This window comes from Solea solea, chromosome 17 (assembly GCF_958295425.1).
Source record: "Solea solea chromosome 17, fSolSol10.1, whole genome shotgun sequence".
In the NCBI taxonomy this organism is placed as follows: Eukaryota; Metazoa; Chordata; class Actinopteri; order Pleuronectiformes; family Soleidae; genus Solea; species Solea solea.
In genome coordinates, this window is record NC_081150.1 from 15,490,137 (window position 1) to 15,731,971 (window position 241,835).

General features: G+C 41.4%; 11 protein-coding genes across 19 annotated transcripts in view; 6 read left to right on the forward strand and 5 right to left on the reverse strand.

Annotated features, from left to right (window-relative positions):
• The window catches only part of slc24a4b (solute carrier family 24 member 4b), a 41,786-nt gene extending 18,008 nt beyond the window's left edge, over positions 1–23,778 (reverse strand). For both annotated transcript variants that reach the window (XM_058613578.1, XM_058613577.1), the window contains exons 1-3: positions 22,988–23,778; positions 13,117–13,224; positions 541–617 (exon numbers count right to left, since the gene is read on the reverse strand). In XM_058613578.1, coding sequence (XP_058469561.1) covers positions 541–617; positions 13,117–13,224; positions 22,988–23,150 — 348 coding nt within the window. In that variant the 5' untranslated portion in view covers positions 23,151–23,778. The remainder of the gene's footprint in view (positions 1–540; positions 618–13,116; positions 13,225–22,987) is intronic.
• A 17,259-nt stretch (positions 23,779–41,037) lies between these two features.
• cpsf2 (cleavage and polyadenylation specific factor 2) lies at positions 41,038–48,416 on the reverse strand. The gene is made up of 15 exons (XM_058613486.1): positions 48,258–48,416; positions 47,755–47,921; positions 47,075–47,234; positions 46,860–46,965; positions 46,637–46,766; positions 46,440–46,555; positions 46,111–46,298; positions 45,537–45,827; positions 45,263–45,363; positions 44,746–44,949; positions 44,490–44,642; positions 43,799–44,021; positions 43,222–43,536; positions 42,641–42,775; positions 41,038–41,532 (listed from the first exon to the last, which is right to left on the reverse strand). Exons 2-15 carry the CDS (start codon positions 47,901–47,903, stop codon positions 41,440–41,442), a joined length of 2,364 nt encoding a protein of 787 aa, XP_058469469.1. The 5' UTR covers positions 47,904–47,921; positions 48,258–48,416; the 3' UTR covers positions 41,038–41,439.
• A 157-nt stretch (positions 48,417–48,573) lies between these two features.
• LOC131443667 (NADH dehydrogenase [ubiquinone] 1 beta subcomplex subunit 1-like) lies at positions 48,574–49,947 on the forward strand. Its single transcript, XM_058613494.1, has 3 exons — positions 48,574–48,685; positions 49,260–49,404; positions 49,735–49,947. The coding sequence occupies exons 2-3, from the start codon at positions 49,265–49,267 to the stop codon at positions 49,769–49,771; spliced, it is 177 nt and encodes a 58-aa protein (XP_058469477.1). The 5' UTR covers positions 48,574–48,685; positions 49,260–49,264; the 3' UTR covers positions 49,772–49,947.
• Positions 49,945–54,676, reverse strand: riox1 (ribosomal oxygenase 1). Its single transcript, XM_058613492.1, has 15 exons — positions 54,534–54,676; positions 54,201–54,353; positions 53,772–53,917; positions 53,497–53,596; positions 53,210–53,323; positions 52,297–52,403; positions 52,100–52,207; positions 51,873–51,907; positions 51,607–51,785; positions 51,248–51,352; positions 51,011–51,152; positions 50,797–50,917; positions 50,550–50,649; positions 50,384–50,470; positions 49,945–50,236 (listed from the first exon to the last, which is right to left on the reverse strand). Exons 1-15 carry the CDS (start codon positions 54,618–54,620, stop codon positions 50,177–50,179), a joined length of 1,644 nt encoding a protein of 547 aa, XP_058469475.1. The 5' UTR covers positions 54,621–54,676; the 3' UTR covers positions 49,945–50,176.
• A 444-nt stretch (positions 54,677–55,120) lies between these two features.
• extl3 (exostosin-like glycosyltransferase 3) lies at positions 55,121–83,837 on the forward strand. Its single transcript, XM_058613484.1, has 6 exons — positions 55,121–55,315; positions 74,481–77,102; positions 77,686–77,813; positions 78,802–78,946; positions 80,133–80,261; positions 82,462–83,837. The coding sequence occupies exons 2-6, from the start codon at positions 74,964–74,966 to the stop codon at positions 82,669–82,671; spliced, it is 2,751 nt and encodes a 916-aa protein (XP_058469467.1). The 5' UTR covers positions 55,121–55,315; positions 74,481–74,963; the 3' UTR covers positions 82,672–83,837.
• Positions 83,838–84,601: 764 nt separating this feature from the next.
• Positions 84,602–99,638, reverse strand: syt14b (synaptotagmin XIVb). 5 transcript variants are annotated; one of them, XM_058613488.1, is made up of 10 exons: positions 99,607–99,638; positions 97,739–97,786; positions 94,139–94,206; positions 92,321–93,271; positions 91,970–92,101; positions 90,052–90,323; positions 89,530–89,967; positions 89,191–89,371; positions 88,765–88,821; positions 84,602–88,005 (listed from the first exon to the last, which is right to left on the reverse strand). In XM_058613488.1, the coding sequence occupies exons 4-10, from the start codon at positions 93,210–93,212 to the stop codon at positions 87,689–87,691; spliced, it is 2,289 nt and encodes a 762-aa protein (XP_058469471.1). In that variant the 5' UTR covers positions 93,213–93,271; positions 94,139–94,206; positions 97,739–97,786; positions 99,607–99,638; the 3' UTR covers positions 84,602–87,688. The 5 variants fall into 5 exon arrangements, with proteins under 5 accessions (XP_058469471.1, XP_058469472.1, XP_058469474.1 ...); XM_058613489.1 differs by having other exon boundaries at positions 92,321–93,312; XM_058613491.1 differs by lacking the exon at positions 92,321–93,271 and having other exon boundaries at positions 94,139–94,285; positions 99,607–99,635.
• Positions 99,639–100,868: 1,230 nt separating this feature from the next.
• LOC131443665 (cytosolic 5'-nucleotidase 1A-like) lies at positions 100,869–108,337 on the forward strand. Its single transcript, XM_058613493.1, has 6 exons — positions 100,869–101,149; positions 101,278–101,445; positions 103,806–103,935; positions 104,041–104,163; positions 106,074–106,258; positions 107,082–108,337. The coding sequence occupies exons 1-6, from the start codon at positions 101,033–101,035 to the stop codon at positions 107,445–107,447; spliced, it is 1,089 nt and encodes a 362-aa protein (XP_058469476.1). The 5' UTR covers positions 100,869–101,032; the 3' UTR covers positions 107,448–108,337.
• A 7,648-nt stretch (positions 108,338–115,985) lies between these two features.
• On the forward strand, positions 115,986–147,081 carry si:dkey-174m14.3 (uncharacterized protein LOC563117 homolog). Of its 4 annotated transcripts, none has more exons than XM_058613200.1 (7): positions 115,986–116,601; positions 121,287–121,324; positions 138,139–138,300; positions 139,419–139,485; positions 142,139–142,246; positions 142,625–142,705; positions 144,827–147,081. In XM_058613200.1, the coding sequence occupies exons 1-7, from the start codon at positions 116,317–116,319 to the stop codon at positions 146,228–146,230; spliced, it is 2,145 nt and encodes a 714-aa protein (XP_058469183.1). In that variant the 5' UTR covers positions 115,986–116,316; the 3' UTR covers positions 146,231–147,081. The 4 variants fall into 4 exon arrangements, with proteins under 4 accessions (XP_058469183.1, XP_058469184.1, XP_058469186.1 ...); XM_058613201.1 differs by lacking the exon at positions 115,986–116,601 and adding an exon at positions 134,051–134,263 and having other exon boundaries at positions 120,948–121,324; XM_058613202.1 differs by lacking the exons at positions 115,986–116,601; positions 121,287–121,324 and adding exons at positions 121,340–121,751; positions 134,051–134,263.
• On the reverse strand, positions 147,073–149,737 carry rdh14b (retinol dehydrogenase 14b). Its single transcript, XM_058613205.1, has 2 exons — positions 149,131–149,737; positions 147,073–148,677 (listed from the first exon to the last, which is right to left on the reverse strand). Exons 1-2 carry the CDS (start codon positions 149,482–149,484, stop codon positions 148,060–148,062), a joined length of 972 nt encoding a protein of 323 aa, XP_058469188.1. The 5' UTR covers positions 149,485–149,737; the 3' UTR covers positions 147,073–148,059.
• Positions 149,738–150,403: 666 nt separating this feature from the next.
• Positions 150,404–160,126, forward strand: LOC131443533 (interleukin-31 receptor subunit alpha-like). Its single transcript, XM_058613199.1, has 16 exons — positions 150,404–150,716; positions 152,747–153,016; positions 153,107–153,233; positions 153,789–153,961; positions 154,058–154,170; positions 154,264–154,287; positions 154,925–155,081; positions 155,365–155,447; positions 155,886–156,108; positions 156,212–156,379; positions 157,342–157,443; positions 157,525–157,668; positions 157,751–157,891; positions 158,110–158,194; positions 158,311–158,392; positions 159,488–160,126. The coding sequence occupies exons 1-16, from the start codon at positions 150,662–150,664 to the stop codon at positions 159,905–159,907; spliced, it is 2,367 nt and encodes a 788-aa protein (XP_058469182.1). The 5' UTR covers positions 150,404–150,661; the 3' UTR covers positions 159,908–160,126.
• A 1,369-nt stretch (positions 160,127–161,495) lies between these two features.
• rngtt (RNA guanylyltransferase and 5'-phosphatase) lies at positions 161,496–241,508 on the forward strand. The gene is made up of 16 exons (XM_058613827.1): positions 161,496–162,004; positions 163,741–163,850; positions 163,933–164,036; positions 164,127–164,215; positions 167,617–167,692; positions 168,582–168,834; positions 170,817–170,926; positions 172,162–172,263; positions 183,121–183,256; positions 186,925–186,996; positions 195,041–195,205; positions 212,490–212,558; positions 221,631–221,731; positions 227,647–227,713; positions 236,925–237,048; positions 240,864–241,508. The coding sequence occupies exons 1-16, from the start codon at positions 161,941–161,943 to the stop codon at positions 241,028–241,030; spliced, it is 1,809 nt and encodes a 602-aa protein (XP_058469810.1). The 5' UTR covers positions 161,496–161,940; the 3' UTR covers positions 241,031–241,508.
• Positions 241,509–241,835: the final 327 nt, after the last annotated feature.

The following is a 241,835-nucleotide window of genomic DNA, read 5'->3' on the forward strand; positions in this document are numbered from 1 at the left end:
ACAACAGTGACTAAAAATACTCCCACCATAGAGAAGCACCACCTTATTTATGAAGCTTTCAGCATTCACTTAGAGTCGGAGCTCTCCTCGAAGAAACCATCATCATTTTAAAACAACGCCACATTCAAAATCCCATCAGGCTGATCTATCATAATATGCAGTTCCACAAATGACACTTCATCCTGGTTTCTATCACATGTGAGGAGGCTTAGTCACTCCGCCTTTTTGATGTCGTAAATTATTTATTCCCTTGTCAATCTTTTCCTCTTGTAACATCTCACTAAGTGAGACCAGTGAAATGGGAGCTGGTTGTTGTTTTGAATGAGATTAGAAATATGAAAAAGTGGTGTTGTGCTGTGATGGACTGGTGTCCTGTCCAGGCTGTACCCCGCCTTTCGCCCCATGTCAGCTGGGATTGGCACCAGCGACCCTCATGTGGAGGATAAAGCGGGAGATACATTGCCATGACATCGCCATCTTTCGGGCTCGACGACCCAGAAAAGACCCAAGTGACTTTCATCCAACTTCAAGTCCTCTTACCGCCACAATGTGCAGCATAACGGCCCCGGTCTTCCGTTCCTTGTTGGTGAAAAGATCTCCAGGGAACTCATGTATTGCTGAAGAAAAAAAAAAAACACAACAGAAACAGAAATGTCATGGTCAGCACACATCAGGTACATGACAGTGAGGTACATGTTCCCGTCCTACCCCAAGAGGACTGTGCGACTTCATTATGAATGACGAGTTAGGATGTCCTGTTTACTCAACTCATGCACTGGTGGCAGCTGTGGCAGTTATTCATTCTCTGATATCTCTTTCCCTTTAGATTATTTAATACAGCAATACTTTCTTGTTACCCTAGAAATAGGACATGAGAGCCAAACAGCAGACTGTGATCGTCATCTGAAGTGAGGCATCATCAGGAGCTTTGGTTTTTCCACAAAGAAAATGGTTCAAAGTATTTACTCGGAATCCATATGCGGACCTGCAGTATGTCACACTACCCAACAACCGATGACTTCACAACTATTCATGGAAGAAAGAGGGGGAAAAAAATGCAACATCATGTCTCAAAAACTGAGACGCGGTGGCTATATTAAGAGCCTGGAGTCGTACAGAATTAAAAGCAAGCACGCAGAAACCGTCCCATGCTGAGGACTCTTCATCCATCACCCAGCGCTGTAGCTGGAACACAGTGTGACTGTGGTACCAACATATGGCTGCGATCTCTGGGAGCACAGTTATTTTATTGCACCTGGCTGGAGACTGAAGCCTGGTTTCTGTAGGAATCATAGACTGTATATAAAAACGGATGTCGAGTTCCAGTTTGAAAAAGTGACATCGCAGTTAGCCACCAGGGGGGCAAAAGAATGAGTTTGAAGAAAAGTTTATAGGAAAATAAGCCATGTAACATCAGTAAACATCTTAATGTGCAATTAGTGGTCTCAATAATGAGTTTCCGGTCTTTTTTCCAAAAGTAAACACTGTTCCCATTTTGCTAAAAGTAGATGCTAAAAGTGTGACCGACGGCTAATATTGTCTTGGTTACAGTCGTCATGTGTGAAATTCCTCTTTTGAAAACCTGTGTTAAAGCCTCAAATGTCATCTTCCTTTGTCACAAGCATGTTATTTATGTAAGCGTCAACTACATTTAAGTTACAGTTAGCCTTATAAAGCAGCCAGGGTAAGCTATTTGAGACTTTAAGCAGAGCATTGAGCTTAGTTTAGCATATTAGCACGCTAACATTTTCCAATTAGCATCCAACAGCAGAGGCTGATGCAGTTTGACGGCTAATATTGTCCTGGTTACAGTCGTCATGTGTGAACTTCCTCTTTTGAAAACCTGTGTTAAAGCCTCAAATGTCATCTTCCTTTGTCACAAGCATGTTATTTATGTTAGGGTCAACTACATTTAAGTTACAGTTAGCCTTATAAAGCAGCCAGGGTAAGCTATTTTTGACTTTAAGCAGAGCATTGAGCTTAGTTTAGCATATTAGCACGTTAACATTTTCCAATTAACATCAAACAGCAGAGGCTGATGCAGTTTGGCAGCTATTTGGTCCGGAACCAAAATAGCTGACAACAAAAATTTGACCTGAAGAGTGAAATGAAAAACATTGATTTCAATAACACAGAACCATCAAGACATTTCATTTTGAACAAGAGTGAGAAATGAAGACTGACATTTCATGTAGCAGCACTAGCCGTTCTGAGAATTATCAAGGTCGCTGGGATTTTTCCTCGGAAGACCATGACAATACATGTTCATGGTTTCTAGGAGAGAGCAGAAAGGACAGGAGTGACTGGTGGACTGACTGAACGCTTTTGTTCCACATTGTAGGGAAAACCCAAAGCATTGTTGTTTTCTGAAAGGACTTCATTAACAATGAGATAAACAAAACAATAAATGACTGACCCCGTGGTGAGGTGAGTTAGTCATGCATTGTATGCGTCAACCATGTCTTTTAAATCTCAGTGAAGTCAGTTGACTTCACACACTGATAACCCATTCTGAAATGGTAATTTTGCACCTTCTAGAATGCAAAAAAGCTTGTCTTAATTCAACAGGACGACTCTTCTGTCGCACTTTTTAATGCTCTTTTGGGGTCTCGTCACATATGGGCTCGTGAAGTGGAACAGTACTCACCTGAGACTTCTCCGCTGCATCTGTCTGAACCCTCGGCAGCGTCTGTTTTTGTGGCATTCAGTGGCATGTGCACACATGACTGAGTCAGCAGCGCTCGGAAGACTGCACAGGCAAATCAAATATTCCACAGGATGTAGTCCAAGTCCACTTTATCAAACGCGGGCCTCCTGGATTGCACTCGCTTGCGTCACAAACAGCAACGTGGTAAACTTTGAACGAAGGAAACGCCAATGCCGTCTTGGGATTTCAGAGAAATTTCGGCAACACACCCGAGTTAATGAGTGGACCTAACACAAACTTTAGTGTACAAACAATAATGTCATACAACATACCCAGAGACTGAAGAGCACCTGGATGACATTGAGAGCATCGACGGTGTCAAGCGGCTTTAGCTCATTTCGATTCTGACAGGTTTACGTGCTGAATTTAATGTGTCAGAAACCCGACGGCCTCAAGCGAAGGGGCAATCAATTACAGGATTTGTCAGCTGTGCCCTCAGAGGTGAGTGAAAACAAACTGATGCCAATGGGAGGAGGCCAAACTCCTACCAATATAAACAACGCACCCATATTTTATTCCAGCAGCACAAGGTTGCCTGTTAAACACCGGGAAAGGAAAACCCGACAAGCTATTGAGTTTGAATTTCCTCCTTAAACTGTTTACCTTCTGCCACGGTGTTCCCTCTCCAGCCTTGTGAGGCTTTCATTAATTATTAATTTAATGCCGCAGCCACCCATGTTCTTTAGTTACTTGTTTAGCCCCCATGTGCTACAATATACATCGGCTCTGGCTGAGTGCGTGTTAAAAATAGGCGCCCGCGAAAGGTGTTTAAAGGGCACCGGCACACGCAGGGACAGCAGAGGGATGACGGGCGGGCAGACTGGGGGTCACCTCCCGGTTTCTCTGTAAACACTCAGCCAGACACCGTCCATGTCTCCCTCGCTGTGGAGGTCAAACCGGACATGATCGCGCCTCCACAGCCATTTCCCACACAAGGACAGGACAGCATGTACACACACACACACACACACACACGTGAATCGCGGGGCAACGGCCAGATTGCTTAAGTGATGCATCTCAAATGAGGCCCATGAATAGAATCATAAATAATACGTAGCCAAGTTGAATCAAATGTCAATTTTTGTACAGAGACCGAATAAATAAAGAAAGACGCAGCGTGATGAATAAGAAGTTATTCCAATATTTATGTTTCAAACTAGTTTATAATTTATCAAGCAAGTAATTACGAAACATCTGCACAGTACATCTTTGAGTAGGAGATACATACAGGATACAGGGACAGCTAAGGGTTTTTATTTTTTGCTGACGAAATGATCATCAAAACACACATTTCAGTCGTTTCAGAGGGGTTAACTTAAACCTTTATGTCCTGCGTAATTATGTCTTAAATATTTAAAATGTTTGCCTCACACATTAGCACCGACTGGGGACAAGTTGTACATAATTGATAGTTTGAAAACAGCTGCAGCTGTAATTTAACAAACAATAAAGACTCTGCCAGTTTGGCTTAATAAGGCCAGAGATTCGACTGAGCCAAGCAAACTGCTCTGAGAAGAAAAGAGAGATATATATATATATATATATACATATATATATATATATATACACATATATATACACACACACACACACACACACACACACACACACACACTGAGGTCTGCTGAACAAAGGTTATGTAAATGCACATATCCTAGAAAGATTCAACTAAACTTGCTGCTCCTGCGTTTGAATACGACTGCGGTCTCTTTGGAGGCAGCGAGAGTGTGAACAAAAGGACGTCTGGACTGGCAGAGAGAAAGAAATTAGAAGTCCTTTTCAGAAGCTAAGCGACTAATCTATAAATACACCTCACATTCGCTGTTTGGACACCTGATTGTGCCGCCTGTGACAGAAATTACTGGCGACAATTCCCTCTCCACGAACACGACACCTCCTCGTCCAGACAACCCCAGAAATAATTACAAGTCCACGCCGAGTCCTCACGAGAAGTTTTGTGAAGAACGGTGCCGTTTTTTAACTTCGCGTTAACCGTTTAAACTCTGTTCACGGGCGACTGATTGTCAGCAACAGCGCGATGCAGTGCAAAGTTATAGACGGTAGGGATTGTGTTAACCTCAGCATTGCAGATTATTCTCAGTTCACTTTTTCACCTCATTTAAAACATTAGGCATGTGGTTGTAGAAACGCTTTCTAAGCAGCTCTTTAGAAAACACGAGAATAAAGTTTGGATTTGTCAATGCCACGGTTCTCAAACTGTGAATCAGAAATACAGTTCTACTGTATTTACCAGGGTATGTGATCAGAGTGGACCAGAGTGCGGAGGAAATAAAACAAATAATGATCATTTAAATAATAAGAGTCACCTTATCGCTTGGTCCATCTCAATCTAATTTCACTCTACCAGTGTGTGAAGTATATGTGAGGAAGAGGAGGATGATGAGAGAGCAAATTATCCTTTTTTTTAAATCCTGTGAAAAGTCTGTAGCCCACTTTGCTCAAACTATTTGCACCACTGCATTTTAACGTCGGTGATAATGGAGTTACTTCGAGATCTCAATATTTTCCTCGAGTGGTACTCGGCAAAAAAAGAGAAACCACTGTGTTAAAAAAAAAAATAGGAAGCATCACATAACCCCTCAACATAACCTTAAGTTATTATGCTGCATGAGGCATTTACGCAGGCCATTCTTTACATTTGTGCAATTAGGATTCCATAATCTGATAATATCTGATGATATTGTGCTGTGACGTTACATAATGGAGCTCAGTGTCTGCCTTCCGTTGTCCCCCCGGTCAGACGACAGTGACGGCACAAATCTGTGGACCAGTCTTTGCCCCGGCACTCGCACAGTGGACGTCTGTCACGGGTGAAGTCATGCAAACACACTGACGTCATTTATTAAACAAATAAATGACGATATGATGATGGTGATGATGACGATGTGAGCGGCATGTTTTGGCAGAGCGCCTGGTGCTACCTCCTGTCACAACAACGACACACAAACCAGTTGACACGTCAGTACGGTAATCTGGAGACTCTTGAGGGATGAATGAGTGGTTCTTCCTGGCTCTTTAGTCGCCTATTAGATAATTCACTATAAGCGTGGAGACTCAACTGTGACCGACACTGGGCCGACATCACAAGTTGCTTTCCCCAGAAAATCTTTAGGCCACACAGAAATGAATTAGGAGCACATGCAGGGTTTAAGTTATGGCTCAACAGTTTCACATGTTCACACGTCACATGCACAACAGTGCACATGAGCACTGTGGAACATGTGATATCACCTGCGCACCAATTCTCCATATAATTTTAGCATAAGCTCACACGTGACTGTGTGTGTGTGTGTGTGTGTGTGTGTGTGTGTGTGTGTGTGTGTGTGTGTGTGTGTGTGTGTGTGTATAGTCAGCCCATTTTGTGGAGCTGGTTCAACACCGTAACTGGGACACCACTGTGAAGCATATGCATTCACTTGTGTACAGGAGAAATAGGTGAGCGTCTCCCTCAGGGAGGAGAGTATCTGCAGCATCAAAGCGAAGCGAGCTGTGCTGCGACAATACGCTAAACCGTGACAATGTGCTTTCTCACCCCAGCTCTAATATCTATCTATCTATCTATCTATCTATACACACACACACACACTTCAATAGGCAACCAAAAGCAAGTTACGAGGAGGGAAACAAGGCTGTTAATCTAAACTGGACAGAATGAATGTGAGCGTGTACAGTACAGAATAAAGAGGTCAGGCATGTTTGAACCGCACAGCTCGGGAGAGAGTGCTCTGTGCAGGTCCTCGTGCTCGCTCTCTCTACGCTGCATTGTTTCCACTGTTGGCATGCAAGCGAGAAGCAAAGTGAGGTCAGTTTCCATTATGCACCAGAGCATAATCCCCCCCGCTTGTGTAATTCCCTTTTAAAAAGCCTCCTTCTGGTGTTTCCCTGGAGTTGACCAACCTGCAGCCCCCGCTGCACGCTGGCAGCATGATGAGTCAAGCTGCCAGCGTGCACCAAGGCAGATTCTCTTGCCTTGGTTCCCCCCCAGATAGTAACTCCGGCATCGGCCAAAAACCCCCCCACACTTTGCCTAAATCTCGCCTCACATGTCCAGATCAATAGCACAGTTATCTAAAGATCCACAGCAGTCACGTATGATCAATGCACCGCACAAAAGAAAACCCTTCTGTGGCTCATGTGCACTTTTTCACTCATCTGCCACTTCTGTCAAGTCAATTACGCCTCACATGTGGGAGTTCTCAACATATGGTATTAGCAGCATCTTTATTGAAGGCAAATGATGCCTCCTACAGACCATTAGCCACTATGCCATGTGCCCCTTTGCCAATTTCCTGTGCTGCACAGCTGGCGTCAGTGGGTTCCATATGAGAATAGAACACATACGCGCCGAGAGAATATAATCTAATATGCCGTGTCCCTGAGTAAACCTTTTCTCAGCAAACGCGCCGCTGATCGTCTTCCTCACGCTGGCCTGGAATAGCTAATAATAAAATCTACACAGCCATCACATTTTGCTCCAGAGTCACTGCGCACGTACAAACGCTGGGGTGAAGAAGTAAAAGTGCTTTTTCCATTTGTCATTGGATTGCTGCAGGGGAAACATATCTTAAGGGGTGGCATGACTCAAGAAGCTTTGTATGTGATGGTTAATAATAGTCTCCAGTCGTTGAAGCAGAGCGGCACAGTGAATGAAATAAAATGTATCAAATACAAAGTTAAAATGCACATGTATAGAAATACTAGGGCTGTCAATTTGACCTCATCTTTACTGTGATTATTCACAGGAGTTCAATAGTTAGTTGGGATTAAAACACTTTTATCATGGGTTTTAACCTTTAAACAAAGTCCATAATTACGTAATGTGTACGGTAAAGCAACTTCTATCAATAAATAAATTCATTTAAAGAAAAGGTGCTTTATGAACGTGTGCAGGAGCTTCACTTTAGTTGCCTTCTCTGTTTCAGACAGACTGTTTGTGCATTATTATTATTATTATTATTATTATTATTATTTCTCCCCGCAGCTGCAGCTTCTTTATTTCACGTCCTTACTAAAGTGACTGATCTGCAGTCTTTTTCCTCAAAGCCGCATGCTATTCCGGGTTGTTTTGTTGTCGCTGTTGTTGTCGTTACACAGGCCACACAGTGTTAACATCAGCTCAGACCAGAGCAACTGGTCTGAGCATCTCATAACTGCCGCCGGGTGTTTGGAGCTGTAGCAGATCGCATAAATAAGTTGAGGCCAGCCCATTTAAAAACCTTAAAAAAAATCAATCCTGAACCGAAGAGGAAGCCGGTGTAATGTGGTCACACTTTACGTCACGGTCAGAAGACGAGCGAGCTGCCGCAGACAAAGAGACGACTGTTTTGTCAACTACTGTAAAGGCTAACCATTACATCAACGTAGGTTGGTTTCAAATCAGCTCTACACGACTCACACTAGCAGCATTTAGAGCCACATCATCGCCAACGTTCAACAACATAAGCGCATCACGCTTTCTTAATATCGTACGTAGTAGTATCGTAATATCGGCTATGTTGAGCCCTGTCAAAGAAAGATTTGTCACCCCTTGGTGTCAGACAAATAAAGTTCTATTCTATTAAACCCGGAACAAAAATATAAATAAAAAGGTACCAGCCAATAAAAGAGGGCAGTGAAGACAGGCACAAGTCTCACGACGAGCAAAAGAACATTAACACCCTATGAAACCAGAGAAGACATAATGATGAGGGACGACAGCCTAATTAAACCAGAGCTTCAGACGCTGCACACACTCAGCATTAAAACAAACAAATAAAACACTCTATATTATATTCTATTATATAACTTTTCAGCAAGTTTTCGACTGGCTTCACACTATGTCGCAACTTCCATGGATCTCATCTTAACCCTGTAACACCTAACCCTCAAAAATGTTCCGTAACTAAGTGCTTTTTGCCCATTTCTCCAGAATAACTTCCAATATCTGGCAGTTATTTACAATTTATTCAGAAAAACACTGCAGTTGTACACAATTTTGTTTTGAGTCTCTCAATGCTTCTTTGTCTCTCGACCCGTGAAAAAAAAAAAAAAAACACATGACAAAGTTGTGGTTCTCCGGCTTCCTGAAACAACACGAGTGGAATTACCGTAACAACCACATGTTATAACCACAGGCTTTGACGTGCAACTTCTTGACATTTTCCCCGATAGCACAAAACGACTGCATAACTACAATCATGCAGGGTGAACTAGGGGAGAAGTTAGACAGAAAACCGTTTTTCGTTGAAGTCTAACTATTTACAAGCCCTCCAAAAGAGGTGATCGCACCTTTTTCCATTTCCAGGAGCAGATTTGGTTGGAATTGAGATTGTGGTCTGCGATGTGAACGGGGAGATGTTAGCACGTTTCCCGTGTCTGTGTATAGAGCCCTAATATCATCAGGGACGGGTTTACTGTGCGTTTCCCAAACAGTTATTATTCTGCTCCTTCAGTCACCTGTGGAACAAACTTCCTGAAAACCTGAGGTCTGTTAATAAAAAAGAAAAAAAAAGAAAAAATCAGGCCTGAAATCATCGTTTACTGCAGCTTTTTCTTAAATTCTCAAATAATCCTCGTAGTTATCAATTCATTCCTGTCTTTTAAATGCACTTTTACTAGCAAGTCACACTTTAATCTCTTAGGATTTCAATGTGCATTTTCATTTGAATGTCTTGCTTTTATTCTGGGAGTTTCTTAATGTATTTCCACGCCTATATTTCTAGGGTTATACAAATCAACTTAGTTAAGTCAACCGAACCGTCTGGGAACTCTGCTTTCAGTTTCTATGCTTCACTCACCTGGAAGTCTGTACAAAGCAGCCTAAAAAAATGTATTATTTTGGTTGATTTTAATCCAAGATTACAAACCCTTTTACTTTCCATCTTTTGTGCAGTCATTTCAAACAGTTACTCAACATTAGTATTATTATTTTGTGCCTCACGGCCTGTCGCTAAATTGTAAACAAACCAGCGCTTTCACAAGGAACGTGTAGATGAATAAAAGAAGCTCATCGCCCTAGAAACACCCTAGTTTTCTTTTTAACATTTTTAGTGACCACTAAAAAGGGAGCTTGGAAAGTGCCTTAACCTCAAAAAAGAAAGTTAAGAGGGGGGGTAAAGAAAATCCTAGATCAGCCCCATTTAATCACATCTAATGGATTCTTCCCGCGGTCATCACGTCCGACCCGCTGCAAAAAATTTCACAGAAATCCGTTCCGTGGTTTTCTAGAGAAGACTTTTGGCAGACAAACAAACGGGAGTGTATAATTGATTCTGACTGCGAGCACTTTGCTTTCATTCATTTTAAACATTCATGCTGGAAAGTTGATCAATAAGAGTACTGTTCGCGGGCGGCGATGCGGCGTTGGCTGCGACTAACGGGCTGGAGGCGGGTCACATCTCACAACAAACTTGTCAAGAGTGTTGTTTTTAAAATTCTACGTTACTCCTAAAGTCGGCAGCTCGTGCCGGATTATTCACAAGACCGAGCCCCAGAAGAGAACAGAGAGTCACATGAGCCGAGCCAGAATAAATAAAGAAACGTTTGGAATGTGAAGTACAGTGTGCACGGTGCCTCCACTGCTGTAGACTTTTGAAAGAGAGGGAGTGAGGGAGGGGGGAAAAAAAGAAAAAAGAAAAAAAGTAATCCTGGAGGATTAGGAGGAAAAACTTCCAACACATAATCTTGCCATTTGGCATTCAGTTCAGTCGAAACCCACTGGGACTCGGTTGGGGGGGAAAGTTCACATTCAAACGGTCACAATGCAGAATTTTTTTCCCCCTTCAATGTCAGTGAGACGGTGTTTGTGGCTCGTTTATTTATAAAAACTGCAGATTCACTAATCCGCGGGATTCTGCCGCCGCTCGCTGTGAACAGTAATGAAGTGAAAATCAGCAGTTCTCGCTGCCTCGTCGGCTCGCGGTGATACAAAAAGAAAACTTTTTTTTTCCAAAGTGTCTCTCAAATGCCAGATGAGCAATTACGAACCTGCTCTCACACAAAACCATATTGATTCCGGGGTGTGAAGTGAGAAAGAGAGAAAGCAGGTGACGGTTCAGATCTGGACAAATGAGACTAAACATTCAGACACGATCACAGAGACTGAACCATGAAAAACACTTCTCAGTTTGGTCGAAACCTAAATAGGAGGCTTCAACACCTCAGTCCAAAACCAAGGACCATACAATGGGATGATGAAAAGAGCTCGTCCATGTCCAAAATTGTTGATTTGCAGTGTGAAAGCACTTTTTTGGAGGTCAAGTGAAGGCAGCCTCTGAATTTGAAAAATAATCTAAATGCGGTACCGGATGAAGGAGATTACATTGATTTGTAAATGTTAAATTCGACAAAAAGCAAACTCCATAAAAATAGTATTAGTAGTAGAAATATAGTAGGCACTCGCTTTGTGTTTCATGTGCAAGTTTCCTTCAATCTGATCAAAATCATTCGGATTAGAAATGACAACTCCCCCGTTTACTATGGTGTGAAAAAATAAGTGAGAGTAAACCATCTTGACATGCAGCGCATTGTCCAGAAATGGTAATCATTTGCTCCCTCATCATCCTCCTCTTCCTCACATATACTTCAGACACTGATAGAGCAAAATTGGAGAGTTATTTTTTTAATGTATTCTTATTGTTTTGTTATGTTTAATTTTCTACGTCCGCAGGTAGGTCAAAATTCCCTCAGCTCCACTCCAACAGTATTTCTGATTTTCCTCCAAATACCACCAGAGGAAGCTCGCGTACCAATGATGGTCCACGTACCACAGTTTGAGAAAACTTTTCATTTAATCATCATATGTTGAGATATAGATATATATATATATATATATATATATATATATATATAAATAAATATGTCACAGCCGCGTGAACCTTGGTCTGGACGTTCTGGTGTGAAAAACACCCGACAACCAGACTTAGACTGAGGCACTTCAAGTGACAGACATGAAGGATCGAGACAGGTCGTCACCGCTGCCACCAGAACATATACTGTAGAGTTTTGATATGTGTTGTTTTTTCATAATCCACATCAAGCCATCCAGATGTCAGCAGTGTCAGCGGAGCCGTCAGACGGTCTGGTATCTGTTGGCCTTTAATTGTTCTAAAGTGAAAACGATCAATAATTGGCTCCTTTCTAAATAGCCGTTTCAGAGCTTATTACATCACCAGTGATTTAAACCGAGTCGGAAAAAAATCCAGCGGTTATTAATCAATGCGCATGAGTAAACACACTGAGCTTCTGCAATGTGTTCCTACTCCCCTGGAACTCAGGGGACACACTCGGAATGACCAAACACTGCGTCTCTTGCAGAGATCACTGCCAAAACTTGGTTTAGGACTTGGAACCATGTCTTTGGTCTACGTGTTTTTTTAAAGTCACGTTTTTAATAGATCATGAGGACGAAATGCCACAAATCATTGTAGCTTTAGGTAATAATTCTGTTGTTTCACCACGATGTAATACATCTTTCTCCCTGCCCTCCAAAATGTCTCTCAAATGCCAGTTGAGCAATTACTTACCTGCTCTCACAAAACGATCGATTCCAGGGATAAAACAAATTCTCCTGCTCATCAATATTTGCACCGTAGGTGTGAAGGTTTTTGTAAAAGAGAGAAAACAGGCGATGGTGCAGATCTTTACAAGCAGTTAATATTACAACATCATAAGTCAGAATATTGATGATTAAATGGTCAAATGAGACTAAACCTTCAGTCCAACAGGATCAAAGACACTGATGTCTTCACAAAAAAACACTTGAAACCCAAAAAAGTCCAAAACAAAGGACTATACATTAGGAATGATGAAAAGAGGTGGTCCATGTCAAAAACTGTTGATTTACAGTGTGAAAGCAGTTAACAGGAAGTTAAGGAAGCTTCTGAATTTGAAGAAAATAATCTGAATATGGTAACGGATGAAGGACATGAAACATTTCTGTAAATTTGTCCAACGACAAAAATCTAAATCCGTAAAAATAGTCTTTTTCTTAGTAATAGCAATGTAGTGGCACTCGTTTTTGTTTTTGTGTGCAGGTTTTCTTCAATCTGATTCAACTCATTCAGATTAGAAATTACAGGGATAACTAGGGATGGGAATCTGTGTCGGTCCAATACAGGTGAAAATCGTACAGATGTAGAATCCGATACCATCCAAATATTCTATATTCCATGCTTCACTATGCACATACTGTAAACATTTATGTTAAACTATTTTAGCTGAGTCATGTTTGGGCTGTTTTTTATTAACAATATTTGTGAGACTGGATAATTATGTCTTTGAAATGAGACTTGTTAACAGTTTCATACGTTCATAAATGGTCTAAAACGAGTTTGTGATATCGGTATAGGTCACAAAAATAAGGAAAGTGGTATTTTCCCCATCCCTAATTTCGGGACAGCGTCACGTACCTGGCTCTGAACAGTTCTTCGGCTCTGTGTCGTTATCGGACACCGAGGCCATCAGCCGTCTCCCCCAGTGTTCCAGGTTGGGCTGTCCCTCCACCACCATCCCATGACCTGCAACAGAAACAAGCTTTTAATCATCACATAAACCTCGAGCACACAGTTGGAATTAATGCTTCAAATTTACATACAAGCATTCACACGGACGCTGTTACTCGGAATGTTTTCATGACACCCCCCCAAAAAAACAAAAAAAAAAAACGCAACAAGGGTAATTTATCCGGACGAGCCCGCGTTCCCCCGTAATCCCTCAAAGTTGCCATTTATGAACTGACGTGTGTGACATTCTCACGTGGCTACAGCGACAACATAAAAACACAGATGCCGGGGCCATTAGGTTTTGGAAAGCATGGGAGTGGGAGGAGGTTTCATTTCTCATGTAACCGCTCTTAAGCCTTGATAATGCGAAAACTAAAAAAAAACATTAGTCAGTCCAAAAATAAATTATGTAAAAAAAAAAAAAAAAAAAAAAAAAAGTTGTGTTTTTTTGTCGTTTGCTTCTTTATTTGAAATCTTCACATTAGCGTTAACTTCCTACAGGATGATGAAACAGTGCTGTTGTGTGTGTATGTGTATACAGTTATGAGCAGCTCATAAGGGAATACAGCGCAGAGTGATGGCTTGTGTTTCCCTCTAATACACTCGAGTTATTTATCAAAGCCCCTGCGCTCCTTGTCTGACTGTAATTGCAGGTTTCAGAGTGGCTGTAAAAGACTTTCTAAAGCTCACATGATTTCGGTTTTTGTAAACATCTCATCGCTGACCATGTGAACGTCTCCTAAATCACACACACACACACACAGTCTCTGCACACCAATTACTTCCGTGGCTTTGCAGTAAATTTGCCTTAGAAAACACATTTACATGTCCTGACATCCAGGAACATTTGCTGATCAACACTAGCATTACAATAGGATATATACACTATGTAGAAAAACAAAGCTTTCACTGAATAAACGCTCATAAAACAGAGATGAACCAATCAATAAACATAGAATGAAGTATTGTTACACCTCACTGCAGCTACTTTGACCGCGTCTTCACTCAGGCTTTGTTTGAACTGCTGATAAATCGGATTTATAAGGTAATCCAGTTTGTATCTAGTTTGATTTGTTGGCAGTCTAGGTACTTGGACTACTAAATCCCCTACTGGAAGAAAAAAAAAACAAACAAAAAAAAAAACAAACATCCACATAAACCACATATGGGGGTGGTTTAAACTCAGATTACGATCAGATGTTTACAGATCCGTTTCAATATGAACGTCTCGTTCGCTCATATAGATTTCAAAGTATTGACGTAGATCCAAAGAGAAGGAAGTTAAGTTGAGATCGACACAGTGAATCCATATTATATTAATAAATCCATATTCTTTATTATCTTTAGACTACTTGTATAAATCCGGACTAGACAATATCAATATGGACACACGCAATTCAGATCTGATCAGGAAGGTCAGGAAGATCAGATTCTGATCAGATATGCTTACAAACATGATTTGAGCTGCTGTTCAAACAAAGGCCCGAGTCTCACCTAAAAGAAAAGGTCAGGAAACCAGCAAATGTGTTTTGAATATAAACTGTATGTGTGTGATTACAAGACAAATTCTGTTGTTATCTAATAGGCAAAATGTGTCATGGCAGGAAAAATGGTAATGGCCAATATCGCATAAGTCAATATATCGCTGTGTGCGTGTGCGTGTGCGTGTGTGTGTGTGTGCGTGCGTATATATATATATATATATTCTTCATGTACACACATTCACATTCCCTGTGCCTACTAATTTTCTTTATTCTTATATAAAATCAATAATTTAAGCACACAAGTCAACAAGGTAGCAGCCTATTAAGCCTACTGTTGTAGTCATGAGTCATATCGGCAGATCTTGACGTGTCTGCCGACATCCGATAAAACATTTTATAGCCAATATCTGCCGATAATATTGTTCATCCGTGTAACAAAAATGAAAAAATAGCTTGTTACATGAATTGATAAACAAATGTTGTTTTTTTTTTAAATGGTTGCAGCAAAACACTGCCAAAACAACATTGTAAAAATGTCAATTTAATAAAGTCCAGGATTGTGTCAGATAATGACATTTTCTTGTCCAAACAGCCAAAGATATTCAGTCTGATCACAGAAGATAAAAGACAACAAAAAAACAAACAATCCCATGTGGGGAGATTAAACTAGTGAATTAGTCAAATCTGTCTCAAATGACTCGCATGATTAATAGATCTAAATAAGTGATTATTTATTAATCAACTGGCCAATTATTCAAATAGTTTCAGGCTTCATTTGAAGTGAATTAGACCCCTATTAAAAAAAGGCCACACACACACACACACACACACACACACACACACACACACACACACACACACACACACACACACACACACACACACACACACACACACACACACACACACACACACACACACACACACACACACACACACACACACACACACACACCTTTTAGCATCAAACCAGGTTAATACGCGACCGTTCGGCCACTAAAAGCTTCACCGTCTTCACCGGCTCATTATTAAACTGTGTCAGTTTGTCATTGGGTGATAAACAGGTCAGTGTACAGTTTGCCTGTCTGAGTGTGTTCACTCATAAAACAGCTGTAGGTTAGAAAACCAAAACAAAAGAGGGTTTAAGAGGGTGACGTTCTGAGGGAAACACGGCAGAGATACAGAAACGTTGTCCTTAAAATGGCAACAGACAAACTTCTGTGCCCCTCGCTGTTCCTGTCACACAGATGCAACAGCAACACTGATACGATTTCTTACAGTCAGTTGCATCATAATATTGCATGAGAAACACAAGAGATATTTGGAGGGTTGCTATTCTTTTATTCACTTCAGATGCGAAAATAATATTTCCCCCCCCAGAGTTGAAAGCGTGGAGGAGGATCCAGGTCGTTTTTAGTTCAAGTTCTCCATTTAAAAAAAAGAAATCAAAGCTTTACTTTTCACCTTAATGCAAGGACTAAAAAAATTAACCACTTTCAAATTGAAATCAACGCAATTAAACCCATTTTTGAATGGTCCATGTGCTACGCCAATTTAAAATGCAATGCATAAATGTTTAAAAACATTCATCTTTGCGTTATAGTATCGTGTTTGATATTTTCATATCTCCTGTGGTAAAGCTCCATCTGGTTTTTCTATAAACACACAAGTTTGACTTTCATTTTTCGATGTTGACCTGACGATGTTTCAGCGAGACACTGAAAGTGTCCTCGGTAAAAACCAGCTTTCAGTCTTACATGCTTTAAACAGCCTGAAGATCAGCAGGCACTGGACGGGCAGATTGTGCGCAGGGCGACTGCAGCTGCTTCCCCACAGTTCTCCAATCCAAGAGACTGAACCCCCTCCAGTCATTGTGCCAACCTGTTCCTCTCCTCGCTAACTGGCTTCGTTTCACTCGTCTGTGGCCTCTGGTCAGCCCCTCCCCCCTCTGCCAAGATTACAGTCTCGCACCTTCTCAAATCTTGAGAGAAATCTGAGTTTTTAGTCAGAGACTAGACTTTGAAAATACAGCCCAGTTTGTGGTGCATCTATTACTTCAAGGCAGCAGTGGCAGAAGTGATTAGATTTACCAGGGACCTTGAATGCATCTTGAGAGCTGCTCCTCTTAGCCCAACATGCCGGAGTTGGTTGTCAAATTGATTTTCTTGGGATTTTCTCCCTAGTAATTTTCTATATTTTCTCCCTATATGTATGTATGTATGTATGTATGTATGTATGTATGTATGTATATATATATATATATATATATATATATATATATATACACGTAATCTGTCTAATCAGGTCTGTCACTTTTTACCAGAAAAGAAAATCATGATTATTAAATGACATATGACATGATTCCTTCACACAATCTGAAGCATGTGAAGGCTGCGTCTTTAAAACTAAACCTTCAGAAAAAGAAGAAATTTGGAGACGTTATTTCAGTCAATTGTTTCTCCCCTTTAGTAACACCAAATGGTGTTTTATTATATATCCTATGGAAAGCCTGATTAGTCACGTTTACAACGGGGTACAACTTGTAAATGATTGTGCTTCTGTGGAATGAGGGACACAGCTAAACGTGTTTCAACTCACAACAAGAGTGGATACCAACAGGAGAATATTGCAGGGGGCTTTTGGCACATTTTCGAGGGGGCATTTAGCTGTGTCGCTAATTCCATGAATGCACAATTTTTACAAGCTGTACAGGTGACTAATCGGCCATGCCAACATTATAACACCAATTGACAAAAATAAAGTAGAGCTTGTATAATAGGTTTGGCTGAAGCAGCAACTGTTATTTGCGCACAACAAATACAATTCTAACAGGATTTTAGCCCATCCCTGGTGTGTGTGCACAATTTCACACTGTAGCTTAGAATTCATATATTGCATATTGATTATGTGAAGTCATTATTTGCATTAGTCAAAGCTAACAAGACTCTGATTACCGCCAAACAATTGTGATTTTGTGTCCGGCTTTGCGAAAAATTGTCTGCAACTATTTAATCTTCTGAAACTCATTTGGGATACGGACACGGGAAAGTGGCTGGTATCATATTTTTTCTTGTCGAAGGGAATAACAGAGTCATGTGTCACATTGTGTAATCTTTCTAAGTGTTATTTACTGCCAGCCCGTTAAAACTGAGCATTTAAAAAGGTGAAGATGTCTGAGGAGAACACGGTCACAGCGAGCCAAGACTAAGAGGCACGAAAATCCACTTGAAAAGCAAAAACACGCAACATTGATAAAGACAAACTTTGGTGACACCCGGCTTGGTGTCATAAGTGGATTAGATTAGTGTGCTGCCTTTGATAACTGTTCTCAACAGTGTCTAAATGTAATTACATGAGGCGGTCATGTGTAGAATCACTTAACCGCAGCAATGAAATCCTGCGTTTATACAACCACAACAGTCTATTAGCTTTTATCTGTCCGTGTCGAGACAAAGCAGGAAAAACTCTGCATACGTACGTGTGTGTGTGTGTGTGTTCAGGCAGCATTGGGTTTATTCTGCTCTTGCTGCCAAGCATCTGAAAAAGGGAAAAAAAAACAAAAGGGGACATGGTTCTGTCGGTGCTTCTGGCTGGACATGAAATGAGGGCCGCAGTCTGTTGTGAGCAAGGCATTGTTGGCTCGCGCTTCAGCCACTTTCTTCTGCCAGTTGACTCACTTTAATTAATCGTCTTATTACTTATTATGTTCAGTGACCAGTGTTGTGGTGCGCACAGAGAACTCGACTGTTGTGTAAACCTGATTAAATCTTGTTTGACGGCAGGAAATCTCAAAGATTTACAGGGAAGCCTGAATCTACTGGGATATTCATGCGGTGAATTAGTATGAAAAGTGAGTGGCTGTTCTCTGGGTGGAATAATGCCTCATTGTTGTCAGAGAAGAACGGCCCGACTAGTTTGAGATGATAGAAAGGCAACAGTGACACTCCTCTGCAGCAGAAGACGACACTGGCCTATTTATTAGGTAAACATTAGACCTGAAATTAATATTTATTGCTTGTGTGAGGACAAGTTTAGACGCGTTTCTCAACCGTCTCATCTTTCCAGGGTCTTGGAAAAGCTTGTTTTTTTTTTTTTAATGCAGCTACAGTACATGCATTTTTAGAGGAAAACACTAATCTGGGTTCAGATCACGACATAGCACTGAATCTGCACTCTTAAGGTGCACAAGTTCCTTTGTGCAGATGCTGGGAAACCCTGCTGTACTGGTTCTGTTGGACCTTATCGCTGAATTAAAATATCACATCCACGGCACTGCATTTCTATTTGGCCAACAGAAGTTTCTCAGTTATGATGGGCGACCTCTCATCATCTCATGCTCTCCTGTCTCCTTAGGGGTGCCACAGGGTTCTATTCTTGGCCCAATCCTCTTCTCATTATACTGTACATTATGCTGCCTTTAGGGGCTAAAATAAACAAACACAATGTGTCTTTCCATTGCTATGAAGATGTAGGGAAGTGGAAGTGATGACCTAATGAACTTATCCAAAACTAAGGTTAAACATATACTTTTTTCCATCTCAGACATGGTCCCTCAATCTACTGCTACTCGGCTATTGTAATGCACATTATGTTGGTCTTAACCCGTCTTCTCCGTCATGCCCCCAGCTTGTTCAAAACGCGGCTGCTTGCTTTTTAACAAACACCCCTAAGCGTGAACACGTCACCACTTCAGTTCTTCATGCTCTTCACTGGCTGGAGGTTAATTTTAGAACTGATTTTAAAATGTTACTGTTTCTATTGACCTTTCTCCACCTTACTTGACAGAGATTTTAACATTTAGAGAAAATAAGAGGGCGATAACCTGGTGTAACCCTCAAGTCAGCGTCTACTAGACGTCCCAAGGTCAAGATACTTTATTTCTTTCATTGAGTCAAATAATGTCAAATAATCGAATAGCATTTCTGCTCGACACAGAGTGGACAGCACAGCACAGGTGTTAATGTCCTCGCTGCAGCTCTGCTCAATCAGCACAGGAAGGAGACGGACCAAGGACAGCCATCCATCAATCTTCCTGGCCTACGAAGACACTCTCGTAAGAGTATTCACCCCCCCCCCGTCGTCAAAAATCATCTCGAGCGCCATCTCCCACCGTCACCACATCTACCCCCACTCCCCACCCAGCCATCACCGTCCGCCTGCTGCAGCTACCTGTCAGAGCTCGGCCCTCTTTCCCGCTTCACAGAGACACCTGTTCTGTCGTCTCCCATGTGAAGCTCCGTCACACTCTCTCACACACACACACACACACACACACACACACACGCACACACGCACACACGCGCAGCACGCGCAGCACGATCAGCATGCATGACAACATGTGCTGTGCCCCACCCCGCTTTATGGAGATGTAACCCTGGAGAAGTACATAAAGTCCCATCCATCTGGACCATACAACACACACACACACACACGACCCATCGGTCAAATAACGCATGGCAGGTTTGTTACTGTGACGTGACAAATACTCGCTCCTGTTGTGACGGCTGGAAGACGAACAAGGAGAAGAAGGACGCCGCTATTTACTGAGACAAAACTGCTCATGGTTTCTTCTAATGCATGTCACAGCTTGAATCTTCACAAGAAATAATTTGTCAAATTCACCCGCACGTGACTATCACTGTGTGGGTCAGGTGAACTTGATTTAAAAAGAAAGAAAAAAAAAAAAAAGTAAAAGAAAAGCAAACCATTAGTGACTAAGGGGAGGAGGCTTACTTTGGAATCCACAGCCTGCCTTTGAAGATAAGAGATTTGCACTGGCCTGTATGATATCATGCCATAATAATCTTTTAAGCCTCTTGTTGGTTTTTTTTTTTAATGTTATTAATAAAACTCCCAATACGTCCGTTAGAGATCTACAGTGAGGCAGTAGCTGAATTTGCAGCCGCTTCCAGCCCTGAGGGCCTAAGTGGTGCGTGGATGGATGGATGGAAGGATGGATGGATGAGGGTCTGCTGCATTGGCTGAGGCTTAGAGGCAAAGACCGAGCTTTTCACAGTTTCACATAGAAATCCTTGCATTCATTCTGAGCACTGAGGCACAATGAGTAAATATGATCACAATTCATGGTTGCACTGACTGAATGGTCTTAGGTTTCCCCACCTCAAGTTTTGCAGTTTATATATTCACTCCCTTTAATTGTATAATAATCATGTGGCCCATGACATACATTCTCAATTAAAATTTCATTACAATGCCTCCTCCCAAAGAATGCCATGCAAGTTGATTTAGACAGTAATTGTGTATCATCTAATGGTGAAGCTGCTGTAAGAACATGGGGGCACAAGATGGTGGCCACCGTAAAGCAAGGCCCTTTCTTAAAGTTTGTAAAAGGTTAAAACTAAAATGCTACTAAAACGAAAAATTGGCAATTTTCTTGCCATTGTGGTCACTTACTGCTAATAAACCCTCCTGAATGTTACACACTGGACTTTACAACATCTCATGAGTGTCTGGTTATTGAAAAAATAAATGTAAGTACAAGATTTGGCCTGTTTTTAAACACATATTTTCAATTTGAGTTGGTGTGCCTATTAAAAGCAAATGAGTGCAGTGTAATTAGTTTTATTGAATAATAGATACCAACTTCAGAAACCATGTGACTGAAATGCCCCTCCCACTCCTGCATTTGGCTGCACTGGAAAAAAGACTCCATATTACATAATGGGTCATCTTTGTAATCCTTCTGGAGGTGACGTACTCTTTAACACCATCTACTGCTCCTTTTGGTGAACTAACTCCCGATATTCGCTTCGTAAATACACATTTTGCTCTCACGTATTCTTTGAAAATGCGACTAATTATAATGTAAACCTAAAGTGAACTTAACATTATATAAAATGAATAATTATAAGTGGATGTCCATTTATTACTTGAGCCCCGCTCCATATATATATATATATATATATATATATATATATATATATAGATATAGTGGTGTGTCATGTATCATTCTTCACCAGCAAAATGTCAAGGTTGGTCGTTGGATTACCTAAGAGTGTGGGACGCTCTGCGTGTCAGTGGGAGGTTTTATTTTATCCGTGCGTGCGTGGAAGGACATGGCCCATGTCGTAGTATTATGGAGACCAAAACCTGGTCTCCAAACCTAATGAGGCAGCAACCTCGTTTCTGGAGGAAGTGGTCAAGTTTGGGGCCAAGGTTACAACTGTGGTTAAGGATTATCAGGTTATTGTTGGGGTTAAGGATGTAAATGCAGTGTCCTGAATAGATGTGCAAACCTGTGTGCTGTGTGTGTGCGCGCGCGCACGGGATCATCGCACGCATTATTTCTAATCGTTTACCCCACACACACACCTCGGTCATGAATATTACGACATAAGACGAAAAGCATCCCCGCTGTTTACGCATCCTCTTAGAAATGCGTAAAAATTCGGCATCCCCCGATCACCATGAGGAAGCAGCAGCAGCAGCAGCAGCGTGACAGTACTCGAGTGTGAAAACCCAGTGTGTGCTGTGGCGTGTGTATGTGTGTGTGCGTGTGTGTGATGCCCCGGGCCAGAAGACAACGATGAGAAGATAGCGATCCTCCGCGCGCCTGTGCGTGTGTGTGTGTGACACCGATGCTGCGCCTGGCGCCAGAATAAAAACAAAAAAAAAAAACATTTTGGAGGAAGCGCAAACGCGTAAACATGTCAGAAGCTGCCTGACTGACTGGGTTCGTTCTGGGGTCGTTTTACTCGATCGGTGTGCGCATGTGGGAACATGAGGAGGTGTGTGCTCGCGCGCGTGCATGCGCCGTGATTATTATATGAGCCTGCCTCCCTAATTAAAAAACGTGCTGCCGCCGCCGCTGCCGCCACGACGCGCACACTGCGGCATATACAGACAAACAGACGCAACTGAGATTGAAGAGAGAAAGAGAGAGAGAGAAAATCGCGGGTCTGGACATGAACATGTGCAGATGAGTGTGATGAGGATGATGGCTGCGCCGTTACATTTAATTTAAATGCACTTATCCTATAGGCTGTAGCTAAAGGGAGGGGGAAAGCCAACAGGAGGCATCACATGCGTATCATGGACACGAAAATGGAACTCGTCCTGTGTGCAGGCGCAAACACTGTTTTGATCACATTATAGCCGTGACATTAAAGCCTGATGGGATGGATTGGTGAACATGTGCGTGATTATTACACTGCAGATTTCTCCACAGTCCTCCTCAGCTCTCCCATCTCTCCATCTCCTCTCTCGCTCTCTGCCCCCCCGTGCATCCCAGCAGTTTCTCCCCCCCACCCCCCCTTTCGCATGCATGCACTCACCTGTCTTGGTCAACAGCACCGACATGCCCCACGCCACGGAGAGGACACAGCAGATGAAACACACCTGAACGAAAAGCATCTCCCTCCTCTTACGAACTTTAAATATCTTGGAAATTATTGTCTTTTTAGACGGGCCCATCGTGTCCGTGTCGTCCCGCTCCATGCTTCTCTGCTCGGCCGGTGGCCACTTTTTTCTCCCCCACTCTCTCCTCTCTTTTTCTTCCCCCCCTCACTCTTTTTTATCTTCTATGCGTCCTTGAAACTGCCTCCCCTTTACGCGGAGCAGAGCCGGGACGCGGTCCTCATTCCACTGCGTGCAGCGCGCAGACGGAGAGAGTAGTGAAGCGGACACTTTCTCTCTTCTTCCCGTCTCCGGAGCCGAGGAGATGCCTCTCTGCTGCTGCTGGGACTGTGAACCGGCCAATGACACTGCGGTCAAATTCAGATGTAGGGCATCAAAATCAGTTTAGCGACGCTCCTGGGGACGGATTCTGCAAGAAGACGAGCAGCGGACAACAGGCTCCCGGTGCTCTCTGCATCCTGTCCCGTGAAGAAAACAAATACTGTAATAATATCGGCTACAAAGCTCCTCTGCATCCGTGGAGTTTCTGTGTTTGGCACGAAATGCGTCAACGTCCGCTCATTAACGTGGAGCTGCTCAGCTGCGCCGTACCGCGGACCTCGCGCACCTGCGCCTGTTGAGTGAAACCAATCCGTGCTCATCAAGGTTAATTGTTAAATTCGGGCCAACAGTCGTGCCGCGCTTGCTCTTCTCTCACTCACAGGGCGCCTCCTCCACATGCGTTCCTCCCCAGTGCAGAAAAGAGAGAGAGGGAGAGAGCGCGAGAGAGTGAGAGACAGTGAGAGAGAGAGAGAGACCTCGGTTCCCTCCAATGAGACCGGGCTCCTTTAACTTTCCCGAGGACTGCATGTGCAGCCTTTAAAGAAACAACACTTCCCTCTCACACCTCTCTATGTCCATGGGAGCCAGTTTCCGTGTCAGTGAGAGGACAAAAAGATGAAAAGTGTGTCTTGGTAATAAAAAAACCCACACACATTACTACTAATATTAACAGCCATAATTATAAGAAAACAAAGTATGACATGAAAGAATGAAATATGAAGTTGAACTGATGAGATGAAGTCATAAATTAAAGGGATGACATAAAAGGTCAACATTATGAGATAAAAACTTGCAGTTGTGAGATTTAAAAAGACATCTGAGATCCTGAAAGTCACAATACTGACGTAAACATCAGCTGTGAGAGGAAAGGTCATAATGAAATAAAAGGTCAATATTATTAGTAAGTTACAATTGTGAGATATAAAGTCATAATAATGACAAGAGAAGTCATAGAAAGTCATTAGTAGAGATAAAAAGTCATAGTCATAATTAAAAACATAACATAAAAGGTCAAAATGATGAGATCAAATGTTGCAAATGTGAGAATTATGAGATAAAAAGTCAGTTTTGAGAAAAGTTCAACTGTGAGCAAAAAGTTTCAATACTGACGTAAATGTCAAGTGTGAGAGGAAAAGTTATACATACTGTGTATATATAAGTCAATTATTTGTAAGCCACAATTATGAGACATAAAAAGTCACAATACTGACGTGAAAAGTCAATTATGAAAGGCATGTTGTTAGATAAAAAAATGTATATATAAGTTAAAAAAATTCAGTTAAATTCACATTAAAAAGTCAAACTTAAGAGATAGGCGAGTAAAGCATGTGTCATATTTAGATATTTTTTTGTATCCCAAATTTATGAATTTTCTTTCCTCATACAGTGCTATACCACCTCTCAAATGTTTGACTTTGAACAAAATGGTCTTCCATATGTGTCTTCTCTGTCCTCTATGATCTCAAAAACAGTTGTCCATCAATGCACATTCTGGACGTTGGACTATACGTTAACTGTGCGTTGCACATATAGGACAGATTTGCGCAAAGAGCCAAACCATAACCCAACACAAAACACTCTTAGCCCAGCCCTTACTGCTGTGTTATGAAACCAAATCTAATATATGTCTGGGTCCCGAGACCTGACCCACAAGTAACCCGTTTTCCTCATTTTTGATTTCATGCTGAATAATTGAGGTTAGAGATCTTCCAGCTCACGGGCATCAACGCCTGTGTCCCCCTAAAAAAAAAAATCTACAACCATGAAATAATTTCTCATTGCCTAAAGGTTTGTGGTGCCGTGATTATGACGGCTTATGCCTTTGCTCTTCAGAAAATTGCTTCACACAAACAGCTGTTAGAGCTGTACATACGAGGAGAGAATAATGTAATGGGCACCTTTGTGTTAGTGTGGCAGTTAAAAAACGTGGCCTGCAGTCACTGATCATTCACAATTCAAACAATTACCATCATGAATCAAAATCAGTTGTATATTCAGGAGTATGACAGTGTGCTAAATTGGACAGAAAATGATCACAAATGTCCTATTAATGGGATCTACAATTCTGGGTTTTCACAAATGCCTGCCTCGGCTTCCATCATTTTGACTTGCACGGTGCATTTAAGTGCTGATGGAAAACCAAATGGTCAATTTATTTTATTTACTAGTGTTTATCTATTTCAATTGGTACATTGTATATATACATTATTTACACTGTTTCAAATTCAGAGAGAATTTCGTGTCACTTCCAGTTTAGACATAGAAAGAACACATTCTTTAAAAACAGCCTTTAAAATAAGATTATAGGGTGGTTATGTTTTTGGTTTCTTTAAGTTGTATAGTGCTTATGAGGTATGGTGGTATGGTGGCAAAAATATGCTACCATTTCTCCATTTAAGATAAGTTTCCCCAACATTACAAATGATGTTAGCTTTGGCCACAGCCAGTATATCCTTTTGTTTCTTAAATTGTGCTATGCTAAAAGCAAATAATACCAGCTAATGGTACCTGCTAATGCAACAAGCTAAATGTAGTCCATGGCAACAGGTAAAGCTAGCAAATAGTACCAGCTAAGTGAATGCTACCAGCTAAAGTGAGTGAAAGGTACCAGCTAAAGGTAGCAAAGTGTACCTATTAAAGGTAACTAACTCTACCAGCTAAAGTTAGTCCTGGAGACCCACTGCCCTGCATGTTTTAGATGTTTACCTGCTCCAACACACCTGATTCAAATGGTCAGCTCATCAGCCCAGCACTGCAGAACCATGATAATGACACAGAAACCCTGAGTTAGTGAATGGTACCATCTAAAGGTAGATAATGCTATCAGCTAAAGCTAGTGAATGGTACCAGCTAAAGGTAGCTAATGAAACAAGCTAAAATTACCTAACGCTACCAGCTGTAATTTTAAACTTACATCTTGCAAAACGTGGAGCACAGTAACTGTCATCTCATCTAAATCTATAAGAAGGCAACGAATCATACTGTATTTCCCCAAATGTCTAACATTATTATATTAACAACACACACACGTATTACCTACTATAGTGTGGAGTACTACTCAATTTCATCTAAAGACACGTAGATATTTAATCCGTGCTACTCCATTTTGAGGATTTTAGTATAAACAGGCAGAAACAAAGAAGAAAAATTAGACAAGGATGTATTTTCCCTCTTTCCCTTGTTCAAAATATCTGTCTACATTCATTTACAGGAACAGGTTGACAAGGCTGAAACAGCACGCCATCTTACCACTGCCACCACTTCTGCCCACATAAGCAAAAAAAAAAATAAATCTGAGCAGCATGTGAGGGTCAAAGGCCAACACAGTTTCCTTCAGAGACCAAAGTTATGTAAGATCAGGGCAGTCCATGTGCATGTAGTATGAGGCAGACCTAAGAAAATCTAACCATCCAACAAGAAGTGTCGGAGAGGCTGTGTGAAGGCTGCTGGTGGAGTATGGAAAGTGTCGCAGGTTATTAGTCAGTGCTTTTTGAATCTGTTGCCAGGTCTTGTGTTTATCCTGCAGCTCCTTCTGCATGTGGACACAGACGAACATAAACATGTAAGACCCATGTCCACGCCAGGGGATTAGTACCCTCCAGGCCCATGCCCACACAGCAGGCAGGCAGTAGGGGAAGCAGTGCCAGTGACTGCTTACGGAGATTTAGCTATTGCTTTACACTCAGCTGGCTCAGTCAAACATACACATACACATGTTCTTCTTCTGCCTTCAGTCAGAAATGGCGCTTTCCCATTATGCAGTTGTCTTGCACGGCTCGGTTCGACTGTGTGATCGCGTCGCGTATAAAACAAAGTCACGGCAGTTTCACGCAGCCGTGCTATTGCAACACCGCCCATGTTGAGCAGGTACTATGAAGTAATGGACATGACGAGCCAGATCCCAAACCGAGTACAGTAGACCAGAGCCATGCTAAATAATCAGCAAGAAATCAAAAAGAAAAGTGTGACTACCTCTGCTATGCTAGGTAGCCATGTCCCCTTTTAGCTGCTAGCTCTACATCAAGTGTTTCCAGCTAGCAGCTAGTCATTAGCATGTATGCAGCAATTTCGTGTTTCTTTTTTTTACCAACAACCCCCAACTTAAAAATATTTAATTATTTAAGTTAACAGAGCATTAATTCAGTCTTTTTGTCAGTCCATAAACACATTCCTCTGGATTTTGTCGTGTTTTTATTCACTGTTTTTCTTCTACTAGCTAGTTCATTAGCAGATGATAACTATGGAGAACGCACGGTGCATCCAGCTTGATTTTCACTGAATGAATGAAGTATAATTCAACTCTGGGTGTGTCAGTCTGAGAAATTTGATTTAGTACAATTTCAGCTGTATAAAAACATGTTTATACATATTTTAAAAGTCCAGTTTTAGTCAGATTATCACAATCATTTTCTCCCTAACGTGTAAACATACTGCTAATCTGCAGCAGAGATAACACACAGATAATGTGTGTGAAGTAGTGGTTTTTTGCTGGAGGGGAGACAGCGAGTGGTTGGCTTTGTAGGAGTGCTTTAATGTGGGCAGATCTCAAAAGGAGCAACCTGTGTCATGTAAATGTGTTGTTTGATATAAATGCCAAGTGTGTGTCACGTACTTGCGCCGCAGATCACTAATTAGTGAATATAAGTGTTACACAACAATTGCCATTTGACACAGCACTGCTCATTTCGGCTTCCAACTCCTTTATTGCTGCGGTGATTCATGCGCGGTGTTCAGTGCTTCAGTGCAGTGATTAAGATCTGGCTTATGGCTTACATAATGTTTCTGTAATTGTGTTCCTATTTTCTCTGTGTGAAATTTATGATGTAGACTTTTGAACTGGACACGGACGGTATGTGTCAAACAGTGTAAAAACTACATCCGATTACTTTTAGATCTATTTCTTTTTCCGCACGCTTTTGTAGGAACCATAAAAATGTGGAGAATAAATTCAAATTCATCCATTTAAAGGCTCTCTGTCACTTAAGAATATCAGTCTTATAACACGAGGTGACGCATGATGTGGAAAAGTAATGCAGCAGAGCTTCAATGTACTTTTCAGTGTAGTAGGTAGAACGTAGGAAATGTACTGTGCTATGAAGCACAGTGACAAACCTAATGAAGCACATAGGCAGAAATGAGATTGGTGACAGAAGTGTCATTTTCAAACTTAGCCTCAAGTGACATTATTTGAAGTAGTGTGTCAGATTACAGTCAGCTTTCTCTGGAACTAAAAATGGCTGCGTAGATTCCTTTTTTCCCCCACATCAATATAGTTGAGTGTTCTAAAACCTGTACACAGACTCAAATTGGTGCAGAATTTAAATAGTTTTCCCCTCATTTTGGAACTAATTTGTGTTGTCACGACGTGTGCCGAGCAGTATAAGCTTCAGTCTTGTTTAAAGGACTCAAAAACAGAAAGTGGAGCATACCAGAGGGTGAACTTGAGGGTGACTGCATTAGCAAGTCGTGTCATTCAGAACAAAAACAACGTTATAAATCAGTTTAAAGCTGCACTGCACAACTTTTAAATACAAACAAACGCCGATCAGCTCCACCTGACTCTTGCTCTCTCTGTGTTTCTCAGTAAAGCAAGGTTTTGGATCTCGTGTTGCCTGGCGTCATTCCAAAGCCACAAACAGGACGTGATTCATTTCATGTCAAGACAAGACAGACGGAGGCAACAGCAACACTGCCCTCGTAAAGAGAGACAACTGTAAACAGTATGACTGTTGGAGTATGACTGAAAACATAAACTGAAGAGCCCAAGAAAATAGCTTCAGACATGAATTCCATCTCATTCTGCAATTTGTTGGGATTAATGAGTCATGTCCCCATCCCTGCCTGTGCTGCTGGTGTATACACACAAACTCCCCTAGTCAGGTCTGATAGTATTGCCTCACCTCAAAGGGACACTTGAGTAAAAGTATGCTTCTTATCTTACCAGAAAATGACTTTTTATAATGTTATAGAGTCACTTTTTGTAATATTACTTAAGTAAAAGTCTTAAAGTATATGACATTTAATGTTAAGCATCAGAATGATTTTCTGATATAAAATGTATTTAAGTTTTAGAAGTAAAAGTATTTAAAAAAGAGTTGTCTTTGAACTTGTGGTTCAATTCCCGGCTCTGCTAGTATATATGTGTCCTTGACACTTAACCCCATGTTGCAGTGTGTGTGTGGGTAAGAAAGATGTCAAAACTGTAGTGTAAAGCAGCTCATCAAGACTAGAAAACTCTATTATTTAATTATTTTTATTATTTTAAAGTAATGTTACATCATTTCTGTTCATGAAGACCAAACACAGGCCGAATAACCTAAGAAAAATTAATAATTTTCCTTTAACCTCCCACTAACAGTATGTATATTTTATTGCACAATGTATATACTATATATGGGAAAGATTCTGCTGAAAAAGTGTGTGGTGTGGAGAGATGAGCAGGTGAGCCAAAGAAAGAGACACCTTCCATTAATGCACCTCTGGCATTGTTTGAATATTCTACTAATTATCAGAGGAAAGTAAACAGATGGAGAGATTCCATTCCTCAATCTCCAAACCTTATTTTTCCCCCCCCGAACCTGCCAGTTATTGTCGGATCCGCTTTATTAGATGATTGGCTGTCACTTAAAGCGCCGCACAAGCTCGGTATGTGCGAGTGATTTCATGCCTTGCAAGAGCTCCTCCTCGGTATGTTTGTTACAGGCAAAATAAAATATTCATCCTAAGTGTTGAGCATTCTGTGGCAGCTCTGCAGGTTGATTTGTATGTCTACTCAGGTGTTCAGAGCAAACAGGGCATAGCGGAGCAACAGAGAGTCTAATCTGTGTGTTCTGCACGCAGCTATCATCATCCCCCTGCATTCCTGCACTCTTCATCTCCCCTGACACGAAAACTCACCCATACAGCTGCCGACGACATCAGGAAACTCAGTCATCCTCAGAGTCAACATCAGGGCAAACTGCAAAAACCTTATGAATCAAACCCTACAGATTTGCATGCTACAGGAAACAGCTAATTGATCAATTATGCTGGGCTTCCTGTTTGTTTATCTACTGGGGGGAAAAAAACAACGTTATGTAACACAGAAGTTTTTGTTATCAGACCAACTGCCGTAACAATTTTCATTACTAACTAATCTGCAAGTCCATTCATTATTTATGGACAATATCAGAACATAGTAAATAGAAAGCAATAATCTTTCAGCTGTAGCCAACATCCAAACATTTATTTGTTTGCTAAAGAAGAGACAAAGAACATTGTAATTCTTGGAAATAGCAATAGCAAATCCAATTTTGCTAGAGTTATAACTAATTATGAATTGAGCATATCATCTTGTCCTCTGCCTTGCGTCCTCCTCCTCTGTTACACCAACTGTCCTCATGTCGTCCTTCACAACATCTGTCTCCATCGTCAACATCCCTTTTTGTTCAATACAATCTCTGTCCCTCCTCTGCACGTGACCAAACCATCTCAACCTCGCCTCTCAATGCATTACCTCCAAACCGTTCAACCTGAGCTACAGTATCCCTGGAATATGCTAATTTATAATCCCGTGCATCCTTGTCACACCCAATGAAAATCTCAGCATCTTCAGATCCGGCGCCTCCAGTTCCGCCGCCCGTCTTTTGCGTCAGTGCCACTGTCTGCAGGCCATACATCATAGGCAGGTCTCACTACCGTCTTGTAGCCCTTGCCTTTCGCTTTTGCTGCTATCCTTCTGTCACTCATCTCCACACCACTTGTACACTTTCCATTGCCTTGGATGCATCCTTTTCCCCTTCCTCTACTCCTTGCATCATCTCCATATCAACTGTCTCCATGTCATTCACACACAGGTTGTCCGTCGTCCTCCTTCTAACCTTCACTCCTCTTCTCTCCAGGGCAGACCTCCACCTCTCCAGGCCCTCTTCCACCTGTCCCCTACTCTCACTACAGATTACAATATCATCTGCAAACAGCGTAGTCAACGGAGACTCCTGCCTGTCCTCATCTGGCAACCTGTCCATCACCACTGCAAACAGGGAAGGGGCTCAGAGCTGATGTAATCCCCAAAAAGTGCACTGCTTTCACTGTCTAGACATCTCCATACCTGCACAGGTGTGTCATCTGGACCAACTGCCTTCACACTCTTCATAGCTGCCCTCACTTCCTGAGGCACCGTCTCCTCTCCTTTTCCTCACTCCTCAAAATACTCCATCTTCCATCTTCTCAACACACGCTCTGTTCACAGTCCTTAATCGTTCTAACCTGCCGCACATCATCTCCAGCTCTGTCTCTCCATCTGCACAAGGTAAAAATATGATTTCTAAGAATCAGAAAAGTGTGAACTGTCTTGTTTCGTTTGTGGTTCATGGATACAAAGCCGTTTTCTTCAGTAGTTAGCTGTAGGCAAGTGGATCTGCTTGAGCTCAGTAAGTCCAGTCCAGTTGCAAAAACTGTTTGATTAGAAAGTAATCTATAAACAACATAAAAATTAACTGAACTTTGTGTGTAATATAGCCCTTCATTCTTCATTATAGGTTTAATGTATGAATCGGGCTGAAAACCCCAGTTTGAGAACCACTGTACAACAGGATGTTCATGTTTTTGTGCCAAACCCTTAATCACATGACCACGTCTACTTCAGGCGCAGTCACAATAGCTGCTCCAAAAGAAATACTTGTGTTATTTATTCCCCAGGCAGTTGCCCCAATTTCATTATCCCACCTCCCTCATAGGAACTGCAGTTTATATATCAGAGTATCACCCTCCTCCCTTAGGATCACCAGACATAAATCCAACTTTTTGGAAAGGTTTTTATTCATCCGTGCATGAGCATCGGGACTGCGTGAAATTGGATGAAGGTGTTTCACAGTTCGCGGATGCTCTCCTGCCAAACAACAGACAGTGGCAAAAGAGAGGGGGGGGGGGGTTTACAGGGAACCCAGCAGGCTTTATCTGACAGAGAGCCTTAGCCCTTTAGTAATGAGCTGCACATAAATAACTTCATTATTCCTTTGAAAAGAAAAGAAAGAGCAACCTTTTCCCTCTTTGCATTGAACAGGGGAGAGTCCCATTCAGACTGACCACAGAGGTTATGCCAGCAGAAATATGAAGCCAATTCATTCTGGGAAGATAGCATCAGAGTTGCAGAGACAGCCAGCAGTGTGCTCGCTCTGAAACAGAGGACGAGTGAGGGCGAATTCTTCATTCACATGGAGGTGGAGGTGTGTGTGTGTGTGTGTTGCGTTGCAAGAGAGTCAATGATTTCCCTGCTGAGTGATTTCATCACCCTGCACTCCTCCTTACTGGACACAAAAGTTATGGGTGCTGCTGTGTAGTGGGAGGATGAGTAGGAGTTGTTAATGTCTTCGACTTATTATTCATAACCAAGCATTTCAAACTGCAGCATGACTTCCTTTTCTTTTTCTTTTTTTTTTTTCATCTTAGAATTTTGCTTTTAAGAGGAGTTCACTGAAGGAGTCAAGAGGGAAGCTTATTAAGGCCCTGTACGACACGGAATTTGTAATTTGCAAAAGAAAAAGTATAAATAATCGAGGGAAAAACAAAAAAAAGAGAGAGAGAGCCATTGTGCACAATCAGAAGCAAAATCTGTGTAAAATACCAAAAGCAGAATATAGAAAATAGAGAAAACCACGCAAAAAAAATAACCGTATCAGAGAATTGTAAATCAGAGGACTGGCCCTGGCCTGATTGAGGAGGCCGGCTCAGCACAGCTGAGGGGAAGAAACTGTTCTCGTGGCGAGAGGTTTGAGAGTCGTGATGAATCTCAGGCTCCTGCCAAAGGGGGAGTGGATCAAACGCTCCGTGTCCAGGGGTGGGGAGGGGTTGGCCGCAACCTTAACTGCCCTCTTCAGAGTCCTGGAAGTGTACAGTTCCTGGAGGGACAGCAGATTGCAGCCAATCACGTTGTAAGATTCTTGGCAAGACACTCAACATGAACCAAAACCTTTGCCCCTCACAGTGAGCGTAGAGCACAGCGACTCAAACGTGGAGTTTGTTAATTAAATGCTGGTGTGTGGGATCCGTCGCTTCTTCCTTTTCCTCTGCACACACACACACACACACACACACACACACACACAGACGGATCGCCAGACCATGGTTGATTTTCTTCTACACGTGCTAATGATGTTGCCAACTTGTGTCGCAGCCGATGACTTGACGGGTCGCCGTCTTTGATCCGGAAGGCGTCAGCGGCGAACGTCTCTTTGTTCATCAGATCCCCCGTCTGTGCGCGGTGTGATTTATCACGATTGCCGAATGCTCACAGGCCGTATGACGCCTTGAAGTCTGAGAGCAACTAACCCAGAAAATGTCAATCATACTATTTCGTGTGGGGATGAACAGACAGACTGAGTTACAGCATGAAATGAGGGATTGAGTCGGGATAGGTTTGAGCAACTGAAGTTGTTGGATTGTAGGACAGTTGAAATATTATGCCACGGAGCGGAGCATTCTTATCTCTATGTCTGTTACATGAGATCATTTAATGAAAGCGAAATGCTATATCACCCTCCTCCCTGGACGACTTGAGTCAGTTGAGAAATCACCGAGGCGCACAAGGTCACAAGTCTCTGTAGGCTATATGCCTTTTTCGAATTCTCCGAACAATTAGAAAGGTACAGCATACCAATCATGTTCCTTCCTTCCTTCCAGTGCTGCTGTTTTGCCACATGTGACACGGTAATCACAAGTGAAAGGTCAAAGCTTTCATCACATGAACACCTCATGGTCCTAATTAGTGAATGGAGATGGGTGGAGATGGGTGAGGCAGGTAGCCGGATTACAAACCAGGCCAAGTGTTCAATTGTCCCCCCAGGGTTTCAAAATCCCAGGGGGATCTGGAAAATCCAGGATGTGCTGGTTTCGGTCACGTAATGAACTGCAAAATGTGTTTGGTGGTATGTGTGCAACAGCTTCACGGTGCTCCACACAAACTGTAATAATGACAGCTTGAGAGTTACATAATCCTGTGGCTCCGCTTTGTCGTAACTTTGATAAAGTTACTGTAAAAGAATGACAAACTAATAAATCTGCAATGCATGGGCTGACACAATGAGATGACACTTGGGGCCCGCAGCTCATTTTTTTTGCCCGCGCTTCTGGCAGATAGAGACCAGAGAAAATGACGTGTGTATAAATACAAGTATAAAATGATTTATGACTGCATTACGATGCCTTATAATTACAATACAAGGGTGATTTTACTGGACCAGACTATCCCTGTGGTATTAGTACTCAAATCCTAGTAAAAGGATGTAAAAATGCACCATGACAAATAAAATTCCTGCATTCAAAGTAAATAAAATGTAGAGATTAATGACAGGGAAATACACTGCAAGTATCAAAATAAAAGTGCTTTGTGTGATGTCAGGCTTGAAGCTCAACTGTGCAGCTAGACTATAAAACAAACATTACGTTGTGCTGCAAATGAAGTCAAACAGAATAATTTGGCCGTTACGTTTGACCAAGGTCTGCAGGCCACTATGTTCCCGTTCAGGGCTGGCATCTAAACGGAGCCACGCAAAGATAAATGGTTGTAGTGCTGAGTCACCGAGTCCTCGGTCTGGCCTCTACTCATTTCCACGTCAACATCATTCACTGGCCGGTGACTCAGCCTCGTCACACGACCTGAGATCCTGAGTTTAGGAGATACATCTGAGGGGCTAAACACAGGGTAGCTAAGGATCACAGGGTCTCCTCACTCACAGCTCACAAGGTGGTGTCAGCCGTGTCTCATCAGATAAGGCCCGCTTCCCTCTGATGTGCTGAGCGGAAAGAGCAGGCCAGCCAGGTTGCATTCTGCTGACTGGCTGGAAGCACATGTCAGCCTGAGTGCAGTCCGCTGGAGGCTCGGGGCTAATGCTGCCCTTCTCCGCGTTTCCCCGATCGTGTTGCCTGCACCGCTTCAAGTTACGGACAAACCAACCGGTCAGGTTTGTTTTGGTCCGGGGCGGGAAAGAATGCACCGTTTGTACTCCGGCCAAAGCAAAAACAATCTCATGTGATCCGTCCCCAAATAAGCAGTCACATACGCATGATCGACTAAGTCATCCGCATACTTCATGCCAGGGAGCCGACGGGCGGGGATCAGTGCCAGCCACGAATGCAGGCAACAAAAACCCATTGTTTGGTCACAAAAAGGCAACATGGCGGCCACGGCATTGTGGACTGCGGATAATCTGGCAGCAAGTGCTCTCGTGTATTCATGCTCGCGAGCATTCCCGCTTTGTGGACGCGGTGTGAAGAGAAGGATCACTGAATGAAAATGGTGTACTTCAGTGTTCCCACTCAACAGGGCTCCCTAAAGAGTGGGTGGGCCTAAGTGGTTCCTTTACTGGAGGACCAACTCCACAGGAAGATGCTAGCACACTAGGATTATCCATACAGGGAGGAATTAGCGTGACAGGGCCTCAGAGGAGAATTAATAAGTGTAGGGTGAAAAATAACCGACTACTTTTCTATTGTTGACAACCATTTGACATTTGGAGAAATTTTCAGTTGCTGGCCGAGAGCTGGTTCCTCCCAGAGTCCAAAAACATGCAGATTTGGGGATGAGGCAAATTGGACACATGGTTGTTTGTCTCTATGTGGTCCCGTGATGGACTGGTGACCTGTTCAGGTTGTACTCCGCCTTTCCTCGTATGTCAGCTGGGATTGGCACCAGTGCTCCCCGTGACCCTCATGTGGAGGATAAAGCGGTAGAAGATGAATGAATGAACCCTGGATGACACAAACTTCTACACTAGCCCTGTGTACGCAATGCAAACACTATTATTGCGACTGTAATCACATCATAAGTAGTCCAGATTGATCGCCGTTGTGGGTTTTTCAGCAACTTAACAACTGAAACCGAATGCAAACACGGTTTCCTTAAAAATCAGCTTAATTAAAATGTATCAGCGTCTGATTTATTTAGCCGTAGCAGCCTTCTCCACTAATGGCTTGTTGTGAAGTTTTCTACATCCGTTGGAGAAATGTGACAGCTGGCTACAGTAGCCAGCTGTCATAAATAAATATGTGAGATCTTAGACTTGCAAATAAGAGCCAGGAACATGATGGCGAAAATGAATTCCAAAAACATCAAACTAGTCCTTTATGCTTTTTTAATTCGTTTTCTGAATCACAATTCTTGTCATTTCTTTGTGGACATGTTGCAAAATCAGAATTATTTTACATTTTCATCGAAGATAAGATCATTTTAAAGGTAAAAATATGGAGGCATGACGACAGTATATCTCGCAGTTGTTATTATGCCACAGGATCATTACACTTGTAAAACAAGTGTCATAAACCAAGACATTTCAGCGTGATGTCCATTTGGGCACAGTGACAAAATCAAGTCCCATTTTTAGATCTGAATATAATGGGATTGTTTTGTGCCTTGTGCCGTTTGAATGCTGCGAGGTTTCATAGAAATCTCGTCCGCTTTTCACATTATTACACTGATGTCATTGACATTAAGTGGTCTGCTTAGTGAGGGGACCGGGAATTCAAAAGGGATTAACTTCATTCATCCTCCAATCCCCACAAATGAATATATGAATGAATGAACGAACGAACGAACGAACAAGTGTACGCGACCAAGGCAGGAAAGTGCCGATCACAGTGAAACCCGATCACAGTGAAACCAGATTATGGATTCGTGAGTTGATGTGGTCTGACAGAGGGCACTTGTTGAGCGCAGAGCAGATCTCTCTTTGGCCTCCAGGGGGCAGAGTGGCCTTTGTGCCCCAGGGCGACTCTGCCCCGCACTCTCAGCTTATCTCCTTGTTACATTAAAACAGGGGCTTCTGTGACAGAGTCAGCATTATAAAAGCTAAGAGGATTAGCTGATGGACATTTGTGGCGTTGCCGGTCAATTTTTAAAATGAAAAGCGGTGACTGACTGGGCAAGGCTGCCATGCTCTCGGTGGCACCTCCTCTCCCCCTCTCTCTCTCTCTCTCTCGCACTTCATCTCCACTCAAGTTCTCTGTCACTCACTCAGCTTCAGTCTGTCAACACTGGTGTGTTTCTGAACATTAAGGCTGTGTCTCTCTCTGTGTGTGTATGTGTGTTTGTGTGTGTGAGAGAGAGAGCCATGGATTAAAAGAAAGGAGCATTTAAATTTTAATGTTTCTAAAGTGCAAGACTGTATGTTATGCAACTGTATAAAAACAGGGCCAGCCACACACACACACACGTATTGCTGTCTTAAGCCGCGCTTAACGGTACGGTACATATTTTTTTGTGTCTCCATTAGGAATAGTACTAAAATAACCGGCCCCAACGGTTCCATTTTTGGCGCGCTACGTTATTGGTATGCGTAAAATGGTACGTGCCGCCTGGCTCCAACCACGACAGTTAGCTGAATGGGCGGCAAAAAAGTCACTCCATTGCGGCCGGTGTTTCTTCAAAGCCCGCAGTATATTCTCACACAAAGTTTGACGTCTTGCTGAGACAAACAGCCACAATCCGAGCAAGAGAAAAAGAGCTGCCAGATGTCCTCCATTGCGTTTTCACCTGCTACACCGCGTTCGATGTTGTCGTTCACAGCCCAAACGCCGCCTAGCAAGTAACGGTTCTGTTCTCAGTGGAAACGCAAGCCTGACCCAGGACTTCACTGTACCATAGGGCTGGGCGATATATCAGCAGTAAGAGTTATTCCAGTATATTTTTGAAAGAGATATGTAGTTGAGACAATATCGCCATATTATATATTATTTATATGTTGCCTTGCGAACGCTATTCAATAAAGCTTCTCTCTGAGCCTACAAGCCCAGTTCAGCTGCTCAATCACGCCCCTTACATGTACGTACTACGTAGTGTTCGCCCACCCACGCTACGCATCACAACAGACATTTGAACGAAAATATGGCGGACACGGTGCAGGTGGAGTGTGAGCAGTTTGTGAATAAGAAAAAGAATAATGGCGCTGTTATTTTCCTAAATAAAATTTGCACTTTTACTCTGATACATTTTTCTTAGCCATCTTCGTTACTCGTTAATATAAAATAAAGGTTGCCCGTTTGTTGTCGCTAGTTTTTAGCGCACCAGCTATAACCCGCTCAGCTTTAGCATTAGCCGCAGATTTCGGCTCAAAGTGGACTTAAAACACATCAGCGGCTCGTTGTTTACCGTGTCAGACACCGAGGCTCTGGTCTCCGGGTTTCTGGTCTCCTGTCTCCGGGTTTCTGTTGTGCACTCCGGACGCCGGGTTTCAGCTCTCAGCTGTCAGCTGAGCGGCCAACCGGTGAGCTAGCGAGCTAACCCGATTTGTTCAAAATATCGTTATAATATCGCATATCCATTCGAACAAAAATATATCGCGATATGAGTTTTGGTCCATATCGCCCAGCCCTACTGTACCAGGATGGAAACACGTGGCACAAGTAAAGACACTCACATAATCTGATCCTAACCTTAAAGCTGCAGTGTGGAAGCTTTATTGCCCCCCCTGTGGACTTCTAAGGAATTACCAAAACAGTGAAGTCTCTTTAACCTACTGTTCCATCTCTGGCCCCCACCCACTCGCACCAAAACTGATACTGAGAAAGAGAGAGAGAATGGTGTCCTCTAATATTGTACATCTACAAGTTACGCGTCTTATATCCGTCTTTAAACGTACCGTTACTTGTCCAGACTGCATCCAGGAAACTGTTGAAACTGGGGAGTGTTTGATTGCTTTTGGCAGAACTCACATTTTCAAGAGGTGATCGTGATTAAAATACCACTGTTAAGTCCGACTGAATGTCCACATTGATCTTTTTGCAGTCCAATCCACCTCTTTGCTTAAATTCAAAAGTTACACACGTCATCTTCAAATATCACAGCTGCCTTATCCCAACCCGGACGTAAACCGAACTCTAAGCCCATTAAAGTTGTGAGGACCAGTGAAAATCTCCTCATAAAGATAGGTTTGAATCAAAAATGGTCCTCACAGGCGACTACAGACATGAACACACATACACACGCAAGCAAGTAGGACAGTGAAAATGAGCACTGTTCAAGAGATTGCATGTGTGTGTGTGTGTGTGTGTGTGTGTGGGGCAGACTCCATCACCGAGCGTGTCGTTGCCTGCGGGCGTCACACCGTGGCCACGTGAGGTTGGAGGACTGAGTGTGGGGGGGGGCGAAGGCGGTTTGTTTTGGTTCATTCCACAGCTGCCCGTGTTAAGGATCTACCACGGGGATTCACACAACACTGGAAACGTAATCAACCGCGTCAGTGTTCCCGCCGACCCTGCTGCGGTCACATCACTCGCACGGTGACACTCCCCGTCTCCCCCTTCCATCCTCAACACCTGCAACACTGACCCTTTACCCCCCCCCCCCCAGTGAGGAGTGAGGAGACGTGAGTCTGTATCCATGTGTGCGTGAAAAAGATAATAAACTGCTGAACCGTTTATATTTTCTTTTTTTTTTTACTATGCCATAAAATGCCAGGGAGGTTTTTACACTTTTATTCTGTGAGAAACAGTTACCTAAAAAACATAAAGAAGTACGGTGGTAATCCCAGCTCAACTACAGCAGCCTGAACTACACTCAATCCCAGTGATGACTCCAGGGACGGAGTCATCTTGCTCCTGTATTACAGATGGTGCTGCTGCATGAGCAGATTTGATATGGTTTATTCTTCTGCTGCTGCTGCTGCTGCTTAGATGGAGCTGAGAAATGTCTCCATCTGCTGTTGGCTCAGTTATTAGTTGACCTGGTTAGTGTGTTTAATAAAGAAAACATGTAAAACATAACAGACTAAGACTTACGTTCTTTCAATATCAAGGTTAAAGTTGTTGGAATGCATTTAAATTAGACTCCCCCCCCCCCCACCCAATTTTTACACATAATAAACTGGAGTCATGACTGCTCTCTTGACAGTAAGAAGCTTTTTTGTGTAGTGGAATGATTTAATTTCCCTTTCTTTTTAGTTTTCCAATATGTTTTATGTCAATCCCATTTTGTGTTGTTTGTTATTGAGTTTGCTAAGGGATCCCCTTGAAACCCAGAGGACAAATCTGAAGGTTGTATTTTTTGTTTTTTTGTCCAGACATAATTCATTTTAATGTATGTGAGGAGATGTCCCCTGAGGCTCCGGACAAGCTTTGTCAATTTAAAAGAAAATGACTAATCATGTCGGACAGGAATCCTGCATTAAGCTTGACCTACACTCAGCGCCACCCCGCCCCTCTACCTCTGCTGCAAATAATTCATCCAGGAGTAAAGGGCATCGAATGTTGTCTTTCCTGGGAAACGCAAAGAAACTCCGCCTGAATAAAAATGTAACCACAGATTACGATAAAATCAGGAAAATATAGGATCAAAGAATATGCAAACAGAACAAAACAAAACTTTATGGCGTTCGATAGTTTCTTGGCTGTACACACAGGTCCCAGCGTACAACCTAATGGAATTCAATACAGCAGCTCTGCCATAAATTACACTATATTTGGGATAACTTTGTTCTAAAATGCCTTAAATTTTGTGCACATGTTGTACAGCAAAAAAAAATGTTGACCTACCTTTCTACTCATTAGTACATAAGGAGCTCGACTTTGAATACGCAGACCGCGACGGCATCAACGCACGCAATGTTTTCAGGAGGACGACGGGATGAGTTTCACTTCAACACCGCAGCATGAAACAAAACTTCCACAGTGACACATATTTGGAAAAAGAAGAAAAAAACATTACTGTTTTAATGACATTACAAGGAAGGAATCTTTTCTTCCATCCAGTGCGTTAGGATGTTATTGTACAGACTTAAGTGAGTGAGATTCAGTCTGTTCACGTAGCTCATCACCCCTCTCTGTCTGTATCAGGTAAATTAACCACAGAAAACAACACCGTTGTCTAGAAAAACGAAAATATATATATAAAAAAACCCAAAAAATAGGAAAATGTACAAAAATGTTTGCAGTAAAACAGCTGGGGCTGCCCATGTGAGCAGAAGCTGCCCGAGTGTAGCACACTCTTGTCCTCTGGGTAAAGTTCTCATTAAGGATTGTCTCTGTTTTGCCATGTAATGCTCTGCTGCTGCTGCTGCTGCTGCTGCTGCTGCTGCTGCTGCTATACCACGGCGTACTGCTGATACAGCAGCTCCCTGATCTTATAGTAGTCGTCACACAGGCAGCCTTCCAGACCGATGCGTCCGGCCTCCGTCTGGACAAAGAGCACAAAGACACGTGGGTCATGTTAAGTCCTTGCAGAACATTCTTTCACACTTTGTAAACCGTGGTTTAAAAGCCCTTTTATGGCACATTATGTTCTATTCCTTCTAATAGACTTGGATTAGAGCTGCTAACTTAATCCAAATCCATCAAGATATCGTGTTTAAAACAGCACACACACACAAATTAACACACGCACTCTGCTTTAATGAACTCTATTCTCATTGCTGTGACTTACATCTATTTTTAGTTCTTGTCAATTATGCATTTTGTTGTTAGTATCCTGGCTCAGTCCTACTTTTCCATTTACCTTAGTCATTAGATTAGTCACACAACTGCTGATCCAGTTGTGTGTGTGCGTTTGTGGGATGGCACTTCCCCGTGTCACTCTGTGTTTAATGTTCCATTTCGTCTTAAGTGCCCATATTCTACTTAATTGCATTTAAGTCAAAATGGAAACTAATTATAGTTAAACACATATGTGGTTTTTGATGTTTTGTGAGGTTTTTTTTTTGTCTTTAACAAAAGTGAGGTTTACTCATAAAACATCTTAAAAACACACAAGACAAAGACATATTTCCATATATTATACACAGCCTGCAGCTTCTGCTTGTGTTTTTCTCAAGTCTAACTGAGCTGCTCCACTTCCTTTGCCGTGTAAATCAACAATGCTGCTCTAAAACGCTCCGGACGCATAACCATCATCAGTGAATGTCTTGTACTGCTGAATATTAATATTACATTAACAGTATTGGAATTTCTTATGGGGACAGTCTTCAGCAGTGCAGTACCACCATCTGATGTCTCACAGTCAAATCAAATACAATAAATTACGGCTGCAACAGGTTTTTTTTATTTAAAAATGTTCCGGTTTCTTTGCTATTTTAAGAAATAATTAAAACTGAACATACATCTAACATACGTCTACATCTAAATACAAATGAAAAGCTGCGCGTTTTAATTGAACAGTTTTAGCACAGTTGCTCCCGTGCCAAGCATTTCCTGTGCTCTCCGCTCTCCCTGTTGAGGGTCAGCGGTGACTAACGCTGTGGGCAGCTGATAGGTAGCGCATTAAGTGGGCCAAGGGGAAGGACACTCACCCTGCGGACGGCCACCATGTTGTTGCAGACCAGCACTCCTCCCACAAACTCAGCCTGGATACCCTCTCGCAGCAGGACCTGCTTGAAGTCAGACAGGCGAGGCTCGTTGATGAACACCGACTGATGTCCCGCCATCTAGAGGGAAAGCAGACGAGTGAGCCAGAGTCAGACTCTTGAACTACAAATACACATTTGATCGAATGTTACACAATTTTGTGTCGAGGAGTTGTGATTTTGTAATCGTCAACTATTTTGATAATCGATTCATTGGTTTGAAGCTTTTTTTCATGATTAAAACAAGATTTCAGATTGTTTTAGCTTCTTAAATGTAAATATTTTCTTCATTTCTTTGCTCCATAAAACAAAGAAATCATTAAAAGTGAATCATTTTGGTTTGTGGACAAAACAAGGCATTCGAGAACATCATCATTTCCAGGTTTGACGAACACTGATCAGCATTTTTTTTAAAGGTTTCTGACATTTTATGGACCAAACGATTACGCGGTTAATCGTGAAGATAATCAACAGGCTAACCAATGATGAAAATGATCGCTAGTTGCAGCTCTATTGTGTTCACTCACCTCATGTGAAGGAAGTGGCTCTAGTGTGGGAATAACGTCGCTCTCCTCCGACACCTCCTTCTCGTCCTCACCAAACAGGCTCTTCATGGCACGCTGCGCCGCCACCACTGTGGCGTTCTGATCGATGGCGGGATCTGGCGTGACGTCCATGGCCAGCTCGCCCTCCTCCGCCTCGTCTTTGACGCCCTCCTCCAGCATGACGCCCGTGTCCACCTTCACCACGCGCATGTCCAACACGCCGTCGATCCAAGCCAGCTCCGTGTCTTTGGCTTTGCAGAACTGCAGCGAGCTCACCAAGGAGTCTTTCAAGCGCACCTTTAATCGAAAAAGAAAGAGGAGGGAATGAAGACACCGGCCTGTCACAGATGGTTGCTTTTATCCTCTGCCTCAGTAATAAGCTAGATAAATCAACCTTGCAGTCGTTTTAGCTCGACTGCCAAGGAAAATGTACAAGATGAGCCAACAAAAAGCTCCATCACACATTACCGCTTCACAGCAAAAAAGATTTCTGCATGCAAACCATATTAAAAGGGTAACCTGACAGCAGGAGGTGTGGCGGGGCTTCACTGAGGCTTACCTGGTAGATGTGTGTCTCACTGGTGGCATCTATAGTCTCCTGAAGCTTGGGTGTGTAGACTTTGATGTCCTTGCTGAAGGCCTTGCACGACTCGGCCAAGTCCAGACTGGCTTCTGGCGGTCCGTGCACGATCACGAGCTGTCGGGGCTTCATCTGGTTAATAATCTTCTTAATGGAGTCGCCATCAGAGCGACCTTCGTAGTCTATATACGTTATCCTGGCCCTGTGAAGTTATGAAGACAAAAGATTTTCATACAGATGATTTGTCTAAAGAAAAGCACAGGGGGGATTTCTTAATGAACAAGTAGGACACGTTTATGAGGGCGAACAAATTATACATCATCTGAAGTCTACACAGTCGTAGTCATAAAACCATTCTTTCATTCATCTTCTAACAATTTATCCTCCACATGAGAGTCGCGGGGTGCTGGTGCCAATCTCAGCTGACATAGGGTGAAAGACAGGGTACACCATGGACACGTCGCCAGTCCAACACAGGGACAAATAGAGAAAAACAACCATCCACTCACACTCACACAAACAGTCAATTTAGAGTGTCCAATTTGCCTAATCCCTAAATCTGCATGTTTTTGGACTGTGAGAGGAAGCCGAGGAACCCAGAGAACACCTACACCCTCACAGGGAAAACATGCAAACTCCATGCAGAGAGGCACTTTAAATGATCACCGACCTAATTTCAAGGTTTTCTATACTGGAGATGCATTTGGTGGGAACAACAGAGAGATCCTGGTCCATGGGTTTATCTCCGTTCGTCAACCCGGACTCCAGTTTGCTTTTCTCCTCTTCTGTGGCTTGCAGGTCGGGAACTAGAAACTCGTCTAGCCTTTAAAAAAAAAAAAGAATCACAACAGTCATGACATTTTAACAGCAGGAGAACTGGTTGGGTTTGGAGTCTCTAAGGTGTAAGTGTATCAGTGGCGCAGTACCTGATGATTTCTCCATACTCGTCCCATTTGATTCTTTCCTCGTGTGTGGGGAACATAGGATACGACTTTTTCGCTTGTTTGAAGAAACTGCCTTTGCGGCTGCCTTCGCTCTTCATCATCAAGTCGTGATGTTTGTTTTTTACCACAGCTGGCTGCTCCAGATCATCGTCCATGTCACTCTCATCACTGGAGTCCACATCCACTCTGAAATAGCATCAAATTTAACATCGACGGAGTACATAACACGTTTTTTTTCAAATGCAGATGACAGGGTTTTGCTCAGTTGAGTGTAAATATTGTCTTAACCATGTCATGACTCATTTCCCATTTTGCAGATTTAAACAGCCTGTTTCTGGATATAGATGTAGACCCTCATTAGCATTGCTAATAGCTTTTTTATATAATTCACAGTTAGAGTCATCATCAGACTGTCAAATTGCAGAAATTAAATGTTTTGCAACACCAACAAGCAGAAAGAAAAACCTAGAACTCTTAAAAAGGAAGAAGTATCTCTTACTCTTTTGCTTGTTCTAGTTTTTTAGCAGCTTCTTTCTTGATTTTGTCCTTCTCGAGGTACTCCTCCAGCTCCTTGCCTTCAAGCTTCACTCGTTTCCTCACCTGTCAAAACGAGACAATTGGCAAATGGCTGTGGTGCAAATTATAGTGACACATTTTGCTGTTTATTTAGCTGAGTCTGAATGTGACAGTCAGCAGCCTCCTGTGGGGCAAATGCTGAATGATGGGATACATCTCGGATTGTCTGTGTGAGTAAATTAGACAGCTGCTCTCACCTCCAGATCCAGCATCTTCTCTCCGGGGTTGTCGATGAGGTAACGGGCCAGGGTGCCCGGAGTTGTACGGTAGGTGAGGATGATGGAGTTTTTGGCGTCTTGGCACCACTGGAGGAAGAGTTCCCGAGAGAAGCCAGACTCCAGGTCTGGCTGGCTGCAGAGCACCACCTTAGGGCTGGGCACCCGGGCCAGGTCTGCCAGACTGTGACACAGGGTCAAGTGTCTGAACTGGAAGGGGTTGTTTCTTTTGTCCTCAAAACACCTCATGAGCTTGTCGCTCATCCACTCCACCTACACACAAATGGTAGAAAATACATTGGTTGGCTGCTAAAAATTAATGATTAGCTGGTTGATAATCAATAAACATATCTGAGAAGGTGTTTTAAATCAGTAAAACAAACTTATTAAATGTGAATATTTTCCATTTTATTTGCAACATATGATAAAGAAATCATTAAATCTGTACAATTTGGGTATGTGGACAAAATAAGTAATTTGGGAACATCAAAATTGGTCAAGATTTTCTGACATTTTAAGGACCAATCAATCGAATGAGATTGGGTGAAAAAAATACCTGGGACTTGGAGAACTCCACCACGTTGTAGCTGACATTGTTCAGTAGAGCTAGAGGGTAAGCGCCCAGCCCCGCATCCTTTGTCCTCCAAATCTGATCCAGAAGCTGCGCCAGCTCCAAAACACGCCCAGCTGTGTCAACAGCAAGGAGGACATTTCCATCTCCACGAAGGGTCTCCATCACATTTGCTTTGAGAAAGACACAATGTTTTCAAGTTACAACCAAAAAGAAAAATATCAGTTTCAATAATCAATTCTGAATTGTATCCTGTTATTAAAGGCATAGTAATGGAAACTACATTACCACTATTACGATTATGTGTTACTTACTAAGGAGCAGCTCGTCTCTTTGCTTACGCCGTGGCTGCACATATGTGGCATTGAAGGAGTCAGTGATAAGTAAAGAAGGGCGGCTGATGCTCTCCAGTGAACACCCATTCAGGTGGCTACAAAAGTAAAAAACTGACATTAACAAAACAGCCTGAAACAGAAAATGGGTACATTTTTCAAGTTTTATTTATGCTTACATTTCTCTTTTGTGGTTAAAGTCCACAGCGTAAACAATCTCCTCCTCTCCGTCCTTCACAATTTTCCAAATGGTGCCTCCGATCATGTGACCAGCTGGAAGGGGTGTGATGGAAAGACCGTGTCCTTTGCCTTTGAGTAAAAGTAAAGACATAAAACACTGTGGTAGATGCGTCACATAACACCGGATGACTTCAGGCCTATAAGGATGTGCACGTAACTCACCTTTCAGGTTGACTATCTGAGAGTATTTAAGCTGCTGGATTTTATCAAAAGCACTGTCCACATCATCGAGAGTGAATAGAGTGAAATCCTCACTGTTGTTTCGAGACTGAATGGAAAGAATAAAATGATGAAGGAAGCAGTTGCGACCATGCAATACTATGTTCTTTAAAAATTACTTTTCATGTCTGGCATTTTCCACTCCTTTTTTTTTTTACCTGATATAGGTCATACATGAACATCTGACCCATCTTATACACAGGAATTGTGGCGTAGATTGTACAGTTTAGGCCCAATTTGCCCACAGCATATGGCAGGGCTCCCAGGTGTAAGGGATCAGGGTGAGAGAGGAGCACTGCATCGACCTGATGAACATATCTGAGGAGGAAAAGTTGCATTTATTAATTAGAATTTACTTCACTCAGTTCCTCAATATGTTTACACCCTATGGCCATTTTAAGGTACAAAGTACACCAGTTTAACACAAAAATCTAAACCTCTGGGTATATATAGGAAAATACAAAGGAAAATATCTAGTGAATGTCAGTTTTTGGTGTGAAAATGTCTTCATGATGCCAAAGATGACAAGAGAATAGCCAGACTTGTTCCAGGCGGCAACAGTAAATCACAACAGCAATTAAAAAAACAAAATCACTTAAAGTCACAACCAACCAAGCAGAAGAGTATATATGAACACACAAAGCAGATGGACTACAGCAGAAGACCACACTGGGTGTTACTCCTGATACTCTGTACCTAATAAAGTGGCTGATGTGTGAATAAATGTGATACCAACAAACTGGTGGATCGAGGAGAGGTTGTTTTGAGTGTATAGTGTGTGAGTGCAAATAAGGACCAAGAAACAAGATTTGAAAGACAGATATGGTTCTATAGTCACCGTTTCATGGCGTCAATAATGTCCATAGAGAAGTTCTCATCCCAGCCACAATCCAAGAGGAAGCGGAATTCATCCACCTGCAAGAGGTAACAGAGAGCCGACTCCTCCTGGACCCCTGACACGGCTGTCAGCTTGATAATGGACGTCATTTTTTTTCAGTTGTGGCGCTGAAAGTACAGTTGAAATAATGTTAAAACTGTAACGTAAATCACCCTAACTGGGTCTTAGTGAATGGGCATAAAATCTCTCCCGCTCCATTCATTTAGATCTACCGAGAAAAACATGTTCAACAAGCATGTTCCTGAAGTTAGGTAAAACTGAACGATCGAATAGGTAAATGTAAACTCTTCGTGGAAGATTGGATTAGAGTAGACTAGCAAGTAAACTAATAATTTGACTGGAAGTTGCACCTAACGCGCACAATAAACAACGGTACCTATTTAGCATGCTAGCTACATTGCAGCGTGTGGCTATAAGTAACATGAATAAAACAATCAACTCACTGTCAAATGTGAGACAGGATCAATTCCCACTTGTTGAAATAGAAATATAGTAAACTAATGTCTAAGTAATCTAAACTTTATGACATTTTGGCTACCGTTTCAGAAAACACACTTGACTAGCAGACATGTTTGCCGCTGAGTCAAAGGGCAAAGGGGCGTACCAAATGTAGAGGTGCAACTAAAAATCGTTTTTGTCACAGCACATTCACATTTTTCTTTTTATCAAAATTATAGTTCAGTACTTCTGTACTGTTGTTGTGAATACACACCTTTCTGACACAATAAAGAAAAAGAACCACTGTATAATAACATTTATTGTTGTCATCTCACTTTAAGAGAACCAGGATGCCACTGCACAGTTGGTATAGTCCAATGTCCTCTGTCTGTTGAGGGAAGAGCTAAAGGCCGCTGGTTGGTGTTTTTGAAAGGTAAATATTTTAAATACGACAACGTTGTATCTTTCTTTTATTTGAGAATGTATAATTCAACATGTTGAAAATACCAACAGTAAATTGACTACTGTAAATGAAAAACCTTATAACAATTAAACCTGGTATTTGTCGCTGACACTTAGCGATTAGCTGTGTTGCTATTAGCATGTGTTTTAGTATAGCCCGATATATTTGCAATATTCTGTCAGTAAATCTTGTAGGGTTTGATGCTAAAGTCTTCTTAGATCTTTAGATTGCTTATTCAAAGTATTCGATGCAAATTTACAGTGACTTTTGCAGCGGCAGTGTGGTGTGATGTAGATATTGATATCAATTAAAGACGTTGCTAAAAGGTTAGACAGTGATAAAAAAACAAAAACAAATAAAAACAAAATAAACATATTATAATGTGTTTGATGTTATATCCTCGCCTAAGACTGTCATGCATCCATAACAAGGAACAGCTTTAATTTCTTTGCACAAGTACTAATGTGAGCAAGAGTGAATTTGGCCAGAGTAAAGTCCACTAAATTAATTGCTATTGCGTTTTGTCTTTTGATCATTTCTGTAGGAACCATGGTCAACTTTATTGCAATTGCACGTGAGCACTGGGTGAACATATTTGTGCCCATGGGCTTTGTGATTGGGTGGTACCTGGACAAACATCAGGACCAGAAGTTGACAGCTTTCAGAAACAGAAGTGCTTTGTACGGCAGGTAAGAAAAAGTAATTGTTTACGTACACGCAAAAGGAAACAAGGACAGTATATTAAGGATTAATCCCAATAATCAATTTTTATGGTAATGTATACCAATTTATCCCAGTTTGTACTTGCAACAGTGACCCCAGTTTTGCAGTTACATGATTCTAGAAAGCCCAAATATTTTACATTGTCATGAAATTAATGAAGCCATTTCACAAATTCACTGTGTGTAGCCCATAGTGGTTATTGATTTAAATAGCTGTCCTCGTTTGTTTGAATTAAAAAAATGCCAGCAGAGATCTATGCACATTGTTATTAATTTTCCCATTTCTCTTCTCCACAGGGAGCTGAAGCCTGGTGAGGAAGTGACCTGGAAGTAGACCACTCCTGCCTGGAATGTGTCCTGTAATCTGTGGTGTGAATGACTGATGGATGGACCTCAAATCAGATTATTTAATGAGAATCCTGTACCTCTGCTTTTGAGTTGTATCAACCAGTTGTCTGCAATCTTTTGAGTTGTATCAACCAGTAATAAACATGCCCTTTCTCAAACTCATTTGGTACATCCATTTAATTACACACATCTGTTTTGTTTTCAATTTTAAGAAAAGGTTTAGTAGATACAGAACACAAGACAAATTCATGAATGGCTTGTTTAGCATGACTCCCCCTCTACTACAGGTGAAGAAGATATTTGAGACAGGAAGTACTTTTAATCGAATGTATTGTACAAAGGCAGTTTGTATCTGCTCACGCAGTCAGCAAGACTGAAGAATCTGGGGCCATTACAGAGGTTCTTCCATGTGAATAATCCCTCTCTCAAATAGCAGCTCAGCCAATTCAACCTAGACAAAAAGAAAAACAGTCATTTAAAATTAATAGCAAAAAAAGCAGTTTAACAAGACCTAAGCGAAATGTGAAGAACATGCCATTTCCCATAATGTTAAAATGTAAACCTAAAAAGCTCAATCAGAAAAGAGTTAAAAACAAACCTTTTCCTCTTTAGCCTCACATGGGAAGCTTTCTACCGTCACAAAATTGGGATAAGAATGGATCAGAAACTCGACGGCATCTGTGTGCTGAAAGAAAAGGGAAAAAAACAGTTATTAGAACACTACATATAAGGTATAAGATTTGCACCCATCTTCCAACCTCTACCTCTGATTTAATTTCAAAACTCTTGGGCTCCTCTTTGTGGTAAACTCTGGAGTTGTCTGTGGTGTAGTGAAGGTGAACAGCCTCTCCATCACTGCATAACCTGGCAAAAGAGAATGATTATAAGCAAATGCATACACATTTCTGCTTTAATAATAAACCATTGAAGCAGGTGTTTTTTGATATGTTTAGTCCATTCCAAAATTTCTGCAATGTATGTGTGTTTATATTGGTTGAGAAGTTCTATTACCTGGCACATCCAGCACGTAGGACTCTGACTCGGGTCTGGCTATTGATTTGTGCACCCGCATCCATAACCTGCCCACATTCCCACTTGATAGGTGCCCCTTGGACACTGCTAGCCAGTTCCTCTGTTGGAGATGCAGTTGAATAAGCTAGATTGTAGTCATTTTATTTACAAGTTGAAATATCTTGGTGAGCTTCTGATCTAAACACAGACATACCTGGCGTCAGCGCAGGGGGCAGGCAGTCGTGGAGGAAGTCTTTGGCTTTCTGATCCACAGCTGCATCAACCGGAGCATAATTGCTGAGCTTCTTCATCAAGTTCCCAATTCGGGAAAAGAATTTCACCCTGCGTGGGTCATCCTACACAAGGAGAACTCGAGTTGGTAAATGACAAAATGGAGGAAATTGTGACTGGATGGAATCAGCAAATTGTGTGTATACAACTGATTCACTACCTTGTCAGAATTCTGTACTCCCATGTATGTCAGGTAATCCAGAGGTAAACCTTGTCTGAACTCCACATCCTCCTCCATTGCTACCTCCAGTGCGACTGGAACCACCTACAAGCAGCAGTTAAATTGATTAAGACGTTTGGTAAATTCTCAATAGTACGCTTCATTTGTTTTAACGATGGTCTGTACTTCCTTGTGGCAGGCTTTATGGTTAAGGCCATTCCACTATCCTAACATATATACTGTAATAAATGATGCAAGAATCAATACATATTCCATGTATGAAATGATGAACATCTGCTGTATCCATGCACCACTGCGGACCTTATGTTAATCATATCAGATCAATCACAGCGAATTACCTTCTGCAGCAGATCTCCCCAGCTGTTCTTCTGGAAAGAGGAGATGGTGATGTGCAGAGAGTGAGCGTCTGGCAGACAGTCGCCCTGGTGGATGAATCCTCTGGGAAAGTAGAGAAGATCTCCAGCTTCTAACACCACTTCCATGATCGGGTCCCCGATGTCAGCCTCGTCAAAGTTTGCTGGATAGAAAATGTAAAGATAGCCATTGATTGCAGAAACATTCTCTACATAGATTTAATAATCATGGATACATAGTTTTTACTCACGACTTGAAACTACAGGCAACACCTCGTCGTCTGTTCTAAAAGGAAAGATAGAATAACTCACAATGGGTTTCAAAAATCTGTTCATCATATTTTAAATTCATAGTGAAATGTTTGTTCATTGGATATGGAGAGTAAAATGCTTTAAATATAGATATTTTTTCATAAAAACTACAGTAAATATATTGCATAAATTAAAAATGTGTTAAAAGTGTGCAACTGAGTCTTACCTGGGGTTGTACACTCTCCAGTGTTTCTTCCCTTCCAGCTGAACCACAAACGCCTCAATGTCGTCATAATGTGGAGCAAATCCTTGCGTTCCCGGCGGCGTCAGATATCTGGTGAAGGTAAACACATATTTAATACCAAAAAACAAAAACTCACAACATACCCGATAGTCCTTTTTTTTTTTATCTCACATACTTACACGTTGGCTCCCGCCATGCTGCCAAACTGCTCCTGAAGGATGGACAGAACATTCCACACGGTGGAAGAGAAAGCCTGTGGGTTCAGCATTCGAATAGAGCAGCCACTCTGGAAGACGAAGAGACGGTACATATTAGAGCTGCCGCTAACAATTATTTCCATCGTTGAGTAATCTGTGAATTATTTTATCCAGTAATCAGTTATTTATTTGATCCATGACATGTCAGAAAATGTTGATCTGTGATTCCCCAAACCTCAGAAAGATGATGTTTTTCAGTTTTTTATCATTTCTTTGTTAGACGGAGCGAACAAACCAGAAAACATTCGCATTTGAAAAATCTGAGAACTCAATAGTTAAAACCAAATGATTGATCATTAAAATAGTTGGCATTGGCAATTTATAAAATAATGAATTAATCATTGCAGCCCTATTATATAGGAGGATTACTAATCTGCAGTGAGAGAACTGTGCAGATGGTAAACAAGTATGGTTATTGCACAGGACACAGGCGGACAAAACAACTTCCTATTTTTAAGTTAATCTTCCTTGAAGGAGAAGTGCATCCATGTATTGTTGTAAAGTTTCATCCCTCACTTTCCCGTTGCCTACCAGGTGTGTAGAACATACGAGTCTCCAGTTATTATCAGAACTCAAACTTTGTTTAATTTGTCCATTGTAGGCTATTGTAAAACATGTTGGTCCGAAATGGTGGCCTCTGTAGAACTGACCAAGCAGTTAATAATCTTATCTTCATGAATATGAGTTGCATGAATGAAATTGCAGCTAGACATTTTAAAAATGAGAATACACTTTGCAAGGGCTCTCGTTTTTAGTAATAAAATCTGGACTATAATTGCAATAACAACATTCATATAGTACAATATTGTCTGCATCATTTTTGTTTCCTCTTTACCTCATAGAAGTCCCACACAGTGAATGGCAGAGCTCGCCCTGGAGGATTGTGTGTCTCCCTCTTGCCATCGATGTAGCTTGTGATGTCCAGGTTCACTCCATACTGAACATCCTCCTTCAATTTCACAGCACACGCATGGAGTTTAGTATGAGGGAATTTTGTCAGTTATTGAAATAAGAGAATTCATAATACAGCATAAGGGGAAAAGAAATAAAATTAGGCCAACAAATAAACACCGTAAGATGATTTTGTCATGGTTGAATGCTATATTTATTTCAGATTCTTACCTCTCTTAAAATGCGATCAAACTCTGCAGTGGAGAACAAGCCTTTGTAGTAGCTTGGATTCTGCCGTTGAACAAGAATGGGCTTCTTTTCCCACGTTTCCCTTGTGGAGGAAAAATATATATAATTCAGTGAGTGTTCTGGCAAAAATGAGACGGCGCAGAGCATGCTGTTGTTATTAGAAAGTGAAAAGTATATCCACAGAAAAATGCATTACAATGTGATTAGTCATGTAACGTTTACAAGTCTGTTCATGATCCATTGTAGGATTCCAGTACCTGAAAAAGGCTTTGGCAGGAATGGGGTTAATGAGCCACTGGAAGAGTCGGCTCGCTCTCTCCCTGCTGTTGTTGACTCTCGTCAGGCTGGTCAGCAAAGCCTCCAGACCCTCATCCTCTCCATTTACACACTCCTCCTCGACCTCCTGCCAATGAAACACAAATCGCTTGGAACCTCACCAGAGCAGCTACTTAAAAAAGCACCGAGCTGAGTCGTGCTAGAACTGTATAGTGGAAAAGTGCCATAACTGTCATTGTTTGTACTGAAAAGTTACACACTACAGCTGTGATCTGCACACTACAAGTGTGTTCAGGCTCAGAAGAAACAAACCAGTGACATTGAAACTTTAAAAATAGTAAACAATTCATAACTTTTAACAGCAGTTGATATTATCTACCTCTGCGTCCTTGCAGCAGATGCACTCTTACCTCTGTGCTGTGCTTCAGGCTCTCCTCTCTTTTTACAGACTTCAGGAGCTTCTTCTGCTTTTTCCTCTTCTCAGTTTGCACCTGAGCTTTAACTGCGCTGACCTTCTTAATCGTGACTCCATTTTCCTTTTTCTTTTTTTTCTTGACAGCCACCTAGAAACCATATATATATACATATATATATATATATAGAGAGAGAGAGAGAGAGAGAGATCCACACACACTTGGTAATCACAGTTCAGTTCCCTCTGCTCCTGAAACACACACACACACACCACAACACAACCAGAAGGTAAAACGGGTTATCAACCGTGTTATTGTCATGACATTTACCGATGGTGAAGACTTCTTAGCAGGAGGAGACACATCAACTGACATCGTTTGATACAAGGCAAAGGCAGACATGTGTGTTCTCTCCATTTTCCTTCATGTACGTCATCACACTGCGACTGCGGCTTCTTCTTCTTCTCTCCTCCCTTTTTTAGTTTTCGTGTTGGTCTAAAGCCACAACGATATTGCACATTACTGCCACCATCTGGTTTGGAGTGTGGACTGAGTCTTCTTCCTCTAGCAGTCTGTGTGCGCCCAAGTTGACTCACTACCGCCATCTACGTTTACTGCCACTTACATCTTAGTCTGGAGTGGAAGGTTGGTTTAATCAATCAATCAATCTGTCTGTCTGTCTTTCTGTCTGTCTGTCTATCTATCTATCTATCTATCTATCTATCTTCAATTTCCAGTTACAGAAAAACACGTTTACATTTCCAAAGTAAGTGGAAAAAATATCCAACTGTCCACTGTCTACTACTGACATTGGCCAGTAGGTGGAGAACTTTCTCCTTTTTTTAGAAAGCCATACTCCAAATAAAAACGCAATTCCCCACAATGCACCGCGGTGGGCTGTCGGTGCTGTTTGTCCGACCGTCGCTCCAACACAATGCAGCTTTTAATGGAGCTGTGAGCGGTGCGGCTCGTAAACGCAGCTCCACCACAGGCTTGTCCGGAGACCGTAGCCGTGCGAATTCCAACTGGACGAGGCTGTAGTGCTTAGACAAAACCCGCCCAGCGGCTCTGACTCAGGTTTTTCGCGCACCTCTTCGGACTCAGCTGCCGGGGTGAGTAGCTAATGAAGCTAACGCGGTTCTGTCAGTGTAGTGAGTGTAAAAATGTATGTTGTTGTGACCATGGCTGGCTAGCAGGCTAGCTAATTGGCCAGATGAGACATGCGACCTCCTCCTCCCCCTCTCGCATAGTCTGTAATCCAGGAGCCCGCGTGTCCTTTGCATATAATTACGTGTGAAATAAGGTGGATGTGAACGCTCAGTAGTTGTAACACACACTGACTTTGGGTCGGGTTTTTTTTTCCAGCCGTTGTAAAGTCGTGAGTCTGATTCGCTTTGATCTCGGCTGAGGCACACGTCAACGCAGCCGGTGAACCCGGGATTCTTTGCCGGGATGTGAATTTGTGGTGTTGTTTCGAGACTTTTTTTTTTTGTATTACTTATGTGATTGTCAAACCCACTACCCCCAGAAAACATCATGTCTCGACAAATCCCAGTTTTAAAAGTGCCAATTTAGTGTCGACCTGTCCACACTGACTTGTGTGGAATTTTACATTGATCTGCTTTAGCATCAGCAGTTAAGTGAGCATGCTGACTATCATGTGTCTATTTAAACACAAACACGTGCATAACTGCATTGATTGCTTCTGATGTATTTGTAAAACTACTTGAATGTGTATTATGGCTTGGCTAGGGTTCTGTCAGAATTAAAATCTTGCCATGTCATTCATGTTCTGTGTCTTTACCTGCAGGCACATTTTTTTTGCTTTGAATGGTTTGCGTTGCAACGAGAAAATCCTCACTTATTGCTGCTATTGTTTAACTCATTTGGTGTCTTTGTTTTGCTTCAACTTAACTCACCATTATGGGTTGACTAATAATTATGTAATACCTTATTTGTGTAAGTTTGCAGCATTTGTTCTCATGTTGGTTGTTTTTTTGGATGGCCTGTTAAATGTGTTTAGTATTTAATTTATACTTTATTGATATTTAAAAGTGTGGTTCATAAATGTTCATTCAAGTTCAGCACTTTTGTTTATCATTTAACTGTTTATCAGATCTAGGAAAAAGAATAGCAGCATAGTTTTAAGTTTATCGGCCAATGCTTCCCCTGATTTCCATCAACCATCAGCTGGTCAAACCTCCACTTGCCATTAATACTGCATCATCTCTTCTATATTTATTTCTATGAGGATAGATTGCATTCTAGCTACATTTGAGTACAACATGCCACAGGTCAACAACACGACAAACAAGTTCCCAAAATGAAACTTCAGTCAGTGTCTACCTAAAACAGTTAATCCAAAAATATAACTTTAATTGCAGGATGATTGTATGGTTCTTCCCTTGAGACTGTGTGATTTAATCAGTGTCGTGAGACCATTCAAAATCACACTGCATGTCATCATGTATCACAAACTCTTACAATATATACCAGGATTTAGACCGCACAGGTTAGAAGCAAGGTGTACCTAATAATAAATTGACGGGTCAGTGATAGTGGAGGACAAGTCTCTGCTGTAAGTTGAGTGTTATATGTCAGACTCCTTCAGTTTGTGCAGTATACCTGAGTAACGGGGGCGAGGCTCAGCATGTTTGTGAGAAGGGGGGAGGTATTGCCAGGAGCACTGCTTTTCACACATGATTCAATAACCAGTAAATCATTTTTCACTCCGTTTCACGTCTTGGAGGTGATTACTTAAAATAAGCCTATCCAGAGTTTGGACGGTTTATTTATGACTGCTGGCATCATCAAATTATCTCATTGTCAATTTTAACACATTGGGGAGGATGGCGTTGTCAACTCAGTCGAGGCAATCATCGTTAATGAGTTGAAAATATGAATCAGTTGTGACTTTGATTACATGTTACAAAGTGTGTATTTCAAACTCCTGAAACTTTGTGGAGAAAAAAAAAAAAAAAAATTGCTGAGCACGTATACATGCGGTGTCTGGAATGTGATGATGCAGAGAAAACTGAAGAAGAGATTTGCAGGATGTGTGAAATGCAAGAAAATATTTGCCTAATCTACAAAGGCAAGATTTCACACTGTTATGTGGATTGAATGTCCTTTCTGAACTATAAACGATTTCTTATATATGTTCTCTTTACTTGTATCATTAGGTATCGGCAGCGTCAGTGCAGATGGTAGTGCTGGTTACAGACAGTATTTTGATTCTGTGTATTTTTTTTTAAATCACAATTATATGCAGTATTTTTTGAGCTGAAATATATGTGGCAGCACAGTCTTTGTTTCAGTGCGAACTAAATAAAATGAGGTTGTTGAAATAAATGTCAGTATGTGGCTGCGTGAGACATGTACATCCACATCTACGTGACTTTATTTTTGATTAAAAATGCCTACATTCTCCTCCAAATATACCTGCTGTCCATATTACCCTGACATTTCAACATTAACCTTTTTCATATTTGAAATTGTGTTATTGTCTGAATTTATGTACAGTAATATTTGATGTTGCTAGATTTTTAAACAAAAGTTTTCATTTTAGTTGTCTTGCCCACCCGCCAAGGGACAACAGATGCAAATTAGCAGCAAGCTAACTCTGGTGCAATTATATTTAATCATGCACTGTCTCTGTAAAAATATAATGTTGTTTTTTTTTTTTTGCTTTAATACTCCAGTGCTGCTGCATTTTTAGTTTGGACAGGCACACATGGAGACCTTTTGGAAAAGATGATGCACTTACTCACGTTCACCTCCTGAATGGTTCTTAGCTGTTCATACTTTTCATCATTGTTGTTTCTATAAAGATGCCTTTCCCCCACCACTCTTAAATACAATGACAAAAGAAATTATTCAAAACAAGTTTTGCTTTTATTTAGTGTTTATTTTCCATTGTGGGATTTGAATGAAATTTCAAGAACAACAAAACACAAGCCTCTAAAACGCATATAAACAAGATTAACAGGCGCTGCCATTGTAAACAACCACAAAAATATAACTTTTCACCAAGCATTCTACTGGCTTCAAACAATGTCCCAACCTCCAGGGATGTTATCTTAACTACTGGAGCCCAAGGAGAGTGTTGGCAGTGGTAGTGAAAGAGAAAACCGATTTTCATTAAAAGCAAATCCTACTAAACTGCAAATGAATTGATAAAAATCAATTTACCGTCCAGCCCTAGCAGTATGGATTTTGCCTTGGGTGGTTACAAGGATATCATGTCGTGATGACGTATTTCATCAAATAAATAAAATTACAAACAGCCGGTTTTCTGATTTGACCATCCCCCTGTCATGAGTCAACCACATCATGCATTGATACTATACAGGGGTTTTGTATGTCTTCCTCCAAGCACAAGGATATTGATCCCTTTTCTCACTGGGGTGGGATTGAATTAATGTTTTTCTTGTGGCAACACAATAATATACAAGTGCCAAAATACAGAATGTTTTTGTAATCAGCTTTCATTATATTGTTTTTCCTTGTGTAAATGTCATTTTAATGGTGTTATTTGTATTGTCTTACCAGTTTTGGAATTGTTTGTCTTTGAAGGATGACTTGCTTAATATGTCAGATATTGGTATTGGTCCAATTCTAGACAAAACTACTGAATTGGATATTAGTAAAAAGACAAAAGTAAAATCTGTTAAAAAGTGAAGCAAATGCTTGAATGAGTGTGAGTGAGGGCTACACGTCCTTAAAGAAGAATAAGTAGAGCTGCATTTGTGTATAAATGTGTTTGTGAACATTTTTAACTAAAAGGAAGCAGCAGGATTTCAACCCAGTCATGTTGGTCGTATCAGTGTTGTGATATTTGTATTTGTGTTGGCCACAGAAAAGTCACAGCCATCCGAAAGGTCTTTGTTACAGCAGCACTGAGTATATATTTGTGTAGAAGTGAGGTGAGGACATTAATTGACAGGTTGTTGTCTGGATGAATCATGAAATGCTGCCTCTTCCTCTTGACCCCCCCTCTGTCAAACTGTCCACTGAGAAAGCACAGAGGCTTAGTTCTTACTGAGTATCTGAGTGTTCTTACTGTAGAGGAGCAAACTCTTCTTCTTCTAATCAACGTCTGCTGTGAGAGGCAAGAAAAGTTAGGTCACGCTAACCATTGAAGGACGGCTTGTTCTGTGTGTTTATTAAATAACGGCAGAAAGGATGATGTTTTTTTTTTTTCCCACCGGGCAAGGGAGAAATAAATGGGGAAAAAAATCCTGACATGAACAGATGTATCAGCTCGTAGCTGTGTGAGAGGAGGAAGGAAGGCTGTAGAATGAGAGATAGAGATGGCATGACTGGTTGTACTTTTGGCAGAGGGAGGAAACGGCAGCTCTCGGTGCCATCATACCTGCTCGTCAAGCAGTAGGATATCTCGGCTAATTTACTTCCCATTCCCAAGCAGCAATATTTCTTTAAATAGAAGCACTATTTCTCCTCCTCCACTGGACCTTAGTTACTGTATGTCACTGTCGAGCTCAAGGTAAACTGCATGTCAGTGAAGCGGATAAAAATAAATGCTTTATTGCTTCGGCCCTGCATTGATTTTGATACAGTACTGATATCAATATCTGGAGTGTGACACTGATTCCTGGATGATAATTTTTTTGATACCAATGTAATGAAACCCCCTTTTTATCCAAAAAACATGACATTGCATAGTTTGAGCTGACCCAGTCATATTCTCAGAGCAAATTTCTATATTCAGATTCCATGCTCTTTTAATGTTCTCAATTCATTCGTAACACACACATGTTAAGCCCCGTTTTCCTCTTGTCCTCTGGTCGTAACTTCCAAGATAGTCGATCAGGAGCATTGTTCGATCATTGTCAGACAGCATGCTGCAAGCCTATTGGCTCACTGACAATGATGAGATTAAGTACAATTTGTTATTGAATTACAACACATTTTTGATCTTAGTGGGTGATGGACTGAATATTCAAATAACAAGTCAATTCCACAAAGTACTGAAGTTTGATAACCAGCCCAGCTCTATTTATTCCTAGCTAAGAGTGACTAAATACTGTACACAGTTACCACAATGACATTGGTTGTCCCATTTTTCTCTTTGAATAATGAGTTTGATCAGCGATGCCCTTCACAGTTTTGCCACTTGTTGTTATTTACATACAGAGTTTAAGACATCTGCGTTTGTTAGGTTCAACCGGCGCCAGCAGCGGGACTTAATGCTTTACGAATGCCTCACACTGACAATCAGGTGCAATTTCTTTTGGGGTGGTACACTGCAATAATTCTCCCATGTCAGTGGCTAATCACCCTGGCTCTCCTCCCACAATCCATCAGTGTCTAGAGGACGAGGCTTATGGTGTTCTGGCAGCTGTTGTTGGCTTGAGTCAATCTGTTATGGTCTGCACCCGCCTGTGCGGGAGAGGGAGAGAAAATACTCTCAGGAGGACACAGTAAGCGAGGCTTCTGCTGCCGCTGCCGCTGCTATGGTGAGATAACACCGGGAATTATGTGTCAGGAGGGTGGGATTTCAGGACTAGTGTGTTCATTTTGCTGTGTAAACCACTGGCTGCTTCTTCTGTGGGATATTTGCTCGGAAGACCCAGGTTTAACCACGCATGAGTAAAGGTGGAAGGATTGTATTTATTAGTACAGTGTTGCACCTAAAGGAAATTTAGAGGGACTGAAATTATCAGTTGGTCGAAGTAAAAGGTATAAAACAACGTTTTTGTGGAGAATATAAAAAAAAAAAAAAAAAAAACATGATCAAACACTGCTGTGGTTGCAGCCTTTTCAGTGTTGCTTTTTATAATTTGTAATCCAGCAAGTTATGACCTTCAAACACATCAACAGTGACTCTGGAAACTTGTTATGAACATTTTTCATTCCTGTTGTTCTGACATTTTGTGAACAAAACAACCACTGAGTCAGCCATGAAAGTAATCCACACATCATCCTCAAAATATCCATTAGTTGCAACCGTAAATGATCTAACGGTCAACATGAATGTACATTAACTCCTCCTGACTGTCGGGTCCATGACGTGTAACTGTGTTTAAAACAGGAGTTTCAAATACATGCTTTATAAAGAGAATTCAAAGCTGCTCATTTATTGAGAACAAACTACTTCATGTCAACACAGGAAATGCCATAGAGTTTTGTACTGACAGCATCAAAGTGATTTATGTTGAATTTAGTCTTGTTAAGAGAAGAAGGGCAGCATCCAGTGGACTTAAATCACTTTTGGGTTTCCACAAGACATTTTTTCTATCATTGTAGTGGCTTACTAACAAGTCGTGTTTATGGATTTAGGCCCAAGTGTTGATATTGCAGGGTTGGCACAGCCTGATCTAACTGCTCGGTATTGGCACAATCGGACTCTGTCATCAAAGCTAATATTTGGAGTCATACTTTTAATTTGCACTTTTCAGAGTGCACGTCTGTTCACACATTTCGGAGGGCAGATGGAGGGGAAAGCCTCGATAATGAATTTTCTTCCTCTGGCATTTGTGGATGTTATGCCATACTGAGACAATTAGAGACGAGGCATTGTGAGTTATCGTATCAGGAAGAGTGCAAGTCAAACTATGGCTCATGTTCATTTAGGTGTTAGTGAACCGGTCTGCATGCAAAATACATTGCATTGCATTAACATTACATCACCTTCACCATTTCATATAATGAGGACTCATTATTGAAGAGCAGACGCATAGCTCATGTTTCATTCCCACACAAACCCCATATTAAGTCTGGGAAGTAGTATTTAATGAATCTGATAAAGTATGAGACTGTTGAGATTCTATAAATGACATGAAGAGCAATATTCCAAGTCTAACCAGTTTAAAGATATAATGTGAAATGGTTCTGCATCAAAAATATCTTTAGAAATCTGACTCTTCAGTGTGAAGCTGCACATGTGGTGGTCCGGCAAATATTTCACAACAAAAGTCTTGTTTGTTTTTTAATGAAAGGAACATACTACAGTGCTTTTACTTTGAAATGAGTACAGTGTGCTATAAATAACTTACAAAAGAAAAGCTGTCATAGGAAGTGACTGGGAAAGGGACATAAATGATTAGTCACTTAATCAGAAAGTGAGCGGAAGCTCACTTGCACACTTCCTTCCCAAAGAGTTTTGAGCAGTGGATATAATGCAGCTGACAATCAAACAATGCTCTATAACATGAATATGAATTAAATATTTTATCGGAAACTTGTATAAATGTAATCTCAGTAATGTCTTCTTCAAACCAAGGACAATAGAGAGATTATTCATGTACATGTACGTATGAAAAATCAATTGTGCCCGTTTTTTTTAAATTTGATGGCTTAAATGTGGGGAATTACTTTGTTTCAGATGTTGTTAAATTGATATAGTTGCACTAGTGGTGTTGATAATTCCCGGTTGTACATGCATAAAAAAAAATCCTTTTATGTAGTGACAGTAATTCCCTCTTAATCTCCAATCACCAGAGTTATTGCCAGTATAAAACTTTAACTCTACTCTAATGCCTATTGGATTTCTTTCAGTAAATAAACAATCCACTTGTTAAATGCACATGTTTCTGAAGGTGCATGTATAGGAAGTTGATATTTGTTGGACAATGTGCCACAGAACCAGTCACTCAACCCTATAGAAGTTGCCATATTGAAAGGAACTCAGAGCTTCCCTTTGATACACAAGATGCTCTGCTACAGTGAAGTCGACATGTAATCAATCACTGAAGCAGCATTCACTTTGGAATACGAAAATACCTTTTTTTTTTTTTTTGCCTACTGCATTCTCTTTTCTGTTTTGGGACGAGCACTTTTAACACAGAACTGTCAAAGTTTTTGTAATTGAGACGACTGATGCTTGACTATTGTAGCCTAGAGGACTAATTAAAGTTTGCCCTACTCTTCAAAACCACATAATTTTTTGGAATTAATCTATCTCTATAAAGCATAATCTGTTCATTCGTTCCTTCATTATCTGTACCACTTGTCCTGTGAGGGTCACAAGGGGGCTGGAACCTATTTGAGCAGACGTGGGGTGAAACTATAACTTTTCTTGGGTATTTGGTCTGAGATCAAATAAAAAATATGAAACACTGAATGCTAAATATACTAAAATCAATGCCTAGTATTGCCTAATAAGTATTTCTCTAAAGTATTTGTGTGTTATTTCAAATATAAACAAATGTCTGTGACATTCAAACCATTGCCAAAAATGAATTCACACAATGCTGATTAAGCCTGTCAACTCCACATGACTCTCTTTGTGTGAATCCCTCTCTCAGTAATAGTTTTTGTGTCTGTGGTAAATTGTCTGCGAGTGATGAATTTTACACCACAACTGAGCAGGTGAGGTGAAAGAACAGTACTAGAAATGCATTAAGACTTCACAGTGCTATATTGAGAATGTGTGGTCCTCCTGAACAGCTACCTAACTATGTGTCAATCACAGCTGCTGCTGTTTCCTTCACCACACATCTCCCAATTTTCCTGAATGCAGTCAGGACAAATAGACATATACTGTATACAACCCATTACTTTGCAAAGTACTGTTGAAATGGCTAAGTTTATGTATGCATGAACACATGTGAGAAAACTAGGTCATAGACACTGCACTGTTTTAGTAATTACTTAAACGTCCACAGGGGGCGATGGAGGTTCCCCACTGGTGCTTCAAGCGGTAAGATAAAGTAGCATTGGAACATATACAAATATCTGTTAAAGTATGAAATGTTTGCAAAAACATACAACTGTGTGGTGTGAGCCACAGTGTAGCCATAAATAATGTTGGTATTACAGCATAAAGAGGAGTTTGGTCATGGTTTTAATTGATTGTGCCTGGGTGGATATAATGTTTGACAGACCTGCTTGCAGCCTGGGACATTTCTGTGCCTTTTCATCTCTGCCTAAAGTAATTACACAAATGTTTAAATGAGTACCATGTGGTAGTCTGTAATTAGATTTCTGGTAATGAATGGGTCAAATACCAGTTTCAGGCGTTCAGGAACAGAAATTCCCTCTGAAGACTAGGCTTTAGGAAATCAATGCGGCGAGATGTGAGACGGGGACCTGCCATTTAAATCACATCACATTTTTACTGGTTATATGGTCCTAAACTCGTGATACACATTTATATGAGTGAGGATCTGATTTTACATCACTAGCTTGCGCAATATGTAAATTAAACTTAATTCTTAGCTACCATGTATGTCTTTTTCTAGGTTCTAGCTTTTATAAGTTGGCAGATCTAGATATATCTAGGTTTTGAACAGTTAAAAAGTAGGCTTTCTGATATTTGTACCATAGCCTGACCACTTTGCAGCAGTGAGATAATCTGAGAGAACATAGCTGTTTTTCTTCTCTGATCAGTCAACAGTATCGGCTCCAGCAGCACTGATTAATTCAGGAAGCTCATCAGCAGCAACTGTGCAGACTAATCAGGAAAGTTAGCCAGTTAATATATTTGCAGACTGTGACACACGTACACAAAATCAGCATAGCCTCGCAGAAAATTACAGAAGCTTACCATTTACGACCAGTCAGATTGTTGGAAACAAAAGATGCTTTATCTTCCACTGCTGCAGATGTTCTCCCTCCTTTTACTGCCGCATGCTGTCAAGACTGCTCGAGAGACCAGAGTAAGAAGTCACTACCGTGATATATTTAGGTCTTCTCTCCAGTCAGTTCAACTCAACTGCCAAGACAGTTGTCCTCGGAGAGGCAAGAAATGTGATGGAAAGTTTGGAAATGTACTTTTCACTTAGCATATAAGTCCTCAAGTATTCGCTGTGTGAATCAAAATGACAAAAGTATAAGTGAATAAGTGCATGACCAGGCCAATGTAGGAAGAACTGAAACTAGAGCAAAATTGGTAGAATTCTTGTTTTCGCACCACAGCTAAATTAGTTACACGCTCTGCTCATAGTGTGTTTACGAAGCACCCAATTTCATGCTTCTGCATTTCAGCGACATCGCTCTCTTTGTGCACTGACAAACACTTAATTGAATGTATTTGTTTATAAATTAAAATAGATGTGTTTTGACTTCACAGTGGATTCCAAAGAAGTCACATCAATGTCTTGGCTACTGGACTTCAAATCGATACCAGTGGAACCTTAATTAAAGGAAAGGCTGAAAACCCAGCTGCTCTTTTGTGATAATGCTAATTAATCATTTTTAGCAGGGTGGGAACCAAAGGATACATGATTAAATGTCTGCCTTCTATGTGACTTTCCAAATACAAAAAAGAATTATTTTTTATAGGCTTCGGGGAGCTCATTAGAAAACATGTGAGCTGCTGTGTGTGGGGGAAAAACAAGGGGAGTCCTCGACGTTTGTTCATCAGCTTTAACACTAATTGGTTGTCACATTCCCAATTCTCGGCAACGCAGCGAGAGTCGCTCCTCACCTTACCCTCGCGGGCCACAGTTCTCGTGCCACAGCAGTTTTACAGGCTTCAGTGACAGATTAGCACTTGCTGTGAAGCCAGTGTGAGGCATTTTGTTTATCACTCATCCAGACCTTACAAACAAAAAACCTCAGAGCCTCTGAGTCACTGAGCAAGTTCACAGTGGAGTTGCATTTTTTATGATACTCTTGAGAGATCCTTGCATTTATTTATACATCGTTATACATATAAATATTTGTTTTTCCTTTAGATTGTCTCTAAGGACAAGCATGTGCAATTGTACAAGGACGTGGGAACCTTTTTTGGAAATGCAGGAGCTTTGGAGGTTGGAAGACATCCAGGTCCATCTTTCATGATGCACTCATTCCTTCTCTTCTCCTCTTCCCCCTGTTCTCTTTCTCTTTTTCTCTATGTCTGTGTGTCTCTCAGGTTTTCAGCAAAGTTATAAATACACATCATCAGACAACCAGGGTGCTTTGTTTGTTTCCACACAGCAGGATATTGAAGACCTCTGTTTGTCTCTCCCTGTTTTTAATGCACACACTGAGAGTTAAAGCTCAACACGCTTGTGTGTTTCACTGAGGGGGAGGTGGTCCACGCGGAGGGCAATCTTAATTGCACCTGCGCCAGGTTAACAACTCACGGTTGGTCGTTATGATCAAAACAGCCTCACTGTCATCTCTTCTGTCTGTGTTATACTTATTTTTATTTATCCTTTATTTAGCCAGGAAGGTCCCATTAAGACACAAGATCTCTTGTGATCAAGACAGCAGCACAAATGGTACAAATAGTAACGGAGAGGAAGCAATTTCAGATATAAAACTCACAACAGAATATAAAAGCTAAAAGGAAGTAAATAAAGAAGAGTTAAAAATGAGAGGCACAATAAAGGAAAGAGCAGAAGTGTACAGGCTTAATATACTTAATAGGTTAAGAGTATATTAACTATATTAAGTCAGATGTGTGTAAAGTATGAAGTGTTATTTCGCCTGTCACAATTAATATTGGGAAGTGGGTCACAATGGTTTGTCTTTTAAAAAGTGGGTCCCTCCCACTTTATTAAAAGTTTAAGAAGCATTGATTTATTAGCACAGAAGCTAATGGACCATTGTGGACACATTTCCAAATTAAGCAATTAAAACTGAATACGGTGGTTGTGTGACCAAATTGGATTTTTATACCATTGTGATTGAAGTATCTTCTCGTAAGTTGACATATTTTATTTTTTCAATTAATCACTGAGCTTGTTCACATGCACGCTAACACCTTGGTTTTGATGGCGTTCCACTTCTCTGCATCCAGGCCGGCGTCTTTGACAACATGATAACACACGGTATGAGATGAACCCTTGTTTTTTTCCTCTTGTCTTCAACTCTGTTGGCTTTAACGCTCCACTGCCTTTGTTGTCTCCATCAGTAATGTAAGGTGAAAGCCACAATTCACTTAATTTTCTGTATTATACTCGTGTCTGATTTATCTCCCCATCATTACTTGTTTATTTTCAAAACGAAACGGTGCAATTGAGTCGGAACATGTTTCAATGACGCACCTCAACGCACTGTAGTCAGTAGAAACTTGGTTAAGATTATAACAAGGGCTCCACGGGTTTATAACAACCGTTAGTGTGCACATTTGGGCTGCAAAATAGTCATTTTTTAATTCACCCAAAATGATGGGCAGTACAAAAATTAAACCATCACGTGTTTGGCCTAATAAACAAGAGGCAATTTGATTTCTCTTATTTAAAAGCTTACATTTTTGTGTATCATTCCTCAGCCCTTCTGTCACCTCCTGTAATTTACTAGTGTAAAAGATCCTTGAGATGGTTCAGTCAGCTGTCCACAGATGTGCTGTGATCCATGGCTGCAACAGCTGCTCCCCTCACCCAGCTCTTTCCCCCTGCAGCTGCTCCTGTCTCGGTCCGTCCCTACCTCAGGGGAATGTCGTACCTCGACCTCCTCCGTGAAATCCTAATTAATGAAATGAAAGCTATTCTCTGAGCACATTCTCCCCAAAGTTCCTTAAGGGGAGAAGTACATCAGGGTGTCCTAGAGGTCCCTGCAGACATGTGATTGTCTGAAGAGCAACAGTATACTCTGCAAAAGCCTGTGCTGCAGTTAGATAGATTATGTGCATTTGGATTTGTATCACTCCAAGCTTCAGTATACACTAGTATTCTTTTTCTTGCCCTGCTTTCCATCGACAGCTGCAATGAAGGCATGGTGTTTTTTGGGCTGTCCTTCCCACTCTCATAAATTTGATATCTCAGCAACACCACAAGGGACTTTCTTTCAAATTTGGCTCAAACATTTTCATGGCCTAAAGAGACAATTAAATATATTTTGGTGGTCAAAGGTTTGTCCTTGGGTTATTTTTCTTTAAAACGTTGGATATTCAGTCACTGGCCACTTTTTTTTTTGTTCTTGTAAACATGGTTAATATGAGCTGCTGAATTTTAGTCAAGAGCATCAGAACAGGGGAAAGAAAGGTGATTCAAGTGACTTGAACGTGGCATTGTTTGTGCACGAGAGTTTTTCAGAAACTGTCACACACGACCATCTCTGGGGCTTACAAAGAAAGGTCAGTGAGCAGCGGTGCTCTGGGTGAAAATTCCTTGTCGCATGCTGATATTGACATTTAGGTCACAGCATCGCTGTCCTTTTTTTAAAGACGGGTCTTTCATCAACTTGTCAGGCTCTGCCTTACACCCGGCACCAAATCAGACTAACACAGTAGAAATTTGTTGAAAAATGTAATTCATTTGTGCATGTTGGTCTTAAAATAAGGTGTTTTGGGGCACAGTGTTGGCACATCAAACCGAGGCAGGATGATTTATTGGCTGAAATTGAATATACTAAATTAGTGTGTTTGTATAAGTGTATAAGCACTTTTAAATAATAGCCTTAGAACAAGATTGTTTTATTTACTAGAGTGTGTGTGTGTGTTTGTGTTTTGAAGCAGAAGCCAACAAAGCATCGCAAAGGCCATTATAGTTGTCATGACCTGCAGGAAAGCCAGGTTGCTCTAGGACTGTTTTTACGATTACTTAAAAGTTAAATACAACACTTTTCGACCATGCATTTTTTTTCTCCGCAGCACTTAAACTTAGCAGAAGGTAATTAAGAAATGCCCTTAATGCACTTGCTCTAGACTTTGCTCCATGTGCCCACAATGTTAAGAATGGAGCCCTTAATCCTGCTGCCATTTAACGATTCAGTGTTTGCTCTTTGGACCAGAACCCCAGCTTAACTGTTAATAAAGGCATCTGTCTGAGAAATTACATGTAGCTTTAGAGTAGTTTGTGTTTATTATTTAAGTCCAGATTAAAATAGCCTCATGTCTGACATGCATCCTAAGTTAACTTTCTTTGTCCTTGTAGTACTATACTATACTATATGTTTTTGCTTGGCCTTTATTCTAAAATGTCAGCTGTGTGATCTTTCTCCCAGCCTGAAATCCTTTAGTTTGTTTTGCCCTCTTGTCAAAAGCTCAGTCACACACTTCTTCGACAGGAAAAATAAAAAATCCATATACAGTCGTACTGATGGATGTGCTTCTCCTCTTCGGCTTTCACCCATTCATATAAAGCGGCTTGTACCGTCTTTCCCCTCACGTGATGGTTACTCTGGAGTTGTGTTAGGCAAGCAAAAGCTTGTTAGAGCTGGATGTTGATTCTGTCTGTGTGTTCTGTTTCTTCATAGAGGAATTTTCAGGGCTGTTTCTGAGAGCGCTGCCAGTGTGCGGAGAGACTGTTCAAACATTTATACAAGCGCTCGCCCTCAAATATCCAGGAACTTGGAAGCAGCATCCCTCACTTCTTCACTGTAGGGATCTAAACTCGGCACCTGCTGGAGTTCTTCTTTAGACTTTCAGGTGCAGGTACTTTCTGCAGAGCTGCTTGATATTTAACCACAGCGTGGTGGCTCTCTTGAGCGTCTGCAACCATTACAGTGAATTCTGTCACACTCATTAACTTGTATTAAGCTTACTCTGGGTTTGATTGACGTTATAGTCCACGGCCATTGCAGCTCCTCTGGGTTTTTATACGTCTAAATCGAATTAAGACACTCTTAGACACAGTCTCTTAGATGCAGTCCGTGTTATTCATAGGCCTGGCAGGTAGTTTGCTGACTGTGTTAGTTGCTTGCTCAGTGCTCACCATGTGGTGCAAGGTTTTTTTTTTTTATCTGGGTCATAAGAGCAGTGGCTGTGCTTCAGCCTCTCCTTTCGCCCTCAGAATACCGCACTTCACTTGAAAGTGCAGCAGGATTTTACCTCCCGTAAAGAGGCCGCATTGTAAATCAAGGCTGTATTGATTTTTGGGTATGAATAATTGAGTTTTTATGCACGGATTAGTCATCTGCCAGCATCTGTCTAATATATCAAACAATATCGTAAGAAAATAATTAGAATTTGATACATGGTCTCTGCATCTAGACTGTGACTGCGTTGTCACTGCAGGCAGTGTCATTGTGTGTTGTTTTTTTATTTATTTTTTTAAGTTTTCTCCTATATCGGCGCTGCCTCATGTGTCAAGAGAAAATGGCTACATTGCCCCGCAGCTCAGTGATAGCATGGGTAATGAATGCATTATTATCGATCTTCACAAACTAAGTCCGGAGTGATCAATGCTTCTCGTTCTCGCAGATAAAGCCGACTGTAGTAGAGGCGAGACATTCTGTGGATAAGAAAGCTACAACTGGAGATATTTCAGTGCAGTCCCTATCTGTGTGTCAGGGCTGCACTATTTCCCAGAAGCAGCACATGAGCAGAGATTTAAACCATCGTGTTTTTGGCCCCGGATAAGGCCCAGCAGCAACGTTTGCCAACATCTGCCTGCCATTATCCCTTTGACACTGGAAGTCATGCAGCAATTAATCACAATGTTGTGATAGTTGTCTCTGGGTCATTCTGCACCTCGGGCACATCTCTGAGCAGCAGGATTGAGTTCAGTGTTCAAAGGGTCACAATTCCTGGGAGTTTTTATTGTACCTTTTTTTTAGGGATGCACCGATATGACTTTTTCCACCGATACCGATATCCGATATTAATATTGCTGCTATGGCCGATAACCGATATTTACCGATATCGATATATGTTTTTAAAAAAAGTTTCTGAGATGATAAAAGTTTGTACAGAATGAAAATCATGCAAGCTGAATTTTTGAATGTCTTTCTTTATTTTCAAAACATGTTTTACCTCCAAATAACAAGGTCACATAAGACACAAGTAACCAACTACAAGTAAAGGTTTTTAGAAACCTTTACCACTTGTAGCAAGTGTGTAACTAAATTAAAGTACAGTTTAACTCCCTCAACTCACTAAACTCCTGTGAGAAAGTTTGGATCATAAATTACAAACATGAACATAAATAAAAATAATACCCTGCCAAAGTTACTGTAACCGAGATAAGGGCGTCTATACTGGGTACGTAAATAAAGTCAACAACCCTTCCTCCCGGCAACAACAACCGCGCCACTTCCCTTCACAATAAAACTACACAACAGATATGAGAAACAATACCTGACAAGCTCTACTAAGAGCTGCCATAATTAAAAAAAACATGTTAAAATACTTTATCAAACTTGCCAGTATTCATGGCAACCAGATATTTATTCAATTGCAAAACATCGGAAAAGTAGCGCCGACTTGGCAGGTTGTTGCGGGGTTCAATATGCGCTATCAACCGTCGGAACCCTCGGCTGGTCGTCAAGAGCAATCATTTCCATTACCTTGATCGTTATTGCCCTGGCCACTGTCTTCCTTTGGTCGAGTCCCAGCTGCGCTGCTTTCTTTTTGTCTGCTGCCTAATGTTACTAGCGTTAGCTTCCTGCCGTTGTTTGTGTACTTCTGGGTGGCGGTTTTTCAAATGACATGATCAAATTTGTGGTATTGAATGACTTGACGCGGAACCCTCCTCGCATTACCTCGACTTTGCAAGTGTTGCATAATGCTTTTCGCGTATCTTCTATTGACACCCTGAAAAATCGCCCACACCGCTGACATTCTCTCTCCTCCACACACACACACACACACACACACACACCCACACACCTTGTGCTGCGCTTGCATCACTGACGCTGTCCCCTTCCCGACACACATATACAAACAGCAATTAGACGGGTATAAACATCGGTTGTTAAAATCGGCGCAGTTTTACTCATTGCACCGATGCCGATATGTTAAAAAATGACGAACATCGGCCGATACCAATATTAATGCCGATATATCGTGCATCCCTACTTTTTTTTTCCCCCCCTAAACACAGCAGAATTCACTGGCCTGTACTTACTTTCCAGGACCAAAGCATCTTGTCTAATTAACCTGCAGTGCTTTGTTCCCTCGTTTGTCTGGTGCTTCAACTTGTTTCTCTTGAGCATACTGATGCTCCCGTCTGTAATGTATACTAAAGCTGGCATTAGAAAATACACTAAAGTAGTACGGCACGGTACTTTACGGCTGAAAAAATACACTATTGTTGATTATATTGACAGATGTCATGATTGCAATATGACATCTTAACTGCTATTTTCTATTCTATTCTATTCTATTCTATTCTATTGTCTTTTATCAGATACTTGCACTGTCTTTTGATGTGGCTATTGCATTTTGTCGTACTGGGATGTTGATTGTTTTGTGATGAGTTGTGCAGCGAGAGTGATCAATAGCTTGGCATTGTTGTGTTGTTAGCTCCGATATTACATTATCCAGGTGGCCTCATTTTAAGTGCTGCAGTATGTTGCACCGGCTCGAGACAAAAACCTTCTTGCGGTACTGAATCTGTGTGACCTTCAAATCAAATGTTTGGTTTTTATATTGCACACTGTCTCTGAATTAAGGACGCAAACCAATTGATCAGTCAATTGTCAGTCGGCCTTTTAATTATCAGTCAGTTATCAAAGTGAAAAATCACTTTGAAAGAAATGAATGTCAAGTCTCTTCATCAGAATGTTCCCATTTTATAAATGAGATCAGTACCAGTACCTTTCCTCCTTCCTTTTTTAAACTAAGCGCACACACACACACACAAACACCAGCTGTGTATGCTGTATTTTGGGAGAGTTGGGGGAAAATTAGAAATGCCAGTCACATGAAGGCAGAAGGGAGAAATGATTACTTGGTGCAGATGGAATGAAAGATGCCTTTTTCTTGTTGCTTTGAGATTTAGATGGTATCCTGTCACTGCTGTGATTTAACGAGGCTGTAATGGAAACACTACAAACACGGAGGTTTGAATTCACAAGTCGCCTTAGACCTTATCAAAACGAGCTGTTATGTTGGAAAATGGTAAACAGCACCTGCATGTCTTTTTCCACCTTTGGTTTCTTTGGCCTGCACTGCTGTATAAAGGCCCCCTCTCACTTGTTTGTTCAGTAATGCATTTGATTAGGGTTTTTTGTTTTTTTTGGCACCTGGCCTATCGCTCGACTATCCTCTGGGCTTGCGTTGTGGTGTGATATTACATGAGATGAGAAAGCTGGGTCTGCTGTCTGCTCGTGGAAAGAAAGAAACAAACTGTACTGAAATATTACGCTTACAACGTAGGAATCTTTCAGAGCTGTCAATGCTGTTCCCACAGCCTCCATTGTTGCTTTGTGTTTTGGCCCAAATCTAGTGTAACTTTCCAAAACAGCGACAAAAGCAGCTCCTGTCATCTTTAATTTAATTTGTATTCTATTCTATTCTTAGGCTTCTAATTTTTGGATGAACTCCCATTTGAAGCCTTGAGCTTTGCGATTGTTGCAAACAGGCAGCTATGTAATGCTACTAGCTGTCAATCACCCTGTGTCCTCTCATATTTGCTGTGTTTATTGTTTTATCTATTATATTATCAAAATGGGTACCTGATATACAAAACTGACATCATGTACTATTGAAAAAGAACTGAAGTTGGTGTCTGACACCATCAACTCCTCAGATGAGTGATTAGTGATGTTATGACTCAAGTGAAACGGGCTAATTTTCTCCAAATCTGAAGGCTGTATCTATTTAATATTCAGTTTATGACACTAAGCGGCTAACTTTCACCTTATGTTAGAACTGAGCTGAAAGTCTGTGATGGATTTGACGTTATTCCAGCAATGATCTAAGGATGTGCCTCAAAATACAAGCTCTCCTTCAGTAGCCTCAGGGACATCCTGCAAACTTCATATTGACTCTGCCAAGAGTCTGAATTCCGAAAGCGCAGCTGATTTCCTTTGTGTTTCCTTTGAGTCGTTTTCTTGTCAGGACTAGTGACGATAATTCTACATCACTCTGGAGCTTTATCACGGATGCTCCGTAATTTGAGTCAGTGATGAGGTAGGGGATGCAGGAGGAGGCCTTTAATGAGATTTGCTGATGGTTCTGTTGTGTCGGGCTCGCCTGCTGTGTGTAGTTTACTGAGCCGTGGCTCTCCCTCTCCTGTTCGTGCTCTTTATGCATTACAATTGAAATTAAAAGGAAAAACATATTTTTTGGTATTCAGTAGCATATAGACTTTTTTTATGGGCTAGGCAGTCATGCACAAAAGCCAGTGAAAATAGGATTAGGTTAAGAGTCTTGCCACTTTCAGTGGCATATTGCAGAAGGCTAGACTGTGAATATTAAAAATGTACTTAAATGTGTTCTTGACTTTGAGGAAAAACACATTTTTCGAGGATAACGGACACAGCCACCATTACATCTACAAAATGAACAAGTGACCAACATCTAGGATGTGAAGAATGTTGTCTTTAATAAAAGTTTTTTTTTTTTTTTTTTTTTTTTAGAATTTCATAAAACACATTTTTACTTGGCCATATGTTTTGAGAGGTGTATAAAATGGGTTCCACTTTAAATTGTCAATTGTTGATGGATGATCCTTGTCACTAATTGACTCTTTTATCTTTTCTTCCCTCTTTTAGGTCCCTTTTTCAAGGAGGAGAATATTTCTGAATCTCCACCTTTCCAGGATTTTCTGTAAGGGAGTCAGAAAATGAGCACGTCCCACATAGAAACAACTTTCCACCCCGGCTCTCTCACCCACCTGTGAGCAGTCATGCTCTCCTCGCATCACCCTTCGAGGGGCACCCCTCTCCAGACGCTGGACTGCTTTCTGACATAGATTTAGAAGAATGCCAATACCTCATGACAGAAATGGCAACGTGTTGTGTGAGCTTTAACACATTAGAGTACATATTAGAGTATAGGTGAGGCTAATACCCACAGGATCCTCAAGAGGAGGAAAACGGCCTCAGATGACCTTTGCACAAGGACACAGCTTCATCCCAGCTTTGATGATTTAGTATCCATCCTGCTGCCTTGCTGACAAGGTTAAAGATGGCTGCTGCTGATCCCCATAGCAACGGTTCCTTGATGGGGCAAGGAGCAGACTGAGGGAGTTGACAATGCAGCGTAACGGTGGTGGGGTAGGCGCTGGAGGCCAGCCATGGGTGCTGCGGCGTGTGCGTCTCACGTGGCTCAGTTTCATGCTCTTCTTTATCCTGGTCTTTTTCCCACTGATTGCCCACTACTACCTCACAACCATTGATGAAGCTGGAGGTCTCGATAAGCGCATCTTCGGGCCTCGGCCTGGCGGGGAACTGTGTGAAGCCAAGCACGTGCAAGACCTTTGCCGCATTCGTGAGTCGGTCAGCGAGGAGCTGCTGCAGCTGGAGGCCAAGCGACAGGAGCTCAATGGGGAAATTGCGCGACTCAACTTGCGCATCGAGGCCTGTAAGCGCAGCATTGACAGCGCCAAGCAGGACCTGCTGCAGCTAAAGAATGTTATTAGCCAGACGGAGCATTCTTATAAAGAACTAATGGCCCAGAACCAGCCTAAGCTGTCGCTGCCTGTGAAGTTGCTGCCAGACAAGGAAGACCCAGGATTGCCACCACCAAAGTCTGCACGCTTCTGCCGCCTGCGTTCCTGCTTCAACTATGGACGCTGCCCTCTTACATCGGGGTTTCCTGTGTATGTCTATGACACAGGGTCTTATCCATGGGGCGTCTTTCTCGACCCATTGGTGAGGCAGGCTTTTGCAGCGTCAGTTAAAAGCAACATTTATGTGACTGATAATCCCGATGTTGCCTGCTTGTATTTGGTGCTGGTAGGGGAGCTCGAAGAGTCCTCCTCCCGTCCGCTGCCATTACCTTCAGAGCTGGAGAAACAACTAAAAAATCTACCTTACTGGAGAATTGATGGACACAACCATGTACTTTTGCATCTCTCAAGAAAGTCCATGACGCAGAACTTCCTGTATAATGTGAGTGCAGGACGGGCAGCGGTCGCTCAGTCCACCTTTTTTCAGCAGCAGTACCGTGAGGGCTTTGACTTGGTTGTGTCCCCCCTGGTTCATGCTCTTTCAGAACCTAACTTTTTGGAAGTGCCCCCTCAAGTTCCAGTAAAGAGGAAATACCTGTTCACCTTCCAGGGAGAGAGGGTGGAGTCACTAAGGAGCAGCTTACAAGAGTCGCCCCCTCAGTCTTTCGAGGAGGAGCTGGAAGGAGACCCACCAGCTGACTACGACGATCGCATCATTGGCACCCTAAAGGCAGTGCAGGACAGCCACCTGGATCAGGTGCTGGTGGAGTTCACATGTAAGGACCCTCAGCCAAGTCTGCCAACTGAGTGGGCTCTTTGTGGACAGAGGGATGACAGGCTGGAGGTACTCAAGGCTTCTACTTTTGCCCTTGTGATTGCTCCAGGAGATGGACAGCTGGTGGCCTCGGCAGGCTGTGGAATGAGGCTCTTCGAGGCCTTAGAAGTGGGAGCAATTCCAGTTGTGTTGGGCGACCACTCCAGACTACCTTACCACCAGTTTATTCGCTGGAGTGAAGCGGTGATTATAGTCCCCAAACCTCGTGTCACAGAGCTACACTTCTTGCTGCGCAGCCTGTCGGACAATGATATGCTAGCTTTGAGGCGGCAAGGTCGCTTCCTGTGGGAGACCTACTTCTCCACCTCAGAGAATGTTCTCAGTACCATCCTGGCGAGCATCAGAACCAGCATCCAGGTTCCAGCTGCACCCATCAAAGAAGAACCTGCCCACGAGATTCCTCACAAAGCTGGGAAGCTGGCAGGAACTGACGCCAACCTGGCTGACAATGGTGATCTGGATTTGGGTCCCGTCGAGACGGAGCCCCCCTACGCCTCGCCACGCTTTCTTCGCAACTTCACATACACTGCTGTAGACACCTACAGAGCATGGAACCGGGCCCCGGGGCCTTTTCATCTGTTTCCGCACACTCCTTTGGACCCTGTGCTGCCCTCTGAAGCCAAATTCCTGGGCTCTGGTACTGGTTTTAGGCCCATAGGTGGAGGTACGGGGGGCTCGGGAAAGGAGTTTCAGGCAGCTCTAGGAGGCAACGTGCCTCGAGAACAGTTCACGGTGGTTATGCTCACATATGAGAGGGAGGAGGTGTTGATGAATTCTCTGGAGAGGTTGAATGGGTTGCCTTACCTGAACAAGGTCGTGGTGGTGTGGAATTCACCCAAACCTCCTTCAGATGACCTCCTGTGGCCCGACATTGGCCTGCCAATTGTGGTGAGTGTTGTGGAATAATCAAATTTAATCAATCAAATCTGTCAGAGGCGGTGCAAACATCTTAAAAATCACCTGTGCCTCTTTGAAAGTCCATTACAAATTACCAGCAGCTTTATTAGAAGGGTGTGAAGAAACCTGGCATGCATGCATAACAAAACTTGTGCTTTTGAATGAAGACTTAATGTATAAAATATTAACATTAAAATCCATTTCATTTTCTCGCTGTACATTTGTGAAAGAGCCTGTGAGTAAGTGATAAACTGTGAGAGAACTAAAGAACTAGGCTTTGTATTTGTCATAATCAAATTTGAGGATATGTTGTGCTAATCTTGTGTGAACCAGAAAGAATTTTACTGAACTGCAAGAAGCACACAATGATATACAATCCTGAATTTTAATAATTTGCAGTGATTTACTACTAAAGTCATTTTAAAGAGCCAATTTAATTATAAAATAGATCAGATGTAAAGTGCAAATTGCTCTGCATTATTCAAAAAAAGTCCTCAAATTACCCGACCTTTAAGAAGGCACCTTTCATAAACGCTCTAACTTCCCTCGTCGTCTCTCGTGTTGTCGTCTGCAGGTTGTCCGCACAGAGAAAAACAGCCTCAATAACCGCTTCCTGCCCTGGGACGCCGTGGAAACCGAGGCCATTCTGTCGATTGACGATGACGCTCACCTTCGCCATGATGAAATCATGTTTGGGTTCAGGTCAGTGGTGTTGAAAGGATAAATGCAGGGAGCTCTTTTTTTTTTTTTTTTTTTATCAAGATCTTCAATTACAACTAAATGAAATGACTAAACACATTTTCTTAAGTATTCATTATTTTACAGGCACTGTGTTCATTTTACAACTGAACGAGATGTGATTTGCTGTGAAAAGAAATTCCAGGAAAGGCCCCAAAAAGTTGTGAAAATGCAGAAGTTTCACATTGCTCACGTCCAATAATGATTCACGCAGATAAACTCAAACGGAACTGGAGGAAATAAAGAGGGGAAATGTTTTTTTTATCAACCTCTCGCATTTATTGGTTCATTTGTAGTAATAGTGTACTTTAAAAGGCTGTGTTTAAACCCCTTAAAAGATCAGAAGTATGCTGTTGAGTTAATACTCTTGCACGCACCCCTCCCCACGTTCAGACTAGGGGCTGTCGTAGCTTGTCCAGGCAGGCAAAATTGCGTGTGCGTGTGCGTGTGCGTGTGCGTGTGCGTGTGCGTTCATTTCCTCACACCCCTCAACAGAATTACTGAGGAATATTTCCTCACCTCCACTCTCCCCAAAGAAGAAAATAAACATCACATCACTTCTCTTAAGTGTTTTCATATGAGCTTCTTTTCTGCCTGTGTTCGAAATTTCAGCTGATTAACTGAAACATGTTGTTTTTGTGGTATCTTGCTGTGACTCAACTACAGTGTGTGTAGATTTAAGCCAACAGTGAAATCTTGGTGTTTTAAATGCTGTTGGATAACACTGTCGTACACGAGTAGAAGACGACAAAAATGGAGACTTAATTGGTCCCAAGAGGACTCATGTTGCCACATGGCTCACATAGATGGCAAGCCGAAACAGATGGGTGCAAAACAATGCCTTATGCACAGGCGGATACAAATGAATGACCACAACACATTACAAATATCCACTTTAAGACACGAGTTCAGTGTTTGAAAATAAAAACTTCTGCTCATGTGTGTTTCTCAGAGTGTGGCGTGAGGCCAGAGATCGAATTGTGGGTTTCCCTGGGAGGTATCATGCGTGGGATGTCAACCATCAGTCATGGCTCTACAACTCCAACTACTCATGTGAGCTCTCCATGGTCCTGACAGGAGCTGCTTTCTTCCATAAGGTCAGAACCTGCACTTCACACTTGTGTCTTTTATCCATATCAGAGCTGTATCACAAACTAATTTCTGGAGCTTTTTACGATACGTCGATGGCGTTAAAAAAAAAAAAATCCCTTCAATGCAGGATTTTAGTGCTGGCTCATTGTTTTTTTTTTAAACAAATAAAACCCCATCAATGTTTATTTGATACTGCAGTGCACAACAGGAAGTACTAATTTTAATTATCTGCCAGGACTGCACTCACTAATGAAGAAGAAAAGAGAGAAAGGACGTTGGAAAATGAACTGCAAAAAACCTTCAAATGTGTGGTAGCGTTTTTAAATGTTTACCTTCTGTTACCTCTCCTGCCTCTGTCTCTGAAACGTAGTAAGAGGTGCTTTTTTTGCTCTAAGACTTCCATTAGGAATAGTACCAAAATGATCAGCCCCAAACATTACATTTTTCGGTACCCTTCGCTTGGGGCACCAGAGCAATTGTACGGTACGGTAAAGGTGGAGCTAGACCCACAATTGGGCGACAGAAAAGTGTCACTTCCTTGCGACCAATGTTTCTTTCAACAGAAAACAAAACAAGCTGCTCTTTCGTTGTTGTCTGTTGTGTTGCGTCTGATGTTGCTGCAACGTTGTAACAGACCAAATTGACCCCTGCCTAGAATAAACCCGGGTGTAGTTTGGCCCAGGCCAGAGTAAAACCCGGGGAATAAACTGTCCTAGGCCAAACTATACCTGGGGGTATATTCTGGCCTGGGCCACGACCTAGAGTTTACCCCTCTTGTGTAAAGAGGTTTTGATTGTATTCACTCACTAATATTAATAAACAGGAACATGTATTATATACCCTGGCTTTGCAGTTCCGTACCGCACCGTACTGTACCAAACCGAGCTGCACCATGAGGGAAACGCACCACAACTGTGTTGCACGTTGAGTGACACACATTATTCCCACTACATTCCGGCATATTTAATTTCCCAGAATTCCTCTCCTAACTACCATGTCGCGATACAGTTGTATATCGATACACTTTTACGATGATACAATGAAAAAAAATACAACTTTCTGCTTTGTTCTATTGTGTCAGTCTTTGACTCACAAATAATCATCAGTTACAGCCTTTGTTCTTTTAATCAAATCATTAATCGCTAAATAATTGTTGCACATTTTGTCCCTGTGTCTCTTCGGTTCCCGCAGTACTACGCCTACCTTTACTCCTACGTGATGCCACAGGCCATCAGGGACATGGTGGACGAGTACATAAACTGCGAGGACATCGCCATGAACTTCCTGGTGTCTCACATCACTCGCAAACCTCCCATAAAGGTCAGTGACGGAGCGGACGCAGTCTGGCTGCGCTCGGCGTTGGCAGAACTCCCCCCCCCCCTGGGCCCGGTGTATTTATATTTTTGCCCACTTAGCCGTGCCATTACTCAAAGTGACACGTCCAATATTCCACTCAAACTGTAAATTAAAACACAAGATCAAATTTGTCCGTTATGCCTGATTTTCCTCCTCGATTTCTTTTTTTTATCGGAAGGTCGTTTGTCACCTGAGAGTGTGTGTGTGTGTGTGTGTGTGTGTGTGTGTGTGTGTGTGTGTGTGTGTATATTATACATATAAACTCTAAATGGCTTGACAAATGCTTGTCCCAATCAGAGCAGGGAAGGTGTTGAAACAGAAACGTCTCCACAGCCCTCGATTTAAGTTCTTTTTGATTTAGAGGGGTGTTAATATTCAGGGTTGTTTCAGGAGGAATTAAGGGCGGCTTTGATGGAGTGTGTCGCATGACAGCGTTTGGCTGCGAGAAGTAAGCCGTGTGAATAATGGACCTGAGGTTTGACTGTTTAAAAAAAAAAGTTAAAAATAAATAGTGAGCAACGTCATTTCTCCTCTTGTCCGACGCGAACAAATAAAGCAGAAAATAAACAGCGTTTTTTTTTTCTGCATCACCGCTGCTGATCTGAGAACAGTCGGAGTGAGTTTAAGCATTTCTTTTTCTACACTTCAACATTTTTCAGTTGAAGTTCTTTTCTTAAAGGCTGCTTTTACTCGGTCTCTTACCCCGTGGCAATTTAGCCTCTTGAATCTGGAATATTTGTTGAAATAACCCTCCTTTTTAAATTGTACCTTACCTCTTACCTGGATTTGAAGCAGTTAACCTCCGTTTACGAGCCCCATTCCTTTCCTCTTGTTCATGGTCTGCCCACGAATCAGGAGCTCCTCTTAATGTCAATCAAAATGGTGAAGGGAGCTTCCTGTTTCTGCAGCTCGCTTTACTGAAAATCCATAAATATGCAGAAGAGTCGTGTTTTGATGACTGAGTACTAGGAAAAAAAAATTCAAGGCTTTTATTTCATTCCAACCTTGAAAGTCACAGAAGGAAAAATGCTCTCAGGATCAGGACGAAGCCATTTTGCTAAAATCCCATTCAATACAGTTCACCGTCACAACTACGAGTGTCTTCCATCTGGTTTGGATGTGAATGCTGCCATTGTGTGAAATGGAACACATGCCCCCACACTCTCCATTGTTTGATTTTGCTGCACTGCTGCAGCAACACTCGCAGCATGTGAATAGACAAAAAGCTGCATGGATTCTGACGTGACCATGTTCTCCCGGTGCCACACGGATCAGTTCTAGAGATCTGATCTGGGATCACATACTGAAGTGACATAAAGCCAGAATGGATGATCAGATTTTTGTGTTCACAAAACCCTGGAAAAAAGAAAAAAAAGGAAAAGAGAGATCTGAGTCACATCTTTGGAATAACTGGCTATGAGTCACTTTAGCCTGACAATGTGAATGGAGTTGAATGGATCATGTTGTACAGTTCTAGCGCTAGTTCTAGTCGCTCCTCAGAGTGAGCATGGTCGTCATAGCACTGCTATAAAAGTCTTTTTATGCACAACACGAACGCACAAATTAGTGACGAGCAAAGCGGTTGTTCCTTTTAAAAAGATACTTCCTGTATGACCGGAGCACTGAGCTAAAATGCGGCTGAACGGGTTGCGATTCGGCTCACGATCGCCGGCTTTCAAGCAGCGCTGTCGCTAAATACACCAGACTCCTCTGTTAAATATTGAGATTTTAGAAATGTCTGTGCTAGAAGTTTCCAGGATTGTTGAAGTCTTTTTAACTGGCATTTGATTATTGTGTCGGACACTCTCTGACCAATCAGCGACCGGTAGACGTCACATTTTAGTATCGGCTCAGCACCAGAGCAGGTACCAAAAAAGCACCAGGTTCCAGGTACTATCCCTAATGGAAAAGCAAAATAAACCAAGTAGAGCCGAGCTGAGTGGTGTCGCATATATATCACCAGAAATGTGACTTATGTTACCGGAAAACTACATTTAGCTACTGATTTTTCCCCTCATTGATTCAGCTGCAGTGCCTCCCTGCTGCTAGATTACTGAGCACTGCTGATAAAAATGTCCCACAATCATTCATAATAGCGCTATTGGGGGAAACCGAAAACATTTTCAAATGATCGTAACCAAACTGTGTCTCAAATCTGTTGTAGGTCACGTCTCGCTGGACGTTCCGCTGTCCCGGCTGCCCTCAGGCCCTCTCGCATGACGACTCACACTTCCACGAGCGCCACAAGTGCATCAACTTCTTCGTCAAGGTCTACGGCTACATGCCGCTGCTGTACACGCAGTTCCGCGTGGACTCGGTGCTTTTTAAGACTCGTCTGCCCCACGACAAGACCAAGTGCTTCAAGTTCATCTAGCATCGGGGGGGGGGGGCGAGTGGCGCAAGCAAAGAGCCCAGGAGCGCAGTGGAATTGACGGAGTGGGAAGTATTTAACGAGAGCAGGAGTTGATTGACAGATGCGCTGGAGGGAAATTTTGCCTCGAGAGGTTACCTGTGTGGGAAGAGACGATTTTAAAACTCCACATCTCTACTGAAAATTTGAAGAGTGGAAGCTCCACTGCCAACAAAACAAAGCTTCTTTTTTTTTTCTCCCAGCGGACGTCAACTCCTCCCGATTCATGTTCTTCAGTCACGCTCCATCATTAACCACTACAGATGTCATCGGCACCTCTGAACCTGGCCTGCAGAGGGAGCAACGGCGGTTGTACACAGTGTACAGAAAACTCTTTCAGGACAAACTCTGATAAAAGAGCCTGATTACAGAGTGACCACTGACCGCGCTCGGCTCAGCAGCAGCAGCAGCAGCAGCAGCAGCAGCAGCAGCAGTCTGTTGTCGACGGGTTTCAGCACGGAGAACAAACAGTGACGGTGGCTCACAGCCGCCGCTGCGCTCTTTTCCTGTTTTATTACAGTTACAAACTGTACTCCTTGTACATGTACACGAGAGAAGCACTGATTGTCAGAAGTATTTTATTGGAAACAAACTCTTTTTCTTTTCTTTGTTTTGTTTTTTTAAATAATGCTGTTTAAATGTGTAAATCTCTTTATGTTTTTCCAGGTCCTCTGCCCGTGGTGGGGTGAGACACAGATTTAGTGTGAAACAGGGGAATCACGTCGGCCCGATCCATGTCCAGTCGTGTGTCCGCTGTCACCATAATGCCTCAAACGTGTCATGAAAACCAGCCGCCACTTTAGTCATTTTTGTTCCGCCTCCGCCCTTCGCTGTATGCTTGCTGTACGGTGTTAACTTATGTCTGAAAAAAAATGGAATTCTTACAGTTTCCCTCGCAACATAGTCAGGAGTCACAGTTGCCAAAAAAATAGCTTTTTCTGATTCTGATTGACAGTAGGAACATGTTTAAAAAAAGAAAGTGAAAGAAAATGTTTATTTGCATTCTGGCAGTCTTAAATTTAGTTTCAACCTCATATTTAACCATTTTTTTGTTTGTTTTTGAAATACAAACAGGAAAGAATGTATAAAAATGATTATTGAATCAATAAATGTTAAGTATTTGAGCTTTACTGGCAGGTGTAGGTGGATTTGTGTTGCTGCTGGTGAATCTATGTTCAGTAAAGCTGAGCTAGGGAGGGCAGCCCACGGCCAAGTGGAAAAGGAACTTGTCTTGTAACCGGAGGGTTGCCAGTTTGAGTCCCCAAGACTGATAAAGGACTCATTTTATTCACCAACTAAAAGCCTCTTGTTTAAACTCTCCACCAGAAAACAAATAAGTCTTTCTTTTTGTAATAACATGACTGGATACACGTTCCCCCCCTGCTTTTGTCTGTTCCGTCTGTATAGAGCTCGCTTTTCCCAGCTCGGGCAGAAATGTCACTTTAGCATCGACCATGTTGGTTTCACTTTGTTTGTTTTTTTTGATGAATGTTAACTTTGCCAAATCGGTACGATACATCTGCTGTCGTCCAGCGAACTCCGCAGAGTGCACAAAGTAACACAGTCTGGAAGCCCCTCACATACACTCTCTGCATGGTACTCGACTCTTTTTATTCGACCACGTCAAACTTTAAATGAAAAAAATCAAGAAAAAAAAAAATCCTGTAGCAGATCCAATTTAAAGATATATTAGATTAGTATCTTCTTTCCCAAATGTTTTGTTTTTTTTCCGAAAACTTCCATAGGTTCATGTTTCCTGTATATTTATTAAATATATTATGATTTTTTTTTTTTTTTTTTAAAGTGACTGACTCATGCAATAAAAGGACAAAACATCAGCTTAACTGATTTTGTTTTTTTTTTTTTTTTTTAAAGGAGAACTAGCTCATGCCACTGACGTGAGAGCAAACTTTATGTTAAACTGTGGTCACTGAGTCTATAAGTAGAAATGTCATAAAGTGAGCTGCTGAAAGCCAGTGGACACTAGTTAATGTGTCTTTTTTTTTTTTTTTTTTTACCTGTTCCTGCTGCTGCTGCGACACACTGACCCTCCTGGTGAAATGCAAACACATTCAAATGGAAATATTCTCTGTAAAGAGATTAAACACGGAGCCAGTTTCCTAATGACCGCGGTTCAAGTTGGCAACGCGGCTAAAACAAATCCAAATTTACATTTTATGTCGTGGAAAAAACAACTTGCCCCCCCCCCCCCACTGCTACCATTCAGCAGGTTTTTTATTGCCTCATAATAACCTGGCCGACGCTAAACCTGTCCCCGGGGAGCAATTTGGGTCAGCTGGTGTTTTGGAAGTTAAAAAACTCCCTCTCGTCCCCTCTCCGATCTGTGGCACAGCTGGTTTGGTGTGGCCTAAAGCAGGGAGCGTTTCTCTGGAAGGCCTCGGTCAAGTCAGTCTGTGATGATGTGTAAAGAATGGAGCGGTGGAACTATGGTGATCCTGGGTCTGCGGACAGCGCTGCAGATAACTTGACAACAGCGTCAAACTAATAATAATTAAAAAAAAAAAAAAAAACTCACAACATGGTTAAAAACATTATCCTTATGTTTCCTTTCCCTGATTTGGTATCGTATTAAAATTACAAAAATTAAGTACGAGTGTTGACGTTCGCAATAATACGTTACTCCAGTGTGTAGGAAATGGTGACACCTACTGGTGGGACTGCACATAGCAGCAAACCCCGAACTACAAACGTGAAACACAAGCTCTTGCTGGTTTATCTGCAGAAATGAGACTAAGGCATTGTCTGAAGTACATAATAAAGGGCTCAATTTAACACTACAAAAAATTATACATAATGTTAGCTACAGACTTTTTCCACAGGAAGCAGATTTATTCTTTAATTTACTCTCTCATCGTCCTCCTCCCTTATACTTCTCACACTGGTATAGTGAAATTAGATTAAGATGGAGTGATCGATAATTGTTATTCGTTTCATTTTCTACACACTCTGGGCATAATTCCTCACCTGCAGTATTTCTGATTTTCTTCCAAGTACCACAGTTTGAGAACCATGGCATTAGGAGATGTTTAAATGTGCTTGGAAGTGCTGCTTATTGCGTTTAACGTGCATAATCTACGACATGAATACGCTTTGGCTCAGTCAGTGCTGACCCACATACAGTACAGTAGAGAAATGAGCATCTACATCGCTGCTGTAGAGATAAATGACCCAACTCCGTGCCTTTTTTATTTAGTCGGCAATAATTCACCGTTGGATGCGCACAGTATTTTCTTTAAAAGATAAGAAAGCCACCGCTCTACTCATATCTTACCGTTAAATATGAAGCTCAGCCTGAGCCAAGACGGCCCGGTTCTGTCCGGAGTGAATAAAACCTGCCTCCCAGCACCCTTTTAAATCTCATCACGTCTCATTTATCTAACGGGAGAAAAGAAAAAAAGACGTAAACATTCCCTCTTGTATGTTGACGAGGAGATCATGAGCAGAACTACGTCTTTGTTGTGTGTTTATGTGACTGTTCAGTAATGCAGGAAACGAAGGAAAAGCACTTCGGTGGCTGTTTCTCCCTCCCGTGTTTTATCTGCAAACATTTATTTATGTGGCAGGAATGCGACACATCTGGTTTCATGAAACCCAGTCAAACAATCATATAATGATTAAAGCTGCAGAGAGAGAGAAAAAGAAGAAGAGCTGAAGACTGTTACAGAACCTGGAAGCAGAGGTGAAGAGTTTAAATCTGACATCACAGGGTCGAGGAGGAGGAGAACAGAGGAGAGAGGGTTTCACTGAGGTGTGGTGGTGCAGTCTTCAGCATTCTTGTTTTTTTGGGGGCCTTTTCTGACGCATGGCTTTTTTTCTTTTTTTTTTTTTACGATCACACCTCAACACTGGCTTTGTTCCAGATGAAGGTCAGATTTCTCACAATTACATTGTCCATTCACTCCATTGTTTTTTTCTATAATTGAATTTGTTGCCACCCCTTACTCACTCCACAGCGACCGCGCTCGTCTGTCGGGTTTATTGGACTGCACGGGCGTTTGCATATTCCCCCTCAGCAGGAAGCACCGTGTTTCTACATGAATGAACATGGCTGAGTTGTCAGGAGGCTGAGCAGGGAAACGGGGCTCAGTCTGTACCGAGCTGCTCTTTGATACCAATGGCATGCGGCGCTGTGTCCAATTCTGTTGGACTCAGCAACAACAGCAGTCAGTACGAGACTCAGAGGACACACAGAGAGAGAGAGAGTGATTCAGTCGTGTGGTTTAAAGTGGCGTCAGATGCATAGAGTTACACAAGACCACGATACAAGAGAGGGAGGGAGAAGAAAAGAAGAAAAGAAAATCTGCCTTTGTGCAAAACACAAAGAGGAGAAACTGGTAATCCAAAAAAAAAAAAAAAAAAGATAAAACGAATGGATTCATGTGCGTGTAAACAAACCGTACAAAGCACGGCTCGGGAGCATAGTTGCAGCATGTAGTAGGCTTTTTTCTTTTTTTTTTTTGGAGTTAACAGTCTTCTTGTTGCATTCTCTTCTGTCAATGGCTGTGACTGATAAAGACATGTCTGGTATGCTGGTGGCAGCTGAAGTCCAGGGAAGCCCAGGAGATAATGGAGGAGGAGCCGGTTGGTCCCTGTGTAGGAAGCTCTTTGGTCCAGGTTTTCAGAGAGAGAGAGAGAGAGAGAGAATGTTTTGGAAGTCGTCTCCCGACATTGTCCTGTAAACGGTTAAAAGTGTTACCATGCAGATTCCACAGACGTTCCTGTTCCTTCTGTTCTTGATTCAGTTGGGTTAGGACAGTGTCTCGCTTTGTCTCGCTGTGTCTCTGTCCGTACAGAGGCTGGAGTTTTTTCCCCCACAAGCAAATAAAGTGCGTCTCGGGGAGAGAAGTGTGGTCGTGCCGTTCTTTCACACCTCACACAAGAAAATTCTCCCCGCTTCTGCCTAAAACTGTGCGACTCGCTCGGTGGTGTGGTGGGGCGGGGGGACTCGCCGCCTTTCGCCCTATGTGTCGCTGAGTGTGTGCCAGTGACAGACCTGCTGACCGTCCGCGTCTTTCATCTCTGTCCAGTGGGCCTGCTGCTCCTCGCCGGTGCTGTTGAGGCCCAGTGACACCCAGCCCAGCCTCTCCCTGGGCCTCATGCTGCTCCGGCGGCAGAACACGGACACCACCAGCGACACCTCGGACAGCTGGAAGAGCGCCACCTGGAACACGAACGTCTCCTTGTACGTGGGGTTGGGCTGCCCGCGGCACACGCCCGTCTTGCACTTGGACATCTCCTTCCCCTTGGAGTCCAGCATGGTCAGCTTCACGTAGGTGTCTGAAAAGGAGAGCGTGGGGAGGGAGAGTGGTGAGAGAGTGCCATCAAGTGGTGGGACTTGGGTACTGTGAGGAATGGGAGCAGAGTCGTCGTCATGTTATTCCTTGCGCTCGAATTAAAGACTGATTTTAAACTCGAGGCCGAATTTCCTCACTCCTCACAGATTTCACGACTTCTAAAGCCGATCAAGTCTGTGGATGTTCTCTGCCTCTCGCTCAATGTCAGCTGAGATTGGCTCTACATTCCACTGCTGTCACTCACAGCGTGTGAAGGTAATGCTGCAGGTGTGCGACTCGAGGTCAGAACAGTAATTAAGCTTACAGTAACCGCACAACTATCTGGGATTCTATTAAGTTAAGGATGCACGATATTGGACTTTGACTTTGACATGAATACAGGAAAATGTGTGAGGTTTAAAGTAAAATACACTGTAAAGATAACTAGGGCTGCAACTTATGGGGATTTTCATAATCGATGAATCTGTTGAGTCATTTTTGGGGTTTTTGGTCCATAAAATGTCAGAAAATGTTCCATTTGTTTTTACCTAACCTCTAAATGATGATGTCTGCAAATATCTTGTCTAGATTTGCAAAGAAAGCAGCAAATATACACATTAATGTTTGTTTTAATAAGTAAAAAAACACTCAAACTGATTACTCGATTATGAAAATAGTTGGTAATTAATTTACTCATCCATTAGTTGTTGCCGATAAAGATGTCTCCAATATTTTAACATATAAGTTCTAATTGTAGACTCACCTCTCATGATATAAAGCTGTCCCCCGACAAAGTGTTTAACACAACAAAACAGACCATCTGTGACACACACACACACACACAGACACACACACCACAACACACAAGGTTGGAAAGAAGAGAGATAATAGTCAGCATGAATGGAATAGAGATCAGATTCACACCAGAAGGTTAACTTTCATAGAAAGATGCTGATCGGCAGCAATTGCCTCATCATGGCGGTGATTTCCTGTTGCCGGGCAAACATTTAAATGTATCTTTGCATCGTTGGATGCTGCCGAGAGAGTCTCTCATCCATCTGCTCCGCCAAAGCAATTGCCTCGGTGCCTCATTCAGCCATGAAAGTTAGGCAGATAATGGAGGGGAAAATTACCCAGCAGGAAATTTACCTTTTTTCCATTTAAAAGCCAAAGGGCTTTTGACACTTACTGACGGGTTTGTCGGACGCCGTGGTTTTGAAGTGGCTGCCCTGGATGACCTCGGCGGAGAGCCGTCCCGTGGTGGAGTTGTAGATGAGGCCCAGGAGGATCTCGGGGAGGGTGGAGTCCTCTGTGAAGCGGTAGGACAGAGCCCCCGCGCTGCGAGACACGCTCACCACAGAGCCACAACCCTGCCAGACCACAGTCAAAACAGAAGAAGATTAACAATTTGTTTTTGCTAGGGGGTTTAGACGTTCTATAACATTTTTAGAGGCCTAAAATATTATTTTTTCAGCTTTACGGAACCAAAAATGGTGAGATCTCGTGTCACACGTCAACCTCTACTCACAGTGAGTTCAGAGCTGGGCTCCAGGGTGACGGGGAGAGCCATCTTCCCCTGCAGGTTGAGCTTCGTCAGGTAGAAAACCTTCTCGCCGAGCACCTTCTCCTTCTTCATCCGCCTGACGCTGTACAGGCGGAAACGGACGGCGTAGTCGCCCAGAGCCTCCTGCTCCACCCTGGAGAACTTGAACGTCTCCGTGAAGACGGGACACGGCCCCTTCTGGACACCAGTCTTGGCCCGCTGTTTCTTGGTCGGCAGCAGGACCAGGTGCACCTGCCACGAGATGTTCCCCGTCTGTTTGAGGGCGGGGATGTCTGTCGCCGCGGTGACCGTGACGGCCAAATACTGCTCGCCCGAGTCGTACTCGAAGGCGACGTCCAGCGTTCCGTATTTGGCCAGAGGCTCTGGCTCGTAGGCAGTGGGCAGCTGATGGCCCGATCCATCCTGGAAGAAAGAGAGGAAGAGAAGGAGTTAAAAAAAAAAGAGAAATATCTTAGACACGCGTAAAAAAAGTGACTGTGACGTCACCTCTGGTCCCAGAACGGCAGTGCTGTCGCTGGGTATGTCCTCCTCGCAGCCTTTGTTGAGGTAGCTCTCCGAGTCCTGCTCCACGCTGGCCTCACTGGAGCAGTGCGAGCTGTCGCGGCGCTGCGGGGGCGAACCCCTCTGAACGCCTCGCTCCGAGCGCGACCGAGAGGACGCGGTGGTGGCGGCGGCAGCGGCCGTGCACTTGTCCTGGTACGGCGGAGGCTGGAGCTCATTGAGAGAGGGATCTTTCTTGATCCTCTGGATGCTGTTTACTGCTTTCGTGACACAGAGGGAGTAACGTGATATGGGAGGAGTGACACTCGAGACACATGCAGTCTGCCACAGACTCAGGTTGACCTCTTAAACTGTGAAGAAACCACACAGGTAGATCATCTTTACTAACTAACTAGGTTTCCCACGTTTTGTACATCGCTCCATGTATCAGGGCGTCTCAGCAGGTTGTGAAAGTCTGAGAATTTTCAAATGCAGACTTTTTCAAAGTCTGGAACTTTGTGTATAAAAGTCTTGAGAAACCCTGGAGTTTGCACACATGCACAAAAGCATTTTCAAATACATAATGTATGAAGAAAAGCCAGCTAGTGGCCATTTATGGAATGGAAAATTCAAACAAAGCTCATGTTACGTGAGCTTTGAGGAGGTAAATCACATCATTGTTGAACAGGCGTCTGAAGCTACGAGGTTCAAAGGTTTTTGTGGCTTTTAATGATAAGATAAAGAGAAGTTGTGTTCAGGATGAGAAGAGATTTTCTCTTGGTGCTATGTATGCACTTGGGTGAAGCTGATTTTCCAAATGTTTTTGTCAGTAAAACATAATTAACTGTGAATTCTGCATTCACTCATGCTTTTATTTGTAAGCATTATTCTATTAATTGATCATTAATTGATTACTAAATGAATCGGAAACTATTGATTTTGATAGACTATTCAAAAAATATTATATATATGCATATATATGTACATGTATATATATGTATGTATGTACATATATATGTACATACATACATATATGTATGTATATATATATTTATGTATACATATATGTACATATATGTATGTACATACATGTATGTATATATATATTTATGTATACATATATGTACATATATGTATGTATGTACATATACATACATATGTATGTATGTATATTTATGTATACATATATGTACATATATGTATGTATATATGTATACATAAATATATGTACATATATGTATGTATGTACATATACATACATACATACATACATATATGTGTATGTATGTATATTTATGTATACATATATGTACATATATATGTATGTATATATGTACATATATGTATGTATATATGTATACATATATGTACATATATATGTATGTACATATACATACATATATATGTATGTATGTATATTTATGTATACATATATGTACATATATGTATGTATATATGTATACATAAATATATGTACATATATGTATGTATGTATGTATGTACATATACATACATACATACATACATACATATATGTGTATGTATGTATATTTATGTATACATATATGTACATATATATGTATGTATATATGTACATATATGTATGTATATATGTATACATATATAAATACATATATTTTCTGGTTTCTTTGCTCCACATAACAAAGACATCATTGAAACTGGACATTTGAGAACATCATAATTTCCAGATTTAGTAAACTCTGATCAAAGTTTTCTTTAAAGATTTTCTGACATTTTACAGAAGTCTAAAATAATTGACAGATGAATCGATAATGGAAACAATTTGCACTGAATTTCCCTTTCTACTCTGTACTGTACGTCAGTTTCCTCTGTCAAAATTCCACCACTCATAGTAAAGGTTTTTTTTTGAACGTATGAATAGAGTAGAGGTTGATGTCCTCACCCCGCTCACTGGAGGCCTCGCTGCTGTATCCTCCGTGCTCGGTGGACTGTTTGCGCTCGCTGCTCCACACAGAGCTCTTCTGTGCCGCCGCATCATGGCCTCGGTCCTCTTCGCTGTCTGATAAAACCCCGTCTGCACAGAACACATGGGACACTCTGGTTGACACAGTATTTTTTATCTGATAAAAACATAATGTGTGAGAAAAAGCAAGGAGCTCAAGAGACGAAGATGCAGATCATGACACTTTCACACTTTAACGCTCTGGAAAGGCGAGTTTTAGGGAAAAGATTTCACTTATAAAACAAGAGAAGAAGAAGAAGTGTTGAAAAGGGGAGCAGCACACCCTCTAACCTTGGCTGCCTTTCTTCTTCTTCTTCTTGCTCTTCTTGCTTTTCTCCTTCTTTTTCTCCACATCTTTCCCTGACTTTTTTGTACTCTCTTTTGCGTCCTTTGCCTTCTTCTTGCTTGACTTTTTCTTTTTTGCCGTCGATGAAGGTACGGGAAGCTCCACCTCCTCCGCCTCCTCCTCATCGTCCCCCTCTCTTGCACCACTGTTCTCCAGCTCTTCCTCCTCTCCTCCCTCGTCTTTAGTTTTATTCTGTTTTGACGAGCTGCTTTCATGCTCAGGACCCGGTGAAGGAGGAGGAGGTTTATCACAGTCATCACTTCTTTGCTGAACAGTCGTTTGGTCTTCGCTCTGGTCCGGTTTCTCCTCAGCGTCTTCCTCTCCCTCTTGAGCTTCCTCTCTCATTCTCTGAGACATGGCCTCTTTCTCCAGCTGCTTCTTCCTCCGTTCTTGTCTCCTCTGCTCTCTCTTCTCCTGTAGCTCCCTCTCCTCCTCCTTCTTCTTCTCCTCTTCTTCTAACTCAGCCTCAGTCTTTTTAACTCGCCAGCACCCGTTCCTCCACTCCCACTCCAGCTGGCCGGCTCCGGCAGACTCGGCCTCTGCTGAATCACTGGCTTGGTTGTTGGTGTTGCCTGTTTCAGAGTCTCTGGACATTTGCCACAGGCCTTTGTTGCCGCTCTTTCCCTCCGGTGATGTCTGAGCAGCCCCCTGCCCGCTGCCGCTGCCGTTCTCCCCGTCGTCCACCTTGTTGATGATGGTGGTGACCTGGTCGCTGACGGCGTAAGTGGCGTCGCTGACGGCGTTGGCCAAGTCGTCCACGCGACTGGTGACCGAGTCCAAGATAGAGGAAATGTCAACAGATGGGAGGTTCTGCTGGAAGCTCTTGAAGAAGGCCATCTCTCAGCCGGGGAGCTCGTCACCACGCTGCTGACCACTAGATTAGCTCATTCGAGGCCCTGACACGGACATGTGGTTGTTAGCAGCAACACAAACACGGCTGTGGTGAAGATTAGAAAGACATGTTTCATGCAAATGTGTATTTTAAAGCTGATCGTCCTCTTGTCATGTGACAACTCATGTTCCTATTTGATTTCAGATATCAACAGTTACACTGTTATGTTTACAGATAATAATGATGACACTCAAGATTGCAGCTTATCTGTTTAATTTTAGTGTTAAACAATAAAGTAACAGGGTTTATAAAAGCGTTGTATGCTTATGAGACAGAGAGGAAATAGCATAGTTAGTATAGCTAGTATTAGTACTGTATCCTTGGTTTATTATAGTTTTTGTTAATATGGGTATGTAGGTATGTCATTTCCTGTACTTTAAGTACAAGTAGTAAATGATTCTCATTTATTCTGTCGTAACTTATTTTATGTCACTCTAATTTAAAGCACTTTGAAACATCTCTGTGTTTGTTTCTGGTCAGGATTCATACATATATATACACATATATATGTATATATGTATATGTATATATATATACATACATATGATATATATATATATATATATATATATACATATGATATATTTTTACCCTTTCTTTCCTTTTTCTGCATCCATATATTTGTAATCTATCAATTATATCATATTTTTATTACATTTTAATGCTGTAAAATAACCTATGTGTTTAGGCACACTGTGACTGTCCAGCTGCAAATATAGTTTGTTTACTTTGGCTTGAATTGCGATGGGTATTTGGGGATTTAGAGACAGAAGGAAGGACTAAGAAGTGACTGTAAAAACATAACTTTACAATCCTGATGTGCATGTACATGTAGCCACTGTGTGTGTGTGTGTGTGTGTGTGTCAGGTACCTGGCTGTGTGTTCTTATAACCACTGAGGTGTGACAGATCGTCAGGACTCCCCGCTGACAGCTTGTTGCTGAGGTAAAGAAAAAACAGAGCCATCAACGCCATGAAGGCTGTAATGGAAGACAGGACACCCAGAAGCTCAGGAGAGACTGAGGAGGAGAAGAACAGAAATAAAGGAGAGGGAGGAGACAGACAGACAGAAATTAGACCACAGACATAAAAACAGAAAAGATTATGGAGGAATATAGCTGTGAAGTAAAATATCCCTCGAGACTACAAACAAAACAAATCCCCTTTGATACCAATAATACTTTGGTTTGATGATAGAATCAAACTCTCTAAATGCTGCTTTGTCAGAGCAGCATTATTTGCTTTTTTTTTTTTCCACACCAAAGACTAACCCAGTTGTGATCTACAGCGCTGTATGTAGGCCAACCGTTCTCCATGTAGCAACTCAGCCCCGCGCTGCGGATCTGTGCTATTTTTATGGCAGCCTCAAAGGGACTCCATCAAACCACGACCTAGTAAAACCTGCACTGGGCCTGCACTTAATGAGCTACACACACCACTGAGGCGGCAATTAACAATTACTGTCGATATCGGTTAATCTCGTGAACCAATAAATGTTCAGTTTACTCTCCTAGAGAAGCAAAGAAACCAGATAATATTCACAATATTTAAAAAGCTGGACCTTTCAAACACCACAATCACAACTGAATTCGGTTTTATGTTCTATTTTCTACGTAAATGTAAACAAAACATGCCGGAAACAATCCACATCTTTATTTAGGGCTGTGCAATTAATCGAAACTTGTGTTTCAATTATGATTACGACCCCTAAACGATTACAAAAACAAAGTAATCGAAACAAAACGATTAATAAAAAAACGGGGGCTTTTACTCTGAAAATAACGTTTTTAATGTTGTAAAGGTGTCTGATTAAAAAATAGAACACACACATTCTGTGGAATCCCTGGGTTAGATATTAATATTAAAGATATTAGATAGTTACTGCAGGGTAAATTGAAAAGTTTCATTCAAAATTTCATGTTCAAAGCCATTTCCATAATAAATTCCATTTGTTTCAAGTTGAAGTCAATGAAATAACCGTGATTTAAATTTTGACGCAAATCATCGTGATTATTATTTCTTCCATAATCGAGCAGCCCTATCTTTATATTTTCATCCTTGTGTTACAATATAGCGTAGTTTAAGTGTTAATGGTGTAATGTGGTTACGTGCCATCATTTGTTTTAAATCTGTTACACAGATGATATAGAATTAAAGCTGGTCTAATACACACTACAGTGTAACGGCAGAAGAAGAGAGAAGGAGAGTTGGTCGAAAATGAAGAATGAGCAGCACTTTCTAAAGATCAAACGCCTCCGTGGAAAAGGGCAGAGCAGGTTTTATAGTAAAGCATACACTGACCGCAGGCAAGGTTTAACAATATGCAAGGTCGGAATTCTCAGCACAATTATGAGGCACATAATGCAGATACAATACGGTTATTGTTCCCAATATTCAGCAGTGAATACCTTAGTTTTCAGTTAGCAATCATACCACTGTTGTTGTGTTTCTTTTGTCATAAAAAAACTGTCTTCAGCTTCTTTTCTCTTAAACTGAATATTTGTAATATGGATAAAATAAGGTGTTTTTTCCGTAGATTCCTCAATGAGTATATTCTTAGGGACAAGCTCAACCTGAAAAGACCATGATCCACTGATAAAACTTTCAACTTTATCATTCATTTCGTGTTCCTCAAAATTGAGGATTTTCTTATTCTCTTTGTCTTATGTCACGGTAAATTGATCACTTGATCACAAAAAGAAATTTTGAAGACATCACTTCGAGTTTAGAAAATTGTACAGGCATTTTATGGACCAAATAAGATATTAATTAAAGAGAATAATTAATTTACTACTTAATAATAACGTTAATTATTCGCTTCTGTTCTTTGAAAAACCAATAAAATAACAATATTGGGACATTTAGGGTCAATATGAACCTGACTGACCACATGTTGCATGTGTTTGGTAACAAATCCTCTTGTCACTGATTAAACAGTGTAAAAACTATATTTGACAAATGACAGAGGGAGAGAGGAATAATACAGACATAATCTGTCAAACCTCCTCCCGACTACAAACTGAAATTATTATGGACAGACTTGTTTCACCATGGCAACAAGCAGAGAGAGAGAGAGAGAGAGACTGTACTGCAGCCTGTCAAACAGCACTGGCTGCAGCAGACAGCCAAAACGATCAAAGCTTTAGCCCTAAAAAAAAATGACAGGAGGAGGAGGAGGAGGAGAGATGATGAGGGAGAGTGATGTGGTGACACAGTCTTACCTCGTCTAAACGAATATCCTATTTTAACACACCAGAAAAAGCACTACCGCTTATTTCTGCCACTGTAAAAGACCTCAGAAGAGGGGGAAAAAAAATGCTCAAAATTAATCCGACGTGGAATAAATCCCTTACATCCAGCTCTTGCCGGGCTTACTCGTCAACTCTTACAGACAGAATGACCTCTGCGCCGCTGCAGCCCCGAGGTACGAAAAAGTGACCGACGTTTGTCCCTGCGCCCCCCGGGGTTGTGATGACACTCCATTCACAGCGCTGCTCTGTAAATGTAAACGACGGCTGAATAATTGAAGACACCTGAGGTAACCTGATCCCTGCTTCAACATAGACTGGAAAGTGGCGTGGTAGAAAGAAAGATCACCCTGCTATCGGTTACTTTTAACAGTAAAGTTTACCAGCAAAAGCAGATGAAAGCTTTCTTCCTTTCTTTCCTCTCCCACTCTCTCCAGTCATCATCATCACCGAGTGTATGAACTGAGACTGAACTCTTAAAGTCTTAAAAATGAGCTTCTGGATTCAATCTGCTTTTTTTTTTCCTCCCCACCATTAAAGACTCCAGTAGCATTAAAAACAAAGGGGAAAAAAAAAAATGCAACCGACTGAAGCGTGAAATGTGAAAACAGAAAATGAATAATGATCTCACAGAAACATGAGCACCTTCCAGTTCATTGTTTGCTTCCAATGAACACGAGGGAAACAAACGTGACACAGATGGAAGGAAATGACATAAAAGACGCCGATTATGACCGTTTACCTTCATTCGCGTGTTCACGTATGAGCCGAAATAACCACAATGAACAGTCTTAAACCAGCTGAATAATTAACTCGGCTGTTGTTTATACGGCACGCTTGTTTAAGAAGTAGGTAGGCAATCTGGGAATGTTGCTTACACATGGACCTCTGATACGAAAAACAAAACCTCCCCGCTAAATAAATCATGAACACACAGCTGCTGTCTTTTGCTGAAGTGAACTAAAACTTGATAGGCCATGTATAATTCACACACACACACACACACACACACACACACACGTTATGCTTTCAGGAATCTATATAGAGAAACTCTGTATATGCAGAAAAACTTCAGAGGGAATTCCCAAGAAAGTGGGAGGTTAAGAGCTCGGGTTAAATGTCTGGATGTCGCCAAAAATATAAAAAAATGAGTGGAAAAATTGAATATGCACTTACAAATTCCAATACATATGAGTGAAAGAATAACGTGTAACACAGCCTTACCTCGTCTGGCACAGATAAGCTCATGGACACCACAGTTTCTGCCCCCTCCTGGTGGGAAGAGAGAGGTGAAGAGTTGGCAGTCAGAGGTGAATGTATGATTTCATGGACTGTAGGAACATATGCTCAGGCCTCGGGTTAAAGGAGCAGGCAGATGGTCATGATCATGTCAGCGAATGTAAAAATGATGAGCTGCAACCAAGAAAAAAAACAAAAACAATCATTCTGAATGTATTAAAGCTACTTTTTTTTTTTACAACATATCCTGTAGCAAGGAATGCAAGTTAAAAACATCTGTGTTAAAGAAATAGTTTGACATTTTTGACAATTAGATGAGAAAGATTAATATTATATCATATAATTATAATATCTTCATTTTTATGACCTCACACTGCCTACCTGCAGTACTCTCACAGCCCACCAGGGGTCTAGAGCCCACACTTTAGGAATCACAAATCACTGATTCAAGGAAAATAACTAACTTTGTATTGTATTTTTTTTCATTTATTCACTTCAATATTCACTATAATAGATTCAAAATGTAATAAGACATTAAATACCACATCAAAAAATTAAAGGGCCAGTGTGTGGGATTTACTGGCAAAGTTACATATTGCAACAACTGGGAACACCACAGAAATGATTACATAACAGAAGATATTATGATGCATATCATCATCATCCTCTTGTTTACATTTACATCAGACACTGGTTATAGTGAAATTAGATTCAGATGGAGCGAGTCATTGTTTATTTTTGGGGATATTGATTTCATTTTCTACGCACTGTGGTCAAAATTCCTCAACTCCACTCCAATCACATACTCTAGTGGCTCGTGTACCACTGGTGGTACACATACCACAGTTTGAGAACCATGTCGTTAGAGTATTGATATTGAATTATTGCTAATCCCTAAGAAAAATAAATACATTTTCTGAGTTGAAGGGCATAAGTCATGGACAGTTTGATTAAAGTGTTACAGTGTTACATAAAACATAAATTAAGGACATTGATCTACATTAATCTCCTTTAACGCTGCTCTCTCTCTCTCTCTCCCTCCCTCTCTCTCACTCTGATGTGTCATGATCCATCAACAAACGCATGGCTGCACGTGACACAATAGAAAAAAAGAAAGAAAGAACAGTGACGGGGTAAAGGCACGTGCCTGCCCATCAATGACCGCGTCCCCGTCTTTAGTCGCTGCCCGGTGTTCCGGTCACTTTCTAGCCCCGTAGAGACACTCTATCCACCAGTATATCGCCTATTGTGAGTTGTCAGTGTCCTGCACGTGAACCGTGATGATAACTTTGAGTATTGATAAGATAATTGACTCGTGACGATTAAAGAGTGTTAACAGCACGTTAAACGGCGTAATGACACACACGTCAAAATAGTCATTTTCATCAATCCATCCATTAAATGATATCAATCCGCGTAGTCATCTAGTTCTCAAACTGTGACAAAACAAAGTAGTAGTCACTGCTATTGCTGTTGTCTTTTTTAAATTAAAGCCTGTTTTTTTTAATTGGACTTTAAAAGTGTGTTTTTAATTATTTTTCAATTGTTTCTCGGACTAAAACAAAGAGCACCGGGACTTCACGGGGCCGGCAGACCACAGCATCCCTGCATCAGTGCAGGTGTCCGCCGCTCCGGCAGCAGCATCACCAGCCCCCGAGAAGCTAGTTAGCTGCTGCTGTCCCAGCTCCGGAGCACTGCGGTACTTACGGCGGCTCTCACAGACTAACTGGATTTAAACGTTTTATACACACATTCAGTGACGACAAAATGTCATTCACACACGGCGCTTATTCTGTCCCGGAGCAAAGTTTCACACGAGTCCCGCAGGACAACTCACACCGAGGAGTACTCACCGTCTATCGCCATGATGCTTCGTCTCGGACGGTACCAACCAACTGTTGGGGGCGGGGGTGGAGGGGTGATGGAGGGAGAGATTGTGTAACCGATACATATAATAACAAATGTATATATTATATTATATATATTATATTCATTTATGTATACTGCCAAGCCAGAAACCTGTAATTTTTTGCACTATTATTCAACAGTGGTTAGCACTCTTGTCTTTGCAGCAAGAAGACCGGGGTTCGAGACCCGGTCAGAACAATGACCTTTCTGCATTGAGTTTGCATGTGTGTGTGCGTTGGTTTTTTCTAGGTTCTAATATTTCCTTCCACAGTCCAAAAACATACAAATTTTGGGGAATTAGGCACGACACTCTGAATTGAGGGGTGAGATGTCACCCGGGATTGGCACCAGCAACCCTCACGTGGAGGATAAAGCATTAGAAGATGAATGAATGAACTGCTCAAAACAGCCACCCTTATGTTATGCTTAATATATGCGTGATAACCAAAATAATTATTCAATAATCCTGTGCCACCGTACTTTTTTAACTACTTTCCATCATGCAAGGTGTAAACTGTATATTTTTGTAGATATTTCAATAACATTTTTAATATTATCTCTTGTATTTTATTGCTATTCTATTCATATTGAGTATTGTTCTTTTACATTATTACCATGTATTGTTTATTGTTTATTCCACGTACCTGGTCGAGAAGGCAGAATAATTCATTCATTCATTCATCTTCTACAGTTTTTTCCTCCACATGAGGGTTGCTGGTGCCAATCCAAGCTGACATAGGGGCAAAAGGCAGGATACACCCTGGACAGGTCACCAGTCCATCACAGGGCCACATAGCATGTCCAATTTTATGTTTCTTTCTCATTGTTTTATTTACAACAAGCGCCAGAAGAAGGGGGAAAAAGATGAACCAGTCACTTCAAATAGAGGTTCTGACCCTTGACCCCTGAGCCTGTTAGTTGTGTAAATTGTGATTTGTTACCGATACAATTTTATTGATCAGGATCTGCATGTACTTTCAGTTTGGCACCTTTGTCAAAATGTGTACAGTACATAGATATACATAGATAGACATACATCCCTCTGTTCTGACCACTCATCTTTATTTAACACAGAAATACTTAAAAATCTAAAATAATTATAGGTTAGACATCACAACAAGAAACAAAAACAACATTAATTAAATAAAAATTAAATAAACTTGCTTCCATAAAAAGTAGAACTTTTCTGCAGGGGGTGGCCAACTGTGGAGTGAAACATGCACGCATGTGACGTCACGGCACGAAGACACGCCCAGTGGGTTTTCCCTTACTACATTTCCGTGAAAGTTTTTTCTTCATCTCTTTCTCCATGCACACACCTCGTCCGCGTGAACACCGCACCACACTCCTGTTACCCTTTTATACGTCAAAATGAGTGAAATCAAACCAAACGACACGGCAGCTTCGGGTGACGACAGCGGGGAGGAGAAGGACTGGGCTGCGGCCAAAGCATTCTTTGACAACCTGAAAACAAACAAACCCAGACCTGTGAGTACTTTTTTCTGACTCAGTCTTCAAGCTCTGCCAACTTCCCCCGTTAGCGCTTTCCCTCAAGTTTTCCTTAAGAGCTGTTAAGTCAAGTTTGACTAAGTGTTCTTTGTGTCCTATTTTTCCAGCCCAAACCTAAGTACGCAGTTACCATCGCTGTCTCCTCTCGCACCCTCTTCAACATGGTGGCAGAGAGGAAGATCTACGAGGAAGAAGGAGTGGAGCATTACGTGTCTCATCAGATTGAACATGAAGAGGAGCCCCTAAAACCAGGTCCTGCTTTTCCCTTTGTTAAGGTACAGTAAAGGCCCGAGAGACAGAGTTAGAGAGTAGACCTGACCTGCCGCAAGTCACAGTAAAGGTGTTTCCAGGGCGTGGTCCCTAAACTGGATCAGTTTCCTGTCAAAAGATATGAAGTTAACACCAGAAACAACCAGAATTAGGAAGTTAACAGTTTTCCTGTAATGGGAAATATGTTAAGTATTAATACCTTTAGTATTTAAAATAGGTGCTGCAGTCTCAATTCACATCTTTCTGGAGTGAAAGGAACTACACAAACAACAAAAACAAACCTATTTGTGGCTGCAATAAGGGGAGATTGAAAATTAAAGAACAGTATGAAGAATTTAGCAACTTCCATTGCGACAGAATATCACTCACCTCGCCCTTCCTTCCAAACATGTAGGAGAACCTATGGTGGCCTTCACTTGTCAATAAATCTCAAAAGGGCTTTTTATTGAGAACAGTAGCTTTGTAGCGTGATGTCGGACTAGTGCAAGGACAACTAAAGATGAAAAAAAGAAATATGTAGCCTGCTGTACCAAACTGATTCCACTTGGTGGAAACACAGCTGTAGTGGTCCAAGAAAGGACCTGTTCCTGATGAAAATATTAATGGATCATGAAAACAATTCATACATTCGACAGATTGTACACCAATAAAAATATTAATATAGATATTTTACATTAAATTCTGTCAGTCAGCAGCAGCAGTTGAGATATATCACATAGTGAGAGGAGATGACAGTGTGACAATAACAGACTTCAAATCATTATACATTGTTTTGCTTCCCTGTTCAGGAGAAAATAATCTGTATTCACCTTCTCCGTTTTCTATATTTAAACCATATCTCCTCTGCATACCCTCTTTGTCTTCTCCTCTGGTTGAGACATTTTTGAGAGGGGTAGTGGCTTAAAGCTTTTTCAGGTTTGGTAAGGTTCAGCATTTCTCATGTGTTTGCTGGCAATCCATGTAGCAGTGAAGCCAGTATTTTCTGTTTAACACGTTTCTCTGATGACATATCACGGTCAATTTATGACTTAATATAATAGATTTGATTACTTTATAGTAATATTTATTTGCCAAAACACATACTAATCAATTACTTTAATGAATAATTTACTATAAGCAGTAAGGCTTCAGATATTTGAAGAGCCCCTGCTTATTTCCTACCCTGATGACAACACATTGTAACATTAAATAATGGAGTGCGCAGTTTCAAGTTTCTTGTATCCACACCGAGTGTCTCAATGCTGTGTTGCAACTAAAAACAGTGTTCATGAAAAGGGCAGGTTCCACGTCTCAGAAAGTATTACTGAAAGGCAAAAGTGATGCACAGCTCACCCGATGGGCGTGTCTTAAATGTCAATATTTATGAGGCAGGTTGGAAAGTGCGGCACGACGTCACATAGAGTTTTCATCGATGATCAGAGTCGACGACTGTGCAAGACCCGGTGTTCATCAGGCCACACCTGAGTGGGCTGCATATTCACAGGCGGTTATAATAAAGGAACCTGCACGTTACTGTAATGCATCTCAAACTCAGTGACTGTTGTGCAGCTGCTTAGTGACAGATGTGTTCAGCTGGAAAAAGGCAGTCAGACTGGATCTGTCTTATTCGTCCAAACGTAAACCTGCCCAGACTCACTGGGGGAACGTTAATTAGCCGTTTAGGAATTTCTGTGAGTGATTCCATTTCCTGCTCTTCAGAGAAGGTGCTTGCGTAAAATATAATATAGTATTTTGTTTTACAATGAATGTGTTTTTGTACATTTAGGCCAGGGAATCCCTTTCTCTGCTCAGTTTTTTAGTGTTTTAGTGTCACAACATGGTAAAATACAGATTGTGTCTGTAAAGCCAGAATTAAGTTTGTTAACAGTGACCTATTGTGCATTTTTGTTTTGCCTTGAAAGCTTAGATATTTTGTATTGATTTTGTATTATTATGTTATATATTATATTATTGGGAAAACACATGGTGCAGTATAAAGAATCATGTGTTTGATGTGAACATAAACTCGCTTAGAGATATTTGGATCTTAAACTCAGATATAATGTTGAACATATTTATTTATAACACCAACACACCAATATACAATATATGTGTAGTATAATGCATACACTGATGAAAGTCTGTGCGGTTTATAAAGCGTGTTCTGTTGTTTCTGTGTATTTTAATGACTTAATGTTCCCTTGTGTGTGTGTGTGTGTGTGTGTGTGTGTGTGGGTTCTGTACTAAACTAAAAGGAACCTGTTGTTGTAAAAAAAAAATATTGCGGCGTTTGTGTTGTAATCTCATGTTGTACATTCTGACTCAATACCCTGTTGGGCTTTTGGGGATTTTTTTGAAGTGTAAACCTATCTGTCCTCTCACTCAGGCTCTGATGAATGTCAACTCTCGGTTGAGGGACCTCTACCCGGACAGCGAGGAGCTGTTTGACATCGTCTTAATGACGAACAACCACGCCGAAGTCGGAGTGCGCCTCATAAACAGCATTAATCACTATGGTACGTTCAGCGCTAAGCCAAACAATTTTTGCGCAACGGATGATGAAGGACAATTGGATAATTGGAGTGGGATTCCTGTCTTCAACTTGCCTTTTATTCTTTCAGATTTGTCTATAGAGAGGTTCTGCATGACGGGAGGAAAGAGTCCCATCGGTTACTTGAAGGCCTACATGACAAACCTTTACCTCTCCAAGGACTCAGAGAAAGTCATCGAGGCCATCAGTGAAGGTAGGTGATGCTGCTGCTCAAACACAAACCTCTCAAAAACTGTTGTTCTATCAGAGTATCAGTCTCCTTCAGCAGCTGTCACATGTGACTTTGTGTGTGTGCGTGCGTGACTCATTCACACTGTTCAGACAAATCTGGACCCCACACTGTGTGGCAAGATGGAGTATAGTGTATGATTTGTGGCTCGCTGTCATCGTAAATACACACAAAACAAACAAATACGAAGCATAAGCACTCACATTAACGCTGATATCAGACAGCCAATTGATCAATTCTGCTGCTTTTTCTACTTTTTCATTGTTCACTGAACGTGTTCTGGTTTAAAACAGGATGTACATATTCGAACTGTAGTGTGTAACCTTTAAATATAAGCAAATTTGTTTGTTACATTGTCAGATAAGTCCACAGTGTGCGTTTCTCAGTATAGCTGTGTTTAGATCTTATGTTGTGTGGTACCTGCACTGCACACAGGAAGTGTTTGTTTTATGTGAAGACAGACAAAAAGGCAAAAACAACATTGCCTAGTGAAGTGAGACGGCTGCAAACAAACTGTCTCAAAAGTGAATTCCTCTGCTCATAAAAACAGGTTTTTCTTCAGCTTGACAAGAAAAAATTATCGTTGTCTCCGCCCATCCCTGCTCTGCTGCTGTATGCAAACAAACACTCCCTCAGTCAGGTCTGATGTGTTTGCCTGACGCTGCGTACAAACACATATTAACATCTTTTCCGTTCACTGTGACCATTCAGAAGCAGGAATCATTTTATTTTTTTAAAGGAAAACACTATGAAATCATCACGAGATGCTGCTAAAATTCACACCGAGTGAAAGAGACATGAGTACAAGCTCACAGCTGCCCACGCACAGCACGTGTGATGCATGCTAACGCCGCCTGAGGCATGGCAGGCTTTCAAATGAGACTGGATCTGTATCTGACCTGGACATGGACACACTTGAGTGGAAAAACTCAGCGCGTGATGATACTGTGTGTGTGTGTGTGTGTGTGTATATATATAGCAAATAGTGTACTGTAGTTTGCTTCAGCCAAGTCTCAAAAATGTTGTTTCTCTCGGGCTGTGAACGATACCATGAGGGGTTTATGTAATCAGCAGCGTAATGCCTGTCCAAACAGAACAGCCTGACAAAGCACACGTTCCTTTTGATGCTTCAGGTGTAATATTATAATGAATAACAATGTGTAATTCCTCCAGATGTATTTATTAGGATATTTATCCTTGCCGCCACTTTATTAGGTACACAGGACACGTTAATAAAGTGGCTGGTGAGGTCCTCTGCTGTTGTTGCTCCCAGGTTCTGCATGTTGTGCTTTCAGAGTTAGTCTCTTCCATGCCTCGGTTGTTATTTAAGTTACTAGTTTAGCTTAAATAATAGTTAAATAGTTGTTTTTTTTTGTCTTTTCATAACATTCTCTACAAACACCTGAGGGGGTTGTCTGTGAAGTTTCCTCACTCATCCAGGCTATAATCATCTTCAGTAGTTATCTGCAGGTGACTGGACTTGCTTGAGTTATGAGGTTTGAAGACGTTTCTCCTCTCATCAAAGAGGTTTCTTCACTTTCTCCGGACTCAACTAAGTTCTGCCAGCTACTGAAGATGACTAGAGATGGTTGTGCCTGAAGGTCAGAAGTTTCGGAAATACTCGGAACAACGCCACGTTCAAAGTTACCCTTTCCTCCTCATTCCTGCTGGGTTTGAACCTCAGCAGGTCGTCTGGACCATGTCTACAGGCCTACATGCGTTGAGTTGCTATTTTCTTCAGTACCAGTTGAACGGCTGTACCTTCCGTTGAGCCGGTCGTGTGGAAGCAGCGTTGTCAGATCCTCAGTGAAAGATGGAGGTTTGGCAGTGTAAAATGAAAAATCTAAGGTCCTTCCTCATGTAACGCCCCCCAGGAATCGCCGCAGCCACGATGTTCATGCCGAGCACCGAGACCGAGCTGAGCGACACTCAGCTGCGGGTGGCGTTTGACGGCGACGCCGTCCTCTTCTCGGACGAGTCGGAGATCATTGTGAAGCAACACGGCCTCGACACTTTCTTCGAGCATGAGAAGGAATTTGAGAACAAACCCCTCGCGCAGGTAAACGCAGGTTTTCTTTATTTTGTACATTAATACACTCGTTGTCGTGCGGAATTCACACTCGTTGTGTGCGTTTGTATTTTACGCTTTCATTTGTGTTTTTCAAAAGCAAATGTACCGGGACAGTTTTTTATGAAAGGAACACATAATAAGGGATTTTCTGTTCTTTGGTGATTAGTTATATTTACAGCTGCAACTAATGATTTTTTTCATATTTGTTTGATCCATAAAATGTGAGAAATGCTAAAAAAATGTTGATTGGGGTTTCCCAAACCTGGAAATGATGACGTTCTCCGATGTCTTGTTTTGTCCAAACTTTATCAGTTTTAATGATTTCTTTGTTATATGGAGCAAAGAAACCAGAAAATATTCATATTTAAGAAGCTGAAAAGTCAGAAATTCAGTTAAAATAGCAGCCCTACTTATATTTTTTATGTTGATGGTGTTAAGGGCTGAACAATTAATGGTTTTCTATGATCGAAATGGCAAATTTAAACAATGCAATTAGCAAATCGCCACAGGCTGCAATTAAATCCGTTCTATTATTGATTGTTAGACCAGCAATAAATTATTGCTAAATTAATTTCCAACTATTTTAAGGTCAGTTAATTGGCTTAAGAGAAAAATTTGAACTGCAAACTAAATTTGTGGACAAAAACTTCACATTTGAGGACGTCATCAAACACACTTTTTGCAACATTTTCCTGCATCTTATGGACGACACGTCTAATCAATTAATCAGTTCTCTGTGACACTTTGTGCCTTTTTAGTTTTTCTTCCCTTCATTCACCTGTGTTCTTTTAAACTCCCGTGTTTGCTTCAGGGTCCTCTAAAGTGCTTCCTGGTGGCTCTGGGGAAACTCCAAAGGAAATTCTACGCCAAGAACGAGCGCCTGAACTGTCCCATCCGAACCTACCTGGTCACGGCCCGCAGCGCTGCCAGCTCGGGGGCTCGGGTCCTGAAGACGCTGCGCTCCTGGGGCCTGGAGATCGACGAGGCCCTCTTCCTGGCGGGGGCTCCCAAGGGGCCCCTGCTGCAGAAAATCAGGCCGCACATCTACTTCGACGACCAGATGTTCCACATCGAGGGGGCCAAGGAGCTGGGAACCATTTCGGCGCACGTGCCCTATGGAATCGGACAAAAGTACAACAAGGGGAAACTCATTGAGCAGCCTGAGAAAAAGGAATGAGACGTACACTCAATTTCAGCTGCATATAAATGATTGTGTTCAGGCGAAACAGAAAATGGAGCTTTCTTAGGCAACGAGGTTTTTCTAATTTACTACTATTTCCTGGTGTTGCTGGGGTGTTTTATCAAAGCAAGTTATTACACTATTTCACTTAATGCTGTCTAGGAAGAACAAAAACACAATAGTAATAACCTGTTGGTGCCTTGTTATATCTCTCTCAACATTTTTACATTTTGAAAAGTGTGCTGTTTTGAAAAAAAAAAAACAGTCACATTGGAACTAATGTCTATTTTTTTTACTTTTTTACACCATGCACACAAGATTTATATTATTCACATTTATTCACAGTTTTAGTCACAGTTCTGTTACCACTGGTTTTTGGACTAGCTTTGAAGAATACAACATATCTGCTGTAGTAGCTGTTGTTTCACAGCTACTTTTTAATATTTCCAACATTTTTGCTGTTTGGCTTTTAAGATTTCACATCTAATGGTTAACTTTTGTGGTGGTTTAAGGTTTAAAGGGACGCTGGTTGACGCTGTGCATCTTTGTCACTGTCTTTGCTGTTGACACACACACACACACAACAATAATAATTTATTTTATTTGCCTCAAGCTTGTTTACACTATTACTTTTGAAAATGTGTCTGTTCACCAGGCAGCGCACTGTAACGTCACGAGTGACTACTTTTATGTATTATACAGGAAGCATTTTGTGTATTTCATATTGCTGAAAGAGCTTGAAAGAAACCTCACAAGTAACTTAATGACACACAGGAGTCGCGCGACAACACTATTAGTCAGTCACCTGTTTTTTACGTGCTTTAAAATCGGTGTGTCAAGCACTGATGTGTATATGTAATGGACAAATAAAAGAATGTGGAGAAAACCTATTTCTTTGATGGTGGAAGTACTTATGCACAATTTAAGTATGTTTATACATATTTTTCCACTTCCTGTTGTTATTGTCGTCGAACTGAAGGGTCCAAGTTCTTTTCCACTTCTGTTGTTTGTGCGTGTGAGCAGCAGATGTTGCTGGTGAGCTGTGATTCGTCACCGTGTCGCCTGCTTTTCCTACAACTGCAACAGGTTCACTAAAGGAGTCACGACAGGTTATTGTCTCAGCTGATCTTGTTTTGACGTCCAGGAAACTTCAACCCCCCCCCCTCTTGTTCCTGTGTGTTGTCAGGAGACATGAAGTCACACTCACGTTAGATGTAAAGAGCAAAAGTAACCACAAGGTGCTGCTCCTGCTCAACTAAAGAGAAACAAGTGCCCAGAAGTGCAAAGTGTTACTATTATGTAGAACAATGGAAACAGTTCTGGTGTCATCACTGGGAAACATGTTACATTTTCAGCTTCTTCCTTTATGGCTCACCACTGCAGGTCATCTGCCTCCATCTTGTCCTCCCTCTTCTGTTCTCCTGTCCTCCTTCACAGCATCCATGAACCTTCTCTATAGTCTTCCTCTTCTTCCTTTGTCCAAATTTAAACACTGTCCCAAACCATGTCCACCTCGACTCTCTTACTTTATCTCCAAACCGGTCAACCTGAGCTGTCCCCTCTCGAATATGCTCCTTTCTAATGTGGAAAAATGTCTTTACCTTTTTCTGTCTTTTTAGACAGTGCCGTAGCGGATCCCACTACAATCTTGTGCAGTTTCCCCTGTCACTCTTTCACTGCTGTTATCCCTCTGTCACACAAAGAATTCAAGAAGTACAGTGTATAATAATTCTGCGAGACTTCATTTGATCCCCTGTTTAAACCGAGCTCCCACTCAGCTCGTCTCTCCTCGAGCAAAGAAACGGAGCAATAATAACAAAATGCAAATCACTCTACTCAGTGAACTAGTATTACACCTAATTGGCAGTTAATGAGAAACCCTCCAGTCCCCGATATGTAATAAATATGTTCAGGGTTAATCCTTCTGTGTGTGTAAGAATGTGTTAATACACAATCACAGCAGCAGAGGACTCTTTCAAATACTCTTATCGTGAAAATAAGAATAGCAAACAGTCATTTACCGGTTAAGAATAACCAGTATTGAAAATGTCTTTTTTTTAGTCTATAAAAAGTTACTTTAAATTAGTATAAATCGACTGTAAATCTGTTCCAGAAATAGGCAACTTAACCAATTTGGTCACTATGGTAATGTGAAGTGAGTGTGAATATTGTTTCCTGTCTGAGACCTGAGAGCTGGAGACGATTGAGAGGTTTAAAAACACAACACTCGGGGGGGATTTAGGATTTATTTTAATGTCATTATATTTTTCTGCAGTGGAGTTATTCATCTTGTCAGTGGAGCGTCTTTGTGGCGAGGCACAGTTTTGTCTGGCGGCAGTTGTGTGTACGTGTGTGTGTGCATTCCCCAAGAGCTGGGACCAACTGGCTGTTGCCATGGATACTCGGTGCTGACACCACAAGAACTGTGTAGGCTTGTTGAAGATATAATTAATAACAAAGGATTAGAGGCAAAGGTAGCATGGGGATCAGTATGAGAAACCTCATCACACAGTTACTATAATTGGCATCCTTTCTTTATGCGTGCGCGCGCGTGTGTGTGTGTGTGTGTGCGTGTGACAACTCCGCGGGAAAAGTTACTGAAAAAACACAAGTGCGGAAACAATGCTCTCATACTCTGCTGCTGCATTTATCTTCTTGACAAGCAATTTGCTCTAAATATGTTTTCTTGGTTGGTGGCCAGAAACTTGTAGGTAGATGTTTTGTGAAAGTAATTCATTTTGACCTGCAGTACCTCGGTTGGGTTCCTCGATGCTTACATCTTATAAACATCGATGAAACATAATTAGATAACTGACAATTTATTTAATTAGCCCCGTAGCTTCGGCCCCCGGGCGGACTGAAGGTCTGTCTGGAGATGAATGCATGTTTTCAGGGATTTTTAAGTATTTTTAACTGATCTACAGTTCGGCATTGCCGTGCGAGAACTGTATAGTGAAAAAGTGCCGTAAGTAGAATAGAATATGTACTTTACGTAAGGGTCTTGCTTTACGGAGGCCACCAGCACTGCCATGTTTCTAACAATCAAGATTTTATTCCAAAGTATATTTAATGTAATAAGTTGTAATGCACAAAAGAAGTGGAGTAATACGGGAACAATAATCTAATTTTGCAAATTGGCTTTTGACCGCAAGATTGCGCATAATCAAGTTAAAGTAATCAGATTACTCTGCTGAAGCTGCAGCTTTAATCCATGTATTTTCCATTTTTTACATGCAGTCTAGTTGACTCCGGCTGTGTTTAGCTCTGTGCTATGATAATGACATGTAATGAGGTCAGCTGGTCCCCCCCCGCCCCGCCCCACCACCTCCACAGAAGCACATACTTATAGAAATCAGCGTATATGCATTCCAGACACACAACAGTTAAAGCCATAGATTAAGATACAGTCAATCCGAAGTGTTCGTGTGTTGACACTCTCCAAGTCTTTGATCTAGCACAAAGCTGTTTGGTGGATGTTCTGTCAAGATTAAAGTATGGGCTGCATTGTCTGCGCCGACACGACTCCCTTTTTTGAAACAGATGCTCGCGGCTCTCGTCGCACGCTTCTGTAATTGCCGTCTGACTGATGTCAGAGCCGATCTGAGCGTGTGTTCTGCAGGGATCCCAGGAAGCCCGTCTCCCACGCCTCCTCCAAGAGCTGCGCATGATTCAATCTGATCAATTCTCATTTGATCGCACCGCGTGGTTCTCTGAAAAGCGACCCCACAGGTCTGGGGTGGCATCGACGAGTGTCCCTGCATGGGATGGATTAGCGATGCCTCATCGAACCGGTGTTGCCCCTCGTCTTGGCTTTCCACGAGAACACCTGTGTGCTGATATTGCCGAGACACGAGGCACAGTTAGCTGTGCAGGCCTCACACTCGCACGGTTATGTATGCCGATATAAACATAAGAACAGGTTAAGTGATTCTCTGACAACGCTTTGGACAGTTTTGGAATCAATCGCCGCGTTGCCTTTTGCTGAGAAATGCACTTTGGAGGGAGGCGGTGATGTTGCTGAGATCATGTTTCTTTAAGTTTTATGTCGGCTTGTTTTCATGGGGTCCAGGGTTTGCCCCGCCTTTCACCCTTTGTCAGCTGGGATTGGCACCAGCGACCCTCATGTGGAGGATAAAGAGGTAGAAGATGGATGGAGCACAGATAGACCGCAGGTGTTGACCAAGCTCGGCCCACTTTTTTTATTCATTTCTTTCTAATTTCATATTAATGACTCTTTGGGTGTCGCCCTTAGCATCAATTCCGAATTAAAAGTGTGTAATAATGCCCAGAAATTGCATTTGAAATATGATTTATGTGAAACAGTAGTCATTTTGAGTAGGCCCATTAAAGTCTGCAATGAAAGCAATAAAAAAACAACTCACCTCATGGGAAAATGTGGCACTAACCACTTTGCCAAATTTGAATCATGCAAAATCTCAGAGTCGGCTGGAGGAGCTCCATCCTCACACACACACACACACACACACACACACACACACAAACACACTCACCAACGCTGCTGTTTGTCAGTGTTTTTAGTGACATCTTGTTGTGACAGCAGGAGTCTTTTCTTCTTCTTCTGCACTTCATTCATTTCCTCATCTTAAGGAATTTCCTTTTTTTTATGCATTTTTGCATCAAAGTGAGACACATTTTCGGGATAAAAATGCATGTCAGCGAGCAAACAAACCAAAGGAGTCGTTGCACGAACTCACGAGTGAGCCGACAAAGCATAAAGAACATAATTCTGTCATTCTTTTCCCAGATTCTCAGACACTATCTTGAAGCGTTATTGTGAGCCCCTGCCCCCTGAAAGTTGTGTGTGCGCCACTGACGCAAGCTCATAATTCACTGACGCATTTTATTACCCGATGTGAAAATAAGAAGACTGCTCCTCCAGTGTTTTAGATTTATCCATCTAGGGTGAAAGGGAATCGGCTGCTCTCTGCCACTGTCGTCTTTATTTCTTCCGTGCCGTTAATTCGGTAATGACTTCAACTGTGTTTCGTCACGTTATAGTGTAGCATCACACTGACTTTCTCTCCAGGCAGTGTTAAGCGTGCAGGCTGTGAGGGCAGATGGGAGAACAGCCTCTGATCCGATGAGCAGATACAAAAAAGACATTGCCGTAGTAGTAGCAGCAGCAGTTTGGCCGCACAAGGCCGTACTTCTTCGTGGCGAAAGCTCATCAGCGATGTCATTTAGACTTTTCTGCTGACTCGGCAAGAGGAGAAGCCCCAGTTGTGGCTCAGACCGGGCCAGTCAGCGACACAACTAGCCATCGAGGGAAAGCAGGGTGCAACCAACTGAGCAGACAAGCATCACCAATTATCTCCACCTGCTCGTAGCAGGAATCCATTTCGGCGCCATTACCTCTAGGCAGCCATGGGCTGACAGTCGCCCCCATCAGGGCGATAGTTCTAAATTGGCTCCCACCCTCCACACTTCCAGAGATTGAAAAGAGATTATTAAGGACATTCATCATAGTGGAGGGCTGAGCTTGTCCGGAAGGTCTGGAAATGGTGAGAAATGGCAGCACAATGGAGGAGGAGGCCCGACCGAAGATGAGAATAAAGAGGATGTAACGGTGAGAAAATGATACAGAGATATGTCTTTGTGCTGGAGGCTTGGTTCACCTCCCCAGGAGCAGACAGGTCGGTCCCCTGGGCGTCCTGAGAGCCAGGGTGTGGGGTCCGACCCCCGGAGGAGGAGCGCATGCGCGTAGACGGCCACCCAGGCAGTCATGGCTAAAACCCTACGTATCGGATTCAGCGTTAATGATATCCCCGGAGACCGCCACAGTCTGGCTCCTGCATGACAAGATGCTCTGTACAGTATGTGTTATCCTTGTCAGCTCCACGTTTACTTCTCGGGGCTTGGAGTTAAAGGTCTGCTCTGTGGTCTTGTGTGAAGACATCAAATTAGATCTTGGTGGTTTGCGAGAATACAACTTTATTTTTTTGCAGGAAAAGCATATTTACACCATTACACACAGTTTAAAAAGACTATTAGTTGAACTGTGCGCCCCCCCCCCCCCCCCCCCCCCCGATGAATATTCTAGAAGATGTCATGCCACTGCTGGGCCTATAAATTTTAAGGTCAGATTTTAATGCAAGCATTTATTTTCAAACGTATGCTCTGCAGTATATGGCTTCATGTTAAGGAGACTCCAGTGGCCCGGGTTGTTCTCTGGCATTTAATTTCTGTCACAATCACTTGCCAGCCCCAATCCCTTACACTCCTCCCATGCACCAACTCACAGAAGTGTTATCGATGCAGTTATGTAACCACGTGAATATTGATGAACGTTAAGAGCTGCACTGAGCCCATATGAATGCACTGTTCAGTATGTGGATGCTGTCCTCATGGTACAGATTGCATGCACAACAGTGGGCGGTTAAATGTGGATTTACAGGAAAAGGAACGGCAGCACAAAATGTGAAAACTGTGTTCAACGCGTGTGATTGTAGAGTTAGTTCGAGATGATCACTATTATTAATGAATTACAGTCGTCTTACCAATATCACTTCTCAACTGAAACGTTATATTGTTATAAAAAAAACGATAGAAGATCTATAGAACACTGGACAACACATGACTGAGTTTGTTTACGCCGCCGCGGTGGCAGGGGAAAAGTTCCGGCAAAAATAAATGGTGCCCGTGCCAGTTTCAATATATCGCAGAACCTGACAGACTAAATATATCTGACCTTTAAAATGCCCCCAGGTGTTGTTCCAGAACCTGCAGTATCCTGTTCTCTTCAACTTTCACATGAAATCTCCTCCCTTATCACGTGGAGACATGCTGAGACACTGCAATAAAAGCATGTAAAATAAACAAGATATTAAAACTAGAAAGTGCCGGATTCTGTATCTGATATGAAGGGATCAGAACACTGTGGACTCCCATCGTAGCATCTTCTATGCTCACTCTGAACATGTTTAATAGCTGTGATCCAAGCTGGGATCTGCTAAAATCCGCCCCGCAGGCACAGCAGCTATCCACCATCTTCCCTTTTTTATGCCAGCCAAGAGTCCTGCCAAAATGGTGCTATTTTGATTCCAACTTATGCATGACAACATGAAACCCTAACCCTCAAGTAAGGGTATGACTGACAACACAAAGAAAGAACCCAAGAAAACTTAACTCAAAAATAGATTCTACTGTTTTGTGGAATTGTAAAAAACTGGTTTGATTGGATAAATGTCCCTGCACTGCCACTGTATACACAGAAACGCTCCCTTGCTCATCAGAGCTCATGTGCAGATGAAAAGATTGTTTCCGTTCACAAAGACCGGATAACTGCTGAAATATCACCAGAGGTTACACAGTGCAGCTTTAACACACAGACAACAGAATGGCCAATTTCCTTATCTGGCACAAAACGACTAAAAACCTAATTCTTTCAGGAAATATCTCTAATTGCATTGAAAATAACAATAACGGCAATTATTCGTCAATTCTCATCGCAGTCATACAACACATCCGAGCATCTTCCCATTAGCATCGCTCTCTTGTTAATTAGAGATATCGATGAGATTACCACAATCCATTACTGAGCGGGCTCGTCCATTAGTCCGTGCGTCTGTGTGTCAGCGGTCATGTGCTCGGTCGGATCAATCCTCCTCCACGGCCACTGACCTGAAAAGAATTGAAAAAAGGCCACGTGTGCGCGCCTGCTCTGCTATCAATAGACGGTCTAATTACGATCCAGCTACCTCGGAGTAAGCTCTGCTCAACCAGCAAAGACACACTCCGGGATTTAATGAAAATTCACCCTTGTTAAACCTTAACCTGAAGCTCCTGCAGATTAACAATGATTCTCACTCTCTTTGACTTTTGCCTCAGAATATGTCACCGTAACGATATCCAATTAGGTTTGTACGGGGGAATATGAAAGAATCGGGGACAGGAAGACTCCATAATGCTCTGCATTAAATTTTAAGACATGGACGTCCTTGCCTGTCACAGCGGGGGGTTATCCTGGCACTGAAGGAGGCCATCTGTTCAGCCTGGAGTGAAAAGTATTGGATCTCTTCTGGGTCAGGCTTGCACAATAATGACACGGGATTGGGGTAGAACTCGTCGAAATCCGAGCTGTCCACTGGACCATGGATCATCCGCTAGTTGCAGCAATTAAACTGGGAACAAACTCACACGAACACTCAAAGCAATGGATGGGACAGGAAGCGCAGTCTGCTTCCTCTCCCAGAGAAGAAGATTACAGAAAGATAGGGCCCTCTTTCCCACATTTAACGGTCGTCAGGTCTGGCTGGAGGAGCTGACAGGCCCTACCTTTAGCCAGCCATCAGCCCCCAGCCAGCCATCGACCCCCAGCAGCCCAGGCAGTAGCAGCAGGAGGAGCAGCAGTGAAGGTACAGGCAGTGTGAACAGCTGGAGCTCGGGAGTGACCTGCCTCCTGTACAGCTCAATCAAGAGACAGAGCCAGGAAGCTTTTCAAACTCGACTCAGGGAGGAGAGAAGGCGGGGGAAGCTTACATCATGCCCCTCCAGAGGGCTTCATGGCAGAGTTGATCCACGGGCCGGGCAGGGAGGAGGAAACGGCCATAGAAGTCCTCACCCATGGCCAGAGAGAGGTGAACTATGTCAGGGGAGGAGCCCAGCGTGGACTCACACAAGCGTTCAAAGTGTACATCGTCCACAGAGCCCGTTTGAGGGTAAGATTGAAGCCAAACTGAAGTTTTCACAGTTCCTGGATGAGGTGACGTCCAACGTGCTCGAACCAAACTGCCTGCGGGCATTTGGGAGGCCGGTTTCACCCTCCAGCTCCTCCACCACGAACCCAAATCAGCCTGAAGGAACGATCCAAGTGGTGACTCAGTGGAGTCCCAGGCTGACCAACCCAATGGCCCAAAACAAGCCCCAAGAGGAGCAGACTCCCCCCGAGCTGACACAGAAAACATATCTGGAGACAGACATTGACACTGTGAGGACCAACGATGAGCAGCAGCGGGACCAGGAGACACGAGCAGACACAAGACCTCGGCTGGAGGTGGATGAGAAAAGTGTGATCCCACCTCCTCCACAGTTCTGTCAAGGGTTTGACGTGAGGAGTTCCTTCACGGAGTCTTATCGTGACTTCTCCAGGCACCCGTACAGATCTGCCTCTCTGCCGCGGGGCGTCAACATGGTGAGGGATGAAAGTTTAACCTATCGCTTACCAGGCCTCAGTCTGAACATATGTTACGATTGGACCGGAAATTGTTCCTCTCAGTCTGAAGTGGTGTCAGAAGAAATAAATAAGTCTTTGGGTGACACTGAACTGAGGTTTTTTGAACATTTTTGGGTCTGAGGCCACCATTAGATTTGTAGTTTGTAAATTCTTAGAACAGCTTTGACAGGATAAAGTGTCAAGTTTTTACTCTTTTCATGTAGAGAAAGGTCTATTAGGCCAGGCTTGATCATTACATACACGTGTTGCATGAGTTTAATCTCACTGACAGCTTGTTGATAATTAAGACCAACTTTTAGTCACATCATTCCAATCTAAAGGCCAACAGTCACAGAATTTGACAAAGCTGGTGGTGCCCTAAGACCAATACTGTACAGTATATGGTTTGGTATTATTATTTAGTACTTTAAGAAAAATAAGAAGCAGAACAAGATATAACAGTGGTACAACTGGTACCAGGTTTTTTTTTTTTTTGGTACCTGCTCTGGCGAAGGTTCCAAGCGAGCTGAGCCGATACTAAAATGTGACGTCGACAGACTGCCCGGCCACTGATTGGTCAGAGAGTGTCGTCACGAGCGCGACGTCCGACACAGGAATCAAACCCAACAATGGCGAACTCTCTGAAAACTAATGCTAATCTCCAACATTTAGCAAAGGAAATGTGTAAAATCTCAATATTTAACAGGAGGAGTCTGGTGATTTTTAGTCCAGTGACTGTGTGAGACAGAGTTCCCAATCTTAATCCTAATCTTTGTAATGAACTAATTCTAATGATTCCGTGCAACGAAACCGACTGCTATGCTCGTCACTAGTTTGTGTGTTTGTGTCGCGTATAAAGCGACACCACGGCAGTTCCGCGCAGCTGTGCTGTCACGTCCACGTTGAGGAGGTTACTATAGTCGTGGGAAATGATGTGACTGATACCAAAACCAAAACTCTATCATGGAAAAGTGCCAAATGTCAGCTGGGATCGGCTCCAGCTCCCCGCCGTGATCCTTTAAAGGAAAAGCAATGTAGAAAATGGATTTACAGTTGCTGCTTTCAAATCCCAGTATGTAACACCATAAAGTTTTTATATGTCCTTTAGGTCGTATCAGGCCACCATCTCCTCTGCAGCTCTAACCGTTAGAGCACGTTTTGAAATGGAAGAGTGTTAGCAGAGAAATCCTCTGTTTGTCTCACATTTAGCTGTACAAAGCTGGACTTTATTACACTTATTTATTATTTCCTGGAATGAAAAAGTGCCCTTTTCCTTCAGAAAACCACTTGTACTCTACGGTTTCTCCCTTAAGACGAAAACAAACCATCTGTTGTTGTTGTTTTCCACGTGAATCCACCTTCACGAGGCGTGTAAAGTGACCCCTCTGATTCACACAGACACACACAGACACGCTGCCGAGCCACAAGTTCACGTCGACACAAAAAGTGTGTGAGTCAGAGCCGGAGCTCGGCTCCATGCTGACCGGCAGTGAGCGGATTTCTTATTTATTTATCTTTTTTGTTCATGTGTGCATGTGCTCATTAGCTTTCTACCCATCAGCAGCTTCTCCACTCACACAACATGACCCCAAACAATACATGTCATTTACTGAGTCAGCCCACTCGCTCGCTTTTATTGTGCGGCGTTCATCATCTCCTCCACTTGAGACACAACGTTGTTAAAATGGCTGCGGATGCAAATAACTCACTCGAAAGGTTGTTTTCATCATGGAAAAGCAAAAGCTGTGGTCCCCCCCCCCCCCCCAGACCTTTCAGGCCGTAAGCAGTGTGTGCATGTCACATGATTGAACACTCAATTAGTGGCGAATGAATGTGTTTGCCGCCTCAGCAACACGCGGCGCTCATCTCTGTTTGTAGTTCCCTGGACATTATGAAGCGTCTCTAGACCAACTGTTCCTCGCCGAGTCTTGATTCACAGTCTCTCTCTCTCTCTCTCTCTCTCTCTCTCTCTCTCTCTCTCTCTCTCTCTCTCTCTCTCTCTCTCTCTCTCTCTCTCCCTGTGTGGAAAAATACCTGACAAAACAAGCCCGACGCGTCTCTGAAGTCGGGAAACCGCTTCCGTTTTAATAATAAAGGAAGAAGATCACATTCCCTTAATTTATTGTCTGATTAAAATTCAGCCTTTGCCGTCACCTTAGCAACTGCTTGAAAAATAGGTGGGTGGTGTGGGTGCTGGGAGCCAGGCATGTGAGCCTGTTGGTGTTCATCGCAGTGTAGTGTGTGAGAGTCTGTGTGTGTAAGTTTCATGTCCTCAGAAGAGTCCTTGCAGTAACAAAACATTCTTCACAGGCACATGACCTTCTGCTGTGCAAGAAACTCAGTTTGTGAATCCCCGCTCTTTTTAAATTCCCTTTCACATGATGTTTATACTCTTAATTCATCACTCCTGTATGTAAACATGGACGTATAGTTTCCCAGTTGCGTTAGATTAACCTGACCTCTTAAAACCTGTGGTTTTAAAACCTCCTTAAAGGAATACGTCACCGATTTGGATTTAGCTTTGTATTACTAGAATAGGATTAGTATTTTTGTATTGGTATTTAGTATTCCTTTAAGAATTGGGATTTTAAGAGGTTTTAAAACCCATTTAAGTTCACAGACATCACCTGCAACCAGGCGATGCTAGCTGTCGACCACAATGGTGTCCATTAGGGCTTGGTATGTATTCAAAAATGTTTGATACTATAAAAATATCAATATCTGGACTTTTATACCGATTCCCAAATTATATATTTTTTTCAATGCCAATTTTTATTAAATCCATTTTAACAAAGAAATAACAATAACATTATTTAGTTTGAATTTTCTCATATTTTTTCTTATTATAAATATAAATGTATTCTTTTTTATTTCGTTTTTACTTTTTGTTTGTAAAATGTGTTCATTTTAATTAGTTTTTAAAGCAGGTTTGCTAGTTTTTTTTATGTTTTTATATTTTGGGAATGCTAATTTTTTGTTTAGTTTTTTATTAGTTTTAGTGTTTTTTAAACTTTCAGTTCACGAAAAGGTTTTCGTTTTTTTGTATTTCCTATAATGAACGTGGTTTGAGACAGCCAATCACGAGCATTGTTAGCTCTTGGTCTAACAGTATACTGCATGCTTATTGGCTTATTGCAGTTTAGAGACTTTATGTCCCTTTTTTTTCATTGCTCATGTGTAGAGTTGCATATCTTTAGATCATCAATGTGCTGCCACAATGCAGTTCCTTCTGTGAGCACACGGGGCTCTAATCTGCAATGGGGCGCTTCATCGGAAACAGTGGGAGACTCATAATAATCCCTGACAGAGTGTGGTGAACGTGTAACCTTTGACAATAAAGTTAAACACAAACTAAAACTGTGAAGAAAACTGCTACAGAAAATGATGACACCACAAAAGTACTAAGGGTCAATACACAGCATAAGGGTTGTGCATCCTGTAAATGTTCTATTGCTGAAGACCGCATCCTATTCCCTATAGGCGTCACTTTTCCCAACAAGTGTTTACATGAAAAATAAGTACATACATTGAAATACAATGAAACATTAAGGAATAGACTAGTGAAACTAACCCAAATTAGCATTTTAAAGTATGGACATTTTTTGCTGTTTTGTGAAAGTCTGGCATGAGTCAAGGGACCATACGTTTGGGCAGAGAGTGTCCCAAAGATGGCCTGGAACAGCCTGGAACAGCCTGGAACAGCTCTTGTTGTGATTAGGTGCTTGGAATGGCTAACAAGTGATGACTCAATGACCTGAGGAGGAGATTTGTAGAATAGTGGACATGGAGGTTAGTCATGTAACTTTTTCCTTTGGAGTATAATTCGAAAAGATAAGTCTATAGGTCGTCAGTGTTAAAGGGGATAAAAGTGGAGTATGGATTGTGTCTCGGCCTGGATGCCACAGCACACTCACGTCAGCACCCTCAATGTGAATGAAGACAATAAACTCACAGGATGATACATAATTCATTGTACTCAGCAGCGGCAGCAGCAGCAGCTCTTGTGTGAAACGTTTCTTCCAAATAGCCTGAGATGTAAGACTCAACAGATTGAACCACCTGTTCCCCCTCCTCACCTCCCCCCTCATCTCCCCCCCCCCCCCCTGTTTCCTCATCTCCACCATCCCTCCTCCTCTTCCTCTCCCCCCCACTCTCTCTTCACTCCCTTTCTCCGATACAGCACCTCGACAGGGATATTGAGTTGCTGCTAGTGTCCCTCATGGGGGGGCTCGCCGTGTATATCTGCAGTCTGGCTGCAATGGAGGTTTCCTCCCTCCCTCCCTCCTTCATTCCTTCTTTCACCCCTCTCTCTCTCCCCTCCCCACTCATTCTCTCCTCACACACTCTTGGCATGATATGATTGTTCTCTTCTCACCTCGAGTAAGCGTACATGTAGACAGCCTGGGCGCAGTCTGATGAGCGTTGCATGGGCTCATTCACGGACACGAGTGCAAGGGAAGAGGGGGGAGGACAGGGAGAGTGAGTGAGTGAGTGAGTGAGGGGAAAAGAAACACAAACAAAAACAGAAGGGGAAATAGAGAGAGTGAGCCTGCTGAATATGTATATTTAATTTCTCTTCCTTCATGTTTGGATGCTCTTCTTCTTGGCAGCTCCTGGGCCAGTTTGACGAGTCCCTTCCATTAACATGCTGTCTTTTCCTTTAGGTGTCTGATGAGGAGATGAACAACACAGACGCTATCAGGTAAGACTCCCCCCCACCCACACCCATACCCAGCCATACAACACCACCTTCCCCTTCCTCTCTCTTTCTGCAAATGTCTTTTCCAGCTCTCCATCACCACACCCCCGCAGTCTCCCTGTCTTCTTCCTTTAAGCTCCTGTCCTCCCACTCTTCCTCTCTGCCTTTCTACTCTTGCACAGTCTCTGTATCACTGCCTCCTGCTGCTGCTGCTGCTGCTGCTGCTGCTGGAGTGGCGTGGTTGTGTTGGTGGAGGAGGCAGCAGCACCAGTGTTGGTGCTGGTGGTGTGTGCATGTGCTGGGGTTTCTCTCTGAAAAGCTGGGGTAAGCCAATCCAGACAGCACACAGGAAGAGAGGGTGTTTTCTCCCGTCTCCCCACTGAGGATTTTATCTCTCGGTCTGCGGGATGAAGCTGTGCGTGCGGGAAAGGTATTTGCATTATTTTGTTTTTGGGATCACAAACGCAGGCGTGATTGTTGCCTCTCTCTCTCTCTGTGTGTGTGTGTGTGAGTGGATGTGCTCATCTGTATGTGATGTGGCTGCAGTTCATGCTCACTGTGTACTAATGCAGTGCTGAGAGGAACCGTGTGCTCCTCTGATAGTTTGTCAAAGATTAAAAACAAGAAAGAAACAAGAGAGAAAAGGGGGGGGGGGGGGGTGATGGTGTTTTTGTTTTTGCAGAACAAGGCTGAGGGGTTTGTACGCAGGAAATCTCCTGGCTTGAAATCCACTGCAGTGTATGTGGCGTTACTGTAAAAGCTTTACCTCTCTAAAGGGACAAACCTCTCTTTAAATTATAGTCTTGAATGCATTCAGGTTGCAAATATGTCAAATATTCTTCACTTGTAATACATATACATGATTCTGCATCACCTGTCGGAATGCTTTTTTTTTTTTTTTTTTTAAAAACCCCCAACAATAATTCATCAATAACTCTACATTAAAGTGCTGTTATACGTGATTCTTTCTTTGTCATTAAATGTCTTTTAATTACTTAACACATAAAAAAAAAACCCAGGTAATAACACACGTGATGCCTTCACATGCCTGCACGAACACATCTTTTAAATGAGCTCATTTACAAACCTGCGAGTGCTCACCCACTTTCCTGATTAAAGTTGAATTAGAGGGGAATTGAAGCAGCGAGACGAACATGACGAGGTGCGGGAGGAGAGCTTGTTGTCGTTTGTTTTTTTTCCTTTGCAGCTTAGTTCTTCCGTCATTGTCCTACAGTATATAGACACGTTTTAATTAACAGTGCTGCTAATGAACCCGTGTTAATCCGGCTCAGATGGAAATAGATCTGGAGCCTTGTCTTTTGTGGCTTGATTACTGATGGCGTTATTGTTATGATTTCAGGCAGATTAACAGTTTTTGTTTTTTAAAAAAGCTGAAGGAGGTTATTAATCTGACGGGGGGTTCGGTTGTCGACGCGAGGCATGAATGGCTCTCACCTCTGTGTCGCGGCTTTAATTGAATTATAGCGGCTCTGACGAGATAAGGCGGGTGGCGGGTATAGTCCTGTGTTCTTTGTTTAAGAGGAAACAAGGTCACCTGTGGCCTCCGAGGAAACTGTGATGAGGTTAAACCAGTAAGCTGGTCCTCACCCTTACTTAGAGCCCACCCACTCCCACTCCCACCTCCACCCACAGCTCATCTCCAACATGGTCTTTCTAGTCTAAATGATGAAATGTCCTGAAATCTCTTGCGCACTACCTACCTCCCTCCCTCCGTCTCTGTCTCCCTCTTTTACGTTTCATTCCCTCTCTTGGACGGGCCCCTGCATCAGAGACAGAGATGTAAAATCTTTACCCTAAGACTCGCTTGCTTGCTAAGACGCTGCTTGGATATACACGTTTCAAAGTTTTTAAAGACTCTTTTAAAGTCAGGATACTCAGGATGACCTTCTGCGCATGTGATAAAGCAATTTCATTTAAAGATGTTGGAAATGTAGAAATGAGAGAGGCACCATGTTGAACAAAACAACAACAAAGGGTGGCAGCTGCTCCTCGGATTAACAGTCCCCAAAATGATTATGTCGCTCTCAGAAAGATGGGATGGTGAAAGGTAAAAGTTTGCTGTTTGGAAATCAATCAAATCAAACACACAGTCAATGGCATTTTTCCAGGAAAAGGAATAACGCGGTCTGTTCTTTTATTTTTGACAGTGAAATATTAATCCAGTAATGACATAATTAATGACGCAGGTTAATGACTGAAATAATGGATTTTCAGTTGAAGCGATCACAATATTATAATTTACTAATATTCTGTTTAACTTTTCATATCTTTGTATTCGAACAAATCACTGAAGTTGATCTTAGACATCATTATTTAAAGTTTAGCTGGAACTTGTAGTCCTAAACTAATAGTGTACACTGTTTATGTCTTTATGCTGCTTCAGTGCTTAATGATGGAGGTCACTAATGGCACTTTTCCACTCTACAGTTATGGCACGGCATGGCCTAACTCTACGCGCTTTGCTTTGTTTTCCATTACTTCATAGCCCCTCCTCAATGTGGGCGGAGAAACTGCCGTGATGCAATTGTTACGCTAATATTTTCGACATTTCCTTGCTATATGTTGGAGATTAACGCATGTATTCAGGATTTTTAAGTCTTTTTTTAACTGATCTACAGTTCGGCATTGTTCAGTTAGATTCTTGTGTCGGACGTCGCGCTCATGACTCTTCCATTAAAGCCACTTTCTGGCCAATCAGTGGCCGGCAGTCGGTCGACGTCACATTTTAGGTTCGGCTCAGCTTGCTTGGAAGGTACTAAAGAAAGTACCAGGTACGAGGTACTATCACTAATGGAAAAACAAACAAAAAAAAACCATGCTGAGTTGAGCCGTGCTGGAACTGGGTAGTGGAAAAAGCCCCATTAAATCTCTGAAACTTTGGTTGAGTTGTGATGAACTCAGTTTCACCAGAATAACATGTTCAGAGTCATGAAATCTTGCTGTATGTGAAATGTTAGAACAGATTTGGTGGACGCACTTAGTGGCCTTCCTGCTCCGAGTAAGCCGAGACAATCAGCGTCTGCTAAATGAAGTTGCAGCCAAGACACGCTTAGCGTATCATAGCCGGGCAATTAAGAGCTGCGAATGGGTAAACAACTTGTTTGTCCGTGTCTCAGAGTATTAAAGTTCACATAGTATCACGTTCTAGCTTGCTGGCTTAATCGATACGAAAAAGCCAAAGTGTTAAAAACAACAAATTATTCTTTCTCTCTCACTCTCACTCTCACTCTCTCTCTCTCTCTCTCTCTCTCTCTCTCGAGACATGTTAGGATTTTGTCCCTGTGATTTTTGCAGGGCGACTGCAAGCAGACTTCAGGGAAACACAATGTGATGTTGTGGAGAGGGCTTCATTAACTCTGTGGACATGCCTTATCGAGCAAACACTCTTTTTTAACTCCGACTTGAACGAAACGTGAAGCAGAGCAAGCGTTGTTTTGCAAACATTAGTGTTAGTCTCTGTGGCTGGTTGAGAAAGCGGATCAACTCAAACCAGACATTCAACCACTGTATCATCCCCGTTGAGGTAGGAGTCCATTCAATGACATTTATTTTAGATGAAGTGGAGAGAGAGAGAGAGAGAGTGGAGCAACAGCAGACATGTATAGATGAGAGTGATGTGGGAAAAGTGGTGAGTCTGAAGAGGGCAGACGTTCGTTTTTAATTTGCCCGAGTGGACAGTGTTGGTGCAACTAATGCTCTGCGGTTTGCCCCGTCAGCCTCCGCCTCCCTCTCTGTCTTCTGAAGCACTGATAGCTCCTCGGAGGTTCATTAAATGTGTATAATCTTGACCCCATTATTTTTCCTTCACCTTTGCCCTCCTCAGCAGCTGTGGTCGGATTCATTCACACAGGTCAGATTTATTCCTCCTGATAATTCGCGACTGAGCCATGTGTAGTTGATACCTGAAAGGCTTCATTGCACAGTTAAAGTCTCAACTTGGACTTTTACACAGCAATATACAGTACAGGAAGTGTCGAGTAAGAGCTTTTTTGTGTTTTTACCGGGTACATGATGTGCTTCTTTCACTGCTGGCAGGAAATGGTTTGCCTATCTCAGGGAAATGTTGTCATAAATGTTTAAAAAATTCCACACGTGGGCCACTGAAGACCCACTTATACCACAAAAGACAGGGGACGTCTGTAGTTTGCGTTCATTTAACCAAAACAGAGCAAATCTACCGCGACTGGTGGGGGCAGTATAGAGTCAATAGTCCATGCAGCCAGAAAACAGAGTTTCGGATATTTTTGACGATCAGGTGAGATGACCTGTGATGGAACCTCTGAAGTTTCAAGGTTTTGTTGAAGACAGCTCAGATCCGAGGATAACTGAGACAATGCCTGACATCTGAACAGTAAGGCGTTATAGCAGGTTCTGGCGAGCAGCGTGCCAGGTCTGATACATATAGTTAGTAAGCCATGAGGTCCAGATGCCTGTTGGCCTTCGTATCTAGGGAGAGAACCTTAAAAGACGTAGATTTTCTGTTTTATCGTAACTTATGGCTGTTAATATTGTACACCAGGTCTGGTCATAAGAATATGTGAGTAATTAAACTTAAAGTTGGCTGAAGAGAGGTGGTTTTAAAGACTGAAAATGCCATAAAAAAGGAAAACAAATGTAATTTAAGTTGAACCAAATGATTAAATACAAGCTCTTTCTCTTACCTTCATTTAGCTTACCATTATATGAATAATATAAACTATAGTTGACAAACAGAGCTTATTGTGACAAAGCGTTTTTGAGAGTGGTAACGCTCCTTCTTGTCTATCTTGTAGCATGAAAATGAATAGTTGGAACATGAACTTGAACTGTTTACGAAACCATTAAACCAAACACGACCCTTTTAAATGTAAATCACGTCGGCTGCACGGCACCAAACTGTGCAGGCGTTGAAAGGAAACACAGTGGTTCCCAAACCTTTTCTGTTGGGCCCCCCTTTGGAGGAAGAAATTTCCCGGGGGCCCCGCGACATTTTTGCTTTAGCGATACAAATAACCTCAATATTGCTTTGTGAGAAAGCAATTTTCAAATAAAAATATGAAATGTGCAATTATAACTATAATAGCGTCATTTTTTAAAACAATAAATACATTTGGATAACAAAGAATACTTTACGAATATCAATCATTTGCTGTGCCATTCATTTTTTTTGTTTTAACAACACAAATGCTGTCCCCTGCCAATGTTTTGAGACACACAGAGAGGTCTTTGGTGGCATTTTCTGGTCTTGGGTTTTGGTCGTCGTGAATCATTGTTCCGTTCGGCTGATGTTGGGCTTGTTGTTAGTTGCACAGTTTTCTTTTTGCCCCTCAGAAACTTCTCTATTATCCAAACCTTGTCACCAGTGTAGGTTTTGTTGTGGTATGTCACTTTAATGAGTCCAGCTTACAGCGAGACCAAAAGTTCCGCCTGCTAAATTTTAGTTAGGACTTAACGCCCCCCCAGGGGGCCCCGCCCCACAGTTTGAAAAAGGCTGCTCTAACAGATTTTTTGTTACTTGTTTTTCTGCGATGATCCCAAGCTGGATGTTACTGATTACATATCTTTTTATATATATATATATATATATATATATATATATATATATATGCCAGTGCATTAATGGCTGTGTACGGGAAAGCTGTTAGTGCTACTGGATATTGCTTTCTATATTTTCCCTGTATAGTTGTTTTTTTTGTAAAACCTCCATTCATGCATCCCTGAGTTGAGGCTTTTTAGGATGCCTCTTGAGAATCGTGGAAGGACCAGTAAGTACATCAGTGTGTATAAAAAAAGCATGAAGCAAACACACATTCTTGTCTATCTATAGTCCTGAGGTCAATCATTGACAAGTTCTAGTCCTTTACCAAAACTTTAACCATCGCAACTACATGTCTCACATCAATCTTGACCCTAAAGGCCAATTCTAACCCTAGAAACCAAGTCTTAAACCTCAAATACTCCTCCAAGTATGGACCACTTTGTCCTCACTGTGTTTGGACTTTTAAAACCTTTATTTTCACAGCATACTTTTTACTGGAGATTCATTTAATAACAGGCATAAAAGTTTAATAAACAAAAGTGGATTCCCAAATAAAAATGTGAGGTTACTTACAACTGTGGCTTTCTTGACTTCTTCCAAAAAAAAATTAAAAGTTATATTTTTCAATATTCAAGCATGTTTTTTGACACATCATGTGGTGTTGCATTCTATGAGCATCTCTTAAAGCATTTGGGTGTTTGACCTTAAAAACTTCCCAAAGAAAAAAAAAAAAGGATTGAACCCACATCCTCAAAACTTCCAATATTTATAACAGAGAATTGCTTTACAATCCCAGCTGACAAAAGGCGGGGTACACCCTGGACAGGTCGCAAGTCCATCACAGGGCCAAACAACCATCCACTCTCACATTCACACCTACCGTCAATTTAGAGTGTCCAATTGACCTAATCCCCAAAACTGGAGAAAAAACCCATGCACACACGTGGAGAACATGCAAACTCCATGCAGTCAGTCATTTAACTTGAAATTGAAACCACAACATCATGGACATGGTAGTCAAGTGGAAAGGCACTGGAGTAACAGGATCATTCAGAATACTCGAGGTTGTGTGTTTGATCCATGAGCAATAAGTACTTTGAAGACCCCACGCCCAGAGGAAAGATTAAAAGGCTGAGAAAAAACAGTCTGACACCCAAAGTGAAGACTGAAAAGTTCAGAGAGAAGGTCTTGTTGTGAAAAGAAGGCTTGTTGTTGTTGTTGTTGCTGCTGTTGTGGGTTTGTTTATGAATGCAAGGCACCGGAGTGGGGGCAATGTCAGGTTCAAATCCTAAACACTGTCATTAGCGGTAATATCAAAACCAGTGCTGCTACAGAGGGTTAAGGAGGGGGCTGACTTCCACAGAGACAAAGTGGCGATTACAGTATGTAGTGGAAAAAAATACATAAAAAAAAAATAACTTTTTCTACCACTCTGTTGTTGGATATGCCACCCGTGCCGTTGTCGTGGGGTGTGTTAATTAACGGTGCCCTTGCTCCAGGATGCAGAGCCACTGCTGAGTACAAACTTCAACACCTGCACTTCTCACCTTTTGGCTGAAATTATGATGACATTAAAAATACAGTTTCACACATACTGGTATTATTAGTTACAGCACCAACAGCATGTGGATCTTCAAAATGTCCTCTTTTGGCTGATGGGTTCACTGTTGTGAACAAGAGTATTTCATTATGAAATAGGGACACACACACACACACACACACACACACACACACACACACACACACACAAAGACGGAGCAGCACACTGCAGGCCCAGCAGATTTGCAGAGGTGGTTCCTTTGTTGTGTCTAATCACTACCTGTCCACCCGAGCTCCACTTGTAAACAATATGTTGTGGTGGTGCGTGCGCTGTTTTTCAGCGAGTATGTTTGTGTCAGTTCTATTTTTAATGAGCTGAACCCCTTTTTAAAGGCTGCATGTGCTTCTTCTCTGTCCCATATCTCCCTGTGGTTGTTGCAGAAACATGGAAAATACAAGAACAACAGTGCTAATGCCACAATATTTATGGAAAAAAAAAAGGTGTAATTTGGAAATGATATTTCAGTCAAAACACCATGAACTTTGATTGAGATGTCTAAGCAAAAGGAAAGAGTATTGGCGTTTGCCAAGTTTACGGGAAAATTAAAAAGCACTAATAAGCTCAATAATTCAGAAATAAATTCATAATGCACAGTAATGAAAAGGAAAACTAAACCTTTTGAGTTTCAAAATGGTTTGGTTATTAGTGTTTCCTGGCTAAAGCTAACATATCTGAAAAGATGTATTACACCTGGTTAAATCAACCTACTATTCACACTATTAATATAGTCTTAATAAAACACTAATAATACTACTAAATATTGAGCTTCAGTTATGGATTTTGTGACCTTTGCAAAGAACCAAGCTAGTCAAGTAATTATTTATTCTACACTAAGCTAAATGTTGGCTTAATTTTTAAGAGACAGACATGAAGTCTTCTTATCAAAGCCTCAACAGCAAAAGCTTACCAAACTCTTCACTTTATTTTCTATTCTCACACTGTGTTGCTGTGTAAATGTGCTTATAACTTGTTGTGGACACTGTCTGCAGACCACAACTGTGTAAATGTTGTGTTTGGAGCTCAGCTGCCATATTCTTGCTAAGCTAAGCTAATGATTGCTTGATGTAGCTTGATATTTGAGAGCGAGGGAGAGAGAGAGATGAACTCTTCTTACAAAAGCCTCCACAACAAAAGCTTAACAAAATCTTAACTATTTTTTACATTTATACTCAAGAACAACATATTGTTGTGCTGTCATTTTGAACCCTAGCTGTCTGTAAACCACAACTGCGTGTTGTGTTTGGAGCTCAGCTACCACGTTGCTAAATGAAGCTAAGCTAATGGTAGCTTAACATTTAAGAGAGAGACATGACGTCTTCACGTCTAAAGCACTATTTGGACAGTATTAGTTTTACATGGGTATGTGGAGTAGAGTAATTTCACCACAGTAACTATGTAATATGCTGTAATATTAATGGCCAATTTTCACGGGATTAGAAATCAGAAAAACTGGGTCATGGAGGAAACACTTTAAAGGAAATGTTGGGTGTCAGAGGCAGTTTGAGACCATGGTGCTTAACCAGACCATTTGGGAAGAGATTTATCGAATGGTTGTAGATAAAAGTTTGCCAAAACCACCACAGACTTTTCTGACTGCCTATAGTGCAAAACGGAATGCTTATTCAAGTGCCTCCATGCTTGATAATCCGTGGAAAACTACAATATGAAGGTGTATTTACGCACATATTCACTGCTGGTCTATTCACACGGGATTAGTATTAGCTGGGGTAATTTCTCCGGACCTTTTTACCCAAAGAAAATGTGGTTGTAATCTTTATTGACATTGTCCGATAATGATTACTGACGTGGCACATTTGGACGAGATTAAAATGACTGAGAAGTTCTGGTAATAATTACTTTACACCATCTCTCCATCGAAAACTAATCCCGTCCGAATAGGGCTTAAGTCTTGGCAAGAAAAGCCTGTCAAAATCTATTCTATGAAGTAATAACATGCTTGTCTAGTATAATATATATTGTGTGTTGTAGCTTGTGGTTTCAATCTGCTGTGTTCATTTCTGTTTGCGTTTCGGGCTTGATAAAAGTTAGCCCCCATCATTTTTCTGCTCATGGTAAAATCCTTTTGGGACGGTTGTCGTCATTACACGTGTGCAGATTGCAATCAGGAGTACGACTGCTGCTGCTGCTTCTGCTGCTGCTAATGAAGTTGGTACTTGATGTGTCACTAATTAGATGCCTGCCAAACCCCCACACACAGATTTGCCCAGATATTCCTCTCAGGACACGATTGGCGTCCGTCCATTTGCTTCACCCTAACCTCAGCCTAACCACAATTCAAATATTAGCCCCAATTCCACATAAATGAGGCTTTCCCTCATTAGGACCATGCTTTTGTCACCATGAGGACTCCCAGTCCTGACAAGGTCAATGTTTATTCCAGAGAAAGGTCTTAAAGAGGGAAGTGCAGCCACATACAGAGTCATTCTGAGCTGATTATTTTCCCTGTGAGGTGGTTGAGTCATACTGTACTTGTCATTGGGCTGAGGCACTGCTGCAGAATTGCTGTTTTATTAATCTGAAGGCACTGGTCAGATTATCTGCGGGTTTTTTTACTTGCTGCTGTTGGTGCTGCTGGATGAGTCAGCCACTCGGGTTCCCCCCGCTCTGACGCTGAGGTTCAGGCCTGCGATAAGGGCTTTTCCTGAGAGCCGATCTATCTGCAAAGTAGACATGCTCAGGAAGGCAGGAAAAGGGGAAAAAACAGGTAGAAGGAACACACAGGGGCATTTCACTAGTATTTGGCTATAGCTTCTCATTCTTTCCTAACTGGCTACAATTCATCTCCTCTCGCTGGCAGTCTTTATTTTTCTCCTCTTTCTCATTTCTTAACTTCAATGTCCTCCTCCTGCTCTTCTACCACCTCCCCTTCCTCTCCTCTTTAATGCTCTAAGTTCCTCTCAAATGTCAGTGTGGCACGAGTGGGTGGCAGGCAGCGCCATCTGAAAAAGCCCCAGCTATGGTTTTGCTGCAGTATGAGGATCAGCGAAGGGAAGGAAGGAGAAGCAAGTGAATGAGCAAGGGAGAGAGCGTTTCTTCCTCTTTTTTTCTTTTTTGCTGTTTTTTTGCCTCTTTTTTGCTGGAAACACCTGAGATGTGTCGCTTACAACTGTCCTTTTTTTGACTTATGTGATGGATTGTGTTGTTGTTTTTTTTAAATCCCAGCGAAAGAGACAAGGACAGAATGGGCAGAGCTGATGCTGCAGCAGTAACACCCACACACACACACACACACGCAGGTGTACGGTGCACTCATGCAGAAGCAAACGTCCATAAAAACGAACAAGTATTGAACTGCATGTAGCCTAAAAAAGAAGCCTTATACAAAGACATGCTTACGCACACACTCACATGTATCCAAAGCTGATGTGCTATGACTCAGAGGGAAGCAGCTGGAGTGAAGGCTCCAGTGGCAGCGGTGAGCTGTCACCATCTGGACGAGGACACGTCTCCTCACCCAACAGCATAAATCACCTCTAAAACAACAAGGTGTCATTGATTCTACGTGTTTTTCCTCATGTCCGGTTTATATCTGCATGTATGTGCACAGTGGTAATCATCCGATCCATGATGATTGCACTGTCCCAGTTGTTGTCGCTTGTCTGTCAGTTTATTGTTTATTGTTTATTAGGATACCCATGAGCTACGGGGTCCACATAAAACCAACAAAAAAGCCCATTAAAATGGGTAAATATAGAATATTATATCAAAATAATCACATACAGCAGCTGTATAATATGCATGTGCATATGTCTTATGTCATATTTCTGTTCCTTATGATTTTCACATGATTACATTTGTTTTTGTTTAGTTTGTTCGAGCTATCTTAATGGTGTGTTTTAGTAAGCTGAGGTGGAAGTGATTTCCATGGCTTGATAGAACAAGCTCCATCGTGTCCTTGATGGAGAAGGTCAGTGTTACCTTTTTACGAGCGGACAGTCCGGTGCTTGGATGAGATTCTGATGTCTCGTCTCATCGTATAACCAGCATCATTTGTCTGTGTGTGCTGGCATCTGCCGCACAGGTGTGAGATTGAGGGCAGGGGAGAAATATTTAAAAAATAAGGCGATGATGTGTTGGCGGCGGACGTTTGATACAGTGCAGGTTTTTGTCAAACAACAACATAAATACAGACACAAAAACCCTGAAAAGGATTTCTGTTTCAAGGCTGTGGCACTACACGATCTGTGGTGAGCGTCCACAATACATCCAATTTATTCAGAATATACCGTCGGTCATGTCTGTATTTTTCTCTGTGCTCTTTTTGATTTGAAAATGTGTGGTTGTGGAGTTGTTGAAACTCTTAATGTTTGACTGCTTTCCATATGATTGCTCATTTAAGTTTAGTCATGAAAATAATTTGTCTGACTTTTAAGTCGTTGTTGTTTTTTAGGGGCGTTAATATTATTGAAAACATGGGAATAACCTGATTCATGGAAACTGTCTGAACATGTTGTTTGAAAGGATATACAGTCAACATTTATACTCCTATAGACAGAAACAGAGAATGTTTTTTTTTTAGTTTTTCTCCCCAGAAATGACCAGCAACACATTAAGCAAACACTTTTAAAGGTTTTAAAGCATGAGATTGTGGTCTCATAATATGGACACCTGCAGCTCATCACACACTAGTCTAAAACAAGTAGCCGATCAGTCACACAAGGTGACCAAAGGGCCACACCACGAAGTGGAAACAAACTTAAGTTACAGCATCAAAACAAGACGAGGGAGTCTTTTTATTAACAGTAGCAACTGTATGTTTACATGGGCCCAAGTAATCGGGAAAAAAATAACTATCTGAAAACTTGAGGGCTGGTGTATGTCGTTCGTCCTTCGAGGTTGGTGTTTAAATATCAAAAGTTTCTCCAGTCATGACTTCCTCGTTCACACGAAAGTCACACACCCACAGAAGAGGAAGAAAACGAGACGGACAGTGGCCCGGCAGAGCGTTTGTTTGCTACAGAAGCAGAAGTGAAGCTTCTTCTTCTTCTGCTTCTACTTCTGGAGAGTTAGACAACTCATGCCAAAGTAGTCCGCTCCGACTGAGCGCTTGATGCATGTGTGTACGTACACCACAATCGGAAACAAATGTTGTCGGAAAGGAGAAATTTGGCACACGTAACCAGAGCTACTGTTACAAAGAGACTCCCTTGCTCTCCAAAGTTGCAAATACATCTTCAAATAATTGCTGACCTCTGCTGCTTAAGAGACAAGAACATCCGAAACTTGGCATTTACCATTAACCCTTGATAACGTTGTCTTTGCTTCCATCTTAAGTGAGACTTTGTGGAGGATAAAGTGCATAACAAAGAGCCCCAAAGTACACCAGCAAAAAGTGTTTAATTATGAATTTCACCCATTAAAAAGCTGCTAAATCTTTACAATGGATTGCTAATCTGTATTTTAGTGTCGAGTTTATTGCTGTCTCAGCATTTCCTCCCCCCTGCCAAAGACAAAAGTGTGGGGGAATTATTGGCAAACATCAGAGCTGAGTTTTTAATATCGACTTCATCCTTCACACAGGATCCACGCGGTTAACAGCCCCACCTGTCTGTTTTGCTTTGTTTGGCAGGGTCAACCCAGGTAGAGCCCTCAGTATCGCTGCAGGCCAGGCTTAGCCGCTCTCCTTCGGGGGGGGGGAAACTAACTCGCACGCCCGGCACCTTGTGGTCAACTCCTATAAACACATGAGAGGGAAGGAACACAGGCAAACCATGAAAAAGATATACATTGGCAAAACGGCCTTAAAAGTCCCCCGAAATGGCGGCAAACACCCAAAAAAGAGGTAAGAGTAAAACCGCCAGACGCCATCTCTCCATGTTATTTATCTGTTTGTCCGTCCGTCTGTCCATCCGCCCACGAGCCGTCCCCTCTCAGTGTCCCATGGTGCACGAAGCGGCCTCATCCCGCCTTCTCTTTGTTGCCCCGGGAAGTCACGCTGCCTCATCGCTGCCGATCATTTCATCTGACTCAGCTCCTGTTTCGCAGAGCAGGTCACTAATGGAGGATGTTCACGTCCCTCGAGCTACTTCACGTAAAACTCGCCCTCTGTCAAAACAACAAACACACCTGTATTCCCCTGCTAATGCCCGCCACTCAAAGAGAGGAGCGGGAGGTGAGGAAGTGGGGGCTGCTGGGTAACGCGGGCGCTGGAAATGCCAGCCAGTCAGTTGAGACATTCATTTAATCATTCCGGTGTTTTCCCCGCTCACTCACTGACTTGTGAACGCTGCAGCTCTCCGTGTAAACTCTGGTAAATGCCTCGGGAATAAACAACGATCCAGGTGCAGCGTAAAAAAAAAAAAAGAAAAAAATGAAACGATTGATCTTGTTATTGTGTTATTATTTTTGCGTCGTCGACTGAGAGTAGACAGAGAACAGAGCCTTCCTGCATAAACAGTCATAAATACTTTAATTGGCTGAGTGAAAAATAACTCAAAGGACACATTATCTAAAATGACAGTGCTGTCTGCACGGCAAATATGGATTTTCAAGAAGGTAAAAAAAAAAGCCTAATTTCTGGGAAATTGTTCCAATTTTTTTCCCTGGTGAGTAATACTTTTATTTTAAGTAGAAATAGCTAACTTTGTCTGAGGTTTAAATGCCAGTAACAAGGTGAGGTTTGAGGTTTGTAAGAACAAATGCACATCTTCTGACGGGAAGGAAGATAGTAGGAGTGTGTTGCAATCTGCAGTCTCGCCAGTAGATGTCACTAATTCTTACACAGTGTGACCTTGAAAAAAAGTTTTTTGACTAAATTCTGGATGCAGTGTCTCTTACCCTTTATTTTTACTCGTAAGTCACTTTGAGATTAAATGACGCGCTCTCTCTTTTCTCCACACTCTCTCGTGTGAGTCGCCTGTGGAGTTCCTCACAGTCATCCACAGTCGTCTTTAGGCAAACAAGTCCACTTGCTTACACTGAAGCCAACTCCCGACGTCGAATATAATCAACATCAAGGAAAGAAGAAAAAGAAGAGCAACACATTCCAGACAAATCAATCGCTCGCTGACTCTCTCTGCCAAGAAAAGTTGACAATTTGACGAGACGCAATTTGAAAAAAAAGTATAGAAAGTGAACCTACTGTACGCGCGAAACGGCGCATCTGGCTGGCTGGCTCTCGACTCGATCACACTACAGTGGTTTATTATTAATCGCGCGTGCTTTCCGTACTGTGACAGGCTAGAAAACTGCTGTGAAAAGGCCTTTTAGCAGCGGGGCTCTCCGTAATGGTGACTGAAAGTGTAGCTGGCAGCTCAGCCGAGATGTGATTTTTGGTTAAAGCTATACAGGAACGACTGAGATGTGGTCTCCGTGTAGCAGGAAGCTGAATTCTCGGCTCTTAAACATAAAAAAACGATGATCGTATATTTCGTACTGAGAAGCTTTAACCAGGATGGCGTTGTTACGGCGCTGAGCATCATGAACAGTGATACTGTGTGACTGCTACAGACACTGAATCACATTTGAACTGTAATCACAGTTGCCTTGATGCCACAAAAACAGACATACATTCAGAAACTGTTGCCTACAAATCGACTTTTCAGTGAGGTGGTTTTTTTACTAAAGTGAAGTCAGTCAACTCACATTTAAACTGTGTTCACATTCAGACTCAGTGTACAAAACCAAAATGCTCTAATCAAAAGTTACATTTCATTAAGTTGTGTTCTTTTGTTTGCTTCCTCTTTACAAAATGAGTCGATAGATAGATTTCACTCAGATAGATAGATAGATTTCACTCAGATAGATAGATAGATAGATAGATAGATTTCACTCAGATAGATAGATAGATAGATAGATAGATAGATAGATTTCACTCAGATAGATAGATAGATAGATAGATAGTTGGGTTAGGGTTAATTTCAGCCAGCAGCAGTAACAAGCCAGCAGTGGCTACAATATAATCCAGTGGGGCAACTGCGATATTGTACTATATGTCCATTAAAGTGCTTGTTTTCACCAGTAAATGGTTTATATTGTTATTTTTGGAGGCCGAGGGTCGCCCTGCTCTCGCTCTGAATTCGCTCAGAGACATGCGTGACGATTTATTAGCAAAAAAACAAGCACGTTTAGGGGACATAAAGTAAAATATCACTGTTACCCCATAGCAGTACATTGTAATAACCCACAACTGCCGACTGAACCACTCATTTTTGCAAGCTCTAATTACTTACGGCGCTTTTCCACTGGTGCTTTTTTTAGTACCTGCTCTGGTGAGGTTCCAAGCGAGGTCAGCTGATGGCCACTGATTGGTCAGAGAGCGTCGTCACTGGAAGAGTCATGAGCGCGACGTCCGACACAAGAATCATACCGAACAATGCCGAACTGTAGATCAGTTAAAAAGACTTACAAATCCTGGAGACATGCGTTAATCTCCAACATTTAGCAAGGACATTTCTAAATGTTTTATTTCAGCAACTGTGTCAGGCACAGAGTCTGTGCTCCAGTCATGCAGGAAGTACTCAACTAATCTTTTTAATGAACTGATTCTAATGATTCAGCGCAACATAAACAAACTGCTTTGCTTGTCACTCGTTTGTGTGTTTGTGTTGCGTATAAAAACAACATCAGGGCTGTGATGACCCCGCCAACGTTGAGGAGGTTCTATATTAATGGGAAACGAGTTCCCCTTTAATACTGTAGCCTAATGATGCATGGTACTGTTCACAATTTAAGTCAAATTATTTATAGGACAAAAAATATTCAATAAAGTTGCAGCATACCTGCAGAAACATGTCATATTTATAACCCAGCCACATTTCAGACAATGATGGCTCCAAATGATGCGGGGCATTAGATGACACCTCCACTTTTAGTAGCCTTAAAAAAAAGCCCTTCAAATGAACCTGTCTTTGGATTTGTGCTGTGTCTCTGTCTCAGCCCCCGTCACTCTGCATCTGTAATCTCATTAAAAAAAAAAAAAAGGAGGATGAAAAGAGGAAGTGAAAAGAGCAACACGGCCACGTCTCCATCCACTCGCCGCTATCTGTCATCTGGCAGCAGATAGAGTCATTACCCTCCTTTCTCCATCTGTCCGTCAATACAGGGTCCATTAAGCCCGGCCGTGCACGCTCAGATACATCACAGGCAGTAGGCATTTCCTCTTCCACTCACACTTTGCCTTTTATTAGATTGAAGCCCAGGTAATGCACAAGGCCTAAAAATAGTCATCTCACTGAATTACGTGTGTGTGGGGGGGGGGGGGGTGCGCGTGCGTGTGTGTGTGTGTGTGTGTCTCATATTTCATCATTGTACATTGTGCATTTTTTTTTTTTTTCTTTTCTATCTGATGATTGGGTTTCTGTGTGATGAGCTGCACAGCCGGAAAAAAGAAAGAAAAAAGAACTTGTGTACAAAGATGTAACGTCTCAAAAACAAAGGGAAAGAAAAGCTCTCGTCTGGATTCTTAATTAGAGATCTGTGTTTTGGTCTGGTGTTTTCTCCTCACAAAGCACTTTTCCCACACAACTTTCCCTGCTTTTATCACCCTCTCATGATGTTTTCATCACTGTTGCATGGCCATTCTGGGGTGCATTAAAGAGATACGCAGAGCCTTTATAAGTCCTTTTAGAGAAGAATATGCCCAAGTTACAATCTTGTTGCCCTGAGAACAACTATCTGTGTGTGTGTGTGTGTGTGTGTGTGTGTGTGTGTGTGCAGCTCTTTGCTGGAGCAGAAGGAGGACTTACGGAAGAGGCTTTCCTACACAACCCACAAGCTGGAGCTGCTGCAGGGTGAATTCGACTCCACGCGGCAGTATCTGGAGACGGAGCTGCGCAGAGCTCAGGAGGAGCTGGACAAGTTTACTGATAAACTGCGCAGGTGGGCCACAGATAAGATACATGAAACAGTGAGAGAAGTTCACAAAGGCTGACTGTGGAGGAGGAGCTTGAAGTCAGAATTCTGAGGAAAAAAGTCAGAATTATGTGAGGAAAAGTCAGAATTCTGGGGGAAAAAAAGTCAGACTTTTGAGGAAAAGTCAGAATTCTGAGGAAAAAAGTCAGAATTTTGAAGAAAAGTCAGAATTTTGAAGAAAAGTCAGAATTTTGAAGAAAAGTCAGAATTCTGAGGAAAAAAGTCAGAATTCTGTGGAAAAAAGTCTGAATTCTGAGGAAAAAATTCAGAATTCAGTTCAGAGATTAAAAAATGTATTATTTATTTACAAGAAAAGTATTTTTTCTAGTGTCCCAAGAGCAAAAGACAAAAGACAACTGTCCAATCAATTAAACGTGAGTGGGTTTTTTTTAATGTAAAATCTTAATCTGGTAAACGACTACTCACTTTAAATAAAAAATAAATGTAGTTGAGTTAAAGTATGAAAATGGAAATCATCCTGTACTCTAAAATTGACTTATGTACAGAACTGTCGTAAATACTGCTGTCAGTATATGTTATATTAGTCCCATAAATCAGAGCAAAGAAAAAAAAGGATCCACATTTAAAAGGTTTTAATGATCTGGGTTGGGTAAAGATTTTGGCAACTTGTAAGAGAAAACTGCCTACAGTACACGTACAGCATATATATATATATATACACATATGTATACATATATGTATATATATATATATATATATACATATATATACATACATATATAGAGGAGAGCAGAGATTTACTGTGGATGAAAATAGTATTTTTAAAAGTTTTACATAATAAATGTGTATACACGTTATAATCATAAAAATCATAATAAATAATAATATTATAATATTATTAATAATTTCCATGATATAATTATATCAATAGAGGGAGGTCAGTGAGAAAAATGAATCTCTCTGAAGGTGCTGTAAACTGTAGACCTGTATTCTGAAGAACGGGCTCGTTTTAATCTGGGATACATTTCCCACTGTTACTCTTCATACACTGTGCAGTGTGTGTGGTTTGTGTTTGTATACGCTGTTATCTGTCAGTGATCAGTGTTGTTTGTTGTGTCGTTCAGAATACAGAGCAGCTACTCAGCACTGCAGAGGATCAACCAGGATCTGGAGGAAAAGATCCAAAGGAATGTAAGTGTTTAAGCCTCAGTGTCCTTGTGTGTATTTTAAGTTTTACCTCTTTAGGACATAGATATTCACAAGGATATCTCACAGAATTTCAAAGTAAAAGTGCTTGTTTTAATATTTTATGATGTATACTTCACAATTAAATCATATTTATGGTGCAAATAAATCTATTAATACCCAAAACAGATTAAAATTAATCTAAAGTCAATAATACAATCAATAATATCGTAGACAAGTGTAATTAAAATGCCAAACAAGCTTGTTGGCGATGTTTTTATTATAACTTTGATTGGGCCACTCGTTATCAACTGAACTGGGGGGCCCGTTTTGACACCTTTGATCTATAGGAAAGTTTTCCCAACAAATGGCCCAAAAAGAGCTAGAGGTCAGAGCCAGAGAATGAGTGGACTGTTCTGCGATGATAGAAAGGCAACAGTTACTCAAACTAGAACATTCTGAACTGTCAAAAATTGATGAAAAACAGAAACAACATGTTTTAAACTTGTCACATTTCATAAACGGCTGATGATACAGATTACATTTTTGGTTTGTGAGCGTCAGGAGGCTTTCAGGAGCTCACACTTTTAAATTTGTGAAAAACAGGTGTGAATTGACATAGAAAAATCTGTCATCCTCGTCATCATTTAAAAAAAACCAAAAAAAAAAACCCTCCAGAGCTGAGTTTTAACATAGAAGTCAATGGGAGGTTTGGCCAGAACTATCTCCACCTTTAGGTGATTGTAAAAAAAAACACAAGTTATATGAAAATGAAAACAACACACATGGTTAGACAACAACCATAGCAACGTTTTTATGTGAAAATTGTGTAGGAGAAGAGTTTTTTGGGTTTATTTTTCATGGACCTCAGTGAGTGTGCCACTCTAACTTGCACAATACACACTCATTATAAAATCTGAAAATGTCCAAAAAATACAAAACTTAAACTGCAATTGTTTTTAAAACCGTAATATGTATCGAAACTTTGATTTAGGTGAGACACGTCTCAAGTCTAGTGACCCGTTCAAAGTTTCAACCACCTCTCTACGTTAAAGTATGACGACACTGTGAGGCTCCAAAGTGGTCTGGGTTGAAATAGTTTTTTTCCCCATTCAAGTGTATGTAAAATTATTCGCAGTACTACTTGACTACCAGCGATGAATGCCCAACACGTCGAACCTTGAAAGAGATGGACTATGGCAGCAGAAGATCACACTCGGTGACAATCCTGTGTGCCTAATAAAGTGAGCGTGTTTGTGGAAGAGAATTCCAGTGCTGGCTGGTTTTAGTGCACAGAAGAAAAAGTAGCATGTAAATAAGTCGGTGGGGTTCAGAGATGGTACAGAGCGCGCTCGCTCGCAGAGACAATTTGAATATGAATGCCTCGCTGTTGGTGCCACTGACGTTAATTATGTCTCATTACAATTGGCTGTCCTCCTCCCAATGGCAGAGTGATAGCGCAGCCTTTGTTCCTTGGTGCGCTGCACCTCACTTCATTTGTCAGACATTGCTTGTGCCAGTGGAGAGATACAATTAATCAGACTGCCTGAGAACACAGCATTACCATCAGGGGTCTTTGCTGCTGCTGCTGCTGCTGCTGCAGAACAGACGGAGGAAAGAGAAAGAAAGAAAAGAAAGAGAGAAAGAAAAGTGATAATAATCACAGTGCACCTCACTGTCCTATAGTGACAGTGTGAGATACCAGGTACAGATAATAAGGAGATGAAGGTCACTTTTATTAGAATAAAAATGCTCTTTTTAAAAAACAAAAAAAAACAAAAAAAAGAAATAAATAATGTCCAACAGGTTTGTTTCTTTTGTTTTTCTTGATGAAGCATCCTCATCTGCCGTTATTGATTCCGCTCACATATTCCTTCCCCGAGGGTGAGAGAGGTGCTGAGTCAGTCTCTTTGTCAAGCTTGTTTACTCCAGAGGGGCCACAGACCCATCCGACCCCCTCGGCCCCCCCTTAACGATAGAGAATGTAATTACGAGACAGATAAACATGGTGATGTACTCGCAGTGTCTGCGCACCCACTCGCGCCCTGTTCCAAGGAAGGGGGAAAAAAGTGTGAAGTGAAGAGCACCAAAAAAAACGTCTGCACACTTCAGGACTTCAGACGCCCCGTGTTTCCGCGCATCAAAGTTGCAACACAGGAATGCATTGGCTCTTCGTTGGCATACAGGGACGGAAAAAATGAGAGAAAACAGTGACCAATTGTACGCGGCGCTGTCTCACACGTCTGCGTCGTGTCGTGCTTGTAGGGAAAACAACAACGATGTTGGAGGCAGCCTGCGTTTAATCTCTGACAAGGTGTGAATGAAAGAAAACAAAACCTCCGGTGAATACACATTTGGAGGCTCTTTCTCCCCTGACACATGACAACACAATGTAAAACATTACCAACAAGACGTCATCGTAGAACAAGATAAGTTAAGATTGTGAGGGAAATTATATTTGAAAAGGACAAAGGTCAGTGAACCAAACAAGGAGCCAAACTTGGCTCCAGTGAGCTGGACACACTGGAGTCTCAGTGTTAAATGTGGAGATAATGTGGAGATTTCCAGGGGCCAATGGTCCCTTCAGACCCTTTTTAACAGTAAAAGTTAGAAACTGTCTGATAAGATAAGATAAGAAACCTCTTACTTTTCTCACCAGTCCCAGCACCACGACGATGAGAAGCGTGCTTTGAGCCGAGAGATCATCGTCCTCAACAATCGCCTGATGGAGGCCAAGCTCACCATCGAGAAGCTACAAGAGGACAACGTGAATAAATTATTTATTTATTTGAAAGTTGCACACTACCCTAGTTTTTAAGACTGTCCGAAATTAAATATGTACGGGAACCAAAATTAAGACGGACGATTTTATCTCTGATTGTCCAAGTTGATGACAGCAAAAAAGATGTGATCGTTTAGAGACACTTTGGCTTCTATGCTTCTTTGGAAATGTTTACTTTCTACGGAGCCCCAGACATGACATGGGGGGAAATAATGTATAACGTGCGCACTAATTAATATTTCGTGGCCACGGAATACACAAATGAGAGTTTATTTCTTCCCACGTCATGTCTGGGTCTCCGTAATTGTCGGAGAAGAGTTGAAATGTATGTTTCCAAAGTAAGATTGTGTCGTGTCCTCACAGGATGTGTACAGAAAGGACTGTAACCTCGCTGCTCAGCTTCTGCAGTGCAACAAGTCTCTTTACATGGCCCAGCTCTCTGAGGTGAGTCTTGTGTTGTATTGACTTTACTGTGTTATTTGGTTTTTCCATTCAGCCCCGGGTCTTATTTTATACCACTTCAGTCCACTGCAGCTCAACTTTTCCAACTCAATTGTTTTGTTGTTGTATTTTCTTCCTTGTATTGCACTCGTGGTTCAAAATAAATCCATATCAATTTGAGGAGTATACATTTCAACCCCTACATCACGACGCTCACATTCAACAAATAAGACCCCGGCATTTGATAGAAACCCAGAGAGTTACCTACAAGTGTGGTGCAGTTGAATATTACAGGTTACAGAGAAATATGGGGTGAAATAGCTGTGGAGGAGAGGTTCTCCAGGTTACGGATTCCCATTTTAAGGCCACGACAAACCAAATAGAATCTTTATTTTTAGGTGATCATACACGTATGGGTAGTATTGTTAATTTCCACCAATAAAATGAAGCCTTACGTCAGCTGACCGCAATCGTTAAACTCCAATCACAGCCATTGTCACACCAGGTCGCTAAATACTCACGCAGCAACAGCATGAAACGTAAACGTATGCCAACGGGCCTTATTTCCCTTTCTTTCCCCTGGCTTTGTCTCCGTCTCTGTTATTATATCTGTAATGTGTACGACGTCTTCCTCTCTGTGTTCGGTGTAGCGTTACAGTGCCACTTACAGTCCTGGCATATGTACTACAGCGTTTTGAGTCTTTTTACGGGGAGCTTTTTTAACACAGCAAAGAAAAAGATTGTTTTCCTCTCGTGCCGTTTCCGTGTGGATGTGGCTTTTTATGTCGATATTTAAGTCTTTTTTATTGGGAAAAAAAGGGGGGGGGGGGGGGAGTTAAAAAATACAAAACGAGACAAAATATAAATGTAGAGTGCACCACAGCATCACCGTGCTGTGCTGCGTTCTCTTGTGAGAGGAGAAGCATGTGGGTATTGATGAGTGTTGTAACATCAGGCCAGCTTGGCAACACTTCTCCCTGCATCAGCCCTGGGCTTTGTGCCTCCGTCGTGTGGCACGAGCAGATTCTAAAGCCTGCAAGTGTCCACAAGGTTAAAGAATGTCCTGTTTTTTTTCTCCCATATCACTGAATGGAAATGTCAATCCAAATTGCATTTGGTTACGTAAGGCAGAATAAGCATGCCCACACACGTTTACTGCACACACAAACACATACACACACTGGCTCTGCACAGTATATATATATATATGATCTGTTATGGAGTGAAAAACAGTTCAGATCTGCCAAATGTAATGGAGGTCAGAGGCTATATATGCACTTAGTGTACGTCCACGGTTCTGCTGGTCCTGTGGGTGGAAGCTAATCGAAAGCATATTGATGAATGGCGCTGCAGCATTTTTGAGAAATGCAGTGGCTCCTCAGTGCCCACAGTGGCGCTTTAGTCGTTTGTTTTGCTGCAAATCAAACACACACACACACACACACACACAGTGAGTGTACGTGTGTGAAATGATAGTGCTCGGATTTTCTCAATACTACATAAAAAGTCAAATGTGATCTTATTCAAAATGAGCTCAAGTTTGGTCCAAGTGGTAATGTGATGATAAAATGCATTTGCATGCTCTCTCTGTCTCCTCCATCCACAAAGTTATAATTAACTTGCCTCTCATTGCCAATTAGGAACAACTGACTAGATCACCGTTGATGGTGTGCTGCAGTTGGCTTAATGCTTGTTGCTATGGAGAGGCACAGATAGTGGATATAGGCTTTTTTTTTTATATTGAGGAATTCTCAGAATAGAACAATGTCTTCCTTTTTACCATGGAGGGCAGCTCAGTTCTCCTTCATGTTCACATTCATTTTTCCCCTGAAAACGATGCTCATATTTTGTAAACTGTATTCGCGAACACGTGGCGCGGCGACATAAATCGATTACTGTAAAACGTGACACACTGACACACATAGAGACAACAAAAGCAGAAGAACCAACACATTAATACACTGAATGAACAAATACAGGACAAGATAAGATAATCCTATATCAGTCTCATGATGGGGACATTTACTGAGCTACAGCGCAGACAGAATGATTCTTCGTTTCCTGCACTTACACCAACATTTTAAACACACGTTTTCTCTTCCATTTCTTTATTCCTCTTTCCAGCTGCCCGCCGAGTTTCAGGAGCGACTGACCATGCACATGGAGGAGTCTCCCCTCTGTCACACCTACTCCGACTCCGTTCCGGCCTCGCTCATTGCCAAAGTGCTCGAGAAGCCGGACGAGGCCTGCAGCAGCAGCCAGGCCTCGCGTTCTCCGAGCCCCCAAACCCAGGACCATGCTTTTATTTTGGAGAGGTTGGGCCCGGGGCAGCGCCTGGGTCTCCGTGCAGCTTACAAATCTGACCTGTACGCCAGTGACACTGCCTTGTACTGTCCTGATGACCGGCACCGCGAGCGAAGGCCCAGCATGGACCTCCACGGTCAGAGACAGTTGGTGTACGGGCCCCAGAACTCTACCGACAGTACCCCAGAGGAGGGGTCAGTTGGGCTGAGGCCCGGCTTCTCCCAGGAACACTTTGCTAAGTTTCCGCCCCCACTGGGTGTGGGCTCCAGCTCCTACTCCAGTTTCAGTGGAGGGGGATCTGAGGACAAAGGAAATGGCCCTCCCAGCAGTGGAGCATCCTCCCCTCACCATCATTCCCTCTACATGGACTGGAGAGATGAAGGGGAATATGAGCGGAAGAGTGACTCATCCTGGGAGAGGGACAGTCCAAGAGGCTTTGCCAACGCTCATCCCTTCCAACAGACGGAGCTGAGCCACCACCAGAACGGCAGCTCGCCCGTCTACAGCCGCACCATGTCCTCCTGTTTCAGTGAGCCCTACGAGCCGCTCCCCCCCTCTTCTTCGCCAAGTGTTGCCTACGGAGACAGTCGTCGTGGCAGCGCGTTAGCTCCGGAAGAGGAGGAGCTGATTGGTCGATGGAGACAACTCAGCGTGGAGGACTTGGGTGCCCACACCTACCGCAGCCCGGGCCGGGCTTCACCTTACAGCTTCTCAGAGCAGCACTTCTCCGTGCGGCCCGCTAAGATCCGACTCGGACCGCTCTACAGCAGCTTCCAGGAGGGGGCTGACTATTACCATCAAGGAGTGGGTGCCGTGGACTCGGTGTGGGTGGCAGCCAGCTCCAGCCCTGAATGCAGTCCAGGGCTGCGGCAGGCGCACAGCCAAGCCCACCTCTACCGAGGCGAGGACAGCCAGGAGTCAGAGCACAGCCTCTACCACTCAGGGAGCTCCAAGGACAGGGAGGGAAACATGGCAGCTGGTGGCCAGAGCACGGATTATGTAGATCCCAGCCCCAACAGCTCCACTGAGTCTCTCAACCAGAGGTCCATGGAGATGCAGCACTACCAAGTGGAGATGCACAACTTGCCTCCACAGGGGAGCCAGTCTCCGCCACCGGTCCCGCCCCCTCCTCCCCCTCCATACAACCAAAAATTTGGCTCTCTGGGACTTTCCCGGAAGGACAGTCTGACCAAGGCCCAGCTTTATGGAACTCTCCTGAACTGAATGACCTTCCAATCGTGCGTTTGTCCTTGACAGGACGATGGGGTAAGAAGCCCCAGTGCGTCCAGCTGCACCTTCTGTACGCGCGACCGATTTGGCAGGAAATCGTTTGAATAGAAGCCAGAGGTCGAGTCATTCAGCACGACAAACCTGAAACCACAGCTGAGGATTTTAAAGCTTTGAATCTCACCCGTTTACACTATTACATTTGTCCGGAGGAAGAAGTAAGAGTTGGAAGTGGAGCTCAGTTTGTACAGTGATGTATTTAAAAATACAAATGTATAAATATATACTTGTAACTACAAATTGAGTGATATATTTTGTATGTGACTGTTGGCGAGAAACACACCCAAAACGATCAAAGTGACGAACCTGGAACTTCTGCATACATTCAAAAACTGCCAATTCTATATTTGAAACCACAGAAAGGTCGACTTATATTATTATATACCGTGAGCGAGAAACGATTAGTTCCAGTCATTATTTTTTAATCGACTGACAGTGTGAGGATTTAAAATGAGAGAACGCAATAGGAAAAAAAAATCACTCAAACGAACAACATACATTTTGTTTTTCTTCTCTTGATGGAATTTGACAGTGTTGATAGATGTGCTATATTGTTATTGATGGAACGTTTTGAGGTCTGTTTTAACAGTCAGTATTACTTTAATTTTTTGCTCTTCTATTTCCCACCGAGAGGTGGTTTTCCTGCCCCCATTCTACCTCAGACTTGGATGCCCACACCCCATTAAGCCACTGTAACCTTGTTTCTTCGACTACGATGCATGATTATATATATTTTGGTTGTTTTGTTCACCTAATAAAGCACAAACCAGTTCACCATCTGTATTCAACCTTCTTTGGAAACAGTGGTTTTATTAGCATATACAGGACTTTCAGTCATCACAGGGGTTTCATTTTTGTCCTTGAGCGTCTTAACATACTGCTTCATCCTTTTTCCACTGATTTCCCCTCTATAAGAGGTCCGACAGGATTTACCTGTGAATCCACTGTCCACCTTATTGTTCCTGTTCTTCAGACACAGCAGAGACACTTGAAACACAGCAGGAGTGTAAACTTGATTAACAACCCCTCTTCTTACTTCCCAACACTGCAGAATATGGACAAATGTAGCACTAACAAACGTGCTGTTCACTCTGCCCTGTGGGTTTGCACAGCACGAGGAACAATGTGACTTCCTCTGAGGCAAAAACGTGACCGCTCAGTTTGGCTTTGATGAATATGAGATAAGCTCACTCACTCACTTTCATCATGACGGGTGAGTGTCAATCCTGGTCACTGGCATAAAGGCAAAGTGCTATTTAATCTTCAAAGTATTGAGCAGGAATGGGTAGAGAGTCTGTTGATGTACTACTTACAAGCCTGTAAAAAAAAAACAGTTGTATAATGTCTCATGTGCTCTGGCAGTAGCTTTCAAAAATATAACTCTAAGTTAAGGAAATACCATTTTAAAACACTGGAGTAGACCTTGAAGTGCTCTGTGCATGGGTGTTGTTTTTTTAGAATGATTCTCCTTTTTAGAAAGGGTTTCTAGGAAATCAAAAAGTACGACAATTTAATGCAGATTTGCTTTACAGGCACATTTTTCAATTTTATACAGTCAACTCTTTGCTCTGCAACCTTATTACAGCAGATTAGCTCACTGAGACTAAATTAACTGGCACACTATGTCAGCCCGTTAATGAATTTATCGCAAATGGTCTTTTCACAAGTCATCTGAGACTCTGTGGGGCTGCTTGGGTTTTTATTATTTTGTTAAAGAATGCACAATTTCCCAGAAATACTATCCTATCCACAGAAGAGGACTGTGCTCAGTTAGTGAGTCCAACCATTCTGCTGCTTACATCCCACAGCTTCTTGGCTGCCTGCTCATCTGTAGCTGTGGCCATCAGCTGCTCCTCCTCGCAGTTAGCGAAACACTTCCCCGACACTCCCTCCACCTCTGGGGAGCAGGCCAGATAGAGCGGAGTCTGGGCTCCCTCAAGTGGACTCTTGAAAAAGACCAGCGAAGCGAGGTGGAACAGCGGCTTTGCCAGAAACGGGATTTGAACGTGCCTTCCTAGTTTGGTCCTCACGATGCCCGGGGTGAGAGCGTTGACCGTGACCCCCGTGCCCTCCAGCCGATGAGACAGCTCAAGTGCAAACAGCAGGTTGGCCAGTTTGCTCTGACTGTAGCAGAAGGCCTTGTCGTAGCTGTTTTCACTGTTCAGGTCATCAAAGTTAACGTGGCCGTACTTGTACAGCTTAGAAGAGACCACAACGACGCGGCTGGGGGCAGAAGATTTCAGGAGGTCCAGCAGGAGGTGAGTGAGGAGGAAGTGACCCAGGTGATTCACACCGAGCTGCATCTCAAAGCCGTCCTCCGTCTTCATGTAGGGACACTGGTAGACGCCTGCGTTGTTGATGAGCACGTCGATCTTGGACTCCTCCTAATGGGACAGAAATGTAAAACACGTCAGACAGGAGGACGCAGGAATAGACTTTTTTTTTTAAAGGGTTTTAGGGTTTATATCAGAAAATAAGAAGGAGGTGATCTGTCTACAAGCCAAGTGACACACACACAATATAGTCATCATTTGTCTTATAAACTGTATGCATATGAAACACTATAAAACATTATGAAAGTACCAATAAATGGTCCCACGATCTTTTGGTTGTCATTTGATTTAATACTGGTGTCTTAAACGGGTCATACAGAGACACCCAGTGGTTGTGAGAGGAAGTTTTAAAGTGCTCAAAACATATATTATGCAAACAGTGGCATGAGTGCTTGTGTAGTTTGGTGTTGTGAACACAAAAGTAGGTTAAACAACAATTAAATAGATTAATTAAAAAAATATATGCTTCTTCATTATCGAATACCTATAAATAAATGAACTCACCTCATTAATTTCCTCACAAAACTTTCGGACAGATGTGAGAGAAGCCAGGTCCAGGTTTTTGATGACCACCTCTCCCTGCTCTGCTCCCGCTTGCTTCCTAATGTCCTCGGCTGCCTCCTCAGCGCTCCGCTGGTCCCGACAAGCCATGATGACCCGGGCTTGAAGCTTCACCAGCTCCGTGGCCACGGCCTTCCCTATACCGCTGTTAGCCCCGGTCACGATCACCGTCTTTCCCCGCATAGTGTCGGCTGCATAGCGGAGCATTTTCCCTGCTTTCTGCGCAGGAAACAAACAGCGCATTAGGATGAGGGCGCCACCGCCGGCAACAGCAGCAACAAGCACCGCGGTAAGCATGAAGCAGGGACCGGTGACAGGTCAGCGGAAACCGTTGTTAGGTCAGCGGCGGGGACGAGCAGAACGAGTGGTTCGATTTAGCCGAGTGACAACAACATTACCCCGGAAATGATTATCTCACAACTTAGAACATAATTTTTTTAATTACTTTTATTTAAATACTCCGAGCAAACATATTATTAATTCACTATTTACCATAAGCGAAGCATTCTTAATCAATGCTTGTAGGCTAACTGAGGTAGCCTTTTTGTCAACTACTTCCGGTTCGTTTTGGTAACCAAACCACATCACATAACATACTAATTCTAGCACTAGTTTGACGCGTTTTTAAACATAAAACGCATTTGTGTGTGTTTATTGTTCAATGTTGAAGGGATCGGCATGGTTCGGCTTACTACAAAGTAGTTAATATTAGTGTAGTCCATCGATAAGATTTAAATGTATGTTTTTGCCAAGTTGCACGTATCAGTCATTAGGTGGAGCTATACGAATACAAATGGAATTTAAAAGAAAAGACATGGATAAAATAATTTGTGAATGAATGAACGAGTACATATTGTTAGCTATTCAATATAATGACTTATAATCACTTAATTTGTGTGTACTTGTGCAACATAGAGTCAGGACAAAACTTTAATTCAGTATCTGAGTAGTGGATTAAGTTCTGTATGACTATAAATGTTACTGTTAGTAATAGCGCATATTAATAGTGCATATATTATTTCATCCTATTAATCCACATGTTGCAAGATAATACTACAGCAATAATAATGCAATATCATGTTCCTTTATCCCCATCTATCTGTGTCTATTTTGAGTGTATAAACATGAGAATTCCTAATTTCTTATTTTAGTGATTCTTTAAATAATACTTAGCCTTTTCATTGTTGTTGTCTTATGTTGCTTCCCATACGGTGCAATGGAACAGAGCTTCACCATGTCTTGGAAACAGTTAATTTACTTCACTTCCTCTTTGCCCTCAGTGTCTCTGTTGGGTAATACCTCCCGTTTATTTCAGAATTGGCTTTAGTTCCCGTTCTCGGCTGAGACACAGTGTTACAGTGGAAGGTACAGTCTGTCTTAACAACAATGTAAAGGCTACTCTTATTCTTTTGTCTTCACGGCTCTTGATATCTTAATGTATATTGTATGAGCTGAAGTTTAAGAGTTTAAGGACATGTATCCAATTCTATTCCCATGTGTTTTGGTCTTATTCATCTCCATTTGTAAAGGTAAGGTACATTTTTTATATTCTTCTTGTCCACGAGAAATGTACGTTAATTACTCTAGAGGGATTATGTGTTCTGTTGTGGTGAGATTCAGGTTTTTTTAAAAACAGTGATTGCAGATGTTGCAGTTCTGGGAAATGCTTGTTTTGTTTTGGTTTCACAACACAATGTTCACTATGGTAAATATGGTCTTTTGTGGATGGTATTTAAATGTAATGTATAAAAGCCAATTCATCTTTACTTCTTTTGTAGTAGTGATGAATTGGTCATTCAGTTCAGGAGAGTTCCATAAAGCTGAAGATACAAATTATGTATGTTCAATAATACAAAATTTAAAATAACCAGAAACTGTACTTATGTAGGTAATGGTTTTAAATATTTCAGCATATCTTGTCTATGTTTATGTCACAAAAGCATAAAGTGGTGATTTCTTTTTGTATTTTTTGTCTACCTGTCATATTACTGTTCTTAGTATGTAATTAAATTAAATTAAATTAAATTAAATTAAATTAAATTAAATTAAAGTGAAAAGACATGTGCAACACAATGGTTTAAATGCCATCATTTCTACATGCAAACATTTAGTCTGTATCACTAATATAATCTGTGCAATAATCCAGTGCCACTGCACATTTTGATTTTTACTTTCTATCATGAACATTGCACATTGTATATACGTGAATATAAAACATGTTAATGTCATATCTTTATTTTATTTTGTCTATCCTTTACCTTTTTTGAGTGAATTCCCACAATGAAGTCAAATCTAAGTTAGGTACTGTAGTTCAAAACTCTACTCAAGTACACACCTGGTGTTATTCCCTTTTCAAATCACTGGCAAATATCCATAATGTCCTTATTCAACATTATGCCCTTGTAAGGATGTGGCACCTGTGGATGTAAACATGATACTGTGGAGTAAAACTACTTGGATTTGGAGAGAAACAATGAACGTCCGTCTCTGAGACTGAACTATAGTGATGGCTTTGTAGTGTAAGCGTGCTCCATATTTGGTCTGATGGAAAGGCATTTTCTCTAATGGGCTCCTCATGCTGTTAGGGAGCTGTATAAAATCTCTGGTGGCAGCTAATGTTCTTCTGATGAAACTGTATCGTCTTCCGATGGTGGTTTAAAATCGAAAAAGCTTTCTACCTGCCAGCGTTTGTGAAGCGGCAGCAGAACATTAAAGTTTGTCTGATTGAAATGATGCCATGTTTTGGCCACTCGGGATGTTTGAGTGCACGATATGAGGGAGATAACACCAGTGCAGCATCACTGTAACCATTCTGTGTTCATTAGCTCAGAGCGGAGGTCTCAAACTTACGGCTTGCGGGCCACATGCGTCCCTCCATTCGATTTCAGGTGGTCCGCCACTCCTTATTAAGTTATAATAGAGTTATTTTAGTGTTGTTTTTTTTCCAAGTAATAGATTCAATTTTGTATCATAAATACATTTTTATTGTGGGCTATATATCGTTCTAAATCAACACTATATCAACAGTATAAGAAGTTAATGTGAGAGTGAACAGTGAACAATTATTAACATATTGTATAGTTGAATTATAGAAAATAACTCCTGGAGTTTAACCTTCTTTCTTTGTCATTTCTTTTTCCTGAAGAGCAACATGAATGTCATTGCCATCTTTTGTTAATGTAATACACTTTTTTAAGAAAAATATGGATGCTAGTTTTTGTTTAATGTGGATTATTTATTACTATATAATATAATATAATATAATATAATATAATATTGTATTGTATTGTATTATATTATATTATATTATATTATATTATATTATATTATGTTATGTTATATTATATTATATTATATTATATTATATTATATTATACTTTTACTATAAGGATTGAAAACAGAGTGGAAAAGTCAGCCAAGGCAACAAAAGCTAATGTTTTTATCCATATAGAAACCAAGTTATCTAAGCAATTATTTTTGCTGGCACATTAATGGCACATTACATCATCATCAGAGAGCACATTTTTGAACTGTTGATTAACATTGAAATGTCCCGCAGGCCAACAGCGGAGCAGCTGCAACGTTGTGCCCAAAGATCAGTACATCGAAGTGGGATCCAACACCACGGTCTTCTGCCAGACGTCGTGTATCGGCGGCAGAATCTTCTGGATGCTGAACAACGTACGCGTCAACGAAAGTCTGCCAAACACCGTCAACTCCTCGCACGCAGTGCTGTCGCTGAGGAACTTCACCCTGCACAGCGCAACACTGCAGTGCCACAGTGCCGACACTGAGCAAATCCTCGGAGGCACCATCATCAAAACCTACTGTAAGAAGTACTTTTTTTTTTATTATTATTTATTGTCTGACATTCTGGCTTCTGTGGTGAAATAAATAAAGTTTCTTCTTTATTTGACAGCAAAACCCAGCCAAATACGGTGCATCTTGCATTATGTCAATCAGTCAAAGGAAGGTATGCCACAGCTGTTCACCTGCAACTGGGAGCACCAGAATAATTCTCCACTCATGATAAACTACACTGTGCTGTGAGTGGTTACATATCTGCTTTATTTGTGTATGGATTACTGTAGCATCTTCTTCTTGATGTATGTGCTTAACCCTAAGGGCACCCATGGTAAATTACCGTGGGAAAAGTACACAAATGCTTATATGGACATCCTGGGGGTGTGTGTTTATAGGCTTTAAAAAATGTGTTTTTTTGTCTTCTAATGTCTTGTTGAGTCAAGGTTATGAGTCATTTTGTGTCGCTTTTTTTTAGTCGTGATAATTGTGCAGAAGTCACAAAATAGAGCATGTTTTTCCTAAAAACGAGCCACGTGAACTTTGAACTGTGACGTGTTTCCCAAATTTTAAACATTTTTAAATACTTTTAGAAACATCTTAAACTGTTAATACATCTACTGTATTTGGTGAAAGATTGCCTAGGTTGTGCTGAATAAAAGGATATAAGACACTCTATATTGCACATGTATATACTGTACGTTTAAACATAGTAATGGAAAAAAAAAGCAGCCAAAATGCTCTGTGTTCTAAGGGTTAATATAACATGTATATCTCTCTTTTAATGTCTCTTCATCAAGTGTGTCCCAGAGGGAAATCTGCAATAACGCACGTGTCCATACATGCACGTCCAGAGATATACATTTATCAGGTGATATATCTCTAACGAGGAACATCAGTGTCACAGTGAGAGCTAAAACTACAGTGTGGGAAGCTAACTCCGACCCATATGAGTTTCATCCCTATAGAATATGTGAGTAACAAAGTAGCACAATATTATAATTCATTCTTTCACATTTTCACGTTTTTTTTTTTTTTTAACATGCCGTCCGTGATTTCCGTCTCTCAGTGAAAATGATCCCTCCAAAGTTAAACGTCACGGTCGCGTCTGATCATCTGCTGATCGAGTGGAGAAGGTCGCTCTCCAGGAGACGCTGTCACTGTCAAGTCAAATACAACCAGGTACAGCATGTTGTTCTGTCATCAAACGCATGGATCCTCATCTTTTATTATGACGGTTAATACTTATTTGTTTGTTTGTCTTTTCTTGTATAGATTGTCAGTAGCAGCACTCCAGAGGTAAGAGGCCCATTTCCTCCGGTACTTTTGTCACAGATTTACCAAAGTACTCAATGCAAACACCCATATTCACTTAAATACAGTACAAATAACGTTTCTGCATTAAACCTTTTTAAAAAATAATGAGACTTATTTGGTTGAGAAGTCTCCTTACATTAGCTAGAACTTTCCCAACACTTTTCAAAGCCATATAAAGCCATGTTTCTGTTCAAGATAACAAACTATTTCATTTTGCTCGCCTTTTAGTGACGTCTAATAAAGTAAAACTTTAATTTTCTCTACTTAACTCCTGGAGAGAATATGGTACTATTATTTAGCCAGAGCTTTTGTTTTTTAGTTTGAATTTATTGTGTGTGTTTGCGAGTAATGGATCGCACAACACAGGCAAACAAGACAACAATGATGTCACACTAGGTCATTTGTTACTGTCTTTGACTGAGAGACCCCAGTTGCAGAAATGATATACTGTACTGTGCATTTAAAATGTAGCTGTTAAAATAGAGGTCTGGATCATGGTTTCATGTGAAATAAAAACAAAACAAAAGCAGTTTACTGAACAAAGTTTTAAATACAGACTTACTGTTGCAGTAAAGTCTTTTCCCAACTGAAATGTTCCTTTTCTTTCCTGTCTTTTTAGTTTGTGCTTAATGAGACGTTGAGCCGTGAAAAGAACGGGAAAGTGTTTGTAAAAGTGGAATCCTGCAGTCACTACAAAGTTTCAGTGCGCTGCGCTCTAGACGGCGCCCCCTGGAGCGACTGGAGCCAAGAGAGGACGGTTCTGACTGGACTTAATAGTAAGAACCCAAAACTGCATGCGTAATTCATTACAATTAAAATTAACTTTATTTGTTCCTTCAAGAGGCATGAGTGTCCGCCCACTAACAGATCAGAGAGTTGAAAACACACAGACACATTAAAACAATTAAAACCACAATTAAAGGTTCCACACTGGAGCTTTAAATTCTTTTAATATGTATATCATTTAATTGTCATTTTTTTAAAAACCATGTTATGAAGCTTTTTTGTGTCACATCTACAGTAATAATAATAATGATGTGTTTGAACATGTTTCAACAGAGACTGATGTTGAGCTAAACCTGTGGAGGAAGCTCACCAAGCCTGGAACAAATGGAGTCAGGAAAGTTCATGTCATGTGGACGGTAAGGAAGTGCAACAGTTTACATTGCAGCGGCGTAAAGCACTATTTTTGTTATAACGGCGGTGGTGTTATGGTGATACCATCTTATTTATAGGGTAATTTCCATATTGTGGTAATATTGAGACGAGATTACAGTATAACACAATGATTTACAAAGGAATATCCAGGTAACAGCTTCATAATGAGAATTATAGAGCATTTCAATAGCACTTCTGTCGTACGTGTTTCCCAGTAAATCAGTCGCACACATGGCCCAGTTTCATCTTTTATTCGTAAACACGTTGCTATTCGCTGTTTCTGTACAGTGAGAAATATGTAGAGAAATGTAATTTTATTGTCATTTCTTCTAATTAATAACAATTTTACAACACAACACTTTCTATGAAACAAGGTCCCAGCATTACCCCTCCTTAATATGAAGTGCTTCATATCTACACAGGGGATTCCTTCAACGTGCCCGGGCACATTTAGGTACATTATAAAGCAGATCCCGTACAACGATACAGTGAGCGGAGTCAGTTTTGCAGAAACGTTCTGCAGCGACTCACGACGTTGCGACATTGACGTGAACCGAGACGCACACAGGATAAATCTCACTGTCTTCTTTAATGAAGCTCTGCTGGTCGAGGACTCTGTTTATGTTCCAGCTGCTGCGGGAGAAAGTGAGTTTTAATGTTATTGATTTTTTTTTTTTTTTAGCAAATTATTGAACAGTGCTTCCCTCCCTCCTCATACTGATGTTCTTGATCTGATGTCACTTGGCAGGCTTCTCTGAAGTTACTGAAATCCCATCTTCCCAAGCCATCGGAGGTGTTATTGTGGTCAGCTGGAAAGCTCCTGTCCAGCCTGTCAGAGGTTACATGATCGACTGGACCCACAACGGAAATCAATATTATTGGATGGAAACTGAATACACCAACATGACACTGTCTGGTAAGTCAACAGACAGTCAGTGTTGTGCATGATAACATCTGTACAGTCATTCCCATCGCTCATCATTCATGAATCACCAGCTCAATTAGTGAGCTATCTTTCATCGTCCAGGCGGGGCAAAGGCTAGGCTGTAATGCATTTGGGTAGAAATGATTGTGTCATCATTTAAAGACTTTTCAAGAACTGTGACTCACTTTCCTCAGTGATGAGAGAACGGCTTTCCTGCTCCAGACTTAATTCAAATGACTCATATTTTTCTCCATTTATTTCACAACTTTTATACACTTTGCAGACTTCCAGGTATTTAAGGTTAGACCAGGGGTTGGCAAGTACATTTGGCCAATATTTTTCTTAGGTATTCAATACCGGGCCGAAACATGGTGAATTTGTCCCAAATCTTACAACAGATATAACCTTGAATTAAAATATGTTTTCTATGGAGGGTTGGAAAGGTTTCAGCCTACAGCGTACACTACTCAACAAATACATAATGTTGCCTTTATCAGATTTTGGTATTTTATACAGAAATGTTACATATTATGTAAAAAATCATTATCAATTCTTTGTCTACTACTGGTCCTGTTTAGCCTGTTTTAGCCACCACTTTGGTCTAAACCATTGCCCCGTAGATGAATTATCCGATTCAGGTTGCTTTTTTCACGCAGAATTCAGAGCCTTTTATTCTGAAAAAAACAAGGAACTGAGTCGTAGGGCAGTTTGAAGACACAAGTAACAGTCTGTGGCAAATTCAAGTTACCTTTTTAAAAGGATGGTATAGAGAAAAAAGGCAGGTTTGCCTGATTAAAATTAGTGTGTGCATTCTTCACTAATGGATCACACTGACTCATTTGCCGTGTGTTATTCTACTCAAAGCTCAGGGTAACCAAGTGAGTCAACAACGAATCACTTTTCATTGTAACAGATTTCCACTTGCCTTCTTTCTTTTCTCTTTTTTTCTGCAGGCCTCCTTGAAAAGAAAAAATACAGTGTCACGGTAACTCCCCTCTTTCCTGACAGGACAGGTCATGGCTCAGAAGCTCTTCACATCTGTTCCTCAGTAGGAGGTACAACATTCTTCAAGGTTCCATTCAGGTTGCGTCCTGTTTTTTGCCAAGTTCTAATTCGCATAAACGCGGTCTCGACAGATCCAGATAACGTCACCATCGGCGCTGTTCACGCTTCCGACAAAAGTGCTGACGTGAAATGGAGCACCAAACTGCAGGAGGAATGCAGTGGCGCCATTATCAACTACACAATCTTCTATAGTTCTCAGGAAGGACCAAGTCTCAGTAAGTCCACCACAGACGTGTGTTACGTTTGCAAATGTGCCATTTTTAATTTCTCTTTTTTTTTCCATGGTTTTTCTTCTAGATTTCACTGTCGATGGCAAACAGCGGGGTGCGTTTCTGAAAGATCTGAGACCGGACGTACAGTATAGTGTCTATGTGAGGGCCACAGCTTTGAGTGGAACCTCGGAAAGCAGCGAGAGGCTCTTTAAAACCAAGAAATTCGGTAAGTGCTCTGTCAGGAGTGGGAAAGATTTAGTTTTTAAGCACCGATGTCACGCAACTCACCCACCTTTTTTACTGCCTCTCCAACAAAACGTCACACTATTGTCTTGTCTGATCTCATCTTAATATTATCTTATTATTATCATAAAAACATGTCATGTTTCTAAAAAAGACAGAGTGAGTGAGTCATGTTCTATAATAGATCTGTTTCTATAATAGATCCGAGACTCAGCACCGTACTCAGCGTGTCCGGAAGCATCATCATCATTCTTGTGCTGTCGCTCGGATTGTGCTGCACTATTCAGTAAGTTTCACTCTTTTATAGTGTCTGTCTGTATCACGAACGCTAACACTTATACTCCTATTTATACACCTATAATCCTGAATCGCTGTTGTTATTAATCTGCTGTTAATCTGCAGGTGGAAGAGATTCAAGGAGAAGCTGGTGCCCAACCCAGGCCACAGCTCTCTGGCCCTGTGGCCATCAGCAGGTCATCAGAAGGTGAATACAGTGAAGAAGAAATGAGGAATAATGACCTACAGCTGTATCTATAAGTGGTTGTAAGAGTTAAAATACAGTTTGACCTAATTTTTTGGTCAAACTGTATTTTTGGAAAAAAGTAGGTGTTTCTTTATTCACTTGGTCATGAAAAAGAAAAATAGACTGTAGTCATTCTGGGACACTGCTTTCTGAGGAGATCTTGATGAGATATATCAAGTTATAAGTGCACATTTTAAGATTTTGAGCAATATGCACATTTCATCACGGGCAAAGAGCAGTATTTCACTGATCTCCAATACTTTAGAATACACAATAAGAACTGTACAACTAAAACAATAATATCAACACACACACTTGTACAACTCGGACAGTTTATTTACCAACATTCAGATTAAAAGCAAAGGTCCTTTCGAAAAAATAGATCATTTCAAGGCCCTTGAAAGTCCTTGAAAAGTGCCCTAAAAAGACATAGGTCATTGAATGTGGATATTTAGGTAAATGTTTGTTTGTTACGACGCCACCCACTGTTTTATGCACTGATCGCTTGATGTACTGTACGTAGACTAGGCCAACACATAACAAGAGTCGAGTAATAATTAATACAGGTGTTGTCGACACTGTGCTTGAGTGGTCAGCAATTGGTGGCCTGTGGGCCAAAACTGGCACGCCGGCTTCAGTATCTGGCCCGGCAGATGTTTAAACAAATCTGATCTTAAATGATTTGCTTATCTTCACAAAAAAACTAAAATTTCATATCGAGTTTTTTGGTCTTGGTAACAAGCTGGTGATTAAAGAGAACGTCCACATTATTGTTAGCTTAAGGCAGCAGGCTTTTGTGATGCTGACTGAAGACGTTTTAAGGCACTTTTGCCTGACGACGATACGATGTTTTGGCCCTCCCATCTTAAGCTGTGTCAGCACATTCAGTCATTGACTTTGAGGGAATCTGTCCAGGAAGGGCGTTAAAAAAGCCCTTCACTGCCAGAAGTAGTACTTTTAAGTCAAAGATTTAAATATATTTAGATATGACATTAAAAAAAATAACTTGAATAACTTTGTCTCTATGGTCTCTGTCTTGTGTGCGAATGTCCACAGGGGACGTGTCCCTTCCAGGCTTTCAGCGATCCGTCTGCAAGCTTCTGTGACAGAGTTTACACCGAGGAAATGCAGATAATGCCCAGCCCTCCATCAGGGACAGGCTGTCACGACGACCGGGCCAGCGAGCAGACCGAGGAACACACTGACCCAGCCACAGTTCTCGCACCAGACGCACAAAATGGCGGACCAGCTGAACCTGTGAAAACACAGCATCTGTGCCCTGAGGAATCCACAGAGTTACTGTCTTCTACTGAGGACAACACTTCCAGTGCATATCGAAGTCAGAGCACCGGGGAATCTCCTGCCCTGAGGACAAGTAAACAATGTAAGCTCGTCCCATTGAAACAGGAAGACAAACTGGCACCGGTGACTGTGTATGTCACTCTGGAAATGTATGAACAAGACCAGGGTCGGTGATGGAAACCTGCCAGGTTTCTTGTATCTTTTGCTGATCTGTAGTACAAATGGATTAACATGTAGCATGTAAATGTGTGTAGAAGCAGCTACATCTGACAACCAGATGGACTGTATGGTGTTGCATTTTGCCTCCATGTTCTCTTCCTTTCCTTCATCTAACACTATACATACTGTATATGTACTGTATATGTACATAACAAATTTATTAGACCACCTGTCTTTCAAAAACTAAAGATGTTATTGCTATTTATTTGGCAAATCACAAACTGAATTCACCTTCTTATACCCAAATTAGAGCCGGTTCACTGGGCTTCTTCTCTGAGAAGTCAGAAACTAATCATATAAATCACTAAAACAAATGTTCCTGTTAAGCAGTGCAAGTAAATAACTATAATTTGACATCTTAATCAAGAAATAATTACATGCTTTACAAACAGTACATTTGAAAAATCCAAGGATAATGATAATAATTAGATTTCAGCATTAAAAAAAACCATAATTTCAGTTGAATAGCTTCTACATACGGGTGTGTTAATCATTACAGTAACATTTAGGGCAGCTCTGGCTTTGGGTGGTGGTCTAATAAATTGGTTAAGCACTGTATGTGATGTAAAAAAAAAAACCTTGTATATGCTATTTACATAATATAACGTGCACTTCTTATTGTGGTGATAAAAAAAGTTTTTATTTTTGTACAGAAAAATCACACAGGTGCCAACATTGTGCATCAGAGGCTGTGTACAGTTTGTATTATACTTTATACCTCCACTTTATGTTGTTTATGATATAACATACAAATGTAAATAGAGGAAAAGATATTTCATCGCCAACACATTAGCTATGTATTATAATAATATTCTCCTTTGTTTCCTGTTTGTAGTAAAGTCGTTAATGTTCAAAAAGTATTGTTCTTCTTTTACAACATAAATTCAACTTAAATCAGGTTGCTAGGATTTTCTTACAAAACAAAACGGTACCATATCTTTAACATGTACACTCATCACCTCCCCTTCCTCTTCTCTATATCTTGGAATTATAGTATTTGTAAGCATTTCCTTAAACTGTACAATAGTTCTGCTTCCTTTTGATTTTTCATTATGCAAACTGTTCCACACAATGAAATGCACATGCTCTCCAAATTAGCCTTTCTTTAAATGATATTTTCCTCTTAGATAATACCTGTCAATGAATAAATTTTTAATGCGATTTGAGCCATTTTAAACTCAACCAAATCCATAATCTTAAGCCAATTTGTCTTCAGGAATAGAATGTTTGTGTGTTCCCTGTACACAACATGATGTACAATTCTAAGTGCTTCCTTTTTGGAGTATGCATAAGTCTGTCTAACAATACACCTATCATAGCTATGATAATCACCAAAGGTACAAAGGTCAACAGTGGCCTTTAAAGATAATATCAAAGGTCATCAGAGGTCCACAACACAGAACAAGTGAGAGCACAACATAGAATTGGTCTACTTGCACACTCTATGGGCCAGAATATGTTCAACACAGCAATGCATAATGACAATGAATTTACTTCTAACAACTTTCCAAAATAAAACATTCAGTTTACTTTGTAAAACAAGGGAGGTTGTAAATCTTAAATTTGCCCTCCACAGCAATAGTATGTGTCTACAATGCACCCATAGGTGGCAGTATGAGACAGGAAGTCGCCTATTCTACAGAGATTGGCCACCAGAAGAAGAAGACTTAACACATATTCTAAGCTAACTAGCTAGCATGACTGATGTGGATTACACGAAAACAGACTGAAAAGACGACACAGTTTGTGGAACGCTGATATGCCGACAGTCGTAGTAACGTATGTTTCGTGCACTCGCCTGTTGGCCCGTCACAGGCTTGTCCGGACCTGAATTCATTGGATGATTTGCATGTATTAGTCGCTGAGGGCCCCGAGTCCGCGGTGTTTAGGGGAACAACGATCGGGGATTGCAGCGGTCTCACGGAGGGAACATCAAGCCACCGGCTGCTGGTCACCTACGGTTCACTACACCGAAAACTCTCCGGAACATGTCACACACCGGACCTCCTCCCCGATGGCGGAATTGCCCCAGGAGAGGACAACCTGTGGCAGGTTAGACAGAAACCCCCCCAATAAATATAAAATAACATGGCAACAAACTGGATTTAACGTACGCAGTCATGCCGTTGCGAACGTTAGCTCAACGTTTTGTCTCATATTCTGGCTAAATGTAATTTATCTTAAAGGTAATGGTCACCCATTCAGTTTGGTCCCGCTATTACAAACAACGTGCCACTATATGGCTCATTCCCAGACTCATAAAATGTGCTAGGGTTAGCATCACAATGTAGCATTGTCAGCTAACATGTCTAAATACATTTGAACAGTTTATTTAAATGAAGCACTCGCTGGTGTTGCCTACAGTGCCGACTTGTTTAACAACAGTTTACCATTAATTGTGGGCAAAGTTTTATTTCTATATTTGTGAACATTGGCAATTTGTACACAGTCAAAAATCATTTGTCACTTTTGTATATGGAGTTTGGTATGCGCGCGCGATTAAGGCATCTGCAGCTAACGGACTCTCAACGCTCGCCCAATCACAGACAGCTATTATGTTATTTGTTATTTGCAATGAATTCAGTACTGGAAATAAAGCAGCTATGGTATGACGATTTGTTTATCTGACGAAAATGAGTCATAAGGAAAGTGTTAACTGTGCTGGCTAGCTTCGATGTCGACACATCACGTGTCAAAACAAACAGGGGCCAGAAGCATGGTGCGTACGTGTTACTGTGTAGTGGCTGAAAGCATCACAGGCAGCAGATCTGTGCTGGGCTTACCATAATATCGTATGTCCAGCAATGTCTCCACTCCATTATTTGATTTACTTGCATAAGTAAGTACTGGTTACTTTATCCACATAGAATGTGTGGGTCCAGACCCGAATGAGATTGAATGTCTGTATTCCAAGGCAAGCAGGAAACTGCTTAGATTAGTGGTTAAGAAATATTGAGCACCATGTCCACTAATGTCAAAATACAGTGATGTAAATAAGACAAGCAATGGACTTTCACAGGGAGGCAGATTTATTCCTAATAAGATAATTTGCTCTCTCATCATCCTCCTCTTCCTCACATATACTTCACACACTGGTATAGCGAAAGTAGGTTAAGATGGAGTAAGAGATAAGGTGACTGTAATTATTATTATTTTGTTGTTTGTTTCATTTTATACACACTCGGGTCAAAATTCCTCAGCTCCACTCAGGTCACATACCCTGGTATACACAGTAGAACAGTATTTCTGATTTTCCTCCCAAGTACCACCAGAGGAAGCTTGCGTACCACACATACCATTGTATTATTTGTGTCTTTATATTTGTTTGAATGTTCTACCTCTAGAGTCCAATGTCGGCTATCATAGGTTTCTCTATCTTCCACATATTTTTTAACCCTTTGCAAAAACTCAAATTGCACATCTAAGTTTCCATTTTAATGTTCTGTCCACCAACTGTGCAATCAACTACTAAATCATTCACATAGCTGGTTGGTTTGTGGGTTCTCGGGGGTTAATTAATTGTCATTAGAGGACCTAATAACAAGTTTTTCACTTGGGCTTCTAAAGTATCAATCTAGCCATGCAGCTGTGCTTTGTTTATTGTTCGATCTGTATCCATGTGTGATTTGCTAGGTGACAAATCCATGTTTTATTGGCAAGTAGAGTTAATTTAGCAAGCAAATTCAGTAATTACATACTTCATAAATCATCTTGTGTATACATAATTGTCTCAATACATGTTCTGTTAGCGATTCTACCCTTGAATTCCTTGTGTTTTCCCCTCACAGGTAAATTCCTGCCGCTGAAAACAATGTTGGATCACAGGTACGATGACCAAGTTGCAGAGGAGAACAGGTTTCACCCAAGCATGCTGTACAACTACTTAAAAAGTCTCAAAGTAAGTAATTCCACGATGACTGACACTCTGTGTAAAATGTTGATGCTCAAAAACTGACACCACTCTTCTTTTTCCTTTTTAGGTGAAAATGGGTTTGCTCATCGATTTGACAAACACATCGCGCTTTTATGACTACAAAGACATAGAAAAAGAAGGCATAAAATATTTCAAGCTTTCGTGTAAAGGGTATGTATGCATTCTATGGCTGTAAAGGTAAAAATAATTGTTCATTCCTCACTATTGTACTAAGTTGAATGGCCTGTATTCTTTTTTTAGCCACAAAGAATGCCCTTCAAATGAGACGACAACAATGTTCATCAGAATCTGCGAACACTTCATGGAAAAGAATCCCACAGAACTGATAGGTAAGGAAACCACTAGCATTTACTGGGATCAAATTAATATAACCCCTTGTTGTATATCATTAGAATTTGTTTAATTTCAGTGCAATATTTGTCTACTTGCATATGGACATTAACCACATTTTATTTTGGAAACTGATATATGAAGGTGAACATGGTTGATATCATTGTCTTGAAACATCTGCAACCTGCAGGGATATAGAACAGTTGAATCTAAACTAATATACTATGTGCTATGTTTTTAATCAAAGCAATACAACAATACTGGACAATAGCTAACAATAGCTGTTGCTTTCTTGTTTTTGTTGGCGCTTAGTTTGGTCTTGCTCGATTGCTTTTAACTCAAAGTTTTTTTTCAATATTTGGAAAAAGTGAAAGGATCACAAGATGTTGCAAATCAAAATACAACAATTCTTTATTTCCTTTTCAATACTGAAACATCCAGTAAATGCACCTTAAAGTAAAGTTAATATGTGGAATTACGCTATAAATAAAGTTGGTAGTCTTACCCAATATGTCCAGCAGAGTGCAGCCTTGCTCTAAATATTGGCATTAATTGAGCCAGATGTACATGGCTCTCAAACTAACAGGCTTAAAAAAACAAACAAATGCAAAACTATATATATATATATATATATATATATATATATATATATATATATATATATATATATATATGCATGTGCATGTGTGTGTATATGTATGTATATATGTGTGTATGCATGTAGGTGTTTACCAAGTAACACTTCTCACTGAACGCTGTGTAGGTGATTTGTTGTTGAAAGGGCATCAGTAGGCACCAAGTCAACAAGACGTGTTCAACATGTGGGCAGCGTCTTCACCGTTATGCCAACTGCACTGTATTATTTAAGTCCACAGAGTTTGTGTTGATACAAGTGTTTGCAACTTGCCTTACAATTGTTTATCAGTAAATACGGGCTGTGTCAAAAATATTTAATGGTGATATATCGTCGTCCTTTCTGCAATATGATAATCGATACGTCAGGGCAAATATCGATATTTTAATTCACAAATTAAGGCACTCTGAAGCAAACAGCCCCTCCCAGTTTCACTCGCCCTTTGATAATAACGTGAAGATGAGGAATACCAGGCTGCAGCACTGTCATTTTGGAATCAAACCCTGGAACGTTTGGGAACCCTGAGTTTCAGTGGAACAATGACATATATTATTGTCATTTGTCCTGTTTTTAAGCAGCTTAAATGTCCTTTCTTTCTATTGTAACGTCAGTGCTGCAGACATTCTGCCATGATACGTTGCCTGAGGCAGCCCAGGGGATCCTATCAAGTGCACATGGATATTGAAGTTGCATTTTCTCACCAGTGGCAGCAGAGTGCTCTCTAATATCACTCTATCATCTAAAAATGAAACTACACCAGAGCACAATTTGAGAATTTCATCTCAACAAACCCCTGTCTTCATCCAGCTGGTGATTATGGTTTGTTGTCTCTGGTGGTGTACATGTGCAAATTGGACAGTTGTGCTGGTGTATGTGGTGTTGTCCTCTTGACAGTGGATCAGCTTGTCTTCATTAGTGTTGGTGTTGCCGGGCAAACCTCCCTTTTCAGGGGATAGCAGGGAGTCAAAATGGTTTGGGTTTGTGTTGTTGATGCTTGCTCGTTTGTGAAAAATGGCACTTTATTTCAATCTTTCGGACTCTTTTATTTGTGAAGGGTGAAATCTCAAGGCTCTTTGTGCCTGCAGAGAGACTCTTTCCCCTGGAAACCAGAACATTTCAATTCAAAATAGAGAACACACTTGCTCCATTCTTTTTCATGTGTCCATTTCATCCACTTCAGCCGCTCCTTACCTCTCTGAATGTTTCATTCTTCTCCTTTCTTTTTGTGTGTAACTGCTGATTTTTGATGTGGGTTTACAGGCATAATCCCCTTCCAAGAAAAATGGGGGTTGTTGTTTTCTTTTTGAGTGTGTGACTTGACTCTCAACAAGGACTGATATTACACTTTGGATGTGATTGTAATTAACTACAAGTAGGGATGCACGATATATCGGCATTAATATTGGTATCGGCCGATGTTTGTCATTTTTTAACATATCGGCATCGGTCCAATGAGTAAAACTGCGGCGATTTTAACAACCGATGTTAATACCCGTCTATTTGCTGTTTGTGTATGTGTGTCGGGAAGGGGAGGCCATGCTGCGCGTGTGCGTGTGTGCGTGTGTGCGTGTGTGTGTGTGTGTGTGTGTGTGTGTGTGTGTGTGTGTGTGTGTGTGTGTGTGTGTGGAGATAATGTCAGCGGTGTGTGCGTGTTTTCAGGGTGTCGATAGAAGATACGCGAAAAGCATTATGCAACACTTGCAAATAGAGGTAATGCGAGGAGGGTTCCGCGTCAAGTCATTAAATACCACAAATTTGATTATGTCATTTGAAAAACTGGGAGCCCAATACAGCAAGTAATCGAACAAAGGAAGACATTGGCCAGGGCAATAACGATCAAGGTAATGGCAATGATTGCTCTTGACGACCAGCCCTTTTCCATAGTGAAGGGCCGAGGGTTCCGACTGAACCCCGCAACAACCTGCCAAGTCGGCGCTACTTTTCCAATGTTTTGCAATTTAATAAATATCTGGTTGCCATGAATACTGGCAAGATTGATAAAGTAATGTTACATATTTTTTTTTATTATGGCAGCTCTTAGTAGAGCTTGTCAGGTATTGTTTCTCATATCTGTTGTGTAGTTTTATTGTTAAGGGAAGTGGCGCGGTTGTTGTTGCCGGGAGGAAGGGTTGTTGACTTTATTTACGTACCCAGTATAGACGCCCTTATCTCGGTTACAGTAACTTTGGCAGGGTATTATTTTTATTTATGTTCATGTTTGTAATTTATGATCCAAACTTTCTCACAGGAGTTTAGTGAGTTGAGGGAGTTAAACTGTACTTTAATTTAGTTACACACTTGCTACAAGTGCTAAAGAATTCTAAAAACCTTTACTTGTGTCTTATGGTCGCCCTGTAACCTTGTTATTTGGAGGTAAAACATGTTTTGAAAATAAAGGAAGACATTCAAAAATTCAGCTTGCATGATTTTCAGTCTGTACAAACTTTTATCATCTCAGAAACCTTTTTTTTAAAAAACATATATCGATATCGGTAGATATCGGTTATCGGCCATAGCAGCAATATTAATATCGGATATCGGTATCGGCGGAAATATTCATATCGGTGCATCCCTAACTACAAGGTTATTTATGTAGGGGCACTAATGGTTGCTGGTGTGACTTTCAGCATGTTTTATAGATTCTCTGTCAAGAGTGTAATCTTAAATTAATAAAATGCAATATGAATATAGATTTGTAGTGGCTTTCTGAGTTTTTTTTCCTTCCCTTTTTAACACTTGTGTGGTTTGTCTTTCTGTCCACTGAAGGTATTCACTGCACACATGGCTTCAACAGGACGGGCTTTCTGATATCTGCATACCTAGTGGAGAAGATGGACTGGAGGTAAAGTTTGAAAGTGGCTTGGACAATGGGAGTAATGCAGTTCCTCGCCCTACAACTGCAGAGGTGTTTGAGTAATTTGCCACAGCTTAGCAGAGGTGGGGTGGGTTGGGATTTGTCTTCAGTTAGAGGGGGAGCAGCTGTCTGAGGAGGCAGGATCCCTCCGGCACTGGAGACAAGCAGGCTGCATAAAACCCTCCCACCACTTCCTGTGTAATGAATATTCTGAGAGCATTCACAACGTCATGTGTTGGTAGATGAGTGAACTCCTATCTCTAATGATCAACATGTTGCAACAGTGTCTGTTGCAGTTTTCTTCAAAAGCAAAATGTGTAGTAAAATATGATCTATTGACATCATGAGTGTAAATATGAGAATATAATCCGAATAATTTCTAAGAAAAATAAGTTACTCGTTTGACGTAATGCAATTGTAATTATTTGGGGGAGAAAATACACATTTTGAATAAGCCAAAGAAAATGACCTTAAATTGATCCCTGAGCAACCAAAAAATGAAGCCCTTTATTCATCATTATGGCTGCAACATATGGTTATTTTCATAATTGGTCAATCAGTTGATTAATTTCACGATTAGTGATCAGTTGTTTTGTCCATTTAAAAGGTCAGAAGATGTTGATCGGCGTTTCCCAAACCTCAAAATGATCGTTTTTTAGTCTGCACACCGAAATGATACCTGATTATACCAAAATATAAACATTTAAGAAGCTGAGAAGTCCCGCCAACGTATTGACAACAAATGGCTTAGAAAAACAAACACTCAAAATAGTTGCCGATTGGTTAAGTAATCGATTAATAATTGTTGCTGTCCAATTTTGGCCTTACTTAAATGATCATATACTGCCCTTTCTCTGTTTTTCTTTTCTCTTATCAGCGTTGAAGCAGCTGTGGATGCCTTTTCCAAGGCCCGGCCCCCGGGGATCTACAAGGCAGACTACCTCAAAGAGCTTTTCCGTCGCTATGGAGATGAGGAGGACGCGCCCGCTGCCCCCGCGCTGCCTGAGTGGTGCTTCGACGACGACGACGACGGGGAAGCGGACGATGACGGCAACGCGGTCGGCCAGGAGTCGGGCCCCAGCTCCTCCGGGTCAGCGCCCGGCAAACGAAAGAAAGAGAAGCTAAAGCTGGTGAGACTGTGGGACGCTCCGGGAAACGGTCTGTTAAGTAGGAAATCCATTGGCTTGTCTCTGCATGACGTGGACCTCACGCAGGGTGACGCGGAGGCTTTCCCTCAGTGCGAGACTTGTGTCTTCAGCTACATGAAAATAATACAGTCAACTAGATTTTCTAGGAATCGAGCTCAATATCTGTCTCAATTGCTGTCAAATGTATAATGCACGCTGGATAAAAGCCATGTTCCTGTCTTCATGTGGAGCTTTTATGTCTTCAGTTTACAAAAATGAAGTCTCGACTCATCCCCTGGTGCTTGGAGTGAGATTTTCCCCCTGTTGAGATTCAGCTGTTACTACATTATCAATTTCAAATATCTGTCTGTCACAAGAAGCTTGTCACACATTTGAAGCATTTGCATTTGTGGAGGCAATGGAAAGTTATGGATTGAAACATGAATGAGTATAAACTACATTTACCTCCGCACATAAACTGGGGAATATGTATTCATTGCTGTTATTGCTCGTATAACTAACTGGAAACCTAAATCAAGGCAAATCTAATAGCTGAGAATGTGATACGACAGAAAGGTCTAAGGGAAAGAGACGAGAGGAGGCAGCAGCAGCAGCAGCAGCAGCAGCAGCAACATTACTTCTTTTTCATATAGCTAAATTATCTCTTGCTTGAGTGGCTTTCCTCTCAGTCAGACGTGTCCTAAACTCTGCGTGGATGACGCGAAGTGAAAACACACTTAGATTCATCACTCAACGGCGTCTTGAGTGGATTTGAAATTCTAGATGTGGTCAAAGGGAATCAGATTTCACAGTCTTTAATATGTTTGAGCCTTTTCTAATGGAGCATAAATGCAGAATGCGCTCACTTAATGTCGGGTAAATAATTCGATAGTATCGTGTCAACTTTAGGTGAAATTGTGTGGTGATATGATTTAACATTTCAAAATAAGAGCCTGCCACATTTTCTTGAAGCCAACATCTGTGAGTGCAAATCCCAAAGAAAATGAACAATTATTCACCTTTGACAGACTGATTTAAGGGATGTTTTGCCTCATTGTTTAATTAATAGACTTTATTTTGATGACAATTGCTTATCTACAGAAATACCATGAATTCTGTTATTGTTTGTTTACTATTCGATGAGTCAACTCATAATTTTCAGGCCCTTTTTTTTGAGATGCAACTGCAATCTTTTAACCGTGATTTATTCAGAGAGCATTTTCACACTCCACACACCCGACCCTGTGCCCCTAACGTGTCCCCTGTCAGGACACGTTAACATATTTATCAGTTATTAAATGCAAGTACTTTTACAATTTTGTTTTATTTTCCCCGATCTGACGAAGCAAACAAGATAAATTTGTGCGAGTTAAACACGCAACCTCTTCTAGATTGAAATGGAGAACGAGGTTTGTGTCACATTTATGGTCTTCCCTCATCTGGTTAGAGGCGATCACGCTCGAGCATATGCAACAGCAATAACCCGGGGTGATGTATATTATTATCACATCCAATCTGTTTCTATTGTTATTGCAGTATATTGTAATATTGTACCAGTTAGAGGGACATAACTGACTGTGGCAGAGCGAGAGGAAAGGGGTCATAGTGGATGAGTTTATGAGGTAAATGAGTGTCACAGATGTTGCTATCATAGCAAATATGAAGGATTCCTGCTGAAAGTAGAGCATGGGGCTGGTGTAAGAAAAAAAGAAAAGAAAGTGAGGACAGATGAGGCCAGTTACACAGAAACTGAAACAGATGAGCTGGTGGATTCACAAAGAAGTGAGAATGAGTTTCAAATGTGGAGAGGTCAAAAGAAGAGATGGATTTGTAATATTTCTACCTGTCTCCGCACACAGGGATTCATAAAGCAAGGCAGCAGCTGTGTGGAAAGCATCAAACATTTTTCTTGTACGTGTAGGCGGGCGTGAGTTTTTCACTCTCAGAGTTCAAGCCTTTGGTTTTTCTTCTCATTTCCTCCCCAGGGCGCAGTATTCCTTGAGGGCATCTCGGTGAAAGGCGTCTCGCAGGTCACCACGCAACCCAAACTCGGCGAGCTTCAACGGATGGGCCAGACGATGGCTGAGTGGGACAGGTAAACAGTCACTGCTTGTCCTCTGTGTACTCCTGTGGGAAACTGTGAGTGCATCTGTGCGTGTTGTGATCGACTCATTCGACCCGCAGTAAATAGCAATTTTCTTTCTTCAAGACATTGCTGTGCACAGAACTAGAGCTGAAACAATTAATCGATGAATCGATTACTAAATTAATCAACAACTATTTTGATAATCGGTCTGAAGCTTTTTTCATGATTAAAACAAGATTTCCGATTGTTTAAGCTTCTTAAATGTGAGTATTTTCTTAATTTCTTTGCTCTGGATAACAAAGAATCAATTAAAAGTCTATCATTTGGTCTCTGGACAAAACAAGACATTTGAGAACATCATCATTTCCAGGTTTGACGAACACCGATCAACATTTTTTAAGGTTTTCTGATATTCAGAACACCAAACGATTGATCGATTATGAAAATAATTCTTAGCTGCAGCTCTACACAGAACAATGGCTAAAAGACTGTGGGACGGTTCTACACACCCACTCATACAACAACTGTGATTTCATTGCACATTCACTAGGATTCATCTTGACTTCATCACGTTTTAAACACACATAGTAAATCCATCAAGTTGTCACCTATAATCATCCATAAAGATCCATTTTTCATATGTGAATATTTTCTGGATCATTTGCTCCAACTATCAAGGAAATCATAAAAACTTTTTGCATTTTATGGACGGCACAACTACTTGATTATTCTGTTGCAACTGCAGTTGTGCTATGTATATGTTTTTTTTTTAGTTTTGCTTCAGTCAAATATTTATGTGTTTGAAACCCATTGGAGCCACATGTATTACACTTTTAACTGGCATAAAACGATTATAACTGGAAAAAGATTAAATTGCTGAATGCTAATCGTGTTTTTTCCAATTGGATTTTGATTTGAAAATGATAAATCTTGTAGCCCTTGCTGAGCATGTGCTAACTAACACACAGGAGTGCTTTTGAATATTCATGTTTAAGTCTAATTTACTGATAGTGGCCCTGTTCACTGATTCTATACAGTACAGTGACTGCTCGTTGTGATTCATCGATTATCAATGTTTTTTCAAGGATTAAAAGGTTTGCTGGTTTCTTTGCTCCTTATAGCACAGAAATCATTAAAACAGATGAATTTTTACAAGACTATTCAAGAAAGTTGTGGACAGATTAATCGATGGCGACAATAATCGTTAGTTGCAGAGCTTAATCAATGTCATCTGTTGTCTGCAGGTCTGGTTTTCCGGGTGCTCAGCCCGTGTCCATGGACAGACAGAACCTTCGCTTCCTGGAACAGAAGCCATACAAAGTCAGCTGGAAAGCCGATGGCACGCGGTGAGTCTAACGTTCATGTGTGGAACTCCTTGTCCACATGCATCAATATACCTGTATCTTCACTTGTGTCTCTGCATGATTTGTTTCTCTTCCCGTTGATTAGTCTGCCTTTTCTAAGTCAATACGTGGAGTTTGTGTCCGTGGAGGCTTTTACGCCTCGGAGCCATCCGTCAATTTACTTCCACGCCCGTTAGTGGAGAATGAGTGGAATACTAACACGAGTAACGTGTTGGTAGTTGCTTTTAATTCCAGTACCTGGTCATCGCGTAGCAGTTGGAGATGTGAACTGAAATCCTAAAGAGCCACCGAGCAAACAAGGTGATTCCAAAATAGAATAAAACATACAGCCGGGAGCCTTTTGTTCTGTCATTTGGGGCTGAATTAAATTTTTTCTCTTGTTCCGTGTCTCTGATGCCTAAAGCTAGTGTTGAGGAGAAACAGAGCGGTTTAGTATTCTGCTAGCCCTGCTGTCTCCCTCGCTCTCACTCACTGGTGCAAATTTGCAGTGTGCTGGTGAATATTTAATGACTGCAGTCAATTTCAGACTTTTACATATCGCTGCTTTAATTTCCTTGTAGGGGTGAGATGAGCTGATGTGGCCTCAGACCAAGATGCTGCTGATGTGTCGCGGTCGATTGCCACCATCAGTAAACACTTGGAAGTGTTCTTAGAAAGGTTTTACTCTTGATTGTAAAGAGAGAGTGATACTGAGCTCTTCGTCTGCCGTCTCCACTCTTGTCCTTCGTCGTCTATCCTGCAGCTACTTTAGTCTGGAAGAGTTTGGTTACCTCATTTCATGAGAAACAGACGATGGCACAGTGTGCAGCATATGAGTCATCCATTCAACTGTGTGGAACACTAGGTTCAGAATATGAACCTCCATACCTTTTTATATGTTAAGGTTCAAAATGGCTCCATGCAAACCGGAAGTTCTTTTTAAATTAGGAAAAACAACTTTAGAATCATGTGACAGTGCATACTTTTTATATTTAATTATCAAAACAAGTCATGTATGAGTTTGGAGCTGCTATGCTGAGACCAGATTTCGCTTAGTTGATCAGCAGAAAATTTCAGTTTGTCGCAATCATACATAGTTAGTTGCTTCTACACTTTCACAAATATTTCACAATAAAAGCCTTGTTGGAAAAAACAGTTATGGATTCAGGGAATGAAGTGGTTAAGTGCTGCAGTGTGCCTGCTCTCATCAGATAAGTGGACACACACTACATGCATTTAGGGCTGCAAGGATTACTTGATTATTAAGCAATTACTAAATTAATTATAAACTATTTTAATCATCGTTTAATCAGTGGGTTTTTTCAAAAATGAAAACAAACTTTCTGATTTTTCAGCTTCTTAAATGTGAATATTTTCTGGTTTCTTTGCTCCATAGAACAAAGAATTTTAATTTTGGTTTGTGGACAACACACGACAAGAACATCCTCATTTCCAGCTTTGGTGAACACCGATCAACATTTTTTTTTTGGGGATATTTTATGGACCAAAGTAATTATCAACAGCTTAATCAATTGTGAAAATAAGCATTAGTTGCAGCTCTACATGAGGACCCAGCCACTGTTGACCTGGCATCATGGCAAAGAGGGCACTCCACAGTGACGATGCTTAAAAACTTAAAATCGTATACGTTGCAGTGGGATAAAACTATACAGAAAGTGTAATATTTGTAATTGTGATACTTCACTGTGCCTGATATTATTATATAAGAGCAGCAGCTCCCAGCTGCAGATGTGTTGAAGCTACTCTTCCTTTTCCTCCTGTGTCTTAACAACCTCACAACCTCGTCCTCTGCATATTTATAAGACATAAGGCTTGATTCAGTAGATAGTGAAATCAAGCCTCTCTTATCAGTGTGGCATCAATCCCCCTGTCGCCATGTCTGTTGCCTCTTTCTGCTTCCAGCCATATTGTTGCTTTATCCTCGTTACGTGCAGGTAATAATGTTGTGCTCCTAACTGAGGGAAACTTTCATTCATATGCATAAATGTGAGGGGATTATATTCCATCTGAGGGACAGCTTGTTCCCCATGCTTCTGGTCTGATACTACTTTTAATATTTAGCACCATGACTATTCTTTTGCGGCGAGAAAATGGAAAACAGCTTTTTTTTGTAAGCATGCTACCTTATTAGTGCCCCCGCCTGAACTGCCATGCTTTTTTTTTTTTTTTTTATTTATTCAGAAAATAGCCTCGCCTGTCTCGTATAAATTTGACCTTTTGTGTGAAAATGGAATTGCACAAAAAAAGTGAAGAGACATGTTTGGTTAAAAAGATATCAGTAAGTCCTCCGAAGTATGACTTCATTAAATCTAGGCAATATCTCTTGGGCTATAAAGCAAGAGTTTAAGATAAAGATGGCTATTCTGGGGTCACTTCTTAATTAATTTATGCAAACACCGTAATCTATTGATTACTACCGATTGATTAATCACTTTTCGTGGACTCGTTTAATCCCAAAAGATGTCTCTATTGGTGAGAAATTATGAATTCTGTACAAATCGCTCTAACGTGGATATAACCTTCAGTACATGAGATGGGATTAATTAGCTTTGATCTTCAGTCGTCGTCATATAAACTGATTGTTCTGGTGTTCTGTGGTCTCAACTTGTCATTCTCTCTTCAAGCCAGTGGCACCTCTGGACTCGAATTGGGTTTTTAATGGGAAATCTGTCTTTTCAAGGTGGCCCGGTGAGATTTTTCTTTCTCTTTGCATATGACTGCAAGTCCTCACATATTTATGACAACCTGTATTTTAAATCCCTATAGCTTTTCTTTGTCAGTCTGGTGAATAGAGATTAGAATGAACTATTTCCTTTTTTGTTTTTTTTAGTTTAAACATTTAAAAATGTTTCTTTTCATAAGGATGGGTCAAGTTAGCAAAAAAAAAAAAGGAGAAAATTTAAGGTTAATTAAAGAGTTACTGTCAGTCCCAAAGAAAGAATTCCTGCAGCCTCTTCTTCGGGCCACCTGTCTTTGCATCGACAGTTGTGGCAGTTAAAACCGCCGCACTCAGGAGTGCACTAACAGTGTCAAAAGTACAAAATCATATACCTAAAAATATTATGCAGCCCTCCTGGATGCACACAGCAGTCATATAGAAAGGAGAAAGGCTGTCAGTGCCAGCTTTCTGCCAAGAAGGTGGCATCTAATAGGCTTTGGAAAGGACAACGCAGTCATTGGATTTTTTCCGAAACAGGAAACACAGGCCAGGTTGGGTGTTTAATCATCTTGTTTTGCGAGTCTTCTGTCAGCGTTAGATTGGTTGGTGCCTCAGAGAGGATGAAGACGAGGAAGGGGGGGGCAATTATATCACTGCAACTTTAAACAAACTGTGCTGTGCAATTTGGACTTTATTACAGACCCTGGATTTAAGAAAGTTGTTTGGCTTCCACTATCTGAGCGAACACCTCATTCACGGGTTTAGTGTCTGTGCAGAATTTCATGTCGGGGGGGGGGGTCGGTGGAGTGAGTGGTTATTCCCAATTGTCTCTTTGTAATTACGTGGTCTTTGTTAGTGAAAATTGGACATTTTTTATTGCAGCAGAGATGGAGTGATTTTTCTTTGGTCCTCTTGCCACAAAACGATCAAATATACCATGAATTGCTGCACTTAATGAACAAAATGTTTTAACATCTGCATAGAAAATTACTTTCAGCCAAAGCAATTTCCCCGTGAGTGTGTCTCATGTGCTCCATTGTTGCTTCTTCGTAAAAAAAAGAGCGAGAAATTATTGAACGCACGGCTGAGAAATGGAGTTTGTGCTCCACTACATTATAAGACGGATCTTTTTGTTTTTGCCTTAGCTCTGCTGTATAAAATAAAAACTCAGCCCTGCCTCTTTGGGTATGAGAGCGCGAGCCTTGTCCATTGACACACACCACTAATGATGTGCAAAGCTTGTGGATCTGGTCTGATAAGGCCTCCCCTGCAGCTCAGCTGCTGTCAGTAAAGCCGCAGGACTAGACTGGCAAAGCTGACACAATGGCCGTCTGTGCCTCATTAGGGCTAAAGTGCTTAGGGGACAGGATTTCGTGGATAAGGACGAAAAAAATCCGACTCCCACAGCACCCATCAGGGGACGGGAGTGGAAAAGGGAGAGGGAGCAGGTGGGGAGGGTCGTGTGTGTGTGTGTGTGTGTGTGTGAGTGATAAAAGGAGCTTTTTCAGATTTGAAATTGTTCTTTTTGGCCATAAAAAGAGTAGCCGGTGTCTGCTATTACCATAACTTAAGAGAGAGCGGTACGGATGTAGGTGATACTGTGACAAAGAGGACCACTGAGAGTTACACAGTACTAATGGCCTCCCTCTGCTTTCCTCTGAACATACTTGACAGCGTTGGCCACCGCTAACCGGCCAATTAGGCGGCGGGCGAGGCACTTTTGCCCAGTACGAACCTGTCGTGTCCTAGTTGACAGATTGTCTTTGTTGTGACACTTAACCCGTCCGTCTGATCTTCTCACACACCGGTCTTTTCCTTTTGACATAAAAAAAAAAAAGAAGTGCCGTCCCTTTCCTGTCTGTGAGAATCATCATTTGCTCTCATGTGTTCAGGGATTTCCTGTGGCTTTTTCTTTCCCATTTATGTTTCTCATCGCTCGCATGACTTTTTAATGCGTTCATGGTGTGTCCACTCTCACCCTAAAATGTGCAGCTACATCAGGCCCACTCGTTCCTTCCTTGTGCCCCCACATTTTTTTTTTTGGGTCTCTTCTTTTCCGTTTCTGAGACTTTTGGATGACCCTTACTTTATTCTGAAGGTGAGTCATTTGTTGCTCTCTTCTCTCATGGCTGGAGGGGGAAGAAGGTCAAATGCATCGCTCCCGCCTCTCCGCTGACCTCAGGAGTGTGATGAAGGCTGTGATTACCACTTTCCTTGGCCGGCATGCGTGAGAACTGTTGGCCCTCAATGGAAATAATTAGCTTATAGCCAAAACAAAGACCCTCTTTGAAATGAACCGGCTAACAGTAAAGGGAGTGCTGTCTACCTACGCTTTTATTCCTGTGGGTAGAAAAAGCAGAGCAATCACTGGAGATGGGAGCTTTTTGTGAGACTGATGGTCCGCTGTGCCGCTCATCCCCACCCAACTTCACATGGTTTACAACTATTCACCACTGTTTCGAAAGATTGTGCTCCCAGGCTCACAGTAATTTCTTCAGAACTGAAAATTCTGCAGCACGCTGTTCCTTCAAAATGATGGTGTTCTTAAAAAACCAAATGCCCTCTAAAGACTTGCTCACTGTCTTTATACTTGGGCTCATGGCAAAGAAAAGTGTCTTTTTGTACAAAAGCTGCAGAAGGAAAATTATGAGGTGGAAAAAAAACAAGACCATTTAGTTTTTTATTATTTTACCTGTTGTCCTGTTTATTTTCTTTATACCTCTCAACCTGGGACAGCTGTGGCCTTCATTCATTTCTTCTGAACACAGTATTTCGGAAACACTTATTCTTTTCAAATTAGACACAAAGACTCTATGATGAAGAGGATAGATTGTGTAGTTTGAACTGACATGGGTGAAAACGGCAACCTTTTTTAAAAGACTAGTGACACATTTGAAGCAGAAACACTCAAATCTACATTCATTTTGAAGCCTTAGATGGACATTACTAATATAATGATTTTACTGTCATTTTTGACATTTATCAAAGAAAAGAAAATCTTAATAAAAAGGTGACATGCAGCCTAATATTTTAAAAATGATAAATTAAAGGCAAGGCAGCTTTATTTTTATAGCACATTTGTTACACAAGGGCAACTCAATGTGCTTTACATAAAAACCAAATAACATTTCAATTTGGAAACATTAAAATGTACCATTCAAAATAAAAACAGAGTACAGAATAATAAAAAAGAGAGCGACGAAAAGCCACTTCTCTGCTCCCGGTGCAGACTCTTCCCCCCGCTGGTGTTGTGTTCTGCCCACCTAGCTTGTCAGGTTTCCCACTTTAAACCAGCTGGTATTGATGGCATATTTATTACATCTAATCCCCTTTGTGATAACAACGGAGAGGCACAGCAGTTACGAGGAGACGCACAGCTCTGTCAGCCACAAAGTCATTAATCTCAAATCTGTCTTTGTTTTTCCAAAAGGTGGTCACATATACTCTCAGTCTGTGTTGTCCTTGGCGTTGTATGGCCGTCAGCCACCTTCAAAGTGTTCCACTCATTTTAACTGCATAAATGTTTTGGTATTTTGAAGGGTGAGGAATGCCCTAATTGAGGTTAACTATGCCCAATGCTTGATTTTGAAAAATGCCAAGAAGTGGACTGAGAGAGGAACAGTGGGGAAACAATGCAGGGGTCGTGGTCTGGTTGTGAAACAAGGTGCTTCATGAGTTGAGCCTGTCAATCACTCACACTGTGCTTCAACTGGTGAAGAGTAGAGCATGGATACCCGAGACTCAACGGGACCAATTGACAATGGTAATAAATAAATAAATCTTTTGATTTGCTTCATATAGGGCTATATGGTTGGTTAGCACTCTTGCCGGTCCGCGACCCAGTCGGAAAAAGGGCCTTTCTGTGTTCCTAGGTCTACTCCGGGTTCTCCAAAAACATGCAGGTTTGGGGATTAGGCAAATTGGACACTCTAAGTTGACTGTAGGTGTGAGTGCGAGAGTGACCTGTCCATGGTGTACCCTGCCTGTCGCCCTGTCAGCTGGGATTGGCACCAGAGACCCCCGGAACCCTCATGTGAAGGGTAAAGCGGTAGAAGATGAATGAATGATTGAGTTGCTTCATATAACGAGTAAAAATAGGTAACAATAAATTTGAAGCGGTAGTAAATAAAATAGAAACTAAAAAGTAATTGACCTATCTGTTTAGAACCAGTGTTTACTGTTTACGACTTGATTAGACAAGAACGTGACGAAGGAGTGTACCAGTGACCCAAGCATGTACTGAGAAAGCTACTGGCAAAATTTTAATATAGTTGTTTGAATGCAGCTGGTGTTCAGTAGATAGGCATTTTTTTATCACAGCATGTAGAATTTCAATACTTATTTGCACATGGATCAGCACATAACATCACTGAATACACATATAGACTGGTTTTCACCTCAAAAGTATGGGTTAGGAGTTTTCGTTACACTTTGCCCCAGTTATTAGTTGAACTGATAAGAACCTTGTACTGAAGCTTAACCTTTCAGGATACAGCAGCACTGCAGTTGCTAATTAGGAAACTAGATAACCCTACTTTATTCATCATTTGATATTTTGTAATATGAAGAGTATAATTTGGTTTATCAAAGGTGTGTAATGGAATCAGCTGATTTCTAAATATGGGTATATTTCAAAAGACCATGTGAATATAATCCAGTTCCTCTTTTATAGCAACACACCACACAAGACTTCTATGGATATTGGGTACACAAAATTAAACTATTCATTTCATTTAGTCAGGTCACTTCATCATCTAAGTCATTCGTAAAGCAAACCTGACTGTTATTTACGGCTTTTTGTTCAGGCTGTCTCTTAAACAAATGCCCATATTCCCAGATACCACATTAGGGACCGTGAAGTGATCACCGTAGTTGAAAATAACATAAAAATTGACATAAATCTTGTTGATACATTTGCACACATAGTTTCCAATGTCTGTGTTCGAATCTTGTGGTGTTTTAGTAATGCAAGGTAATATTTTAGTTGCGTTCCTGTTCCTGTTTTTTTATACGGTTTTAAACATTATTCCAGAGAAAAGAGTTCAGTGATTTATAATTGTTTACCTTAATTCATTTATCACATTGAATTTAACTCGGTTGTCATTGTGTGAGTAAAGCCTTACATCCATTATATGTCACCAGTATAAATGTCCGCTCCTGCTTCGGCTACAGTTTTGGGTTTCGCTTTTTTCCTTTTTCCCCCCAGTTTGTCTTTGAAAACAAACAGAAGGGAGGATCAACAATTTTGTCCGGTTTTCCAATTTTGCCCGTAGTGTTTGCCAACTCAGTGATTAGCGGACTCGGTTGATCAAACAATCAACATTTGGCACAAACGCTTTGCTTTGACTTGTGCCTCTCTGGACGTTATTCGGTGCTGTAATATCTTGTCACTAAGCCTGGCGCGAGTTGTTTTTGAGGCTTCACTTTAACCCCGCTGGTAAAGCAACACTGTGCCACGTTTACTGAGCAACAGTGGCATCTGCAGCCACAAGAATGGGTCAACTTCAGTCACGTCCACTGGATTGAAATGCAACCTCGTTTCGCTCTAACAAACCACTTAAACTTTGCATTTGCTTGCATTTTTTTCCCCCTTTTTTAATGACTTTTAAATCTTTTCAATGTGCAAGAACAGACCTTTGGGGTGTTACCTAGAAATTGGCACCAATTTCCCTATTATAAGTCATTATACCATCAAAATAATTGTGAGGATTAAATTGGAATTTGTCCAATCTGTGAAAGCTATTAAAAAAAAAAAGAAAGTCACATTCAAATAACTCATCTAGTGCCATTTCATTCGGTCCCAATCATCCTGAAACATCCCATTACATGGTAAATATTAGTCTTTTAAAGCAGCTCATACAGACGTATTGAGTTTTGTGATTGAGTTTTTGTCCGCACATGCGCAGTGAAAGCTGATTAGGGAAGATTAGGGCATCTTAAACCCAGAGCCGGGAAATCGTGACTTCACACCTGATGTGTGTGCACTCATGCTTTTTAAAGATAGTTTTCTTTCTGGGAGCACAGATGGAGCGGTAAAGCTGATAAAAGCCTGAGAGCTGTGAGGTTGTGTCTGGTTCTTGATGATTGTGCTTTTTTTTTTACCTCCAGAGACCTGTCGCACCTGTGAGCATAATGTTAAGGAAGAGTGGAGACAAATTAATACCAACCAAATACTCGTATCATATCCTGTGCTGTTGAACTGGCCGGTTCTGACATAAACAGTCACCGGTGTCACATTTTTTAATATCTCAGTCGATTGCACTAGTGGAAGAAAAAGTAATTTTCCAGAGTTATTTCGTCTTGGGAGTTTTTTCCTCTGATTCCTCCTAAAGGCCCCATGAAATGAAAAATGCATGTTCCCAATTTTAATCCTGTGTCTGCACAGTAATTGTTCATTTGTCTCCTGTAATTTGCCAGATATATGTATAAAAATGTTCATAGTATTTTCACATCAAATCACTGGACTTTTCTCCTCCTGTGAAACTGTTTGATGGCTCATCCTGGACTTAAAATGATAGTGTGTGGATACATTCTGTTCACTACTGTCATAGAAAAGGAAATAAACCAGAATATATTTTAAATTTAGAAAGTGAAATTGACGAACTTACCCCCCCAAAAAGACTTGACAATTCAGTTTTACCAAAATTGACTCTGTCGGTGTAGGAAATGCAACACCACTTAATTTTATTACCTGTTTAAAGGTTTTAATCACCTGCATTTTATTGGTTTATACTTTATTCATTGATTTTGTGGTACACTGAGGTTTATTTATTTTTTGGCTGCGAGTCTTTTATCTCACCTGCCAAGGCTGGCATGGATTAGTTCAGCTTTATGCTCATGCAAACTAATCACCCAACCACTGCTGATGTATGCAATTTCAACATCTGTTACAAAGAAAGGCCTGTGTTTTTTTGTGTTGGTGCAGGGGCAACCACAGAATTTTGGAAGTTTGTTAACAGCTCAGGATACAAACGGGCTTCATGGGCGTGGTTGTAGAAGGTTCGGGGTCATTTTTGTGAACACGTGAAGCTGCTCCTCATTTATCAAACTTTCATTTAAAATGTTCTCGCTGATCAAATGCTTTGTTTGCTTTGATAGGGCTTGTTAAACACCTGTTACATGAAAGAAAAGGTGGTTAATTAAGAGGCATCTGTGATGGCGATCACTCTTCCTTTCCGCAGGCACGATAGAAGCCCTTACGCCTTCACCTTTTTCTTTCATTTGGATTGAGTGCAACACATTTGCACATTAGACACACACAGTGTTTGTAGTTTTCTAGTGAGGAGCGAAGCTCAAGACGAGTCGCGAGTGTTTTATCCTCACTTTACAGTATGATTATCACATTAAATCCTCCAAATACACTAATTAAAGGAAAGTATAGGGTGGTTGTTGTGGAATAAATTATGAGGAAACGGTGTTTTTATGGAAGTCTTTGCTATCGCTACATAGCTAGCATTAGCACTGAGTTCAGTGTCATTCGCTCCAAGCAAAGCTGTTTTTTATTGACACATTTCTTCTATTTGCATCACCTTTTACTGACATAAGGCGCGCTAACTTTCTAGCCCCTGCTCAGCCCTGTTTGGAATGACTGAGTCACTGTAGTGTCTTCATTTTCTTTGTCTTTTATTTGAGGGGGACAGAGAAGACCACCAGAAATGCAGCTATAACTGCTTCCACTCCTCTTGGAAGACGTTCCTCAATATTTTTTGAAGTGTTTCTATGGGAATTTGTGCCCATTCATTCTGTAGAGCATTTATGAGGTCAGGCACTGATGTTGGACAAGAAGGCCTGGCTCACAATTTCTGTTCCAGTTCATACAAAAGGTGCTTGTTGTGGTTGAGGGTCAGGGCTCTGTCTTTATAGTCCTCCCTTTGGTCTTCACTAGAAATAAGGGGGTCTAGCCCATGGCCTGAAAAGCAGCCAATCGGGTTGTTCTTGTAGAGCTTAAATCTCATCATTATCTCAGTATACTCCTCTGCTTCCCAATTTCTGCTTTCCATATTCTCATAAATCCTTTGTTTGTATCTGTCACCCAGCACAAGGTGACGACGGCAGCTCCGTCAATACTGATGTAACGGGAGAAATGTATATAAACGAAGGGGGAACAGCTCAATGCTGATGGAGTGAAACGATAAATTCCTTCTCAAAAGGTTCTAACGCTTCCTTCTCTCTTCCTGCAGGTACATGATGTTGATCAATGGAAAAAATGAAGTCTTCATGCTCGACAGAGACAACTCAGTGTTCCACATAGCAAACCTAGAGTTCCCTTTCCGGAAAGATCTACACGTCCACTTATCTAACACTCTATTGGACGGGGTGAGTTATTATCCTTCCTACTACTTTAATTTAAGATTGTGTGTATTTTTGTCATGTCTGCTTTTCTTGAAACTTGCTGAAGAAAGTTCCAACATGTTGGCCCATTCTTCTTTTGCCTGGAATTGCACGTCCCTGCCATCTTCACCTCGGTAACCCCACTGTTCTGCTCGCGCTGCTCAGTCTTGCACATAATTGACATCACTCGGCAAACCGTAGGTGAAAAAGGCCACCTCTCAGTCTGATGGTTGAGCCTGTCATGCACGGCTGAGTGGAATGTGATCATCCATGTCTTGGAGAAACGGCTAATGAAATGTTTTACAGTTTTCTGTCACTGTTGCCTTTCTCTTCCACACTGTGCTGCTCTGTAAATCTCTGCAGTGCACTGAGCTCCCCGGGGTGACGGCAGAGATTGGTTACTTATCCATACTCTGTAATACCAGGCTTAGGCGTTTATTGGCGTGTTTTGTGCGATTCAGGTCTCAGAGGTCCCATCGCTCTGCAGCAGCAGGTGCACTTGCCCGAGTTGCTATTACTCCTCCCCAACCGATAACGCTGGCAAAGAATTTGCTGCATGCTCGTGTAGCCAGCTGATATTTGATTATGACTCTGTGGCACTGTTTGCCTTCAGTGTTCTTGTGCTGGAAATGACACATAAGTTGCCAGCCATTGTTTTTCTTTTGTGTTGTCCCGGCTCTTGTTTTGTCAGATTTATGCAGATAGGTATGTGCTTCCTCTTGGCGGGTTGCTGACTGATGTGGTGAAATTAGTTTCCTCACTTAGGCAGTACATCTAATTGCTCCTTTTGAAGCGCCGTCGCGGATGTGTGTCTAAATTGCTACGAGGTTTGTTTTGACTGGTGTTTACTCATCAGATGGTGCTGCTAGCTCTCAGTTTAGTGAGGCTGTGTTTGGGTGTCTGTGGTGAGCCCTGTAGAAGCCCAGCTTTGTTGTGTGATACGTTTCATTCCGTAGCCTAAAGCCACTGGTCTTTGTCTTTGCGTGTCGGTTTGTAGCACAGTTTTCAATGAGCTCTATGTCAACTCGTCCAATATTTGATGTATTTGTAGTGAACAATCCGATGGCTGTTTCCTCTGGTCACACTGAGTGTGTTTTTATATGGTGTTAGAAAAACTTTGTGGCAGTCCAAATAAATCATCCATCGTCTACCGCTTTATCCCCCATGTGAGGGTCGCTGGTGCCAATCCCAGCTGACACCAGTCCATCGTAAAGCCACATAGAAACAGCCATTCACTCTCACACTCACACCTATGGTCAATTTGGAGTGTTTCATTTCCAAATAAACCAGATTTTTAAACATGTTAGTCTCTAAAATGGAATTTCTCAAAGTTGGACTATTGCGCTCAGATACTGTTATTGGGAGTCAGGCCACTAAACGTGTTCACCTTTAGTCGGACTAAAGCCCCATGTCTAATACTCTTCAAATAATAGAAGCAAGTACATGGAAAGATAAGACGACGCCGATTTAAAAGCAAGGCGAAATTCAGGCTAGGCCATTTTGTTGGACTCGTGAGGAAACCAATTTTTTGCTCCGTCAGCTTGAATAATTATTTTTAAGTTTATAGGTGGTAGGTAGAGTGGAATTGGTGCTCGGCATGGCACACGACAACAACAATTCAAAGAAATCTATCCCCACTAGTGCATGTATACTGGTCGAAGGACAGTAGTCCGGTTGAGTTGTTTAGTCGAGCTATAACCGTAGCTTAACTGAACTGTGCATGCAAATGTACTGATTTATGGTTTCGTACCAGACACGTACTCTAAATGACAGTAGCCTCCGATGATGACATCATCTCTTTTATACAATTCTCTAGCATTATCTGTAGACATGACTCATGGTTTCATATTCAGGTTTCCATTCACTTTGAAAAGAGACACACAGAATCACAGAACTTGTGGATGACAATAATAGGCACTGATGCTGGTGCCATTTGATGTTTAAATAAATATAATCACAGTAGCTTTAGTAATATACCATACATATAAAATAAGACTTGGCAATGACTGCTAAGGTGAAATGTGACAGTTTCTCCAAAAAAGGCAGTATACTACAAACTAAAAAAAGAAATATTATGAGAGAGAGAGAGAGAGAGAGATTTGTAAATATTGTATTTGTCTTTGTTAACATTTAAAAATGAATGAAAACAAATGGCAACATTTCCATTGTGGCACATTGTTTATTTGCGTGATATAAAGTTTGACATATCATTGCATAACTGCCGTGATATGTCTGATATGAATGACGTGTGTCAGTTATTTTATAGAGAATGATTGAGAAGTGAATTGTCATGTCAGGTAAACGTGGCTGGGGACATTCAGCAGAGATGGAACAGCAGGAGTCTAAAGCAAGTACCAGTAAAGATAAATTACTGCCAGGGGCCGCTCTGAGAAGGAAATGGAATCAGAACGGTGCATCAATCAGCTGTGCCAGGAATATAGTCAAGCACAGTGCAATATTTATGATGAGCTGAGGAGCACAGCCGAGTACCTCAAGATGGAATGGAACCCACTCGGAATAACCACAGCTTTGTACTGTCCACTGTTAAAAAAAATAAAATAAAAAATCAGCTCGCTTCAAAGAAGCCTGCAACGGTGCACTTTTTTTTTGCTTCATGATTAATATTAAATAACGACATTATTTTTGTGCCGTGGGTCAGAAATGAATGTGAGAGTTTTCCAGTTTCTAAAGTTAAGTTTTGGTCTGCAGCCGAATCCCTGAGTGACAGGTGAGCTGCTGCTCCTCTGCCTCCTCAGTCACTGCAGCAGAGTGCAGTTAGTCACCTACATAATTAAAATGGGCTGAGATAATAAATATGGGTATCTAATAAATGGGGCTGAACTATTTGTGGGAAATATCAAATTGTGTTTGTTTATTTTTCTCTTAACAGATACAGCAATTACCATATGATTTATATTTTCTTTGTATAATAAGTTTAAAAAGTGACGGAGCATTGCGCCATGAGATGCCTTTTAAAATATGAATTTCTTTTAGTCGCTATAAAACAGAAGTTATCACAGATGTAGTTACAATGACTGCAGTTAAATTTAAAATTAAGTGATAAAGTATGTAAGGGGGGCCCTACTATCAACAATCTATGACATTGAAATAGTTTCATTCACGTATGACTGCTTAACTCTCACATGTACACCATCAGAGTAAAGATCCCTCTCGCATACAATGTACTTCAGCAGGGGGGCGTGGTTTACGCGTCCATCTCTGCTGTCATAACGCGGCGTGGTTGTGTAACAGTTTTTGAAAACTAATGGTGTGTCTGCTCGGTGCCATGCACCACTGCTGCACCTGACTCTCAACTCTGGAGTGTTGCATAATGGATGTGCACTTCTATTTCTGCTTCATGTCTTTCCACACACAAATGCACACACAATTCCCTGCTTTCCCCCCTCCTTCCCCTCCTGTCGCTGCGGGCTTCTCCCTCCGCGCACAGGCAGCCAGTCGAGAGTTTTCACCCCTGCGAGTGTCCCATCCCACATAACAACTGTCAAACAGACTCCCATTTTCCACTTGCTATAACATTTATATGACGAGTACCCAGATTTAGAACTTTCTTTCTGTGTTTTTTTTTCCTCTTATCTCTCTAACTATTATATTGTCTCCTTTTCTCCTCAACTGACTTGTCTGTGTCTTTGCAGGAGATGATCATCGACAAGGTGAACGGTCAGCCTGTCCCCCGCTATTTGATATATGACATCATCAAATTCAATGTGAGTACACCCCCCCTCCTGTTTGATTATTCTTTGTGTCTTCTCGACCCTGTTTCTGCTGAAATTATGCCAGATCAAGATCCCGGATGGAGTAAAGCAAATGGCACATAAAATAAGTCGACCAAGGCTCTGTCATATTTGCAGAGTGACTGTTAGTACTTTGTCATTCTGTGGTTTGGAGGGAAGACCGTGACTTTGCTTGACCCCTACAGCCTCTCGCACACTAAGCTTCACTAGTGCTTGTGTCTGAACTGTGTGTGACTCATATTGAATATTTATATAGGTGGTTTTTGTTTTTTTTCAAAGACTCCTTCTAACAAACATATTAAATATTAATTCGAAATCTTTGACACTCGAATGCACAAGTCATTCTACCGGGTTTAAAATGAACAATGTGATCAATCTATTTCTGTGCCTTTCTGAGTGTGACATTTTCTTTGATGTATGTATAATAGCATATTCCTCTCACGTTTTTTTTTGTGTCCGCCCGAGGACATCATTACAAGGCTCTTAACCACTAACACGCTTTCAAGTATTTAAGTCATTTTTTCCTGTCCGACCAATATCTGTGCTGCTAATGGCAAGCAGGCAGGCACGGAGACAAATGAGAAGCTGTTGCTCACTATGGAAAACGTGTTAGAGTATGGAGTACCCGGAATGTCAGCGGCTCGATCCCTGGCTCAGCGACTCTGGTCTACGTGCTGACGTGTCCCTGAGCAGGACGGTCAGAAAAAAAAAAAGAGCTTTGGGTCGTCTGCAAGACAAGAAAAGGGCCGTATAAATTCCACGTCACGGTTACCGTTTCATTGGCCACTGGGTTTGTCTTTTGCCCCCTTTTCTCCAATCGATCAGAGGATCACACAAGCACACGGCTCAATAAAGTCTCCAGCGGTGAGGGGAATGTCTTTGTAAGATTGTGCAGGGGTTATCAGCTCCACATGATCTATTGATCCTTGCTCGTCATTATTAGCCCTCTCCTTAATGTGTGGTGGGCTTCTCCTTCCACCAAAGCTTAGGGTGGAAATGCAGAGGGAGGGAGAGGACTTATTTGGAAAGTTGGGAGAAATGATGCCGGTATGCTTTTGAGTGTGTAGCCAGAAGTGTGTGCCCTCTAGTACTTGTTTGGTCCAGAAATAGTTGATAAATGTTGGTTGGTGTTTCCCCAAACCTCGACACGATGATGTGCTTTAACGTCTTATTTTGTCATAAACCAAAAGTAATCACTTTTAACGATTTCTTTGTCTGAATCTGAACTACTTCTAACCCCAACCCCTCGATTATCAAAATAGTTGATGATCAATTTAGTAATGGAATGGGTTTTGTTTTACGCTTTACTTCGATCTTTGGATTTTGATGTAACGGGTTATGTCAGGGCTATTTGTACAGTGTCTCTCCAGCAGGGAAAGTGATTGACCCTGACCACCACCCTGAGACTTGGATGGATTTCTATTTCTGCCCACACTCCAAAGTAATAAAAAGCCCTTTTGTTTTGCTGGAGAGTCTCTGTTGACTCCCTCACTATGTGGGAACTGTGAAGAAGTGATGAAAACACAATTGCGTACATGTCTTTCATTTTCAAGTTGATGTCGAAAGATCTGACACCTGACATTTTGGCTCAATCCCATTTCACTGCTTGCCCCCTGCCACTTAAAGGCGACATAGACCGGAAGCTCCAATTAACGCTGCGTTTGTGTGTGTGTATCTGCGTCATTACCTCGTTTATGAAACCCTAAAGTTTCAGAACAAACAGTTCAGCCACTGCTGAGAAAATAGGGTTTTATTGTTTTCCTGGGCTCTGCGAAGCGGCACTTCCCTATGTTGATGTTGTCATCAGTATACCTCACCACTCCTCTCCACTCCTTTGTTCAATGGGTTTTGTTTGAATGTCTTCGAAGATGAGTTTCATTTTGTTTTTATTGCCCTTTTTTACTGGCAATTGAGGAAGGCTTTGTTTGGTCTTATTAAAGCAGCTATTTATTTTGAAAATATGGCCGATGCACAAACACTTTTTTACATATGAAACATTTCCTTAGCTCGTGACCGGGAGAAATGTCATTTTGTCAAGATCTATAATCAGTTGTGGTGTGTGGTAGGAAACTAGGATAAATGTACATTATCATTTATTCTTATTAATTTGATGGTGCCTCTTAATCCCATGTGGGATTGGCCAGATGGCATGACACAGACATAAAGATATGAACAAACATTCTTCGCATTATTAGAGGAGATAAAAGTCCCAATCGGATGAATCGTCGAGCAGAAATTGAGCGCCTATCACATTCGCCAAGAAAACTCCACGTTCCACTTGCATCAGCTCATTTATTTTACTTCTGCTTGAAAAGTTTGTTTGCGGGTCCACTCTGTTGCTCTGCAGGACTTTACACGCCAGGATTAGTCACTGGGCTGCGCCATTCCTTCCAAACCAAGGGCAGCATCGCTCGGGCGATGCACTGTGTCTTCTCTGCTGTCACATTTCACCCAGCAGTCGTGCTGCTGTGGAACTGAAGCCTTTGTGGCTGCAGTCCTGGATTTGAGGCGTTGTTGGCATCTAGCCTCGGCTAAAGAATTGATGCAGCGGAATACCGTGAGGTACATCTTACTGACACGTGTATTCATTCATGCAGCAAATGCTGTAATGGTAGCCTTGAGACTGAAACGTCACATAACGTGCAGTGCAGAATAAAAACCAGTGGTTGGCAGCAGAGGTCATTTGATACAATACAGTACATATCCCTGTTGCCGTTGTTCTTCTGTGTAGGACATGTTCGTTATTGGAAACAACGGTGTATCGCAATATTTATCGGGATACGTGTCAGTATCTCAGTCTTAGGTAGTGACTTTAACGTTTAATTACTCTGTTGGGGCTTTCATGCTGTGATCATAACACCATCCTCCACCTCCATGCCCATGCCGAGCATGTGGTTGAACATGTGGACAGTGATGAAACAAATAAGTAGTCATTATAGGGATAATTATTGTAAATTGTAGCAGGGGAGGCAGTAATGCTCTCTATTTGACAACCAGATTGCCTGAACACTCAGTGCAGGACACAATTAGTGTTGTGCAATGGATTTTTCTGCCAAAAATTAATGTAGTCGGTTATCACGCTAGCACTCTTACCATTCCATCTGCCTTTTGTGTAGCATGTCTCATTGTAGAAGAAAGATGCATTTTTATGCCATTTTGGAATAATATATGACAGGGAAGCCCATCGCTGTATTAAAATGATTCATACAAGAGCAGAAGTGTTGTATATTTTTACATATTAATGTCACCACAGTTCAGAGAGAGGCAGATCCCTGCTCTTAATGCTGTTTGGGTCTAAACTCCATCTTTGGAGCAGCACTGATTGTTGTTGTTTTTTTCCTGTGTCCATATATTGATCTCACTAAAACACACCACAGGGAAGATTAAGACTTAAAATGCCCCAATTGCAGTGTAAGTGACATAGTAGCCAATAACCGATGTTTCCTAGATTAAAACTCACATAGGATGGATCATTTTTTAACATTTTGCTTTTGCTAGTTCTAAAAAATTTAATGTGAATCAGTGACGCAAACAGATGAGCAGAGATTAGAAACAGTTTTAGGCCAAAACAGCTTTAAGGCCCACATTTTGTTTTTGTGAGAGAAATCCCACAGGAAGCTACACATTGAGCTTTTGTTGACTCGTCCCCACATTGATTTTCTTCCTTTTCCAGTGTATAATACCGTGTCATTTCTGACTTAAACCAAAAAATCCCCATAGCTTCCCTTCAAAGTGTTTTTGTTGTTATTTTTCCAGATCTGAGCCCGGTGAACTCATATTTGATTCTTAAAATATTGTTCCCAAAATCAAGATGAAAACAACAACGGACCGTCAATGATCAGTTGATTTCCGCTGTTGCCGTGTTCTTCAGATCTTCTTCCGCCATCATTCTGCAGCTCTCTCTCCCTCACTCTCATTTTAACATTTAATGTGATCTTATTTATAGATTCTTTATGCACTCGCTTCACCTTGCCCACAAAGTGGATTATGTAATGGACTGAACTGTATCTTCTTGGACTTTACACAATCACACATATTTTTTTTTTTTTCCCCATTTGGTTTCCAACAGTGATGATTTGATTACATTTTTTGGCTTCCATTTCATTTGACACCTTCATTAAGTAGCGGAAATAGCTTATTAAGTTGTCAGTGTCTTGTAAGATTTATTTATTTATTTTTTTTAATCAAGCACCACATAACCCCAGAAATTACAGCAAATAATTGCATTTTCTGTAGCGTATGACATGTTTGGTGCTTATTTTCTTGAATAACCCATAAACTATTTTATCTGAAAGTGGCATAAAATGTATTTTTCTTCTACCTGAGCATTCTTCCAAAATCCAAACACATGTACATGTGTATAATTTTACAGGCTCAATTTAAGTAAGCTATCATTTGATAATTTAATGTTTGTTTACAAACAAACTGAGATTCACAGAACGTCGGGTATTTGTTGGAGGTTATATACTGTACGTGCAAGATAAGTGTCGGAGCCAATCGGCGTTTTCTTTTTCTTTAATCCACTCTTTATTGCCATGTCTTGCCACAAAAGTGTCCATTATCCACAAAAACCCACAGCGGTGATGGTGAGCGTATATGGAGCGGAACGAACGGTGCCCACAAGTTTATGGCGTTGGCGGTGAACTATGACATTACTCTGTGGGACCGTTTTAGAGGAAATAAGAGAGAGAGAGACGGGCTGATTTCACAGGGTCTTCAGTCCCACTAATGTTGGACTAACGAGCCTCACACTGGCCGCGCTTCGCCGATGAACAGGCGCGGACAGCACGTGCCTTGAATCTTCCACACTTACATCTTGTTCTGTCTTGATGACACAGTTGACAGATGGTGCAGAATGTGTGGGACATGATACCAGCTGTTGCTCTAGGATAATGCAGTGTGTGTGTGCGTGTGTGTTTTCTGCAGTCACCCTCGAAGTAAGAGAAGTCGTCAAAGAAACGCTCCAATGAGGGTTGAAACTTTATTATGGCCGTGACCTTAGTTTTTGCAGCTGATTGATTGCTCTTACAGAGTTTTTAGGGCTGCATTACAGCAGTCAGACAGACTCTACAATCAAAGTCATGGTAAAGTGCTCCACTATCAAGTTTTTACAACCAGTCCATTAGCACACAGTTGCCTCCTCATCCTGACATCCTGCAGACAGTACATCGTGGACACGCCAAAGAAGTCATAACAGGCCACCAATATTTTCTTTGTTGTACCTTCGAGTCCTTACAGCATTCTAATAAAGAGCATTACTACATTTTATTTATTTTCAATGCTTTAATAATTGATCTTATCTTTGATTAATACATTTAATTGGTTGTTTAATCAACAAGTCTCATAAATGATGTAATAGACATGAGATAATCATAATTTTAACAGAGTCTGATGCTTAATAGGTTATTAGAATACTTTCAAATTGATACTCTACAGATTAATGAATTGTTATAGCTCAGATGCACACAAATTCCGAAAATGAAGATGTTAGTGATGTTCACAACATCGATTCATTTAAATGTTCCATATTTCCATCCATTCCATATTTAGAGTAACTTAAGATTTAAACTTCAAGCACAAACATTTTATTTGGCGTACTTATGCTGTTCCTCCAGGATGCAGATGTGGCAAGAAGTCGGTGAATATAACTAACCATTCGTGAAACACTACCAATAGACCAGCTATTGTTCTTGTTTAACACTAAAAATAAAAACTCTAGACACCAAACAAACGCTAGACTCTCGAGAAAATGTTGCGTAGTGCACCTTTGGAAATAACACTCTGTTTGGAAATAAGCTAAGCAGAGTGCAGGCATCTTACTCCAAATAGTAAAACGTAAGAAGTGCTGGTACTTAAATGACTGGATGCACAGTAAACAAAGTGAGGTAAATCAACCCTGAATTTACCCTCACCGTGTAATCTTAATAGTTTAGCTTTGGTAGTTACGTCGTAGGAGTTGGTTTCCAAACTCTGTATTTTGTATTTTTCTGGTTTTGTACTTATATTTGTGAATGGTGTTAGTATTACTACAAATATTAAGTGCAGCTCTATTTACTGCAGGTTTATAGTCCCGTTGGATCACGGGTTTACATTTATAAGACATTTCATTGTATGTCCTTAAAAAAAACCAATGTATTCAACCCTGGCCTTATGTTTTGGCCATTTTTATGACCCAAAAGAAATACGGTCTAGGAATTGCAAAATGTGTTTCCATCTTTTCAATAATTCCACAGAAAGCACAAGAAGAGAAATGTTGTGGCCTTTATCACACAGTAATAAAAACAAAATATGAAATACCCCCGAGTCACCTCCTTGATATAGACGAGGAGGTATTGATCCGTGACCTGCCGGTGTTGGAAGAATAAAGGTGTTGATGTTTTTGCCGCATAGCTTTTTGATCTATATTATTATTTCAACATTTTTAAAAGTTCCTTGTTTTGAAATATAACTTTGGACAGTAAAGTATTGGCTTTTGCAAGAAAAGCTACATGTCTGGCAGTTGGTGTATTAATTAGACGACCAACAGATGCAGAGTTATTGCTTTTCAGTGATGTCACATGGAGATATTACCTTTGTTTGAGGAAAATCAAAACAGACATCATTTTCTGGCATGTTATAGACAAAAATGTCTACAGTGGAAAAAGTAATAGAAATAAACAATATAAGGAGAAGAATTAAGCCTCTTATTTCAAATGATTGACATAAATATTAAAGGTTAAGTGCCCTAAAGCTTCAACCTGAGGGTCATGCTGTTTTTCTATCCCTTTATTATGCCTTTGAATTTAATTGAAGGTCTCGAACCATGTGATGGAACAGCTAAAGAGATGGTAAATGGTAAAGCTCACTGCATATATAGAAAAGAGGCTGAAATTGTGCAGGGAGGATTTATTGAAGTGCTTTCTCCTCGGTGTGTCCAGGTGATGTTGAAATGTCTGTCACTAATCCCTTTCCCTCTCTCTCTCTCTTGGCAATCATGAAATGTCAGCTTGTTTGTCAAGTACAAGCTCCTTTTTTTTCTTTCTTCTTCTTCTTTAATCTCTCTCATAACTAGCAAGAAATATTAAAGGTCAAGTTGTTGTCATGTGTGAAGTGTGTGTCCAGGTGCGGCCGATTCTCAGGAGTCACGTCGCAGTATTTATGTCGTACTCTTGTCAGTGAGTGACTTTGTCCGTTAAGCAGCTGACATGAGTGGCGGTTAAAAGTGTGCCGTGTCAGAATGGTTCCATCACGGCACCTCAACGTCATACAGTCATCTTTGACTGTGTTGCTTGGCTGCTTTAATTTTCTTGTCAGCTTCTTTATTAATAGCCAGGGGCAGCAACTGAAGAATCTCTCTCTCTCTGTCTCTCTGTCTCTGTCTCTCTGTCTCTGTTTGATGGCACCTTTGCTCTGCCTCAGTGGCCTCTTGTCTGTTTGAGAGGCAGTGATGGTTTGTAGTGGCTGTGCAGGAAGCTGTTGTCATAGTGACAAAAAACAAAAACAAATTCCACACTACTGTCTACTTTTGTTTGAATATTTTCTTATGTTTAACTAATTCTTTATATCGTGTCCATGACTCGTGCTTGTTATAGTTGCATCTACACACTGCTATGGTTTTATAATGGCTGTAACCAGGTTGTTATGTGCCTGACTAACAGATCCTGGCTTTGTCAGAAAATGAGAAAAACCAACAATCTGCATATTTGATTGCCTATTCAAAGCAGAGAAAACGTTCAGTTTATGAAGTAGACGGAGAGGAAACTCTCATCAACCTGAGTTATTAGGTTCATAGACAATAGTCGTAGAACTACGGTTAATAGCTACTTTCATTGGTGAGGCTGCTTAAGCCAGAAATTCATTTATTGTTCAGGTAATTAAAAAAAAAAAAAACTCTCTTTGATGGGTTTTGATGAAGCCTATCATTTTCAGTTTTAGTATTTTGACTTTGTTTTCATACACACGTGTCTAATGGTTTTACTTTCTTGGAGTACATTAGGAATTAATTGCTTTTTTTCCGCTGTTTCTTTATGTGTTTCAGGGACAGCCTGTCGGTCAGTGTGATTTCAGTACCCGGCTGCTCTGCATAGAAAAGGAGATTATTTCTCCCAGGATGGAAAAGATGAAGATTGGACAGATCGACAAAACCAAGGAACCTTACAGTGTCAGAAATAAGCCTTTCTTTGACATCCAAGCGTCCCGAAAGGTAACGTGAACGGAGGCTTTTCTTTCTTTTCTTTACCTTTTCAATGCCTTCTTCCACAGGTGTGACCTCGTCAAAACCCCTATTTCCACATCTCACACAGAGACATAGTCCCAGTTATCTGTGTTTTTTTAGGTCAACAATTTTAGGCAAATTCTGTCTGGTGTCATAAAAAAATACTGTGCACTCTTGGCCAGATTAAAGCAACATGCCCCCGGGGGATTAGGCAGAACATCTTCAAAGACAGTTTATGGCACAGTCCTAAAAGTTAAAAGCTCACAACAGGTTCTCACCCCCTTATTCAGGAGAGTGCATTAATTAGCCCACTTTGGTTGTGGAGGAGTGGACCAGATCATTACTTACTAAGACACTGTGGGGATCTTCACTGTTTGTCCAGCTGGTTTTAAGTGAAGGCTTGTGGCCAAGTTGCCTTCCACTTGTCTTCTGGAGATGTAAAATGGAAAGTCGGTGTTTATTTTGTGTCAATGCAGATCAGAGAAGTCTTCCTGTTGAGCTTTGGAGTGGGATTTTTTTTTATTTTTGCTTGTGCTTTGAGCAGAGGAACTGTTTCCAAATGTCGTTTGTGACTGTGGCTGTGTGGTAAACTCTAGGGCGACAAAGATTTATCAGTTACTGAATTAATCAACAACTAGTTTGATCCTTGATTCGTCTGTTTCATGATCAGTGTTTATTTTTAGATTTGGGGTACATATTTTTATGACACACCACCCCGTTAACATCCATCGTCTGTCGCTTTGTCGTAAAAACTCTCTCTCTTCCTCTCTCCTGGTCATGTTTATTTGTTTTGAACAGAGCCTTGGAGTCATGTCTATGCTGCTCAGCATCCATTTTTCATTGCTTCTTTGTTTTTCATTTCTCAGTCATTTCCTCAGTCAACGTTTTTTCTCTGCGTCTTTTTTGCCAGCTCTGCCATGATGAAAATAATCAATAATCTAAAATAGCTCTTTCGCTGCCTTTATCTTATAGCCGGTACCTGGCTAGGGTGTGTGTATTAGTGCCGTAAAGCAATTGTAGTTTCACTGGGAGACCTCCAGATTCTCAGGACTCTCGTTGGGGTGGCCCTGATCTTGCAAGGCTGGTTTTCCACTAACAGGCAGTAGGGGGAGTGAAGCCAGACCCCCAATCCCCCCCATGACAACACATTTAACCATCACAATGACCCTGAAGCTGTTAAATTAGGGTAAAAAAAAAAAAACCCTGCAAAGTTCTGCTTTAAATGTGCATTTTTAAAGCAGAACTTTGCATGTTTTGTTTCCTTGCTCCACATAACAAAATCAATTATTGTAACATGAATAATTTAGCGTGTGGACAAAACAATACACGTGAGAACATCATCATATTATGGTTTGCAAAACGTTGATGAACATTTCCCAACGTTTATGGACGAGTTACAGACATAAACACTTCTGGAAGCTTAGGAACAGAAACCCATCGTGGTGCAGTTTCTTCTCCATTGATTGGTCGTACACGTGCCTTTAGCCTTGACCATGAATCTCTGCTGCCTGTGCCTTTGTTTGTTTGTGTGTGTGTGTGTGTTATGCCTCGGTTGAAAATTGTTCTTATTTCTGTGTGTCAATACCTTCATTTGAATAGATAGAGAGAGAAAAAGCATTTCAATACACTGCTTATATAAGTCTCCGTTGTCTGACTTGGTAAGTAAAGGACGTGGTTTCATAGATTTTTATTGGACCTTGCGTCGCCCCTGGCACTGCTGTAATCTGCTCGATAAAGCCAAGTGTAAAATGAAAATTTTCTTTTTTCTTTTGGCCTTTCTGGTTGACATGGGAATATGCGCACGGTATATTTCACCTTCCTCCCGGTTTGTGATGTATTAAATTATATCAGCTCAGGTTGAAGAGGGGTGAAGACAGCAGAGCTTTTTTATCCACCGAGTAGCTGCTCTACCCTCCTGTATGCCATGCACTCGTGTCTTAATACCAAATCTGTGGGAGGTCAGAGCACATTAACTCCATGTTCTGCCCAGGCTAAGATCAGTCAGACTCTCTGGTGCTGCACATTTGCAAATGATCAAAGTGTGCGGAAGGGGTAAAGTCTGAGACGTTTCTTGTTTTCCCCTGCCAACGGTGATCTCTGGCCGTTATTGTACTGTACTGTGTTCTTGCTATGAATGGTGTGACTTATCTCCGATCAAACCCCGCGCTACCCACTCCCCTGAAAACCTTTTAAAAAGACCTCACCCCCGCTCCTCGGGGTTCGTGTTGACGAAGACTCTCTCAAAATGAAGTCACTGGAACTCTGGCTGGTTTCTGACTGCTCTATTGTGTCCTTCAGTGGCCATCTGCTCCCCGTACAGTCATATCTCTGTTGTATGGGACATTAGGAGAGGGGGAAACTGGAATCCATCTCATTAATTCATAGCAGCACAAGCATCCACTGCATGGCATGTCGAGCAGAAATTCCTTGTGGGGATATTTCAGTCACAGGCTGGGGTTGTATGATTGCTTTTGTTTGTTGCTAGGCTGCTGGTTTTCATCTCTGACACTTGCACATTAATTCCATCATTTCCCCGACCAACTGGGTTCATTTATTCTTTTCTTTCGCGTCCACTTGTCCAATTATCTCACAAAGAACCCTTTTTGTGTTGTAGAACCTTCACATCAGGATGACCAGATAATATTTTTGGGGAATTTCCTTCTTGTGTATGTTGAATGGACATGCCTGACAACATTCATTTTCTGCTTATAGCATGTAGCAGCTGTCATTTTGTTCCCAGGTTGTGCTGGTACTATTTCTGTTGCATTTGTTGACATTACATAAAGAAAACATACATTTTACCATCTTGTGCACTGTACCAGCTTATAGCTAAGGACTAATACACATCAGCAGTTCCTTGGCAGGTCAGAACAACACAAAGTCATCACATAATGCAAGAATAACAACATTTAAACATAGTACACAACAAAAAAAGCACATCTTGGATATATGCTAGTCAAAAACTAAGAAATGAGATCAAGAGATTTGGACTAGTGTGTGTCAAAATCAGTAAAAGCAGATGTTTTAAGTTGTTTTCCCTCGTTAGTCACAATATTCCACTTGATCAAGATCAAACTGTGATCTTGTTCAAATGCACACAAAAAAAGGAAAAGCGTTAAAATAGATTAAAGCTCAGTCAAACTAATATTCGAAAGTTGTATGAAACAATTTGCAGACTTCAGTTTTAATGAACTCAATTTGTACCAATTTAATTTTGCCAATTGAAATAATGCTTTGTCAGTGCAGTGCACCAAATTGGAAGGGGACAATCTCGTGTTGAATATATTCTAAAGGTAATAATTGATTTTTTTAGGCAAGTCACATAGTAGACGAGAGGCCATTCTATTTAAAAATGTTTTAGGCCATGCATAAATCTCAGAACATTCTAACATTTCTCAAAGCAGGGTAGCTTATATTTCCTTCAGTCTCTGCCAATGATGAAAATTAATTGTTTTTTGGTCCAGAATCTTCCTGCTTGTTTCTGCAGCCACTCAAGACCTCTCGTGGCTTTTTAATCCGCGATTTGTGTCAACACGATCCTACTGTCACTTACGGTAAATAACGGCGCATGCGTTCGTTGCCTGCCAGGAATTTGCGGAATTTAAATTGCCTGCCATAAAACCGAGTTTACCAAGCAGAATTTTCACGCCACATAACCAAATCAAAAGGGAATCTCATCACAGAGCAGCGACATTGATGCCACAGTCACAGCTTGGGGGTATGAACCTTGAATGGAGCTTATCATAGCTGGAAACAAGCTGATTGCTGTCATGCCAGAATGCCTTTAAACCATTTTTAGGGCACTAATGTTCCCCCCCCCCCCCCGGTGTTTTTAAAGCAGAATACTCCCTGTAGAGTGATTAAAAAAATATGTCGTCTGACTTTCTCACCCCCCAGAAAAAATTTGTTAGTAACCACCTTACCAAATTTGATAAAAAATTAGGTTTTAAATCATGTAAAATTCAGCTTCATTCTCTGCTCTATGACTGTGGGGGCGTGGCCACTGCAGCCATTACTCAAGTGGGGTCTGTCAGTGTTTGTAAATATTAACATAAATGCTCTGATAACATGTAGAGGAGTGACCTTTTCAACATTTTGGTGGCATTTTATGCCACCATAACTGAGGAATGCTCCTCAGTCTGTTCTTCTTCTTCTTCTTCTTCTGTTCGACTTCATTTCCTCATCTTTAGGAGTTTTAGATGAAGTGTGTATTTGTAACATCGAGTTAAGACACATTTACCACAGGCAGTTGTCCACAGGCAGTTGTGTAGGAGCAGGTGCGGTGACTCACACATTTTTTAATTTTTTTTACTCTTTTATCTAAGATCAACGTCTCTTGTATTCAGGCATTTAAATCCTCCATACTGAAACATCCACAAGATACAATATTATTATCAAAATCCAATCATCGCCCGACATCCTCGGAAACCCCCCGGGCTCGTCGCACTATAGCACAGAAATACTGTTGATGAAATTCTATTTTCCAAGTTTATTGTTTATTGTCCAACGTGTATTGAATATCTTTTCCTTCACACACACCCTTGTGTGTATTAACAATAATATCATTAATATTGATAGCATAATTATATAGCTTTTGCTCACAAAGGACAAATATGAAAAAAACAAAACTAACAAATTCATGGTAATGGCTGTCACATAAGCTCGAGTATCGACTGACTCTTTGCCAACAAGGGAATTAGTTATGTTTTGTGCCTGCTGGTACAGCACATTAAAAATGCACAGCCCTGCAAAGTTGAGAATTTGGCCATACATAAGAGGTGGAATTTCTCTCTCGCGCGCGATGGACACTGGTAAGAGTGTATTTGAGAATTGCTCTCAGGGAATGTGGAATCCAGCGAAGACTGAGACTTCTGGTCATTTTCTTGCTCAGTGAACACAAGGTGGAAATTGGCAATTTGGCAAAATGTAGAAATTCATATTCCCCTCCTAAGTCGCACGAAATTTCGAGGCTACCATGAGCCGATGATGATATTTGCAATTTCCATAGAAAGTGGGCTTAATATGTCAAAAAAAAGCTCAGACTTGAACTTTCTTTTTTAATTTAAATTTTTTTTTTTTTACATATGGACATTTAAAGCTGTTTGTTTTTTGGGCTTAGTAAACAGACAGAAAACACATTTTCTAAACCAAATTAGTCATTTAATTAAACACTGAGAGATGAGGTGACAATGAAAATAATTACTAGTTGCAATATAAACCTTGTTTTTTCTTCCTGAATATCCCCTGTTGTTTTTAAATATGTGTACTGCTGTTATTTGTTTCAGTGCCAAATAAAACTTGAATGTCTGCACCTTGTTTGAGGAAGCGGAGCATACCGTAATTAAATGTCACTCACAGTGTATCCAGATTTAATTAACTCTCAGTTTTACATTAAACATACAAATGAATGGTGTTAATCTGTCTTTGCCCTGTATAGAATGTCTTAATATCCCTTTCTCGTTCATCATGGCTGTAAAAAAAAAAAAAAAGAATATTATGGCCTTCACCGAATAAAGTTTCCACCGTTATGAGATTAATAATTTGAAGTGACCTCGGGGGCCTCACCCAGCAACTCCCATGAGCCCAGGTGAAGCAGAAGGAGGAGAAAAAAAGATTGAGATTGAATTTGGATGGAACCCTGAAAAGTGTTTACCTTGATACTTTTCTAAGATTGCAGTCTTATTCATGGAACTTGAACCTAATCACAGCAGTAGAGATTGAGGTTTAGTGTATGTAGTGAATACTTGAGCAGCCAAGGGAATTGATTTTCTTGTAAAGTAAAATCCACATTCTTATCCCTGCAAAGACATATATCCTTTCTCCATGTTTAAGTTTCTAGATGAGCGCTCACCTTTATGTTTGCACTCTTAAAGGGCAGCTGCGTATAATTTAACTTTGGAGTGTAGCTGTAGCAAGGTTCCCCATCACAAGGCTCCTCATGTGTACCGGGGGGGGGGGGGGGGTCATGCTGTCTGAAGGCAAAGGTGTGAGAGCCATGATAACACTCGATATCCTTTCCCCACCTTCCTCTCCAGTGCGTTCAGTGTTGGGCCGCAGTGCTAGATTCTACCTCAATTCCAATTCTCCTTTGACGTTTTACCGAGACCTATGATGGATCGTGCTGTACGTGTCGGAGCAGGTTTGCAGTGACCCGGCTAGAAAAGAAAGTATCTCCTCCCTAAGAGCAGTTCTCATTAGTGAAGTGCTGTCAGTCTGCAGTTGCCGTGTTTGCTCGCTGACCTCACACCTCTGTCAGCTGAGGAGTCTCTACCTGTGAGAGAAGGGACAAGCAACACCCCTGGTCTCCATTATGGGGGTGCTTGTTGTGCAGGGCTGAATCTGAGGTTCATATCTGGGTAAGTCCCATTTTATGGTGGTTGCACTTCTGCGGAAGTCAAAGTAAAATACAAATTAAGACATAGATGGTGCTGAGTTTGGAAAATCCGTATTGCTGAAATTGATGAAAGTGATTTATTTTATGTCTTTATTTAAAGACAGACAACATTGTGCGCACAAATTCAGAGAAACGCCCACGTTAAGTTTATAAAGAACTAGATTGTTCCGCTTTTGAGGGAATAAACACAGCCGCTCCCTCGCTCAGGTCTGATAGTATTGCTTGACGGAGCCTGTTTTCAACCGGAGGACGCAGCCTACAAATAATGTTTTTTCTGTTCGCAGTGACCAAACGGACATCGGCGACAATACACATCAAAACTCACACACTGCAGCTTTAACAATGTCCTATGTAGAGAAGGGCTGAGCATAAAATCTGCCCTACAGACCTGCCAAACCCTACTATATTTATTTGTTTCGTGGTAGACAGTTGAAGATTGCATTAAGTATTTCATTTTTGAAAACACACTGTGATAAACCTATCATCACTCCACACCTCTGGCCTCAGTAAATCCTCCACAGCTAAATTCACGAAACAAGCTGCACTTTATCACCTGCGCCGTCATCTCAGAATCTCTCTCTCGCGCGCGCGTGCGCTCTGCTGTTGCACCCACTCACAGAGGGAAGCATGTCGACTGTTGTGTAAGGGCTCATGCTGGTTGGAGGAACACACGACATGGCCTCGATGACTAATGTTTGTTTACCTCAGTTGCTTTGAGATTTTTAAGTTTTCTTCAAAGCCTCCAAAACATTATGCATCATCTGATGATTAATGACAGATCTATACAGTAAAGGTCGGGCTCACGAGGAAAGAGCGGTTGGATGTGTAGCAGCTCCTTTTATTTGTTCTTCTACACTTTGTGTGCCTTGATTCACTCAAGGGAAGGAACATGCGCCCTTTGAGTGAGGTTAGCAGGTGTTTCGCTTCAGATTAGGGCTGCGACAATTGTTCTATTAAACGTCAACTATTATGATTGATATGATTGATGATATTTTTTGCAATTATTAAAACAAGTACTCAGATTTTTCCCACACTTCAGATGTTTTTGTGTTTATTGTCTTTTTCACCATCAACCAGTTTGCCCCCACAATGACGTCATGGCAACCTTACCCTCCAATTCCTCTAAATAAGAAATCTGTCCAATTTAACCAACACGGACACTATAGTAAAAAATATGAAATCTACATCCATTTCTCACTATTTTACATAGAGTACAATTTCTCAAATTTATTTGCAGGATTTTCCTCTGGGAAATGATGCCTCTACTTCTACTTTTAAATTTTGATATTTTTTTTGTAAAGCCCTGCCACACATAGAAAATAATAAGATTTCTTTTGAGAGAATTTTAAATCTTTACACGGTGTGCTTTCACTTCTGTGTTCTTTGTTTTAACATTACAAAAGCAATGCAATGCAAGTGTTTTGAATCCATTATCCTGCACATTCACCACCCCTTGCTTTAAAATAAAGGAGTATTTTCAGGTGAGGGCACATCTGACACAGCGGAACACTGTTTGTGTCCTTCGTGTGCAAAAGGGCAACACTGGACATTGTCTGGCACATTATTGTCATATGAGAAAATGGACATGGTTCACATTTTCGCATTTGGAGGTCAGTGAAGGGCTCTCTCATGGCTGTTGTCTCTCTACACTCACTGTCTGTCTGCTGTCCATGTAAATGTGTCTGGGTTTGTGGGCTGTGACAGCCACAAATGCAGTTCTCAGCACTGCTGTACATTTGTAGCTGTCGGTTTATCTTTTTCTGGCTGGAAATGTGTCAAACTGCAGCAGCGTTCCAGCTTTGCATTGGCACTGGCAAAAGTCCCATGCGTCCCTCCAGTGTGATATATACATTTTGTTTTTTTGAATTTATTCGGTATTGCACATATTGTTTATTTCTTTTTCACTATTCAGCCACAACAAAATTTAAACTGTCCTGGTGGAAAATCATTTTTATTTTAGTAAGTTTTGTCAATTTCTAATGACTAAACACGGTTCAAGAAAGTAACGTTTTTCCATAAGAGTCATTTCTATGGTTATAGGTAGCAATTAACAATTTATCATTTCCACAATTTTGAACCGCGCATCTCACCCAGGGTTTATATTTCACTGTTAATGGCTTCAGTTATGGTAATGCACATTTTCCCATTCTATCGAAGGGGCGAGAACATAAAGAATAATTTGATGGTAAATCCTGCTATGGTCTTCTATCGTATTTCAGATCTATTACGCCGTAAGTATAGAACAAAAAAAAAAAAGTATTGCATATCAAATCACAGCTGCAATATCTGTCAGAAAAATGGCCGTCAGACATCATCACCAAATAGTTCATCCTAGTTAAAGGCAGCTAACTTTTTGGCGAAGAAAAGACTGTTGCCGTAGAAGAGGTTTGTAGAGAATTTCACCCCATGTCATGTTGCTCCATTTAGCTTTAGACTGTTCATTAGTACCAGCTCACAAATTTAACTAATTTAATGACTATTGATGGTGAATCTTTAATTGCAAAGCCCCTGTAAATGCTCACCTTAACAGCTGAACTTGTGGAGACACTATAAAGTCATCTTATGTGCACCCAATGCTTTCATATTACTAATGGCACGCAATAGTAGACTAGATAAGGTAGCTAGTAATGGCGCGTTTCCATTATACAGTTCTTGCACTACTCGGCTCGACTCTGTTTTGGTATCAGGCACGTCGTCGTTTTCCGTTACTTCATAGTACCTCCTCAACATGGGCGGGGTTTTATACATGACAAAAAATTAAAAATGTCCGGTCAGTGGCCGGCTGTCTGTTGACGTGGAACCTCGCCAGAGCATGTAATACCAAAAAAAGCACCAGGTACCAGACAAAAAAACTAGTAGAGTCGAGCTGGCTACTGCTAGAACTGGAAAAGTCCTGCAGTCCTTCACTCTAGGTAAAAGTTTTCCATTCATTGTCTTCACTTGATGTGTGAAGAGCTGGGTATCGAGCTTCTGTACTTACCTGGTATCGACTGAGTGTCGGTCTTCCTGTGTATCACCTAGTACTGAAAATGTGACGGGGTCAGTGAGCCAATAAGGTTGCAGCATGCTGTTTGCCTGAGATTTTGAGAGGAATACGGGGCTTAATAACAAGTGTGTTTGTTGTATAATGAGAATTTGGTGCTTGTTGAACGCCGGTATGTCAAAGCAATCTAAAGCTGAAACATCCATCAATCCATCTTCTACCGCTCTATCCTCCACATGAGGGTCGCAGGGCTGTATTTAATAAAAATTATTTTCGAAAAAAGCATCATTTAGGAATACATATTGAATTCCGGATATCAATTCTGTACCCAGCCCTAAACGTCATAACCTGGGACGTGATGAGTCGGTGTCCTGCTTTCTCTGTCAATGCAGGTTTGTGGTGAGAGGACAAAAGTAACTCGTCTCTCACAGCAGTTCTAATTAGCCGAGTGCTGTCGGTCTCCAGGATCCTTGCTGCTCACTGACCTCACGCCTCTGTCAGCTGTTGAGTCTCCAGCTGCTAAAGTGAAAGAAAGTGACTGTCTTTTTTGTGAAAAACTAAAATTCATACTTTGGTATTGGACTGAATCGCTGTATTTTATATCTGAGACAATGGAACTAAAATACAAATTGAATGTCTGTACTTGATATTGAAGTTTTTTAAACAATGTAATGTAACACTTTCTAAAGGAAAAACTGAGTGTTGTCATTTTGCCGTATTGTACCTGCCATATTTGAGAATTATTGATTTAACAATATGTTTATTCGCGGTGTAGCTAGGGAAATCAAGGCACCTGAAACCGAACTTCAAATTACACTATTAAAATCGACCTGTTACATACTAAAGCTCCACAGATTTTTAAGAACCTGCAACTCAATTTCACGCTCTGCTCTGTTATTCCTCACCCTCCGGGGCTTGTTCTCATCGTGTGCCGTACCTTTATTGGTTTAATCTGGCGTAACGGTAACGTCTTTGTTCATCATTTCCCTGTCATCAGAAATGAGAATGTAAAATGTAATCTTAATCGTGCATATCACAAAAGGAGCAAGGTCTGGGAAAAGACACGTTTTCTTTAAGGACGTTTAACTCCTCCAGACTGTGCACCCTTGCTTGACTCTGGACCAGTCAGTGGTTTAGCAGCCCTGCCCGCACACTATGATGTGGGCTTTTTGTTTAATGGGGAACTGCACCGAGGCTTCAGAGGACCATTCACATTAGGCTTGAAAGCAGCCTCCAGCAACAACCCTGGCTATGACTGGAATATCAATCCATCCTCGCTGCCTATGATTCAGCCCCCGTTACCTAAGCCGCCTTATAGCACTGAGCGGGAGCAGACGGCAGGCAAATCCATACGCTTCCGGAAGGGAAGGTGAACGGCGTCAGCTCAGGTGTCTTAAAGAAAATCTCAGGATTTTTGGCACAGAAAATGAGACACAGTATTGCTTTTGTGAAGCAGAGCATGTTTCCTTGTGCTGCGTACACACACGCGCTCTGCATAGTCAAGATAGACTAGACTATATACAAGTGTACATATTTTTAAGTTCTGAAGTTATGTTCTGTCAATTTGAGGTGATTTCACTCCTCACTCTTCATTTAAATCGGATTTGTCTGTCGTATTGTTTCATTTTCTTTAGTTTAATCTAGATTGTAAAAACAGAATGTTGAGGTGAGATTGTTTTGTTGCTGTTGAACCTGGAAAATGTACTTTTAGTGGTCGTCATTTCTCGTAGATGGAAGTAGCAAAAGCAGCCTTTATCTCCTTCCCTCTTTGTGATTCTTGGTTGCTCCTTTTTATTTCTTTTCCTTCCATTACCCCCACGAATGAAATACTTTTTCATATGTTTATGACAACCCAGAATTGATGGAGAGTAATTTTGCCGCCTGATTGGTGGATAAAAAGCCCTTTTTCGAAGACAGAATATAACCCGTGAGAGGGAAGGTGAATTGCATACTTCATGTCATATCAGTGCTTCCATCGAAAAGCTTTCATTCATCTTTGTGTCCTTCCGGTGAAATGAGCCCAACCATGAATCACTGCAAAGGAAAATGGTTTGACTTCCATCACCCCGACATTCTTGTCACACTTCTGAGGGGGGGATGGAGAGCATGGTAGCGGTTGATTTATTTCCCCCAGTGCCTCCGCTGTCCCGTCTCTGCCCCGCAGTATCCAATGAAAGCCTGAGCTCTTAATGGGGCTTTTGCAGCCCGCCTCCGCCTACACAGCCCTACTGAACCAGGCTGCAGCTTTGTGTTTTCTTCCTAAAGAGGGTTTTACCATGAAAGCAAGGTCAATACTTCCTCTCCACATTATCGCTCCAAGGAACTTCCTTACTGTAGGAGGATGTGTGAGTGGAAGTCGTTCTTTCTTCTCATCTTTCCCTCCAAAGTTCACTGTACTCGATGAAGGTGGTGGGTGGGTGTGCTAAGATGGCAGGAGAACTGAAATGGAACTCCCGTATCTCACCGCCTACATGCCGTTCCTTCATAAAGGCACCATTTCTCTTTAGTCTGGCTATCTGCCTTCTCCATGTCAGTGTGATTGTCGAGCTCCGTGTGATCTGCTGTGACTCATTTCGTCATCCTGGAAAGCCGCGATGAAGCGTTGTTGCAGATAGAGGACAGAGCGCACTCTTTTGTTGTTGGGCGAGACAAATGTATGCGATGTCGAGGGGTGGCGGCTGATGCCGACAGCGATTGTACAAGTGCAGAAAGTGTGAATGGCATCTGCTGGTCAGCTCTGTTTAAAAATGAAAAGAAAAGCAAGATATAGGCATAATACAACACAAATAGACTGTTATAAGGAGATAAATAAAATCTACATATACAGCTGCTATGTACACAAATACATGGAGTTTTATAGTTGGTGTACTGGTGGTCTGTTCTGGGTGAGTTCATTATTTATGAGTCCTGTGGCCCGGGGGAAGGAAGTGTCTCTGAGTCTGTTGGTGTGTGTTTTTCGGTTCCTCTATCTCCTGCCAGAGGGCAAGAGGGAGAACAGACTGTGGTGAGGCTGTCCGTCCGTCCGTCCGTCCGTGTGTCCGTGTGTGTGTGTGTCCGTCCGTCCGTGTGTGTGTGTGTCCGTCCGTGTGTCAGTCCGTGTGTGTGTGTGTCCGTCCTGCAGACTGGAAAGCTTGCACCCTGTGATGCTACTCTGTACATCACCTGCACTAGGGCTTTGCTGTCTGTGCTGGCGCGGGTCTCAACACCAGGTGGTGAGGCAGCCTGTCTGTTGATGCCCTGATGGAAAAATATATATGTGTATACACAGTGAATACTTTTAAATAGAAAGTGCTGCAGAAAGATTGCCGGTAGCTATTATGGACATGGATAAAACACTAGTCACTGTGGTGTACATGTTGTTTTTTCATGAGAGTAAATGATCTCGTTACGGTATTGATTGCAAACTATTCATCTTCAACATACGGCCTTTGGGCCAGTACCGGTCCACCAGAGGATCAAATCTGGCCCACAGGATAAATCTGTGAAACATTTTTACGTTATTATTAGAATCTAATCATAATTGGAAGTACTACATTTTCCACTTCCAGATACTTGATGTGACTAAATGTGATCTTTAAGTTGAAACACACACATGGGCATAATATTGTTGAAATTGCGATTATTTTTCAGGTTGTTCATTATATGTTTTGTAAAAAAAAAAAAAAAAAGATACGTCATTAAATGTAAAACAAAGGGGGAAACTTGGCTCTGGCCCACTTGAGATCAAATTGCGCTGTATGTGGCCCCTGAACTAAAATCAGTTTGACACCCCTGATTTAAAATGTACTGAAGGTAGTTTATTTTACTATGGCCGTGTTGTCATTTTGCCTGTGTCCTGACTCATAAGTGATTTCATGTACATTCCTGTTGCTATGACAATTGCATTAATTGATATGTGATAGCATAGTGCTATATATAGTGTCTATATAGTAGAAAGTTTAGGCCAAAATCAAATTTTCTGAATGTTGAATGTCAGAAAAGCTCAATGAAGGTTTGCTCTGATACAGAAGAAGAAGCTTCTCTAATTGAATAGATGCTCGACCCCATATGACATCGGGATTTTCCACTCTGTTCATTGTGCATAATAGCATTATTCCTGTCTTTCCGTCCGCAATCAATTCACAATCTGAACAGATGTCCTACTTAACAGCAAATATCACCCACTGCAATAGATTGCAGTATCTGCTCACAGGGTGAAATGTCTTGAAACAAACCAGTCTGATCCAAGGCTGGGTAAAATATGTGCATACTGTTGGTCAGAGGCACATTTCACTAGAGGGAGTCTGTTTCTTTCAGGCTTATAGTGCAGCTGTCTGTGAGCCTGGCATTAAATACAAACCTAGTTATGTTACATAACACTCTCTCTTGTATTTCTGATTAAGGTTATAATCTGGTTTGTCTCCAAGCAGCACCAGAACAGATAATGACAATCTGTCATCTCCTACAGAGCGAATGTTTCTTGGCTCTGAGTGCCGAACACTTGTGCTGTCTGCTAGTCATCAGGCACTTATGATGTCCATGCCTCCTGATTGAACAATTCACACAGGGATGCAGGTGTTGTTTATTTAAATTTAATCATTTCATTGTATTGTCTCTGTCATTCAAACAGCAGATGAGATGCAGCACATGAGGTTATAACCGGCCATTCTAAAGTGCACTCTTGTTGTTCCACCTTCAAGTATCTACCTTCCCTCATGCATTGCTTTTTGCTTGATGGGTTCTGTGAGATATCTGATATCCACTGTGGTGCTCTAATGCATTTGCTCTCTATTTTATCGACTGTTTCCTGCGTGCCTAAATATATTTACCCCACTGCATGAACATACAGGATAGCAAAGATGGGTTGTCAATTTTTTGCATGAACGATTCAAACAAAATACCTCCTCCTGGCGTACAACTACACAAAATATCAATGAAGCGCCTTTTGACCGCCACTGACTAATATGCTCCACGTCACATAACAGTAGGGATGGGCTTTTCTAGCAAAAATGCACTGGATATTCAAGAGCTAGTAAAAAATAATGCAAGGTTCACAGCGTGTCGAGTGAACAGGGGCAGAGAAAAAGATGCATTCAAGAAACGTCTCAAATTTCATCACTTCTGCATATGAAATCCATTAACTAAATATCTGCTGCTGTTGCTACCTACTGATAATAGATACACCAGAAATAAGATGATAGACTTTGAGTTTTTTTGTTTGATAAAACATTAAAATGGTTGAACAGTGTACTATAAAAATAATTCTTGTAGGTTGCTTAATTAACTAAATATTATCACCTACATGTGTTTTTCCTCTGACATCAAGCTGTTCACACTGCACTGACACAAAGTCACAGGCCATGAAACCGTTTCTAGATGTGAGAGCAACTGCAGGGCAAAGTAATAATTCTCTTTCTCCACCTCTTTTCCATTACTCAAAATCAATTATAGGTTATTGCCACCAAAAGATGGCTAAAATCCATATTTTCAACCGTTCTTTGCTTTTGAGTGCAAGTCCTCATTTTGCAACTGATGATCAATAACGCCTCTGTAATCTCTATAATCTGCCTGGTCACACTCATATCAGAGCTCACACTATAGATCCTACGTGTAACCGTATATTATATTTGATATTTGGTATTACATTACAGCCGAAACATTTTCCAAGGCAATGTGGCGTGTCTTCTGATTGATTTTCCTACCCTCCGCGCAGCCACAACAGGCTTCTTTTATTGCCAGTGCAGTATGCAAATAAACTCTCCTTTCTTCGGTGATCCATCACGTAGCACACAACATTACAGTAGGTTTTAGTCACACTTTTATGTTGGCGAAAGTGACAGCTGAATTACCATGCAGTCACAGTTCCTTTCCGTATCGCATGTTCACTTCTAAAACCTAGAAATGTTTTGCCTTTCATCTCCCTGCTTTTCAAATGCCCCCGAAAGAAGAACTCGACTGACCTCGGCGGACTTCTTCACACCGCCTCTTGTGTCCCGACACAAAAGACACTCATTCTTAATTTTCATATTTGACTACACAGAGTTCCTGCCTTTGTGCAACCGAGCGCTTTGACTCTTGCATAAATATTTTATTGGAGCTTCTGCTAATGTTCACACAGTTGGCAAAGGGCGAGGAGGAGTTTTCCTCAAGTTTTTGCTTTTCAAAAATTTTCCATACAGGAGGACGTAGAACATCATGAACCCATGAGAACATGGCTGCATGATAAAGAATGTCAAACACAACACATGGGCTGCCCATGGCTAAGAGGAAAGCCAAGAGCAAAGGAATTGGACTTGTAACAGAGTTGCAGGTTAAAATCCCAGGACAGGTTAATGGTTGGGGTCTGAATCTGTAATTGAATATCACAATAGTTTACGATTAATTTAGTAATCGATTAATAATTGATTAATCAAATAATTTTTTCAGCTCTATTCACTAATGGTGTGTTAAAAGGATTGGTTCAATACAGACATCACATTTTAATATCACTAATTGGTGCCTGTGCAAAAATACCAATTCAATACCAATGTTTTGCATGAGATTTGTGAATGGTTTCACTGTTTGTAGTATCATTTTCTGTCTATAAAGACATCTTATAAATCACAGGAGTAATAAACAGGAATTACATACAGCTAATTTAGCTTATCTTCCTTTTTGTAAACAAATAAAGGTTGAAAATGGAGCTCATATTGTACCCTAAAACCCCAAGTCAGTCACTTGGGGTTTGTGCACTTGTCATGGCACTCATGCCATACTGTGACATGAAAATTTTGAGTTTGAATCATTTTGATTTCACCACAAAACGAATGCCCTGTTACCAAACAGAAGGTGTCTTCATCCATCATAACAAATATGATGGCCCAAAATGGCTGTAACAGAATTATAATTGATTTTGTAAACCCAGAATCCACAAGCAACATTTATGGGCATTCACTGTTTATTAAGGTTTCACCCCACTTCTCCCTCAGTGATCTTTGATATTTAGTTAAAATATTCTGGGTACATAAAACCAATTCATTTGCATTTATGTCTAAAGGTTTCCTGAATTATGTACTTGAACTTTAGGAATGCCAATAATTCTGTCACCAAATGTGTTTCATCATCTTTTTGCACAGCTGGCATTTTGACCTTAACTTAAAGCCCAGAGTTCCTGAAAGTATTAAAAAATGTCTGTTAGACTGATCTTATATTGTACCTGATTGATCGTTAGGACTTACTATTGACTTAAATTATGTGTAAATTGACGTCATTCAGATGAATGCAAGGCAGTTGGTGCTAAACCCGTCATTACAGTGTGACGAGAACGGTAGCGCTCATAAAATGAAGGATGTCCTCATCTTTTAACACGTGGAGTGATTATTTTCAGTCTTAATTTCATGCCCCTTGTGTCCTGGCTGTGGTTGCAGTGGTTGTTGGGCTTCATGAGGTAGAAAATGTGCTTTAATTGTACAGTAGCTCAGTAGTTTCCCCGGGGAATCCCACATCTAATATCGTGCCGCCAAGCTCTCTGCAGCAGCTGTGGCGCTTGATGGCTGATGTTACAGGGGAGATGAAATCCACTCTTTCCAGTCATCAGGAACTTAATGATTTGTTACTATTCCTGTCCCCGGCCTAATCTGTCAAGTTACAGATATTGATCTCTCAGCCTTGCTTTATCAGTCAGGGAGATTAATGCTTCGTTTCAGGGCTGCATGGATAGAGACGCGGTGTCATAATGGTGCTTCTAACTAAGCCCTAGAGCTTGTGCTGTAACTGAACACTTTCCATACTTTGAGAAGTTTGGATTGAGTTGTCCGACTCGCTAATAAATCATTGCCATTTTTTTTTAGCTCAACCTTTCAGCTTCCTATCTTGTAATTTATCTGTTTTGTTTGGCTAAAGCTTTATTTTCCTCCCCTCCTTTTTTTATCTTTCAGCTTCTGGAAGGCAGCTTCACGTCTCAGGTCAGCCATGAAGTTGACGGACTTATTTTCCAGCCATGCGGGGTAAGCCTCCATCTACAGTATATATGTATGGCAGTTTGTCATTTTTCCACAGCTGTTGCCACAGGTTGATTGTCGGGCATAGTTTTGTGTTGTCCCCCCCCCGCCTTCCTAAACTGAGCTCCTCAATAATAACTCAGCAGCTTGTGAGAGAGAGAGGGGCACCACCTGCCATTTGTCACATTCACTGCCAATCTTGTCCTTTTGTCATTGTAAAGGATAACCACTTTACTTCAATTTACATGCACACACTTAACTGTAGGAACCCACTCAGTAAATCAAATACATGGCAGTTTGTGTTGTGACTGCAGAAAATGACTATTATATCTTATATAATTAAGAATATTTATAGTTTTGTTTGTTCTCTTTAAGCCACAACACTAAAAGCAGCTGATTGATGGATATGAAGTATCCTATCGCTGTATTCATTATTTTGCAGTTTATTTAGCTGAAATTTATATTTAAGTCAATTTTAGGCATTTATTCCATTTTAAACAGATTTATACATTTATGAAAGCAGTGGAAACCAGTTTCTTTTGAAAATGTTTGTTTGTGGCCAATGTCATGAATGAAAAATGACAGTGAGGGTTTGAGGCCTGTTATTTATATGAAGTGCAAAAACCTTGTCAGGCTCCTTCAACCCAGTCTTTCAAGCTGAGGCTGGAAGAAGTTTCATCCTCTGAGGAGATTGAAAACATCACAAAAATGGCACCGAACAACGTTCGGTGCCATTCGGTGCCAACGTTCGGTGCCATGCATAGACAGATGTTAACCTGCTTTACCTGGTAAAGGGTATGGATTAGAGTGTATTTTTAATCTAAGTAATTGGTTTAGTATTATAAACAGATTATGTGCAATGTTCTATTGCGAGAGAGGCTGACAATTTCACGATGGTCAAGAAGTTTGTGGTAAAAATGGCCTCCCTTTGAAGTCATTGGCCGCCTTAAAGGAAAGGAAAGGAAAGGAAAGGAAAGCATCTTTATTGTCATTATACTGGTATTGTACAACGAGATGTCGAGGTCAGATGGAGGGTTGATCAGAGCCGCTGCGACTGAGCGCGCCTCCACAAGGGACCAACCTGACCGAATGTAACTAACATTCTAACATGTTTTTTGATGGTGGGGGGAAACTGGAGAGCCCAGGGGAAACCCACGCACACACGGGGAGAACATGCAAACTCCATGCAGAAAGGCCCTTGTTCCAACCGGGGCTCGAACCCGGGTCTTCTCGCTGCAAGGCGAGAGTGCTAACCACTACACCACCACTTGTTGCGTTATGATGAAATGCATGAAAGAGAATGACTGTGAAAGGGTAATCGAGCACATGTGAATTACGGGACCATAATGTTGTGACTCGTGAACGTAATGTGCCTTTGACAAATGAGACAACTGCAACACTTAACATCACTGACCTTGGGGGTGGGGGGGTGTTAAGTATCCATTCGCCACATTTAGCACGTATAATGGGAAATTACCAGTTGTCACATTAGCATAATCTAATTGTTTTTTTTTACAGCAAAATAAAAACAGGCTTTGATTGAATGGACCAAACAATGCTCCAGACGCCCGAGTATGAATTTTGGGGGCTGGCAGTTTCTATCACAACAGTAAAAATACACAAATTCCTCTCCAAACAGATTATATTGTTAAACTGGCTAATTGTCACAACAATCATTGTAAATTGTATGCAGGCACTTATAATTCACAATACTCGCTTTGCTGTTTTATTAATTGATTGAACTAAATGAACTACTTCTGTGTGTTTGAGGAAAGAAACGTTATTTATCTGAAAGTATAGTATGTATATTGGTTTATTTTATAGCTGTGTTTGTATGCAGGAGATGCTGTTTGAGAATATTCTTTTATGAAGGTTTTATTTGAACTTTGAGCACTTACTTTGCTGCTTTTGATGCAGCCGTTTGTTGATTTAAAATGACATTGTCCTTCGCAGCGTCGGTGAGATGGATCATAAAAATAGAAAGACAGACAATAGGTTTTGAAAGCACCAAGGCTCCTTGGATGTTAGTCAACCAGATTTTTGGTTTGTTTTGGCAGCTGCTTTTGTATGTTTTGTTGTTGTTTTTTTTTGTTTTTTTTGCCCGCCTTTCAACGTGAGGAACAGAATTGTGAAAGTCGTGTCAATAAGACATGTGATTGTGTGGGCAGGTTGCTGTTCAGACAAAATAATTTCATCATCATAGGCCTTTCATCCACTTCTCAGTGGAAGTCCATTTACAGCCATTCGGAACAGTAGTTGATTTAATAATTACTAGGGCTGAACAATTCATCGAAATTTTAACGAGAGCACAATATAGCCTACTGCAATTATTGTCTTGATCTATACGCATCTTATTCTACAGACTGAAGGGAACATCTTTGTTTCTCACAGATCTGCACAAATATCACACAGTAAATCATTTTAAACATGGTTTTTTCGAATGAAAATGAGAATAATAATGATGCACGTTCCCTCTGATTCCTGTCAAAATAATCACAATTAGGTATTTATCCAACCAAAATCATTCAGCCCTAGTTATTACCATCACAGACAGTTTTTCCATGTGTCCCATTTGAGCTACTCGTTCTGATTAGTTATCAAATCACACTTCAAGATGGTCAGCAGCTGGCCCCAGCTCAAAAAACTGGCATGTTTGATGTGACTAAATGATGATGCAACTAGTCAGCCATCTGATGTTGATGGATTGAGGTTATGACGGCTGAAGTAACATTTACCTAACTTCTGTCTGAGTAATATTTTGTAAAAGTTCAAGAATACAGTACTGAGAAGCTGGTGAATCTTGTCTGCTATTGGGCGGCCGTTCCGCGGAAGTCCCGAGGGCTACCGTAATGACAAGTATACAGTATGGGCGCAAAGCTCTATTTCTCTGCTTTCCGGTATCCATCCTCTACCAATTTTTCCTCCACATGATGGTCGCGCGGGGTGCTGTGCCAATCACACCCTGGACAGGGCGGGGTCACACCCTGGACAGGTCACCAGTCTGTAGTTTTTGAATTTTCTAGATACGGCAAACGATCTAGGAGTTACGGTAACAGGATCGGTAACAGAACGGTTAAACAATTTAATAGCATATTTTTGGTTCTATGAACATGGCATGGATGAAGAAAATGTGTCAATAGAATATCAAACTCATATTTTAGTGAAAAAAACAATCAGAGGTATGTTATCTTACGAGTCTGATCATGAGAACAGCAGCATCTGTTGGTGTGAAGACAAAGAACCACACAGTTACAGGCTCTGCACATAATGACAGCACACATGAGGTTTGACAAATAGCATTGACTTCATGCAAATCTAATTGAAAGTAGATTCAAAGTTATTCTAATGTCTTTAAACCAATTTATGACTACATTATCCTCTGTATCCTGCTGTATGCGTTTGTATCATCTTAATATCAAAAAACATCCCTCACTGTTCCCCATCATGACAGCTCATGTGGACAAAATCTAGACACGGCACAAACACTGGACCTTTCGTTCTGCTACTGCTCCCGCACGTAAGTTATGGGAAACCTAACCTAATGTGGAAGGAGACGGTGTTATCTGACGACCTCTGCCAAGATTGTTCAGCACTAAGATGCTCGATAAGTAATTTCCAAGAAGTTATTAAATATTGAAAGGTAGAATTAAGGATTGAGATTGATGTGGGCATGGGTCAGTGCTGCTGCTTTTGACTGAACTTTTTTTCCTCTTGTGTGTTTGTGGAAACATTTTGCAGTGCGTTTGCCGGCCCCTTCAGATGAATGGATTAATGCACTTTTTAAAATGTATTTACTCCTTTAACCTTTTAGTCGGTGTCATTGCATTATTGATTGACACAGTGGCTCTTGTTTGAAGTCCCCTTTTTATATGTCAACCTATGTAAATAAGCCATTATTTGTGAGGGATGCAGAGCAGCAGGAGCAAACATGTCTGCTTGTGTGGGGGAGTTCTTAATGGCACCTCCTAGAGTGAAGACTCCATCTCCTGCATGTGGAAGCACACTCTCCTTTGAGTCATTGTAGTTGTATTTTTTTGGTTTGTTTGAACATATTAGAAAATGTGTTTTAATTTACCCGGATTAATTCACTCATTAATACATACTAATATGCAGAGATTTCTGCCAGTGTTAGTGGTTGTGGTAGCACCTTACGATCATTTTGTGGCTCCCAGTTTTGGGTTTTACAGGATATACTTCCTTGGTGAAAAGTGAAATATCTGTATATCCACTTTATTGCCACAAAATGAAAGGAGCACATTCATGGTTCCCAGAGGGATGAACCTTGCAAACCTTTCCTTTTTTTTTGTGTGAGCAGAAAGGAAACTGATAGTGTTCTGGTCTGGTCTGGTCTATAATCAATATCTGTTGATATCCATATTTACTGGAATTATCGGGAGGCAGAAAATGTCTTAATTGTTGTGGAACTGCTCTTATCCATAACAGAAGGCAAAATCCACCCTCAAACTAAACGTTTGATTTCATCTAACAGACGCATCCCTCGTATATTAGAAGTCTACTCGCAGCACACAGTAGTGTGGGTGAATTTGAATTATTTTATCACATACACCGCAGACATAGATGTGCGTCGAAGGGTCCAGTAACATTGCACCGTGTTGAGGTTGTTGAAAAGGCATTGATTTTTGTCAACCTCTGCATCAACCAATGCGATGTTAATCTCTCCTTGTGTGGACGGGATTAGGGTGTTCTCCAGGTTAATGTCAGCGGGGTGTTATTGTTGTTGTGTACGTCCATTAATGTAAGCACAAAGGTTGCCACTGCAGCAGCAGCAGCAGTAGTCAGGAGTTGCCGGGCGAGTTATCTCGCTCGACACACGGTGTCCTTGGGAATATGTCGTCTTTGTTTAGGGAACGCGGGGGAAAGATTCTGAATTTATTGCAGGATTTTGAAGCGTTATTTAAGCGGGAGCACAGATGGTTGTCTCGCTACAATGAGCGTAAAATGGTAATTTTGTTTTCTCCTCACGGTTTTCGTTGCAATTTTTAAGAATTTCGACTCCACTCCAACATAATATTGTTAGAGACAGATGTGAGTTGAGGGCAGGTAACTGAGTATTGCATTTTATGCTGTAAAAAATCACCTTATGTGCGATTTGTTCCTCTTCCCAGCAACATTTAACTCACAGATACGCACGTTTTCCCTCGTCCCTGTTACTGTATTCCTCAACACGGTTTATTCTGATAGAAATCTGTAATGCAACTGTGCCATTTTGAGCGTTTACACGAAAATCCCTCAGAAACACACACAAAAGATCTCAAAGAAACGGGCCAGTGTGTCTGAGCTGTAACAGAGGGAGCTTTTCTCCGGGGGACAGATTTATTGGACTTTTCCAGCCTTTTTCGTCTGTAATCCGCAGCACACTTAAGCAATAAGTCTGCCTCAGAGCTAGAAAGCTGTTATTGAAATGAGACATTGAAACAAAAAAAAAAAAACACTGTAATCAAATGAAGAAAATCTTGAAGCACATCCTCAAGCAAGCCTCTATTTTTCTTAGTTAAAGAACACTTTACTCATTTATTTTCATTTGTTAATAATGGACTCTACATCCAAGATTACAATCAGCCTTTTCTCTTTTAAACAATTGATCAAGTAAATAAATATACAACATGAAAGAAGCAGAACAGAAAGGAAACCCTACCTTGGTGTAAAACACATACATGTACAAGAAAGGCGATCAATTCTAGACGGCATACATTTAAATATTTAATGACGAAGGGAACCTGATGTGTTGCATCGTCGATTGTAATTGAGTGTTTATGTCACAGTTAGTACATAGGTGTATATGCTGAGTGGGGGGGTGGGGGTGTTGTGTGAAAAAGTAGGTGTTGAAAACAGCAACTGTGCACTACAGAGGGTGTTGGCAAGAGAAAAAATGGGGTAGAAAATCAGGTCATAATGCCAATTTACAGTCATTGTGGAAATATGATGGGAAGGAAAATTACAGATAATCAAGGTTTCCTCACCTTCTTCATTTCAAAATGCATCACAGCTTGGAGAGTCATTTTGATGTTTTGTTCCCAGGTGTCTTTTTTTTTTTCTCCATTAGTGTTGGAGGATTAATGTGTTGAATTGCCTCCTGTAATGCAGCCATTAAGATTTGTGTTAGTCCTTTAACGGTGCTCAAAAGGGCAATGCGGAGTGGAGGAAAACAACGTGCGGCGCAGTGTTCTGCGGCGAAGCTTTCGACGTTATCGCTAATCTGTGTCCACCGCAGACCTGCGTCAGTCCCTGCCGTTTGAATTGACAACGTGAAACTGCAGACACTTTAAAAATAATAGAACGGCACTATGTGAAAATTAATTTGATTGATGTGTTCCTGAAATTAAGGTCAGCTTTTGAAAGTCTGTTTTGCACATCGACAATAAATCACTTGTTTTGTATGTGCTGTCACTTAACAATGATAATGAAAGTGTGGGTACAACGAGCAGCACCTTTTCAAATGAATGCCAAGGTTGTCTCTTCATTTAATCTGATGGGGGTGGTTTTTTTTTCCCCCGCGAGTTTGTTGCCATGGTTCCGTTGGCTGAGATTCATTTTAAAGCAACTGTCAATTTGAATTCTTATAAGAAGTTAACACATTTGCAACCAGACTTATAAACAAAATGTCAGATTTCCCTCATGACTGCCTGTTTATTAACTAGTACGTACACAGACATTCTTCTTTCTTCCCCCCTCACTTTAGTCTTTTGAAGTTGCTCTCATGTTTCTCTTTTATTCAGGTCCTTAATGAAGTAACTGTGGAGAGCTTCATCACTCGCGTGCACATTTCTTTACGTTTCATTTCACATTATGGCGACGTAAATGGGCAAGTTATTTCTCGGCGAGTTATTTTGATGCCTGCGCAGCGGAGCGAAACTAAACGCGAGCAGGAATGTTCCCTTCCACACCCACGTTCTCAGAAAGAATTAAAAAAAGTTACCAAATGGAAAATTCTTTAATAGAGGACACGTCCCCTCTTTCTCTGCTAACTGCGTAGATGCCTTTCATGGAGAAGTGAAGGCCGCCTCCCTCATCGAGAGCTTCGCCGTGGACAAAGCAGACAGACTCTCCACACTCGCTCCTTTCAGTTTTCACCCGAAATGACAGCCAACCTAGCCTTTAACTTTAACTTTGCTAGTTTATAAAGAAAGTGTAGACTTTGTTATCAGTGCGGGAGCAGCACGGACTTCACAAAGTGACTAAGCAGAAGAAACATTTTCAATGAAACACGCTTGAGCACAATTTTTGAATTAGATGACCTAGAGCTTGATTGCAGGACTTTTTCCACACATAAATGTTGATGACCTCAGCGTCTGGTGCCTGCATTCATGGGTTCTGAGCACGAAGGGTTCACAACAGGTTCCAAGTGAAGTCTGCTCTTGCAAGGTTTTTGCAGAACAATGAGCCCATCTTTAAATCCATCGGCACCAGTTTACTGAAGTTTGAATTTCAATGCATTGATTGGTTTGCTAAACCTGAAATCTGTAGATACAGAGATGAGCAAGTGACAGCAACTCTGACTATTTTGGGTAAAATAAGGACACGTCCAAGAAGAGTTTCTGCTTCTCCAGTTGGGGAAGAAGGTCATTCAGATAAAAAAAAAAGAAAGTCACAAAAGGGAAAAGGCCATAATCACACATTGATAGTAACTCTGTCATTACAGAAGGTGAAAAGTTTAACAAAAACCATCATTTTAACATGGTTACGTTTGCTGTTCAGTTGAGGCCTGGCACTTTTGTGTTCCTCAGACATTGTAGGAGTTGGCTGCCTTGGCTGCTGGGGGGGGGGCTGGGGGGGGGGGCTTAGAAAAACAGGGATGAAAGAACACATTTGTCGGTTGCATCAATGCCGGGATCAGACTACACAAATCCGTGCCCATTTTCAAGCGATTTGGTCTTTACAGACACATTTCCACTGTCGGACCCAATTTTGAACGTCGAGAATGATAAACAAATTTGAAGTACAGAGATTTGGTGTCTGGGATGCTCTGCATCAACCCAGTCTGGCATGTTTTCCTGCCTGGTCTGACATCTCCTACGTACATCTCCTAATCTGACATGGCGACCATCGTGAAAGACAAAAATATTGTCTAGTTTGATCCCGGCATTAGAGGAGCCTTCAGAATCTGACAGCCAAATCGTGGCACTTTGACAAAACCGGGCAGCGCATAATCTCAGTCTCTGCTGTAGTATGATATATGAAAAAACATTTGGAAACTGTTTGGCTGTAAGGTTTTTTAGGCATCAGGCCGTGTCCTTGTGAAAGATGAATGTAGTTTGCTGACAACTTAGAGTTCATGATGATTCCGTCTTCCACGGATGATTTAAGGTTCAGGTGGAGCCAGGAACTCCTCTTTTGGTCATGTGCCGTGGCAGCAGCAGCAGCAGCAGCGCAGCTCCTCCTGAGGAGTCCTGTCTGTTCTCTCCACACATTTCCTTGGAGTAGACTTCTGTTACCGGGCAACCTGACAGTGACAGAATCTGGTCATCTGTTCCCGCCTCCACTCGTCATGCCTTTACATTTCTCATGTGCGAGTACACTTGTATCATGTCCTCGTAAATGTCAGCCGTAAGTAATCAAAGCGATGGCGGGAAGCATTTGTTTGGTGTGTGTGTCATGTGCTGTTCGTGATGAGTGTAAGAAAAGCAATCATGGTGAATCATAATTTGTAGGCCTCATTATATTTACATATCTATTCTTATACATATTTATTCTTGGGTTTATAATCATATAATCTCAAACACGAAGCTCTTTTTTGTCAGGAACTCGTTTGCATTTCATGCAATGGTGGATTACCACAGAATGATTTCTAAACTCAGATATTATTATTTCCATATCTTGCTGCTTTGGAATGTTAGAAACCAACTGTGTGACATGATGGAGTTTCAATTGTATGAAAATGTGCAGCTAATAACCTGCGGTTTAAATATTCTGGTCGGCTCGCAGATTACTCAGCCGTTAAGTCTGCGGTGCACGGGTTTATCAAAAATAGATCAGTCGTTTAAAAACACATTGTCTCCACGTTGTTTTCTGAAAATGCTTTTTCGTGATGCCATCTTTGGTAAATGTGTGTCCCTGCAGCGATACAAGGCTGGGAGGTGCGATGACATTCTGAAGTGGAAGCCCCCCAATCTCAACTCGGTGGACTTTCGCCTCAAGATCACCAAAGTCGGAGGAGAAGGGTAAGTCACTGTTGCCAGGGAAACGTGTAATAGCACCTGTCATTTTGTGAGATACTGGATTATCATGTGACACACACACACACACACACAAATGTGCCTTCATTTTCTTTGTGCAGATTTCAAAAGCACGCTGTTCAAAGCCGTGCATTGGCTTTCTTTGACATGAATCTTTTCTTTTTCTTTAGTTTCCTCTCTGGCTTTAGATTCTGTTCCCTCTTACAGCAAGGTTTCTCCCTGCATCTATACGTTCAAGGAAAACACGACTACACTCCCCTTTTCCTCCATTTTATGTTTGTTTTCCCTCTGTTGTGTAAATTATTCATGTCCACCAGCACCTCCCTAAGCTCTCATCCTGGTAAGCATCATAACTTTGCAGACACAATTCTGTACGAGGAAAGACAATCGATTTCCCCTGTAATTAGAAGCCTTGCATGCATCAACTCTCTGAATCGGGAATTGGACCGTTCCTCCGAAGCTCCTTCATTTTCCTTCGACCATTAACTCGACCTAAAACTTTTTTATTCCAAACAACACTCTCTGTGTTCATCAGTATAGCAATGTTTTTATGTCTGTGATGACACTGAGTGATGCATTTTACATCACGACTGACAGCGGGAAGGTGGAAGCATAACAGCTGTGCTAGTAAAGCCAGAAGGCCTGTGGGTTAAGTCGTTATCCCCGGTTCTCTGAAACATGGAGTTATGCCAAAATATGTCGAAAGAGAAATTAGGAATATGGAATATGGAATATGGAGTATGGAGTATCATCATCATCATCATCATCATCCTCCGCTTATCCGGGGCCGGGTCGCGGGGGCAGCAGTTTCAGCAAGGGACCCCAAACTTCCTTTTCCTGAGCCGCATTGACCAGCTCCGACTGAGGGATCCCGAGGCGTTCCCAGGCCAGAGTGGAGATGTAATCTCTCCACCTTGTCCTAGGTCTACCCCGAGGCCTCCTCCCAGCTGGACGTGCCTGATATACCTCCCTTGGGAGGCGCCCAGGAGGCATCCTCACCAGATGCCCGAACCACCTCAACTGGCTCCTTTCAACGTGAAGGAGCAGCGGTTCTACTCCGAGCTCCCCCCGGATGACCGAGCTTCTCACCCTATCTCTAAGGGAAAAGCCAGCCACCCTCCTGAGGAATCCCATTTCGGCCGCTTGTACCCGCGATCTCGTTCTTTCGGTCATGACCCAACCTTCATGACCATAGGTGAGGATGGGAACGAAGACTGACCGGTAGATCGAGAGCTTTGCCTTCCGGCTCAGCTCCCTTTTCGTCACAACTGTGCGGTAAAGCGAATGCAGTACCGCACCAGCCGCTCCGATTCTCCGGCCCATCTCCGGCTCCCTCGTCCCCTCACTCGTGAACAAGACCCCGAGATACTTGAACTCCTTCACCTGGGGCAAGGAGTCATTCCCTACCCGGAGAAGGCAATCCACCGGTTTCCTGCTAAGAGCCATGGCCTCAGACTTAGAGGTGCTGATCCTCATCCCGACCGCTTCACACTCGGCCACGAACCGATCCAGTGAGCGCTGAAGGTCGCAGGCCGACGAGTATGGAGTAGTCACTTGGCATTTAAAACCATTCCAGGTAAAAACTATAAAAAAAAAAATGTTGGTTACCAGAAAGATTCTGAAACAAGGAGGGTTTTTTGAACCTCAAACTGTGTGTGTTTGCTCTGAACAACAGAAACAAAAGACACAGCACCCTAAAACGACAGAATGAAAGACAACGATAGACGTAAAACACATTATATACTTTAAATATCCACCAACATTTTGTAGAAAAAGAAAAGGAGACATATTTTGGCGCTCAGTTGCTTACCTGTCCAGGAGAAAATTGGCCAGGATGGCCTCTGGTTTTACATCCCTCTCTACTTTCTGCTGTTATTTATTTAAAAAAAAAAACATCTTCACCACATATTGTAACTTTAGGCATTGCTGACTCATAGTTGCAGCTCACTGTATTTGTCTAACTCTGCAACCTGTGTGTGTTGAAATGCTACTATCTGCATTATTTGGTGGGTGGCAGTGGGTGGTGTAATAGGCCAAAACTAAAACATAAACAGAATTTGTGGGACGTACGTGAGGGTTTTAATTTGGAATTAATTGGCTGTACCAATGTGTCAGTGAAGCCAGTATTTCATTATTCTCTGATGACATACAGTATCATGGACATTTTATGACTTACATAATGTACTTTTAAGTGTCTCATCAGCATTTTTAATGGCTTTTAATAAATTACACATTATTATCTTTGTCTGGGCAGCTTTGGCCAAGGAGGTTTGTGTTTCTGTGCTAAAATGGGTAAGACATATGCAGTGTATGTCCCAACCAGGATTGTGTTTCCACTTTGTTTTAAACGTATTCGTGGCAGTTAATGTTTTACCATTGTCACATTCCAGCTGAGCATTTTAGCTGCTTTTACTATTTGCTTTATAACACAACTGTGTCCAAATACAGTCTGGCAGAGCCGTGTCATGACTGTAGCCTCGCAGTCTTGTTTATTTATCCGTTTCTCGTTTTGTTTACTCGTCTGCAGCACAGTCGGCACGTAGCTCATAGCTGGTCAGCCTGCCTTTTCCCCCGTAAGCCAGGCAGCCTCAGTGGCTGTCCAAGCTTTGCAAGAATGAGTCTGTCTCTAATCCTCAACAACCGACTGAGGTGATCACAAAAGGGCACAGTCGCTCCTCGTACTCGCCGTAAGCCGGTCCGCGGGACAGCTGGTCAGCTTCTTGACTCCACTGTGTGTGGGAGAACACAGATGATTATTGTTACCATTTCAGAGACCTCTGATGTTTCCCCAGTAGATTGATTTCTGAAGGAGGAGGAGCACTTTTCAGACTTCACACAGGGTTTTCAGTTCTTTCCTTTACTGGCTTGAGAGGGAAAAAGAAAGAGGATGGACAGACAAGTGAGAAGGCAACTGTTTAGTACACAGCCCACACAATCAATCCTTGAGCACGTCTTTGTGCTCCCTGCCGAAGCTTACAGTCTTGCGAGCCTTATTGCCTTCCCTCAGAGCACAAGCTGAGGCAGGGAGTGATTATGACGAGAGAGGTAAAGTGGTGTGGAGGAAAAGAAGAAATGGAAAGTTGAAACAATACCAGAAAGCATGGAGTTGAACAGTCTTGAGTATTGTATGGTTGGTTTGAATTATACATCCAGCAGCCTGTCTCGGGAGGCAATGACTAATGGTCTCATCATTATTCATTATGTGTATAGTGACATTGAAGACCCAGAAACGGGGAGTGGTACTCTCTGACCAGCTTGGATAGTCTCTCCAGAGGCCAGAATCCTGGCTTCTTGTTACTTCTCTGTGGACTCAAGTGTCCTTTACAGCATTCTAATCCATATTTAGTTTGAAGGATCCGCAGTCAGACTTCCCCGTCAAGGTCCTTGCCTTGTTGACTGCTAATGTAAAAGTATTACCGTACACTCGCTGGGCAATTTATTAGCCATTCCTGTTTAAACACTTGTTTATGCAAATATATAGTCAGCCAATCACATGACTGGAGGTTATTGCATGCTGGCGTGCAGACATGGACAAGGCAACCCACTTGAGTTTAAACCGAGCGTCAGAAAGGGGAAGAAATGTGATGTAAATGACTTTGAAAATGGCTTTTTTTTTTCTGGTGCCCGAGGGGCTCATCTGAGTATTTTGTAAACTGATGATTTATTGGGGTTTTTATGCAAAGCCGTCTCTGGGGTTTACAGAGAAAATATCCATGGTGGCAGTTCTCTGGGTGAAAGTGCCTTGTTGATGCCAGCAGAAGGAGGAGAATTGTCAGACTGGTTTAAAACTATAGAAGGGCAACAGTAACTCTGTCGAACCCTGAAGCACGAGCACCACCATATAGCTTTATAAACCATTTGGTATGTTAAATAATCAAATCATTTTTTTTCCAAAGTGGATGTTAATTGTCATCAACCATTTTAATGAGCTGTATGAGCAAGACATACACTGCACTTGAATCCACAGTAAGTTGATTTAGAGACGTGATGAGGGTCTTATAGCTGTCGGCACAAATGAGGGATTCTGCAGAACAAACATGGCGCCTGTCTCTGGAATCTTTTCTGTGTGGACAAACAGAATAATCTTGCATGGTTGAGCTGAATGTTTGCACCAGTGTTTACAGTATAATTATAATTCCATATTATTTGTCAGTATATTTAATTAAGGTTTTTTTTTTTATTGTTGGTGTAATTAAATCAGTTTAATAGCAAAAAAAAGTAGTAGGTTATTGATTATTTTCATAATCGATGAATCTTTTCTCGATTATTTGATTAATCATTTGGTCCATAAAATATTGGAAAATTTTGATCAGTGTTTCTCAAACCTGGAAATGACGATTTTCTCAAATGTCTTGTTTTGTCCACAAGTCAAAATGATTAAAGTTGAATGTTTCTGTGTTACGTGGAGCAAAGAAAGCAGACAATATTCACATTAAAGAAGCTGAAAAATCACACAATTAGAAAACACAGAGACCGAATAATAGATTATTAAAATAGTTGACGATTAATTTAGTAATCGATTAGTAATTGTTTCAGCCCTATACGCTAGCGTCAACATTTCAAGAAGGTAATCCACACGACTACACGACTATTAATACAAAGACACTACCACAAATATAAATGACTGGTCCTACATTCTTTAAAAGCTGCTTCAACTGCAGTTTGAAATGCTCCCATATTTGAACCATTTTCACATGTGTGTATTAATATGTGCACGTACTGTTTTGGTCCCTCGAGCACTTGAGTCACTGAGTCAGAAACCCCGAGAAGTACCAATTATAACTTTGTCGCAGCTTTTATTACGTGTGTGGGTTTTTTGGGGGGGGCTGCAGTGACATTTAAAAGCTTTATTGTTCAATCAAATGCCACCAGGTTTTAAACAGGGCTCTCATTTTAACTGACCCTCACTCTGGGGGGGGGGAACTAAACAAATTGGAGTGTAATTTAAACCAGCAGGACTCTGTCACGTATCGTTCATGCTACGAGCGGAACGTCAACAAAGCGACGTCAAGCGACAACAAAAGAGTCCGTTCCCCTTTCTTGTTTCACGTCCTGCAGTCAAGCATTTATCACACAATTAGTCATTTAGAAGTATTAGTAGCAACAGTGTCGGGAATAGACTTGGCGTTAAAAGGTCTGTACTGTAGAGTGTCCATCACTGCATGGCTATTTGGCCCTCTTAATGTCTACTGCTGCCTGCTTCCTGCTCGTGTTCGCTATCATTACACAGGAGGAGGGTTGTGGTGGACGGAAAGACGGTCTCCAATTTCAGCTCCAATTGAAATCACTGAATGAGGTGCAACAGACTCCGTCCGTAGCCCCCCGTTATTTCCGCTCTAAAAATGGTTCGCTCGTATGAAACCCGGCGCTCGCGTACACTGTGTGTGGCATTTATAACGTCTTCTGGCGCATGGGGGGTGTTTTTGGTGCAGGGAGGAAAAGGAGCAGTGTGTGATTAAGACATCTGTGTGGCGTCATCTCTCGAATGAGACGCACACAAAAATAAATAAATGCACAGATGCATTCATGTACAGAGTGTAGTCGATATAGTGTGAATAAGGTGTTTGTGGAGTACTCGCTCTCTCTCTCTCCCTCTCTCTGATTGAGATGGTGTATTTCTGTGACCTTGTGTTCAGTCCTTTGTGTGTGTTCCACAGATATATTAATGCCTGACACTCTGAATGAAGCCCTGCTGTATTTTTCTCCGCACGTTTAAAAAAAACACAGAGCTACACAGGGACAGAAGGGCTCGCATAGGTGTAATCGCACATTTCTGCTCTTCTGTTACTAGCTGGAAAATGGAAGCGGAGTAGTGATTTATTTGCACTGTTACCACTCAGATGCTCTCGTGTTGAGATCCTGTGCCGCGGGTGTTAACTGTGGTCTTTTTGTCTTTGTAGGCTCCTCACACAGACTGTCGGCCTGCTCTACGTCGGCAGCTACGACAGGCCCTTTGCAAACATGAAGGTGAGAAAATAAATGTGTTGTTTTGTTGAATTTCTCCCCGTGCCAGAAAACCAGATCCCACAGCGCTTTTCCAGCTTCCTTTTTGGCAAGAAACAAATTTTAAAGCTTTGTCGGAGACATGTAGCAAACATAACACAGCCAAGATTTAAAGGATTTCACTGAGCATTTGGCAAAATCATCTTTTGTGACAATTTTGTTGCACTCTAGTTTGTGTGAATTCCATAACAGTAGCTTGATCACCTTGAAAAAATAAATTTCATTTGGTTCATGCATTTAAAACACCTGTAGACAAGGAGCTAACGTTAGCTCATCATGTCGGCGGTTTGGCAGTATTTACCAGTTAGCTCCGTTAGCGTTGTTAGCTGCGCTAGCTCGCGTCTACAGTCAAACTGGAGCGCCCCGTTTATTATACGAAAAGAGCAACGCTACAACTAACCAGCGTACCTGTGTCCTGCGTATGTATGCCTCTGTTTTTAAAATTTAGCGTTACTTCAGAGACTCATTTTAACAATCTGGAGTCAAGTAAAAATGATGTCACGCGCGTCCTTTCCCGGTCAGTCGTCATGGAAACATGAAGCTCTGCCAGTGCCGCGGTGTTTGGACCAGAGTGAAAACAAACGTACAAGCTGAAAAACGAAATAACATATCACTGGTAAAAATAAATGGTGTCCATTTGTTGTATTCGTTCATGTTTTACAGAGGGTTTAACCTGAGCCAAACCTTACCACCAATGATTTATTTATTTATATATATATGTATATGTGTATATATGTATATATATGTATGTATATGTGTATATATGTATATATATGTATGTATATGTATATATGTGTATATATATATGTATGTATATATATATGTATGTATATGTATATATGTATATGTATATATATGTATATGTATATGTATGTATATATGTATATGTATGTATATATGTATATATGTATATATGTATATACGTATATATACATGTGTATATATATATGTACATACATATATATGTATATATATGTATATGTATATATATATGTATATGTATTTATATATATATATATATATATATATATATATATACATATATACATATATATGTATGTTTATTTCGGTCATGTCAGTTAGATCACTTAACCAAAATGGAAAGCCGGAGAAGCAAAAGCTTATCTAGTCCCGTCCCCATTACCCACAGAATACATATTTTCATCATACAATACATCATTTTTCTTTTTCTTATGACATTTTGACGGAAACGTTTCATGTTTCAGCATCAGGTAGCACTCAGAGATGCAGTCTAGCTCTAGACAGTCAATCAGACTCCATGTATGTCAGCTGTTGTTTGGTTAAATTTGCTTCCACTTCCGTATCCACACGGTGTCTACAGATTTCTGTCTCTGACCTTTGTCATACTTTCCTCCTGGGCCATTCTGTACCGATTAATGGTCATCTCTACATACTTCTTTTTAAATACACTCTGTTTTGCTGATTTTTTCATCTCCTCATCCAGATTATTCCACTGTCTGACACCCGTGACTGATACGGTAAAGGATTTGGTGATGATAATCATATCACAGTCATGCAGGCGTTGTATGATATATTTTTTGATAACACACTGGTATCGGTATCGGTACTCGGTATCGGCCGATACCCACAGCACAAGTATCGGAATCGGTATCGGGAGGGAAAAAATTCATTAAGCCGTGATCTCATTTCCTGTTGAAAAAGTTGGCAAAAGACACATTCGCCCCAATCTTTTGTGAACTAATAACTCTCCGTCAGGGAAGTGTAAAAATGATTGCTTCATTAGTTCTCTCTCTCTTGGGCTGCGTGTGTGTGTCTGTATTTTTCTGACTAAAAATATTGAAAAGTGTCTGCCATAACCTCCCACAGCCTAAGTGGATGAATTAGTATAGCTGTAGTTTTTGTTCAGTTCACAGACTAAAATCGTAAAACAACCTAAATGTAAGTGAGCAAACGCAGGGAAAATGAGCAAATCTTATCATTAGAAAAACTTAAACAAATCTTAGGGCTCTTTTGCTTGAAAATTGGTAATCATCATGGCAACTCGTAACACGTCACACATTGTGCGTTCAGGTTTCCTGTATTGTGTAAGAATACAGAGTTGTGCACTATGGCAGGCCGACCTTTGACCCACCGTAATACACACACACACACACCCAATCAAAGGCTAGTAGCATATCTTAAATTTATATCTCTATAGGTCTGTGATTCTGCTTGGAAATATTCCTGTTTGAGTAAATGCCTCTTAGTGTGTGCTCTGTATTTATAGGCAATCCTATCGTCATTAGTCCTTATTTAGAGGCACGGTAAATGACTGTTTCTGTTCCCTCTGGTATCATCACCGTTGTACCACACTCCTATGAATCAGCCCCTGGGCTCTGTTACTGAATAAGGCAGAGCCTCACCTCTGTTTGCTGCTCAGTCTCCGAGGGACGGAGCTAAGGTCATCTTCTGTTGACTTTCGTGCTATTTTAGGTTGGGAAACGTGTTTTACAGTCAGGCCAAGTGCGAGTATGCTAAAAAATGGTAATAGCATGCCAGCACAGGATATGGCGACTTGTGGTCCTGGCAGGCTGCATAATGTTCCTGATAAATCTGACATGAAAGTGCCACCTCTGCACATTCTGTGTGTTATTGCATCACAGTAGATTTGTTGCTTATTGCCTTGACTATTAGCACGTTGGAATGAGTCGATTTAGAATGAATTCAAGACACAACCTAATTGCCAACTCATTTGAACTCATACAGCTGATGGAGTTAAGACATAAAACCAACATTTTGTAATGAGAAAACTGAGGGAATTCTGTTTGTTTGTTTTTTGCTCAATTCTTCCAATGTAGCTAATAATTGCTGTAATTGCTTACACAGTGTGGCTAAAAGGCCACTGTAATGTAATGATTTTTGACTATAAAGCATGTCAAGATCTTGCCACAGTTAAACGTACATCGTAGATAATATTGTCAACACATGTACGCTCGCGAGATTAATTGTATCTCCAGTGTGACTGATTGTTAAAAAGGGAGAAGTGTAGTAACGTGGTCGCCCTCCCGAGTGTTGCAGTCTTGTTTTGCTCATTTTAATTACTGCGTGTTGCAGCTCAAGCCCGTTCTACCTCGGCATAGTTTGGTAGTTAGTGTCTGTTTGCTGTAATCATGTTGTGATTACCAAAGTAATTAGCCAGGTCTTTAGAACGCAGCGACTTCGAGGAGTGTCGGTCAGGTGTTAAATTAAACTCTAAATTAGTCTAATTTATTTTGAAGTTACTGCTCTCTCTGTTGTAAACATCCCTATATATGTGTATATATACATATATCCTTTATGGCTGGGGATTATTAAAGATACCCTAAATTGTAGTTTTGCCTCCTTAAGTGGTAGCTCATCTCAGTTTAAAGGAAAACTGATTACTTGTTTACACTGCACCTATAGACCTTATTAATGGCTACTGCAGAACTTAACAGAACATCAGCCAACTCTGTGCAATGAATAAAATAACAGCTTCATTTTAAAAGCCCTGCAAACATTGTTGATAAGGCTATTAGTATTGGAGCAGAGCAGATAGGCTGCTCTCCAGAAGACATAACATTTACAGCAACACAGCAAAAATCCACCTCCACAGCTGCTGTTATTTAAAAGAACACTAAACCACTGATGTTGGTCAGTAAATTACATTTTAACTCGACTTTTCTTTTCTTATTTTTAGGAGACAGACTGTAAGAATTAACTTAATTAAAAGATACAGTTTGTAAAATGTTGCAACCTTTATTGGTAAGGTTGAATGTTGCAGCGAGTGTGTATCCCTCTGCTGACCCAGCTCCTGATATAAATATAAAAGGCTCATCCTGGAATAACAACAATTCATACAATCAGTTGATTGTTGATCATTGTTATTTTTCACTGGACCTTGGGTGCAAAACTTTGTCAGCTTTCCACTTTTCAGACTGTTGTTCTTATCTAGACCAGTTGGTTTAACAAGTGTTTGTGGTTTTTACAGTGTCCAAATCAAATACGGATTTCTTTTTTCTAAAATTAAATCATGACACCAAGAACTGGGAACAAATTCTGACATTGCTAAAGATTCCCACCCACGGGAGTTGCCACTGATTCCGACTCCTCTCCTTAGTGCCTGAGAATAACAGAGGTTGCGATGGGTCTCTGCATTGATCAGGGTCTGACTCATACACTGAATCCCCATTTAGGTTTAGTTTCACACTTTCATCCGAGTCGGCTTACCGCGTGAAGCTACGCGAGGCCTGTGAGTTGATCTCATTAATCAGAAACAATCTGAATGGTGCCTGACAGGTGAAGTCACAAGAGACGAGATAAGAGCAGCTCTCTGTCAAAGAACGGTGGCTTTGAAGCACGGAGAGTTCGGCAGCGTTTGTGCTTCACCTGCTGAGCGCCGAAATGGCTGTGAGTGTGTTTTTTACCTTCAATGATTTCCCCAATTTGTACGATTTGCATCGTTAAGTGAGTCTGAGTCCAAGTGCTTTTTCTGTTAAAAAAAACAAATTATGCTTACTTAAATTAAACTAGAGACCGATTTGCCATGTGATTACACCAGCTGCAACACCTATCAACATGATGATGATGTTGTGACCCATGAGTGCTCAATAGTCATTTGTTAAATCTGTAGTTTAGAATTGTGAGAAAGATTAGACTTGGTAAAAAGCCTTAAACTACTGAAAAAGAGTGTATATGGGTATCTAGTTATTTGGTGGTCCAGATGCAAATCTTCACAGTTTACTGTAATGTATTGAAATTATTCAAGCGATAAAAATCGGTGTAGCACCACGCTCATTGTCCCGGACTCCTCCCCATTTCATGAATACTAAAGGTGTTACTTTGTCGGCATGGAGCGTGGTGTGAGCGGTTTGGAGACTCATCTCACTGAGCACCTGCGGTTGGGATTTTTCACTCACCTTCAACAAATTCACTACCAGACCACACCCCCTGCGCTGCTCTCCACTCCCCCTCCCTCAGCTCTCACCCCACTTCTTGGCATATCTGACTTTTACTGACATTTACTGACTGCAGCCTTGTAAAGAAACACTATAACAAGACGGGTCATCGGTGAAAGTCCCCAGTGTCACATTTTGGCATTATCTCACACACATGTACATTAATGTGTTCCCCAGCCCCTCACTGCAACCTGAGACCTGGGTTACATTTCCTTCTTTCTGTGTATGCAGAGTGAGACGCTTCACATTAATGCATTGTCTGAGAGATGGGTTGTACATGTGTCAGTGCAAACTGTTCACAAGGACTCAAACTGAAGGCATGCTCACCAATATTTGTGTAAGGTCCGCATGGACCGCTGTGGTCTGTGGACAGATGACAAAGTTTATGTCACCTCTGCTAACATGTGAAAGCAGAAAACTACAACTGAATGCATAACCACAATCCTTATCCAAATGTAAATCTAATTCTAACCCTTAAACGAAGTCTGAACCCTCAAAAAGTGCTGAAAATGTGTGCGGACCAGCCAAAGTGGCCTAATAATGCAAAATGTCCTCATTATGAAATTAGGCCTCACAGCTACAGTACAAATAATAAAAAGGGACGAACCCTGTTCTCATGGTTGGTTAATAAGTTTTCATTTTCTTAACTTTAAATTATTTTTGTTGCCCACGGTTTCTGTCTTTTATTTGACATGCAGGAATACAAGCCGTGGATACTGACAGTAATTGAATGTGCTGCCCACAGAGAGATAAAGAAAGACAGTTGATGATGCTGCAAAATGAACCAATTAAAATGTAAAAGTTAAGTCAGATGTTGTGCGGCGGTCCATGCTCATATTTACCTTGCTTTTCCTCCCCTGTTCTGAAGCTGCAGTCGATCTGAACTCGGAGGGGGGATAATGACCCTTACTAAACGTTATCCACTAGAGACGCGGCGCTGATGTCATGACGAAATCTAATGGGTTCACGAGTCGCCCGTCTCATATCGATGTTTGTTCTGTGACAAGGCCACATCCAGCCGTAATTGGTAGACATTACACAGTATATAATACAGCCGCACAATTCAGTTTGTTGAGTCTCTCAGCCGACTTGTGTAGAAGGGGCCGATATTGACGAAGAGCGGGCAGCTAAATGTGCTCTGATTTGAAAGCTTGTTAAAGATTTCAATACTTTCCTCCTGCTGTGTGTTCCCTTCATGGGAGTGTACGTTGGTATCTGTACCTTTGCATCTTATATGCTCCCTCTTCATATATATATATTCTTTCATTCGGTCTCGGGTTATTAAAACGGGTGATTGCTGCGGTACCACAAGCCTCGGGGCCAGTTCTGATTAAATGGAGAATGAAATAAAGGCAGGGTCAGAAAGAGAGAACCGGCTCTTTTGAAGGAAAGGACAAACTTTGGATGTTTACCGCGTGTCTCGCTACGTCTGCAGAAGTTCTTTAATATACTGTGGCACAGTGTCCTAGTACCAGAACCCTGTGAGGATTCCAATATGATAAAGAAGTAGGTTTGCTATGTTCGGCCCAGATGTTATAAACCCAAACAGTTGTGTGAAATGGTCTTAGTTTCTACTTCTGTGTACAATAAAGCTGTGCTTGTGTGGTGTTTGCTAGCTATGTAAAAACTATAATTGTAATTTTTTTGGTGTAAAGGTCTAGTGTGTAACATTTAGCAGGCTTTATTGGTAGATTAAGTTGAATACGGCACCCATAATGTTTGTGTATCATCGCTGTAAAAGAAAGTTTTGGTTTTCATTGCTTCAGATTAAGCTGTGTACCTGAAGGAAGGGCCTTTCTTTACAGAGGTCGCCATTTTTGCTCTGCCATGAGCCCCAATATACAACCTGGCCAACCATTTTTAGGTGGAAGCTTAATCCGAATGCAGAACAGCGTGTTTTCTGGTATGCGAAGTTCCACCGTAGTTGAGTTATATGTCACCAATGCGTACACACTAGACCTTTAAATATGGCAACAGTCCACAGTAGGTGGTAATGATGTGTTGTTTTGGTTGGATAATAACCTTTTAAACCTGGCTTTTAGATTTTCTGAGCCCATATATGTTTATCCAAATTGATTGGAGTTCCAAATGAAGTGCACTCAAGGGAATTTGGGGTTTTTGTGACAACTGATTGCTCATTTGGTCAAACAGTAGCAGACATAATGCAGGGTTCTGTTGAAAAGGAAACAAAATGATCAGAGCTTGCATGAGCGTTTCCACCATTTTTATCCCTTATTAGTTTTCTCCACAATAATAATCCTCCTGTTGGAATAGAAAGCAGAAGGAGCCTCCAATTCTCTGCGGTTTTTGCAGCGCTGGCCCGTGAAGAGTTTGACTGCCAAAATCCCAGATAAGTAGTGGCACACGTGCGCTGCCATAATGATATGGATTTGGACAGATTACGCACCGAGTGGTGATGGGAAATGGCAGCCAACATGTCACCCTTCACCAGCAGGAAAGGATCCCAGCTTGTCGCAGCAGGTCCCGTCTGTCTGCACTGCCCCTCACAGTTGGCAGCCCGCTGTGTCAAGTTCAGGAAAGCTTAGGGATTCTGTCACTCCTTTCCATTGTGTGCTATTCTTCAAATAAAGAAATGTTTCCTTTACAGTCAGTCTTTACTCATGTTCTATATGTCTTCACAAAATGAACTCACAGGATGATGTGTTGGTGAAAAAAAAAAAAGGATTTTGACATATCACTGACATTGATGCTAATAAGACTTGGCAAGGCCATCAAATGAATTCTTATGCCTGTCCTTTCTTTGTTTGGCGTGTATCCATCCCTCTTTTTTTGTCTTCCTTCCTCACGCACTTCCCATCTTCCTGTGTGATTTCAGCCCCCGCTGTGAGCCCAGATGCCTCACGCTCCAGGATCACACGCGCTCTTACTTTTTGTGCTTTTGTCTCTTGCCAAATATGATGCTTTCTTGGCATTAGTGGTCACGCTCCGACCTTGACTGCAGGTCACGTGGTCACGCTGAGCCCCGGAGGTTTGGGTCTTTGACTACGAGTGTCCACACAATGCCTCTGAACAGCTTCTCCCTGTGTAGTCAGGGTGTAAAATCAGACGATTACTGACTCATGTCCATGTTGTTGTATTTCTTGACAAGCCCACCATTGCGCTATTTTGCCTCAAAGCTCTTGGCTGCGTGTTTTCCAAGTCCTGAGAATTGTCTCTGTGACTCCCTCAGAAAACAAACAACAGATGCTCAAATGTCTTCTTTGACTCATGCTTGATCTTTACTACGCCACTGCCGTGTTTGCACACTTCAACAGTGACACATTGTGCTCAGAGTGTAGACTCGATTTTTTTTTTTCCTATTCCCCCCCACCCAAAGCGTGATGTAATAAGTCGACGAGCAGGAAGTGCTTTGTTGAAGGTGATTCTTTGAGATGCGGGCGCCCACACTGTGCCAGTTTGTGTTTGTTTGTCTGGGTTTTATGGAGCAACAGTTTAAGCCTGAAGCAGTGTTGCAGGAAGAATCCATCGCATTTTCACTAATAATTAGGGGGTTTTATTCTTTTCTCGTTAACCATAATGTCCCCTCCTATAATATGGTTTCGCATACTTGCCTTCTGAAGTCTCAAAATCGATGTCAACACTAATACTTTTCCTTAGAATATCCGTGTTTTCCAATATCCAATAGCTCTGAACGAGGCCAATGAGTTGTTCCTCAAGCTTTATTTGAGAAAACATACTTTCCTTTATATTTTCCCGTCCCATTCCATGAGCCAAAGAAGTCAAATTACTAATAAATTGACTTTACTATAACGTCCCCTAAGTGACTTACGCACTTGCATGCAAAACCATAATCCGTCATACTGGGCTCCACATTATTGCTGTATTTGTTAAAACTTGGTTTTTAAAATGATGGTTCTTGCAGCTGTGTCTTCACTTTTTAAATTCTGGTTATTGCACCTTAGCCTCGCTCCCTGAAGCTTAATTTTTTTTTTCCCCTCTGAAGTGCAAGCAAAATAGTCGATTGAAAAGTGGTATTGACATAATGTGAAGATAGCATTTTGCCGCACATATATACACACGCGTCTGTCATTGTGTTGTGACTCCCGTGAGTGGAACAAAACAAAAAAAACAATCCTGCAGACCAAATCATTATCGCGGCTGCTGACAGACACAGAAAACTCTCAGCCTCGCAGTTCATCAATTTATACGGTTATTTCTTTCACTTTGTGTTGCAAAAGTACAAAGCATCTGTTGTCCTTTCATCCCTGTCCTCGCAGGCCACGAAAGAGCTGAAACAGTACGACAACAAGATCATCGAGTGCACCTTCGCCAACAACACCTGGGTGTTCATGAGGCAGAGAGTGGACAAGAGCTTCCCCAACTCCTACGAAACAGCCATGGGTGAGACTTCCACTGGTTTCCACACTCTCTCTCTCTCTCTCTCTCTCTGTTTTTCTGTTTACCCTCAGTCTGAGATTAACGGCCCGTTTTATCTTTATTTTAACATCAGCCACATGTCCGTCGTTTGATGTCTGTGAAATGGAAAAAATGTGTGAATGCAGGAAAAACGGACACAGGCTCTGAACGTGACTGTAGATTAGTAGAAGTAGGTTCAAATGTTAAAAACCCAAACACAATTATCCCACAACCCTGCCTGCAATTTCACTGGCTTATAGCTTATCGTTTCAATATTCTCACCCGCAGCTGTAATGTTTTGGATCGCTCTCTCGGCTCTCATCAGTTCAGCAGGTGGTGCGTCTTCCCCCCCCCCCACTAAAAATGACTCTAATAAACCCAGTGCACACAAGCTGCTCAGCACCAAACGGTACACAAAGACACTTATGGATATAAAGAGATCAATAAAAGGAGATTAAATATTATTGGCCACCACAACAAACTAGTGTTAATGTTGTCCCTCATCTGCTGAACGTATAAATAGGAAAGAGGACATCATGATATCACATTGAGTACATGTAGCTTATCTTCACTGAACTCGTGTCACTTTATTGAATGAAGTTTGTCAGACTCCGCTACACCAGGGGGCGATATTCCCTACTTCAGCATGTAATAATACATACAATTTTGGAGTACTGACCGATACTGATACAGTCACTTTAGAGCATTTACGAATGTATGAACACATTTGTGCCGAGTCATTTTTGGGGTCTCCAGTGGCCAAGTGGAAAGGGAACTTGGCTTGTAACTGGAGGGTCGCCAGTTCAAGTCCCCACCAGGTACCCCTGCTGGGGTACCCATGAGAAAGGTACCCAACCCCCATTGCTCCCCAGGCACTACTCAGTGTGGCAGCCCACTGCTCCTAATTCTAGGATGGGTCATATTCAGAGAAATAATTTCCCTAAAGGGATTAATAAAGTATAAGATTTAGATTTCAAAGACATAATTCTCCAACTGTGTAACACATATTGTTCTCCCCAAAAAAGAGGAAATAAACAGCCCAAACATGTTTTGCTGATTTTTCTTCAGCCAGTAGTAATAGTGAAGCTCGGATGTATAGGATTTTTGGATTGTGTCGGATTTAAAATGTTCCGATATCTGATCCCAGGATTTTGTCCAGTATCGGACCGATACCATCTCACATCCCTAATGAATTACTCTTTAATTCTTCAAGCTGTGGGAGCATACATTTGGTCTCCTTATCAGCCCAAATATCCACCCTTTTTTTCTGTTGTCTTGTTCTGTGCATCAACTTCTATCGTCTCTGTGTCCAAACCTGGGGGTTGAGCCGCAGTGTTCTGTCCGAATCTGATTAAGAGAGAATATTTGACCACACGAACACACGACTGTGACAAACATCCATCACAGTTACAGAAAGCTGAAGCGTCCTCCTGCAGGTGGTTGTTAGGTTTTTATTTATGGTTATTGCAGAAATGGCAAGAAGTTATCAAGCAAATACCTTATGAACACACACACCTTATGAGTGTGTGTGTTCATCCAGTGTTGATGTCTCTGATAGCCTGTGCGCTACGTGTGTCTGTGCTGTAATAAATAGAAACTCTTGAATTTTGTCTGAACCCAGCTCGGGTAATTCGACAACCAAACTGCATTATCTGGTGTGTGTTAGTCCAGTTTTACTCAGACTGACAAAATAATTTGTTTTTCGAACATAAATGTACCGAGTGGCACATTTCCGTCCATCCTGAAGTGGCACGAAAACAATTAATGCTTGAAATTGTATATTATCAAAGAAAAAGCTGCACAAAGCAGTGGGCCATAACATAATCAACATGTCCATCTCTGTAGTGCTGAAAAAAACAAGGAGTGTAATTTGATTTAACTGTGTATTCAGCTCCCAACTTCTCATTATGTCTGTGACGGTTTTTATTTTCCAATACTGACTCGGCTTTTAAAGTTTCTGGTCTTCAATTTATGCTGTGCCTTTCAAAAACAAAAAAGTGCACACAGGCTGTGGGAAAAATGGTTTATTTAACTAAATGAATTGAACTGATAAAGGGAAATAGAAAAGATAGTCCTGAATTATGACACTTTGCTTCCTCGGGCGGGCGAGCGGCCGCACGCGTACGCTCTCAGAGCCCAGGTGGTATTAATGGTGGCTTTTATCTCTAATCCAGTCAGATAGTACAGTGCTGCATTTCCCCCTCCAGCTGATAACAGCATCCCATTTAAGAAGTAGAACACGTCGTCTAAATGTTGTCGGCGTCACGTGCCTGTGAGGTTGTAAAGTATGAGGTGATGGATCAGCGTGAACTTTATCTAAGATGACAGAGCTCACGTGCTTTTAAAAAAAAACATATAAAATATCACCAGGGCTCATTTCAGCAAGAAGTTTTCTTCCATGTGACGTGGGAAAACTTGCTGGAAGTCGCTGCTTATCACTTGCATAAGCAGCAGCTGTCGGGGGAGATGTCTGCACAGTAAAACATTTACAGCTACCTTTCTTACTGTTTAAATCACTGTCAATTTTCTACTTCAAAACTATGGCTTTTTATTGCCGTCATCAATCGACTCGCGTTATCAGAGAAACCGCCTCCGCTCCACTGAGACGTCCAGTGTCTGCCCCCCACGCACACTGTCGGGGTCAAACTCATTGTTTTTAGCTGGTTTTAATTGCTGCGTCTGTTTGATCTGGAAGCAGAAATCTTTTAACGTCCCCAAAACAAACCATCTGCAAACTTCTACAAAACCTGCAAACATTCGTATGAATGTTAAAATATGCTAATTGTTGTGCTACTCCGACTAAAACCAGACTTTTAAAAATACCCGTCGGACTGAAATTGCAGTAAATTAAATCAAACTGAATCAGAGTCAGACCAACACACCCAGATAATGCAGTTGCTACTGCATTTATATGTTAAATCAGACCCAAAGGTCTCACTCCACAGTGTTTGAAGCTTTTTGAAGAATAACAAAAACAGCCCATTCACGGAAGAAAAACGTGGTAAATCCAGGCCATTGTAGCAGCAGATTAAGATTATGTGTTATAAAGTGGTAGAAACTTTTAGTCTGTAACTGGTAAAACTCACAGAACAACAAGCCTGACTCGCTCTCATCGTGAAGCAGACGTGGACAAACTTCAATCAACAAATAAATTACCTATTAAAACCTAATCAAATTTGATTTAACCTTTTCAGGCCGCAAGTTAATTAAATGCAGTCTGTTCCCGTCTTTGCTTCAGAGGAAAAAGAAAAATGGAAGAGTAAATGAGACGAGCCGTGACGAGTTACCGTCGCTAAACCAATTTGGTGATTGCAGTTATGGCAAATCATTAAATCAATAAAAGTGATTCGGTTTTGGTTTGTGGACAAAACAAGACATTCGAGGTTTTGGGGGAAACCGAAAATTTTATGGACCTGGCAATTGAGAAATAATTGTTTATGAAAACAATCATTAGTTGTGGGGATGAGCTGATACTTTACTCAGTATTGGTATCGTTAAAGATACAGGTCAAAATCACTGGATCCGTTACGGACAGATAAAAATCTCAAAATGTAAATAAAAAATCTGCAAAGTAGTCATTTTTCAGCTGTTTATTTCTTCTTTTTTTGGGGAGAACAATATTTGTTACACAGTTGGAGAATTATTCAGTAGATACTTGAGATTGACATGAAAAAGTGGTATCAGTTGATGAGGCTGAAACATGAATTCTGCTGCCAGTTCAGTTCTACACCACCAGTGTGTCCACTACTTACTTCCTTCCCTCTGCCCGTGTGTGTTGTCCTTCTGTGTCTTCCCTCCAGCTGTGTGTAAAAGCATTCAGGAGCCCGTCACAAAGGAAATCCTGCTGGAGTTTCTGGACCGCTGTGCTCAGGGAGTCCAAGCCCAGAACCGGAAGCGCCCCCCGGACCCGGATGCGGCGCTAATGCCCCCTCCTCCTCCAAAGAGACCCACGCGGGCCATCCCGTAGCCCCGCGGCGGAGCTTTCTGGACTGTTGCACAGTCACTGTGTGCATCCACACACCACCAGCCTCATCATCCTCATCATCCTCATCATCCTCATCGTGATGGAAAAAAAAAAAAAAAACAGACGTGTGAAGGCTTTCTGACCCACTGGACATTTGCTTTATCAGCCTGTTCGTGTAAGGACTTAAGAAACCACTCATCCACTCCCTCAGCGTCATTACTACATTACTTTACCTTGTAGATGTCTTTGTAGCTTTAATTGCTGGTGTTCTTATTAAATGACAAGCAGAATGCTTAGGTTTTTTTTTTTTTTTGGTTTTTTTCTATTTATCTTTTTTAAAATCGGAGCTCGTTGGTATTTATCAACAGAGGCAATGGTTATGGCTACAAATAACATCTGCCGATGCAGACCATGTTTGTGTTTTGTCGTCCACTTCCTTAAATTGTTTTTTTGAAGGAGAAGTAAACATAATCAAAGCTCAGTCTCTCTCGCCTGAATGTATTCAAAGCGGGGGAACAACACTCCAACAATCACAGATGCATGGGTTTCAATTTGTGGTGCAGTTAAAGGTTTGGAGCGCTGTTGCTAAGGTTCAGTCGGAGGCAAGCGAATGTTTTCATATCGAGAACTAGATCACAGACCAGCGTGTGTGAGGTCTCAACAAACGAACCACAGTGCAATGAAAACGGTGAATTTAATATGGTAAACAACGTGGTAGCGCTCCACGACATCACGCTACAACACGACGGACAACAAAGGAGGACATCCAGCAGCTTGTTTTTCTTTCTGCTCGATGTCGAGCTTCTTA

Bases quoted from the DNA above. Each gene is read 5' to 3' on its own strand.
- cpsf2 (XM_058613486.1), bottom strand. From the start codon at position 47,903: ATGACGTCCATTATCAAGCTGACAGCCGTGTCAGGGGTCCAGGAGGAG. The intron at 47,235-47,754 runs GTGACTATAGAA...TTTCCTCCTCAG, and splicing joins ATTATTGACGCCATGAAACG to ATATGTTCATCAGGTCGATG. The intron at 45,364-45,536 runs GTGAGAGCAGCT...TCGTTTTGACAG, and splicing joins AGAAGATGCTGGATCTGGAG to GTGAGGAAACGAGTGAAGCT.
- LOC131443667 (XM_058613494.1), top strand. From the start codon at position 49,265: ATGGTCAACTTTATTGCAATTGCACGTGAGCACTGGGTGAACATATTT. The intron at 49,405-49,734 runs GTAAGAAAAAGT...TCTTCTCCACAG, and splicing joins AGAAGTGCTTTGTACGGCAG to GGAGCTGAAGCCTGGTGAGG.
- riox1 (XM_058613492.1), bottom strand. From the start codon at position 54,620: ATGGAGAGAACACACATGTCTGCCTTTGCCTTGTATCAAACGATGTCA. The intron at 52,208-52,296 runs GTAAGTATGTGA...TACCTTCACCAG, and splicing joins AGCATGGCGGGAGCCAACGT to ATATCTGACGCCGCCGGGAA. The intron at 51,353-51,606 runs GTAATTCGCTGT...TGCTGCTTGTAG, and splicing joins GGGGAGATCTGCTGCAGAAG to GTGGTTCCAGTCGCACTGGA.
- extl3 (XM_058613484.1), top strand. From the start codon at position 74,964: ATGCAGCGTAACGGTGGTGGGGTAGGCGCTGGAGGCCAGCCATGGGTG. The intron at 77,103-77,685 runs GTGAGTGTTGTG...TGTCGTCTGCAG, and splicing joins ACATTGGCCTGCCAATTGTG to GTTGTCCGCACAGAGAAAAA. The intron at 80,262-82,461 runs GTCAGTGACGGA...AATCTGTTGTAG, and splicing joins CTCGCAAACCTCCCATAAAG to GTCACGTCTCGCTGGACGTT.
- syt14b (XM_058613488.1), bottom strand. From the start codon at position 93,212: ATGGCCTTCTTCAAGAGCTTCCAGCAGAACCTCCCATCTGTTGACATT. The intron at 88,822-89,190 runs GTAAGTGTCAAA...TGTGTGTCACAG, and splicing joins GGCGTCCGACAAACCCGTCA to ATGGTCTGTTTTGTTGTGTT. The intron at 88,006-88,764 runs GTGAGTCTACAA...TCTCCTTTTCAG, and splicing joins ACAGCTTTATATCATGAGAG to ACACCTACGTGAAGCTGACC.
- LOC131443665 (XM_058613493.1), top strand. From the start codon at position 101,033: ATGAGTGAAATCAAACCAAACGACACGGCAGCTTCGGGTGACGACAGC. The intron at 101,150-101,277 runs GTGAGTACTTTT...CTATTTTTCCAG, and splicing joins AAACAAACAAACCCAGACCT to CCCAAACCTAAGTACGCAGT. The intron at 101,446-103,805 runs GTACAGTAAAGG...CCTCTCACTCAG, and splicing joins CTGCTTTTCCCTTTGTTAAG to GCTCTGATGAATGTCAACTC.
- si:dkey-174m14.3 (XM_058613200.1), top strand. From the start codon at position 116,317: ATGGCCCAAAACAAGCCCCAAGAGGAGCAGACTCCCCCCGAGCTGACA. The intron at 116,602-121,286 runs GTGAGGGATGAA...CTTTTCCTTTAG, and splicing joins TGCCGCGGGGCGTCAACATG to GTGTCTGATGAGGAGATGAA. The intron at 142,247-142,624 runs GTGAATAAATTA...GTGTCCTCACAG, and splicing joins AGAAGCTACAAGAGGACAAC to GATGTGTACAGAAAGGACTG.
- rdh14b (XM_058613205.1), bottom strand. From the start codon at position 149,484: ATGCTTACCGCGGTGCTTGTTGCTGCTGTTGCCGGCGGTGGCGCCCTC. The intron at 148,678-149,130 runs GTGAGTTCATTT...CTGTCCCATTAG, and splicing joins TTTGTGAGGAAATTAATGAG to GAGGAGTCCAAGATCGACGT.
- LOC131443533 (XM_058613199.1), top strand. From the start codon at position 150,662: ATGTATCCAATTCTATTCCCATGTGTTTTGGTCTTATTCATCTCCATT. The intron at 154,288-154,924 runs GTAAGAGGCCCA...CTGTCTTTTTAG, and splicing joins TCAGTAGCAGCACTCCAGAG to TTTGTGCTTAATGAGACGTT. The intron at 155,082-155,364 runs GTAAGAACCCAA...ATGTTTCAACAG, and splicing joins GGTTCTGACTGGACTTAATA to AGACTGATGTTGAGCTAAAC.
- rngtt (XM_058613827.1), top strand. From the start codon at position 161,941: ATGTCACACACCGGACCTCCTCCCCGATGGCGGAATTGCCCCAGGAGA. The intron at 164,037-164,126 runs GTATGTATGCAT...TTCTTTTTTTAG, and splicing joins TTCAAGCTTTCGTGTAAAGG to CCACAAAGAATGCCCTTCAA. The intron at 170,927-172,161 runs GTAAACAGTCAC...TGTTGTCTGCAG, and splicing joins ACGATGGCTGAGTGGGACAG to GTCTGGTTTTCCGGGTGCTC.